Source organism: Parasteatoda tepidariorum, chromosome 1 (genome assembly GCF_982258835.1).
Source record: "Parasteatoda tepidariorum strain Cologne lab strain chromosome 1, Ptep-v5.0, whole genome shotgun sequence".
NCBI classification, from domain to species: domain Eukaryota; kingdom Metazoa; phylum Arthropoda; class Arachnida; order Araneae; family Theridiidae; genus Parasteatoda; species Parasteatoda tepidariorum.
Genome location: NC_141755.1, coordinates 80,867,550 through 81,071,534, shown reverse-complemented (window position 1 = coordinate 81,071,534; position 203,985 = coordinate 80,867,550). Strand labels below are relative to the sequence as shown.

At 28.7% G+C, this 203,985-nt stretch overlaps 6 protein-coding genes across 15 annotated transcripts; 2 read left to right on the top strand and 4 right to left on the bottom strand.

Annotated features, from left to right (window-relative positions):
* Positions 1 to 2,705: 2,705 nt before the first annotated feature.
* On the bottom strand, positions 2,706 to 43,240 carry LOC107442404 (acyl-coenzyme A diphosphatase NUDT19). Of its 7 annotated transcripts, none has more exons than XM_071179559.2 (5): positions 43,055 to 43,240; positions 17,460 to 17,649; positions 11,873 to 12,627; positions 9,709 to 9,916; positions 2,706 to 3,037 (listed from the first exon to the last, which is right to left on the bottom strand). In XM_071179559.2, the coding sequence occupies exons 3-5, from the start codon at positions 12,620 to 12,622 to the stop codon at positions 2,817 to 2,819; spliced, it is 1,179 nt and encodes a 392-aa protein (XP_071035660.1). In that variant the 5' UTR covers positions 12,623 to 12,627; positions 17,460 to 17,649; positions 43,055 to 43,240; the 3' UTR covers positions 2,706 to 2,816. The 7 variants fall into 7 exon arrangements, with proteins under 7 accessions (XP_071035660.1, XP_071035661.1, XP_087023649.1 ...); XM_071179560.2 differs by lacking the exon at positions 43,055 to 43,240 and adding an exon at positions 42,804 to 43,021; XM_087167523.1 differs by lacking the exon at positions 43,055 to 43,240 and adding an exon at positions 32,090 to 32,141.
* An 11,007-nt stretch (positions 43,241 to 54,247) lies between these two features.
* On the bottom strand, positions 54,248 to 68,015 carry LOC107448815 (cytochrome b5). 2 transcript variants are annotated; one of them, XM_087167598.1, is made up of 7 exons: positions 67,803 to 68,015; positions 67,131 to 67,259; positions 64,921 to 64,957; positions 63,075 to 63,166; positions 62,292 to 62,312; positions 60,851 to 60,870; positions 54,248 to 58,800 (listed from the first exon to the last, which is right to left on the bottom strand). In XM_087167598.1, the coding sequence occupies exons 2-7, from the start codon at positions 67,245 to 67,247 to the stop codon at positions 58,716 to 58,718; spliced, it is 372 nt and encodes a 123-aa protein (XP_087023724.1). In that variant the 5' UTR covers positions 67,248 to 67,259; positions 67,803 to 68,015; the 3' UTR covers positions 54,248 to 58,715. The 2 variants fall into 2 exon arrangements, with proteins under 2 accessions (XP_087023724.1, XP_087023732.1); XM_087167606.1 differs by having other exon boundaries at positions 54,248 to 58,844; positions 67,803 to 67,951.
* Positions 68,016 to 68,117: 102 nt separating this feature from the next.
* Positions 68,118 to 81,626, top strand: LOC107441204 (dynein axonemal assembly factor 4). Its single transcript, XM_087167571.1, has 10 exons — positions 68,118 to 68,319; positions 69,647 to 69,797; positions 71,036 to 71,169; positions 72,736 to 72,854; positions 77,845 to 77,971; positions 78,125 to 78,225; positions 80,440 to 80,520; positions 80,593 to 80,665; positions 80,939 to 81,044; positions 81,495 to 81,626. The coding sequence occupies exons 1-10, from the start codon at positions 68,191 to 68,193 to the stop codon at positions 81,590 to 81,592; spliced, it is 1,119 nt and encodes a 372-aa protein (XP_087023697.1). The 5' UTR covers positions 68,118 to 68,190; the 3' UTR covers positions 81,593 to 81,626.
* Positions 81,627 to 81,829: 203 nt separating this feature from the next.
* Positions 81,830 to 89,121, bottom strand: PCNA (Proliferating cell nuclear antigen). The gene is made up of 6 exons (XM_043051613.3): positions 88,623 to 89,121; positions 87,527 to 87,624; positions 86,352 to 86,419; positions 86,127 to 86,271; positions 83,583 to 83,756; positions 81,830 to 82,076 (listed from the first exon to the last, which is right to left on the bottom strand). The coding sequence occupies exons 1-6, from the start codon at positions 88,841 to 88,843 to the stop codon at positions 82,000 to 82,002; spliced, it is 783 nt and encodes a 260-aa protein (XP_042907547.1). The 5' UTR covers positions 88,844 to 89,121; the 3' UTR covers positions 81,830 to 81,999.
* A 170-nt stretch (positions 89,122 to 89,291) lies between these two features.
* On the top strand, positions 89,292 to 113,964 carry LOC107441221 (small COPII coat GTPase SAR1B). Of its 3 annotated transcripts, XM_087167588.1 has the most exons (8): positions 89,295 to 89,428; positions 90,005 to 90,055; positions 92,308 to 92,427; positions 93,798 to 93,917; positions 96,872 to 96,937; positions 98,917 to 99,020; positions 111,248 to 111,379; positions 112,505 to 113,964. In XM_087167588.1, the coding sequence occupies exons 2-8, from the start codon at positions 90,013 to 90,015 to the stop codon at positions 112,616 to 112,618; spliced, it is 699 nt and encodes a 232-aa protein (XP_087023714.1). In that variant the 5' UTR covers positions 89,295 to 89,428; positions 90,005 to 90,012; the 3' UTR covers positions 112,619 to 113,964. The 3 variants fall into 3 exon arrangements, with proteins under 3 accessions (XP_087023712.1, XP_087023714.1, XP_087023707.1); XM_087167586.1 differs by lacking the exon at positions 93,798 to 93,917 and having other exon boundaries at positions 89,292 to 89,428; XM_087167581.1 differs by lacking the exon at positions 92,308 to 92,427 and having other exon boundaries at positions 89,304 to 89,428.
* Positions 113,965 to 113,999: 35 nt separating this feature from the next.
* On the bottom strand, positions 114,000 to 192,093 carry LOC107441235 (tyrosine kinase receptor Cad96Ca). The gene is given in 14 exon segments (XM_087167563.1): positions 114,000 to 116,050; positions 116,141 to 116,252; positions 117,789 to 117,911; positions 117,999 to 118,180; positions 121,095 to 121,205; positions 123,919 to 124,075; positions 124,972 to 125,118; positions 128,535 to 128,695; positions 128,698 to 128,834; positions 128,836 to 128,960; positions 132,059 to 132,109; positions 138,350 to 138,501; positions 153,880 to 153,960; positions 191,774 to 192,093. Coding segments are annotated over 14 exon segments (1,875 nt in total). The 5' UTR covers positions 191,838 to 192,093; the 3' UTR covers positions 114,000 to 115,778.
* Between the last annotated feature and the right edge of the window lie 11,892 nt (positions 192,094 to 203,985).

The window sequence follows — 203,985 nt, the reverse complement described above, 5'->3', positions numbered from 1 at the left end:
ATACTAGTTTCCTCGGAAGTGCTTTTTTTTACTTATCATTTTTTCATATTTCCTGTCCGTACTAGAAGGCTTCGTCCATAGCTAATACTACTTGTTGGTTTCATGTAACTCTAATTATATGAAACTAATTTTCTCCAAAGACATAAAATATTTAAAAAATTAGATTTTAATTGCTTCACAGTCACAAATACTTATTTTGTATGGATTAATTTAATAGATGCGATACTTTTCAAATAAATGACTATGCCTTAGTCACTAAGACTTTTTTTAAAACTGCTCATGTATTATAGCTATATAACTCAGCCAAATTAAGGAAATAATTACCAAGTATTTGTACTGCACAGTTGTAAAACCTGCAAACCACTTTTTTTTAAACTAAAATATATCTTGCTTTGTTCACACTAAGTATTTAAATTGCACATTTAATTTTTTTGTTAGGCTTTCTATTAGAGAGCCGGCAAATAAAATCTTGACAAGATAAACACAGCTACAAGTTTAAAGACTTTTCATCGGCACTGTACTGACATGAACTAAATTAATATTTTTCAAAAAAAAAAAAAAAAAAGATGTGTAAATATTGCTTTTAAAGAAATTAAAAGCAATATTTACACATCTGAAAGCAATATTTACACAGCTGGACAAATTTAAGAAACAGTACACTTTAACACGTTAGCTTCTAATCTTGAGCTAATGTCGTATGCCATACTCGTGTTTATCACGTAAGGACACAAGATTCTACTAAAATTGTAATTTCGATAAAAGTTTTATGAATTTCATAACAACTAAACATGCTTATTCACCTGACCTCAATCTACGAAAATCGAAATACATTGATTTTGCCAAAGAGAATGTTAACACAAGAAAATGTTTACAAAACACACTACAAATTTCATGCTGAAAAGTTAATATATTGTAAGATATTATCATGACTTCTTAAAAATATTCATTTTGCTTAAACATATCCAATGAAATATGAGGCTTTTATTTTCTAAATAGGTAAACTTTGACAAATACAAAATAATCCTAAAATTATTCAATATGATCGGGAATAGTATTTTCACCCCTAAACTTTTGAGGAAAATATCTGAATAATCTGATCCTCCTTTCCCCCTGAAAGCAAATCCTGATTATGCCCCTGTTCGTATACAAAATACTTGAAAACAGATTATGCAATATTTGTGTCTGATATTTGGCTCTATCATCACAAAGACCATTCAACTTTGTACTGTTGCTGATGATATTGTCATTTTGAGTACAAATAGAACTGCTTAAAATTCCATTACTACCTATTTTAGAAACGCAACAAATAAAATAGATCTAGTAATTAATTACCAAAAATCTAACACTATTTCATTAGTGCTTGTGGTAAATAACTATAAGTTTGACAATTGATTATAGAGATAAAGCCTGTATCTCCCAATAAGGTTCCCCAGGTTCATATCCCAGTGGTGGATGGCTGATATGAGTTCTGCTGTCAGCTTGTATTGACCACAGTACTGACATATAATATCCTCAGAGGTAGACGGATCATGGGTTAGAATCCTCTTGCCATTGGGCTAACCATGGGAAGCTTTTCATAGAATTCCTCTCCATGCAATTAATATGTGGGTTAGTTCCATCAAAAACTCTTCAATGAGGGTTAGTTTGCTACAGAGTTGAACATTAATAGTCGTAAACTCAGAATTGGCTTGGCTGATTAACGTTGATTATAAAATAAAATGCTTGCAAAAGTTTCCAATTCCACCTACTTTGGTTCAATTATCGATGGTACTACAATATTCCAGAAGAATATAACTCCAAGATACAAAAAAGAAATAAATGTTTTTACTTTAAAAGTAAATAGATATTTGTTACCAATACTTATTCAAGAGCAAACTTCTTACGAAGGAAATCAAGTTGAAGATCTATAAAACAGTTATCAGACCCACAGTTACGTGTCACAGTGAAACTTTAAAAATAAAGACAAATCCAACTTACAAATCTTCAAAAGGAAAATTTTGAGATAAATTTTCAAACCAAAGAAAAAAATGTCAAAATTTATTATAAATTTAAAAAAAAGTTTCAAATTTGAATTTTGAAAAGGAAATTAAAAAAAAAGTCATTGAACATGTTAACTTTTCTGTGTAGAACAGTAAGCAAAGTCTTCACCTAATTGGTTAGTAATTGTTTTTTCAATAAATTGCCACATTAATAATCGCTTATAACATATAATGCATGCAGAGTTAAATCGATATTAATTTTTCAATACAAACAAAAATAAATGAATAAATAACAAATAATAATTTTTATGTGCACCCTATTGAAAATATTTTTTTCTGTAAGTTTTACGAATTTTCCAGAAAGCTTTAACACCTACGTTAGAATCCTTAGTTTTAAAGCAATTTCGCCATTTTTTCAGGGAAGAATTTCAGCCTAAAATGATTTATGGCACGTAAGAAATTCGATAAATTGACACAGCTTGCCTAAAACTACATAAAAAATATTAAGTAACAAAACCAAATAAAACAGTTAATTCATTTTAAAAGTTAATTAGTAAAAGATTATTTTTTTAAAATAAGCTGAACAACCAAATACAAATTTCCCTTAAATATTAATATCATTTAAACTAATAAAACTATAAAATAAACAGCCCTATAAGAAATTTACAGAATTAAAAGCAAATATACAAATAATTTTAGCTATTAACATATAAGAAACAATTGTCGTGCACTTACACTAATTTTTATTTACTTTTTATAAATAACATATACAAACATGAGTATAAAAAAAAGATATATTTATACAAAATATACATTTAACTGATAAAGTGGTTAATTTCACAAGAAAGATTGGACGATAGGCTGTGAAGATTTAAAGGTAAGGGGTTGCAAATGTCCACAAGAAGGGGTAACATTGCAATACATAGTGCATTGTGGACCACGAATTTCCATGCGGTGAAGATTTTTAGACTTTGCCCTCAAAGCTTCCAAACCATTTTCAAATTCAATTGGTTTTCTTATGCCTTCAAAATCTGGGTCAGTTGGATATAAATCATCTCCTAAAAAAATTTTGATACATTAAGTTGATGCTGAATTTTAAGAAAACAGACAATAACAATTGCAGTAAAAAAAGAAGAAAAAATACCATGGCGATACTGAAAATCACAAAAATGCTTAAGTAATGAAATAACATGAAAAAAATAAGTACAGTAGAGATTTGCATCATAATTAGGACCCTATAAATTGCGCAAAGATGTGCAAGATTCGGAAATGTATGCATATTCGCTGAATACGAGCAGATTTTCAATTTTTCAGCAAAATGTCTTCTTTTACTTAGCCTATTTGTGATAAAAGTTTAGTCAACCAGCATTAAACTTTATGAAAGCTGCTCAGGTTTATGATTCAGATGAAATAAACAAAAGTTATCTAAACCAATGAAATATTGCACTTTCTTTTAGAAATTACTTCTAAACAATCCACTTTTAAAGTGAGCACTGTTATTCGCTGCAAACTTAAACTAGACCAGATCTGTTCATTATACTTTCAGTTTGCTTTACAGACAGAGAAATGTCTGTTGTGGTGCTTTTGCACTCGATTATGCAATCGGATTTGGTATATTTATAAAGCTTAATATTGATGACAACTGTCTGTCTTTTCAAGAATATTCCAGGAATAAGTTATCGATCCATAAAACCTGAGTATACTTTGTAAAAAGAATTTGTGAAATAAAATTCTAATTTGAACTGAATACTGGAATTCAGACATAATATCAGAGAGATTTTCAGAACTTAACAAAAAAAATAAGGCAAGTGCTCTTTGCGCTGCATCATTAAGCGGGCGATACGAAAACACAGACAATTTTGATGGAATGTGAAGCTTCTAGACTAATTTCATTTCACTTTGGTAATCATTATGATGTTGAATATGGATATAAGGAAACTTAATTCAGGGTGCGTAGCCAGATTTTTCAACAAAAAATAAGCACCTTTTAAGCTCTCAAAAAATATTTTTAATTACTTTCCAAAAAAAAATTATAATTAGGATCTGTGCAGCAATAAAAAATAAAAAAATTTCTATCGTTAAGTTCTTAATTTTTTAAACATAAAATCAAGAAAATTCAAAAACATTTTCAAAAACTTTACATAATCATGATAAAATAACTAGTTTTTGATAAATATTGCAGTGAAAATTGTGAAAATCATGCATTTTTTGTAATTTAAAATGACAATCAACATGGCAAAGAAAAAGTCTCTTTTTAAATAAGCACTTTTTACAAACTCTGAATAAAAAAAGCACCTTTAAGGGCTTTTAAAAACGTAAATTAAAAATAAGCACTTTTTGTAAAGTGCTTATTTTTGTAACCTGTAATAAGCACCCTGTAATTAAAATCTTTCGTACAAACTGAAAAATTGTAGTTTAAACAAAGGAGAAAGTGAAAAGTTGATTTTTTTTTTGGGGGGGGGGATAGAACACCCTTTATTTTAACTTTCTAGTCAACTTGCTTGCACATTTTTAAAAAACTTTTCTGCGTAATAAATAAGTATAAAAATGGCAAGAGAGAGAATGTAAAAAAAAAAAAAAAAAAAAAAAAAAAAACGAAGAGTAGCATAAGAATAAGACATCTAAAACTAAATTATGAAATAATAGGAAAAAAAAAATTTTCCTTCCATTAAACTCTTTTTCCTACCTATTTTCAACTTCAAAATAGCAAGATGTTCATCAACAATCTGCAAAATTAGTGAGTATACTGAAAATGTTGGGTATTAAATCTAAAATATCAAGCTATCTTACATATATTGATACTGAAATCATAAAAATAAAAAAATTAAACTAATGGCAGTGTTTTAAAAAAATCAAAACTAAAGAGAGTGTTCTTTTGAATGGATGCTACCAAATCCAGATGCCATGGCTGAACTTTATACCTCCCTTTGCCACTAGAAATCACAGTACTCATGCAAAATACATATACTAGCAGAGAGAAATCATTCTACTGCCATTTGGGCTAACCATGAGAGACTTTAATGGTTTTCACTTTCCTTTTACTCTAACGCTAGCTAGTTTTACTTAAAACACTTTTCACAAACATGAATTTGTCCCCATTATATTTCATGACTTTGTTTCCTTTTCATTACTTATCAAACGCCAAAATTACTAAATTTGATTTGTCACTACTCTATTTCTATTGATTAAAGCCACAATTTTAAAAAATTAAGAAGTATTAAGTCACAAGTACTCAAATTCTAATATAATACAGAATGTTAAGAACAAGGAACATGGATGTAAGGGTTTTTCTAGAAAAAAATCATTTATAAAAAATGTAGCACAATTATGACTTTTCAGGTATTATATATTATATATAACTAAACAGTGAATATTTTGATTAAAACTGACAGTTTCTTGGTCAAACAGTTTAGCTCCAACAAGTCTTCGAATCTTATCTATCTGGTCTTACCTTGCTTCCCCTATAAGTTTGTTATAATTTTGATTATAGTTTTCATTGATTGAGATTCGTTTTCAGGGATTTTCCATGAAAAACTACATCACAATTTATCATGAAGATTGAAGATCTTAATTAAAACTTAGAGTTCAAAATGGTTTATTTTAACGATTTCAATAAACATATTTTTGAAGAAAATTGTCTCAAAATTAATAAATACATGCTTGAAAATGACTTTATTGATGCATTCCTTAATGCATAGACCAATATGAAGATACATTTTGTGATGTCTGTAATAAAATGTGAATTGGAAAAATTTTTTTCAAAACTAAAATTTGTCTAAAAAGATTTACAATCAAATATGTTAAAGGAGAGGCATTTTTATCTATAGAGCTAGGAGTAATAAAATCTACTTCTTTTGATGCTAATATTAAGGCACAATTTTTTTATGAATTACAAAATGATTACATTGCATTGTACTATTGCATTTATTTCAAACTTCAGCTCTATTCATTTAAAAAACTATTTTTATACTTATTTGCTTTATCTTTAGTGTGCACATATGAATAGTCTAGTCTTAAATTTATTTTATTAATAAAATATTGCCCAAATTAACTAATGTTTTGTTACTAGCTTAACATTAGTTATTTATTAACAATAATAACTAAATATTTCTTTGATTGTGAAAGGATATTAAATTTTTACAATAAATTGGGCTTCAATTTACCCATCAGCCCCAAGCCAGGTTACACCTTCAGGGGTGAATCCGAAAAATTTCTTGAGTAAAATCATTAAAGACGAATAATGTCTTTATAAATTTAAATCATTGATATTTTCAAAACATTGAATTCTAAATAAATTATATACAGCACAATTTAAATGAATAATTATGTATAAGTTTATTTTTATCTCTCATCACATTTATTATTCCACCAGAAAGAATATTTACAAATGAAAGATGCCAAGTATAAATTCTAGTTCCTCTTGGGCACTACAGCCTATGACAGGCCAAGGTCATCCCAATAAGTTTTTGCCATCTTGATCTATACTGTGCCATGGCCCAGTTCGAATATTTTTAAATAAAATATTCAAGAATTTTTATACATATGTGAGATCGATGATTTCTTAAAACTTCTGCACCTAAGATTTCCGGAAACTTCCGGAGCGCAGTTAGGGAAAAATCCGGATTTTTCAGGAGCACAATCACCTCTGCACCTTATACTAGCCGAGGGAAGACTAAAATATCATCTATGGAGATAAAACTCAGTCAACAGCAGTGATCTATCCCCTGACCATGCCTAGCCACAAACGCTATTATTGCAGCATTGCCTAGCATGTAAAGTAAAGGTTTGCGAGTATATGACAATGATATCAGAGCAGAGTTCTTAATGAGAAACAATAATAAAATGAGTCCCTTAAGGAAATTGATATGAGTAGTTATTATTTATGAGAACACCTCCCTTAAATTCTGGCATTGATATAAAATGCTTAAAAGCATAATTAACATTTTTATAATAAAACATAATTCACCTTTAACCAATTATAACAGATAGTTCTGAATAATTACTAAATAGGTTCTAACACTTTACAAGACAATGTTATAAAAAATTTAACTGAATTACAATTTTCACCAGAGATATAAAAAAAGCTAACTACTAAAAAATATGCATTTTAACATAAAAAATAGATTTCTGTGATTAAATTCTGATTTTTTAACTTTAAATTGAAAGTGTTTAATTTTTTTTATAACAAATAATTTTTGTTACAAAGCGTTTAAAATATTTAAAGTAAATGAAGCAAAGTGAACAATGGTTAATTTCACTAATAGTTAAAAGTGAAATAAAATTTTATCGAAATATTAATTTTGTTTTACTAGAATACAAAAGTTGTTCGGAACATAAACAAATAATGCATATTATGACAACTTTATTATTTTTCTTTTGGACTTTTTAAACAAAGATGAATACCTTTGTTTAAAAAGTCACCATTAAATTAACAACACTTGTAACTTAATAAATCTCAAATTAGACAATACTAATAATGAAAATCAAGAATTTGGCACTTTTTTTGTCTTCAAATTGTTTTTCCTCAGTCAATAAATGAACCAGTGGCAGTTTTTAAATTAAAGCCACTTTCATGAGATTCTAATGTTTAAGCCGATTGTTACACATTAATTTTTCTTTAATAGCTTTTGAATGGCTTCAGAGATTGATGTGACATTTTTATCTATAAATTGCTAAAATTGTTTGAGTATGACGGGATTTTGTGATAAATGATGTGATTGAGAAAAAACGTTTTACTAATTGTTGCAGAATACACTGTTATAAAAAAAAAGCATAGTTACAAAACGTTTACATTTCAATTTCAAACTATATAAAAGTCGGAAAAGACTGAAGCATAGGCTTAGAACTTACTAAATCAAATATATATTCACAAATATTACCTAAGAGAAAAGTTGAAATTGTAATTTTTTTTTTCAGTTTATTTTTTAGGTTTGCATAAACAGATCAAAATTCACTTTTAGAATATAGAGGTAAGAAATTCAAAGTAAATCTAAATTTATTTCCTTATTCCATGGTTTTGCGCAAGTTGATTTTAAAATAGACACTAATTTAATAAAAAATGCACTAAACATTCATGAATTACATCTTTTGTTTTTTACTGTACACACTATATTGGTTATCTCTGACCAGCTATTTCTCAATACTTAGACTTGACTTAGTTACTTTTGTCTTAACTTCAAAAATGTTTTTAAAAGTAGCAGGCAAGCATTAGTCCCAAATGACCAAATAAAAATTACAACTAAACATGTATGCTGAATTAAACTCTTTTAATGTTAATGCTAGTTTGTTTCAGTATCTTGTTCTATTATTCTACCAAAACAGAATTGACTTTGCAAATTTTTGTTCTGTCAAAACTTTATTACATTCTCTACAAGAAACTGAGATTTCAATTGCTTCTTTTTTTCAAGATGAAGTTGTAGATCATCTCTAAACTGGATGACACCATTTAGAAAATTTGTCTCATGTAGAAAATACTGACATTAAAGAAACTAAATAAATTTCGCACAGCAGATGTGAAACTTGTTTCTAAAGTGTCCTTTTTTATATTAAAATTCGGTCACATTTACCCTAATAATTGAGTTTTCAACAAATTTAAGAGGAATTTGCAACTCAACTTCTAAGTATATGACACCATTTTAAAAAATGAATGTAGTAGTAATAAAAAAAAACTTAAAAAATTTAATTTTGGGCATTGTTTTTAATTTTTATTTTATAACGCACAGCTTATATATTTATTTTATATTTTTATTTTATTAAAGAAACTAAATAAATTTCGCACAGCAGATGTGAAACTTGTTTCTAAAGTGTCCTTTTTTATATTAAAATTCGGTCACATTTACCCTAATAATTGAGTTTTCAACAAATTTAAGAGGAATTTGCAACTCAACTTCTAAGTATATGACACCTTTTAAAAAAATGAATGTAGTAGTAATAAAAAAAAACTTAAAAAATTTAATTTTGGGCATTGTTTTTAATTTTTATTTTATAACGCACAGCTTATATATTTATTTTATATTTTTATTTTATTAAAGAAACTAAATAAATTTCGCACAGCAGATGTGAAACTTGTTTCTAAAGTGTCCTTTTTTATATTAAAATTCGGTCACATTTACCCTAATAATTGAGTTTTCAACAAATTTAAGAGGAATTTGCAACTCAACTTCTAAGTATATGACACCATTTTAAAAAATGAATGTAGTAGTAATAAAAAAAAACTTAAAAAATTTAATTTTGGGCATTGTTTTTAATTTTTATTTTATAACCGTCATTGAACAGCCGACCCATTTCTGGGTTTACGAATACCAATGTTCAACTCCATATCCTTGTAATTTTGATACCAATCCAGAAGACAAGCGAGCTCCTGGATCAGTACTCCGGGAGGTATTGATTTGTTATAGGAATATGGAGGACTTTGTGACCAGACATATTTAACGTGCACCAGTCACCATTTACTGCATGGGGAGTCTCCAGCCGGCGGGGATAAGTGGGAAAATAACTTCTAAAGTGGAATTTGTAACAATAAAAATTATTCTTATCTTGACATAAATATAAGACTTTGATAGCCATTTTCAGACAAAATTATAACTAATCTTCAAATTGCATGGCGGCATTAACAAAAAATGACTCATTATAAGTATAATATTGATGCCCAAAATAATATTTTTGCAAATTATTGTTTTGGGGGCAAATGCGTAAAATGAATTCAAAACTTTGACGCAAATAATATTACCTGGCAAGAGTGATATAGCACCATCTTCAGCAGTGGTTATTATAGGCATCCATCTTTCACAGCCTTGAGTCTCTCTCTTTTTGGCAAACTGTTTTAAATCATGATATGACTGAAGGGGTAGGAGACGAGACAACTCGTATACTTGAGGAGGAGCAAGGAATACTGTGCCAGTTAAATTATCCTCCAACATCTCATCTGGAGTGGCCCACTACAAAAAAATAAATATATAAATAAATAAAACCATATTTATAAAGTCATTATCAACTCCGATACAATTGTTGCAGTTATGATTTAGATCAAGAAAATCTAAGTTTTTATTCAGAACAGTATAATTGTTTAATTAGACTTAATAACGAAACTGGTCCAGAATATCTACAAACAACTCTTAATTGGTAAATAAATAATTTCAAGAAACTGAAACGGAGTAAATATACTTGATTAAAAACATCATTGGCTACAAAAATATGAAGATAGTAATAAAACTGAGCCTGTTTTCAAGTGCTCAAAAACGAAATACTTGTTTAAAAATTTCATTGGTTACAAAAATATGAGGAGGGTAACAAATCTGGACATATTTCAAGTGCTAAAAAATAGGAGCCTTTTAAGATTTGCCAGATGTGCTTGCAGAAAACAAAGGGATTTGAAACATAAAAACGAAAAAAGGGATTTGCAAACAAAAAATTAAGAATAAAGGTGACAAATAAAGCTAGAAAAACCAAAGTAGCCAAGAGTGAAAAAGAAAATTGAATAAAGATGAAAAACCAAATATAGAAAAACTGCTGTGGCTGAGAGAGGCAAATTAGGGCAAAATGCATTTCCATGTGCTATGAAGAGGTAGTGAGGAACCAGTCATTAAAAAGGGAATTGGCATATTATTGACTCTCTTATTAAAAACACAAATTAATTGATTTTATTATTTTTTTAGCTATTTTATATTTCAAATTACTTTTTTCCCCTTTCCTTTCTGGCAAATTTTGATAATCGACACCTATTTTTCAGTGCTTGAAACATGCTGACTTTAATTATTAAATTCATATTTTTATAAGTCAGTGAAGTTTTTTTTTTAATCAAGGAATTCTCAAATATGATAAATATAATAGTTAGAGCCGATATGGCTCAGAGGATAGAGCTTTTGCCTTCCAATGCAGCGAACCGGGTTCGAATCCCACTCGATACGAATTCCGGATTCGGCTTTCAATGACCACAGTGCTGACGTGAAATATCCTCAGTGGTAGACAGGTCATGGGTTAGAGTCCCCTTGCCGTTAGGCTAACCGTGGGAGGCTCTCGTGGTCTTCCTCTCCATGTAATACAAATGTGGGTTATCTCCATCAAAAAATCCTCCACGAAGGCAAATTTCTCCCAACACTTGATCCAGGAGTTCCCTTGTTTCTGGATTGGGTTCAAAATGACAAGGTTGCGGAGTTGAACATAAGTAGTCATAAACTCATAAAATTGGGTCGGCTGTTCAACGATGGTTATATACAAATATATATAATAGTTATAAGACATGAAAAAGTAATTTTCAAAATAAACAAAACTTTAACATATTCCAGGGTTGGTTCATAGCCAAATAGAATATAGCCAAAATTAAAAAAAAAGTATCAAAAAATTACTAAAATAATAAGTTAGCAAATGCTTTTAACAGAAACGTAATTGAGAGAAGGTAAATTATTAGTCTTTTCAATCTCCAGCCATTTGTATAAAGAGCAACATTTAACAAGCTTTCATGAAGGAATCAAAGTTTTATAATTTTTCCTTTTATTTTCAACATTCGTTTGTAGTGAATCATCATTTATTCCTTTTGTTTAATAAATATTGTTCCATGTGTGATTTTAGCAACAAAAAAAAGGGATGTGTTGTTTTATTTAGCATTTTTTATGAGTCTTTTGAAAAAATACTACTGTAGCAGAAACCCCTAACATTATCTAAAAATATAAGGTTATTTCATTTCATTAATGTTCAGAAAATGCACGCTACCAGAAAGTGAATCTGATCATTAAATACACGGTTGTTCGAGATGTTTTCTTTATTTTTTTATTTGCTTATTGCAGATAAAACAATAAATCTTATTTAAAAGAAAATTATCATTAGGATCAGTTATAGAAAATTAATTGCATAAAACTTAATAAATAAAAAAATAATAATTAATTGTAGTAACATACTCTCATCACAGTAACTTCACCCTGATCAAGCAATACATCTGGTTGGCGAGGCAAACAACACAAATAAAACATAGTATCATAACGACGGTGACCTACAGAAGTAGGAGTCAGCCAATCAGACCATTCATACAATGACCAGATATCTGGACACATATGAGTTTCTAAACATAAATCTAAAAATGCATATGCATCATTGTGAACTCTTTCTTGCCATTCCCGGATGTCGATGTTCTTCGATAAGAGGGTGTGCGTTGTTGCTTCTTGGGAAGTTTCCAGGGATGGATTTGTTAACAGAACTATTCCAGATTCTTCAAATGTCTCTCTTAAAGCAGCAATTCGGAAGCCAATATCTGCCGGCAGGTAATCTTCATTTGGTTCAGCTTGTTTAGATTTCAAAGTTACTGGGTCTGTAACCATTGGTGGTCTTTGACTACCAAAATTTGAGCAAAATTTCATCAATTCGTTTCTACTAAAACCTAGTTTGTCGAACACAGACCACCATAAAGGTGAAAAGTCAGCTACTTCCACCAATCCGCCAGGAAAGACAAAAGCATTAGCCATGAATGAGCTTAAGCCACTTCTTTTCATCAGGAGTATTTTGTAATCAGGAGTGCTTTGCTTGTTGGTATAGTTCCATTTAGCTGAGCCCATGACTTCTGCAAGATTCTTCCCTTTAGCAACGACATCGTGGAGTGATAGACGAGATGCTATGATTAAGCTTGATGCTTCTCTCCATGGTTGACTTGCCATTATAGCTGCAAAACAAAAATTAAAAATAAAGAAAACTATTGAAAATAAATAATTTCACTACTCTAAAAACAATCAATAAGTCAAAATAAAAGTTAGTCACTGCAATAAAAAGTAAAATATTATAAATTATTATGTTTACACGTTAAATATTTTAAAAAATCCTATTATTAAATATTTTAAAACCGATTCCCTTTTATGGTGTTTTCTTTAGTTTCAAAAACAACGCCTAATTACCTTCGAAACATCAAAATATTAAAAATTGCATTGGTGTAAGGAATGGGTGATTTATGCAATAGTTTTTGTGATCCCTCTCCAAGTTTTATCAAAAATAAGCAATTGTTTTTGTCAGTTGACTTTTCAAATGATCCAGATCATAGTTTTCATATGACATTATTATTCTTTATTTAATAATAAATTCGCATCAATAATGTAAATGATTCTATCAGAAATACAAAACTATAATAAAATAATTTATAATTTTAGAGAATAATAAAATACAATTAAAAATTTTTAGAAAATTATAGAACATTCTTATAGTTTGATTGCTCTGCTTCAAATACACAAATCAGATTCTCAATTTCTAAGCATATATTTCAGACGAATATTTTATTTTAATGAAAAAAATACAAAAAATTATACAGTCAATGCAGCATTAGAAAATATTTTGCATAAAAAAGAATAAACATTTTTAATTCTGCACAAAATCTTTTGTTTGTAAGAAAAAGAGGTGGATGAAATATCTCAACTCTTTTTCTGACATTAAGACGAATTAAAAAATTTTTGTCTGTTTTCGAAGGGCAGTTTCAAAATTTCTTTGAGCTTGCTCCAAAAACTCTAAGTTAGGAAATTGACATAACAAAAATAGCTTAAATGTCTGTTAAAAGCCTTTTAAAAACTTACAATGTAGAGAAATCTGAATTATTTTGCCGCTGAGTGATTTAAATCATTTCAACCCTAATAAAAAGACAAAAAGAAATTTTTTCTAAGGTCTTGAAGCTAGGCAAAAGTTCTCGTTAATTTTTAAATAAAGTATAGACATATTTCAATATTTAAAAAAAATTGATTCAAATTAAAAATATTTGACTCAATAGTTAAGGCACTGAATTGTCATTGTGCAGAACTGGGGATCGATCCACAGTGGACACTTGAAGCTCACCCAGTTTCAGATCAATGGGTACTAGCTTCGCTGGGAAGTAAAAGCGGCCTGTGCACAATTGCAGACCACATCACTACAACCATGCCATTGGTCACAAAATTGTGGAGCCTTAAGCTCCATCACTCCCCTGGAATCCAGTTGGGGGAATGCTTTACTTTTTTTCTTAATTCAAAAAGAAAATCTCTAATATTCTACAAGACTAATGTTAAAATGAGAACACATTTTCCACAGAACAGTTACTCTTACGGTTAACGTTAATATTTCATAAAACAGCAAAATATGTTTATTGATGATCTTTTAATAATTTTTGAAACACATTAAAATCTTAAATTTTAGTGAGGTATTTTTCACAGCTATTTATCATTTTTAAACTTTTACCTCATCTTGTACATACCTTTATAAATAGCCAAGTGATATTGCCCGATTCTTGTACTTAACAATAATTTAAAAAAGATTCAGCGACTAACTAGCCCAGAATTGACTATGAGTTTTACCCGTCAAGTTTGAGCTTTAATCTCTTATGTTATTCTTAGTTCTTCACGGACTACTACTCGGTTGTCTCTAAGACTTTCCAATCACTTTGGGTGTCAACCGCTTCGTCCCACATCGTTACAGAAATTTTTCTATTTAGGGCATGGAGCAAAGAAATAATAAGCCACATTTCTAAGTTGTTATGGAAAACCTTTTTTATGCAAAATACCACAACTCCCATGTAGGCAATACGAAGTTTTTATGTATTGTTCTGTCCTCTAAGCAGTGTTTCCCAAACTTATGACTTTTGTGTACCCTTTCTAAATTTTACGTAACCCTGTGTACCACTAATACAAAAATGAATGTTTTTTTACTATAAAAATTGCACAAAAGTTAAAAATCACAACTGGCTATTGACGCCGCTAATTATTAACTGTTAACTCGGCAAAAAATAGGCCATAGAAAAATACGTAATCGTAAATTTTCATGGCTAGCTTTGTTTTTAAATAAAAATTTTTGTTTGTTGCAAGATATTTCGCATAAGAACGCGTCCCCCCACTAAACTGTTCCCGTATCCCTGGGGGTACGCGTACCACACTTTGGAAAACACTGCTCTAATGGAAAGTTTAGAAACTTATCAAATATTTATCAGAAAATCATATTAAACAGTAAAAAAGTCACTTTTGAAAAAAAAAATTTTTTGCTTATCACAATGGTAGGAAGTAGTGAGCTACAAGTATAAAAAAAAAACTAGAATCATTTCTTTTCTGTAATTTATAGTGCAGTGTGCTACTTTTTAAAAGAAGTAGTGAAGTCAGCAGTGATAAAAAAAAATAGCAGCTTATACTGATTTCTGGCAAATACTTTTAACGTCAGTTAAGTAAAAAAATTAGGTTCAAGAATTTTTATCAAATCTGAAAGAATTACAAAGCTGCGAGTTATTTCACTTAATATATCCTATATATATAATAACTATAATATTTAAACTAGCAATTACGAATAATATTTCATTTATTATTTTGGTCATACCTTGGAATGAACTCTGAAGAATACTTGATGCTTTTTCAAGGGAATCGAGCATATTTTCTCTGTAATTATTCGTGTACTTAATTGCTCAGAGAAAATAATAAAGTATAAACACTCGACAAAATTGCAAATATTTCATAGATCCTTAGCATTTCTTGAATTAATTTTTGAAGGCTAAGAGCACCAATTCATAAAAAAAAAGGTTTAGAATAACAAACTGACTCATATACACATGAATAAATATTTCTTAATAGTTTCTCATGTTTAACTAAGTCAAATTATTTTCAAAACCCTATTGAACATGGGTGTAAATCGAGATCCTTAACAATGTTTAAAAAAAAATAAAATACTGTAGTCTCTAGCGACTACATTTCAAAATAAGTGTAGCATCACCAGTAGCAGTAAACTACATTAGCAATAAAGTAGTAGTAGTAGCAGTCAACTACATCTGTAATAATGTAGTTGTAATTTCAGTTAACTACAAAAAAAAAAAATTTAAGCGAAAAATGCAGTATTCATAGATGTGATGGAAAAGCTGAATACAAATATTGATATACTAATTTATCAATATAACCTTAAGGCAAGAAAAATTTCGAAGAAAAAGGGTAGAAATAAAAATAGTGAAAATGATAAAATAAAGTTTCCTTTAAATTAATTAAGATTAATAAAAACTAGAGAATCAAAATTTTATTTAAAATAGCTAATCCATAATTAGCTATTTTAAATATAATTAACTCTAACTTATAGAGCTATATAAAGTAATTAACTATAAACTTGCAGACCTATATAAAAAGAAAATGGGTGTACTAACAGAGAATAAAAATAAATTATAAAATCATTAGACTATATTAATTCTTACTACAATATACTGGAATAAATATTTAGTACCATGATTACTAAACAGGAAAAATTTTTGTCATTTAACATTGTTAACTTTCAGTTTTATTTAATAGTTCAATAACTCTACACATATGACATATGTGCAAGATGGTACACTGATTTTAAAGGTCCTTTCTCTATCTTGTTAGTTATTCTAAAAGAGTTTAATTCTGCTGCAAATTATTTATTTATTAGTGTACATTATTTTGCATAAATAAAAGAATTCTCTGCAAATTTTTTTTGTAGGTAATTCTGCAATTTTTGGAATTTCTGCTATGATGCATACTGTTGCAATTATCACAGTCCTTCAACTTTAAAATATGCAGCTTTGCATATGTGTACAATTTAGCAATTTTACTTTTATAAAATATTTATTGATAACACAATTGTGTTATTTTTTTAAATTTTGTTTGGAGAAAAAAAAGATTTTTCATAACTCATTAAAATTAAATAAAATTTCCATCCTTTAATTGCAATATTTACTATAATGTAAAATGAATTAGGTAGTTAATGTTGTTTGTAACAACAGAAGAGACCATTAACACTTATCACTTTGAATAAAAATGCTTTAAAAGCAAAGCTGTAAATGACTTGATATTTCTTAAAAATTATAAGTTACATTTACAAAAAAAATTAACAATGCTAAAATAAATATTCTTTACTTCTTAATATATTTAATTATCTGAAATACAAATTTAAAGATAAACAAATATACCATGAGTTTTAAATTTCAACGATATAATATAATTCAATAATGATATAAATATGTTTTTATTCATAAAATTCATTTCATAATAGATAAGATTTGCATGAAGGATTAGTATCCACGAAATGTTATGAAATTTTATTAGGTATTTTTACTTTATCAACAAAAAAACTTAATATTATTTCTATGTCGTATCAATCTAATATTAAAAAAACTTTCCTTAACATTTACACTTACAATCTGTACTAAAACACTTAAATTGTCTAGTGTTTGCAACTGTAAGAATCAACGGAGTAACCTTAAAATCTTGTATGCAAAATTTACCAACATGACTTATAGATTTATATACATTTAAAACTTTAAAATTCTTCAACATGATTAGATTCCACTAAAATATAATCAAAGTAATTATATTGCACATAATGTAACCGACACTATTTACAACTACATCGCAAAATAACATACACAAAACATAATACACCTAAACATACGCAAAATAAACACATCATCACGTGTCAAACATAATCAACATCACGATATACTACTGCCATCTGTTGAGGAATAGAAGAACCAAGATGAAAGAATGCCAAGAATGTTACCTGTTTTTGAACGGAGATGCAGTGTTCCGCTCTTGAAGGAAGTTGGTTTGGAACTAAACAGAGAAAGGACTCAGGTGATGTGTATAAGCGGCTTTACCGCAAGGATGACGACGTTTTTTTGCTTTCACTTCGTCAAACTGAAGCGGACTTTTTGAAGGTGATCAAACATTAGTTTGGTCAAGGCCGATATCTGAAATAAAACGGCAGTGGGTCAATTTCATTGGTGTATTTAACCGAAGGGAAACTGGTTTTGTTTTTGGAAATATCAAAAGAAAATATTATTTTATTCCATAATAATTATTTAATAATTTGACTGAAAATAAAATAAAATAACACTTCTTGAAAACAGACTAATCGACACATCTCCTTTTTAGAGTCATTTTAATGATATACTTTAGTTTTCATTTATTTTTGGTTTAAATCCGGATCAGGGCAGTTCTATGCACGCTCAGAAATAAGTGTGAATAAATTGAAAAAATAAGCGTAATAAAATTAAAATAAAAGAAAGCATTTGCAGCAACACATTTTCCTCAAACAGAAATTTTTTAATACTTAAATTTGCATCTTATTTTGTGAAAATTGAACAGAGCATTGAAAATACACATTTTGTCGAATCGGAAAGTTTTCTAAACATTAAAAGAAATTTGTGAAGTTGCGAAGTTTTTGTCAGAACCTGCTTCTTGGAAGGACATATTTTAAGGTTTTAATAAACATTTATTATTAATTTTTTTACAGCAAAATATTCAGTTGGTTTATTAGATAATACGAATAAACATACACGTGTAAGACAATAAAACATAGTTTCAGTTGAATCATAAACTTTAAAAAAGGCGAATGTCTATTTTTTAAATTTTTCACTCACATAAAATTGTTTATATTGAATTAGAAAAAAAGAGATATTAATCTTTAATTTCGAGAAGCTTATTTTCCGGAAATTCTAGGTTTGTTCCATAAAAAATTTCAGTTTTACCGAAAAAAAGTTATGGTACATATTAAATCTTAATTTAGAAATCCTTAATTTCCAATGCACTTTTTCTGTAAATACTACTAAATTTATTCGATAAAAATTATTATAATAAAAAATATTATCGTAAATACTAATCCTTTCGTTTAGAGAAGTGCATTTTACGAGAATTATAGACATGTTCCATAAAATTTAAGTTAAGTTAAAATCTCTAATTTTTCAATGTCTTAATTTTCTTCATTATTCTACTCTACACCATAGGCATACGTGTACTTTATTTTTGAGTATTTAATGTTAAAATGCAACCGTCAAAAACCCCTCCTCTTTTCAAAATTGAAAACAATTTTCTAAACACAATTTAATTATTTTAAAGATGTTGTAATCTAATGTGTTCAGTATGGTAAAATTTTGCATTTATATATTTGAAGAGAGATACAGGATGATATATAATCCCCTCCCTTATTTGATATTTTTAGAATATTTGTTTAAAAAGTAAACAATTCAAAATACAATAGTTGCAAAGTGCTATTTAAACAAGAGAGAAACACTGGAGAGGAAGACAGGATGAAAAACAACACATTCTAATAATCGTCTTTCAATCTAACAGGTTTTAGTACCTTCAGTTCCGATTTCCTTAATTGTTGTTTCTAGTAACACTTGGACAAATCAAGCTAGTCAGCCATTAGCATGGCGAGTTCAGAGCAATATTTCATTATTTTCGTACAAAAAAAGCGCCGCTAAAGTGGAAGTTCAACTTTGCTCAGATAGATTGGAGCGCCTCTCATTTGTGAGGCTACTTCAATTTAGACTTAAGGCTTGGAGGGGAAGGAAATTTTATCCAGATCCCTTTATCCATGGAGCTGCTCAGCAACCGACCAGATGCCTTTTGATTCCACAGATTTTACGAGCACGTATACTACATGCACTGGGTAGGTCTTAGTTGCTTCGAACCCTAAGCTCTCCGGGCCAAAGTTCGATGCTCTAACCACTGGACTACCACTTTCCTTAGTAGTGATTCATTACATCTCGGTGGTATTTTTCTCCATGCTTAGATAATCATTTGCGTTCTCTTGTGTGAACATACCTCATCGTGTATATTGAGCGGTGTAAATACGGAATGATATGTAAATTAAAATTACCTGATAAATTTGGAACAGCTTACAGTTTATTGACGGAAAATAATTGGCAACTTAAAGAAGTGTCTTCACATGCCTTTTCTTTTTCATTAAAAAAAATACATATATATATATTTTTTTTAAGTGCGCAGGAAAAAAGCAGAATTGATTTAAAAAGAAGAAAGAAAAAAAACAATTCTATAATTGTTTTTTTTTTTTTTTTAACATTTTTATCTACATTTTGGATAATATCTTTTGGCAATATAAAACTTGAAAACTCATTTTAAGATATTTTAGAGAAACTACATTCTCAGAAATAAAACTCTCGTTTTTGATGATTCATCATTTTTGACGAAACGTAATCTTTAAAATGCTTCACGAAATTTTTACTCACTCGTGTGTCATCTCAATGCAAATCGGAAAATTAACCATCATTTCAAAAAAAAAAAAAAAAAGCATATGCTTTGTATTACTTGAGAGTACAAAGGTAAGAGCGCTCGTTCGTTCCTGGTCCAAGTCCTGTCCCAATAGCTGAAACTTCTTTATGTTGCATTTCTAAATCAATTTCTATTGTGTTAATATGCAGCATTAAACCTAATGGCGAGTTCATGAGTTGATGAAATTCATATCCTCACATAAGTAAAAATAATAATAAGTAGATTAAACGAAATGTTAGCTCGGAAAAATTCTTAGGAAACACTTTCGTCAAGAGCGAGAAATGTTTTATGCTTTATTTTTATCGTTATCAATAAATATCATAAATTTTTTTTTTGTCATGAAATATTAGGACAGAAGTTAAGATAGATTCAAAAATAAATCATTACAAACTATAGTAATATATGAAATCAATATTGCTCAAATCAATACAAATTCGATTGACTATTGTTCCACAAACTTTAAACGATGCAAAAATTACTGCTTTTTTTGTTTTTATAACCTTCAGTGAAATCTTATGGAATCTAATCTCTTGCATTAAATCTGAATTTATACCGATAATACACATTAAAAAAATTCGGTAAATCTTTTTTTTTTCTCTTTTAATTTTCTCACCAAAAATAATTATGTACGCATATCATTACTAATTTTGGTAAGAACTCTAGTTAAAATGACTGAAAAAAAGTATATTTCAAGGATTTTTGATCGTTTAAAAAAAGCAATATACACTAATAACTGTTTTTAAAGTACGTTAATTTGAGTATTTTGCAAGTTCTTACGTAATAACGAAAAATATTTCATTCGTGATCATTATTAAGATATATGAGCCGCTCAGAAGCCAATGCGGTTAAGTCCATTTTTTGATATTTTCTGATTTTTGGAAATTTTGATGAAATAAATAATAATCTTCTAAGTTATTAAAGGATTAACTCGTTGGTTACTTTTTTCTAGGTTAGACAGCCCTTTTTTTAATAGCTTCTGAATATATTGTACAATAATTTCAGAAGCCATTGTGAATAAGTCCACTTTTTATATGTATTTTTTTACATCAATTTCTTATCTTTTTCAGCTGCCAAAAGGTATAAGTCCTAAAATTTTCAAGATGCTGTCATTATTTCAATAAATACTTACGTTTTTATTTAGACATCCTGTACATATCTTGTTTTTTTGCAGAGTTTACACCTCGAAAAAAGACTTTATACACTTTTCTAATTAAATTATTAAACCAAGAATTTTAAAAACTAATGTATCAGAAAACATTAATTTTCTCAATTTCTGTGTTTTGGACTTAACCGCATTGGCTTCTGAGCGACTCATATAACGAAATAAGGAAATAAAAATCTCGTTTAAACGAGGTTTTTCACTCTATTAAAATTATTTTCGAGAAAAAAAATCTGGCTTTTATATGAAATTTTTAGAGATAGTTATTTTTAAAATTTTTATTTCTTCTGAACAGTAAGTAGTTCATTGAAAATATGAACCCTTCTCTGAAATACAGTCAAACCCCGCTATAGTGAACCTTCAAGGAACCGAAATATCAGTTCATTATAACCGGGAGTTCACTATATCCATACTGCAAACAATTTTAACTAATTTTTCTGAACTGCTCCCTTTTATTGCACATTGCTTAAATAAATGACCAATAAAAAGAAATACAAAAATGATTAAACAATATGTAGTAACAAAAAATGCGTTAATTTTTATTTTTTATTACTCTTCGTCTTGCGTACAAAAAATTTAGGGATGGCCTTTAATTAGGGAAATGGTTGGGAAACTAAGGTAGAAGAAGCAAACAAGAAAAAATGCTTATGGCTACATTCCGTTTAATAGATGGTTTTAAAAATTCGGTATATATATATTTTATTTCGGTATATCTTGTAGAAATTTCAAAATTACCAAAAAATGAAGAAGAAAAAAAATCAGTCGAAGACAGAAAAAAAAGTTCGTAATATCCAATTTCATCTGTTCTTTTGGTTCACTATATCCATAAAAATAATATTATACGTGTATAGCAAGGCACAGGAGTGAACATTTCGTTCACTATAACCGGGAGTTCACTATAAACCGTGTTCACTATAGCGGGGTTTGACTGCAGTAATTTATTTTTAACATCTCTTACCAGCGAGTAAAAAATTATGTTCAAAGCTATTCAATTTATGGCTCATTTCTTTTAATCACCAAACTTACAATTATGAAATGAACGATAGGGGAGAGTGGGGTCAATTGTAACAGGGTACGATTGTAACAGAGCAAAAATTTCGAGTGTCGGGTTCCAGATTTGGTTCCTAGGTGGCGCACAAGGTGTATTTAAATAATCTACATGTACATCCCTGCTGGCAACCATTTTTATGTACTTTTGAAAGAGTTACATCACAAAAGATATTTTCACGCTACGTAAGTACTTTTTTTGGTATTAGAATATTATATTATAACAAAGTAATTTTGTTTGAACAAATAAAAATTATTAACCGAATATGTAAGTGGACACCTTAATTAACATTTCAATTAAAAAAATTAGTTTTGTTAATTAATTAGCATTGTTTTTAACAAATGAAGCTGAAATGGCGTCTTGGGGACGATTGTAACAATAAGTAAAGGGACGATTGTAACAGCTGAAAATAAATAATCTTATGTTTACAAACCATTACTTAACTCTTTAAAAGTCACCAATAGTTTCCTATATCATTTATACTATGTTGCATGTGCATTATTTTATTTGTCACCTTTCACAGCATAAATTAAAATTTTTAACCCCTTAAAGTTAAGAGTTTAACCCTTTAGGTCTCTGCTCATTATTATTTTTACTCCTAAAATATCACTACTATTTTGATCAATAAAAAAATATATTACAACTACGATAATGTGTATAATTAACTATGTTTTAGTTGAATTTATGAACTGTTACAATTGACCCCGTAAGTGGGGACAATTGTAACAAGTGCACTACTGTCAAAAATTGTTAATAACTAATATAATAACATTTAAAATAAGGTATTTATATTTTTACTAGTAAAGGATAGTCTACTTTACTCGTCTATCAATTAATACTAATAATATATTGAATTTATTGTTAGTTAAAAATAGTTTAAGTAAAAAATGTTACCCTCAATTCATGATCCCTTTCTTGAACTCAACAAACTTACAATTTTTAACTGAATAACATTTTATTTTTCTGAAAAGACAGCAAAGTAGAAGAAAGGAAGGAAACAAACCTTAATTCATGATAGAAAACGTATCTGGAATGCTTGAATCCCCAAAACCTGATCTCAGATGTCAAAATTCCTGTGAAGGTTGATCAGGAAACCTGTCTGATCTTATCTGATATTCGGGGACGCTCTTCTGGGCCCCAATTTTAAGGGATTTTGAGAAGCATTCCGAGAATAAATTCATTTGACTGTTATGGTGAACGAAACGTTCGATATTTATTAACATTTTATAAGAATAAGTGACTTTATTTTCAATAATTATATAATTAACTGCATCCTATATATGTACAGTGTGCAAAAGAAAATACTATTTTTGAATAACTTTTGACTGAATGATTAGTAGGATTTGGATTTCTGACCCTCAAAATATAGGGCATAGCCGCACTCTGGGAAATATAGTCCCATTAGTTTGCCCAGGAGAGCGGTCCAAAGTTTAGACACCCTAATATAAATTTTCCTTTTGCGCATTTCGCCATATCTCGAGAATTATTTAAGCGAAACGAAAATTTTTCTCACGCAATTATAAAATTATCCAAAATTTCCAAAAATATATTGGATAATTAATTATACCCTAAGATATTTTGGAAAATATAGTCAATATTTATTATTTTCTAATATTTTATTTAATAATATTCGAAAAAATATTTTAATAGTAAGGAATGCAATTTTTAACATCATTTTAAAGAACGTAATTTTACATGGCAAAATACAGAATTTGATATAAACTGGTCGAATAGTTACTGAGAAATCGAATTTTTAAAAAGTTGCATTTTTTCTTTTCTTCCTTTTCTTTCGTAAATATAATATTATGCGAATTCATTAGATTTTAATAATAAAAGGAATGATTTATTGTAAAAATAAGTTATCCTATTTCTAATATTTATATAATTAAATGTATGGTGTATTAGCTTACATGGGCCCCTGATGGTAAAAGAACAAGAGGAAGATCCAGACTTACCATCCAGCGCATGTTTTTGGGCGAATTAAAAGAATGTAGAATATCTGGCTGGGAGGAAGCAAGATCTATTGCTAGAGACAGGAGGCGTTGGAGAGATATGCTAGAGGCCTTAAGTGCCCAAAGGCACGTAGAGGATAAGTAAGTAAGTAAGTAAATATTAGCTACGTAAATTTAGTATTGTAGGTGTTCTGAATTTTAAGTGATAAAGAAATGAAACTGCCATTGTACCAACATCAATATCATACTAATTTACCTATTTTCCCAAAAATGAATTTAAAATACAGTCAAAGGAAAAATAAAATAAGCATGAATAAAAGGTTCGCTGCACTCTGCTTAAGAAATTAAATAAGTTCTTTTAACCAAGTTTCAAAAATTTTTACAAACTTGGTCTACAAATAACGTTGCTTACTAAGAAGATTCTAAGAAAATGTTTTCAAAATACCATTTTTGCAGTTATTAGTCTAAAAGTCTAAATTAATAGATGCCCGAGAAATTATTTCTGTTAGAATGATCTGACATGCAACAGAAAACATTGCTTTAAAGTTTTTCCAATCAGCAGTGCCATCTGTTGTTCTTGGAAACTAATTTGGCGAAAAGAAAGTCTCTGGTTTCCTCAGCAGAATGCCTACACTTCGACCTCTTTTAATTTTTCTTAAATTGATTTTAAAAATCGCCAATTATTTTAGGTACACCCAGCAAGTTTGGAAAAATTCCCATACAATTTCTTTGTTAATGATAAATTTTCCAAACGAAATACTTCACCAAGTTTAAAATTAACCGTATTCAGAAATTTATTTAAATATGCTGGTTATTGTTCTCTATAATAATGCATGGCTATATTTTTAACTATTTATTATAAACAAATACTCAATGTAAAAAAAAGACTACAAATGCACTGCTAAGCAAAATTCTAATTTAATTTTAATTTTTCGTGCAACAATAGTTTTTATATCGAATTTCTAATGTTTATAATATTGTATATATTTTATGTGACCATATTTCATTGCGCCATAGAGGTCATAATTAACTTAATAGCTATGTTTCAAAATGTTAATGCCTATGAAAAATGTGATTGTTTTGCTCCAAAAATTTCCCTGCGCATTCGTAAATAACTCTTGTGTAAGTAATTTTATTAAAAAATAAAATCTTTGTTTTAAGGTAAAACAAAAACTTCAGAAATAACTTCAAATTAAGTTTACTAAATTTTAAGAGATAAAAAATAAATCTCAGCTGCTGCAACATTTCCATATAGCTGTAACCTTTATTTTCCAAATTTAGAGTAAAATGCGCAAAATAAAAAATGCACGTCCTTAATAATTGTGCAAAATAAAAATACAAATTGATAAATTCTATAAATTATACATATAACCCCAAAAATTCGTTTTTAATAAAATTTTCTGTAAAAAAATTATTATTTTTTGTATAAAAGGGGCAACAGCCTTCAATTAAAATGTTAAAAATACTATTATGCAGTGGTAAAAATATAAAATTGCATGCTTAGTTTAAACAAGCATTTTCCTCGATAAATCTAAAATTAGTGGGCTAATCCCACTAGTTTTATAATTGTACTCAAAGTTGTACTGTTTATTATAAGACTAATGAGCTAAGCTAGGTGATCTTATATGGTTTGTTTGCAAACCATGCTAGCTTTGCTTGCTACTAAGTTAAGCCTACTTGAAATGTGTTCTAAAGTAAAATCTTAAAAATTTAAATTCATCATTGAAATTTATAAAACTTCCTCTTTGAAAAATAAAAAATTATAGTCAATAATAAGTTACTGAAATAATAAGTTACTGTTGTAAATATTAGCAAAATAAAGGTGACAGCTATTTTAAATAGTATTTACTATGAACTTAGAAATAAAAAGGAAAAGAACGATTAGAAAAAATAATAAACTCAAAATATACAAGAAATAGAAGTTGCCAGATTACGAAAGTGTAACTCTACAAGATAAATAAATATAGCGTGAGGCTCGCTGATAGCATGCTCGATTTATAACAATAGTCAATAATAAGTTACTAAAATAAAATTTTTTAAACTGAAATAAGTGACATGCAATCGAAAATCTTGCAGAAATTGAACATTATTCATGCTTTTAAAAAACAAAACAGTGCGACTAATACTCATTTTCAATGAATAACAATAACGATGAGTAAATTTATTATTGAACCTGCAGCGGTATAATAAAAAAGCATAGCATAGAACTCTTTGTTTATTAATTTGAGCTATTCCCATTTAACTTTTCAATTCTTCCCAACTTATAGCTCAGTTTGTTTCAGCTTTTCATTGTTCACGAAAGAAACTTTTGATTTGGAGAAAAAAAAATTTAAAAAAAAAAAAAAAATTATATATATATATATATATATATTATATATATATATATATATATATATATATATATATATATATATATATATATATATATATATATATATATATATATATATATATATTATATATATATATATATATATATATATATATATATATATATATATATATATATATATATATATATATATATATATATATATATATATATATATGTATAGCACAATAAAAACAAAGAGAAAAACGAGGAAAATTAATAAGTTTTATTAACTGCGCATAAGCTGCAAGTATATAGAACTCATGAAATAAGCTAAAATATTGAGAAAATATGGAAAATAATAAAAAAATAATGACAAGAGAAGAAAATTATTAAAAATATTTTTCGAAAGTATTTAAAAAAATATAATTTTTGATATCTAAAAAAAAAACTTTAAAATCCGGAAAACAAAACAAAGAAAATATATAATCTCTTCATCAGCCCACACGATTATATCCGCAAAAAGGAGTGCTTGCTAATATTGTATTAATATAGCCATATCGCCAAAGCAAAATACATTAGGGTGAGGAGCACTTAAAAAAATTAAAACGAAATTAGAATACATAAAGTAAAAAAAAAATACATACGAAAAAACAAACTAATATATCAAGCAAAAAACAGAAAATAAAATGTAAAGAGATTAGAGAGCAGTACACGAAAGGAAATCTACATAGTGAGGAGCGAATTAAAATAAACTTACGCGTACCGGAATCTTTCAAGAATGATTTGAAATATTTTCGTAATAAGATTGCCAGATTACAAAATATGAAAACTGAATAAAGTGATATCTTATGGCATTCTTACTGCAATACTAAAGCGCGTCTAATTTGTTAGTTACCTTGGATGGGCCCGAAAATATAATCGTGTGGGCTGATGAAGAGATTATATCTTTTCTTTGTTTTGTTTTACGATTTTTTTTTTAAGATATCAAAAATTATATTTTTTTAAATACTTTTGAAAAAAATTTTAATAATTTTCTTCTCTTGTCATTATTTTTTATTATTTTCCATATTTTCTCAATATTTTAGCTTATTTTATGAGTTCTATATACTTGCAGCTTATGCGCAGTTAATAAAACTTATTAATTTTTTTCGTTTTTCTCTTTGTTTTTATTGTGCTATATATACATCGCACCCCGGCAAGAATAGTGTCTTAACTCTAAAATACTCTTAAAGGATACTAGTAACATTATTCAGAATTAGACACAAAACTGATGACACAACTGCCCCTCAATTGGATAAATTGCGAGTTAGAGATGCGATATTTTTTGAGCTTGATGGAGCACTTATGATACCAAGATACCAAAAAGTCACCCTTAAATTTTATCAAATAAATAAAGAAAAGGGTATCTTTTTAACATTAGGGAACAATATCCTTAAATTAAGGATTTTAAATACAATAGTAACAATTTAAAACCATATTTTGAGTTTGACCTTGTGAAAAACCATAAAATATTAATTAAAAGAAACGAAATATTCATCTTCATTGATCCGTAAGAAAAAGTATAAAGCGAGAGAAAAAAATATTATAATTAAACGACTATGTAAAAGAGGTTGGATGGAAGAGCGGCATAAAGACACGTGTGATGTATTTAGAGAAACACAATATAGAAAGTTCATATTCTACTTTTTTTTTTTTTTTTTTAAAGAAAAAATGTTGACCATGACTGATCTTAAAGAGGTCTGTAGGTCTGGGGCGCTCAAGTCACAACGCATCATGCCAAGAGTCAAGGTTCAGTCCGCTACAGACCTTGGTCCAGTGATCTAACACTTATGAAATATTTCGAAATAAATGTAATACTCTTATCTTGATTACTGTAATTTGATGGCATTTATCCTTTATTCACAAATACTGATGATTGTCGTTTTTTCTTCTTTCTTTTTTTTACTTTCCTTAAATAAATTAATTTGAAAGGGAAAGTACTGGATCAGTTAATTATTTATCAAGATTTATAGATGAAAAGTGTTTTAATGCTATTACTTTAAAAAAATAAACGTGTTATTTGGAATTAAATACATTAACATTTTCCTTTCTAGAGCTCATTAATCTCAACATATCAACTGTTTGTTTGTTTGTTTTTCTCCCGTTTTCTAAGAAATTTACAAAATAAACTTTTGCATGAATCAAACACTTTGTTTTATCAAAGTTACATAAATTTATATAAAAGTAATAAAAGTATTCTTTTATATAGTATATAAAAGAATTTTCTCACGATTTTCACTAATCAATATCGAGAGCCGTAATGGCTCAGGATATAGAGCGTTCGCCTTCCAATGTGGCTAACCGTGGGAGGTTCTCATGGTCTTGTAAGCAAATGTAAAGCAAATGCGGGTTAGCTCCATCAAAAAGTCCTCCACGAAGGCAAATTTCTTCCAGTACTCGGTCCGGGAGTTCGCTTGTCTTCTTGATTAGGTTCAAAATTACAAGGCTACGGAGTTGAACATTAGTCGTCGTAAACCCATAAAATTGGGTCGGCTGTTCAACGAAGGTTTTAAAATAAAATAAAATAAGACAGTTAAAATTTGTAAACAAAAACTATTGTTTTTCAAAGTTTATAATATATTAGTTTTATTAAATAACTTGCCGAATATTCAAACGTCAAGATGTTTAAAATAAAACAAATTGAATTCTTAGAAATTTTGTAATTTACTAGTTTACATATATGCTTTTTGTAAAAATTAAAGTTAAAAAATTAATTTTTAAAAATTTCATAACATTAAAGTCTTACTTTATACTTTCTCAAACGTGCAGGCATTAAAATGTGAAGAAAACATTCCCTAACTTAGTTAAAGTTAAAAAAAATCTTAACTTTAGTGAAATCAGCAATTGTTTAACATTATGTGAACATAAATCTCTGTTCTTCTCATGTTTGAAAAACATATTTCTTCCTATTCTACCCCTTTTCAAAATGATTGGACATAATTGTATAATTACAATAATTGCAAACGATAACAACTTTAAGATGAAATTTTAAATAGTTAAAAAGTAATCTAATCTAATTTAAAACCAGTTTTGTTTTATCTGTTTCTTGATAATGTTAATCTATCTCCGTCAGCCATATTTAAATAAAATATTAAGATAAAAGGCATATTTCACAGGGGAAAATTCTGTTCTATTAATGCATGATTACATTTCGTTTAACAAATGAGATATTTATTTTGCGCTTTTGTTTTGTTTCAAGGAACTTTATCAGTCTTTAAATACATTAAAATGTTTTTTTTTTTTTTTTTTTTTTAAAGTTAAGCCATTGTCTTGTGATCTTTTTTTCTAAGTCACATATATTCTTTTGACTTTTAAATTAGATTTTAGGATAAATCAAAATAGTATGCAATAAAAAAATTAAAAAAAATTAATTCAGAATGCTAATTTTTTTCTCGTGTTTAATGAGATGAGTAATGGCAACGATAATCGAGGTGATGATGATTATGTATGGCTGGTATGTCAAAATAGCGAGTCACCCTCTGCCTAAATCAATTGCGGACTACGAGAATCATTTCATGATATATTTTAATTATTATTTAAACGATGTTAAGAAATCATACATTATATAAAATTCAAAATGTTTATTTTTTATTTTATATACAGGGTGTTTATGAAGTCCCGGATCCATTTTGATGTTTAATAACTCATAAAATAATAAAGATAGATTAAAATTAATAACATAAAAGGTTAGATAGACTCAAAAAGTTTCATGACCCTTGTTAATGAACTTCCACGGTGCCCCCTTCGTCGCAAGGAGAATATCAAGTCGATAGTCAATTTCACGCCAGGTAGCAGCAAGCATGTCGGCATCCACAGAGGCTATTGAGGTTGTAATTCTGGCTTACAGGTAATCAATGTTCGACACGATCCTCCTGTAAACATTGTCCTTTATAAATCCCCAAAGAAAAAAGTCCAGCTGCGTTATATCAGGTGATCTGGGTGGCCAAGGAATTGGACCTCCTCGCCCAATCCATTCTCCTGAAAAATGGTCATTCAAAGAACTACGAACGATGATACCCCAATGAGGTGGTGCACCATCTTGTTGCAAAAAGACACGTGGCTGAAGCTCTTCTAGTTGTGGAAATACGAAGTTTTCCAACATGTCTAAGTATACGACTGATGAGACCGTCATTTCTGTAAACAAGAAAAGCCCAATGACTCGGTCGTGCATCAGTCCACACCACACATTGACATTTGGGGAATCCCTTTGTGTCTCACGGTATTCATGGGGGTTTTCAGATCCCCATATGCGCACATTATGGCGATTAACAATGCCAGAAACATGAAAGGATGCTTCGTTGGAGAACATTATGCGCTTCAGAAAATCAGCAGCATCTTCTATCATTCCTACCATATCTGTTGCAAACGCCATCCTCCTAGGCCTATCGTCCGGTTGCAAACCTTGAATAATTTGAACTTTGTATGCATGTAGTCTTAATTGTTTCTTAATAACCTTGCACACTGTCGAAATTGGCATATCCAATTCTCTTTCCGCTGATCTCACAGATCTTCTAGGATTGTCTAAAAGTGTCAGCCTGACACGCTCAACATCAAAATCACTTGTGCAGGGACGTCCGGACTGTCATTATTTTAGTAAAATTCTTTCATTATTACTGAAATCTGACTTGTGAAAAGAATCGCATACTGGAGGATGCATTTGTTAATTATATTGAGCAAAAAGTGTTTTATACTTAAGTTGATAATTTATTTTATAAAAAATAAATTCAATTTGTTTAAATTAATGCAGAAAAATCAAAGTGTTAATTTATTTAAAGCTAGACATGTGATTTAGACCACGATATTAATCATGATTTAAAACAAATAATGTACAGTTAAAAACAAAACCAAAAAAAGTAGACCGCTTTGAATAATTTTTGATCTAATGATCGGACGCTTTAAGAGTCAATTTTAATGATTCGAGGAAATGACACTAATTAGTGCAGACGATATTTTAACTTACCAAATCAGACACAAAAACGTACTTTCTCTGAATAAACAAATATTTTCTTTCGACGAATTCGGATTGCTGACTCCCAAAATATGGGGGGGGGGTTAACCACAATCCGGGAGGTACTGTCTAAATAGTTTGGTCAGGCGAGCAGTCCAAAGTTTAGACCCCTTAATGTTAATTTTTCGTTTTGCGTATTTCACCTTATCTGGAGTGCTTCTTGAGCAAATTGAAAAATTTTTGCACACAATTATGAAATTTGTTTATCCAAAGATAAATTCCATCCGTAAGAAATAACTTTAATAAAATATTTATTATTTTTTTTTAATGAAAAGGTTTTGAATTGCAAGGTATACAATTTTTACATCATGATTAAGAATATATATTTAGATGACAAAATACAAAATTTGATCAAAATCGGTCAAATAGTTCCTGAGAACTGGAATTTTAAAAATGAATTGGAAGAAATAAATTCACTGGACGAAGAACGTGCTTGCAAATATTAGAGAACTAATGCTATATTTTAAACTATATTTTTCACCAAGTAACTCAACTTGGCATTATTGTCAGACCTGATGAACACACCACTCAGCCATGCCCAAATGCAGCTATTAACAACAATTTTAAAAAAATTCTTGATGATTAATGACTTACTTTGATCAATATACATCTTGTTGAGTTCCTTCTTCAATTGTTTCAAGTACTTGTTCTGTTCCTTCAAGTTTTGCCCGAGTGATGATAAAATTGAGTTGATGAGTGCGAACATTAGGTAAATATTCAAGATTGTACCTTTATTTCATAACAAGTGATTAAAAATCAATTTAGGCAGAACTGTGTCCTTTCCTTCAGTTCATTTTTTCCATAATTTTTTTTCTGAAGAAATGAGTAATGGGATGTAAATGCATACTCATTTGGTTCGATATAGAACAAAATGTCAGTAAAATTCTATTCAATAAGAGATACAGTTTTTTAAAAAGTGTCATTTGTTAAATATAGTATCATTCATCCGAATCGTGACATGATGACACATTAATGACCATTATTAAAAAAAAAAAAAAAAAATTTTTTTTTCATCGTAAGCATATAAATTTAAAAGTAAAAAGAAACAAAATTTCCCTTCAGGTAATGAAAATTGTTTAAAATCAAATTAAAATCAAGCTTAAGTCAATGTGTAACGCAATTTAAAGCATTACATGGAGCGGTATGAACATGATTTTTTTATAACCGGCGTTGAGCAGCGGAACCAATTCTGAGTTTACGACTATCAAAGTTCAACTCTGGAGCCTTATAACTTTGAACCCTACCCAGAACACAAGGAAACTCCTGGAATAAGCATTGGAACAAATTATCCTTAGTGGAGAACTTTTGGATGGAACTAACACTCGTATTTGCGTTACATGTGGCGAGGAAAACCTCTATATTCTTTTATTCAAACCCATGGTCTGCCTACTACTGAGGATAGTTTACGTCAGCACTGTGGTCAGTATGAACCGGGAGCAGAATTCGTGTCTACCCGCCTCTGCTGGGATTCGAACACTTTATCCCCTGAACCACCGCGGCTTCTGGTATGGAGATAAGAATATTTATTTTTATTTATATTTCTTTTTTAAAGTATTTATTAGAATATTTAATTTTATTTACTTTTAAGAATATTACTTATTTTGTAAGAATATTATTAAATATAGAAGTTTATTGCCCCCATAAAATGGGTCAATATAAATTTCAATATAACTTATTGATCCGCTCATCAACATCGCATTGGCCTCGCTGGCATGGGGTACGGTAGATGTATGTCATTGCGTTTATGCCCCCTCCATCAGAAATCTCTAAAAGATATAACAGATTTAAGTTCACATATAAGTTCAAGACTAGTTTAGAAATAAAAACTAATATCTAATAGATAGAGGAAAAGCAATTTTCTTTTAAGTTTAATACCGGTGTTGAACAGCCGACCGAATTCTGAGTTTACGACTATCAAAGTTCAACTCCGTAACCTTGTAATTTTGAGCCTAATCCAGAAGACAATGGAACTCCTGGATAAAGCACTAGCACAAACTAGTCTTCGTGGGGGATTTTTCGATGGAACTAATCCGCATTTGCTTACACAGAACGTTAAACCACAACCACGAAAACCTCCCACTGTTAGCTCGATGGCAAGGAGATTCTAATCTATGATTCGTCAACCATTGAGGATGTTTTACGTCAGCACTATGGTTGGTGCGAGTCGGGAGCAGGAAGAAAACAATTTAATAATTTTTATGTGTGAAATATAGAGATCTTTACCGTGAGTTTCATTTTTAACCCCTTGTTGCGTCCGTGCTTCCCAATATTAGATCTATAGCTGGACGGCATAAAAAATGTGTATTTTTTCCGACCAATTCAAAAACACCACACAAAAAAAGCACTTCGAAAAAAATTTGGAGTTAAGACCTTTCAATTTATCAGAGCAGTTGTGCATATTTCCACGAGATAACTTAAGTACATTGGGGTCAATTGTCACATTATATTTTAACTTATTTTCATACTTATATGAAAATTTAACTAATTTAAAAAAATATTTAATAATTTTCCAGAAGAAGAATTTAGAATTCGCATCAATGGTTTTGTCTGGAATTGTGAGATTAACAAAAACGGTGTGAGCTTAATAATTTTGGGAGGGAGGAAAATTACTGATTTATCAAACAAAATTTCATTTTTTACCAAAACATATTTAATGTTTTTGCATGGAATAAGCACTTAACTGTATAGTTTTTCAACTCCCATAATTGATTGAATTACATTTTTCATAATGTTAAAATTTTTAAAAGTTTTATAGTCTGTGAAAAGGAGCCGTTTTTGTTAAATGACAGTTAATTTGTTAAAACCAATTCCTTTTTATTATATATAATGTTCTTGAAACTTTACTTAAATTGATGTCTTTTTTTACTTAAATTGATGTCAAAAAAAGATATCTTGCTCCCTCTGCAACAGTTCGTCTAAAATAGGCAATTTTCAAATTGTTAAATCTAATTATCAATTATGCAATGTTAATGCCAATTGCCTGAATTCATTGTTTTAACAATCCGTTAAAACAATGAATAAAACCGTTTCAACTAATCCTATATTGGAAATTTTAAAAAAATAAATAAGTTCGTATTTAGTTAAACTATGCAAGAACACCAATAGAGGATATATAAATTATGATAACCTTTTGACACAGGATTTTTTTAAACATATTTTTTATACTTTTTTCATTATTTTGTAATAATTTAGGTCAAAATGAGAAAAAAATACAAGGTTATTCATAAGTCCCTCCGCCTATAAACGTCATTTTTCTTTACTACAACTGGCTTCAGTGGTACATGTTACTGCCATCTACCGGCAACTGCTTAAATTAAAACTTGAATACTTTCGGAATAATTTCATATGTTCTTTTTTGCCATATTCGTGTTCGTTTTTTTTACTATAACGCTTCGAAACCCCGGAGGGAATTATGAATAACCCTGTATTACATGGTCAGAAAATACTACATGAATCACCGTTGTCATTTTCTACGTTAAAGGTAAAATCTTTCAAATACGGTTCAATTCCAAACTATAATTTTTGAAATTTGCACCTTTTTAAAGTTACTTAATTGTAAAAGAAACAATTGGGTACTTGCACTTCAAGAAGAACATCACAGATACCAGCACATGTGACCTATGACGTCAGCTTCAGCTGATTGTTTATAAGCAAAGTGGCGTGTTAAAGTTAAACTATATTTCTCCACATAAGTTAGAATATAAATTAACATGAAGTCAACTAAATACAGCGCCGTATCGCACATTGAATTTCTTGAAATATAATTCTTTTGTCGTCTACGTCTTTGACTTAACTTAGGTTTGTTATTTGTTTATGTATTTTATTGTAACCGTGATATATTTTTGTTTTGCATGCATGGCAACTTCGCTGGCCAATTAGTTTGTTTATGTTCTATATGGCTTCGAGTCTGTCTTTGTGTTAAGTAAGAAATATATAGTGAAAGAACTGAAATCTTTGGAGAAAAAAAATTATAGAAAGTGACACTTAAGAGAACTGATACTTGTGGAGCTCGGCTTACTCGAAATAGAATAGAAAGAACAGTTGCTAACGTAAACAGATGCCACGTTTCAACAGCCAATCAGGATCGAAATACCCTCATTACGTCACTTGCAGGTATCCCATTATTCATTAAAATTCATTTGTTTTCAAAATCAGCTATTGATAAATTTTTGAGCATTAATTTAAAGATTTTTTTTAATTAAAACTACTTTTTTTGCATTTAATATTTTGCTACAAATTCAGATAATCTAACAGACTTTTTAGCAACCATTAGACTGCTTTCATAACTAAAAAAAATATTATTTTTTAGCTGCTAAATATATTTATATACCAAAATATATTTTTGCTTGTAATTAGAGCTTCAGTAAAAAATATAGAAAAGGGACACCGGTGTCAGATCTGCATCAGAGGGATAAAAACCAGACCTATGCGGAAGTAAATCGAAGATATGGATGTAGGTTAAAGCATAATTAAGCCCCATTTCAAACATTTCGTAGTTTTCTACGCAATTTAAATCCCATCAATATCTAAGTAGTAATGCAAAATATTCAAATAGCTTTCTGCGAATCAGCAGAACTGAATTAATTAAACAAAATCCCAGCCTATTTAACCTTGTGTTACCAAATCACACTAAAATTTATTACATCACTATTCGCCCCGAGCAAAAGTTGATATATATAATTTTTCTTTAAAAAAAAAAAAGTATTACCACGTGCAAAAGTTTTGTCGACGATCCACCAAACATGAAGCTTTAATTGGAGAATAACTTTCATTGGCAGGAAAGTCAGTAACCTTAAACTGACCTAAATTAAAGATAGAGAGTCGACCCTGAACTTTTTATGAAAATGAATCTTTGATACATTTGCTAAGACGATGTAATGTAAACTGTTTATTCAGTTACATAAAACCAGGAGTCAAAATTTAGTTTTCAAAAATTAAATACATGCAGAAAAATTAATACATGCAGAAAAAATTAATACGTTAGCAGGTAGAGCTGCAGGGAACTGCTAGTTTATAATAATTCAGTCTCATATATCAAAAAATAATCCTAATAACTTAAATTTTAATAAAATGTTTACGTCATAGCTACTTTTATAAATTATGTAGATAGGTGTATGTCTTTATATAAGGTAGTATAATGTAAGTAAATAGGTACTATCAGTGTATGTTGATTATTCCATTCATGAAATGCCAAAATTAAAAGTCACGACCTGCTTATATGAGATTCACTATCATTGACCCCCATTTTTATTTCATGGATCCCCAATTTTTTTTCCGCTTGACATAGACTCCTTGCAGGTTGTTGTCGACCCCTGGGGGTCTATATAGACCACTTTGGGAATCACTGTTCTAGATGGTTAAAAAACTGCATAGTTTTACAGTTATCGTTTTATAACCACACTAATTTCAAACGGTTTCAAAATCACAAAGGTAAAATATGTTCCTTACCGTAAACTTTACAGTCAATTGGATAGACAGACCTCAGGTTATGAGTAATCCTATGTATCTCGAATTGAAATTCCCTGGGCTAGATCCTCCAAAATCGATCCCTAACTTATCTCTATTGACTACGTAAGCAAAACGATTCAAAAATGAAGTCGACAAACGATAAAGCATTCCCTTAAAGTTATTAATCGTATCATAATGTTCTTTAATTGGCAATTTCATCGTTTCACTCGAAAACGATCAAATGCAATAAATCACTTTGTTCGAAATTTAGTATTTAAACTTGTAAAATAATATTTTTATAAGAGTTTTTAGTTTAATATGTTATAAAATAAATCATTACTTAATTATACAGGGTGTCCCAAAACGACCGCATAAACTCTGCATAGCTAGATTCCTCGCCTTGAGTACATAAAAACTGCCCAAAGAAGCGTTCCTGTACGATCCATAGTTTAGGAGAAAAATACGAAAAACAAAGTATAACGTCAGTGCCGGTGCAAGAGAAAACGCTTTATTGATCATATCAACAGCAGTATACTATGCACCATTTAAAGCAGAATATACGCGGCGAACGTTTTAAACATTATCGTCTTGAAAGATATTCAAATACTGTTGTTGGTATGTCCAATAAAGAGTTTTTTTCTTGCACCGGCAGTGACGTCATACTTTGTTTTTCGTATTTTTCTCATAAACTATGGATCGTACAGGAACGCTTCTTTGGGCAGTTTTTATGTACTCCCAACGAGGAATCTAGCTGCGCAGAGTTTATGCGGTCGTTTTGGGACACCCTGTATATTGAATAACATCAACTGTTTCGGAATAAAGCGAAGCGTAGCTATACTTTTCGAATAATTTTAATTATTCGTTAGAACAAAATCACTAGTTATAATTTATAAGTTTGCGTAATGATTCACTAATATATTGACTTACTGTTTATTTGTCTTTTTTTTCTCTAAATTTTTACCCTTAATAATTTATGGAAGAAAATATTTCTGTACGAATTTCTGCTTTGAATATTTGCTCAAACGATTTCAAAATGTAAATGTCGGAAAACGATAAAACATTCTATCGAAGCTATTAACCGTATCATCGTGTTCTTTAATTAACAATTTCAACGTCTCGTGCGACAACGATCGAGTGCAAATCACAGCAGACATCTTATAAGATGGGAAAATCCTACTGCGAAAACTGCATCGTCGAAACCCGGACTTCTTGAGCCATTTTTGGAGGATGTGAAATGTTCTGACCGCATTTCTTAAGACAAATAAAAAACCCTTTCTCTTCATTTAATAAGAAACTATTACCTTCCCAATATGAAACGTGTCTGGTGTTTTCTTTCTTTCGTCATAGTTATGATATCATCACAGTTTAATAAAGGGAAAGTGTTTTTCTTGGAATGTATACTGTAGCTATATATAAAATGAATAAGCGGTTCTACAAGTCTACGAATTGCTTAATAGATTTAGTTTATAAGTAACAATTATTATGAATAAATTAAATCACTTTCTTTTGTTTATAAATGTATTAGCATGCAACACGTGATCAAAACTGCTCGAGACAAATATCTTAAATCTAAAATGATAATAATTAGATGTAAAAATTTTCGCCTGTAAAATATTTATACTGGAATATCACGCTAGAAATGGCCTTCTCCTGTATTTATTTTTATTTCTAAAATTTCAGTTTCATAAACTAGAAGTGATTTTTATACCTTTAGCTTGACGTAAGCCATTGAATTTCTATATATTTATTTTTATTTGTCGAATGGTACAAATTGTTAGATATGCTAGTTTGGCTGGAACTGATATTGTATATTGTGCAAAATTAAAAAAGATATCAGCCTAAACACTTTTTGTGGTCGGAAGTTTGAGTCCCTTAATTTCAATTTCTTTGTTTTTCGCAATATCTTGCGAATTTTCAATGCGAGAAATTTTTGCACACATATATAAATTTAACTTGTTTAACACTAGATTGCCTAAGGAAGTCATTTTGACTGCTTTTAATTTCAATTAGAAAAACAATGATGTATATAATGACTCAATTACTTAGAATTTTGTACAACATGTAATTTTTTTATTGTTAATATTTACTAATAACTTGTTATATAACTGTAAATAATATAAAAAATATTAAAAATCAATTTTAAACAAATTTCTTTACACATTATTTATTCTTTTACAATCCAGTCATTTTGACTGCTTTTGAGCAATATAGGTATATACTAAATTTCTGTTTTTCTAGTGTTAAAGATAATTTTATGAAAAAAATCATTTTAATAGTTTTTTATATTCAATTTAGTAAAGGTCGAAAAAATTTGAAGTGTGAGTTATGAAAATTTTTAAAGTATTTTAAAAAACGTAGTTTAAAATGGCGAAATACAAAGTGTGAACAAATTAAATCGAATAGTTCTCGAGAAATATATATATTTTAAATGTGGCTTTTTTTTATATTCAATTTGTAGCTCAGAGGCTATTCAATCGATTTCACTCAAAGTTTCGTTTTTCCAAACTTTCGACAGCTCTCCTGCCGAAATTAATGTTTTCTATATTGCGATTACCCTTCATATTTTGATGGTCAAAAATACAAATTTGTTGAAAAAAGAATATGTGTATTCAGATAAAGTACGTTTTTGTGTCTGTAACTTAATTATGAATCAGCACTAATTAATTATCATATTTGAGGTCACCTTTCTAAACCCTCAAGGTTGGTACTTAATGAAAATCCGATCATTAGAAAAGTTATTTAAGGTGATATCTTTTTTCTTTTGCGGAATATAAATGAAGGGAACGCTTGTGGAAGACAAGCTTTTAAAGTGTTAATTAATTTTTCAATTAACACTTTAAAGTTAATGCCAAATAACACTTTATTTTATTTAATTAACACTATAAATGCCAAAATTTATATAAAAATAAGTAAAAAAATTTATCCGTTATCAGAAAGCAACTCTAATAATATAATATTTTTTTAATTAATAAAATTAATGAAAAAACAAAATGCTCTCTTACACCATAGACCTCAGTCCGGTGACAATTTTCCAAGTTCGTTCTAATATTTCCTCATCAATCAATAGAGTATTACAATAATTTTTCAGATTCAAATTAATTTTAATAAAACAGATTCAATTAATGTGAATAAAACACTTCCACCATCTTTAAACTTTCCTCCCCTGTTCTACTTGTTGGATGGAATTGGATTGAAATAAATACGAAACTTGCCAAAAATACCTTGATAAAACTGTTATAGCATTTACTATTTTCTTTTTATCGAAACTAATGTAAATAATTATTTCTACAGCGCAACAATGCGAGCTAAAATTCAATTAAGCACCATCGCATTTTATTCCGGTTATTAATTAAAACTGAGTATTCCACTACTAAAGATAATCGGATAAACCTAAAAAGGATGAATGAATAATGCATCAAGACGAAGAAAGTGTTCTCAACAATTATAAACAAGCAACAATTATAAATAAATGTAAAATAACTTTCAAAAGTTTTTCCGGCTTAACAGTGTTTATAAATTGAACTCAAGCAGGGTATTAATATTTTTAGCTTCAATAAAAGAAATTTGTTAATCAGTTTCATGAATCACACAATAAGAGACAGATCTATTGGATGAAGTACTTGCTAATTGTTGTACTATTATTAGCGTTGAAGTGCTAACTTTTTACGGGAACACAAATCTAAAGATATCAAAGATAATTTTTGATGAACAATTATCATTGAAAGTTCGTTTTATTTATTTTCGCGTAGGCTTTAAAAAAAAAAGAAAAATAATAAACAAATAAATATTCTAAATATCATTTTAATTTGCATATTTATTTTCCCTTTTCTTCATAAAAACGAATTCATAATTTGCTTGCAAATTTTTGATTTATTTATTAATAAAACTAATATGCACTTTGAACTACCTAAAATATTTTTTAAAATTTCCAAACTGAGTTATGGTTTTTCTCTTTAACAACCAATGTTCTCAGAAACAGCTATAAGAAAATGAAATTTTCAAAAGCGCTATTAAAAAATTTAAATGTAGGATTCACAGAGGTCTAATTTCGCAATTGATTCATTGTTTTAATCTAACATATTAATTTTTTAATTTAGTACATTCGTAATGTTGCTTTTAGTTTGAAATATTACGAGCTGTTCATACAAAAAAAAAGTTACGATAATAAAGTTAAAATTAACAATAAAATCATTAAAGTTTTGAAACCATGTTCTGCCAAAACGTTATACTAACACGTTCCAAATTTTGATTTGATATGCTGACACTTTTGAAAATGTAATAAAATGTAATTTTTTGACAGACTTGAGACGAGATAAAATTTTTATTGTATTTTTTTTTTATATATAAAGTTTCAAAAAATTCCTTTAATACTTAAAATAATGATTTAACTTGTTCAAAAAAAAAAAAAAAAATAAGTGAAATTTTTTTACCCCTCAAAGTTATTTTGAAATGATAATCTAATTTTAATCAATAATGATGTATCATTAAATCATAAATACTCTTTAAGAAGTATGAGAAATTTATCAAAAAAGAGCTTGTATTTGGCACCAGTTTCATCTAAAAATATAGAATTTCAACAGCTTTTATAATAAAAAATAGATTTTTTTCAAACTTTAAAATACGAGTGCGGCATTTATAAACATAAAGAAGATATTGAATCATAATATAAATAATTGCACTTAATTGCTAATTCTGAAATATTCATTGTCGAAAAGTTTTTATAGATGCATTAATTAAACAAACTTGAGCAATAAAAAAGTCAAAGCTTAATTTAATACATTGACATCAAAGTTTCAAAAGCAAGAGGTTAAAGTTAGGATCATAACTGTTAGTTATACTAGGAAATGTAGAGTACATAATACGGCCGTGCAATTGAAAAACAACTAAGTGCTTCATGATAGATTTCGAGAAGAGTGGCTTCACAATTATTTACTTTTTATTTCTAATGTTAATATAATTTCAGAGAGTCACGATGGCTCAGGGGATAGAGCGTTCGCCTTCCAATGAGGTGAACCAGATTCGAATCCCAGCGATGGCTTGCACCGACCACAGTGTTGATGTAAAATATCCTCAGTGGTAGACGGAATATGGGTTTCACTCCCCTTGCGGTCAAGCTAACCGTGGGAGGTTTCTGTATTTTTCTCTCTCTATGTAGCGCAAATGCGGGTTAGTTCTATTAAAAAGTCCTCCACGAAGGCAAATACTACTTGATTCAGGAGTTTCCTTGTCTTCTGGATTGGGTTCAAAATTACAAGGATACAGAATTGAACGTTAATAATCATAAACCCAAAAAATTGGGTCGGCTGTTCAACGACGGTTATAAATTATAAATTCAGAAAACCGAAAGAACAAAATTTATATTTGAAAAACTTTTTTTTTGCAATATATGTATTTTTAGTTTGAAAGAGCTGGATAAACCCGACTTCAACGTTTACTAAGGAATCGGCTATAATCTGGAAAATACTGCATATTTTACAAACATTTTCTATTCCAACTTCGTAATTTAACCACGGCATGATATTTTATAAATATTTATTTCAGTTCTATGCCAGGAAATATTATAAATTTTGTTTATTTAAAAGTTTTTAGAGTAGGTAATGCGTAGAATGCGGCAAAAACAAACACGTTAATAAGGAAGCTCGGTAATTCTGAAATGCGAATTTTTAGGAGCATCTAATAATTTATGAACTAAAGTATAAAAGCGACCTTTTAAAAACAAAATTGTTGTTGTTGTTGTTTCTCTCATTTGTAAATCAAAAAGTAGATCAATATTCTTTTTCAGCAACAAAAAAAAATTATGAAATTAATAATAATAAAACACTTTTTAACGATTAAACAAACATGAAATAGGAACTGATACCTGCATGAATCATGAATCACCATTAAATGTAATGTGTATTGTATGAATCACTACACATCTTATGTTTCACAATACAATGAATTTCGATGAATGCTATTCATAAAATTAAACAAGCTTTTAGTGACATTTTACAAACTACTTTTTGCTTTCGGTAATCTTTGCACTAAGTTGCAAGAAACTAACTTCAAATCTTAGGTATAAAACCAAATTTTAATATCATTTAAAATCTTATCCAAATCTTAAATACTCACTTAGATAAAGAAAAATTACTAAAACAGAGACGTGATCGAAGATTAGTTTTTCTAATAAGACATTGCATCACTTTTAAATTAAATTTTGTTTCAAACTCTGCTTGAACTCGTACAGATGCATTCAGATATCAAGATCTAAGGACATAGATTAGCTGCATTCAAGTTAGTTTGAGTGCTTAAAAATGTGTGTAAACAATGATATTGCTAAAATAATAGGTTGGAACCTTGAAACGACAAAAATACATATACTTGAAGATTTTATTTAATACAGAAGAAGGCTGTCTGTTCGTAAGAGAATGAACGGAATCATGGTCCATTAGATTTTGCAGAACGATTTGTTTGTAAGTGCTGAAGGTCAGACGACACCATTTCAGAACTTACTAGAACAAAGCAAAGACATTGAGATACCACGCACATCAGGTGATTTCACGTTGACTGCGAAATAGGATGAAGAAAAAGTGACTTTACATTAATGAATGTTTGCTTAAATACAACTTAAATAGAAAGTGCAAATATTGATGGAAACATAAGTTCTCCCAAAACGAAATTCTAAGACATTTTTTTTTTGGCTAATAAAACTTTCAAAAGCAAATTTTTTTAAATTTACATATGCTAATAACAAGCAGAGTTTTCTTTAATATTTTTTTAATCATCATTACTGACAGCTAAACAGTGGAATGTGAAATTCGATTAAAATACAATCGGACTTCTATTTAACGAACTTCCATTTTGCGATTTTTTTCGAGGAACCAAGGACATTTTGAAAATTTCTTCGTATAATAACTTTCAAATAGCGAAGTCAATTTTCTGTTTAACGAACTTCTTTCTTTTTTTTAGATCCACTTCCTCCATTTCTTAAAATATTTCAGAACATAACGCATTTTATGAAATGACCCTAAATTGATTTTCAAAGCCACTTAATTTTTAGAGAAAGCAGTAAAATCCCTTTCCCTTTTCATTTCAAACGAAAAACTCAGACAAAATTAACGACTTTTATCGAAAGCAATTAAATATAAAAACGCATGACGTAATGTATGTTTAAAATTACTTTCATAAAAAATGCAGTTATAATTTTATACAAAAATTTAGCTTTTTTTTGTTGAAAATGTATGTAGCATGATAGTGTACCACTGGATAATGTTATGCTCTATTCTTGCTTTCCATGCAGATTTCTTTGATGGTAAAGATGTATAAAATAAATAGTTGATACTACTTTATAAGATAAAGGTGTATCAATTTCTATTTTAATTATGCCTCGTGTTTATGAATTTAAAACCTGTTTTGTGTTGTTTAAGTATTTCAAAAGGTGATTTTCTATTTAACGAATTTTCCATATAACGAACTTAATATCGGGATTCAGTGATTTCGTTAAATAGAGGTCCGACTGTATTAAAATTTACATCTCGTAACATCTTATCTCCCTCTTACTTCTTTATTATATTTATTTTTTTAAATTCAATTCCTACTAATTGCGCACCTTTAAATACTTAATTATTTTACATTCGCTGAGTCAGATAAATTCAATAAAGAACATTACGTGCTAGCACGTGTGGTCCACGGCAGTAAATTTATACTTTCAAAGTAGAGCCCCTGAATTATTTCATAGTATAGTTGTCTGATACCACGCTCCTTTTTTTTTTTTTTTAATTCCTCTACTATTAGTTCACAGTTTCCCTATATATATTTATATATCTTGTTCAAATTTTCAAACGTTACTAAAATACCTTTTATTCACCCACTCAAGTTCAAATACATTTTTTTTAAACTAGTAGTGGATGACACTTGATGTTAATACAGTTTTTTCGAATATTAATTCATTAGTTATATCGGAATGAGCAAAAACCGAAATGGAATTTTCTGATTAGTTAAGCGTAAGTCGTTTTAAATTTTACTATAAGCGATTCAGTTTTTCACATATTTTAAAGATAACGTCAGTGATAATTTCTAACTTATAGCTCTATTTGAATTTAAAAAATAGTTTATTGCGCACCTTTAAATACTTAATTATTTTACATTCGCTGAGTCAGATAAATTCAATAAAGAACATTACGTGCTAGCACGTGTGGTCCACGGCAGTAAATTTATACTTTCAAAGTAGAGCCCCTGAATTATTTCATAGTATAGTTGTCTGATACCACGCTCCTTTTTTTTTTTTTTTTAATTCCTCTACTATTAGTTCACAGTTTCCCTATATATATTTATATATCTTGTTCAAATTTTCAAACGTTACTAAAATACCTTTTATTCACCCACTCAAGTTCAAATACATTTTTTTTAAACTAGTAGTGGATGACACTTGATGTTAATACAGTTTTTTCGAATATTAATTCATTAGTTATATCGGAATGAGCAAAAACCGAAATGGAATTTTCTGATTAGTTAAGCGTAAGTCGTTTTAAATTTTACTATAAGCGATTCAGTTTTTCACATATTTTAAAGATAACGTCAGTGATAATTTCTAACTTATAGCTCTATTTGAATTTAAAAAATAGTTTATTGCGCACCTTTAAATACTTAATTATTTTACATTCGCTGAGTCAGATAAATTCAATAAAGAACATTACGTGCTAGCACGTGTGGTCCACGGCAGTAAATTTATACTTTCAAAGTAGAGCCCCTGAATTATTTCATAGTATAGTTGTCTGATACCACGCTCCTTTTTTTTTTTTTTAATTCCTCTACTATTAGTTCACAGTTTCCCTATATATATTTATATATCTTGTTCAAATTTTCAAACGTTACTAAAATACCTTTTATTCACCCACTCAAGTTCAAATACATTTTTTTTAAACTAGTAGTGGATGACACTTGATGTTAATACAGTTTTTTCGAATATTAATTCATTAGTTATATCGGAATGAGCAAAAACCGAAATGGAATTTTCTGATTAGTTAAGCGTAAGTCGTTTTAAATTTTACTATAAGCGATTCAGTTTTTCACATATTTTAAAGATAACGTCAGTGATAATTTCTAACTTATAGCTCTATTTGAATTTAAAAAATAGTTTATTGCGCACCTTTAAATACTTAATTATTTTACATTCGCTGAGTCAGATAAATTCAATAAAGAACATTACGTGCTAGCACGTGTGGTCCACGGCAGTAAATTTATACTTTCAAAGTAGAGCCCCTGAATTATTTCATAGTATAGTTGTCTGATACCACGCTCCTTTTTTTTTTTTTTTAATTCCTCTACTATTAGTTCACAGTTTCCCTATATATATTTATATATCTTGTTCAAATTTTCAAACGTTACTAAAATACCTTTTATTCACCCACTCAAGTTCAAATACATTTTTTTTAAACTAGTAGTGGATGACACTTGATGTTAATACAGTTTTTTCGAATATTAATTCATTAGTTATATCGGAATGAGCAAAAACCGAAATGGAATTTTCTGATTAGTTAAGCGTAAGTCGTTTTAAATTTTACTATAAGCGATTCAGTTTTTCACATATTTTAAAGATAACGTCAGTGATAATTTCTAACTTATAGCTCTATTTGAATTTAAAAAATAGTTTATTGCGCACCTTTAAATACTTAATTATTTTACATTCGCTGAGTCAGATAAATTCAATAAAGAACATTACGTGCTAGCACGTGTGGTCCACGGCAGTAAATTTATACTTTCAAAGTAGAGCCCCTGAATTATTTCATAGTATAGTTGTCTGATACCACGCTCCTTTTTTTTTTTTTTTAATTCCTCTACTATTAGTTCACAGTTTCCCTATATATATTTATATATCTTGTTCAAATTTTCAAACGTTACTAAAATACCTTTTATTCACCCACTCAAGTTCAAATACATTTTTTTTAAACTAGTAGTGGATGACACTTGATGTTAATACAGTTTTTTCGAATATTAATTCATTAGTTATATCGGAATGAGCAAAAACCGAAATGGAATTTTCTGATTAGTTAAGCGTAAGTCGTTTTAAATTTTACTATAAGCGATTCAGTTTTTCACATATTTTAAAGATAACGTCAGTGATAATTTCTAACTTATAGCTCTATTTGAATTTAAAAAATAGTTTATTGCGCACCTTTAAATACTTAATTATTTTACATTCGCTGAGTCAGATAAATTCAATAAAGAACATTACGTGCTAGCACGTGTGGTCCACGGCAGTAAATTTATACTTTCAAAGTAGAGCCCCTGAATTATTTCATAGTATAGTTGTCTGATACCACGCTCCTTTTTTTTTTTTTTTAATTCCTCTACTATTAGTTCACAGTTTCCCTATATATATTTATATATCTTGTTCAAATTTTCAAACGTTACTAAAATACCTTTTATTCACCCACTCAAGTTCAAATACATTTTTTTTAAACTAGTAGTGGATGACACTTGATGTTAATACAGTTTTTTCGAATATTAATTCATTAGTTATATCGGAATGAGCAAAAACCGAAATGGAATTTTCTGATTAGTTAAGCGTAAGTCGTTTTAAATTTTACTATAAGCGATTCAGTTTTTCACATATTTTAAAGATAACGTCAGTGATAATTTCTAACTTATAGCTCTATTTGAATTTAAAAAATAGTTTATTGCGCACCTTTAAATACTTAATTATTTTACATTCGCTGAGTCAGATAAATTCAATAAAGAACATTACGTGCTAGCACGTGTGGTCCACGGCAGTAAATTTATACTTTCAAAGTAGAGCCCCTGAATTATTTCATAGTATAGTTGTCTGATACCACGCTCCTTTTTTTTTTTTTCTACTATTAGTTCACAGTTTCCCTATATATATTTATATATCTTGTTCAAATTTTCAAACGTTACTAAAATACCTTTTATTCACCCACTCAAGTTCAAATACATTTTTTTTAAACTAGTAGTGGATGACACTTGATGTTAATACAGTTTTTTCGAATATTAATTCATTAGTTATATCGGAATGAGCAAAAACCGAAATGGAATTTTCTGATTAGTTAAGCGTAAGTCGTTTTAAATTTTACTATAAGCGATTCAGTTTTTCACATATTTTAAAGATAACGTCAGTGATAATTTCTAACTTATAGCTCTATTTGAATTTAAAAAATAGTTTATTGCGCACCTTTAAATACTTAATTATTTTACATTCGCTGAGTCAGATAAATTCAATAAAGAACATTACGTGCTAGCACGTGTGGTCCACGGCAGTAAATTTATACTTTCAAAGTAGAGCCCCTGAATTATTTCATAGTATAGTTGTCTGATACCACGCTCCTTTTTTTTTTTTTTAATTCCTCTACTATTAGTTCACAGTTTCCCTATATATATTTATATATCTTGTTCAAATTTTCAAACGTTACTAAAATACCTTTTATTCACCCACTCAAGTTCAAATACATTTTTTTTAAACTAGTAGTGGATGACACTTGATGTTAATACAGTTTTTTCGAATATTAATTCATTAGTTATATCGGAATGAGCAAAAACCGAAATGGAATTTTCTGATTAGTTAAGCGTAAGTCGTTTTAAATTTTACTATAAGCGATTCAGTTTTTCACATATTTTAAAGATAACGTCAGTGATAATTTCTAACTTATAGCTCTATTTGAATTTAAAAAATAGTTTATTGCGCACCTTTAAATACTTAATTATTTTACATTCGCTGAGTCAGATAAATTCAATAAAGAACATTACGTGCTAGCACGTGTGGTCCACGGCAGTAAATTTATACTTTCAAAGTAGAGCCCCTGAATTATTTCATAGTATAGTTGTCTGATACCACGCTCCTTTTTTTTTTTTTTTAATTCCTCTACTATTAGTTCACAGTTTCCCTATATATATTTATATATCTTGTTCAAATTTTCAAACGTTAATAAAATACCTTTTATTCACCCACTCAAGTTCAAATACATTTTTTTTAAACTAGTAGTGGATGACACTTGATGTTAATACGGTTTTTTTCAAATATTAATTCATTTACTAAATTTAATTAATTAATTTTAGTTTTATATGGGACAAAAAATTATAATTATTTAATCATTTTTTAAAGGGATTGACTTTAATTTTTTTTTTTTACTACTTGATTTGACATCAAGTCAAGCACGAACTTATCTATAAATGAAAATCGCCAGAGGAATAAACTTTTCTATAACAATGAATAAATAGCAAAAAATGAGGAAAAAAATTCGAAAAAGCACTTAATATTGCAATACTTTCGAACAAATTGAATTTTGAAAGAAAAAAACTCAAATTTCATAAATAAATATGGCCTTTCAACACGCAAAATTTCAATTCTCTGGTTCCATTCCTCTGGCATGTAGATCGACTCGCATGGTATTTTTTCCTACATCCTAAACAGAGGCATCCCTTTTGACTTTTAAAGATAAACTAGGGATATTTGTCTCGGATAGAAATGGTGCTCTTTCGCACCTATTAAAATAATCATACATTATATGAATTTATACTTATCAATATGGAGAAATATGTTGACTCTGTTTCCACATGGGGTGTCGTTCTACCCTATTGCTTCCATGACTGTGAATTAATTGGCATTTACATAATTAATTCCCTAGAATTATTTAAAGCATTTTTCATAATGTGGTTTGCAATAAGTGGAAATAAAATTTAGCATTTTAAGACATCCACAAAAAAAAATTTCCTATTTTAGCTCGACCTCATATGAGTCTTATTTTTTTTACAAAAATATTTTTGTCAATCAAAAAGGACACATTAAAACATAATTATGAAAAGATTTATGTAACTTTCTATTTAAGTTGTAGATTTAAAATTACGTTTTTCTATAATTTGTAAACATTTCGGTGGTTCGCAGCATCACTAAAAAAGCTTATAGCTTACATTTTATGTTTAATTATGTGTGCAATTTCGTTTAACTTATCTCAAAACACAAAATTCTGTGTTTTGAGAAGAGCAGCGATGGCTCAGGGGATAGAGCTTTCGCCTTCCAATGAGGTGAACCGGGTTCGAATTCCAGTCGATACGAATTCCGCACCCGGCTTGCACCGACCACAGTGCTGACGTGAAATATCCTCAGTGGTAGACGGATCATGGGTTAGAGTCCCCTTGCCGTCGTGCTAACCGTGGGAGGTTCTCGTGGTCTTCAAATGCGAGTTAGCTCCATCAAAAAGTCCTCCACGAAGGCAAATTTCTCCCACTACTTGATCCAGAAGTTCCCCTTGTCTTTTGGATTGGGTTCAAAATTACAAGGCCACGGAGTTGAACAATAGTAGTCGTAAACCCATAAAATTGGGTCGGCTGTTCAACGACGGTTATAAAAAAAAATAAAATCTGTCTTAAAGATATAATGTTCAAAGTTTAATTAACACCACAAATATCCAATTAGACACCAACAAGTAGAATTAAAAAAAATTACAACGAAACAGAGAAAGAAATCGGAAAAGTCAATACTATTAAGTATTATTTATAAGGAAAAAGGTATTTCAAACTATCAATAAACGCTTTTTTAGGCGAAAGAAAAAATACTTAATCTAAATTTATTTCGTATTGTATATCGAAATAACTATTTGTAAGCAATTGAATTGTTATCTACAAGTTGAACACCCTTATAAAAATGACAAACTCTATCAATAAAAAATATTAATAAATAAAAAATTGCTTTTTTATGTTATATTGTGTCTACAATAAGGCAAACACACAATAGTTTGTCCTTCAAAGATGACTAAACAAAATAAACAAATAAAATACTACTTTTCTTTCTAAAAGAATACATAGATTTCAGCAATTTTACCGAAATCAGGACCATTGTATATTTCGTCTACCATGAACATTATTAGAATGGGTGTTATGTTGATGCGTGGTTTAATCAACAATTTTTCCTTTTTGAATTTGATTCTAGTTTATTTGAAAGCGAAAAAATTAAGTTTTAAAAATATGATAAGTTTATAGTTTTTACACATATTAAAAAAAAAAAATCACTTAAAAAAAATAGCGTTAATTCACTACAGAAAAATTATGTTTCAGTCATTTTCTGTAAAGATATAGTCTTGTAAATCACGTTTAAAATCTAAATACCAGGTTAAATATGTAGCAATTTTTATTTTAAATTACTGAATACCTCCGGAAATAGAATGTAGTCCAGAAGAAAAATTTTTAAAGTTGAAAAGTGTATATTTTTTCGTACGTATAGACATAAATAAGAATTAGTAAATTTAGATAAACGTCTCGAACTGTTTTTTTGGATAAAAAAATGGTTGATGATTTGATAAATTAGAACGCATACTGAACTTTATTTGCAGTACTCTAATGTTCAAGAATTAATAAAATAAAACGATGTTTAAAAGCATAAAGATGATTACTGCTATATATATAACAGGTATGGATAGCTAAATAACTATAGTTATTTAGCTATCCATACCCTAGCCGTCAGGAAAGATATTTTCAATATACAGAAAATATCCAACAATAAATAAATAAATAAAAGTAATAAATCTTGATGATTATCAGATTACTTAACTTCAAGGTTGCTAGGTTATTTTGCAATTTTTCACAAGTTGAACTATAATTGAACTCTTACAAACCTAAAACGAAAAAGCTTAAAAAAAAGTACTCCTTCAAAACCCCTGAAGAGCTAAGAAAGTTAATATTTATTCGTGGGCACAAATTGTAAATGTTCAAAAATCTGTTTTTGAAAGGATAAAAAAAAGGAAAGATAAGGCGATCCTGAGAACAGAAGAATGTTTCTGCACAAAGACACTAAAAAACTTAAATTACGATATGCAGTTGTCAATTTCTAAATATGATAAAAAGAAACCCAAAACAAAATGACACAGTGAAGCACGACATAGAATTTAACCAGTACAAATTTAGTGGTACAATACATTTTAAAATAAAATCAGAAAAAAATTATCATCAAAAGCAAGCGTTATCCACGCTTATTTTAAAAATAGCGCAAACGTCAATATGGACAAAAGTCACAGTTATGTAGAAATGAAGTGCTTGTGGTCTAATTTTTTAATCTTTAATAACTTACTACAATGCTGCATCACTTAAATTATAGTGATGCAGCATTGTTAGTTACTCATAAAAATTTGCAGACTGAGAATACGGCAGTTATTTTGATAATTATCATATAGGTGGGAAAATGTCACCAAATTGGCGATTTTAAAATATTTAAGTCATTTGTCCGTTCTAAAGCCCAGATAATTCTTCACAGCAAGATAAAATATATAGTTTAAAATCATCGCATTGTTTCAAATGTAAGACACTTAAACTATGGCTTTTTTATTTTCTTTGGCGACAGAGCTTCAAAAAACAGTGTTAAGTCATATAATCATTATAAATTTTGAAAGCTGATGATATAGGAAAGCTTACTTGTGAAAAAAATTCGATAGATTCTACGCAGTTTTTGGTTAGTGCCCTTTTAAAATTTAGAAAATTAAAAGCAGCATTTCCGACATTTTTTACAATCGAAAATGTAAAAATGTTGTTCAAGCTAGAAAGGAAAAAAAAATTATCCGATGTGTATGGAGATGCACGCCAGTGTCAAAACTGTTTTACGAGATTTCGTTCACCCAAAATTTCGATTAAGTTGCACTAAGTTAGTTTATCCTGATGAAGACATAATAAAGGCTAGCTGGCGAATAATAAACTCGTGAGATCATTTAGGGAAAAAATTAGTCGAATTCAACTGTTCATGATCATTTGAAAAGCCTAAGTTTATTCTCAAAGATAAACATGCGGGTTCCTCGTGTTCTTGCAGTAAAGAAATTTTCGCCGTCACGTTAGACGTATGTGATTCGCTTCCCAAACGTCCAAAAAATGTTTCACTTTTAAAGGGCATCATTTCCGAAGACGAGAAATGTGTTATTTAACAAAATTGTTCGAGTCTCTACAAAAATTTTAGAATGTAATAGCTTTACTTCAAAAAAAGTCAAAAATCCCCTAAATCAGTTTTGCCAGTAAGGAACAAAAAATTTATAAGTTAGAAATCATGCTACAGCCAGAAAGATGGCAAAAGGTACTGTACTAGAATATACAATTCAATAAAATGTTTCTTCACTATAAGAAAACCGTCCTTCGTTTTCATATAGAAAAAACGAAATTATTTTCTAAAAAAACCAACAGATTAAAAACTTATACACATTTACATTTGACTGCTATTTTAGTAGCTAACCGCTTTAAAATTTTATATTAATTTAGATAAATTTTTAACACTATTTTCCACACTCCAGAATAGACTTCCGTAGGAAGTTAATCACAAATGGGATTGGTTCGGACACATATTTTCAAAATTTTGGCAATTTCACTGCTTAGTTGAAAAATACTAAAATTCTGGATACAGCAACTCAAACTGTATTAGTTTATTTAGTTCATTTCAAATTAGTTACAGCTTTCTCGGAAAATTCAGGTTACTTTGAAAGTTTTATACTAATTGATTGAAGGATTACCACACAACTATGTTAAGCCACCTTACTAGTTAATTTAACTTCATACTTAAAATGGCCCCACAAAACGACAAATCAGTTAAGAATCATTGAATGCGTCTTTTAAAAATATTTCATTCGGGAATTTTTTAAAATTTGATTTGATTAGCATTTTTTGAGGTATGTAGTACTGAATTAAACACAAGTACCTTTTAGTACAGAATTAAATCTTCTAATATAATCATATTAAATATTTTTGAACTCCGATGGTTTAATCTTAGCATTCTTCAAATTAGAATTTTTTGAAAACAATAAAGCAAATAAGAAAACAATTGAAAGCTCTGGCTGTAAAGAATAAAATTTTTATAATAAAAGTCAATATATGTAACAGCATTTCCAGAAGAGGTAATTGTATTTAAAAAAAATAGATGTGTAAAAGGTAAAACTGCTGAATAGACAAGATCTCAGTTTTGCATTACATTAAAAATAAATATGCAGAATTAAGATTCAGATATTTCTAGTGGAATTCAGAGACCTAAGAAGCTCACAAGTGTGCTTTTCCCAGTCACTACTGCTAAATTTTCTGCTTTGAGCATTTATATTTCTGCCCTGCTTTCAATTTCTTTTTTGAAATTTTTTTTTACAAATAATAGTAATTCAAGGTGCCAAATTGCCTCTCCCCTTTTATTAAAAAAGTATTTTTAAAATATGTGGTTATGTTAAGTTAGGACAAAATGTTCATTAAAAAGAAAAAAAAGGAAAAAAAAAAACGTGCTTGTAGACTGACATTCTCCAAATCAGGGATTTTATGTACTGTATGAAACCAAAAGATTTAAAAATGAAGTAATAATGTTAATTGGCATAATATTTTTATTAAATTTCACAAAATACAGCTGCAAAGACTGTTAAAATGTTTTTGATTTATTAAAAATTTATCACAGAGATTACATTAGCTGTATAATTAAACACAATGTTGGGGGAAAAAAATAAAAACATGAAATAAAAGAATTTTATTTTTGAAAATATTAAGGTATAAACTTTCTATCATTAGTTAAAACATTCTATACATAAACATAAATTCTGATCCTTTAAGCTAGTAAACATAATTGCTTACCATTTACCAGAAAAAGTTTTTTTTTAAATTATTTCATCAAGAATTTTTTAAAAAGAAATATCAACAGCAAAAAATAGGAATCAACAATGTATCAAACCATTTAGAACTAACTTAAATGGTAAGACAGTTTTAAAATAATAATGTTTTAATATCCATTTACTTTTGCTACTGAAACACAAAACATAAAAAATATCAACTATGAAATTTAATTCTGTGGTTAAAAACATAAAAAATAACTTTTTGCTGTCTTTTTTTTTTGCGTTATAAGACAAAAAATGGAGCAAGTAAAAGAAACATTAACCCATATTTCTAATTTTTCATAAAATTTTTTTTTCCTGCTGATGAAAAATTACAGATATGGGTTAATGTCAGATAGGAAAAGTACATAGAAAAGAAACTTCCCTTCAAATTAGTACATTTTCCAAATTGAAACCACTAGAGGAATGAAATGATTTTCTGAAAACAAATATATGAAGCACGTACATTTAGAAGTCATATGATAAATTAAATGTATCACATTTTTACATTGCAAATCTATAGACTTGATCAAAACATTTCCATTGGAGGATGGCTGTAGAAATTTGCAAATGAATGCATATATAACAAACAGCATCTACACATGAATTAGGGTTTAATTTGTTTGTTTTGGAAACGTGTGTGTGTGTGTGAAAAATGCTGAAATATTAACAGCAGCAATTGAGAGTAAATGCGTCCAAACAGGACCAAAAGACTGTTATACATTCTTCGGAGCACTCCAACACTTGTCTTACACTCCTATTTTCCTCTCCTGCAATTATTCAATTTTTTTGCACACCAAAAGTCCTTAAGAGTTCGATTAACGTAGATATTCATCATGCAATTTTGGACTTCATTAAGGCAGTTGGGAAAAAAAAAAGTGTTTTACCAAACAAGTATTAGGGGTACAAGTACATTACTTTTTGGTCCCCCTAAAATATTTAAAGCAGTGGAATGATTACTTAAATGTTCACGATAATTCTGCATGACTGCTGCACCGAATCTGGAATGTACAGCCCTCAAAAGGGAAACTTTTTTATCACAACATGCATAATCAAATATCTGTTTCTACCTAAGAATAAATCCTTGTAAAAATTAGTGGTAGTAATCTTATCATTAAAATATACAAAATAATTATTAATATTTATTTTTCAGCTTCTTCAAACAAAAAAAAAACTACAAGAAACAACTAATCTATTGAAAATATAACAATATACATAGATCAGGAATGTTTTAGCATACCATTATTTTTGGAAGTTTGATTTTAAGCTCATGAAAATAATTGTAATAGTAATATTGCAGTAGTTCTATGTACTAATGCTAAAAATATCACATAAATATAGCAGGAAAAATGGTAGACAGTATTGCTTAAGTTTTAATATCTATAGAAAAAATTTCCTGGTTAATTTTCTACTTTTAAGATAAATATTTTCAAACTATTAACAAAAATCTTTATACTCAAACTTAAAGGCATCATTCTCTATTTATCTATCGAATGTTTTAAAGCAAAAATGCTTGAATCAAAGCTGTACGTTTAGACTGTGCCATCTTTTTTAATCTGTTAAATTTTTTCAAAAGTAATACTAAATATAATGCTATTTATGTTTATATTTTATGTTAATACATGAGTTTACCATCAATCGTTTCAAATTGCATATTTTTAACATGGTGTGAAGTTTTGCAACTGTAATAAAAAGTAGAAAGTGATTGTATTTGTATTGCAATAGGAATTAACACACAAAGATCTTTGGATTGCAAAAATCAAGAATTCTTGTAAATTATTTTTTATATAATTTTTTAAATCTAAAAAATATTATCATTTAAGAAAATTAATTTTTAAAAATTTAAAAAAACAATAGATTGTTTTTAGATTGAACTGATACAAAAGAAAATGTGTAAATTACATTGAGTTAATAATGTAATATATATTAAAATTCAAGAAGGATTTCTAAAATAATTTTATACAGATGCAGAATAGTTTCATTAATCTAAAATAACAGCATGGAAACAGTGATTTTAAAGTCATTTATCAACTACAATAATTTAATCACCTTGAAAACTTTTTATAACATGTCTGCTTACAATATCAAATTTACATTTAAAAAATTTATTTTTAAATCATTCATAAACTTTTTTTCAAAAAAAAAAAAAAAAAAAAAAATTAAATGTGCTCCAAGTTTATCAAGTTGCAGATTATAGCTTATTATTACTTAAAGTTTTTCTCAAACAAAAACTAAGTAATTAGTCATAATAGAATACAGTGATACCTCGAGATACGAGTTTAATTCGCTCCGTAACCTTGCTCGTATGTCAATTTGCTCGTATCTCAAAGCAATTTTCCCCATTGAAATTAATTGAAATGCCATTAATCCGTTCCAGCCCCAAAAATGCTACCCCCAATTGTTTTTGTTACGTGTTTTTGAATAAGAAAAATGTATTTATAAATGACAAATATTGTATAAAAACATAATAAAAGAAAATGTAAAGCAAAAAAAAAAAAAAACTGGTTTTATAAAGTGTGCATACATATTTGTATTTTGATCACTTAAATGCAAGTTTCACACATCTTAAATGCTACTGTATGCTTAATTTTAGTCACTGCTTTTCTCTTCACCGGTCTTTGCTTTTTTAGCTGGATTAAAAAAAAATTTTCCAAGGAGGTTTGTTTCTTCCTCCTTCTCAGAATGCTGCAGAAATGAGTTAGGCGAGTGTCATGAAATAGTTCCGATGCACGACCAGATGCAACTTTTTCGGGATGTTTCCTTGCACGAACTGTGAAATTCTTGCCCACATTCCCAAGAACACTTTTATCTCACTTGTAGAGATAACCTCCTCCACCTCTGGCTCTTCCTCGAAACCAATTTCTTGCAGAACCCCCGAATGCTGCTGCGACGGTAACTCTTGTAATTCCTCTGTCGTCAGTTCCTAAGAGTACTCCTCGATGAGCTCGTTCACGTCTCTCTCACCCATCACCAGGTCCATGGATTTTCCCAGAGACCCAATATCCTCCTCCACTGGCACTTTGGGTTCGAATCCTTCGAAGCTATAGACTCAGGTCACAGCACAATTTTCGGCTACAGACTCACTCTGGCCACAGCTTCTTCCATGCAGAGGTCAAGGTCCTCGTTGCAACGCTCAGCCAGGCCTGATCAATAATTCTGAGGCATATCACGATGTTAAAGTTGTCCTCCCAGTACTCTCAAAGGGTGAGGTTTCTGTTTTCTGTCACCTCAAAGCAGCGCCGGAACAGGTGCTTAGTGTACAGCTTTTTAAAATTAGAAATCACCTGCTGATCCATGGGCTGCAGGATAGGAGTGGTGGTAGATAGAGAACCTTTATAAACTTGAACTCTTCGAGGATGTCATGTTCGAGGTTCGGTGGGTGAGCAGGAGCATTGTCGAGGATGAGAAGGACTTGCCTGGCCGTTCCTCGTATCTCAAATGTCACTCGTATCTCAAAACAAAACTTCGCTCGCTCGACAGCTCGTATCTCAAATAACTCGTATGTTAGGGCACTCGTATCTCGAGGTACCACTGTACTGAATTTTTTTTCAAAAGCCTATTACTATAGTTTCTTTATATACATAACAAAAATGAAACTAAACAAAGTAGAATTTGGCAACATGAATAATATGAAAACTTGATAAATTTAAGTCAAATCTTTCCTTTTTTTTTTTACATCTATTTGCAATTTATTTTTTGTGATGCATAGATATAATAAATAACAGATAACATTTGTTGTTAGAAAAACTCTTTCAAATTTACGCCTAACAATAATACATTTCAATAATTATTTTTTTTTACAAAATTTTTATAAATTTACAAAAGAATTACGATTTTAAAAAGAGAAAACTCAATGCACTTTCCAATAATAAAAAAAATCTGAAAAAAAAGCCAAAAAACTTAAACATACATACATACTAACATATTTTAACATGATATACTACAGTTAGAATACTTTTATTCTTAAAATGAAATAGCTGCAAAATATCTCAATCAAAGTTAAATTACATACAAAAATATAAATAATTATAATTACTAATACAAAATCATAAACATAAAAAAATTACCGGAATTACATGGCAGTGTCATCATATTTATTAGCTGATAAGTAAACATTCATAAATTACAATACATGCCATTAAACATGATCAGAACATTGAATGGTTAAGTGCTCCAGTGAGGAAGAAATTGAATTATTTGTTGAGGCGCTTGTACATGCCATACACCAGAAATGCCATCACAGCAACACCCACGGGAAGAAAATAGCGCATCCGAAAGCTGAAGAAGGGAGGGCCATCATCAATAATTACAGAAGAACACACCTGATAATATGAATAATTCTCAAAAGAACGATTAAGACTAAATATGTATAGTTGTTATAAATAATGTAATACAAATTAATTTCCTATGTTTTTATTACTATTGACCAGAGTAAATTGGATATTATATATATTTAATGTTTTGTTAAAGGGTTGATAGATAATTGAAAAGGGAAACAAAATTTACTTAATTCTTAAAGGCTATAGTATCTTATGTGACATAATTAAAGGTTTAGCCATAAAATAAAATTTGTTTGCATAAAAATATTTCAGACATCTAAGTAACTGCAAATCAAACTTTGTATGTTCCTCATACAAATCTACTATTCAAACCAATTTGGACCAAAATTGGTGCACATAGACCTGAAAATTTAAATTTTTCAGGAAGTGGCTCGTGACTGGTAACTCTAATAATTTAGTAACCACTTTTTCTTCAAACATAATAAATTGGTGACAAAAAACTATAAGTCCTTTTTGATTTAAAAGCTTTTTTTTTCTCAATTTTTTTCACTTTAAACTACTTCAAAAAAAAATTTCAAATTAGAAGTAATATTTGGTAATAAAAACTTAATTCAACAATAAAAATAATATAATAAATAATAATATAATTAAAGTATTTAGAATTGCAAAATACATTTGATGTATATATTGCTATAACTTTGAAATAGTATATGAATTGTTAAAAAAAAACTCTCGCTCCACATGAATCTTTCCTCCACTAATTAATGGATTCTGAAGGATCAAAACTTTAATTGGAGACATTGGATATTTTAATGAAAATTCGGTTTTTGAGAGTCGCTTTCTATTGTGATAAACTTTTATCATTAAAATATTTTCTAAAAAAAGAAGAAAGAAAGAACACCAATGGGAAAAAATGACCGCCTGTTTACTTAATTTAAGTCACGACTATTTTTTAGTAACACAGCTGTTCTCATTGCCTGCTTTGAAGCCTCATTTTTTATAGTATAGATATGAAGGCCATTATATAAATTAAAATGCAAAATTTTTGTTTTCAGATGTTTAAAAATGGTTTACATCAGGATTAACACTTGATTTTTGCTACCTTACAACTCTAATCAAACTAAGAAATTACTTAGAGAGTTAATAGCATGCTCTTCAATCACTTTTTGTTTACTTTAATTGCTTTAATTTACTTTATTTAGCTGCTTCAAAAAATACCAGTAATACAAAAATTTTCTTTACAAAGTCTAGTTTTTACACTATTTGAATGATTCTTTTTCTTATTGTTTTCTGCATAAAAAAACTTATAGCAAAAACATGTATTAGTTTATTTTAATATTTAAAGTTTAAGTATATTTTAAAAACAGTAAAACAGTAGGACCAATGAAATACAGTAATGATATTGTTTAAAAATATGTATAACAATTTAACAAAATTGTACAATATTGCGCAATGTAATATATATAATTTTGTATTTTATACATTTCAAAATAAATTTACGTTTATGAATGAATAAAATTTTTTTCAATTCCTCTGAACACAAATATGAAAAATTTTGTTCAATAAAAAAGGGAGACAATTAAAGCATTAATATTCTTACTCTTAAAATTAAGCATGATCACAACATTTACAGACACATTGTCACGATATTAATGTCATAAGGATAATGATGAATTTTCTAACCCTAATATTTGTGAGTGAAATGCAAATGTTTAGCCCATATATTTTAAAATGATCTTTTTGTAAAGGTTTTAATATTTCTATGGCATTTATTTATTTAATAAAGTTTAGTAAATTGTGTAATGTGTGGTTTAATTATTTTCATAGAATTATCTTTAACGAGCTTTAAAATTCTAGTTAATAAGCATACAAATTGCATTTGTAAAATGTAAAGAGTGTAATGAGTTCAGGTTCAAACTCTAAGTTTATTGAGGCTACAAATATATACATTATTTAAACAATAAATAATAAGACATCACAAAAATTACATAAACAATAAATAATAAGACAAAAAAAGGAACAATTAAAAAGTAATTTGCGAGACTTACCAGCTACTTGTGCCAGGAGCCTGAAAAATAATTTAAAATAAGACTTAAATAGTATTTTAATTTATAATAAAATTTAATATGTAAAGTGCACAAAATAATAAATACCCTAAATAATACTTGATCTAAAGATTAGATTCTCATGCACTAGGTGCCTAAATTTAAATATGCTACTTATTTAGTGCAGTTGATATTTTAAATTACAAAATCGAACACAAAAATATACTTTCTCTGGATAAACATAACTTTTTTTTCAGCAGGTTTGGATTCTTGAGCCTCAAAATATGGAGACTGAAAAATATGGTTCCCTGGAAAATGTGGCAAAAGCTAAGACCTCGTAATTTAATTTCCAGTTTTACATATTTTGCCCCAACTCTGAACTAATGATTTGAGTTTAAAAAAACTTCGCAAACAATCGTAAAATTTGTTAATCTAAAGATAATTGCTTTTAAAAACTTACTTTTTATAATCACTTATTAGTTAAGAAAGAATGGAACAAACTTTGAATTGTATATCTATTTTTACCTCAATTTAATGTACAAAAGTTTAAATGACAAAATCCAAAATTTTAAAGAAATTGATTTTTAATAGCTTTTGGGAAATCAAAATGTAAAAACATTACTTTTTTAATGTGGTGAAGTAAAGAAGTATGCAAAAAAGGAAATTAACGTTTTAAGACTCTAACATTCAACCTCTTTTCAGCCTAAATACAACCATTATCAAATTTTCCAGATTATCGCTGCCCACATGTTGAGAGTTAAGAAAAATTGGTTGAAAAAACATATGTTAATTCAAGGAAAGTGTGTTTTTTGTGCCTGATTTTATAACTTAAAATATCTTTTATACAAGTTAATTAGCATAAAGGTTAGGTTTTTTAACTATTGAGTCCATATACATGAAAATCTGACATTTAGATTAAAAGTTGTTCAGGATGTTTTTGTATACTGAACAAATAACAGGCCAAATAACAAAATAAAACTATATTGTCAACTTTGTTAATGTAAACTCAAAGTGGACACAAATTTTTTTATTATCAGTTCAGAAATTTCATAACAAAAATGTAAAATATGTAGATATTTTTCATTAACTGTACACTATACATAACACACATATTCTATACATAAACTACTATTGTTAATAAATAAAGAACAAATTTTATGTTATGTCTATGAAAGTGCTTTCATTTCTCGTCTAATATATTATTTATAAATTTCTAAAATTTCAGATAAATACAAGTAATTAATTAAGAAGTTAATTAACTTTATATGGATGAAGCCAAATCGAAACAACAAATAATAATAAGAAGAAGAAACTACCTAATAGATATCAGAGTCTAAACATTAAAAATAATAACTAGTAAATGATTTAAATTTCCAATTTTTTACTCCTCATACTGACCAAATATGACTATATTAAGTAAAGGTTTCAAATATAGATTACTTACCTTTTTTGCTTTTCTATCTGCCTGAAAGAAAAAGAAAATTATTTTAACAATTTTTTTCCAATTCAACAGAAATTTAATTGAATTTTTACCTTATTATAGGAATAGAAAAACACTAAATATGCATATAAAAACGATGAAAAAAAATCAGCTGAGGCAATAAGTTTATTAATAACTCAAGCCAATGAATGCAATTAAAAAATTAATCTCACTTCTTACCTGTTATCCTGGTGTTTTTCTTATTTTAAATTTATGTTTATTCACTATAATAATAAAGAAAATATAGTTCGATATTCAGAAAACTGAAAGATCTCATGGCAATAAAGCATGTAAAATATAATAATTTGAAAATGAAAAACTATAATAAGCAACTAATGTTTGTATCATTATATATTTATTAATCCAAGAATTTCAATGACTTAAGGAGATATTTTTTAAAATATAATTTAACAAATATAGAAATAACCCTTACATGCTTAACAAGAAAAAAGCAAATTTCTATTACCAGCTTTTATTTAACAAGTATGTAGTGCGCAGATGATAGAAATAGAAAATTGATTAATTAAATAAGAACAGAAAAATTAACATAAAACTTTGATTTCAAATTCTCTAAATTAATGTATGTAAGAGTAGAAAATCTTAGATCTGTAAAAAAATATTAAACTGATTCATAACAAACAGTCTATTCTTATTATTAATTAAAATAGTTCATAAATAACACGAAGTCTATAAATATGAAAATTAACAATGTTAAAACAAACAAATATAAGTTTAAAATTCTATTACTTCACATAATTCTCCTATTTTATATTGTTTCAATTGACTTTTTGCATCTGAAGAATGTCCAACATCTTCAAAAGCTTCTGTAGCTTCCTTGCCTTTAAAATAATTTTATCAATAAAAGAGCAATATTAATAACTTGATATAATTAAGATATTTCATGGATAATAACCAGCTATAAACAAATCATAAAGAACATTTAAATTTTTCAAGTGCTAAAATGTCACTCACATGTTTAAAACATAAAATAAAAAGTAAATAGAGTTGGGTAAGTGACTTTGTTCTCAGTTTGGACCATGGTCAGGGGCACCACTTTTAAATAATCGCAGGACCGAAATTTATCTGTACATTTTTGACAGTGTTCTGTAATGCGATCAAACGTCACTCTTAAACATTATAATAAGTATGTAAATTATAATACTTCTTGCATCAATATTTTTAAAAAAGTACATCAATTGACTTTCCAGAATAGTTTTAAAATAGTAAGTTAAATATGATTTTAAGAATTTTTATTAAATAGTCTTAATTCCCCTAACATTAAACAATTCTTATTAACTAGGAATACTATAGATTTGTTAATAAAAACAAAGCACCCTAAATAATAGAAATTCACAATTATTATATTAATAATACACTGCAAAAAATTAGTAAAAATTTTTTTTGTGAAATTTTTTTATTAGTATAATATTTCTTAAAATTTATTTCTTGGATTTTGATATTTTAAACAAAACGGAATTCTGTTCTCAGCATGAAAGAGTGGCATCCCTGCATGGTTCAGGTTTTTGGCATGTCAAAAACCTACATGATCGCGAAAATTTTAAATAGTCAATTTTCAAATCATAAACATTATCGACATCTTTAAATTACACAGCTAGCAATATTTTTTGGTAAATAAATATATATCAAACCCTACTATTACTTATTAGACACCAAGGAATTAAAATAATACACCAATTTTTTTTTTATTTTAATGTATAATATTCTTTACATTAGAAAAGTTATGCAACAATCTTTTACAAAATAATATCCTACCGAGATAGCATAAACAATTGGAATGATTGCATGCATTTACAGGGTGCGTAGCGTTTTTAAAAAGCACTTATTTTTGATTTTCCTTTTTTAAAAGCCCTTAAAGGTGCTTTTTTCATTGGGTGTTTTTAAAAAGGGCTTAATTTCCCCTTTTTCAAAATGAGATTTTTCCTTTACTATGTTGACTTTCGCTTCGAATTATGCAAAAAGACACAATTCACATCGTTCTATTCAACGTTTTCACAATTAATTCAATCCCAATCTATTTCAGCGTATTGTCAGTCCGTAGCGAAAGAAAACGCCAATCGTTTTACGTGATTCAAAATTTCATGATTTTTAACTATTGTCAAAAACAATGCCAAAAGGTTTCTTTGACATGATGGTTAAAACAAAATAAAACATTAATTGTCAAAAACTTTCCAACCCTACCTAATTATGATATTTTTTTAAAGTGCTTAAAAATATTTTTGAGTGCTTGAAAAGTGCTTATTTTTTGCTGAATAATTTGACCAGGCATCCTGATTTATATAAATAAATATATGTATTTTTCATGCTTATAATCAATTAGCCAAAAAAAAAAAAAAAAAAAAACATTAGAGCAATTGCTTAGTAAAAATTCCTTTTTAAGCAGCCACTCCAGTGTTTAGAATGTGTAACTATTAAAAAAATTAGATTCTTATTTAATTTTAGTCAGATATTGTGAATATAATAAATTGTTTTACATTTTAAAAGATTAATACAAACAATAAATGCATTCTAGCATACTAAAACAACAAAATCCTTTTTGTAACTACTACAAGATTAAGAGTAAAATTGAGTTTACCTCCCCAATCTTGCAAAACTTCTGGACCTCCAGGATGCTAAAAAAAACATTACAACCATGTGTAAGATTAATTTGTCACTTTTGTTTTTTCTACTTAGTAAAAACAATTAAAATAAATATCTTAATTGGTTTGCATAGTGCTACTATATAGAGGTCAACTTCTGCCAAGTTTCACTGTACAGCATTAAGATTAGCTTGCACATCTTGAACTTGATTTTTTCATTACTTGGGTTAACTTTAAAACCTGAATGAATCATTGCTCTTAACAATGAATATTTTCCCAATTACTTCAAAGTTTAAAAAGTCATTGTTTTGTTTTAATTTTCATCTCTTAAACATCTGACCTTATAAATATGATTAATTTTAAAAAGCGTAATCTTTGACAAATTGCTTTATCTTTCCTTTTCTTAAAAGAAAGATAAATTATACAATATTTTTAGGAATCATTTAAGAAAACAGCTTTTTGAAGTAAATAAGACTGAAATTTTATTGAAAGTTTCCTTGAAAAAATATAAATATTTTAATAACAAAGAAAAGATATGTTTTCTCAGAAATGCATATCATAAGAACATAAATTATATGATTTTTAAATAATGAGCGATAGTACACAAGTGGCAGAAAGATGTGAAATTAAATAGAAAATTACATTAAAAAACACTAAAAATTGAAATATTACTAAAAAAACATTAAAAATAGAAATATTACAAATTTTATTTACTTTTTATATCAGCCCAATAACCAAATAAATGCTTACAGTATTAAAGTGCTCATATTATAAAAAATCTAATTTGAATTTAAAATTCAAATAATTCAAAGGTATTTCACGAAGCTCTATGGTGTCAAACGGAACAGCATCACTTTTCATGTACAGTAGAACCACGATTAACCGAGTTTTCTGTTAACCGAGGCAATAACAAAGTCTACATTTTTTTTTTCCTCCTCCCCAAAATGAGCTTGGAAGAAATTATACACATACTAGTTCGTTCACAGGCACTTGTTTCCCACAAAAGCACTCAACTTCCATGAAATATTACACCCTGAGAAGACAACACCCATGAATGCTTTGTTAAAAGTGGTCATGTGACTTGCAAGTTTAATCATGTAAATTTTAAAAATACAATATTTTCTGGAGATTTGTGTTATTTTTGAAAATGCGTCTTTCGATATTTAACTAAGTATAATAAAAAAAAATTCCATTTCACTTTTTAAAATTTACTACTAGAGTTGATTTCCTTTATAAATCTTTTTAGCTGTGAAACATAAGTTCATATAAGTTTATTTTTATCATTTAAAAAATTTACTATTGTGTTTTACTTTAAAAGTAGTTAAATTCGCAAGCACGGAGGGTTTTTATACATGGTTTCTATTAACCGAGATTTCCGATATCCGAGGTACTAGCGGTCCCAATTAGCTCGGATAATCGAGGTCTTACTGTATGTATAAAAATACAATAGCATGTATACAAAATTAACATGCATGGAAAACCTTACATCTGTTAAAAATGAGGAATGTATCGGTTAATTAATTTTCTTATTCCCAAAAAATTTTTAACAATAAAATTCAATTCTACTCAAAGTTACAATTAATAAACCATTAGTACTAATTAACCTAAAAACTTATCACAATATTTTAATTAGCATTCTTGGTACAAAGGGAATATTTCCATATTGACATCTATGCTAAAATAATCACAAATCCCAACCCATTTTGTTTTTAATCTTTGCAAGTTAAAACACTTTGGCGAGGGTAGTAGAAGAAAAAAATACAGACATGGAAATACCCCTGGCACTAGTACCTATCAAATCCCAATAATATCAAAAGCACCCATTATCACACCACAATTAATTAAACATCATTGATATTAATAAAAGTTTGAATTTTTTATTATGCCCCATGCAACAGAATAGTATCTAACAATTTGGGAAGATTTCCGTATCAGTATGTATGCCAAAGCTATTAACAAGTTTTGGCAACTTACAGGCAGTAGCCTGCAAAAAACTAAAAAAAGAACATCAGAGAAGGAGGCGAACTAGTAGGATATGACTTATAGCTAATTGCAAGAAAACCAAAAAATGTTCTTTTTTTTTTTTAAATATAAATATAAAATTTTTTAAGCGCTCTGGCGATTTCAGTAGACTTGAACAGATACCGATAAGGAAATATCCCCAACTTATTATTAGGAAGAAAAAAATTTATTTAATTAAAGTTACTTCATCCTTAAACTGTGTAACATCATAAACGCCATTGTCTATAAGTAACCACAAAGAATCTTCAGTTGAATGAGCTGCTATCTCCTCTAGAGAATACGTTTTAATTTCTTCAGGCATTTTACAAGAAATCTAAAAAGTAAGCAAAATTATACTTAAATATATATTTACTTTCTTTCTACATTAATGAATAAAGTTTTAAAACATTAGAACTGATTTTGAATTGTACTGGTTGTCTATAACATTATAACAATAAATTCAAAGAATTAAAACTTTACATACAATCACTTTGCTTGAATGTAAAGTTTGAATAATAGTGCAAGCAGAAATAGACTTTAATCTATAAAAACGACATAGAATAGAGAAAGAAAGAAAAAAATTTTGTACCGGTAGGTACAAATACTAGTATATTCTCCTATCCTTAGCTATTATTATTTAATACAATTAAAAGCATGCTCTAAATTAATTGTTATTCTGATCAAGGTAAAATTTAGAAAGTTAAAGATTTTATCTAAAATAATTTTTAAAGTGCAAACTGTAAATGAATAGCAATTTTTATAGCTAATTAAAATAAAATAAATGATTAGAGATACAGCATATATTTGCAATCAGAACAATGTCATATAAAAAAAACTCTTAATGAATAAATCTTTTTTCAAAGGAAGAATAATTTACCTCGAATTATATCTAAAACATAAAAAACTTCTTTGAAGACGGTTTACGAAATAAGTAAACAAAACCAAATCTGCATGCAATTTCGTGAACTTTGATTTGAACTTGAAGTTGAGTTGCATTCTCCTTTTAATAGCGTAATATTGTTCCATAATAATGCATATTACTTCAAATCTTTGGAAAAAAAATTTATCGATGAGTACAAAGAAATAATCTACAATATATAAATTTTATTATGATCATTAATGTTATCACACTATCGCAAAACCACTTCCTTTCAATTTCACTGTAACTTTAAGCTTTGTCTTATTACCATGACAACCTAATAAACTTTTTGCTACTTTCGCTTCTTTAAATAGTATTGTTGATTTGGTTTTAATGTTCTTCAAAAATGCCTATTATAATTCAGCAAAAGTACATAAAATGGCATGAAAATGAACATAAAATCAGTATAACTGTTCCAGTACAATCTCGCATCGATATAAGTCCTGCTGTTTTTATATCGAGTAGATATTTAAAAGTAAGAAATAATCACTAAATCCTATTGCAGTTATCTACTTTAACTTTTCTTTAAAGTTCTTAACTTATCAAAACTAAAAAAAAGTTTACAGTAACTAATTGTTAAAACACTATAATTGAAGGAATAATTATTGTTGGTTTAAATAATATTAGTCTATGTTTGAATATAACTTAATATAACTTAAGTTATATAACTTATGCGTGCGGTATTTGACTTTTAACAGCGAGCGTGCGAATATAAAAAGTGCCAATTTTTATAATTATTAGGTAGCTATGAATAGCATAACTAATAATCCCCTTCACATCTCCCCTTCCAAGGAAGTTAAATTTAGTTTTCTATGGTTTGCATTAACCACCAGAATTGAAATATGTTAGCTAACTAATGAGAAACGTCGAAAACTGTTAATAAATAATTTTTAAGAAAATATTGTGAAAACTTTTTACGGTCATTGGCAGAGTAATAATTTATAAAATAATATTTATAATTGTTGGGAGTTAAAATTTTTATTTAAAATTTGTAGATTCATTTTAGTACTTAGCGTATAGAAAAAGTTACGGGAAATCGTTACTCATTTGATTTTGCCAGCAGTGTTCTGTAAAAATAAATAAATAAATACAATAAAAAAATTTAACGTTGGCTGACTGATAGTTTGTAAAATAATACTTATAATAAAAAAAAAATAAAGAAGATATTTTAAATTTATTTAAAATTTATTTTTATGCATTTTAGTTTGTAACATAAATTACAAAGATTATTATTCAAGTTTAAATGTTCATGCTATGTATTCAAAAAGAAAAGGCAAAACTTTTTAAGAATGCTCTCTTTTTATGTCGTATTGCTTTTTAGTTTCCGTCACATTAGGAAAATGATTTTACTATATTTTAAAAAACGAAAAGGTAAAATTCTTTCTTTATGAGCAATTCATTTGAAAGCAAACATTTTAAATCTCTCGAAGAAAGACATCACTTTATATTCATCGTTATAAAAGTAATCAATGCAACTGTCATATTTATTTTCAGCAAACCACTCAATCTAATCGCTTTGAAACAATATCAGATTATCATTATCAATTTGAATTATAAGATTATCATTTGATTACATGTAATGATTAAAATTTTGGAACTTTAATTCTTTTTAACAAAATCAATAATCTTATTAACTTAAATAGTTTTTTTCTTTTTTATTTAAGCTGGCAGTTTAGTTATAACGAATTCTAAATAAAATTGCTTTTGTACGGTGAATCAACGGTGACCTGTTTTTAAAATTAAATAAATACTATAAGACATTTTGATATACATATACAGAATGATGGGATTTTATTCCTCAGATAAGCTCGCCACCATACCTGTGGGAATGTTTCTTAGCTTCTTTCATAGACACAGAAGATAGCTTTGCCCGGATAATGAATGAAACAATATCATTTGAACTGAAAAAGAAATTTTCAGGATTGTGGATGAAACTGATAGATGATGAAGCCGGTATGAGGACTCTTTGCATTTCTTCACTACAAACTTGCTTAAGAAATTATTCTATCGGCGAAATTATGGTATTTATAAAAAAAATCAGCGTGGATGATTCTTTGGAAAAATTAAAACTTAAGATTCTTATATATATATATATATATATATATATATATATATATATATATATATATATATATATATATATATATATATATATATATATATTATCACATGGCAATATCTAAGGCTTCAACGGAACTTTATTACATGCAGTATTTTTAAAGGGGGGTTCGGGATAGATACAGTTTTTTACATTTTCCATTCTAGAACAAAAAGACCTATACTGCGACACTTATATGCATCATCCACAATACTTATATACCTATTCCCAATGGGGATAACTTATTGTTGTCGCTTTTTTCACTGCAACAGAGAGAAAAGTGTTTCTTATGTCAACTAAACAAGGTGTATTTAAATAAATTAATTTTACTTTAGTTCTTTTTAATCTTTACCAGCTTTTTATGCTGACAACATTTATAGTTAAGAGTATTCCCTCCTACCTGAATGGCTCAATAGACCAGGGTGAGCCTTGGCCTTCTTCCAGATAGTATTTTCCAGTTCATGATCTCTAAAGACCGAAAGGTTTTTTTCAAAGCCGTCAATTCATCTTAGATTTGGTCTGCCTTTTCTCGGTGTGCCAACTTGTCGGGCAGTGAAGGCTTTTTTTGTGGAGCGGTCTTCGTCTATTCTACCAACGTGATCTGTCCATTTTATTCATTGTCATTTGATGAGATTAACGAAGTCAGATTCAATGTATGAGTGATAGATATCCAAATTTAATCTTCTTAGTCACGTGAAAAAAAATTTTTAATGTGACAAAAAAATAGCTCTTAAAATCTTTCTTTCGAAGATGCCAATCATATTCCCCCTAGATTGAGACATGGAGCAAGTTTTTACGGGCATAAATTAAAATAGATCTAATTTAGAGTATTCATCTTTTATTTTTTTATTTTTTATCTTCTTAAAAATTGAATCAATAGAAAGAAAGTGTTTCTGAACGACTACAATTTCAAAATGACTGAAAATGATCTGAAATGGTGATTTCTCCTTTGACTGAATGCGAATCTGATAATTTCACCGAAAAGTATTATTTTCCTTTTGTTTTAATATACTATATTGTTTTCTATTTGTTTTACAAATCATAAAGATGATTTTTTTAACATTTTGATAAAAAAATTTTAAAAAAATTTCAGGAAATGAAGAATATCGAAAATTAAAAAGAGACGAAGCTTTTCAAGAGCACCAAAAATACTTAGAAATTGCTTCCGAGACCAAATGTAAAAAGCAACAAAAACTTCAAAGTGAAAGCATCCGAAAACAGATGTTGGTAAGAACCAGAACATCTAAAAAAAATCATATTGAGCGAATATTACTAATTTATTCCATAATATGACATTCTCATAAATCGAATACAAACTTTTAAAGTTGCTATGCAAGTTAAATTGAAATAAACACCAACCCTTTCCCTGCGTAGTAAATGGTGACTGATGCACGTTAAATCTGTCGAGTCTCAAAGTCCTCCATGTTCCCACAACAAATCAATACCTCTGGGGGTACTGATCCAGGAGTTTCCTTGTCTTCTGGATTGGTTCAAAATTACAAGGCTACGGAGTTGAACGTAAGTAGTCGTAAACCCATGAAATTGGGTCGGCTGTTCAACGACGGTCATAAAATAAAAATAAAAAACACCAACGCTTGACTTATCAAGTTATTCTGTTCACACGAATAGTGAAGTGGGAACCATAATAGTTTTTATTTTTATTAAAATATTCCATACATTGATTATTTTTTTTAACTATATGATGATTAAAATTGCTGAAATAAATTAATACTTGATCCAAAACAAATTAATTGAGACATAATTCAATTAAAGTAAAAATAAATTTATATTATCGATATTATGTGAACAGATACGAAATTATCCTTCGTAAAGTTAAGTAGAGTTAAACCTTAATGTTAAATGTTTGTATGGTAGTATCAGTATTTTTTTATTATTCGGGAAAATATTATTACGTACAGTAACTAATAAAGTTGAATAGAAAGATTAAAAAATAAAAACTCATGAGCCTCCCCTCCCCCCCTAATTTTTTTTTCCAAATTTTGAAATATTTTTTGGGTTGTAATCATACGCCTACTAACTCATAATAGGAAAAAATACTTTGCCGATAAAGGGGTAAAAAAGAACGAAGCAAGAGATTTCTACTTCATAGCCTTCATGATATGCATGTGACTTATTGAATAATATTCCTATCAATTGAGTATTATCATTACAGCGATGAAAAAGTGAATGCATAACATCAGTGTTTTTTTCTTTTTGTTTGAAACCAATATTGTTATTTACGTTACGCATGTAATCTTATGCGAGAAGACACATATTTATGAACTGAAAACTAATTTTTTTTAAGGTATTTCCAAGTTAAAATATATTCGATGCTTAAATCTTTTAGATTATAAATTTTAAAATATATCCTTTTAAACAATCGATGCACGCATATAACTAAACGAAATCATTGGAAGTCTAGTTTCTAGAGAGAGGAATTCCTGTGACAACAAGACAAACCACATGAGAAATTAGTTAGGGAATGACTATGATCACGAATTTCTCATCACAAAATTAAAATTACTTACAATTAAAAAAAAATTAAATTAATGACTCACAAATTTAACTCCGACTGTTCAAATAATTTGAATGCTTGACTATAATTCGAATGTTTAACAGTTGAGAAATTTTAACGCAGATACTGTCTGAATTCAATCACTTTTATACAACTTCAAATTTAAAACTGACGTTATGCTTTTAATTGAAAACAAAAATAATTTCCTTTTATTAATTATTATGTATTATTTTATATTGTAAGTACCGATGCATCTTTTTTCCCGCCAAATCTATCAGATAGAAGATAACGAACGCAAAAGAATTGATCAGATGAAAAAAGAAGAAAAGGAAAAATATTTTGCGGCCTTGAAACTAAAAGAAGAGCAATCAAAAGCGAACAAAATAGCTGAAAAAAGGTATTGTCATTTATTATAACGATAATGATTTATTTTCAATCTTATCATTTCTGCTACAAAATAAAAAATTAATACTTTGTTTTAAAGGAGATTAAAATAGAGAGAAAAAAAAAGACTTACAAAATATTATTTTTGTCGAGAAATAAAAGCGATTTCCTTTTTTTTGAAAACAAAGAGCTGCAGAGGCGAACATTTTTGATAACTGCTTAAAATTTACTTTATTGTTTTATTATAAATACTAGCCCGCATTTATGTAATTTATAATTTTGTGCTGAATGTAGTTCCTATTTTGACCGAATCATAATTAGCGCCTACAATTATTCTTATATATAATAATAAAGGAACATCAAAAGCGATTCTAAAAAAATTTCTTGGTTTATTAAGCTATTAGTTATAAATATAAATGCCAACTTTTCCTATTTTCTCCGGAAGATTTTATTTTTATATTTTAAGCGTTGGCAAAATTTTTTATTTGATATTTTATTCAGGGTTTGATAAATTTGATTGATAAATTAGATTTCCTACTCAATATTATACCTAAACAATTTAACCTTATTTATAAACTATCTGAATAATCAATGATGTGGTGCTAAAGAAATTTATAATGGCAGTTTAGAAATTAAGTATGATTGGTGTAGTATAATATAACAAATGAATTTTGAAAGTATATTTAAGTATAATGTATAGTATATGTAAGTTTAATCTAGGGGTCTTAAACCTTTTGCAATCGCGGGGGCCACGCATATATTAGATTAAGATCAAGAAATTCAATAGCAAGAGAATAGCAGTTCATCTTAATACAATAAGGTATTGAATATTTTCTGTTTTGGAATTTTGCTCTCAGATCGAATTAAGCTAACAACTAACAACTGCATATTCATAACATGTCGACAGTTTCAAAAGTACTCTGTTCGCGAATTTCCTTGATGGATGATACAAAAGTCTATTATTATAAGCTAATTTGTATCGCTAGATAATTTGTATTCTGGACGAAACTGGATTGAATGTATTAGGAAATAACAGCACTTAAGACGAGTGATTGACAATGGCAATGAAAGGATTAGATTTTTTCATAGCTATTTAAAAAAAAGTCAAATAAACGTGTAATAATTTCATTCGTGTTCCTAAAAAAAAAATTGAAAATATGAAATTTTGTCAGTATATATATAGTATTAGTATTTGCAGAATAGAGAAAATCTCTGGGAGGTTGCTGATATACAGTGCGCTAAATATAATAAATTAAGCGGACCACTCAGAATAACTTTTGATCTAATGATCGGATCTTCGCGTTGTAGAACTAAATCTTAATGGTTTGAGGGAATCGAAATTTCGAATCAGAAATGAGAAATCGAAATTTAAAACAGCCGTATTTTTAAAATTCGATTCCTCGGGAATTATTGATCCAATTTTGCGTTTTACAGTGTAAAACTACATAAATTCAAAAATGTAAAATATTAAAACAGTAAAATATTAAAATTCAAAAATTGTTTAACTATTATTGAATAAATAATAAAAAAACAATAAATATTTATAAAAACGTCTTTTTTCTCATGAAATTATCTTCGGATTAACAAATTTTATAATTGTGTTAAAAATTTTTAAATTTACCAAAAAAATTCTCTGGATATGGCGGAATGCGCAAAAAGTAAAATTAACATTAAGGGGTTCAAACTTTGGACCGCTCTCCTGATCAAACTATGTGGGCGATATTTCTCAGATTGCGGCAACTCTTTATGTTTCGGGGATGCAAATCCATCTGAAAGAAGGAATGTTTACTCAGAGAAAGTGAGTTTTTGTGCATGATTTCATAACTTAAAATATCGTCTGCACTTATCAATTAATCTATTTGAGGTCACCCCCTCAAACCATTAAGATTGAGTCCTAGAACATTAAGATCATTAGTCCTAGAACATTAGATCAAAAGTTATTCAGGATGGTCTGCTTCACCCCCCCCCCCGCATTAGTACGTATACTAATGATGATAAAAGTAAAGCATATTTATACAGAAATCTATCGTTGTCTATTCGTAAATTATTTCTTAATACTAAGCTCATATTCCGTATTTATTAGTTTAACGCAATCCTCGTTAAATTTTTATTAAAAATTTTAAAAAAAATTAAAATAAAAACTCTTTTATTAATTTTTTTCATAGTGGTGACCTCTCATGTTACAGCCCATAAAGTATATTTATATTCGACATAGATATTTAGATTTTAATTTTTTTAATATATTCAATTGTCCGTTTTTAATATATTTAATTATAAGATGAAAAATAAGTTTACAAAAATCAAACCCTGGGTCATTAAAAAAGCCTTTGTGAGTCAGTGTCTGACCCGCGGGTCATAGGTTAGCTACTACTGAATGGGATGGAATATACAGAATTTTGAAACCGGAAGAAAAAGAAAAAAACTTTATTTATCCATATTTGAAATTTTTTAAAGGGAATGAGATGAAAAGAAAAAACTTATAGGACAATACACAAAGTGTTACTTGTATATCAAGCTAAAATTCTTTTATCTTTGTTTTCTTCTTTTTTAGTAAGGAATTAATATTAAACGTAAAATGGCTCTTTCAGCACAGCGAATTTCAACTCTGTTGTTTCATTCCTGTAGGTTTTTTCGTATGTAATAATTGACGTATGTAGTATTAATTAATAATTCTGGAACTAATAATCAAATGTTAAGTTCTTTATTTATTATTCCATCGCACTCCCTGAACAATTTTCTACAAATCTTCGTAATTTCAAGCTTCTAAGTCTTATGAACAGCAAAACAAAATATAACGTAAAGTTTAACACTCAAAACAGCGGTGGAGATTTTCTAACATTAAGAGGAAAAAAAGTAATAATTATTGACTGATCCGTTACCCAAAGAGCGTCATCAACGAAGAGATAAATTTTTCTCGCCAACAGAATATCGCTGCAAAAATAAATTGTCATGTTAAACCACTAAGTCATAGTTTGAGTCATGGAATTATGCAAATGAGGAACTAACATTTATGACAATTTCAGAGCGTATTAAACAAATACACCTGGTTCGGTTCTGTTATTTATGTCTGATATTTTATGGAACATGAACAACTCAATACATAAATTAGTGCAAAGAATAGTATGAATTCATTAAGCATTTAATTGTTCAGCTTCTTCTTTCAACTAAGCTTCTTTTTACCATTGGATAGAACAATGATGGATGTTATTAAAATGTACAAAACATTACTACACATTTATTATTAAAATACATAATATATATATATATATATATATATATATATATATATATATATATATATATATATATATATATATATATATATATATATATATATATATATATATATATGTATGTATGTATGTATGTATATTCTGTTATATAACTATATAATAGATCTGGTAGAAACTAATTATTTGGAAAAAAAATTAAGAAGATGCCTTCAGAATTAAATTTTCTACAGAAGTTTATATAACATGATGACTTTTATTTATTTTTATTTTTCTGTATACTTAAAACTGGAATATTTTTCCAATCACTTTTTCAATTCTAGTTATTTCACGAAAAGCAAAAATGAGCAGCTCAGAAGCCAATGCGGTTAAGTCCATTTTTTGATATTTTCTGATTTTTGGAAATTTTGATGAAATAAATAATAATCTTCTTAGTTATTAAAGGATTTACTCGTTGGTTACTTTTTTCTATGTTAGACAGCAATTTTTTTAATAGCTTCTGAATATATTATATAATAATTTCAGAAGCCATTGTGAATAAGTCCACCTTTTATCAATATTTTTTTACATAATTTTTGAAATAAAAATTAAATTATTCTTCTTCTTTCGATATTTGTTGGTAACACTGAAAAACAAGAAATTCATAGTAGCCAGGGTTGCCAGACGTAGTATTTTTAATACTACGGTAGTATTTTTTCACCAAAAAAAAGGGGTATGGTATTTTTAGTAGTATTTTTGTAAAATATGGTTTTTTTTTTTTTTTTCAATTTTTTTTTGATTTCCTAAAACAAAGAAAAGTGCCACTTTAGTTTTGAAGTAAAAAACAATTTTTGAAATAATCCAACAGTTTATTTTCTATTAGTCACTGTATCTAGTGATGATTGAGAAAAATCGAAGTTCGTTTATGCTAGAAGACATAAATTTCTTATCTTTTTCAGCTGCCAAAAGGTATAAGTCCTAAAATTTTTGTGATGCTATCATTATTTCAATAAATACTTACGTTTTTATTTACACATCCTATACATATCTTGTTTTTTTGCACTTCGAAAAAAGAGTTTATACACTTTTCTAATTAAATTAATAAACCAGGAATTTTAAAAACTAATGTATCAAAAAACATTAATTTTCTCAATTGTTGTGTTTTGGACTTAACCGCATTGACTTCTGAGCGACTCAAATATGTGGCTTATCACATTTTCTAAATAAAATTACCTACCTTGTATTTAGTTTCAAAAAAGATTTTAACAAAATGTGTTATTTCCATTTCAAATGACTAGATTTATATATATATATATATATATATATATATATATATATATATATATATATATATATATATATATATATATATATATATATATATATATATATATATATATTATATATATATATATATATATATATATATTATATATATATATATATATATATATATATATAATATATATATATATATATATATATATATATATATATATATATATATATATATATATATATATATATATATATATATATATATATATATATATATATATATATATATATATATATATATATATATATATATATATATATATATATATATATATATATATATATATATATATATATATATATATATATATATATATATATATATATATATATATATATATATATATATATATATATATATATATATATATATATATATATATATATATATATATATATATATATATATATATATATATATATATATATATATATATATATTAATTTAAATGTTAGGAAACAGATTCTTGAAAATTCGAAGAAAATTCCAGAAACCAGAAAAAATGGTTGCATTAAGATAACTTTCACTCCGAGAGCATTTCCAACCGCTGCCAGAGAATCGCAAGAAGCTGAAGAAAAAGAGGTATTTTTTCCTCTTAATTAAATAAATTCATAAATATAGACTGAATTTCTGTTGAATTATGCTTCGAAGATGGACACAAAATATAATATTGATTAATATTTAATGATACTATGATAAAATAAATAAAAATACATAATTATTAATCTATTTTAGTGGCTCGATAAACAATTAGCAGCTAAAACAAGTTTAAAATTGGATTTGAAAGATCTTTCCCTGGAAGAAAGGAATCCTGATTGGTTGAAATCTAAAGCTGAGTTAGTAATGAAAAATATCTCGTTTATTTCTTTCTTTATAGTACATAGATATGAAATATGCAACTTCAAACTTAGGAAATAGAGTGACTTGAACATTTTTTTAAAAATTCTTTATTTTTTATGACATTTCGTTATGGAATGAAATAAAATATTATTGATGTTTGCTTTCTTAGGTGTTAAAGCAGGATGGATTAAATTTACCCTGAAATTTAATTTTTTTAAAATAGAATTTTTTTTATCATTGTTATTCGCTTATTGCCTTAAATTTTCGGGAGGAAAAACTTGAAAATTTAGCTATTTATTTATCACAAATAATTTTATTTTATAGTAGTAAACAAGGTTTCCTTATCGAAACGCTAATCTTTATCACGCATATTATTTTGTTGGGTATTGGACATATTAGGTAAACATGTAGCATTATTTCAATTTTTTTTAAAAATTTAATTTCTTCTCCCCGGGACCAGGTGAAATATTGAGCATTTTTGGGCATACATTGCTGTTTGCTAGAAATATTGTTATAGGTAATTCTTTTAATTTCTATACTGACAAAGATTCTCTATCTTATTTATCATTACCCTTGAAAAAGTTATGAGAAATTCAGGAATCAACACTAGGAACACCATTCTGCAAAGATCTATACAATTTTATTGGCTTATACCGATGACATTGATATATTTGGCCATGGCCGAACGAAACGGGATGTTGTAGAGACGTTTGAGGATGCTGCCGAAGTTCTGGGCTTAATAATAAGGGAAGAGAAAACTAAATTTAAGGTGGCTAGTTCCAGAGTACAAGATTGGAAATCATATCTTTAGTGGAGTCACCCAGTTTAAGTACCCGGGCACACTTACTACCAATAAAAATGAGTAGAAATTGGAAACCGATTTTTGATGGCTAATAGATGTTACTTTGGACTGAAGAACCAATTAAAATCGAAATTCATCTCCATGAGTACTAAAGTAAGTTTATATAAAACACTTATTAGGCCAACTATTTTGTATGGCAGCGAGACTTGGGCACTTAATAAAGCAGAAGAAAATAGATTACTCGCTTTTGAAAGAAAAATCTTTCGGAGTAGTGAAAGAAAATAATACTCGGAGAAGTTCATATAATCATGAAGTGTAGTGTATAATAAATATAGACAACCAATATTTTGAAAGTTAATAAGTCATACAAGATCAGATGGCTGGGATATGTTTGTCGTTGTGAAGATTCTGATCCAGCTAAAAAACTAACATTTTCAATGATTGAGGGTACAAGAAAGAGACGGAGACCGGCAACAAGGTGGTTGGACTGTGTGGAGAAGAATCTAAACTGGCCTTGCAGTAGAAAGGTTCTGGGATCGAATCCTGGACAAGGCCGGGATGTTCTTTCATTCCTGTATTTGTCTTTACCATGGGAGCAATGTTGGCCTACCTAATATGGTGCCCCTGAAAGAGTGGCCAACAATTCTATATGCCCTAATACACCTAAATTGACAAAATTTCAACCCAGATTGGCATTGGAAAAAAGTCCTACTAAAATTAAATTGGGAGCTATGCTCTCTTCTCATTAACCACCGAACGGTAAAGATTTCAATTGAAAAATAATTCTTAGCAAATCATTCAACTAAGTGTCGCGCCACAGGCTTTATGCCCAACTTAGAAAAGCCAACCTATCCATGAATCAAACAAGTTAAATGACAAACGACTTTTAGAGTGAACCTTTTTTCCTTCCTGTAATTAAAAATGGGAGAAACCAACAGCAATTAGGCTCAAACTCGGATAATGCTGACCATAGAAAGTTTCCCTGCCTACACTTTAAATATTCTTTTTATAGTCATTTTGAAAAGACTAGCTGGAAATTACAATAAATTTAAATAAACTAATATCAAATACTTAAATAAGACATTTTCGTTTATAAATGATATTACAATAACGGATCTCCTCTTTTCAATTTAAGCCAAGCACATTTGCAGCAATTATATTTATGAAATAGTTACTAAGTTCATTTTTTCAGTCTAAAACTAATTTATATGTAATTAGGTATTAATTAATACTTCATTCATCTTGTTCAGTTGAAATAAATTCAAACTCGATTAGAATTAAAATGAGACTAAGTAACATCTCAACATTTTTTTATATCTTTGTAAATCAAAATATTTAAATCATGTTACATGCTTTATAAGGATCCAATATCAACGTTTCTATTCAAATTTGTAATTATGAATTTTAGATACATGATGAGAAACGAAGATTTCAAATCTGCAGTGAACGCATTTAGTCTCGCTATTCGAATGTGTCCGAATCTGTACAGGTGAGTCTTCTCATTTTAAATTATTTTAAGATTCCATTTTAAATAATTAATTTCCATTTTCATACATTTTAGTTTGTATTCTGGAAGGGCAGCTTGTCATTTACAGTTGCATAATTTACATAAAGCCATTGAAGATTCTACAAAGGTATAGCATTATTTAAAAAAGGAAATCAAGTTTTCTCCTGTTTCTCATAATTGTTTCTATTTTGTGCTCCTGTAATAGATTCCTATGCTAATGAAAAGCGAGCCCTATAAGAAAGTTATCCACTACTCAATTTCTTTGATAAAAATATTAGTATATGTTTAATTAAAAACAAATTATTAACCTTTTCTTTTTATTGAGTAAAAAAAATAAAATTATAGTTAAAATAGCCTACTTAGCACAAATTTTCAATTCATTAATGTATTCTTTTCCTAGGCTATAGAGCTGCTGCAACCTCTCACAAAATCCAATGCTGATGCTCGAGCTGAAGTCCACAAAATACGAGGAAATGCATTTCAAATGCTAGAACTACCCGTGGAAGGTAACTGTCAAGACTTACTAAACTTGCTCTCACCCTTATATGTGTGAGAGGAACAAATCTTAGGTTTGACCGCTGCAAAAATATTCTATCACCAAAAAATGTGCCCTCTTTCTGACACAAATAGGCACATAACTGAGTAACGAAAATAAAATATAGCACACCTAGTTATGAAATGCCACTTGATTCGCAAGTTTCATGTAGTAATTTAAATACATTTTATTCAAATACACCAAAATTATTATTTCTTGTCTTCTTTATTATTATTATCTAGCATTAAAATATAATAATAACTGTCATTTGTTCATAAAGACTTTGCTAAACTAGTATTTTCTCCCCCTATTAGAATAAGACAGAAAAAAAAAACCCATACAAATTTGCATGGTATAGTAAGCTGAAGTATTCTGAACAGAGGTTAAATAAAATTACTATATTAATATCTTTTCTTCACAGGATTGATAGAACTAACTGCAGCTCTGAAAATAAAACCAAATGATGAAGATTTAATAAGAAAATGTAAGATGCTTCAGGATTACATTGGCACTCAATGAATTAAAATATACCCCAATAAGTAACTTTTACCACCATCTTCATGAAGGAAAATAAACTGTTGCTAAGAAAATATAAGATCAGCATGTTACCAGCACATCTTTTTTCTCATAGTTATAATATATCATTCTCTATGTATATAAGATTATTCATCCAATAAATGTATTGACTAATATCTTTCTTCAGCTTACATTATTAAGACTTAGTGAAATTTGGGTCAAAATGAACAATAACTACAATAAACAAAATTGAAATATTTATTTATTTAAAAAAAAAAAAAACATTTAAAACAGCTATTAATACATGCCAATAAAATTCGTAACTTTGTTCTTAAAATATACACAATGGCATTCTAGATGTGGTGGAAAAGAATGGAATATGAACAAGCAATTGCTTTAAAAGCTTATATTTAATCATCTGCATCTTCAATTTTTGGGGCCAGGTAGTACCTTATGTATCCAAAATCTTCTATCTTATATTCCACAACTAAAAATAAAAAAGTAACAGTCAATTTATAGTAATCATTTTAAAGGAATACATCAACTAACCCGCTTTCCTGTTTTTACAAAATTTATTACTTAAGTAAATATATTTATTTAACTGACTGCTTAATTGTAAAGTGATAACTTATAAGTACAGTAGAACTCCAACTATCCGAATCGCTTTCAGAATTCCTATGGAAATATGAAAATATAGTAAAAAGATAAGTTTTTCTTTTTTTTCCCTTTTTTTATATGAATAAAATAAAATTTTAGTAAAGCCAAGGAAAGATTTATGCAGAGAAAGTTTACAGGATAGGACAAAGATTTGTGGAAAAGCTAAGATCTTTGCTGAAAAGCTGGGTTATTTATCTTTCAAAGCAGGCAACGGCTGGCTAAGGAATTTTAAGTCTAGGCACGGTATTTGTGAACTAGATTTCAGTGGTGAAAAGTTATCTGCAGACTGCAAAGCTTCTGACGAGTTTATTGAAAAATTTAAAGTTATAGCAGCCTCTTACGATTCCGACTTCTTATACAACGCCGATGAGACTGGTCTAATATGGAAAGCTTTACCCAAAACCACTTTAGCCTCTAAAAGAGAGTGCAGTGCCAAAGCCTCCTAGTGCTCCAGGGCATAAAGCTAGTAAAGACCGTGTTACAGTGCTTAACTGACCGAACTCAACTGGGAGCCATAAAATACCCCTTCTGTTAATAGGGAAGTCAAAACGCCCAAGAGCATTTAAAAATGTCAAAAAACTTCCTCTATTTTATAAAAACCAATACAAAGCTTGGATGACTGCAGCACTGTTTACAGAGTAGTACGATGAAATTTTCATTCCTGAAGTGAAAAAACGCCAAAAATCTGTTGGAAGTGCTGTGCTTTTGATTGTTGATAATGCACCAACTCATCCCACAGAAGAATTGTTGAAATCCTTAAGAATTGCTGAAATCCTTAAAAAAATTTTTTCCCCTCATTTCCACTATACATACAGTAATTATTTAAAATAAGCATTTTTTTAAAAAAAAAAAATCCAATTATCCGAATTTTTGATTATCCGAATGGGGTCCGGTCCCAATTGATTCGGATAATTGGAGTTTTACTGTAATCATAAAAATCTTGCATAAAGCAATATCATGTTAATATTTTATAATATAATAAAGGAACTTTAGTTTTAAGCTGTTACTTTTATAATGATAATCAAAATAATCTAGAATATAAAGGATTGATCTATAACAGTAAGATAATTATCTTTTTATCAAAGGATATAGCTAATTGAAGTACATCTTTAAGGTAAATCGCATAAATTAGATACGCACATATCGACATATATACCAGAATACATTTTCAAATTCTTTGAAATGGCAACAGTCATTACAAGTTTTAAGTACAATTAAGTATTATATTGCTGAACTAAGTAAAATACAAATTCTAAGTATAATTGAGCAACAAAATTAATACATGATACATTTAAACAAAATAAAAATTCATTGTTTAGCAGGAGATAAGATTTACCTAATGGAACATCAGGTGAAAGTGAGAGCTGTACTTGGGCAGACAGAGGAGTGGCTTTGGTGAATGAATTTAAATAACGCAGAGCAAAGTTTAGAGAAACAGCTTCCTGCATATCAATAATTACAGCCTCTTCTTCTTTATCAATGTTGGCCGTTTGAGATAACTTGACATTACCTAAAAAATATTTTCAATAAATTATATCAAATGAAAGCTTAAAGGTAAGGCTTAAATCACCTTAAGACAGTACTACTACAGACTAATAACCATTGACAGTGATTCCGCTAGACTTTGGAGTTAAATAGTGATTTTGCATCACTAATCGAAATTTTATTATTTTTATATTCAGGCATTTACGACCCATAGCTTGGGATTTAGCAATAATTCAACAAAGAATTAAAATCAAAATTTTTACATAAACCGCCCTTTAAAATTAAGTAACCTTTATGAAAAAACAATAAGAAACACTTTTGGAAAATGCACTAATTCGAAAATAATTAGCATGTTTAAAATATTTTGCTAATGATAGGATAAAACAAGTATCACAGAAAACTGAAAAAAAAAATTATTAAATTCTTTTGGATTGTAATTAAAAATTTTTGAGGAGGGGGGATGTAACATAAAAAACTTCAATTAATCCTTTTATGTTATTTCTTTTCTGTAAATCCTTTTCTTTTATTATTCTAATCGAAATGTTGTCTCACATTTTTAAATCCACATCCTGTCCTTCAATCTATTTTTGGCTCAAGTAAGGATCAATTACAAGCAAGACATTTTCCCCTTTGCTCTTTATGGGAATTTCGTGACCTATTTAATAAACCAATTACAATTACTAAGATTTCCCTCTTTCCTTAAAGCAAAGCATTTTACGGATTTACTTTGCAAGATTTTCCCTAACTTATATCTGGGAGCACAAATTTTCGTGACCACTCTTATAGCTGTTCTCTGTCTAATAATTAATAAATTTTGTACCCTCCTTGCTGCCTAAGACCCGTTTTCATCCTTCCACTCGGCAATGACGTTATATGTATTACTCTATATATGCAACAAAAAAAAAAAAAAAAAGCAAGAAATATTATGGCAGTTTCACATTAACAAATATGAAATGAATGTACACCTCAAAATAAATATAATCAAATATTAGATTTATATTTTTAATAAGTTTTAGTTACCAATAATTTTAATTATTTCTAATGGAAAAACAATACTAAATAGTTAGCTGCAGCAGATTTGAAACTATTTCATTTGTTAAACTCTGAGAGAACTTATGTAAAATCAATGAAAGGAAAAATAAGATTTGTCTTCCTTTCTTTGTCGGTGCAGCGCCTCACATGTTCACCGATTTTGAGCCGCAGACTATGAGCCGAAGAGGAAAATTGCATAGTTGAAATTGAATTTATTACTACTTACACGCCTCTTTAAATCTCGTAATTTTGCTAAGAGATGGCGCAACTAGTCCAGCTTTCTTCACAATATTTGTAGAGATTTCACACCTTCAATTAAAATTATTTTGTCTTTTCTATAATTTTGCCTACATTAGTGTTACTGCTGTAAGTCCAAGGACAGTGATCGTAAAGCCGCTTCAAAGGTAAAGTTGGAAAATTTCTTTAAGAAATATTTAACTTAAACACCTTAAAGCAATAGAGTTAATAAATTTATCACAGAAAACTATCGCAAAGAACTTCCAGACGAGAAAAATATTTAGCATTTTCGAATTCAGGATAGGACATACATAATAAAAAAAAAAAAGTGGACACACACACATAAATATAAAATGCTTTTTTTTTTTTTTATTTTGGTTGGAAATTTGAAGGGAAAAAAATACACCAGAGAAGGGGTATTCAATGTTTCATGAACATTTTTTTAGCAGCAGAAACAGCTGTTCATCTGCAATACTATAGATAAAAAAGACAATTCTAAAAACTAATTAAAAGTAAAGTACAGAAAAGCAATTCAGTCAGTAATTACCAAAAACAATTATGAATGAAACAGCTCTTTCTGGTAGAAAAAAAGAAATAAAAATGAACCTTAACTCCTTTTAGATTCTTAAAATAAATAAACAGTAAAGAATTTAGAGTTAAATTTGAATAATCAAGGCTTCGATTTAGTACTGATTAAAGGTTACTTGCATTAAGGAAAATAAGCCATACAATCTGAAACTCAGGATTAATTTCCTTCTTCTATTAATACAGGAGAAAAATTGTTCTGTTCACAATGCATGTAAAACCGATATAACTGGAGTTTAGTTTTGAAAATATTTGTTTTAAATGACATACTCAACTTAATTTGAATAATCACAGAATCAAGCGGAATAACACAAGAAACAAGTGAATTTAGGAAAAATCAGTTTTGGAAAGTAGGACACCAGGAAAGTTATTTCAGATAGGTGAAATTTATAGCTAACTGACAGGTGAAATTTATATTAACTTTCTCTTTTTCAGGTTTTCAAGACATCTAAATATTTTAATGTACAAATTATTTTAAATCAAGTTAACGGAAGTACTTCTATTTATACTGCTCAGTCTATTAAAAGTAATTTAATCTTACCAGTTCCAAGATCACCACTAGTTGAAAAGCGCACACCATCCTTTGTGCATACTATTGAAATAGAATCACCAATTTGGCTTAGATCTCTACAAATTCTTTGAAATTCTGTGGATGGCATTTTAATGATTACACTGTAATCTGTTTCCTAAAACACAAACTTAATATTAAATAAATGAAAAAATATATAACAGAGGAATACAAGGTATATATATAAAAAAAACTTACTGGAATACCCAAATGCTCAGTATCTAAATTCATCAATTTCATTTCATAATCTGACACTTTTTCCTGATCTGCAAAGAAAAGAAATCTTACTGTTGTACTTTTTTTTGTTGTTGATTAATAAATATTCAAACAGTATTTGAGCCCAATACACTTAAAATCAAATTTCTTCTTCATTAACATTTTAACTGTCAAGTTATGTTGATGATTCGAGTACATAAATTGTTAATCTTTTTAATGGCAAAAATCAAATGCTTTGTACAGAATAAAATATACTTAGTTAAAATTAATATTTTGAATTACATCCATAGTAGAAATGTTAAAGTTTTTTAGCCACTGCATATTTGCTTCAGACAGCTGCCACTCTAAAAATTCACAATTGTTTTTTTTTTTTTTTTTAATTCAACCTTATCAAAAAAAAAATAAATCCTCTACATGACATTACAAAGAATTGGACACCATTTTGCAACAAAAAAATTCCGCACACATAGAACATAAACATCTATCCTTTTAAACCTTCAGTAAAATGCTGCCACCTATTGCTGTAAATTGCATCGAAATTAACCCTTCCAGAGATAGATTCAGGTCTGACGAAGAGATGAAGTCAATATAAACTTTTCCCGATAATTATTCGGGTCTAACAATACGATGCACTAAAATAAAATTGCCCAGTCAGGCGAGACAGTTTGGAACACCAGCGCTGTACCCCAGATTATTTTGAACATGACAGTTAAAAGGATGCATAAATTGCTATATAGAATAATCTAAATAAAATTTTAAACTTCATTAGCACCAATAGTATTCTGTGTAATTTTCTGTTTAGGATGCATATGATGACTACCATACTAGATTTAATGTTTCATTATTTAAAAATAATCACTCAGTACTGCACTTTTTCTTTAAAATATTTCATAATAAAATGTTTTTCTTTCTTTATAATACTATGTATAAGTCCTAAAAATTCTGAAATAACAAATTGGTTCAGATAAGATACACAGATCACTTTTGCAAAATCTGTGGATGGTTCCCTAGTTTAACATCTCAATCTATTGCACTATTACAATTGTTATGTCTTTTGATGGAAACTAGAAGAGAAGATTCCACTTACTCACAGAGCAAAAGCACATCTGAAATATTAACAAATTTTATAAAAATATTTTAGGTAATAAAATACTTACTGGGAGCCTCAAACACAAAAGTAACAGTATCAGCATCATCTTGAGCTTTGATGGTAATTACATCATCATTTGCTGCACATCTCAAAATCTTTCCCATACTAAAAAACAACATAAAATAATCAAAACGAAGTCCCATATGATTGCTGGTTAATTGAAATTTCTAAGAGTATACTTTTATTAACATATTAAGTTCAAATTTCAATATTCAAACCGTAACACTTAAATGCTCAAGCATTTTTTTATATTAAGCTTCTGGAAGTCTAGAAAATTTATTAAAATAAATTAGTATATTTCAAAATGCTAACAGATTTAGTATGAAGACTTTCTATGAGGACCATTAAGGAAGGTAGACATTTAAAAATCATAACATATTTAAATAGTAAGAGTAGAGTTGCTTTATGACTAATATTTTCAGAAGTAATGAAAAAGGGTAAATGGAAGAATAACATCACTGCTTGATTTTAAGGCATTTCAACGTTTCTCTTCATTTAGGCACAATAATATAAGCATGCATTTTATTTAATTTAAAAAGTAACATTAAAAAATTTTGGCTTAGTTGTTTTTTTTTTTTTTTAACAGCTTGTCCAGGAAGGGTAGCCAAATTATTTAACAAAAAATAAGCACCTTTTAAGCACTCAAAAAATATTTTTAAGCACTTGTGGCGAATACAAAGAGATCGAGTTTAGCTTTTGTGTTCTACTCGAGATAACGTCAGAGATCTTTGTCTATAGTTGTGTTCCAATATTTTCACGAATGTTATTTACTTGTTAAAATGTTATATTAAAGTTGTAAAGTTTTTACTGTTCGTATTTCATTTACTTAAAGCATTAGTTTTAATTACATAGACTTATATATCTGCTAAACACTTTATACAAACGCTACACACCTGCTATACTATAACAAACTACAATTTGGAAGATGAAATTAGCATTTAAGATAGTAAATAGTTTTTTATCTGAATGAGTTTTAAAAAATTTAATTTTTAGAGGGAAAGGAAAGAAGAAAAAATATGTTTCAGAAATGGTCATGAAGTTACATAAAATTGAAGCAAATATTAAAGGCGAAAGTGAATATGAATCTAAATACATTTACAAACCTTCCAAGATTCATGCCCATGGAGAGATTTCTGTCACATCGGAATTTATCAAATCCATCACTTCTCAGAATCAAAGACACTAAACTTACATGAGAATTGTCCATAGCCTGCAAGCTAATACCCGTAGCTGAGCAATCCCATGTTGCTTCGTTAATCAAATCTTTAATAGCTTCTAACACCTTTTTTAACAAAGCTCCTTGGACTAATCTTGCTTCAAACATTTTTAATGAGAAATAAATTGAATCAATTAATTAAAAAGATAAATTAATATTAAATTAAACCTCTGACACTTCACGTCTAATTTCAATCTAGCACTACGAAAACCGCGGTGGAAAGTAAATAGTTTCCCGCCAGTCAGCTTTTCCAGTTACAGCTAAGTTTCTCAATTACTACTTAAATTTGAGCTGCTTTAATTTAGCTTGATTTATGAATTATAAAAGCTTTATTAACTTCCTAGCTCATCAGAAAAAGTTTTTTTCACCCTCAACATATTATTTTGCTCATGAAATTTGATATATTTGTTGACTTATGTATATTCATATTAATTAACCTAATTAAACAAACTAAAAAAAATACTTTTATGTCTAAACCTTTATTAGGCAAGAATCAATTAAAAAGCTGGAGATAAAAGTTTTAAAATTATTATTTTTTTTTTTAAATTAAAAAGAATTGGCGCTGCAGTCGAATATATTTGCACATCTGGTTTTATTCTGCTGCGATCGTTTTGTTAATTTTTTAAACTTTCTTTTTCATAGTATCATTGCATCAAATAGTAGTGTATTACTTGTACTGAACGCCTTCAAAAGGTAATGTCCTACTTTCTTAATTATAATTCATTTTTAGGAAATATTGTATTTTTCAACAATTAAAGGTTCTTCTCTGTTTGTATAAAAATTCTCTTGTCATCATAAAGCCGGAAACTTTTTGCGTTATCCATGTTATGTTTGTTTACTACAAGGACAGGTGATACGTTGATTCGATGCGTACACACAAATTTTCCTAAATTAAGTTGTCTCTTATTAAAAGCTGATTTCATAAAAGGTTTAATTCAATAAACTGTGCATGCATATTATTTTTTCCCTTTAATTTCTCAAAGCTATTCAATGAACTCTTACTTTGTTATCTGTCAAACTGCGTATACATAAAGTTGTTTAGTCTTGTACTCATAATATTTATGTAATTTTTTCAAATGTTTTATAAATAGTTCTTGATATTTGTTTTTTTGTTCTGTTACGTTAACTTCGTTTCAAAATTGCTTTAAGTTTGTGATTTAGCTTAAGTTTGAATTTATTTCGCGATTTTAATTTTATAGGACTTGATTTTTCAGTTTGTTTCTTGCCTATCTTTAAAAATGAATTAATACCTAGTATTTTTTTCTTTAGATTTCACTATGTTCCTCTTTGACTGGTTTGCTGGCGTTTTAAGTTTCCTTGGTAAGTTCTGTGAATAATTATCTTGATTGAAACATAATTATGTTTAAATAAAAGAATTGTATTTTATTCATATATTGTAAGATTATATCAAAGAAAATGTCTTAACTTTTTTTGGTTGAAAGTTAAGATTAAAAAAAAAATCTGGAAGACTGCAACAAACACAGTTTTAATGACAATATACAAAATTGTTCTTTAAACTGTGTTGCAATTTTATCTATCTTGAAATAAATATGTCTAATTAAAAATAAGATACAATTTTGCGCATCTTTAGTAATAGAATTATAGTAAATTTCTAACTTTTCCTTTTGTTAAAATAATAGTATTTTTTCTATATCCTTCATCTACAAATGTTTTTGACATGCTTTTTTTCAACAAAAAAAAAAATCTTAGGAATTATTTTAAAAGCCAAAAGACTTTTATATCTAAACTAATACTATCTAGATACCTTTTAATAATTTTAATAAACCATTTTTTGACATTTTTTAAAAAAATATTTAAGTTATTGTTAGTTAAGAGCAATTACAAATTCATTTGCTGCAAGTTAGGTAGTTTTTTTTTTTCCATTATATCTTTGGATCAAAGATGGGGTCTGAGATTTAAGAATTTTAGGCATGCTGGATACGCACCTTTATAATAACACATTGAGAGTCCTTTTTTCCCCCAAAATACAAAATGTTCATCTGCTGAATTATTAAGTAAATAACTATTTGTTTTTCTTAAATACATTATTTGTCTCTTTTACACATTGTGTTTTACTCTATTTAAATGGCAATGTTATAATACAAAAAAATATTTTGGTCAAATTATAAATATTGTTTTTCTATATTTTTATATTTCACCTCTTACATTTATATGAAACTTAGGTGATATTTGAAAGATTATTAAATACCTGTTTTGTTATACAAAATCACTTTTCAAAAATTTTAAATTATTTATCAGATATTTAAAGTTGTTTTTGATTCTATTGCAGTATAGTATGTTTATTCAGATATTAGGGTTCAGACTCTTAACTGTTTTTAAAATTAATAATTCTTTTTAAAAAGATTATTCTTTGTATTTATAGTCTCTATAAGCTAATTTTTAAGTATTTTATAAAGATAACTGCTTTTGTGTGAACCTGAGAGCGGAATTTACTGCATAGCTCACAAGTCCTTTTTGTGATCTCAATGTGTAGCTACTTTTTGTTTTACATTTTCCTTTGCTCGACTGGGTTCATTACATCAGTTGTCAGCTATTTGCATCCTATATAAAGTCAGTTTGCATTATCTTTAGTTTTTGTTAATTAGTTTTATTTTATTATTTTAAAAACTATTTGCTACTAATGTATTTTCATGCAAGATCCATTTCAATTATGCTAAATTTAATCATTCTTGTTAAAATAACTTAATAAATTTTCTATCTGAATTAATTAATAACTTGTTCTTTTTACTAAGTTTTCCTGCTTCTGATATTTATATAATGTTTCGCTGTCTTTAATAATAGCTTTTTGTCTTTAATAATAGCTTTATAAATAGCTTTTTGAGATTAAAAGAAACTAAGTTGATTTTTTTTATTTGAAATTTTCTGAAACGAGTGTTTGTTATGTAAGTTGTCAGTCGTGATTTAAGAATAATCTTTTGTTTTGAAATTGATTTGTGCATATGTTAAATAAACACTATGAAATACAGTACAGAACCATTTATCCGGTATCCAGATAACCGGGAAAAATTTTGCTCGGTTTTCCCACTATTTTAAACTAGAACAATTATGAAAAAAAGCGGAAATTGGACTCATCCTTGAAGTTGAGTGGAGGAAAATGTGAGGAAGGGGAGAATCCCCCCCATTTATCCAAAGAAACTTCATTTCTTCCGTGACCTTGAAGATCTTTAGATCCAGAGGAGGAGAGGATTTTCTCCTTTAGACCGTCAATCAAACTCAAAGGAGTGGCGAGCTTATTTTGTTTTCTCTTTGATTTACGAGGGATGGGGAAAATGCTTTAAAATTCTTTTTAAATTTAGGAGTGCTTTTCTTTTTTCTTTTACTTTAACATGTGTTACACTTTTCCCTTGTAATTCGGATTCAATAAAACATCAATTAACGACACTTTTTGGTCGATCCAGAAAACTGTGAAATTCAGACATCCGGGAGAGCCATGGTCCCAAGCATCCCGGATAATTGGTTCTCTGCTGTAGTATACTTTAGTGCTCAGTTGCTTATAATGATGTCAATCTTTACTATGAGGGGAAAAACTATTAATTCATTTTACCTTTCAGGTTTGTATAAGAAAAGTGCTAAATTAATATTTTTAGGATTAGATAATGCTGGTAAAACCACTTTATTAGGTATGCTAAAGGATGATCGTATGACGCAACCTATTCCAACCCTTCATCCTAGTAAGTTACGGATAGCGGTGTGCATTTTATAGTTTGAAGCACAACAAAGTAGCATGACAATTAAGAGTGCAATCTTCAACTGCATTGTACTAACAATCACTAACATGACTCCATTATATTTTTATTCCTGTACAAAAAACACAAGGATGTTTGGATCCTTCTTAAGAGCCAACTCTCAAAACTGTTTGGATCAGTTATTATTGATTGCTTAATTTTGCTTGTATCAAGTCTCTTTTGGTTTGTCCATTTTGCCCCCCAACTTTTAACAATCTGAACTTGAATGAATAAACAAAAATAAGAAAAATAAAATTATTAAGAAAAATAAAATTATTAAGAAAAATAAAATTATTAAGAAATGAAAAGTAAAGTATAAAAGGGGTGCACAATCTGTGGCATGCGGTCCACATATGACCTGTCACCTGTTGATATGCAGCCCGCAGGAGCTTCTAGACGTGATTTTTTTTGTGAAAAATAAACAAAAATGTCAAATTTTGAATCATATTTAAGTCATTACTTTTAGATGCATTCAACTTGCGCAGATTCTATTGTAATTTGTTTCTCTTATTTTTCAATGATTATTGCTAGAAAATTCTGCATGGTTTTAAAAACCCATTATTTTAATACCATATTACGAAGCGTGAATTTAGAGTTTGAGTAATCACTTTTCGACTTGAATTGGAAATCAGAGTGATGCTTTGATAAATTTTTTTGGGGGTGGGGAGCTTTTATAACTAACAATGTCTATGTGGATTTTAAAATCCGATACGCTTCCTGTACTTTAAATGCACGGTTTATACACCATGTGAGTTTCTGTTCATCATTTAAATAAGGACTTTTTGATACTATTTGTGCATATGCATATTTCGTCATTAATATAAGTTATTTTCTATAGTTTTTTTTTGGAAATTAGCACCTTGCATTTGTATGTGGTTTTTAGAATAATGATACAACGTTACTGCAACATAAAAAATTTGAAATTTGGAGGAAAAAGTGAACTTTTAAACTGCTCACTGTTTGTAATTAATTTTGTTTAGAATTGTTTGTAGCTTAAGAGATTTTTTTCAGGAAAAAACAAAAGTTTGCATTATGTAGTCTGTATATAAAAAGTGTGTATGGTCTGTAAATATGTGTATGGTCTTTCATTAGTTTGCTGTGCAAGTGACTCTACACTCAAAAAGATTGTGCACCCCTAGATAAATAATTGGAAATTTAATGAATTCTCTGTTCCATGAAGAAATTCTCCAATAAGTATAAAATAATTGAAAAAATATTGTTCTGTTTTGTTTGTGATTTTACTTCAGCATGTTTCTATGAATTGATTAAATAAATTCAGTTCATTGCATGAGTTTCTTATTGCATGTTTTATACAGGATTGTGGAAAAAGAGTGGGAAACTTTTGTTTTTGGGATTGGATAATGCTGGTAAAACTACTTTATTGCATATGCTTAAAGATGACAGAATGGCTCAGCATGTACCTACTTTGCATCCTAGTGAGTATTACACAAGCTACTTACTAATTCTAATGCCTAACTTTCACTGGATAGAATTTTTTATATTTTACAGGATATAACCTTGATAATAGTTATTGAATTTTCTTTTTCAGTGATGTATATTCACTTAATTTACACCAATGTTCAAATGAGTTTTGAATAAAAAGATGGCTAAGATAAATATGAGGAGTTATTAAGAAATGTTAATTCATGAGATAGTTTATTATTTATGAATTTGTTCTTTTAACCTTTAAACTCTATGCTTTTCTGGACAGTGAATATTAAATTATTAGAAAATTATCATATAAATGTGATTTAATTATTAATGTTTTTATATATCTTCCAAGAAATAAAGTATGGAGAAAAATAAAAAAAATGGACCACCCTGCATAACTTTTGATCTAGTGATCGGATCTTCACGTTCAAGGATTCAATGGTTCAAGCAGGTGACTTCAAATATGCCAACTAAATAATGCAAATTGTATTTTAAGTCACGAAATCAGTCGTAAAAACGTACTTTATATCCTGAAAAATCAAATTTTAAAATAGTCAGGTATTTAAAATTCAGTTTCTCAGGAACACTTCAATCGATTTTGCTCAAATTTTGAATTTTGCCATGTAAAATTATACCCTTGTGCAAATTAATTGAAACAAACTCAATAAATTCAGAAACTAAGAGAAAATGCTATTTTATTTAAATTTATACAAACTCAAAAATTTTTAGTACATAATATGATCTCCACGACACTTTATTAACATTTGGACACGATCCGGAATGGATTCCACTAATATTTTACAGTCATTTATAATATTTATGTCCTTGTACCACACATGAATTAACGCCGTGATTAGCTTCTCCATAGTTGTACAGTCCATACTTAACAGGCAATTCTTGCATATGGCTCAGAGATTCTCAATTGGGTTGATATCCGGAGAGTTCCCTGGCCATTCCAATGTCTCAATTTGATTCTCAGACATGAATTTCTTGACAATTTTGGACGTATGGCAAGGAGCTAAATCCTGTTGAAAAATCCCTGTTCCATCAGGGTATCGTTTCTTCAACTCTGGAACAACTTATTTACCTAGAATAGTAATGTACTGCTCAGAACGCATCATACCGTCAATAGGCTGCCAAGGTCCAAACCCATTGCAACCGAAACAACCCCAAAACATCTTCTTTTGCGGGTGTAAAAAACACGAAAAAAAAAGTTTGTTTCAATTAATTTGCACAAGGGTGTACATTCTTCATAATGATGAAATGAAAAATTGTATACTAATCGCAAAGACACTGTTTCAAGTAGAACGTCGAACTCTAGTCACTGGCTGTGGTCAAGTAAGCGGGTGGGTGACCACTTTCATCATCTTGACTGAGCGTGTGCAATATCGGTCCTAGTTATACTGTTTTACCGTGAAGTGCTAGACTTTGCAGATAGGTCATCGGCCTACCAAAGCAGAATCCCCTCTGCAGAGGATCAAAATTGCGATGGAAGGTCTGTGGATCATCCTCAGGGATGTTTCCTAGACTGTCACCAATACCACACTGTGCAGCTCTAGTGTGATGCAAATAAAGTACCGACCTATTTAAATTTCGATGGATTTTTTTTACACTTTTCATCATTTTGCTGCATCATCAAGTTTGAAATCAGCTCTTTGCTCCAATATAAAAATTAATTCAACAAACATTTAAAAAAAAAAAAAATTCTATTATATTTTATCTTGTTTTAGATTGAGAAACCTTTTTCATTTACAGCTGTTAAATGAAACATTAAAATTGCTTTTGACGAGTTTGGTGATCAGGAATTGATGGTCAAGCAGAGAAAAAAAAATTCCTTTAGTTCTGGGGATGTGTCACATGTTTTTTGCTACATTTTTATTAGAAACACATGAAATGGGAAAGCACATACTAGTTTTTTAGGAGTATTTTTTATTTTCAATGCATGATATACAGTTTTAGAGAAATTACATATCTTTAGCTAAGCCCTTCCTTCTCGCTCTCATGAAAATGATGGGGTGCGGTTTCGCCAGTACCGTCTTTACTCATGGGCACACCCGGGCAGTGCCAAAGGGTCCCAGGCACTCAGGGGGCCCTTGAGGATCTTACTTTTTATAAATTGTATTTAAAAATACTAAGAATAAACAAAATGTATAAAGTATGCATTTTGTTTTCCTTTCTGCAAATAGTGATTGATAATCATGCAAACAGCAATAATTTTAATAGTTTATCACCAGGGAAACTTTGTCAACCGAAATCTATTTTTCTACTTTCTAATGAAGTTTTCATGTAAATTCAGTTTTTTGGGGTAATCAAAATGTATTTAAATTTGGTAAAATTATTGCATATGCTAAAAATGCTTTATTTTATGTATGTGAAGTTTTTTATTTCGATTTTAAGCAGTATGACCTGCTATAAGGGCCCAAAACATTTGTTTGCCCGGGGGCCCTGCATGCTATTAAGACGGCTCTGGGTTTCGCTCTATATTTCTCGCTCCCGTGATATTGACGGGCTGGAGTGTTCAGTAGTAACGCGCCAATAAGAATAAAACTAATTCATTTCTTTTGTCCGGAAGACATTTCATTTCTCATTTTACACACCAGATGGCAGTACCAGGATATTTTTAAGGTAATTGTAGATAGTTTATTTTAAACTAGATGTCAGCACTAATCAAATATGTAATATAAATACAAAAGCCAAAAAAATAGGCACTTTTATGACCGTTTTCTTGAAAATTAACGGATCATTAAGGGGTTAACATAGTATATAATATAAGCGTGATAAATATATGTTTTTATTGTTATTAAAATATATTGTTCTAGTTTATTTTGAAGCTGAGACAAGTTTCTCATGTATATATTATTGCTGAAAATAATTTGCATGCCATTCTAACTAATAGCAACTATTTTCAACTGCATATATTTCTCATTAAATTTTTGTTTTTTTTATTTATCATATTTAGCTTCAGAAGAATTAGCTATAGGAAATATGAGATTTACCACATTTGATCTTGGAGGCCATCATCAAGGTAACTTATTTTAACTTTTTTAGTTGATTAAAAACTAAGATGATTTTTAGTCAAAATTAAATTTCAGAAGTTTCTTGACAGGTTTCCTGATTTATAAGTTTATGAATAATTTAAATCATTTTTTTAAATAAAGTCTAGTGTATAAAAAAATTAGCAGTCAATTCTAATTTCTTTTTAATTTGGTTTTCTATTTTTATTAGTCTTCTGCTTGGCAATTACTATTTTTGACAAGGAAGTTTAATTTTTAACAGGTATTGTTTATATTTGAGAATGAAATATTAATGATTGTAAATATATAAATTTAACTGAAAACTCATTCATTAGTGGTTTTGTTCTAATATTTATTTGACCTCAAATTTTTCTTTTTTTATTATAATAGTTTTAGAAGGAAATCTATTTTAAATATATTAATTTGCTTTGCTTTAAAAATTTTTCTTCTGTGTCTTCATTTTAAAACATGAGGGATAAAACTGTTCATTTAATAAAGTATTTAGTTTCCTATGTATTGCAACTTTGTTTATATTTTAAACACTTGAATGTTTCAATTTATAATTTTACTTTTGCTTTGGCTCACATTCAATTTAATGGAATTGATGTTTCACACTTCTTTTTTATTCTTAGTATCTTACAAAATTTTTTTCATAAGTTAATACAATATGGTTCTGATAAAGTAAAGTTATGATTTTCTTGAAGAAAAACTTCGGTTTTGTATGGAATTAGATACGAAATAAACTGAAATTTTTTTTCCAAGTATGTTGTGTTGTAGTATTATTATGCATGGGAAGCTTGTGCAATTCAAAAAGATAACCTCAATTTTTTTTAAGAAATAAATTAATTAGTTAAGTTAATTTTATAAGTTTTTAAAATCTATATTGTGTTATTACGTATATTTATTATTCTTTATACATCAATGATAGAATTAAATTCTAATATACTACCAAAATGAACTTAAAATACTAATTTTTTTTAACAAAATTATTCAAGACACTTGTAATTGGTTATATATTTATACTATTTTATACTGCATGGAAACCTGTTCAATGTAGCTGTACACTCTTCTAACTTTTTTATGTATTTGTTCTCTATTTTAAGATATTTTAAATTCCTGCATAAAATTAATGTTCAATGAATGTAATAGTTTTCAATTTTTCGTGACATAATTGTAAATTGGACACTTTGAATGTTTATAAAAAATTCTTGATTCTTTTTATGTTTCATGTGTCAAGAATAAAGATTTGTACTAATAGTTTATTTAAAGCTTTGGTTTAATTTTGATTTACTCATTTATTTATTGTATGATAAGCTAATGAAAATTAAGATTTTGTATGCACATAAGTTTAGATTTTCCACCTATTCATAATGAAAAATTTTGATTTATTTCCTTTGGGTACATATAAGTTCTAAGATTCTAAATTTTGCTAATCTTATTTGGTTTGTTTTTTCCTGTTGTGAGTCTTATAAAAGAGTACAGTTTTCAAAGAAAATATTTTAATTGTAAGACCAAAATACATAAATAAAATCAACAATAAATGTGCTGTTACATTAAAGATACAAAAATTATCTTATGATTTATAAGAAGTTAAAAATATCCTATTATGTGAAATTTGTTAATGAAAACTTAATACAAAGTTCATTTTTTTAAAATTATTTCTCAATTCAGCAGTTTTACAAAACAAAAGTATTTTAAGAGGAAATGAAAGCGTTATTTTTGTGTAGCAAATTTAGTACAGAAGTAACAAAAATATTTTATAATAATTTCAATGACTAAGTATCCATTTTTGTATAATACATATACCTAAATTGTTTTTAGAATAGAGCATTTTTTTCATATGTTTTTCATATGTAATGTTTGCTTTTGAGGTGCATTTGAGCAAGTGATGCCTATTTACTATTTATTTTATTACAATATGAGATTTTCAAAAAGGTATGCAAACAAATTTAATAAGGTTTTTAATTATTTCTTTATGTTCTGCTTTCAGCGAGGAGAGTATGGAAAGATTATTTTCCTGCTGTGGATGCAATTGTTTTCTTAATTGATGCATTTGATCGTGAGAGATTTCCTGAAGCAAAAGTAGAACTAGATGTAAGTTTGTAGAATCTCAATTATTTTCAGTTTCATGCATTATGAACTAAGTTAAATTGGCTAAATAATGTGTTGTATATGTATATATTTACATTGTGCATAGCATTTTTAAAAAATGCTTAAAGGTGCTTAATTTCGATTTTTATTTTTTAAAAGCCCTTGAAGGTGCACTTTTCATTAGGTGTTTTTAAAAAGTGCTTAATTTTTCCTTTTCAAAAATGTGATTTCTTTTCTTTTTTTTCTTTTTCTTGACCGCGTCCATTTTCGCCATGTATTATGCAAAATCCTGCTTTTCACATTGTTCTATTCAACGTTTTCACAATTCATTCAACCACAATCTATTTGTTAGTCCATAGCGTATGAAGGCGCAAATCATTCTGCTTTCTACATGTTTGATGAAAACTTGTGAGTCCGCATGGGCATCTTCTGAGCTGGGATTGCACTCTCATGTGCAACTCTGTTGCATTTTGCAAGATATTGTCAATTTCAGGCTTCATTTTCCACCCTCTAATATCGAACCGAAAATTCTCTTGATCATTTTATAATGGCTAATATAATGAAGAAAAGAGTTCTTTGTCAGAAACTAGTTATTTTATCATGATCGAGTAAAGACTTTGAAAATTATTTTGCTTTTTTGTTAAAGTATATAGTGCTTAAAAATATATTTTCAGTGCTTACAAAGTTCTTAAAAGGTGCTTATTTTTTGTTAAAAGATTTGGCTACGCATCCTGATTTAGTACTTCTTAAAACACGCTAAACACATTTCCTAATGGCTAAGGGGAGAAGTATTGTAAGCAAAATAAAAAGCTTGTCATACTTGTGACGGTACACATTTATCAATATTATGGGGGAAAAAACTTCATCAAAGGTTTGAGACAAGAAGGGTCAATTTGAAAGGTCATTTTGAGAGGCAAGAAGGGATGAGTGAATAGGGCAATAGATAAGGAAAGGGCATGCACTTGGCTCTAGTCCCCTCATTAATATTTTCTTCCTAATGACCTCGAATGATGACCCAATGAATGTGGGGGAGGGATGAGCAGGATATTGCACCTGCCTTTTGGACAGTTCTAAGGTACTTAAGTTTGAGATCCGCATTGACCTTTGAAATCAACAGAGTTAAAGAAATTAAGTTCTACTGGTAGCACTATTGCTTATAGAAAAGAAGGAAAGCCATAAAAAAAATTTGTAACAGCAAAAAATTTTTGAACTGGAGTTCATAATTGAAACCATTTCTAAAAAACACAAAGAATTAAATGTGCATATTTCAATGTGTAATAAGTAACAGTAAGTTTTAAAGCAGCAACATTTTTGTTGAAATTCCCAACTGTTCTTTAAAGTAAACAGTTCAGTAATTAATTGTCACTGTGAGTTTATTTTTACAAAAGTTTACATTTTGCTTTGATAAAAGAGTGGAACCCTGTCATAATTACAATCTAGTTTAGTAATATTAATTTCTAGGCTATTTGATATATAATCTTGAGATCAGTAAAGACTAGAAGGAAAAGTCAATTAATGGAATTCATAAAATTTAAATAATTGAAATTCTTCAATATTTTAGGTAGATGAGTGTAGTTTAACCTAATTTTATACTTATATAACAAACTGTTAAAATGTCATAATCAAGTTTTATTAATACTGTTAAATTGAATCACATACTAAACATATGTAATACGACAAACGGCTTACTAATTTGTATAATCAAAGGCTGTTAAATATGAATATTTTAACTGGGTCTTAAATAATATATAGTTTTAGGTATAGTTTAGGTTTATGGATTTTAATATCCTGTATGAAACTAAAATATGAAAATTTTTTAAAAATAGTTGTAAACTTACCGATACTATATTAATGAATTTTTTAAAAAAAAATTTAAGTATTGTATGTATATATATATATATATATATATATATATATATATATATATATATATATATATATATATATATATATATATATATATATAAGAGTATTAACTATTGTATTAGTCATTTTTAGCTTCTTTTATTTCGGCCAGTTTTCTCAGTCTCTCCCCCACATGGGTGCAAGTCTTCCGTCCCCAGGACGGATTTCCGTCCTTCGAAAATGTCCGCTACGGAAGTAAGACGGAAACAAGACTGATTCGAAGACGGAAATCGGAATTTTTTCTTTCTGTCCTTAAATATATTTTTTAGGTCTACGTTATTGGTCTACTTTCTTATGTCCTGTTGTTATTTTATCAAAAGACAGATGAATAAATATTTTTTGTACAGTACTTAAGCTTGATGTATTATGATAAAGCTTTCTTAGATAGTTTGCATATGTCGAGGGGGTATTGTGTATGTTAGGTATTTCAGTCAAAAAATTTTCAGTCTTGGCCTTTTTTCCAACTTGCACCCATGCTCCCCCATTTCTGCCAGCGTCCTGGAATGTTGAAAATTCAGTAAAATTTTATCTATCTTATTTTACAATTAATATGGGCTTAATATGTATGTATGTTTCAGTATTTATTAAATAAGTATATCAGCAGTAAGAGAAAACAAACATTTAATGTAATTTCCAGATTTTTATTATAACAAATTTTCAATGTGTTGAGAAATGGATTGTGGAATTGATGCAAGTAATATTTGAGTAAAATTCTTAGCTTAGTTTCTTTCTGTTTTAAAAAATATCTATGTGTATATATATATTATATTATATTATATTATATTATATTATATTATATTATATTATATTATATTATATTATATTATATATATTATATATATATATATATATATATTATATATATTATATATATATATTATATATATATATATTTATATATATATATATATACAGTACACTCTCGATTATCCGTGCGCGGATTATCCGGTTTGAGGATTATCCGTGCTCATTCCGGAGTCACACAAAAAATATAAAGAGAAACATTTTCAAGATTAAAAATATTTGATTCATGAAGTTAAACAACACCAAATTTTTGGAAGCAATATTCGTTATTGGATTGCAGTATATGGAAAATCAGCAGCATGGTCAAAGGTAAAATCGTCTACTTTATCACGATCTTGGAGAAAGATCATACCGCTTGATGAACAGATGTTCAAGATAATATGATAACAGTATGTTCTCTTCAGATGTTCAAGAAAAATATGATAACAGTATTCTCGAACAAACAAAAGAAATCGAAGGTTTCGAAATTCTTGATGAAGAAAATTTAGAAGATTGGTTTCAAAGTGATGCACGTGAGCCTGGCTTCCAGTATTTGACTGATGAAGACATCGTTATGTTGTTGAATAAATAGTGATGATAGTAACTGATGCAGAAGATGTAGTAAATGAGGGAAATACAATTTCTCATTCTGCTGCTCTGTGGAAACTTTATTAGATTGTATGGGAGGATTTGATTACAGTGACATTACTGCTGTTCGTAAAATATGTGTATCGATACATGGCGAAGACGCATTACACATTTTTTAATAAGAAAAATTTCTAGTTTGATGTTATGCATGCAAATGTCATTAATTTTTTGTGCTGATATTGAATTTTTCTTTAATAAAAGAAGTTTTCGGATTATCCGTGTTTTTCGATTGTCCGTGCGACCTGTCCCGGTGATTAACCCGGATAATCGGGAGTGCACTGTATATATGTCAGTGGAACCCGCTTAAAAAGTTCCCTTTTAAGAAGTTTTCCCGCGTAAGAAGTTATTTTTTAAAAAAACCAATTACCATAATGTTAAATTTACTTTTATAAGAAGTTTTTTTCCCGTTTAAGAAGTTTCCACTCCTAATTTCAATTTTTTAAAATTTTATTTAAAATGTCTTATTTAGTTTTAACTTGCCCTTACAAACACATGTATGGGTACTGACCACTGACCTTCATCACTCCTTTGTTACAAAGAAAGGTGACTTATCAGGAACAGGTGTGAGCAAAGGAATGTGAACCTTTAGATGAACTATGAAACTGATAAGAATGTAGGGAATAGCTTTGTCATTGTGTCCACCTTAAATGAATAGCCTGGTGACTCACGAACTTCACTGCTGTCCACACCCATTCAATAACTGAAGAGAAAGATACATCTAAACATTTAGCAGCATTTCGTTGAAAATTTTCTTAGTATAGGCGCTTATGTTATCTTAAAAATCATCGTAAAAAGTTTGATTTTTGTGGAAAATGTCCTGTAAAGGCATTAAGCGTAAAGCTCTATCTATTGATGACAAAGTAAAAATTTTAAAAGCTGTTGACAGCTATCCTCAATTAACACGAGTTCAAATAGCAAAAAATTTAGATCTTCCTGTTACTACGTTAAATGGCATTATTGCTAAGAAAGACATCTTAAACTCTTCTTGTTCCGGTGCATCCCAGAAAGTGAAGAAAGGAAAATACGAAAATATTGAAGAGAAACTGATGATATGGTTTAAACAAGCAAGATCCGCCAACATACCTGTCAACGGAACTCTTCTTAGAGGAAAAGCATTAGAGATTGCGGAGAAATTGAATGTTGATTTTACGCCTTCCAATGGATGGATTGATCGGATGAAAAAAAGAGCTGGTCTAGTTTATAAAACAATTAAAGGAGATTGTAACAGCGTTGATTTACCAGAAGCTGAAGAATGGAAAGCTAAATTACCTGAAATTATTTCAGGGTATCAACCAAAGAACATTTTTAACATGGATGAATGTGGACGAAACATCATAATCTTCGTCAGTCAATCAGAAAAACGAAACATCATAATCTTCGTAGACAACTGCGCTGCTCATTCCAAGGAGAATAAGTACACTAACATCAAGTTGCAGTTCTTACCACCAAATTCTACTTCTGTTCTACACCCAATGGATCAGGGAGTTATTAAGGTATTTAAGCAGCATTATAAAATGCGACTTGTGAAACGGATGCTGGAAGGACTTGAAAATACTGGAGAGCTAAAAAAAGTCAATATGTTAGAAGTGATTGAGTTAATTGTATCAGCATGGGAATTAATAATACCATCTGCCATTGCTAACTGTTTTCGGAAAGCTGGATTCTCTGACGGAGATACAACTGAAGAATATCTCTTAGAAGCTGAATATGAAATATCAGATGAAGACGAAGAAACAAACTTAAATTTTGTTAATGATTGGAAGTCATTCAAAAATAAACTTAATTTCACAGCATCGTTTGAAGAATATGTATCCGTTGACGACGAAATTTTACCTTGTGATATGCTGACATTAGAGGATATTTGTGATGTTACAAATGATACAGAAGAATTCAGTGAAACTGAAGAAGATATTGCTAAACCACCTAGCTTTTCTGATGCCAGGAAAGGGCTGGATACTTTTAGGAAATTTATTTACACTGTTGAAAATGTACCCCCGGAAATGTTTACATTTTTACAGCAGTTGGACAATTTTCACTTAAAGGTAGGTGAGAAAAGACAAAAACAAACCACTTTACACGATTTTTTCTCACAGAAATTTAGTCAATTATTGTAACAACGTATATTACATTGTATGAAACAAAAAATAAAGTAGGTTACTTTGTTTTTATTTATTAGCAATTTTTTTTCTAAATGAATATTAAAATTCAATATTTATTTCATTAGGCTGAGAATTTAATATAATTTACACAATTTCAAATTTTTTAGTTTTTTATTAATGTGTTTTTAAGTTTCACCGTTTAATAAGTTTTCCCGTTTAATAAGTCGTTTATTTCCACTCCCTTGAAAAACTTCTTAAACGGGTTCTACTGTATATATATATATATATATATATATATATATATGTAAAATGATGCAGTCGGACCGAGCAGGAAAACAGACACAGGATTTAAATTAAATCAGAGAAACTTTTATTTGATCATTCTTAGTTGAGTGGGAGCGAAAAAGTGATGTTTACTCCATCAGCAAACAGTCTTTCTGGTAGGGAAAATCTTGCAAAAAATCCTAAAATGTCTCTATTTAGGGAAAAGAGGGAAAACTCAGAAATTACTATTGGTTAATTAAATATATCACGCGATTCTCACAAGGCTTAAAAGGAAAAGTATCTTTATTTAAATTTATGTATAGTTGGCTAAAAATAGATTTAGAAACAGGATGTGGTTTCTTAAAAGTATCATAAAGTGCTTCGATTTGAAGAATTAAGTAGTAATAAATTAGGAGTTGTTTTATAACGAAGAAACTAACATAAAAAGATTAATTGAAGCTTTTTATGTTACATCCCCCCTCGCCGAAAAATTTTTAACTATTATCAAAAATTTTAAAATTTATCTTTTTGCAAAACTTTCCCTATGATGACACAATAAAAAAAAAATCAAATTGTACTTTTAACAAGATTTCAAAGTAATATGAATTATAAAAAATACATATAAGTACACAATATAAAAAAATTTCATGAAAGTCTCGAGAAAAAAAAATTGAAGTAGCGCTACCATCAAAATGAAGTGTTAGATCTTCATTTTCAATACTTTTTGTGATTTAAGTTTTTTCAGTCCTTTTTGAAAATCACTGTAAATAAAGTTATTACTCATGCTAACACAATTAAAATAAACTTTTCACTATAAGAAAATTTTTTAAAAATTTTCTAAAAATGCAAATATTAAAAACATGAAAATACAAGTGATATGAGATATACAAATACAAATTGACACTTTTTCCAAAAAAAAATTTTTCTTCAGAATTTGTACATCTTGAAAATAAAATATATAAAAAATTTGACACAATGGTCCTTAATCTGAAATTTAGGATTTCAGTGTTGTTAGGGGAAAATTTTTGCTGGATTAGGGGCTGTATTCCCCAAAAGGAGGAAAACAGTCCCTAGTCTCAACAATGATGTGCTGGAAGATCCTAGTTTCAAAAGATGCTTAAGTTTAAATTTTTTTGGTTTTCACCACAGAGAGAAACTACTATCGCCCCATATCCTTTTAGATTGGGTATTGAACTTGAAGAAGATTAAATCAAATTACTAAATCGGATGCAGAACCATTACCTCTTATAGAAACTCTTATAGATAAATTAGGGAACAGTGTTTATTTTAGTAGGCTAGATATGGTAAGTGGTTATTGGCAAATTCCAATCAACCCTGAGGACACTGAAAAACTTGTTTTTGTCACCAATAGTGGGTTATACGAATGGTTAAGATTGCCATTTGGGTGGAAGAACGCCCCTAGTATTTTTCAAAGAACAATACGTAGAATACTCACTAAACATAAAGTTTCATTTGCAGCTAATTATTTTGATGATATCATAATTTATTCTAATAATTTTGAAGAACATTTAAATCATCTAAAGGAAATTTTTGAAATGTGTAGATTTGAAAACTTAAAATTAAAAGCTTCTAAATGTTCTTTTTTGCAAACTAAAATTCAATTTTTAGGTTATGAAATATCTAATGGTGTAGTAACTCCTGATAACAACAACATTGAAGCAATTAAAAACTTGAAACCTCCAACTAATGTTAAATCTCTTCAACGATTTTTAGGTTCAATAAATGTGTATAATAAATTTATAAATAATTATGCTAAACTTAGAGCACCTTTAAATAATCTCTTAAAGAAAAATACAATATGGTGTTGGACTCCCAAATGTCAAGAAGCATTCGAATTTTTAAAAAATGCTTTAGTTTGTAAACCAATTTTGAAAATATTTAACCCTAAGTTACCATGTCATATTTTTGTTGATGCAAGTCAAAGTGGTGTTGGAGCAATTTTGAAACAGCCAGATGTTTCAGGTGTCTTACATCCAATAGCATTCCATTCTCGTTCTCTTAGAGACTATGAGAAAAATTATGCTATCAGAACTGGAATGTCTTGCTATTGTTGATGCATTAAACAAATTTTATCACTATTTATTTGGAAATAAATTTACCATACATACAGATCATGCGGCCTTAGTTTGGTTAAAAAATGTTAAAAATCTAAAAGGTAGATTGTTCCGATGGTCTTTACTATTAAGTATGTATGATTATGATATAAAATACACAAAAGGCACCTTAAACTTTGAAGCTGACATGTTATCCCGTGATATTCCTGACAATATTGAACACAATAGTAATGTTGATTTAAATAATGTAAGCCATTTTTCACATCTTTTGCAATTAGATGAAATTCGCGAAGCCCAACAAAATGATAATTTAACTGGAAATTTTATTAAAATAGATAATGTTTTGTGTATACGTAAAAAGGGTTTTACCAAAATTGTTGTTCCATTTTCTTTAAGGCATAAATTACTTGAAATTACTCATAAAAAATTTGGCCATCCGGGAATTCAAAAGACTATTAATTTACTTACTCCTGTTTACTATTGGGAAAATATTACTTTGGACATTACAAATTTTAACAAACATTGTCATACTTGTCAAATTAATAAAAAACCTAGACAGAAAAGATTTGGGTTACTTCAGGAAATGCCCCCAGTTGACAAACCTTTTGAAATAATTGCAATCGATAGTGTAGGTGGTTTTAATTATTACAATTCTACCAAAAAGTATTTAACTTTAGTAATTGATCATCACACTCGATATATGTGGTCTTTTGCATCTAAATCAATAACTACGGAAACTTATGTAAATTTTTTGCACCAAATTTTTCAAATTCAAACCCCTAAAAGTATTTTGATAATCAAAAAATATTTGTAAATTTTTATCAAAACAAAAGCACGGATCGAAGTAAATTTTCATTATATGAATACCATTGAAGAATTTTCCATCGAGGATTATCACTAAACACTGGGAATCACTGCGCGAATCACTGTATTATCACTAAACTGCACACGCGAACAGAATCGTAGCCATTAAGATGAACTTCTGGAAATGTAGAATCGCTGTCACTTTGAAATAAGCAGGAACTCACAAATATGGAACAGATGGTCTTTAGAGGCATGGAATTCTCGAAAAGGGTAAACGAAACATTTTTTTTTTTTTCTTAATGTTTTCTCCATAGTCGCACCATTCCAAGAGTAAACACGAGAAGAGTTAGTAGAAAAGGGGAATAAACCATCTTCTTCGTTAAGATGAGTCACTGACTAACGCCGAAATTGATAAATTTGCAGACTATGCTTTCAAGGTTCATCCAAATCCAATTAATTTCGCAGCATTGGCAATGAACTGCTAAGCATTCTCTGTGAAGTCTTCGATCCGTTCGTTAAAAGGCTCAAATCTTCCATCATAGTAGAAGTGTGTTCTTTTAGTTAATTTTTTATTTTTATGTTTTGAAGAAGCATTTAATATTATCCTGCGCCCGTTTCATCAGTTCTTAAAATCCTGCTCGGCTTGTAAAATGATGCAGTCGGACCGAGCAGGAAAACAGACACAGGATTTAAATTAAATCAGAGAAACTTTTATTTGATCATTCTTAGTTGAGTGGGAGCGAAAAAGTGATGTTTACTCCATCAGCAAACAGTCTTTCTGGTAGGGAAAATCTTGCAAAAAATCCTAAAATGTCTCTATTTAGGGAAAAGAGGGAAAACTCAGAAATTACTATTGGTTAATTAAATATATCACGCGATTCTCACAAGGCTTAAAAGGAAAAGTATCTTTATTTAAATTTATGTATAGTTGGCTAAAAATAGATTTAGAAACAGGATGTGGTTTCTTAAAAGTATCATAAAGTGCTTCGATTTGAAGAATTAAGTAGTAATAAATTAGGAGTTGTTTTATAACGAAGAAACTAACATAAAAAGATTAATTGAAGCTTTTTATGTTACATATATATATATATATATATATATATATATATATATATATATATATATATATATATATATTGTTAAACCGAAACACCTTGTGAAATATGGAAACAATATTATCAGAATTGAGAGACAGATTACAATCCTGAAGTACCTATTTTTAATTTCAACTAAGCAAATTGAAATATTTTGTTAAATTAAGGGACATTGGATCATCAAAATAACAGAAATCCTTTCCAATCTCGATTTTTTATTTTTCATATAGTAGAAATTTTTCCATTTCTGCATCATATGCATATTATGCATTCAAAAATTTTGATTTGATTATAATATTACTCCCAGTCATCACTTTTGAGGCCTAATTTATATCTATAAATATCCATTTTTCAACCTTAGTTTCCATGCTTAATTTTCTTAAACATTTTTGTTTCACAATCCTGATTTGGCATCTAGATTATTTTTTACAGAAACAATCTTCCCTTTCCCTTAAACTTGCTCATGGATTAACAACCACTAAGCCATCAAATTAAATTTATATCAGACTTAGGACCCTTTTCCAACACTTTCCCTTCTCTCCACCCAATGTTTTATTCAACAAATTCCAGGTTAATGAGCAATAATTACTATAAATTTTGATTATTTAAGAAGCTCCCTGTAAGAGGTCTGGCATAATTTAGCAGATCTATCAATATACCTAAAGAAGTCCCTAATATAATACGGGGACAAGAAAAGTAGTGTGTCTTTTCCTGTTACAGTTTGGAAAATATTTGAAACTGCGTCTGTTCTCTGAACCCCACTTCAGAGCCAATCTCAATTGTCTTTATTGTATAGAATTGTAGTTAAAAAGATTGTATTGAATTCTTTTTTTATAATTTGACTGCTTTTAACCAAAGATCATGTGATCTTATAATTCCACTCTTTTTATAGCTCCAATCATTGATGTGAGAGAATGTTCCTCTTTGCTTTTCTCTTTCTAGAAATACAGTCTGATTTTCATTTCTATTTTTAGCTCAGTCTCCTACTTTTTGATACTCAAAATTCTAGCTTATTATATCATAAGATCTGGTGTTAAAAGCAGTCAAATTTGAGTAAGAGGATACAGTACAATATTGTAATCTACAATTTATTGTAAACATCGGATTTGTCCCAAAGCAAGAGACTGGGTGAAGCTTCAAGTATTTATTTTACTAACAGTATCAGGAAAATATGCGCAATTTTTCTTATCTCATAATTTTATATTAGGGACTTCTGTAGGGTATTGGTTGCAAATATCTTTACTTACATAACAGTGCATGATAAAAAAGAAAAATTTAACTTTCTTGGTTGGTTTGCTAAGTGGCACCAGATTTCTTTTACGGACCTTCTTAAAGGATTAATAATGCTAAGAATTGTTTCCCATTAAATCTAAAAATTATCTTTCATCAAGAAGTAAGTTTTTTCAAAATTAAATGTATGCAAGCATTCTGCCTTCTTAAAAAAAAATATCTTTTTATATAGGCTAATAGTAAAGAGATTATTAAAATTCTTCCTTGCTTTCTTCTATTTAGGTGTATCTTTAACTTTTTCTTTTCGTCAAAGTGGCGCTTGTGTGATGCAAAATTTCTCTGTTCTATTGTATCATTCAGTTTTGTTAAAGTTCTTATTCATTTACAAGAAATAATTTATAATTCAAATCTTTAAACACACATATGTTGTTTTAATTTTGCTTTCTTTCAGGTTGAATTTGATAATTTAAACTTATTTATCGCTGTGTAAGAAATAGGAGTAAATTGATCTTATAAAATTTTATGGTTTGAATGTCTATTTTACTACATTTAATAATTTAAACAGTTTGAATGTTCTCGAAAAATTAAAAATTATTAAAAAAGAGATCACAATCTTTTTCGATTAGAATTTTCATTTTCAATGTTTAAATATGTGTAGTTCTAATTTTATTTTGCGTTTTTATGCATACCTATGTCATTTTAAAATTAGGAAAGGTAGAATAAGCAAGGGAAGTGAAAATTGTGCAATTAATACTCAGAGTTAGCAAGTAATAGCGAGGAATATGCATAGCTTCTATTTTAATTTAAATAAGAGAACATTAGTTTTTAGTTATTTTGTATCAAAGTTGAAAGTTTTTTTAAAAGAAAAAATCCACTTGAATTAAATTATTTGCGGAATTATAAAACTTTTTCTGCCATATTTTCTGATGTGTGAAGATGAACATTGCGTTTGAATGCTTAAATGTATGTTAGTTGTGGAGTAATTGAATTGTAAAGTTGCATTTTTTAAAAATTTTTTACAAAAGGATATGTTTTGGAAAATCTTTATTTTGTGGGGAAAATATTATTACGTAGTTATTTTTTGTTATATGGTTTATTAAAGTAAAAATCTTGCTATTTTTATGTTTTAAAATGATGGCAGCTATGCATTACTTAAATCTAAAATGAAAGGATTATTTTTAGCAGTTTTTTTTTTATAATCTGGCCTCTTTTTTTTTTAAATTTTTGTTGTGGTGGAGAATTGAAAGTTACCAAAGTTATAATCAAAAAGCGTTAAACAAAACATAAAAGTTGTAATTAAAATACCTAAATATTTTTTTATCTTGCAGAGTCTTGTATCTGATGAGCAGCTATCAAGTTGCCCTGTTTTAATTTTGGGTAATAAAATTGATAGAGCAGGGGCTGCCAGTGAAGATGAAATTCGAGCCTACTTTTGTTTACATGGACAGACAACTGGAAAGGTATGAGCAATTCTTTTTTACTTTGAATGAATAGCTTTATAAAAAGTAATGCCCTTCCTTAGTTATTTGTTTACTGTATTTTTTAAATTAGATTTTTTTTATAGAGAAACCTAATCTAAAGCTTTTATGTCTACAGCTTTCGTTAGATTTTAATAGTATATTTAATATTTTTTTTCTTTAATTGAAATTCTTCATAAAATAAAAAAAGAAGCACTTGTAGATTTTATTCAGCTAAAAGTTGATATCTTTAGTATACATAAAAAAAAAAAAGAATTTAATTATTGAAAAATATAAACATGTGTACTTCAAATTCCTAATAAGTTCATCCACAATCCATGAATATATAACATTGCATAGCTTCTTAAAATTTCTTTCATTAATTTTAAACCCAGTGTATGTGTGTATTTATAATTTAAAACTATCTGCTTAATATATTATACTAAATATTTAATCAAATCAGTTCTGTGATTTCATTATTAAACATTTTCGAGGTGGTGCATTGTTCCCAATACCATAGGTTTTGCTCTCTTCTTATAGTGTATTAAAAAGAATGTCAATTTGCCTTAAAAGAAAAAGTGTACAGCAAATTATATTTGCAAAGCTTATGTTTAATTTCAGATTAAACATTTTACGTCAATGATTATTTTAGGAGAATTCAGGTCCCTTAACAGACCTTCTTAAGGTTAAGACTTCAAAGAATACAAATCTTTTGTCCCGTTAAATATACATTTTTATATTTTAATTTTAATGTTTTCTAAAAATTATTGAGATTAGCTTTAAAAATGGTTATGATTTTTTAAAATTCTAATTGTGCAGTTTTTCATTAATTTCCGGAATGAAAACAGGGAGCTACACGTTGAATATTCAAGGGCAGCTAGCTGAGCACATCTAATTTAAAATTTTTTTTTAGATTTATGAATACGGAAGTTCGAAATTAAATTTTTCACATTATTTTAGGGAATTGATAGCAAGATCAGGAATTCTTATATGGTCCATTAAACGTTATATGTTTTTATTCATTTTGTTGTAGAACTTATTAAGAAGAATCTTAGAAATCTTTATCTTAGAAGTAGTAAATTATCAAAGTTTTCACATAAAAATTAACTTAATCTTTGTTTATTTTAGGGAAAAATAGCTAGATCAGAAATTCCTGGAAGGCCTATAGAACTTTTTATGTGCAGTGTTCTAAAAAGACAAGGTTATGGTGAAGGATTTCGTTGGCTGGCTCAATATATATAGCTCAATAAATTAATTTTGTTTTATTTAGAGACTCTTATTGAATCACCAAATAATGAGACTTAAAATAGAAAAGTTTTGAACATTATAAAGCTTGTTGACAATTCTTAAAAACTTTGAGAATTTTTCTCTTCGAATATATATATTAAAAAAACTTTTACCTTATTTCAGTTTTAACTGTTTTCAATTTGTTAAAACTAACAAAACTGCTTTTCTGTTAAGATTTCTGGACTACTGAAAAAAACAATCCTGTTAATTACCACGATAAAAATGTTTCTTTGAAAATTTTTATTTATCATATAGAGTGTTATATTTGGAAAGTTACATTAGCTTTGGTGCATCTCTTTAAATGAGTAGCTTTATTTTGATATCTTGTTTGATTTTATCTTATATGTATATTCTAAGTATTAATATTTATTATTTTAGTATGTTAAATATTTAATTTATAAATTATAGAAGTTTAAAAATTTTATTCATCTGTAGGATTTATCCATGTTTAAATTGAGTCCTTTATAATCAATCAGCACAGTAACGGTCAAATTGCTTAAATTACTTAAAACATATGGCTTTTAGCATTGTTAATGTGTATCTTTTACTGTGAATCTATTGTTTACTAAGCCTCCTGCAAAATGCCTTATTTTTTTTTTTTACATTAAAGTTAAAAATTATTATCTAATGCATGTAATTGTTCTGTAAAATGTAGGAAAGAAATATCGCTAAAATATTACTTTAAATTTTATAATGTTTAAATAATGAAATAACATTGCAATATGAAATGAATTTGTTAATTGATAATTTTTTTTCCTTTTATTTTGCACTTTTTTTTTGAATGAATTTATTGTGATTTAGAATATCCAAAGGATTGAATCTGCTAGACTTGCTTTTACTAAGAGTATCCCCTTGTTGATATTAATCTGAGAGACTTGTTGCACATTTTTGTTATCTGTGCATGATAATCATATTTAAATGCATAACAATTTTTTGAAGTGCAATCCATTGTTTGCGCACATTATAGCAGAAACTTTGCTGTAAAATTATTTTGCTTAATAGTGCTTTTTCATAAATGTAAATAACTCAAATACAGTGCCAATAAGATAATTGATTTGTGATAGTCCTGACTTTTGCATTGGCTAATTTCTACTTTAAAGTGAATAAAGGTTGTCTAATTAAACTTTCATTACAATATGTCATGCAACGATAACATCAGCAATTTCATCGATCTGTTGAAAATATGTTCTTATAATTGATTACAAATCTTTTGTGACTCACAGTTTTTTCATATTTCTATAAAAATATAAAATCGTATTGCAGTGCAGTACATGCAATAAAATTATTTGTATAAAATAGAACTTGTTTGTTTTTTAATCACAGAAATACACTCTGCTATGTTTAAGAATTTTATTTACAGAGAATATTTTTCAACATATATGAATTAACAATGTTTTGAGAAAATTTTGCAGGAAAAAATTGCAATGCACTACTTTTAAATTGAAACTGATTTTTTTTTAACTATATTGTCTGATTATTAAAAGTTCAAACTCAAATTAATATTTTAGCCTGGCAATGATGAGTCTGAACATGTATTTTTAAAAAATGTAGAATATATGTACCCATAAAGATGTACAATAAGTTTTTTTTTAAAAACTGATTAACATTTTCCAAAAAAGCAGATGAAATATTTATGCAATTCAGATAAACACAATTAAATTAGACTGTTTCTTAAAATACAGTTTTATCATTTTAAATACAATCCAAATGATGTAAGTTTTAAAGTGATTGAAATAAAGAATAATAGTAAGTTTTTTTATTATAGATAAATGCAGATATTTAAAATTTTTATTGTTATTACGAACTTTGATTTTTTATCAGTTTCTATTGTAAATAACTTATTTATCAATTAATAAAGTTTGAAAAAAACTTTATCTCTTGACAGTTAAAAAAAAAAAAAAAACACAAACACAATTTCAAATACACACATATTGACAGAGATGCCAACTTGCTCCGGAAAGCAAATATATATTTTTTAAACTGGTAGTTTATCAATAGTGATTAAATTCAATTTAGTACATTTTTACCCACCACTATTTCTAAATAATTCGTAGGCTTATATAATTCACCACTTTATAGTATTTATGTAATGCTATACCTTTTAAAGAGCAAGCAAAAATAGTCAAATTGCAAAATTTACTTCATAGTTATTTACCGTTCAGGGTTGGGTTTTTGCCGTCAAAAACTGGTTTTTGACATGACAGTGGTAAGAACAGTGTTTTTACCGGTAAAAACCGTCAAAAACCTACTGTTTAATTTATGGCATGTAGCGGACAATATTTATATTATTTTCACATAATTGCCTTTATAAATGAATGTTGTAAATGATTGCTATTGATTTTGCAACTATATACATGTATTCTTATAGAACATTCATATAGTTCCGCATTCATATATAGTTAAGAAATACATACATTCATATACTTTTATCATTCATATACTTTTATCATTATAGCTTGATTTGCAACGGATTCAAAATTTTGCACTTCTTAATTGTTAGAAATAAACGAACAAACAAAAAAGCTTGGAACTATTAATAAATTCAGGAACTAAAAAAATGAATTTGGCATTTCTTAAATGTTAGAAATAAGCTAAACAAAATTTGCAACTACTAACAAACTCTAAGTCAAGAATGACTTGACATTCTTCAGTAATGTAATATGCCAAACAAAATGATGCTTGGAAATGTTGAAACTTTTGTTTAGTATCATAATATTTTACTTCAAATGTTCTATTTAGTATGTTTTATTTAGTATGTTTCTATTTAGTATGTTTTGATATAATCATGTTGGGAAAATGCAAGAATCTGTTCTTAAATATCTTTTAACAACTTTTTTTCTAATTTTATTGCCCAAAAATGAAACTCAATTAAAAATACAGTTTTACCAAAACTATGGGTTTTTGACAGAGGTTTTTTTGATATGACGGTAAAAACCGTCATGTGTCAAAAACTTGCCAACCCTGTTACCGTTATTTTAATTATTTTGGCGTGTCTGGAGCGGTTGGCATCTCTGTATTGAGTATCTCAACTACAATGAAGTTACATGAAACTAATGGAATAAAATGCAGTATGATACAGAAATGAAAAAAAATTATCAAGTCCAGCTGTTGTATATCACAATTTTTCACCCGAAAGGTCTGTGATGTTGTAGTAGGAGTGATCTGGAAATCTCTCCAGTTCAATGTAAACATGTTCACTAACTAGAAGTCTGTCTAGCAAAGAGACGAGCTCTCCGAATGTGGGTCTCTGCTTTGGATCTTTATCCCAACAGTAAAACATGATGTTGTACATTTCTCGTCTGCAGTGCTCCGGCTTTTCTAGCCTGTAACCATCTCTAATTCGACGGATCACTTCGTTTGCACTTAATCCTGGGTATGGTGTTGAGCCTAGAATTAAAGTTTTGAAAAAGGTTTTATATTTGAGTATTTTAATGCAGGAAGTTGGATAATGGTATTATAATAGAAATTAAAATTTACCTAAGGTGACAATTTCCCAGAGTAGGACACCAAAGGACCAAACATCTGTCTTAGTTGTATAGATATTGTCAAAAAGTGATTCTGGTGCCATCCATCGAATTGGTAATCGTCCCTAAAAATGCATTCATTAATAAAAATTTATTCATAAATCAATAAACTTGATCCATTGACTGTTATGAGCACATGCCAGTGTTCTGCGAAAACCATTGGTATGCCAATCTGTTGTAGACCAGCATTTTTCCCAATGTTAGCATTTTTTCCCGACTGTGGAACCATAAATAGCAAACCTATTTTGGCGGAACCCCATCTCTCATTGGATAAATTTCGTTAGCAATTATGAACATATTAATGAAATACTATTAATTATTTTAAAAATATGTAAAATTCAAAATTTTATTAATTTGAAAATATTTAGTGAATGAATGAAGAAGGAAGTTACCAATTTTATGCTTAAAATTGGGTTTTACTTGTAACAGTTAAGTTCATACGTCAAGACCTAGTTCTTAATTTGATTTTAGTTCATGCATTAACTGAAAAAGAATGAGATGAAATATGGTTTCCATTATAATAAAAGCTATAAAGGGAGAAAAAAAAAACTTTGAAAATGGTTATCAGAGAAACATACTTCTTCACTGTTGAATTTGGTTATTTTTATTTAATGCGATATAATTCTAAAATTTTTCATAATTCATATATTTATTGTTATTAGAAAAAACATTGTTTTGAAATATCTTCTTTCAAGCATTTCAATTAAATAATTTCATAAAAATAATGGAAATAATAAATAAAACATGTATTATTAATTAAATGCAAATTTAAAAAATCAGAACAAGTTAAAAAAATTTCTTAACTCTCGGAGTCTCTGTAATTCTTAAACGGAATGGAACACCATTTAGGTAAGTGCTGGTGTAATTTTTTAAATATCAAAAATAGTTAACCTAGAGTTCTGGCAAAATATGTGCTATAGTTTTTGATTAGTCGTGATTGAAATTTTACGTAGGATTCTGCTGGCACTTTTTTTTGTGAAAATTCTTTTTTAAATTTTCTTTCAATATGTTAAAAGTAGATTATTAGTACAGCTATGGCTAATGTTATTTTGAAAGCATCATTCATTAATCACAAAGAAACTTAAGGATCAAATCTTAAAAATTAAACATTATCCTATACAATACACCCACAAATTTAGATAATTGAAGACCTTTAAGGATAAAAAGCGAAAATACACATTTGATAAATTTTTTTTTTGTTCTTTATGTAATTATATCCAACAAAGGCTTCTATATTCTTCAAGTATTACGAGTTCTTTGTTGAGAAATGGTAACACGTGCAACATTGGTCAACTTTCATAAGCAACTCTATAGTAGCAAAATGAGTACATACAAAAATATCTGTGATTGCAAAATGAGAACATACAAAAATGTGTATTTTCACTTTTTATCACCAAGGTCTTCAATTGTTTTTCATAAGCTTCTTTTCCTTAAAATTACAGGTTCAGTGCGATTTATAAGTGCCAGTTTATTATGCACTGTTTAAATGTATGTCAGATAGAAACATTGTTAGAATACAATGCTTCCTTGTGTTAAAATTTCATTTTTAAATTTAAAAAAAAAAAGAATTTACATTTATTCGATCAACAAGTGTAACTTACTTCTGATTTTCTTTCATATACATGACTTGCGATTATGTCCCTAGCAAATCCAAAATCAGCTACTTTGCACACCTTATTTTCATCAACCAAAATATTTCTCGCAGCTAAATCTCTGTGAATTATCTGAAAGATGCATTTTGAAGTTTATATTTTGTTAATCAATAGACAAATATATTTTAGAAGTAAACCGTAGTTGTTATGGCAACTTACTCCTTTGTTAGCCAGATAGTCCATTCCTTTGGCAACTTGGTAAGAAAAAGTTGTCAGGTCTCTGGAGGACAAGTTTTTACTGCTACCATGTAAGTTGCCGTAAAGTCTTTCTGCTCTGCTTTCTCTTAAATATGTCTGCAACTTGCCCCGACTTACAAACTCCATTATCACAAGGATGGGATCTGTAATGATTCAGATTTTTAGTATTAATTGCAAACAGTATTAATTAAAACAAACAGACAAAATTTTTTTGTATTGTTTACATGGGTGCCACTCTTAAGTCCCAAGGACTGAAATCAGTCTTGAGAAAAATCAATAGACTAATAAATTCTATCAATTAAAAAAAATTTTCTTTTTTTTTTCATTAGAAATTTTGTAATTTTTTTTTTGTCGAAATAAAAAAATATTGTATCTTAATGAAAACATATGATATGGTATTGATGTCGGGACTTTAATTTATCTTCTTTTTGTCAGCTTCACTAAATCTCATTCTTTAAAGTCTTGACAAAAGGGATTGTCTGAACTTTATCTACTTGTATAATTAAATTTTGTACTATTAATGAATCTAAGTCTGCTCTAGTTTGCTTCCTCCACCATAACCTATCGTCATGCTGGTCAAAGTTAAATCAAGATTATTTTTTTTAAAGAAGAAAGAAATTATAGTGCTAGAGCGAAAAATAAGTAATGGTGAAGTGAAAAACAGGGATACGAATGGTTTCAGGTTGTTCAGTAATAGTTGTTAAAAAATATACAAGGTTGGCTGTTATTTTCGTTTTGTTTGTTAAAAAAACATAAAATAAAAAATTAGGAAAAATAATCAAATGATTAATTTAATATGTAGGCTAATATCAAGGAAAGGAAAATTTTGGTGTCAGTGTGCTATAAATTTCTAAAAGTTTCGTGAACAACGCTAGACAGTATTATTTGGTCAAAAAATGAGTTCAGTCTTGAAATTTTTTTAAAGTGGCACCCCTGATAGTTTAACGGTTACACCTTTTCAGAGGAGAATTTTTGAAGGTGGAACTACATTGAGATTTTAAAACAATTGGTAATAAATTACTTGATTATTTTTCTGTGCAAAAAGAACATTGTCGATTTGTTTTAAAAAATAAAAGACTAAGTACAGCAAATAATTAATAGTATTTACAAGGAATATACATAATATTTTTGAATTTAAAAAAAAATTTAAGTTTTGCACAATTGGTTTTTAAGAAAAGAAGCTTCGGTATATTTAAATAAAAATAACTCTTTTTTTTCCCTTTTTTATTTACAACTGTCAATCGTTCATGTATAAATGTTTAATTTATGAAATACCAAAGCAAAATGGTTTTTCTCTTTATCCTTGCATAATCTGAGGCAGGGCTTACTATGAGGGCTCAGTTCCTGTATTTTTTTTCTTCATTTAGTAATTGTATATTGGTCGAAAAGCAGTGAAGCTATGTTATTATCATTATATATTGTTTAATTAATGTCTTTAGAGCATTACTTAGTACGTATATTGTATGTTGAGAAAGCACTTTTTAAAGTGTTGATTATGCTTTATTTATTTAAAAATGTTTACACATTTGTTTACTCTTTACCATTATACAAAGTGGGTGGGTATGTATAAGATCTCCTGAACTTTTTTTTCCTTTAAAAAGTAAAATCTAATATAAAAAGATAATATGAACAGAAGTGGAAAATTTGAATTTTATGGAAATATATATATATTTGTTTATAAAAAGAAAACCTGATCAGTTTATTTTCTATTATACAATCATTATGTTATGTAACATATATAGTTTATGTTTATTTATTTTTATTCTGCTCCTACATTCTAATTTAATATTTCAAAATTGGTATGAAGAGTTCTTTTAAACAGAAGAGAGGAAGAAAAAAAAAAAAACAACCTTTTACAGTGCGTGTAACGAAGAAGACATTCAGCTACCATAAGCACCAGCCATTATAAAGTATTGGGAACAGTTGAAAAATTTCATTTATTTATTGTTAAAATAAAAACTAATTATTTTTCGCTGTTGTTGATTGTGTTTTTATCTCCATCCGATATTCTTTAATTAATTTTTTAAATTGTCATTAAAAAAATCAATGATTGATTTTTTTTAATTAAAAATCATTTTTTGACTTTCTATAATTTATTATTTATGGTATTTTATTGAGATGTTATCCCTTTCATTTTTATACGAGTCCCATGATCCCAATGCACTCAAGCGATCTTTTCTCTTCTTATATATGCACCAATGGATTTATTTATATTGACTATGTCCTAACGTATTTGGCGCAGAGCAGCCGCTTCTGGCTTTGTGCCTTTTAACTCTTTATTCAACCCGATACGAGATATTGGCAAAAGAAATCTCGACTCGGGTTCATTTTGAAGAAAACTTATTTTTAAGAAGCATAAAAAGAGAATTGTATGTTTCAACTACCGATTCTATAAACCCTTTACTAAGGCAGGGACAGGACTATAATCTGAGTTGTGCAAATGTTCTATCTAAGCTTCTTCATCGTTATTGAAATGATCAAAGGTGATTGTGAGCCCAACTCAAAAATCCTGAAAATTTCTCCAATAAAATCAATTACGTATTTCAAAAACTTAACGTCTTAATAAATTTAAATCATTGATATTTTCAAAACATGAAATTCTAAATAAATTATATACAGCATAATTTAAATGAATAATTATGCATAATTTTACTTTTATCTCTAATCACATTTATTATTCTACCAAAAAAAAGTATTTACAAATGAATGAGTTGCCAAGTATAAATCATTGATATTTTCAAAACATGAAATTCGGTTTCTAATATTTCTAAATAAAACAAAAATTTTTTTTAATACATAAATGTGATCAATAATTTTCTGAAACTTTTAGACCTTGGATTTCCGGATCGCGTTTACTGAAAAATCTGAAAATTCGGATTTTTTCCGCAGCACAATAATCTCTGAATGATGTTTTCATATTTCCTATGATAAGTGATCTTTTTAATTATTATGTTATAAGTCTTAAATGACTTCTTATTAATATTATTTGTCTTTTATGATGAATTTTAATTTTTCTTCTTCTCAGAAATGAACTTTGAATTAATAAAAAATTATTACCTTTATCCGAACAGCAGCCCAAAAGTGTAACAACATTTGGATGTGGTTCAAGGAGTTTCATCACTTCTAGCTCGGAAAGTAAATCCTTCTTTTCTTTCTCAGTTGCATTTTCTAAATATTAGAATAAACAATACGGTAAGAAATAATTTTTTTGTTTTGTTTTGAGTAATTTTTAAGCATTTAAATATGCGTTTTCTGAAATATAGACAGGTTAAATTTGCAAGTTACGTAAGATGAGAAATAAATTTTATCAGCAATAATCAAAATAATTCTATGCCTACTTTATAAGCCTTTTATTACAATTGACCTTTTGTAGTTTTGAGTATTTTAAAAGGTTATTTAAATTAATGTAAGCACTATTTTATTAAAAAAGAAATGATGCAATAATATTGTATAACGGTTAATAATCATAGAATAATGTGGTAATAAAATACAAAGGCACAAAAGTTTCAAATTTAAAAATGATGACTTTTGACGTCATCTCCAAGGGGACAACCAAGGTTGTAAATTTTAAACAATTGTTTGAAAGCAAATTTTAAAACGAATCTAATATATATAATTCTCTTACGTGGCTCCCAAATTTTGGCTGTATTTCTTTTCCGCCGGTGACAACGTTTGCTTTGTTCTGTTTATGTTACTATTTCTCTTACACGGCGAATCGACCAATGATTGCAGCTAAAAATGTCGCATGCCAAATCTAGCTGAGGTGGCTCAACATATAGCGCTTTTGAAAACGGAAACTGAAATAACCAGAGAGCATCAGCTACGGCAATCTCATACTATTAAGCTAGGCGGAAGTGAGTAGTCTTTGTCGATAGATCTCTATTTTAGTATTTTGTCAAAAGCGCTTTTTTTCACGAATTTATATATTACGAATTTATTTGACGATTTTTGATTTAGATCACGAATTATAGTATAGCACATTTCTAATAGGTTTAACGAATTACATGTCATTTATTTGAATTCAAATTTATCTTAACGACTTAGTATTTACTAAAATGATGTAATTTTTTTTAAAAAAAAAGTTTTTGTATGGATTTGAATGATTGTTTTGAATTCTAGAATTTTGTGCATTTGCAGTGTACCTAAGTTAGTAGCGAGCGAAGCGAGCTTGGTTTGCGAAGCAAACCATATAAGAATGCGTAGCAATTTTCGGGGGTTGGCGAGCGTTTGTGAGCAGGGGGCGCAGCCCACTAGTTTAAAGAATTGTTTGAGTAGCAAAACTATTTAACTTCTTATATTGCTACAACTTTAAGCTAAGAAAATATTTAAGATTAACTGACTAGATTAGATTATGCAAAATACACAGAGGTATATAATAAAAAAAGTTTGTTAATGTATTCTATAATCGTCTGTTATTTGTAGCTATCAACTTTTTTTTAACATGAACAAAAACATTCCCAAAAATTGTTTTACTCTGTAAGTAATTTTAACAATAAAACTATCTGAGCAAAACAACTTATTTATCTCAAGTAGAGTTTTTTTAAATTTTTTTTTTATCATCAGTTGAGTAATCAAACCATTTGAAATCACGTATTGAAACCTTAAAGTGGTTTTCAATAGACTAATAATATAATAAAATGTTCTAATAGAGAAGGTACCTGAGGTAACATTCGCAAATTAAGCGAAATTTTTTCTTTACAATAAGCTTTTTTTTTGTAATTAAGTAATGTATTACTTCTTAACCGAAACTTATTTTATATTTTATTTTATAACCGGCTTTAAACAGTCGTCTCAATTCTGAGTTTACGAATATCAGTGCTTCAATTCCGTAGCCTCTTAATTTTAGACCTAACCCATAAGACAAGGAAACTTCTAAGTCAAGCATTGGGACAAACTAATCATCGTAGAAGACTTTTTGATGGAACTAACCGTATTTGCTCCACATGAAGAGGAAAATCACGAAAACCTACCACAGTTAACTCGATAGCAAATTAGAAAGAAAATTAGAAAATCAAAGAAATAATCGTTGCCTAAAAAATTCATACTAATAAATGGAATCTTTGATATTTATAATTAAAAAAAAATTTAATTTCGTTCTAGTTTTTTAAATTAATGTTTTTAATTTTGAACTGTTAAAACGCAGAAATCAAAATTTCTGAAAAGAAAAAATGTCTTGAATTAACTGATTACAACCAATATGGCTCTCCGCCGGCGGAACGAATGGAACTTGACAATTTATTCGTTGCAAAAAATATAGTTTTTTTATAATTTATAACTTAAAAATTATTTCGAATAAAAAAAATCTGTAAAATAATGGCCGTGTTGGCTCGGGGGGTAGAGCGCTCGCCTTCCAATAAGGTGAACCGGGTTCAAATCCCAGCAATGGCTGGTTGATATGAATTCCGCACTGACCACAGTGCCGACGTAAAAATATACTCAGAGGTAGACGAGTCATGGGTTAGAGTCCCCTTGCCATCAAGCTAATCTTGGGAGGTTTTCGTGGTTTTCCTTTTCGTGTAACGCGTATGTGGGTTAGTTCTATCAAAAAGTCCTCCACGAAAGGTAAATTTCTCCCTGATCCAGGAGTTCCCTTGTCTTCTGGATCGGGTTCAAAATTACAAGGCTACAGAGTTGAACGTTAGTAGTCGTAAATTCAAAATTGGGTTCGCTGTTTAAGGATGGTTATAAAAGAAAAGAAAATCTGTAAAGTAAAAATCATCACGATTGCTGAGTGACAATTCGGGTACCGTTGCAAGATTAACACAGAAACGATTAGGTTATATATTTAGAAAACATTTCGATAGTTTAATCAAACTCTTTATACATTCTGAATAATAGGTAAAAAATAAATTCCCAATGAAAAACTTTAACTAATTTAGACCTTTGAGTGTTTTTACGGCCACTGTTGCTGTTTCTTGACGTGGACCAATGTCCTGGGCAAGACATTTCCAAACTTGGCCGAAACAACCTTCTCCGAGGATTCCTATAAACTGCAAACGGTGCCTCTGAAATTCCCATTTGTCTAAATCACTTCCCACCTAAACAAATAAAAATACACAGTTAAAAGAAGTCAACATTTATTTACGGAAATTTAAGGGCGCATTTTATTTTTTTAAATTTTTAATTCATTAAAAATTTGAACATGCAATCAATATTTTCTGTACAAATAAAAAATTTCATTTCACTAAATTTTAAATAAGAAAATAAATTATGGGAATTCCAAAAATTGACCGATGATTTAAAAAATCTATTTAAAAAGAAGAAGAAAGAACGCATGGAGATAACATGTTTGTGGCGTTCTGTTTAATAGACTGGATTATTTATTCTCACTAGGTTTTAAAATTAATTATAAATTTCGCTAAAAGATGGCGTTGCTGGCAGGAAAAACTACAAAAGAATGTATTTTGCTGCATTCCACTCGTGATATTAGTTAATTTTTTTTACAGACTCAGAGTTCGATTTATCATAAGACTTGAGAGACCTGGGCCTGGATCCCTGTACGCCTGGGGGCCTCCTTAATTGTCACAAATTTTTTTTTCTTCTGTTTTTCCTTAAGAATTATCTGTTAGAATAACGAACAAACAAAAATTGAAAAAAATGTAAACACAACTTTACAATAATATAATAATTTATGTTATAAAAAGTTCAAAAGCATTTTGCAAATGAACAATATGTAAACTTGTGGACCAATGGAACCCCAATCAGTTTTGTTCCTAGGGCACCCTGATTTTTAAATCAGGCGCTCTGCATAGACAGCACCAAATGGTGGTTACTTTGAAAAGATTAACCGACGATTCAATCCATGAATTTGTGATGGAATTATTCTCGATGGGTAATATTGATTGCTTGATTAATATTGAAGATTAAACGTGAATCGAAACGGTTCGATAAAAGTAGAATAATATTATTAGATATTGTTTCAATGTATGCTTACTCTGTGCAAGACGTTTCCTGTTGAGTTCGATGATCCGATGAAAGGTGGCGTAGCAGGTCGCAGGAGTGCAGCAGGAGAGTAACTGAATGCGACCGTTTCAGAGAGACTCCCTTCTCTGCGTGCTACACCCGATGAGGCTTTCTTTAACTGAAAAATAAGGAGAAAAATAATATTAAAAAGTAGTTACAGAATTTCAAGGAAGAACATGTTTAAACAGTACCTTAACAATCATAATAAATAATATTAGTCTGAGAAACACTAGAAAAAAGTCAGTAATTTTAAAATTTTTTTACGCAAATATCACTTTTCATCAGTCAAACCCCGCTATAGTGAACCTTCAAGGCACCGAAATTTCGGTTCACTATAACCGGGAGTTCACTATATCAGTTACGCAGGCAATTTCACAAATGGTTCCCAAACTCCTCCCTTCTATTACATTATATTCATATAAATGACGGAAAAATATTCAATAGCAAAAAATGTGTCATTTTTCATTACTCTTTGTCTTGCCTACAAATAAAAAATAGTAATCTTTAGCTGATGAGCAATCCTTAACATCAGATATGGAAACACTTCCCGACTCTCAGATAATTTTTCCTGATTTTCTGTTATTCCGCTTTTTAAACCTGTCTAACCTGCCATTCGAGCACATAAAAGTAGTTTCTATAGATGGTTTTAAAAATCGGTATATGTATTTATTTTGAAGAAGAAATTTCAAAATTATTACCAAGAAAATGGGGAGGAAATCAGTCGAAGACAGAAAAAAGTTTATTATATCCAACTTAATCACTTTTTTGGTTCACTATATCCACTGAAAACAACATTATACGTGTATAGCAAGGCACGGGACAGAGCATTTCGTTCACTATATCCAGGAGTTCACTATAAGCCGTGTTCACTATAGCGGGGTTTCACTGTATACATTTTCAGTGACAGATTTAAATAATCGACAGTGAAGTAAAAAAAAAAACAATGCATTTTAGGGATTACGAATTAGTATTTAAGTGAAAAAGAACAAAGCTACTTTTTAAACTATGACCAATTTCCTTTGAGGTGAAGGACGAACAAATGAGGGATTGAAATAATCTTAAAAATTTTTTTTTTGAGGGTGAAGTTCAAAGGCTACTGTTTGACCATAACGTGAAACGCTAACTTTTATTCTGACTCCTCTAAAAAGCAGGAAATAATCAAAAAAGGTTTCGAATTTTTTATTAAAAAAAAAAAAAAGACCTGTAATCCTACATGGAAAATAACCAATCTTGGAATTGTCAGCAACAGGTATGAGTTATTGTTTTAACTAATTTAAACATTTATTACAATTATTTATTGTAAAAATTCCACTTTTTAGAGAAACATTTCTAAGCTTCCATCCTTATTCAAAGATATTTCTTTGCTCTCAGAATCTAATATTTGATATTTCAAAAAAAAAAAAAAAAAAAAAAAAATTGCACTTTCCGATAAAAAATTCCATGGTGTAGATAAAATATACTCTGGATTTTACATGGAAATTTATCTGAAATACCTGGAAAAGTCAGCGAATTTTTTTCCCCCTTCTGATATTAAGTGGGAACCATGTAAATATCTCTCGTCCGTTCGCTAGATATATCCTATTATCATTAGAGATCACTGAATAAGCGTAATAAAAGGTAATAAATAATCGTAATAAATTCAGCCTAATAAATACATATGCGTGAGTGATGCAATCGTCTGTAATTTTAAGTTAACGCTTTAAAACTAATTAGTGAGTCATCGCATACGAAAAGATTAACCGCATTCTCTCGACTTCCGAAGAAGAAGAAACAAAAAAATGAATATTTACGTCGAATAGAGTTCACTGATCCGAAAATAAATTCGTTGAACGCGAAACAATTTTAGATCATATCGATTCGTTAAAAAAATAACTAAAAAAAAAAGTTTTGGTATTATAACCATATCTTAAAATAAATATTATTTTTATTTCTTTTAAATTTTGATTATTTACCTTTAGTATTTCAAATAAAGGAAATTAATTTGATAGTCAATGTCCCCCTCGCCTTCTCAAACTTTTCTTACGCAAAACAAATTTGCATTTATGTGTTTGCTTCCAATTAGTTCGATTTAAAGAGTTCCGCCAAATAGATGGTTTTAATGTTTATCTTACATTTCTTATGTTTATATTTTTGTAAGTTTATCGCAGGTTATAAATTTAAATAGTTGCCGTGAATAATTAAAATTTGTATCTATTACTTGCCAAGCATATGCAAAACGAAAAATTTGTTCGAAAGATTTAAATATTTTAAAATGGCATTTAAATATCTTTGATGAAACTTAGTGATGTTTTTATAACAATCTTTCAACTTCGTTGTTTCCTTTGGCAATAAACAAGTTTTGAAATTATGAGTCCTGTCTTCTGAAGTTGTGATTCGTTTATTTGTTGTTTCAGATAGATTTTATTTTTACTTGCTTAAGATGTTTCATAGGTAACTTTCCATTTTTGACAATTTTTAATAGTTTACTGACAGTTTTAGCAAGGAGTGCGAAAATAAGTACTTTTGCCACTTCCTACTTTATTTTCTTATAAAGGCAAAAAAGCAGCTGAGGCCTACACAAAGATATGCGAAGTTACTGGTGTTGTGTGTTTAACAGAATGCACGGGTCAGAATTAAACCCACCATAATCTGTTTGATCATTACAGAGAACTGAGACGAGGGGAAAAGCGGTTATTCAAAACATCTTAAGTTTCCTTCGGCAATTAAACTGGTTTAGATAAAAAAACTTTATCGCTTCGCTTTGCTTCAGAATCGGGTTTTGCTTATATTCAAGCAAAAAAGAGGCTTTTATGAGGAAAATATTTACGTTTTGACTTTAAGCTCGGTTAAAAGTTAATAACGCCACAAAAATGAAAATTTGACTAGTTGACCATTGCTACTAAAGTTTATGGTTAACAACGTTACAAAAATGAAAATTTGACTAGTTGTCCATTGCTAAAGTTTATGGTTAACTACGCCCCAAAAATAAAAATTTGACTAGTTGTCCATTGCTACTAAAGTTTATGGTTAACAACGCTACAAAAATGAAAATTTGACTAGCTGTCCATTTCTACTAAAGTTTATGGTTAACAACGTCACAAAAATGAAAATTTGACTAGTTATCCATTGCTAAAGTTTATGGTTAACAACGCCACAAAAATGAAAATTTGACTAGTTGTCCATTGCTACTAAAGTTTATGGTTAACAACGCCACAAAAATAAAAATTTGACTAGTTGTCTATTGCTACTAAAGTTTATGGTTAACAACGCCACAAAAATTAAAATTTGACTTGTTGTCCATTGCTAAAGTTTATGGTTAACAACGCCACAAAAATTAAAATTTGACTAGTTGTCCATTGCTACTAGAGTTTATGGTTAACAACGCCACAAAAATGCAAATTTGTCTAGTTGTCCATTGCTACTAAAGTTTATGGTTAACAACGCCACAAAAATTAAAATTTGACTAGTTGTCCATTGCTACTGAAGATTATGGTTGGCGCAATAAATGAAGGTAAAACATTTATTCTAATAAATTTTTAAAACTGTGATACTTACCGCGACTAGTTTTTCGTTTCTATTGCAGTGTCTCCACAAGAGGTACATGCTGAGCAAGACCAGCGGCCCAATTAATGTTACGGCCACGATGGGCAGCACGGTGGTTGCGATGAAGGCCCCCTGGCTGCCCTGCGCCTGTTCGCTGCCCTCTCCCGGAGGAACATCGCGAACTGGGGGCTGATCTCCAAGGGAGGGGATGAAGGAGGGGGAAGAGGAGGTGGTGGCTGAGGTGTTCCCTTCTTTCGCAGGGGGGTGGCGAAAAGGTCTGGAAGCTGAGGAGGAGGGGTGGGCGGGGTGAGGGGCGCTGGGTACAAAGGGAGGAAAGGGCCGTAAACGTGGGCGCGTTGTGCTGAAGGGCAGTTTCAGAGGTAGGTCAGAAGTGGCTCCGTGGGCTTCAAGCACTCGGATGTATACCTCAATTTTGGCCTGAAAAAGATATTTGAAAATATTTGTGAATAATAAAATATCGAAAATACATTTGAATAGGTATTAAAACTTAATATAGCATATAAGGAAGAATGAAACTATGCGTTTTGGAAAAACGAGCTTACCTTCATCAGGTAGCTATTGACTGAAAAAGGAAAGCTCGTTCTTTTTGAAAAGCATATTGTATTATTCTGTATATAATGTTGAGTAAACGTATAGGATCACATTGTGTACCCCCTAATAAGCGTATAATTACTTCCTCTGGTGGGGTACACAAGTACCCGGTAATATAATACGAGGTCCAATTTGAATATTATGGGTCAATACTAAATGAAGATATATGCCCATGTTGTAATACCTAATATTGTCTGCGAATTTTCTCAATTTCAGAATGCATTATTTAAAAATACTTAGTTAACTTTTTTTCTGTAAGAAAATGGACATTTTCTAACTTATTTAAAAAATAAAAAGTGTTTGCAATTGAACTGCAATTTTTTCTGCTCTCAAAAACATTTAAATTTTTTTCTTCTTAGTGTCAAAAACGAGACAAATTCTGTATTCACACTTCTCTATAAAACATAAATGAAAAAATTACATTTTAATTTTTATGCAATTTGCAAACTATTAGTATAAAGCATTTTATACCAAATGATAATAAATACCGAATGATGGTAAATAATAAATAAAATAGTTATTTCATAATAATGACATATTTTGATCTACATAAATGTAGGTTAACTTACTAAAAAAAAAAAAAAAATAGAGTCTGATAAATTTCTCACACGGAATTATGTTATCATTAAATTCAATATAGCACTAGCAGTCATGCAACACAAAAAGAAAAAAAAAACCCCGAATATAATTATGATGTCTGATTGATTACTTAAAATCAAAGTTTGTGATTTTACACATAAATGTAGATCAATGGGAGGATCATCATTATTTTTAATGATTTAAAAAATTTCTATTTTCTTTTCATCAGCGAATGTTTTAGAAGAATTCATGTTTTTTTTATTTATCTATAATTCATATGGAATAGATCAAGAATCTGTAATTCATATCTTTTATTTATCTAGAACAGTGGTTCCCAAATGGTGTTCCACAAAACTTTAGGGTTTCCTGGAAGATTCAAAGGGTTTCCGCAAGTCAGTACTTTTTATAACCAGTGCTGAGTTTTGAAACCTCTGATTATATTTATATCCAACCTATAATTCATTATTTATTTAATCTTACTGTAGACTTTATAAAATTATTTCAAGTAAAATATCAATGGGATTAAAATGGCATTTTTTAAAAGAGAATATGATGCCTCTAATAACAATGCATTGAAAAAATTATGAAAAAAAAAAGTATTTATTAAAATATTCCATTAGTATCTCCTATCGCACTTTTCAAATCAAAATAACTAAACTGTTTAATAAAAAAAAATATATTTCCGTAATAATTTTTTTTATCAGGTATTTATTTTAAGTTTTCATTTCGAAATAAACCATAATTTTGCTTATTTTAATCATTTTCAGCGGGTGTATATACACCAAAAACAAATTCATTACTAGACTAAATATAGCACATAAAACGTAATTTAAGATTATTGATGATAAAACGACGAAATATCTTCATTCTTCTGCTTAAATATTTTAAATATAGTCTTTTGAAGGTTATAACGTTCGCAATTGCCTTAAATTTTATTTATAAAGTTGGGGTTCCACCGAAAGAAGGCTGATTTTTCAGGGTTCCGTAGCTGGAAAAAAAAATGGGAACCGCTGATCTAGACCTAGAATTTATATTGAAAAGATCTAGAATCTAGCATTCATATCTTTTATTTACCTAAGTGTATGTAATTCTTCAGATATTCATGCTGTTTTAAAAGGGTTTGGAAAATATAATTCATAACCAAATATTTATCAAGTATCTTCACTTTTTCAACAGTTAGTTTGGTTTGGTGGGATTTCCGACAAGAATAGACTTATTAGTGTCACATCAAACCCTGGGATTCTTCCAACTTTTCGCGAATAAAAACACAAGTTTTTGTATCTAACGCATTCTTATGAGAACTAATTATTTTAACTCCAGAAATCTGAAATAGAGTTCCGTAAGCATTGAAATCATTAATCATCCACCAAAATAGGTGAACTTAAGAACTTTTACTCAAATTATTCTTAAAAGAAAAATAGCACGAAATGCTGAGAAATATTGCCGCCAAAATCAGCATGCAGTGAATCACTCTGAGTGAATATTCTTTAAAAATTTGTTTAGGATAATTAAAGAAAATTACCAAAAATTATAAAACGCAGTTCTTAGAATAATTCTTAGAATCTAAGAATCTTCTTAGAATCTAAGAATCTTCTTAGAATAATTCTTAGAATCTAAGAATCTTCTTAGAATAATTCTTAGAATCTAAGAATCTTCTTAGAATAATTGAAAATCTTAGAATCTTCATAGAATAATTAAATCTTCTTCTTCTAAGAATCTTCTTAGAATAATTGAAAAATACTAGTATTGCTGGATAACGTGTTGAAGTGTCTTTTGTCCCGATTTGCCTCTCTTGGTTACTGCGGTTTTTCTAGTTTTGTTTCTTCACCCTCATTTATTTTTATTTTTTTTGTAGGCAACCTTACGTCTTTTGTTTCAAACCTTTGTTTTGTTCCTTCACATTTAGCAAGCTTTGAGAATGTGCGCCTATTATTTTTGGGCGTTCGAAACATGTCGACCTTTGCAACCTTCATAAGTTTTTGAACCAAATGAAGTTTTAATAATATCAAGTATATCTTTTCGCTCCAGTTTCTTGGGATTATTCATTTAACAGCTATTACTAGTTTTATGTTTATGATATAACTTTAGACCAATGAAGACGATTTTCTATCAGTGAAGTTTTACTTTTATCACAGTACCTGAAAAAAAATTAGGTCTTTTCTTTTCTGTTTTGCTTATAATGTCCCTTTTTTATTGAATGTTCTTTTTGGTTGTTATTAAATTAAGCCACAGATTTATTGGGTCAAAAATTCTATATTTCACGAGAATAAGCTTTTTAAATGATTATCATCGCCATTTTTAAATATATACAGTTACATATAAATAAATAATTAAGAATATCTTACCATTTGATGCCCATCATTTGCAGTTACGTATAAATAAAAATCATTTCCGCCCTAGAAAAAAAAATATCGAGATGTTACTTTATGATTGTTATTTAGTACAGAATATTTTATGGAAGACATGGTAATAAAACAGCAATTATTAAATAAATCATCAAAATTGCAAAAAATATGTGAATTTTAGCCAAATTAAGTAGCAATCTGAAGAACACATTTGATAATAATTATTAAATATCATTAATAAATTCTTGGCGTCAATTTTGGTACTTTATTATTATTATTTTAAATATCTTAGAAATACAATTACAGATATAAAGAAATTTTTATATTGATGCCAACCTACGGTGAGGATTACAGTTTGAAATTACACAACAGTGTAAAAAATTCCGGATTTTATTACGGTAAAAAGTACCGGTACCCAGTGTGCCGGTAATTTTTACCGTGATATCCTTTTTTACCGGAACATGTTACGAAACAAAAAATTTGATATATCGTAGTTTTTACAATAATAATTACCGTAAAAACACTCTAATTAAATAAATATTACTGTAAAAATTACTGATTTTACTGTAAAATGATCTTCCGGATGATGCACCTGAAGTGCCCGTACTTCATACCATAATTAGACTCGTACTTTCGTAAAGTGTAGTTTTCAAAAGTTGAGCATAATTCGTAGAAGTATTAAATTATGCTCAACTTTTGAACACTAGTATATAACATTGCATTTGAGGTAATTAATTACGATTGCGTTACTGCACTAGACCTGTAAGTTATTGAGCAATTATTTACAGGTATTAAGATATTATTAGTAAATTATTAATAAATTATAATTAATAAAATAATTAATTAATAAATTATAATTAATGAAATAATTAATTAATGAATTGTAATTAATATAATTAATAAAAAATATATTAATAATTATTAATTAATAAAACCGAAAAACATATTTGATTTGATTTAAATAGCCAAATGGGCATTTTATTGGGTAAAAATCTGGAACAGAATAAAATTACGAAATAAATTGTACTTCCATTAGATGAATAAATGCCATTAGATGAATAAATTGCAAATAAATTGTAATTGTAAAAATAAATTTTTATTCAAATATTTTTTTTTAAACTTCTAATGTTTATAATTTATTTTTGAAAACGTTTATATACTGTGAACTTATTTCAAGTAAAGTTTTTATTCCGTTTTGTTTAAAAAGTTTTCATTTTAAATTCTAGTGAGTTGCATCATATCGGATGTTATTAATAACTCAGTCTAATTTTCTGAGTAAACTATTACTATGCTATCACTATTGCGTAACTATTGAAAATTACATAATAAAAATATTACTACTATTGTGTAACTTTTAAATACTAATTTTTTTATTGGATGAAAACTTTTTTTTGGATGATTACACTGATTTAAGTTCCAAAACATTTCCTCGAAGAAGGCAATAGCTAATGATTTGAATGACCAACAGAAAAATTGTTCTCCAATGATTGTCAGTTTAGAACAATAATTTAGATTATGCAAAGCATTTTGAAACACTTAAAAGATGAAAGGGACAAAAACTCATGCAAAACCCAGCAATATTTACAGATCTTTATATTTGTTTGCATTATTGTTAAATAAGGGAAAGTAAGTAATAAAAAGTCATAAAAATCTATCCAAACTCTGCTGAAGACAGTTTGGAATTTTAAAAGTCGTATTATTTATTGTCAGATCAAGTTAGATAACATTAGTAAAACCAGAACAGAACACAACCGTATGAATAAAAATAATAAAAGCTGATAAAATAATCCAGTTGATATAATGAACCTTTGATTTATAGTGGACACTCAATTGTAGTAAATTTTTCCTGTGGTCTCTTCTGAACTCCCATTTAACTAACGTTATTTTATATGTGTATAGTGAACGGCTGAAGAATTGGTAGTTCATTTATAATGGGCATTATTTCTTCAGTTTTTTTTATTTCTTTAACTTTAAGTTTGCAGGAATTAAAATTGCAAATGGCGGCACTTCTTTACATAATGTCAATTCTTACTCTTGCATACCCTGAGAAATCAGTATTAAAGGATTTTTTTTTTCTACATAGAAAATGTGGACAAGAATGCACTGGATTAATTTAATAATTGTTGATTAAAAAATTGGTAAACTCCACTTAATATCGAATTGTAGTTCTTTGAAAAGTACTAATTCTTCCATAGAATGTAAAAATTAATGAATTACTTTTTCTTTTTAATATTTGATTTATTATATATTTAATCATTGAATAATTTATAAGCAAATTATTTAACAGCAATGCTATTGCCATACGCTAAAAGGTAAATTTTCAAAAAAATTAAGTATACTACTGTTTATAGTGGACTTAATATTAGATCCGCAGACTGTTGACTGTACTAATGAGATACGAAAAATTACAAAAATATTTTATTTAAAACTGTGGGCAGCGAAACATATATATAATGATTAATGGCTTGGCCGACGACTCCCCGTGTTGTAAATGGTGACTGATGCACGTTAAAACTGTCGAGTCGCAAAGTCCTCCATGTTACCATAACAAATCAATACCGCTGGGGGTACTTAATTGGAGATCGATCGTTCTCAGATCCAGGTCAAAAATTACGATCTGTGGATGAATGACTGGATGTATGAATGGGTCCGCTCTCTAAACGGGTGTGACGTATGTGTGGCTGAAGACGAACTCTCGGCCATAGATGGCGCCTCTGAAAATCAAGAAACTTTGCCTTAAATTTACTCGGTTTCACCAAGCAGGCTTGCTAGTGTGGCAAGTGGCATTAGAAACAACAATAACAAATAAAATAAAAATTTGAAGATTAAATTTATATCTCCGGAAATGTTTTGGCAACCCATTTTAGAGATTCTATGATCCAAATTTGAATGTTGAACCATATGCCCGTTTTAGACTATGTGATGTTAGAGGTTTGCTTAAAAATAGTTTTAAAATTTCATTTATACCTAAAATATCACTTATTTCACTTTAGAAAAAAAAATCTAAATACTTTGAACAAACATATCTTTGTTTTAAAGCAATTAAAAAAAATTTCTAAATAGGTCTAAATTGAGACATGCTATATAGAAAATATCAGGTAGATAAGAATCTCTCCCTGTTTCTTTTTAGAGAAATTTGAATGAAGTTTATCGCGTTAACATCAGAAACTATGATGAGAGTCGATAGATTTCTTCTAATGATAAGTATATTCAAATTCTTTTTTAGAGATTATATTACTATACAACGGCTGGCAATGAATTTAAAACAAAAAAAAAGTAAAGATTCGGGAATATTTTACTGATTTACATACACAAAAGGTAGAGAAAGAAAGAAAAAAAACTGTCTTGGAATATACATTTCAAAGAAAGAGCAATAATTTCGGTTTTTTAGCGTCCTTGAAACAGAAGCTACCAATTTTTCACAGTAGCGCGAATCCCTCAATGGATGAGACATTGCATTAACGGAACAAAATTAATCACTTGTCAGGCGTCTTTTTTAAGACAAATAAAAAGATACAAATTGATGCGACGCTTCTCTGGAGGCAATAATCGAAGTCTGACCTTCACCGGCCATCATGAATCAAGGACAGTCAGCTTCGTTGTCCTGTTTCATACTCTCAAATCTTTCTTTTCGCAGGACTGATAAAAACGATCCGCTCGATGAATTTTATTTTTTTATTTATTTTTATTTTCGGAAGGGGGGGGGGTAATTACACCAACATAAGAAGAATACGCATTTCGGGTTTTTTGGTCAGGAGCGAGTGGACAGGGCTTTCTTTCCTATAAAAAATAGTGATAATCAAATCATAGCAAATTCAAACGTTACGTCCGAACGGAGAAGAAGAATGAGGAAACAATATAACAATCCCCACAGCCACAAATATCCCCCCCCCCAGAACAACTTTGAGATATCTCACATACAAAAAAACTGGATATTTTCAAATCCAACAGCTGGCGTAGTTTTGGGAAACAAAGACAAAACCCCCTCCGAAATTGTACATTAGGGGAGAGTGGGGTCAATTGTAACAGGGTACGATTGTAACAGAGCAAAAATTTCGAGTGTCGGGTTCTAGATTTGGTTCCTAGGTGGCGCACAAGGTGTATTTAATAAATCTGCATGTACACCCCTGCTGGCAACCATTTTTATGTACTTTTGAAAGAGTTACATCACAAAAGATATTTTCACGCTACGTAAGTACTTTTTTGGGTATTAGAATATTATATTGTAACAAAGTAATTTTGTTAAAACAAATAAAAATTATTAACCGAATATGTAAGGGTACCATAATTAACATTTCAAAAAAAAATTAGTTTTGTTAATTAACTAGCATTGTTTTTAACAAATGAAGCTGAAATGTCGTCTTGGGGACGATTGTAACAATAAGTAAAGGGACGATTGTAACAGCTGAAAATAAATAATCTTATGTTTACAAACCATTACTTAACTCTGTAAGAACCACCAATAGTTTCCTATATCATTTATATTATGTTGCATGTGCATTATTTTATTTGTCACCTTTCACAGCATAAATAAAAAATTTTAACCCCATAAAGTTAAAAGTTTAACCCTTTAGGTCTCTGCTCATTATTATTTTTACTCCTAAAATATCACTACTATTTTGATCAATAAAAAAATATATCACAACTATGATAATATGTATAATTAACTATGTTTTAGTTGAATTTATGAATTGTTACAATTGGTAAGTGGGGACAATTGTAACAGGTGCACGACTGTCAAAAATAGTTAATAACTAATATAATAACATTTAAAATAAGGTTTTTTTTTTTCTAGTAGAGGATAGTCTACTTTACTCGTCTGTCAATTAATACTAATAATATATTGGATTTTTTGTTAGTTAAAAATAATTAAGTAAAAAATGTTACAATTGACTCCACTCTCCCCTACTTCAGTAATGAGCTATTGTACGGTAGGTAGGATGTAGGTATAAAAAAAGTTTTCAATATTCATTTTTTGTAATTTAGACATTTGGAATATATACACCGAATATATACACATTATGACCACCCTCCATCTATAACAATGGGCGGGGGCTCGCTCAGGTTTTCATGGTTTCTCGCCCAGGATGTTGAGCAATGTTTTAATGGGGCACATTAGGACCCATTCCTCATAGAACAATCCCTGACGTCTGTAAGCTACTTGAACATAGTTGCAGACCAGGTTCACCCATTCATGGCTACAGTTTTTCCAGCGGGGAATGGTGTTTACCAACAGGATAATGCACCATGTCATAAGGGTCGAATCGTCGAGGAACATTCCAGTGACTTTTAAGTCATGTCTCGGCCTCCAAATTCACCTGACCTTAATCAAATAGAGCATTTGTGGTCCTACTTGGAAAATCCAATTCGTGCAGCCACGCTACCTCCTCGCAATGTGAGGGAATTGCCGGACCAGTTGGTGAGCGCTTGGTACCAGATACCACAGACTACCTATCACCACCTAGTGGAATCAATGCCACTATGCGGGTGTTAGCAGTTTTGAGGGCTAAAGGTGGCCCTACATGTTATTAGCAGGGTGGTCATAATGTAATGGCTCTTCGGTGTATATATATATAAAATAACTTTTTTGCATTTTTTACTTACGTGCGATAGTAAGAACTATGGTTTTGAAAACTAGAATTTCCGTAAAACCATTACTGACTGAGAAATTAGGAAATGAACGGTTTAAATACGGTATATTTTGGTTTTGTTACCAAAGGTGTTTTGATTTTTATTATCAGAAATATTATTACCACACAGTACGGTAATCGTATAAGAAATTTTTTTTTCTTCATGCACAACTTATAAGGACATAGCACAACTTATAAGGACATAGCACAACTTATAAGGACATAGCACAACTTATAAGGACATAGCACAACTTATAAGGACATATTCAGTGACGTAGCGTCTGAAAAAGCAAACGTTATTTTATGATGATCCTCATGTTGAGCGATAAAGTGTGATGTTATTGTTCTGGAAAATGTTACGAACGTTTCTTTGCTATTTTATAATACCTTTTGTCTTGAAAGATATAATGTGATACTATTTTTCTTTACAATAATAGCTTAATTATTATACCTCTATTTTGCTTTTCATACATGAAGAAAATGTAACTAATAAACTATTCACAATTCTCCAGTGAATGTTGGCGGACAATTAAAAATTGCGAAAGAAATGAAAATATCAGAACAGTTCTTAACTGCAATTATAAACTAGAAAAGTTCAAGAAACCACTTTGTCATAAATTGTAAACAGATTATCGAAGCTACAATATAAAAAAATGCTTACCAGGCCTGTGAAGGACTTTTTGAGGTAAACCTCACCAGTATCCTTGTTGATTTGGAAATAATCCGATCCATCAACATACTTTGCGGGTTCGATACCATATTCGATTGGATCGTTATCTTCATCACGAGTTCTTACGGTGGTGATTCGAGTACCTGTAAGAGTTAAAGCACATTTGTTTGAATATAAAAGTTGAGAATTCTGTGTTAGAGTGAAATATTTTGTAATAAATAAATTACAATAAATAGATTATTTGGAATCAAGTTTTTATGGAAGTTGTTGTAAAAGTTTATAAGTGTAAAATATTTATTTTCGATTTAGAACAAAAAAAAAGCAACAATTTTTCTTTGAAAATTGTTCTCATACAATACACTGTTAGAATTTTCATTCTAAAACTACGGTAAAATAACCGGCAGTAGTATGTTCGTCCAATTAACCGTAAAATTTGCGGCAAAGAACATTATTTACCTTTACGGTTTTGGAACCATTTACAACTAGTATAATTAAAAGCCATGAATACAAAATTTCACGGTTTTTAACTGTTTGCAACTAGTATGGTTTCAAAACCGTAAAAAAGCTATTTGGCTAGACCCAGTGCTGCCATTTATGCGTAAAAACAATTTATCATTTTCTAATAGTCCAGGGTTACAAATTGGGGAATGCAACAGACTAGAAACTACTTATGTGTTGAAGAAAATGGCGGAAATAGTGTGGTGTCAACACTGGGAATCGAATCCCCGTTTTGTCGGTTATGAGATTGATATATTAGCCTTCTCGGCTATTCTCTATGGCAGCTATAAGGAGCTAAGTGGCTTTATTAGGTGAGCCAAGTTGGCGCAATAAAATTCTGGTTTTTTAACCGTACTAGATGGAAGCAGTCAATAAACGGTTTTTCTCAAAGTTAACAGTTTGAATACCGTCTTATTTATGATTATTTGACTGCTTTGTTTGAATACGGTAAAATAAAAATTAAATAAATTGTTATTTAATCATTTCTTCAGAGAAATTTCTAACAGTGTAATATAAGTAAAGAAAAGGTGGCATAAAACCAAATTATTTATATAACTAGTTTGGTGGAAATCAAACTGGTTATTTTTTTTTGGTAAAATCATCACAATGAAATCGAGCACTATAACTATATTTATTTTATTTCACATTATTGCACATTATATATTACACATTATTATTAAGGCTACATGGGAAGTATATTTGTTTAGAATATGTAAACATAAAAGAGATAATGGTAACAGATAAGAATTTTCATCGTATCAGCCCTAGAAAGTTTCAACCAATAAAATAAAAAACTATTTGAAAAATATTTATATTTATCGAAGAATTTTAACAAATAATTAATTATTCACTTCACAGTATTCCTTAGCATATACTTTATTATCGCATTTCATACTAAAATTCATCAAAACGCACTTAATGAGAGTTTTTGCCAATTAGAAAGAAAAAAATTTATAACAAAAAGTTTTTTATAATTGTTTACGCGATTGCCTTTCCCAGTTGTCGCCAACACGAACTTAAGTAAATTATAAACATAAACTTTACGATCGGCACACTACTTTAAGAATAAATAATTTTTAATACTTTCTAAGTACTTTACACGAAAAATAGAAAAAAATATTAACTGTTCAGTGTTGATTTTAATACTGTAATTTATTTGTTGCAAAAAATCGGAATTTTTTTTTTAACTGCTGTATTTCGATTTCATTTTTCGAGATAACTTTATATACCCGTGACAAAAAAAGCTTTACTTTTGAACAATGGAAATCAACAAAACAACAAAGAACAAAATGTTTTTTTCTTTCTTTCCTTTAAGAAAAAGAATGCCTGATTAAATGAATAATTCCGCGTTTAAATGAACATCAGTCTTAAAATTCCTTTGTTTGTTCTTTGACTTAAAGCTTTTGGCACTAAGTCTATAATTTGTGTATATTTTTAGCATCATATTATCCCCCAGAATGATGATATGTTGTAGAATAATGCTGATTCTGAGGAGTTATTATTATTTTTAGGCATGCACTTATGTGTTATCTTGAAAGAAAAATAAGCCAAGCCTACACCTGGCATCATAATAGAAATCCGGAGACATTTTAATCGGATCTTTTTTTCTTCTTTTTTTTTTAGAAATTTTGAAAATTTTTGCCCCTTTCTTTTTAACAAATTTGCTCGACCGAATTTTATTTAGTTTGAATAGATTTTTTAAGAATTTAGTAAAAAGAAAGAATCCGATCAATTGATGGAAAAGTAATTGATGCTAAAAATTAACATGTTCTTGGGTAATTTCTAATAATTTTTTTTTAAAAAAAGCTTGCACTACTATTTCCAATTAAAAAATATTATATCAAATAAAAAAAATAATGATAATTTTTTGAGCGAACGATTCTATACAATGCAAATTTTTGTAATCGTTTTCCAGCAAATTTTTGTAATCGTTTTAATATTAAATCTTCGTTTTAGAATAAAATTAGAGGCATTAAAAATAAATTTAAAGTAGTCATTCATAATGTATTAATTTATTTTTAATTTACATCAAATCTGGAGGTAAAGATTAAGGCAAATTTCGCCTATACTTTAACATTAGAGGACAAAACCCTTGAGAAGCTTAAACGTTAACCAAACTATAATATACTTCGGTAAAAATATTTACTTCCAAAAAGTTACTTATTTCATTAAAAAATATAAATTCAAATTAGAATATATAAATAAATAAATTCTGTAAATAATAAAAGTAATTTTTTGAGAAAACAATTCTATACAAAACTAAATTTAATAATCGTTTTCTATTCGACAATATTAAACCTTTCTTATGAATAAAATATGCGTATAACATTAGAGGACAAAACCCTTGAATAGCTTAAACGTTAACCCAACTATAACATACTTCTGTTAAAATATTTACTTCCAAAAAGTTACTTATTTCATTCAAAAATATTAATTCAAATTAGAAAATATAAATAAGTAAATTGGGTATAATATGAAAAAAACACAACTACTTCCACTTCGAAAATTTTACTAGGAATAACATTTACCATTTAGTTTAATTAATAAGCTGAGTTTTAAATATGTTTACTAAATTCATAAACTTAGATAAAACAACAAAATAAATTATTTCAAAAGGAACTAGACTAATACAATTCCAACCTGCCGAGTAGCAACTTATAACAACACACTTCGTTTAATGTTTACTTGTTGCTATAAATCAGGTTCGCAGAAAATGCTGTTTCCTAGTTAAATTTAGTAGGAATAACACGACCTGTGACTTAGGCTATAGTATTCCCAATTCTGTAAATAATAAGAGTAATTTTTTGAGCAAACAATTCTATGCAAAACTAAATTTAGTAATCGTTTTCTATTCGACAATATAATACCTTTCTTATGAATAAAATAAGCGCAAACGCGTGGGGAAAAAAGGTAACGATTCATTTTACATTATTTCATAAAAAAATTTAACCTAATTTGGAAGCGTATTTTAAACTGTAAAAAAACTTCGAATTCAGATTTTTCTATACATCATCGTTATATATGCATTAATTGAAAACTCGATACTTTTTTTAAAAAATATTATCTTGAAAAAGTACCAAAATATTGTTCCAAACCTCTTAAGCAAAAGTTTAAATTGAATCTATGGGTTTGATTACGCACTGGTTGTAAAAATCATAGAGTTTTAAATTTAAATGATTTCAGAAATTACTCATTATTCGTTATTCACGTTTCAGAAGACGATAATTAGAAGGGAATATATTCGGCAATCTAAGAGTAGTAATTCGAAAAGATCTATGCACTAAAAACTAAATAATGGAACAAGAATGTGAAATACAGTCTGCAGGTCAGTCACAGTAACTACAATAGATTTTCTGTTCTGTGGATTTCAGAAGGAAACTGCAATTTGTTGTTTGATACTCTGGGAAATTTAACGATTAAATCATATCACGTACCATGTTGTGACTTTGTCGTTTGGAACCTTTTGATTTGTGAGTTAAGACTTTTTTTTTCTTTAAAGTTTAGGCAGTTTCTAACTGTGACCCTTTCAACTCAAAAGATTCTCTATAAAACGAGATTTTGCACTCACAGCTGGCAAAAAATTTGGAAAAAAAGGAAGAAAAAAGAAAATTTATCTTCAATTTCAAAAATTGATAAGAATTATTGATTTTTTTAAAAAGAAAATCCTTATGTTCCTATATTTTATCTTACTCCTTTGTACACGTATTTCGCAATAAAACCGATTTACAACGGCCTATGCCAGAAATCGGCAGTAAATATTCTGAAGAAATTCAGTTGAGGGAAAAAGGCCTTAATTAAATGCTTACAAGAAAGTTACAAAGTTTAAGAACAAGCGTAATTATGTCTATAAATCAAAGGAATAAAATTGATTTAGTATCGCTTCCAGGTATATTCTATTGCTTTTTAAACAGCCATCAGAGACTATCAAAATCTCAAGAGCTTCATGAATTGTGAATCTTTTAGCTATTAGCCATCCTACTTTTCGAAGGGCATAAGAATAAAATTGCATAAATAATAAAAAGAAGGGTCTACAGATAATAAAGAGAAAGAAGAAGAAAACTATTTTCTATCTTTGATTCGCCTCAGAACCTATAATACCAAGCTTTGGGAAGTCTATTTGGAATCTTTTCCATGGTGCAGCAAGCTCGACTGATTTTGCATAACCTGTTTCTGGGTTCTTTCTGGATATTCTCATCCGCTTTAACGATGGAAAAACCTGAGATTTTAAGCGGAACGCAATTTTCATGACCTCGATTGTCTAATTGATCTCCTCAGGAGTATTAGTGAGAAAAGTTATTATAGGATGATATAGTTAAAACAGAATTATGCAATTTGTTTATGACACAGATAAAGAGTATAATTAGATTGATTCATAGAATGTTAGTATGGACAAACCCATACTAATATTCCATAAATCTATCACATTGATTTAAAGTTCTGATAGTTAACATATATATTTTGATAGTTAGCCGAATTCGATTTTTATTGTTACTAGAATAAAAGAAAACATAAAAAATTAAAAAACAAAAATACAGAAGGGGAAATAGGTTTATAAAAATGCGAATTATCAACATATGAAACAGTTAAACATATCAGCAGCTAAAAACAAATAATATAAAATTTGAAGTCAATTACTATTTAGGTCAACAATGAAATTTTTTATTTTAGTTACTTTTTATTAAATAATTACAATTAATATAAATATGTACATATATATGACGGAATCACAATACTAAGTGGCAAAATATAAGAGAAATTTTTATTTTAAATTAATTAATTAATTTAAAAATTAATTAATTTAAATTAATGAATGAATTAATAATTGAAAAACTGCATTAACATCAAGTGTCATCTACTGCAATTAAAAAAAATGTATTTGCAATTGAGTGGACCAATAAAAAGTATTTTATTGACGATTGAACATATGAACAAGATATATAAATATATATAGGAAGAATGTGAACTAATAGTAAGAATTAAATAAGAAGAAGAATATAGAAAAGTTTCGCGATACAATAGAATGGTTTCATAAAAAATAGTTCGATTGCATTTTATTGCTCAAAAAATACCTCATAAATATTACTCAGAATTATGTTTTGTTTTTCTTGCAACACTTGAAAAATTTCTCTTTCATTTAATGTTTTTTAGTACTAAATTTAATTCGGCGATTTATCTGCTAAATAATTTTGTTTATTATATGCATGTTTGAAATATATATGAAAAATGTTTTTTTTTAATTAAAGAAAAGTTAGCTATTAATGAAAAGCTATCAGTCAGGTAAAGAAATTAATTAAACACAATATATTAGATAAGTTTAATGACGTATGAGCAAAACATGGCAAGCAATATTACCATCACTATCTATTTTGTAAGTTAAAATTAGTTCATAATTGCTAACAACTAGATAATATAAAACTGACATCAATTCCAGCTATAGTTGCAAACGTATACCTTTTAATTTGGCTTTAGGTCATTTCTAACTTAACGAGTAGGCAACTACTTAGCTAGCTTTTTTTTTCATTACAAAATCGACTATATTTAAATGTGTTATCGTATGAGAATGGTTTGCCAAGAATAACGCGAGTTAATTGCCACGAGGCAAAAATATTTTAAAATTAGTATTGGATTGTTGGATAGTGTGCCTAGCAGTATTAAGAAATATTTAATTTTCAAATTTATTTTCTTTTTATAAATTGCTTTTTCAAGGCAGTGGAAAGTTAAAGGATTTTCAAACGCTATGTATCTAAATTTTTAATAAAAATATTTCGTGCGACATATGAATATGTAAATTTCCAAAAATTACAAAGCAAAATTAAAAGACAAAAATATACTAAAGTTCATAATTTGTGTTTTAAATTTGGAAACATATATTAGAAATATTATAAAATCGAAAATTTAATTAAGACAGTAGGCATTATAGTAATTAGGTGAGTTGTACTAAATTTATCCAACATTATATACTCTAATTACAAAGTAAGAGTTTAAACTAATAATTTTATATCGGAAATCCACGCATTAGCATTAATAATTAAGAATTTAATTTTTTTATTGTATTTTTCTCGATACAATAGCTTTTAAAATTCGACCTGAATTACAGTGTTCGAATTGTCCTCATGTTCGCTGTTGTTGCAAAAAAAGGTGACTTAGTCCTTGAGTTCGCTGAGGAAAAAGCCTTTCTAATGCTAACAACAAAGAAGAATACGATTGGGTCCACTGATAAACAATAGCTAAGAATATTCGAAAGCGCACGAACACCCTTGCATAAAAGCAACAAAGGCCGTATCAAAACTCGAGTCCAGAAATGTCTTAGAGCGACATCCTGACAGGATGTTTAACTTCAAGGATATTTTGAATTAGAAGTTTCATTCGATCACCTGAAAGTTTGCTAGTTTCTGCATTTAAACCCTTTAACCCCTTAACGATAGGTTAATTTTCAAGAAAACGGTCATATTTTTCTTTATCCCTGAAAATTATATAAAAATATGTGTATGAACAATATATATATTCATTTTTAATTTGTTTTTAGCTTGAAATTTAAAAAAAAAAAAAAAAAAAAAAAAAAATCGGACATTTAGGTTTACTATGACTTAATGTTTGTTTTCCAGCAGGCAAGGAAAATTTAAATTTTTTTTTTTTAAACAAGAAGAATTTGATTAAACTTACGTATAATATAAATAAAGATTATTAATTTTTTCTTGTGTGATAAATTTCAAAGCATGAGATACAGAAGCCAACGTCACAATCTGGACAGTAGTACTGAGTTTCCTTCCTACATCTCTTATTGTTTTCATCTCTTCTAATAAAATAAACTATCTACAAGTACCTTAAAAATATCCTGGTACTGCCATCTGGTGTGTAAAAGGAAAAATAAAATGTTTTCCAGGCAAAAGAAATGAATTAGTTTTATTCTTATTGGCGCGTTACAACTGAACACTCCAGTCCGGAAATATCACGGGAGTGAGAAATAGAGAGCGAAACCTCACTTTCACGGGAATGACAAGGAAGGGGTTAAGAGTTCAATGTTAGTTTAGAGGCCTTTGCAAGAACTTTTTTATTCTATTACTTCTGTTTTGCTAATTTATAATAAGTAATTGATAAGTTACTAAAAACTAATGTAGGACAGATGAGACTAACAAGGTAACAAGTAAGACTAACGAGGTAAAACTAATGTCCTTATGAGTTTTTATGCATGAGATTTTTACCATATTAAATTTGAATCTTTGAATAACTATTTTTAACCCTAAATTGCTACACATTTCGACTTTTACCAGTTTTGCGAAGTCGAGATGGTGCGTAGCGTTTTTAAAAAGTGCTTAAAGGTGCTTCTTTTCGATTTTCGTTTTTTAAACGCCTTTAAAGGTGCTTTTTATATGGGGTGTTTTTAAGAAGTGCTTAATTTTTTTCTTTTCGAAAACAAGATTGCTTTCTTTACTTTGTCGATTTTCGGCACGTAACATGGAAAGGCTTGCTTTTCACATTGTTCTGTTCAACATTTTCACGATTCATTCAACCACAATCCATTCCGGCCTTCCGTCGGTCCATAGCGTATGAAAGCGGCAATCATTTTACAGGTTTGATGAAATACTTGCGAGTCCGCATGTGCGTCTACTGAGCTGAAGTTCGGAAAGATTCTAGCACTCTCATGCATAACTCTGCTGCATTTTGCTAGATACGCTCAATTACTTCATTTCCACGCTCATTTTTCGAACCGAAAATTCTCTCGATCCTTTTAGGGTGGCTAATATAATCACGAAAAGAGTTCTTTGTCAGAAACTAGTTATTTTATCGTGATCATGTAAAGTCTTTGAAAATTATTTCGCATTTTCTTAATAGTGCTTAAATATATTTTTTCAGTGCTTAAAAAGTACTTAAAAGGTGCTTATTTTTTGTTGAAAGATTTGACTACGCACCCTGTAAAAGATTGCAAACGTTAAACTTTATTACTTATCTGGCTTTTTAATAATAATTTAAGAATATTTTCATTAGGCAATGCTATTTTTTGGCACTAATAAAAGAAATATAAAAGTAAAGTGTTTTTATTTGTTGTCTATGAGTCAAATAATCAGCCACAGAATCGCACTAATTTGAGTTAGGGTTTACATTGCTGGAAAAGAGTAAAAAGCCACTGAAGAAAGTTATAACTCTTAGGAAAAAAGGGACATATAGTTTTATTTTATATATAGCCATAGATAATGACGTAATAAAATCTGAAGAAAAATGAAATAGAAAAATACATTGCACATTGCTTTATGTGTCATAATAAGATTTCAACGTTTGGCGAATAGCATTAAGCCAGTGCAATTACCTTCCTATTTTTCTTACAATTTGAGAACTACTCAAGCCTATTTCTTTAAAAGCTAAAATTCCACCTCGTTCGCCTTCTGTTAGATGAGTTCCCCTCGGCATTGTATTGCATGTGCAAACTCTGCCAAAATCTGATTTTATCCAACTCGGATTTGCTTTTTGTAATGGAGCAAACCGCTTTCTCGCATGTTTTATGTCTGAAAATGACGTAATAAGTATCGACTTCATACTTTTACATCAAATTTGCCATGATTTAAATAATGTGCGATATAAAATTAAAATTTTCATGCAAAAGCAATTAGGTTCTACCTTTGCAAGTAGAAAATAAATTTGTATATTCATCCATAACAGTGGTGTTTCATATACACCGAAGAGCCATTACATTATGACCACCCTCCATCTATAACAATGGGCTCGCCCAGGTTTTCATGGCTTCTCGCCCAGGAACAATGTTTTCATGGGGCACATTAGGACCCATAATCCTCATAGAACAATCCCTGACGTCTGTAAGCTACTTGAACGTAGCCCATTCATGGCAACAGTTTTTCCTGCGGGGGATGGTGTTTACCAACAGGATAATGTACCATGTCATAAGGGTCGAATCATCATGGATTGGTTCGAGGAACATTCCAGTGACTTTCAAGTCATGTCTTGGCCCCCAAATTCACCCGACCTTAATCCAATAGAGCATTTGTGGTCCTACTTGGAAAACCAAATTCGTGCTGCCACGCTACACCCTCGCAATGTGAGGGAATTGCAGGACCAGTTGGTGAGCGCTTGGTACCAGATACCTCAGACTACCTATCAGCACCTTGTGGAATCAATGCCACGGCGGGTGCTAACAGTTTTAAGGGTTAAAGGTGGTCCTACATGTTATTAGCAGGGTGGTCATAATGTAATGGCTCTTCGGTGTATTAGGCGACTCTTTCCCTGTCTCTATACTTCTTTCCAGCACTGTATATTGTATCAACGTCAACGACCAACCTATCCAAGAAATTGATTTAATGTAATAAATAGCCATTAGCAGGAGAAAAGTCAAATTGTAATTTTGAATAAATTTTATTTAAAATTTATTCCTATGAATTCATTTATTTAAAAAAAATAACTCAAAAGTCAAAATTGGCGCCGATTACTGGTTAGAACCATATTAATATAGAAGTGAAGTAATATGAATATAGTTAATATGTGATGTTATAATAAAGGGGAAATGTTTACCACAGCTTTTAACTTCCGACATAGCTTAACGCTAAGCCATAATCAAGGATATTCAAGTCAGCATTGCGGTCAGGAAAATGAATGCAACAGCCTTAATATCAATTTAGATGATATACAAGATCATGAAGGCTAATTCATTCTCGCATTCCTTTTTCTGAATCAAAAATTAAAAAGCCCTAGATGAACTGTTACTCGTTGGTAATAAATTAAAGAAATAGCTTGGTGTAATGGTTGTGTAAAATGCAACACTAATTTTGGATTAATATATTGAGTAATGCATTGTATGAAACAAATATATTGACTTGAAATTTATGTATCAGGTAAAAAAATACAAAAATATAAGGTCAGATAAGGTAAATTCTCTTTTAAAACTGCTTTTTTTTTATTGCTTGTAACGATAGAAAATTATTGAAAATTGGAATTTTTAAGTTAATGTCTTCCATTACATTATTTTAAAACATACACTACTTAAGTATTTTAAGGTAAAGTAAAATGGAGATTGGTCTTTTTCGATTAATATAATATGAAATATAATGTAATGTCTAAAACAAGTTAGTCAAAAAAATTTCTTAGCACATTCTTGTTCTGCAATCCAAATCGCTTATGGTTTTTTTTTAAAAAAAAAAAAGTAAAATGAAAGAGGATTGGTTGAAAGAATCGGCTTATTATTATTATTGACATGACTCAAGCTCGAATACCGGAGATGCTTCATTGACTTGTTTGCTACCATGCATTAGAAAAAGCGACGTATAAAAGAAAGAAGTTGTCATTATTGTATTATAATCTACATATTTGATTTTTTTTTAAAATATAAAATCTACTCTTTTTATTAGTTTTCAAAAATTCTATTTTAGCGATAGTATAGGCAAGGGAAGGAAATTAAGAAAATGGTTCTCAAACCGTTTTCTTCACTATACCACTCAAATCCGATCACAGTGTTGATACGCAGACCTGGACTAGGGGTCGGTTAAAATAGCCTACTGACAGAAAAAACCCAGGAAACCAAGGGACAGTTGAGTGGTTTTCATCTATATATAATACAGGAGAAGCGGTTGTTCGCTTTCCAATGAACCAGGTTCAAGTCCCAGCTGTGGCTTATAGTACGAATTCTGTTCCCGGCTTGCATCGACCGCAGTGCTGACGTAAAATATCCTCAGAGGTAGACGGCTCATGAGCAAGACACCCTTTACCGCCGGGCTAAACCATTGGATGTTTTCGAGGTTTTCCTCTCCATGCAACCCAAATGTGAGTAAGTTCCATGAAAAAGTGTTCCACGAAAGCTAGTTTGTCCTAATGCTTAATCCATTAAATCCCTTGTCTTCTGGGTTTGGTTCCAAATTACAAGTCTACTGTATTGAACATTGATGGTCGTAAACTTAGAATCGGGTCTGCTGCTCAACGCCAGTTATAAAATATGAAATACGTGTAACACAAATGCTAATTATTTTCATTAAAAGAGATGATTCAGTTTTTTCTTTTTCTCTTCTGGTTTAGGTTCAAAATTACGAGGCTGCGACGTCGAACATTAAGATCCTAACATCTGATCGGCATTTTAAATTATTATCTTTATCGACTTTTCCTTCCAGAAATGTAAACAATCATGAATGCTGAATTTGAATTCCTCAAAGTAAGAATTATTGCCTAAGGAATAAATCATACAAATGTATGCAAAAGAATATTACGAACCGCTTTGAAATTGACCGACCGGCTTAATATTCTTCCTTATATCGAAAACGAGTGAGAAAAAAAAAGTGTGGGTGAGAGTAAACTGTAAGCCCACTCGGTCACTAAATGGGTTACTTCCTCGTGAAGACTGTTTTTCCTTGTCTGTTTCTTCTTGTGTGCTTTACACTCTATTGTTTAACAATTTCAAAAATTTCTCATAGGCACCATTTTACAGTTTTTACTATTTCGAAAATGCCGCTTAGCAAATCTGAGAAAGGGATGGTCAAATGTTCCTTTTTAAATTCCATTTATGTTATTTTACTCCATTAAATAATTTTAACGTATTTAAAACGAATGTATATTTTTGATGAACTCATAGTTATTTATCTTTTTACTTATTTTAGTTTGGACATATTTTAATTTACAACCTTATTTGGCACTATTTTATTGGAACTATTAAATACTAAAAAGACGGATGGGGTCTCTCGTTTTTATATTTTTTATTTCTCAGTAATTCTAAAAACAACTTACTGGAAGTATTGAGTATTCCTAACTTATCATAATTTGATTCAATTTAGGTGCCTAAATTATTCATGCGTTAAGCCTTATAGGAACGTATAATGCATAGGACCTTAAATCTAGATGACGGAAGGGTGGTGCTTTAGGGTATTTTAGTAGGTACCCCATAATCCCAGGTAGGTTTGAATATGAAGTACTCTTTGGTAGATATAAACTACCCTAGCTTCATTAAAACAACAAGGATATTTCAATGAATCTATAATTATTATTTATTTAGAAAAAGAAACTCAATTATCCAAGAAACTGTTGTATAAGTATAATTGAAAAGTCAGTATTCCGTTCAATCAAATGTTTCCGTTAATTAAATCGAAAAAAATACCATAGAATTTCGATGATCGGGTCTCTAATATATTTTTATTAAATTAATTATGATTCTGAATTATTATGGCCACTTCAGACTTCCTAGGTGTGCAGTAATGTTCAGTCTTTCTAGTGTTAAAACACATAAAGCTGTGAAATAACACAAAATAATAAATTTTAAATAAATAAAATGAAAGTATTCAATACTTTTCGAAACATTATGCTGTAAATAACTCACTTATCTGCAACGGGAGGGGGAATGAAAATTTAGAATTCTTTGAAAAGTTTCATAACTTGTTGAGCATTGCAACCAAGGAAAGCTCTAAAATAAACGTTTAATAAAGCAAAGTTGTGATGACTTATAAAAAATAATAACTAATTAAAGAATTAATTCCTTGCGGAGTTCTTATTTTACAATGAAACCACTTATATTTGGGAATAATATGAAACACTGAAAATGTAATAGTCTAAAAAAAATTTAATTATCTCTTAAACTACATTTTTTTTAACCACTTTAAGTTTTGAAAATAAGATCTCCTCAATTAAGACGTGCATGCCATAACAAAAAATTTTCTAGTTCTTCTTTTTCAAAATTTTAATCCAAATTTTTCCGCCCCATAAAGAGTTAAGTTTAAATTCTCCAGACATGTCTTGTTGTAACTGGATGTATGCAAAATTAGCTTAATATGTTAAATTGATACAAATTTTTGTAAAATATCTATTTTTAATTAAATTAATCATAGTTAAACTGAATGGATCATAATTAAATTAATTAAAATAAATAATTATTAGAATTATGCAGATTATACATTTCTTTGTCTGCTTATTTTATCGTTTTTGCTAATTAATTTCCAAAGTTAATTTGTCCCTTGCTAACCATTAAACTTATTAAATGCGAATCTGATGATTAGATTAAGGCACAGTGGTTTCCAGGCATCCAAGGTTTCGTGGCCAAAATTTGGGGTCTTTTATTTAGGAGTTTTTATGTATTGAATTGATAGTTAAAATTTTGAAATACACTTGAAATACCCCAAAAAAAAAAAAAAATGGCGACAGAAATATGGCGAGCAAAAATAAAAAAAATAATATGGTACGTTTAAATAATTAAATATGTATAGCAATGAAAATGTAATAATTTTTGTAATTTTATAATAAAAATGAAAAGCAAATTATATTTCCGAAGTAATATTACAAAATAACTCGAATTAATTACAAAATAACGCAAAAACATGAAAAAAAACATAATTTTTGTTTTTCGGTATATTTTGTCCACCTTTGCAATACGTGTAAAATGGGGCAGGTTTTTTTGAAAGAAGAAACATCAAAGAAGACAACAGAAAAAAGTTAAGCTAATTACCTCGTAGAACTTTTTGGAACTAAGTTTCGAAAGTCATTCAAACATTGTAAAATGTCCAATAATAAGATATAAATTATAAGTTTGTCAAGAGTATTAACTAATCCAACAAATTGAAAAATTGTACTATAATTTCAGACTAATTACTCTGATAAAAATGTAACAGTAAGGTGAAATTCCTATATATATTTCTAAAACAAAAATTTAAAAAATACATTTAAAAAAAAATTTTGTAACATATTTTTCATTACATTGTACTCTCGTCTGTCCAAAAAGTAAATTATAATGTTTGGAATGATTATGAATACTTAATTTGGGCAACATTAAAACTGCCTACACATATTTTAGTTGAAAATTTAATTTTTTATTTTTGGCCGAAGATCATGGTCTTCTGGCCCACAGTGCAAGGTATCAAAAGTGATTCATTTTTAATTTTTTCGACTGTGCATTGATATTAAGGAACATTAGTTTTTCCGCACCGTTTTGAAATTAAATATTAATTTCAAAAATATATAAGGCCTTAAATAGTTTTCAGACCGTAATATTTAAGCTTCTATGTTATGTTTTATGTAGATAAGGTTTTCGTTAACGTTATCTATTCTTAGTGGTTTATTTTAAACACGCAAACCTAGTTTTAAAAGCATCGATAGCTCTAAAATTAATTTTTGAGGAAACTGGAACATATTTTTAGTATAGATTAGTTCCGCCTAACTGCATTTCAGAATTTGCAAGTATTTACTGCTCATCCTGTAAGTAATTAACCACGAAACATTCAAATCTTTGTTAAAAAAGGGATTAGAGAACTCTGTTATTTTTTTTTAAACGGACAATTCGTATTATTTTTACACTATATCAAGAAAGTATTTAAAAATAATATTTCGAAGTAGAAACAGAAAAACATATCTTTTTTATGTTACAACAAACGTTGTACCGCTGGTTATTTTTCAGAATTTGCACGTATTAACTGCTCATCCTGTAAGTAATTAACCACGAAACAAACTGATTTCAAATCTTTGTTAAAAAAGGGATTAGAGAACTGTGTTATTTTTTTTAAAATGGATACTAATGTATTCGAATTATTTTTACACTACATCAAGAAAGTATTTAAAATAATATTTTGAAGTAGAAACAGAAAAACATATCTTTTTTATGTTACAACAAAACGTTGTACCGCTGGTTATTTTGCTCGTTTATCAGTGCTGAAACAACTAATTCAAACCAAAAAAATATAAAGATAATTTAAAAGTGTACCGATGGTCCAACTTTTTTTCATTTCAGAATAGGGCCATTTTTTTTTCTAAACTGGCATTAATATATTCAAAATGTTTACATTATATCGAGAAAAATTTTAAAAATAAGTCTAAAATGTTAAATACAAATCAAGTTTTTTTTAAAAAAATAATAAATATTTTGCTTTTAATAATGATGCAAAAAGAGAAAAAAAAATCTATGAAAAATGTAATTTCAACGTTGAATTTTTCTTTTCTGTGTAATTAACTTCGTATTAAAAAACAGTGATTTTTTTTTTACTAGTGTTGAAATAATTAAAATAACGAACTCAATATGAAAAATAAGGAAATTTAAAAATATATGCATTAAAACTTACCTATGTCCCAGTCTTCTTTAATCTCCCACTCTCTTTTGAAATCAAATACTGGAGGCGTGTTGTGGCCAGTGAATGCAGTTGCTACAAAATAAATAGGTGAATATTAAATAAAATTAGGTAACTGTGTAATATAAATATTTACAACAATATTATTACGTTAAATTATACGTTAAACAGCCGCGGGCAATTCTGAGTTTATGTCTATAACTTCACCTTCGTAGCAGCCTTGTAATTTTAAACCCAACTCATAAGACGAGAACTCCTGAATCAAACACTGGGGCAAACTAGCCTTCGCGGAAGACTTTTCGATGAAAATAACCAGCATTTGGGTTATATTGCGTTAAATCACGAAAAACCCTCACGGTTAATCCGACGACAAGGGATTCTAACTTACGATACGTCTTCCACGGAGGATAGTTTACGTCAGCACTGTGGTCAGTGCGAGCAGGGAGCAGAATTCATATCAACCAGCATCCGTTGGGATTCGAACCTAGGTCACTTCATTGGGAGGCGCACATTCTATCCCCTTTCAACCACGGCTTAAACTTTTGAACATTTGAACAATAAGCTGAATATACATAATAATAGCAAAATTAAAGAGCACGAGTAAAACGTTCCCCCAACAGCGATATTGTGGGCCAGGGGGTCATGAAGGTTAAGGTTCGACAATTTCATGACCAATGGTATGATTGTGGAAATGTGGTCAGTATGATGCGCAAGCCGCCTTTACTTTTTAGAGAAATGGTACTCATCGTTCTGAAACTGGATGGGCTACAAGCCGTCACTGGAGATCTAATTTTGATCCTGCAGAATGATAGCTCAGTGCCTTATCCAAAGGATCATCGAGGGAATAACAAAATTACATAATAATTATTACATATTAAATATTAACATTAAAAAAAAATCTGGAAAAATTATCGTACTGTACGATAATGACATTTCTGATAAAAATTTCTGGTAATAAAATCAAAACATACTGCATTTAAACCATTCATTTAGTAATGTTTCCGTTCATATGAGATAACGGTTTATCGGAAATTCTATTTTTCAAAATTATAGTCCTTGTTACTACACAATTAGCAAAAATACGAAACTGAAAAGTAAATTTAAACGAATAAATGGTCTTTATGCAATGCTCATCCTGATAAAATGACCAAATTTTACCACATTTACAACATTTTAACACAAATTTAAAAACGATATTTTACTGTCAGTTTTACCAAAATCGTCGATTACCCAAGCGCTTCGATAAAAATTAACGAGCTTTTTGGTGTTCCTATAGAGCAAGAAGCACGGTAAATTTTTCCATTTGCTAATAGTTTTGACCATACTTTTTTTTCTCCGTGTAGTTAATTATTATAAATATTTACTACATAAACAAAATTACATAATAAACATAATCATTAAAATTACATAATAATACAAAGTTTATACATTTTGACAAGATAAAAATGCTTATCAGTTAAAAGAGTTATTTATAGTTTATTGCCGTTTTATCCATTATTATGAATTTAAAAGAAGTTTTTTTTCCCGTTCCAACGAAATACATTTTCTTACTTTACAAAACACAAAACTATAGGGTTTCATAGAATACTTGTAATATTTCGAAAATCAGTATTTCCCATATATGTATAATCAGTATTATCAGTGTATGTATTATCAGTATCTCCCATGCAAAATTGTCTACCCCTTAGATTGGGCAATGTACTTAGATTTTACTATTTATAAAATCTTCATTTTTTTAAAAAAATTATTTACACATTTCTACTTTTTATTTTTAGAAAACCACACTTTTAAGTCATTTCCCTGTTTAGGGACAAATAAGGGGCAAGTAGTTGTAAATTTGTAACCTATTTTAGATTTAATTTTTTAGGCCTTGAATGTTTCCCACTTTTATTTTCGTATCATTATCTATATCAATGGTTTCCAACTGGCGGCCCGGGGGTCGTATACGGCCCGCGAAGACTTTTTTTGTGGCCCGCGAACTAAAATATATTAGTTGTCATTTTTTTTAGGACAATTTTCGTAAAAAATTTATATGGGTTTAAAATACTTTTCTCGTTAATAAAAACCTAATTTCTCCGTTTCTATGAAATTTATCATACCAACGGTGCAAAAAAAAATATTTATTTAAATACAAAAATAATCGTGTTTGTTGCTCTTTTTTATTTCATTTTTTTTTTTTGTATTTCGTGAATATAATTCTCCGATTTAACTTTTTGAAACCACTCATTTTGGACGAAAATATTTACACTCACGCATTTGTAAATTTTAAATTTAAAATGTAAATATCTATTCTCTGGTGGTTGCAGCAGACAAACCTCAATTTTGTCATTGAACATTTTGTGTGCTAATATGTAAGTTTTAATACCAACCTTTTCAAAGTTTTACATTTTAACAATTAGATATCTGCTGCTCATTAATTGTTTAATACATGGGTGCACATTAAAGTTATTGTAGCCCAAATTTTTTAATATGCAATTAAATATTTTTAAAAATCTACTTCTTATTTTAATTTGTAATTCAATACTTTTGTTTTGTACTACTTGGTAAAAATCTGACAGTAATATTTAATGCTCCTTCAAACATAAAAGAGCCCTACATAAAATTTTGCTAAAGTTGCGGCCCGCCGTTTGACTGCTGTTTTTAATTGCGGCCCCCGGCCTCATGTAAGCTGGAAACCCCTGATCTATATCATTTCGTATAAAATCATGTAAAATGAAGTTGTATTAAATGAAATAAGTTTGAGTAAAGGTAAAAGGTTGGGTAGCTATATTTTTTATTAATTTATGATAGCATAGAATATAATTAAACTAAAACGAGTAACATCACATTTATAGTAATGATTTTTTCAAGTCAGATATACGATTTTAAACCTTAAGTAATTTTTACACATCTTCTTATACAAAATACTTCAGGATAAACGCTAAAGAATAAAATTTTTTTTTAAAATTTCAGCTATGGGATTTCATAAATTTAATGACTTGCATATTAATTAACTTAAATAATATGTTACCTTTTTACACGCTAGTCAAATCATGATTTCAAAAACTACAACTAAATTGTTAAACTTCGCTTTTAATAGTGATTTACAATATTAAACATTTTAATTTAGTAAGTTTTTAGTAATTTATATATAATGTTTTCGTATTTTTTTGTAACTGATTCTTATGTTGTTGTAATTGTATCAGATAAAAATCGCTATAGATAATTGGGTTGTTTAGAATACAAAATTGCATTTAAGTATGTATTTTTCTATTTTATTTTTTTTAAATTTCAGATGAGCAATTTTAAATTTCTATATTTCTATATTTGCACATTTATTGCTTCATAAATATTATGTGAGGTCATTATAAATTCAAGTATTTGTCAGTTAGTTGTTTTGGTAATAAATTATGTCTAAATCAATCGTATAGTATGGTATATATATATATCATTAACAAATTTATTTTTCTCTCTCCTTAATAAGAGTAATTTAAAGTACTCGCTTGGATTAATTATTTATTGTTACAAGTGCATAATTTTATTATATTGTTAATTTTAAAAAAGCTACTAACCATTGACATTAAATGCATTAAATACTACAATTACTACGAAACTTACGAATTTGAAAAGTAAAGGAATACGCATTTGAAAAGTAAATAGTTAACTTGAGTTTAGTATTTACTATACGAATTAAACTTTAAAGAGATAGCTTGTTCTCCAATGATGTCTAAAAAGTTTTATTTTATAAATTAAGCATAAAAATTAATTAAAGAAGAAAATTATATTAAAATAAATAGTATATCACTGTATGGACTTTCAAATCGGAGATTCTGTCCAAACGTTATCAGATATAAATATTCATTTTAGAGTTTCCGAACGTCATTTCGAAAAGATTGATATTTGAGTTTATTTATTTGATTATATCGCATTCATTTCTCTCTAAACCGGCTTTAACGAACGCAACATTGGATGATAACAGAAAATAAATGGTATTCCCATAACTTTACTCTTCGGAATCATGACACCCGGTTTTTTAAAATGCGCTTGAGGATTATGGCTGCTTGTAAAGCTGGTTGTTTATTATGTGAACGTGATTTCTCGAATTGAGAGCAGTAACTGGAGCGTATTCGATGGGATAGTCGGGACATCGAATTGTTTCTCGAACTGGATATTAAAGGAAAAAATCGGAAATGGGGTCACGTCTACAACCATATGGATATCGTATAAAAAGCACGCAGTAATCTGATCGTTGATTAATTCACGTTTCCTTTAAAGTTTCTCATGAGTTTCGCTTTTTTATCTGATTCCAAATTTTCAACCATATTAATTATGTAGAGTACGCAAAAGATAAATGGACTACGATGAGTAGCTTTTGATCTAATGATCGGATCTTCATGTTCTTAAATTCAGTCTTAGTGGTTCGTGGGGGTAACTTCAAATATGCTAACTAATTAGTGCAAACTATATTTTTAGTTACGGATTCTCACACAAAAACGTACTCTGAATAAACATAAGTTTTTTTTATGATGAATTCGGATTTTTGAACGCCAAAATATAGGGGGTAGCTGAAATCTGGAAAATATGTTCCAAATAGTTCGGCCAGGAAAGTGATTCGAAATATGGACTCCTTAATGCCAATTTTACTTCATGCGTATTTCGTATTTTCTTGCGTATTTTATCCAAAGATAATTCCATGCAAAAAATAACTTCTAGTAAATATTTTTTTTAAAAATTATTTTATTTAGTAGTAGTCGAAAAGTTTTTAATTATAGGGTATACAATTTCTTACATCATTTTAAAGAATGTGATTTTACTTGAAAAATTACAAATTTTGGACGAAATCGGTCAAATAGTTCCTGAGAAATAGAACTTTAAATATGCGAATTAATTATCTTTGGATGAAGGAATTCTATAATTGTGTGCAAACATTTTCCATTTGCTTAAAAAATAAATACGCCAAAAGTAAAATCAACATTAAGGGGCTTCACAACATTAAGGGGTCTGGTTCATTTCCCAAATTGCGATTACCTCACTATATTTCAAGTGTCATGAATCAGAATCCATCATATAAAAGGCATGTTTATGCAGAGAAATTCCGTTTTTGTGTCTGATTTTGTAACTTAAAATATCGTTTGCACTAATTAATTAGCATATTTGAGGTCACTCGCTTAAAACAATAAGGTTGAGTCCTAGAACGCGAAGATCCGCTCGTCAGATCAAAAATTATTCAGGCTAGTCCGTTTATTTTTTTTGAGCACTGTGCATTTAGTCTCTAAACTGGATTTAGCTCCGCAAAAATGCTGTAAAGAAGCATGTTTTAACTGATTTTTTAAAATTATAAAAACGTTTACCAGTTATTATCTTATGTTATTCATTAAGGGATATATATATATATATATATATATATATATATATATATATATATATATATATATATATATATATATATATATATATATATATATATATATATATATATATATATATATATATATATATATATATATATATATATATATATATATTATTATTATTATTATTATTTACATATTATTATTATTATGTTTCGCTTTGCTTGCAGTTAACTTAAAATGAACAACAAGAAAAAATATTTATTTCAAATCAGAGCATAAGAAATTAAAATTTTGAAAAAAACCAGATACCCATTTCGGTACTATATTGTTCGATGTATCCCTGCTGAGACTCAAGAGGGAAAGAAGTACATACATACTCTAGTATTGAGTACCCTAGTACTTAATATTGATTTATGTATTTCTCTTTGGTTCGTGTTCGGCAGTATGGAATTTATTGCATCGATTATTTATTATTATTATTATTATTTGTGTGTGTTTCATCCGTTGTTAATACACTAGTACCAGCAATTCTTTAATGATGCCAAAATAACCTTATTTCGCCTGTATTTCATCTTTAACTAAAAATGTTAAGAGATTTAGTTTTTTAAAACGGTATTGAATAATTTTTTTTAATATAAATACCAATTTCAAATACTTTTTCCACATAAAAATAGTTTCAAAAAATTGATCTGAAGAAAAAAACTTGCGTTATACATTACAACACGCATTCTAAGAACAGTTTATATATATAAAAAAAAAATTAGAGAATAACAAAAAATTGAAAGAACTGAAAATACACAACAAAAAACCGGCTTTGATTCCATAAAGAAATAAATACAAGCAAACCTACTATTCAAAGCTGCCTCTTTAACAGAAGCCGAAGACCTGTTTATTCTGAGTTATTATTTTGACTGTAGAGAGAGGGAAAAAAAAACAACATCTGAAGTCGAGAAAGAAGGTTATTATGATAACACACGCCATTTTGCAGAAACCGGCTAGGATGCCTATCACGCTTGCGGTGGTTCTAATTTGGAGAACAAAAATTTCAGTTAGTGTTCCTTCATTGTAAAAGTATTATTTTGAGAACTTCAGGGGAAACATTATTTAAAAAAGAATTATAATTTTTTAAAAAAAATATCGCATTGTTCTCACAATGATTTTAAAATTTTTTAAAGTGATACAGCATAAATTAAAGTGAGAAATAAGTACATTAATCAATTTATTTAAATTGATTTGCTTGCTTAAACTAATTATTGCCGAATCAAAACCATCTGTATTAGTAATTAATTTCTTTTTCCTAAACTATATATACACCGAAGAGCCATTACATTATGACCACCCTCCATCTATAACAATGGGCTCCCCCAGGTTTTCATGGTTTCTCCCCCAGGAACAATGTTTTCATGGGGCACATTAGAACCCATAATCCTCATATAACAATCCCTGACGTCTGTAAGCTACTTGAACATATAGACCAGGTTCACTCATTCATGACAACAGTTTTTCCTGCGGGGGATGGTGCTTACCAACAGGATAATGCACCATGTCATAAGGGTCGAATCGTCGAGGAACATTCCAGTGACTTTCAAGTCATGTCTTGGCCCCCAAATTCACCTGACCTTAATCCAATCGAGCATTTGTGGTCCTACTTGGAAAACCAAATTTGTGCTGCCACACTACCCCCTCGCAATGTGAGGGAATTGCAAGACCAGTTGGTGAGCGCTTGGTACCAGATACCTCAGACTACCTATCAGCACCTTGTGGAATCAATGCCACGGCGGGTGCTAGCAGTTTTGAGGGCTAAAGGTGGTCCTACATGTTATTAGCAGGGCGGTCATAATGTTATGTCTCTTCGGTGTATACATATTTCTTTAAATAAATAACTACATTGTTTTGATAAAAATGTTGAAATTTTTATTTAGGTTGCAACGCATACTTTTTTAAAATATTTTATTATTTATTTTTGAGATGAAACAGGTTATCGCATTGTTTTCACGATGATTTCAAAGATTTTAATGTGATATAACATAAATTAAAGTATGTATGCTGCTTGACAAATTAGCACCATTAGTCAATTAAATTAAATTCATTAGTTTATTTAAACTAGTTATTGTCAAATCAAGTCCATCTGTATCCAAATCAAACTCATCTGTACCCATCTCTAACATTTTTTCTGTTTTAAGCTAATTTTATATATGAAGGTAAAATCCATATTTTTTAGACGCTTTGTTTGCTGTATTACTTTTACTTCTCAGTTACTTTTATAAATATCAAATCTAACGCTGTGTATCATTCTTTTTGCAAAAAATCGTTGTATACTCGCTGCAAAATACGATTATCTCAGAATAATGTCATTCGTTTCTTACGTAAATACTTATTCCTTAAATCCATATATATATGAGAGAATATTCGTCTGAGTGAGTAGCATAAGATATTACAAACACGCTCTATGACATTAAATATATTTAATAACAATAAACTGATGTTTACATTGGCTGAATCGAATCTGAAAGAAGGAAAGCTAGGGAGAAATCGTAACTCCGTCTCTGGGATGTCGAGCATTGCTAGGAAAGCAGCAACATCCCACACAAAATTGCGCATGCTCAGTTTGAGAATTCACTCACTCACCCACTCACCTTCCCAACACGAATTTCAAACGCTTCTATTTTCCTCGTGTTTTGTAGAGCGTTATTTGGTGTATTTAATTTTTTTTTTAGTAATTGAGCATTGTAGAAGATGGATGACATCGAAGGGAAATTGAGTTCTAAGTAAGTAATACTTTTATAATACTTTTTTTATAAACACATTCTACCATGGAATTAGAATTAGCAAGCACAGAATGTTTAATATTCTAAGCCTAAACAAAGATCTTTACTAATCCCTATCTTAGTGTAAATGTGATGTAAACAAACTGATGCTTTTGTTCGTTTACTTGCAGATTTAGAAATTTTTCTATCATATAAGAAAGTAACATTCAGTATAAGTAATGTATTGATTATTTGGTTGAAAGTATCTGCCCATTTAAATGGAATAATATGATTATAAGCACATGTAAACAAACAGTTGTACTTGCTGATTTCTAATTTTAATGATAATTTTTTAAGTTAATTTTATTTTATATTTTTTAAACTGATGAGAAATTTTATGGACTATATTATGCAAAGAGATATATATATAATAAGATGTAAGCTAACTCATATCTTAGAAAGATATGAGTTTTAACTATTTTTGGAATTAAATGGAATGTTTGCATAATTAAATGGAATGTAAAGTAATCTTATCATAATCATGTAAACAAACAGTTGTACTTGCTGATTTCCATTATTAATTATTAAAGTTACTTTAATTTTATATTTTTTTATACTTATGAGATAATTTAATAAACTATTTTATGCATAGTGATATAAATATAATAAGATGTAAACTAGCAAATGTTTTTGAAAATTATCCATTGCTGAGTTCTAATTTTTGTGAATATTATATAATAACATTAATTTTTACTTAATATGTTTAATACTTGCTAAGCAATTTATAAACAATTTTGTTATGTCAAGTAAATGTTTATAATCGGATATAAATAAACGCATAGGTATCTTAGATTCTTTACTAGCTGAGTTCTAATTTTAATGATTTTTCAAAAAAAATTTAATTTTTCCGTAATGTGTTTAATACTTCAATAAATTTTATAAAAGTTATTTGAATATAATCAGATGTAAATAAATATGCAGGTTTCTTGATCCTGCACTTGCTGATTTTTAATTTTAAGGGATTACTTTCAAGGGTTATCGTATAGATCCGAAATTCTGTACTTACTATAATGTTTTTTATCATTTATTCAATGTTTATTCTAAAGTTTTATTGATTATTGTTCAAAATTTGTAAGGAAGTAATACTATTTTATAAAAGGACAACACTTCATCTTTGTTTATAAGGCTTTATTTAATAGTATTTTTTTAACAGTCATGTAGTTTTAAAAATCTTTTGTGTTGTCGTGCCTTTGCTTTTTAAAAGCAAATTATTGGTGACTTAACTATAAGACATTTCAATACGTTGTATGATAATATATTATAACTCTTTTCTTTGTCATGATTTATAGAGGAGTTTCGAAGCGGAAGGTGTGGCATAAGTGTTGTGTATGCCGAGCCACAACACTCACTCATCCAGACAGGAGATACTTCAGATTTCCAAGGGATCCTGTGCGGTAAGATAGCAGTTTGTTTATACTCGTTTGCAATGTAATTGTGTTTTTCAGCTTAAAAATTTTTTAGCCTTAGTCTTATATATTTTTTTTTTATTTAATGTTTGAAGAAAACTGCTCAGAAATTTTTTTTTTCATATTTCTCTAATTTTTATTACAAAAATTTTATAAATTTCAATCTAAATATCAAAGTACTAATTCATATTTTTATAAGTTTATTTGTTCATGTTGTTAAATTGTAAATAACATAATTAATAATAAATGTTGTTAAATTATTAAAAAACAACACTGTGATACAAAGGGTCAATTTAAATATTTTTGAGAAAAAAAAAGTTTATCCTATATTTGAAATATTTTCTGACAATCAAAAGTATCTATATGAATGTTCTTCATACTTGAATTTGTACAATGGTCAATGGTTTAAAACTGATCTATATTATTTTTCTGAAGCTATTCTAAATGTAATTTTAGTTTGTTACTAGTAACCACAAACTTTTTTGTTCATTAAATTATTTTGTCACTTGACTTTAAAGTGTATATTAATATTACTAAATCATGAATCATTTCTGAATTTAATGTGAAATTTTTTTTACTACATTTTAGTGTTAGAATCAGAGATTTTAGCTAATACATGTGTTTATTTAAAAAATACATATAAATTAAGAATCAGTTTTCATTGAACAGTTTTTAAAAAAAATTATGATATTTTCCTTCAGCTTTGTAAATCTGTTAACAAAATCCCCCAAATGTACCATCTTTTGCAATAGAATAAACATTATTGACCTATTGGTTGCAAGTTGGGCACTTATTTATATGTGCCATTTGGTTGACATACAATTAGTTTGAGAAGGCTAAAAAATAGTTTGCTTTCCCCTATTTTTGATCAATTGTGCTTTTTGTTATAAATGTTTGGTACATATTTATTGTACTTGTGTACACATAAATAATTTAAACTGTTTTAAGTATTCCTTTTTTCTTTGTTTTCAATAGTTGTAGAGAGTGGACAAGCATACTAAGAAAGGTGGACCTGGCATCACATTCGCCGAATGCCCTCTATGCCAGGTTCCGAGTTTGCTCCAGCCACTTTGGAGCAAAGGCTTACGCCACCTCCCGGCGAATCCATTTGGCTAAAAATGCGGTGCCTGATCAGCCTCCAGTTTCCCCGCAGATTTCTGCAATGGCTTCGTCACTGAAGGGGAAATTGGATTCGACTCAGGATGATAGCAATGTAACTCCATTAGCTGATAGCAATGTATTAGCTGATAGCAATGTAACTCCTAGAAGAGGACTGCAGAGACTTAGGCTACTGACGCCTAAGTCTAAGAAAATTAAGTCCTTAGCCACAAAACTTTATTTCCTTAAAAGGAAATATGCTCAGACAAAAGTTGAGCGGGTAAAAAACTTAAAACAAGTCATAAGTTCGATTGAACCTCTGGTGAGTCCAGTTATTTTTAGTTTTATTAGATCTCAATTAATTTCAAGTTCAGTATCTAAGTATGGACATAGGTGGTCTGTAAGCGATAAAAATCTCTGCTTACAGTTATACCTATCTAGTCCTAAAGCATATAACACCCTGAAACGATTTTTGAATTTGCCTAGTAAACCTACTCTTTTAAAAATTGTTTCTGGCATAAAAATGGAACCAGGTTTTTCAACTGCTGTGCTCAATTCAATTAAACTTATAGCCAGTAAGTTAAAGCCACATGACAAGTATTGTATTATATCTTTTGATGAAATGTCATTAAAATGTGGCTTGGTTTACAATAAAAAGAAAGATAAAATTGTGGGATTTGAAGATTACGGATCCCAAATTCAATCTTCCTCCTCCAAGCTTGCAACACACGCTCTATCTTTTATGGTGCGTGGGCTTTGCAAAAAATGGAAACAGATTGTTGGTTTCTTTTTCTCATCACAAACAGCCCCGGCTGCCACACTGAAGATTTTACTGACTAATCTGTTACGTGAACTCATTCAGTGTGGCATGACCCCAATTGCTGTTGTATGTGACCAGGGAGCCAACAATCTTAAACTTTATGCCAAAGAATGGGGTGTGACAGTTGACTGTCCTTATTTCACTGTCGATAATGTTAATGTATATACTTTTTTTGATGTGCCTCACTTGTTGAAAAGTTTACGGAACAACTTTAAAAAGTATCCTGTTCATTTTAATGGTTTCAAATCAGCAGTTTGGTCTCATGTGGCCTCTCTGTATGAATTTGATTCCAAACAGGATCATAGGAGTGTTCCCAAATTGACGCAAAAGCACATTGAGGTTGATGGACTTAGTGCTATGAATGTGAAGCTCGCTGCACAGGTTTTAAGTCAATCTGTTGCAGCGGGTATTTGCACTCTTAGTACTTTTGGCTATCTACCTCCTAGTGCTAAGCATACAGCTGACTTCTGTTCAACTGTCAATAAATTATTTGACAGCTTAAACAGTCGCACGTTGATTGATAAAACTAATAGTCTGAAATCAGCTGTTACAAAAACTTCATCCCATATAAATAGATGGGCTGAATTCTTTGACTTCATTAAGTCAATTGAATTTCAGACCAAGGGGAAAAAAATTAATTTTCCTTGTTTATGGGGATGGCAAATCACTTTATCTGCTGCTATGAAACTGGTTCCTCGTTTACTTGATGAGGTTCCATTCATACTAATGTGCAGATTCCATCAGGATGCAATTGAGAACTTTTTTTCTGTTGTCAGACGCAGAGGAGGTAACAATGACCATCCTACTGCATGTGACTTTCAACAGAGGGCTCGAATGTTAATTGCACAAAATATCTTTAGCAGTTGTGGAATGACGAATTGTGAACCTGATCATGACACAGTTCTTATTCCTACACAGCTGCTTACAGAGATCGATGATGGTGTTTCAGAGGTAGCTGGTAACTCTGAAATTGCAGAGTTCACTTACTGTGAAGGGGAATCGGGTGATATTCCCTGTTTCCCTTTTGATGGTAAGTCGCTCTCTGCTAATGGAGCAGCATATTTTGCTGGCTTTGTTGCCAAAAAAACATGTAAGAAGTTTGAGTGTGAAACCTGTCACCAGCTGTTAATGACAGACAAAAATTTGGCTGAAAGCTCTTTATTGTTATACTTAAAAGAGTTTGATGATGTTAAATATGGATTAACATATCCTACTCAAAACTTAGTCATGACTTTTTGTGAACTGGGTCAGAAATTTACAGCTCTATTTTCTGAAATTTCCCATGAACAAAATGTCAAAAAGAAAATTGTTTCTAGTCTCAGAAATGTAAATCATGAATGGCTATCATGTGCTACTCATGCTTCTGATGTCTGGAACTACATTGTGAATTATTACTCTTTAGTTATGATTTACTATAAAGTTAAGGCACTATCAAAAGATATTCCAAACAGGAAAAAATCACTTAAAAAGATTGCTAAGTTGACCTGATTTTCTGGATCAGGTCAACTTCGCAATCACTAATCAAATAGTAAATTAAATTCCTCCTATATTTGACTTTTTAAATTATAAACAAAGAAATAGATTTCATAAACATTAAAATTATTTTTTTTTATCTCCCTAAATCTTTTGATGGTGCCTTAACATACAAAAAATTTAAAATGTATTGTATTGTATTATAAATTTATTGAATATAGTAATTATAAAATTTTGACAAGTGAGGAAATGTTTACTATTACCCATGTACTTATATTCAGGGGTCTGTCTAGGTTTTTCTGAGAACCTAACTATTTTGAAAAATTTAAACATAATTTGTGATAATTAAAAATTATATTAAAAAATAAATAGAAAAATGTTAAAAATATGGATTTATCGTTTCTTAAGAGATACAAAGATAAAATTTTAAGAAAAAGTATGTTGTGAAACTACCATTTTTCCTAAAGTTGAATTTGTGAAGGTACCGATAAACGGTAGTAAATTTGGCCTGGACAGATCCCTGATATTAAAATTAGTTTCTTGCTGGTTCACTTTAAGTTTTTTTTTTTTTTTAGTATTTAAATAAATATTCAAAATTATAGTAAATTATATTCTAAAAATTTTTTTAATTAATGATTAAGTGATTATATTTAAAACTAATATTTAATATTCTGTAGAATTTTATTTTTTCATGATCTTTATTTTATATCACTTATTTTAAATCAGCAATAAATTAATTTCATTTTATATGTATATATTGATTTTATTATTTTTTTTCTTGGTCTACTTAGTACTGAACTTGCTGTGTATTAACATAAAGTTTAATCCAACAATAAATTGACTGACTACAGGGTATCTGCGTACTTGGAAAGCCATGAGAAATCATGGAAGATCATGAATTTCAGCCGCCGAAATATCTAATTTTTAAAATGAAATTAACCCCATGGTGTTTCGAATATCTGAATCTTTAACAAAATACCACTCACAGTCATATTTTATTAAAACAAGAAAGCTTAATTGCTTAAGGTGCTTATTTTTAATTTTCGTTCTTTAAAAGCCCTTAAAGGTGCTTTTTTCCATGGATGTTTTTAAAAAGATCTTAATTTTTCTTTTTCCGAAATGTTATATTTTTCTATACGATGTTGATTTTCGCCACAAATTATGCAAAAAGACATTGTCCTATTCAACGTTTTCCCAGTTAATTCAACCGTAATCTATTTCGGTGTACCACCGATCTATAGTGTATGAAAGCACCATTTGTTTTATATGTTTGATGAAATACTTGTGGGTCCGCAGTTATGTATACTGAGCTGGATTCAGTGGTAAGGATTTTTAACTCTCATGTGTAACCCTGCTGCATTTTGCAAGAAATTCTCAATTTCAGAATTCATTTCCGCCCTCTGTAATAGAATCGAAAAAAACTAATTTTCTGCCTCCTGTAATAGAATTGAAAAATCTCTCGAATTTTTCCTGATTACGGAGACCAACTAAACATTGTGAATTTTTTTTCTCTATTAGTGATAGAAAATTTCATTTCTCTTGATAATTTCATCGTTTGTCACCTTGCTATCGTCTTCGGCACTGTAAATAAAACCGGATAAAACCAACTGTCAAAAGCTTGCCAACCCTGTCTAATTATGATATCTGTCAAGGTGCTAAAAATATTTTTGTGTGCTTGAAAATTGCTTAAAAGGTGATTTTTTTTTTTTTTTTTTGAAAAATTTGGCTATGCACCCTGTTTTTTCAATTTCAAAATCCAGCATTGCAAGCTTGTCATTGGTGATTTATTTTTAAAAATTCCGAAATGAGAGCTGAAAAATTATGAGTATTTCTTTCCTTTCCGATGAAAAGAGTATATAGTCCTGAAGAAAAATTTTTTTTTGCTGTTGTATTTTTTTCTGCTATTTTATTGCTTCAACTCTTTTTTTTACTGTTTTTTAAATTTAAAATCTATAAATATGAAGATGTATAACAGTTTTGGTTATACCAATCATGACAATGTTATTATAAGGCTTTTTTAAATTTATTGTTGTGTTTTTTGTCAAAGAAAATAGTAACTTCATTAAGTCGTGAAAAATTCTTGGAATTAGTCATGGGAAATCATGAGTCATGAATTTGACAATCTAAAACGTAGCAGATACCCTGTCTTAATAAGATAAAAAATTAACTGCATTTTTTGTGCCTAGATCAATAGATTTTATTTGGTATGCTCAAGCATAATATAGTGATGCATTTTTATCTATAGATTGCAAAACCATTGTGTTTATTATTTATAAAGTTATAGAAGTTTAAAATTTCTGAGTACGATAATAATAATTTATGACAATAAAAAATTTTCCTGTACTTATGTTTAATGTATTTATTATGCAATCTATTTTATTTATTGATTTAAGAAATAATTTTTTTTTTCATTTATATATTAAAATTTTTAACTGGTTCACTAAGAGGTTCTTTCTTTACTATTTCATTTAACATATGTACTTAATTTCCATTGTATATACAATACTGATCAAAAGTTCAGACTCACTCTTGAATTTTTAAAGAATAACAAGTTTTTTTATGTGAAAAACTGCAAATTAACTATATTTTGACAAATATCAATAAACCTCTCTATTCTTCTCCAACTTTGTCAGTGACAAAACAGTTGGTAGTAAACATTGATTCATCGCCGTGTACCGCCTTTTAGCATTCAATTCCTTACGGATTCCTGGTGCTGTTTAAATCCTTTGCTGCTTATTTTGTAGGCAGATAAACTAATTCTCACCTTTTAACATTATTATACAAGTGAGTCTAAACTTTTGACTGTCACTGTAAGTAAATGTAATTGTAAATATATTACATAGCTACCAACTCCACTGGATTTTGCCAGTTTCTCCTGGTCTACAGGTTTAGTAAACTGATTGAATTTTTTAAAAATCCCTATTGAAATAGAATGTTTACACAATTTAATGCTTGCTTAAATGTTTGAATAAATATTACTAATACACAATGAAGAAAGCCTCGTTTATAATAATCAGTTTAAAAACTTTTTTTTTGTTCCAAGATTTTTTTTTACGGGATACTCTTTTTATACTAGTTAAAAAAAATTCAACTTTATTATTAATAATTAAAAAATTTCAACTATTAATAATAAATTACTTGTTTATTAATATTCAAAATTATGAGATAACATTTAAAATTTAAGTTGTAATGTTAAACATAAATGTGAAATATTGCAGACCATTAATAGCGTTTACTGTAATAAAATGTTTGTATTTTGATAACAATAAAAATGCTTCCATGTAAAGTATTTAGTATTTTATGCAACAGTTATTAATTTATATTTTGTAAAATCTACTGGATTTTTTCCTATTCATGTTGGCAGCTATGTATATATAATTATAAATAAATAAAGGATGAACCGAGTATTTTTTAAGTGTTTTGACCATTTTTTTCAAAGCTTCATCATTGTGTGATACTAGTTTTTTGTATCTAAAATTATGAATATTGATAAACTGAAAATATTGCAGACCATTCATAGTGTTTACTGTAATAAAGTTTTTGTATTTTGATTTAAATAAAAATCCTTATATGTTATAAATTTAGTATATTATGCAATTGTTATCAGGAAATGTATATGTTGTAAAGTCTATTGGATTTTTCCTAACCATGTTGACAGCTATGTATCGGAATTGAGTAAAAAGTTTTCTGCAAGAGGAGATACCTTCGCGTCAACAGCAGCCATTCCTTTGGTGGTTAAACCGGTTTTCGCATTTTAAAGCTGAAAGATTGAACCGTACAACTGTGTAATATGTTTGTCAAAACTTTTATCTTGTGCACCAAAACAGTGTTTAAAATGCAGCTATCACGTCAACTGATCAGAACGATTATGTACTATGCCAAAATAAACTCAGTGCAACTGAATGCCACAAAAAAGGGGGAAAGTTTAGGTTTTAATACTGTTTCTTGGGATACAACAGTAAAAAAATAAAAGTTTGGTTTCAAAAGTTTAATGCTGGGAATTTCAACATTGAAGACTAAGCATGTTCTTCTGGCCGCCCTATTGAGGTTGATTGTGACCAGTCAAAGCAAATCATTGATCAAGACAGAAATGTTTCAACACGAACTATTGCCTCGAAGCTTGATATTTGCCAAAAAGATAGTGCCTCATGAAATACTGCTGAAGACAGTAGCAAGAGAAAAGCAGCCTGTTTGGCTCTACTCAGAGATCAAAGAAAAGAGAACATTCTGTACCAAATTGTGACCTGTGACAAAAATTGTGATTTGTGACAAAAATCAGCAGGTTCGGTTGCAAGACAAATGCTAACTAACAAAAAGGTGCTTATTTGTATCTGGTGGGATTGCCATGGAATTATCTATAAAGCCTGAAAAGCAGACAGGCTATCAAAAGTACAATATGCTAATCAAAGTTAATGCTGCCATTCGCGAAAGATGAAAAAACAAGTTCAGAAGAAAGGTGGTTCTCATTTATTTAGGTAATGCTCGACTGGCTGGACGCTCTATGTACTGAAGTGGGATTTGATGCAACATTCACCATACACACAAGATATGACGCCTTCGGATTTCTATCTGTTTTTTCATCTGCAGCTGCATCTTGGTGACACAATCTTACTTTCAAATACGGAGATCATTAATGATTACGCTTGCTCTCTGAACTTGCGCACATTACAGGATTGAAAAGTTGCCTAAATGTTGGAAGACCATTGTCGATTTGAATTAAGATTACAATCCTCATTTGCTGATGATTGTATGGATGTTTTGCTGATGATTGATTGTATGGATTTATCACTTTACAAGATTTTTTTTTCGGCAACAGACAACTTTTTACTCAACCCGTTATACATAATTGTAAATAAATAAAGGATGACCCGAATGCTTTTTTTAGTGTTTCAAAAAGTTCATAGGTGTGATAACAGTTTTTTGTATCGAAATTTATGAATATTTCATTTTATCTTTATGTGATAGTAATTTTAAATTTCACTATATTAGTGATTTATTAAAATGTATTTTTGTAATTATATTTTTTTCCCTTTTACTTAAATTGTCTATCCTAATCATTATTATAATTTTTTACAATTTAATTTAAGGATTTTTTCTGCAGTATCTGATTAGCTAATTGACACTGTTTATAGTTTAATTAATTTAAATTTACATGCTTTACTAAAATTTGATTTGATGCATTTTTACAAAGTAATATTTGTATTTATAATTGATAAAATATTTATTTTCATCCTTATCTATTTTTTATTCAGAATTCTCTTTTTAAACCAATATATTTAAAAAATATTTCAATTATCATTAAAAAAAATTTTGTTTAGCATTCAAAATTAAGAGTTAAGATAATAACAAAACATTTAAGATTTAAGTGCATTAAATGTCACTCATAAATAGAAAATATTGTAGACCACTTATAATGTTTACAGCAATAAAAGTTTTATATGTTGATTAAAATAAAAATCTTTATATGTAGAATATTTAGTGTATTATGGTTTAGTTATCAGTAAATTTAAATTCTGTAAAACATACTGGATTTTCTCCTACCCATGTTGGCAACTATGTATAGATAATTGTAAATAAATAAAGGATGAACTAATTATATATATTTTTTCTTTTAATTAAATTATTTCTTATTATGAAATGATAAGATATTTATTTTTGTTATGTATCCTAATCATTATTATAGTTTTTTTTTCAGTTTAATTTAATGATTTTTTCAGTAGTATTTAATTTGCTAATTAACATTGTTTAAAGTTATATGATTAAAATTAACATGCATTTCTAAAATTTGGTTTGATGCATTTTTACCTAGTAATATTTGTATTTATAATTTATGAAATTTTCATTTTCATTTACATCAATTTCCTTAAAAATTTAACTTTCTTGTTTAATTTTAGTGGGTGAGTAACTTTTGTTTAATTTAGATCAATTAAAATTTTTATTTATAAAAACAATTGTCATAAATTTCTGATCCTGAATGTTTTTCTATATATATTTTATTAATATTCAGTTTTCCATTGCTATCACAGTTTCATGCAAAAATATTCTTTTTAAAATAGTAATTTACCATATATATTATATGAAATCTATTAAATGTTATTGATTGTTCATGAGAAATTTTTAATCTAAAAAAGAAAATTTGTAATAGTCTTTTTATTAACTATGTATTTATGTTTGTTGTATATATATTGTGTATGTAATTAAACTTGTAAATAAACTTCTTGTGCTATAAAATTTGTTTTCATTGCAATGCTTCAACATAATTCATATTAACTACCATTCTAAATTCTTGATAAAAATAAATCTTAAAACAAAAAACAAAAAATTTTGATTCAATAATAACTTATGATATATGTTATTTCCTACATGTATTTATAATATAATGTAAAATGTAGAAGCTACATAAGAAAGACATTTAAAAACAAAATAATTAGTAACATTTGTAGTATTGCCCATATTAAAAACTCATAATGCTGAGGATTTAAAACAAAAAGTAAAAGAAATTTTTTTTAGAAAGAAGCTTAAACAAATATAAACATTCTCTAGCAGCAGATTGTCCTACTCCCCTCAAAACAAGTTCTTATCACCCCGGAACAAGTTCTGTTCCCTTACGGTTGCTTTTCCTGCAGTGCTCGAACATCCCACAGCAGAGGGAACTGGTTTAACATTAGGTCTATGAGAGCTTTCCTTCTATATATAGCACTATGCAGAGCGCCATCTAGGAGAAACATAATTCACACACGCCAATTAGGGTCAAACACAGCTACATGAAGAAAATATTCCATTTTTGGTTTGCTTGTGTAAATATAGTTGCTAGATAGAATATCGTTGCTATTACATGTTTCTAATATTGCCCACATTATCCTAACCTTTAACTTCGGAAATTATTTTAATTTCGAAATGTGTGGAACATGAGGAGTCATTAAAAGAAAACATAGGGAGGTTAACCTCGGTGACTTTCAAATTACTAAAACTGGCACTCTACATCATTCTTTTTCCAAAAAACTGTTGAGCAATCATCATTTAGAATCAAACACCACCACGTGTACAAGTTATTCTATTTTAACTTTTCTAAATAAAAAAATAAAAATCTTCGTAAGTGAAGGTTTTTAACATTACCCAAATTATTACTAATTTCGGAAATAATTTTAATTTCGAAATGTATGGTGATTTGAAGAATACGTGAGAGACCTATAAGTGAAGGGGAGTATCATGCTAACCTCTGCTATTTCTTAAATTAATTAAACTGTCCCTCTATATAATTCTTATTCCAAAAATTGATGTACAAAAATTGTTTAAAACAAACACCTCCACATGCTTAAATTATTCTATTTTAACCATGCTAAGGTTAGTGAACAAAAAGAAAAAAATCTTCATAATTGAATGAATTTGCTTCATCCCTTAATTTTAAAAAACCAATTCGAATTGATCCTCAATTTAATTTTGAAATGTGGGTTCATAAGAAAAACACAGGGGAAAAGACATACAAATAGGGGATTATAATCAAAATAAAAAATAAAATTAAGACTAAAATGGAAAGGAATATCAGAAAAATAAAATAAAAGAAAAAAGTTTTACTTTAAATTTTTTATTCTTTTAATGAATAATTGTGATATATATTATTGTTTTTAATGCAATAAAACGACTTTTTTTAATAAATAGTTCACTTAGAATAAAAATATGCTCGAAATTACCAGAATATGGTAAACTTTACCGTATTTATGGCTCAATGCCAAAAGCACCGTAACGCTATGTAATTTTTTGCCTAAGCGCTTTAGTAATAATTTTGGTAAAATCAACAATAAAATGTGTTTTTATAATATGTGATAAAAGTTATTTGGTAAATGTAGGGAAATTTAGTAATTTTTTCATGACTTAGAGCATGGCGTAAAAACCATTTATACGGTTAAATTTTGTATTTTTTTTTTATTAAATATGTGGTAATAGGAACTATAATTTTGAAAATCAGAATTTCCGGTGAACAGTTACCATATGAATAGAAAAATTGCCAAATGAATTGCTTAAATACCTTATAATTTGGTTTTTATTACCAGAATTATGGGTTTTTTTTCTTTTTGTAATCAGAAAAGTCAGTACTATGTAGTGCGGTAATATTACCAGAATTTTGATCTCCTAGTTAGCATTTTATTTTATTTTATAACCGTCGGTGAACAGCCGACCCAATTTTATGGGCTTTCGACTGCTAATGTTCAACTCCGTAGCCTTGTAATCTTGAGCCTAATCCAAAAGACAAGGGAATTCCGGGATCGAGTATGGGGAGAAATTTACCTTCGTGGAGGACTTTTCGATGGAGCTAACCCGCATTTGCGTTACATGGAGAGGAAGACCGCGAGAACGCCCCACTTTAAGCCTGACGGCAAAGGGACTCTGACCCGGCAATGATCCGTCTACCACTGAGGATCTTTCACGTCAGCACTGTGGTCGGTGCAAGCCGGATGCGGAATTCGTATCGACTGAGATTCGAACTCGGCTCGCCGCATTGGAAGGCGAACGCTCTATTCCTTGAGCCATTTTGCATTTGAGAAAAACATTTACACTTAAATTTTTACATTAAGAAAGGAAAAAAAAAGTCGTTGTGAATGGGTAGATGAAGTTATGGCAAGAAATATCTCTAAATAGTGTAGAATGGTCCGAGAGATGTGGTATTTCAAAATTATTTCAGATGCTCTTAAGAGGTCGGAAAAGAGTGATAATAGCTTTGAAGTTGAACTCACGTTCCGCTTCAATGATGTTAAACGTAGAAAGAAAAAACTTTTAATGGGTGTAGAATGGCAACGAAAGAATGTCTTGTCACGGAGTTATGCTTTGCTACTCCCAGAATCCTCATGAAGATAATGAAACAAAAACTCTTATTACTTCTTCACACTCAGGTGACTTGCTTCAGGAAACGATTTAACTGGAAATGTAGAACCGTAAAAGGATTCTTTTTTGATGGTTAAAAAATATAAAATAAGTGAAATAACAGTATAGTGGAGAGTGAACTAGAACATGTACCTTTTGTTGACAATGAATGTCTCATAAAACCGAATCCGAATATTATTATCCTTGGAATTTCTATATGGTATAATTTGTAATTAGAATATCTGGGTGATATCGGAATTTTATGACCGAAACAATATCGATATTTTATAGAACAGTGGTTTCCAACTTACATAAGGCTGGGAGCCGCAATTAAGAACAACAGTCAAATGGCGAGCCGCAACTTTATCAAAATTTTATATAGGACTCTTTTACGTTTCAAGGAACAATAAATATTACTGTCAGTTTTTTATCAAGTTGTACAAAAAAAAAGTTCTGAATAACTAGTTAAAATAATAAGTAGATTTTTAAAAATATTTAATCGCATATTAAAAAAATCTGGCTACAATAACTTTAATCTGCATCTATGTATTAAACAATTAATGTGAAATTGTCAGGATATAAAACTTAAAAGTATTTAAAACCCATATAGATTTTTTACGAAAATTGTCCACAAAAAATGACAACTAATATATTTTAGTTCGCTGACCACAAAAAAAAAAGCTTCGCGGCCGGATGCGTCCCGCAGGCCGCCAGTTGGTAACCACTGTTATAGAAGATCATGATTTTTTTTCCAATTTAGCTTACATCATTTTTTACATTATTTTTATATAATTTTTTTTATTTTTGTTTTACTTTGGATAATAATTTCGTTCACTAATTGAAGAAAAATGTGAAATTTTCTTAGGCATTGTAATATAAATTTAAAAAATAAAAATGTAAAATATAACGATAGATTCAAAGAAACTCGATAAATATTATAGTAACGTTGTAAATTCGATTATTATCGCTGACAATAGTCAAATAACTATTTTACAAAAGAGCTTATACGAATATAATAAACAGTATGGTAAAAGTTGTAAGTTAAAGATATTCAGTAATTTCAATGGCACTTTACTAAGATTTTTAAATAAAATAAAGAGATGGAATAAAAAAGAAGCATATGCAATTTAATTTAAAAGATATTTTTAATATTATAGACTATTTTTGTTAAACTAAAAATTACCAATAAAATAAATTCTTGATTAGAAAGTTTCCATAAATCAAAAGACTTATTCATTTATTATTCCATACACATTTTACTCATGAACAAATTTTAGACTCCTTGATAATAACAATAATATTCTATTTTAAAGCACAACTTAATAATAAGTTTGCTTGCCGGATTTAACAAGTCTGCCGTGAACAAAACAATATAATATGGCTACGAAAATTAAAAGTCTGGCAGCGAAATAAATAAGTACTACTTAAAAGATGGCATGTGTGCCACATGTGGCACAAAGAGGATCGCACAGCGGCGCGCGAACTTATTTACAAATTACAAAGATTGAAAAAAATAATAATTTCTCTTTCAAAAACTTTATAAAAACAATTAATCAAATCTTCCAAGTCCCGCTTAAATTATAGGAAACTTTAGAAATTTGTAATAACAAGCATACAAGTTTACTTAGCTGTCAGCTATCGATGTAGGTTTGCTTCAATATATAGCTTTGAACAAATGTTTTCTACACTGAAAAAATTTGAAACTGTAAAATACAGTAAAAAGTACCGGCACTCAGGGTGTCGTTATTTTTAGCGTACACAGATTACCATTACAGAGGGTGTCGGTACTTTTTACCGTTAAATACATATTTATCGTAAAATGTTACGGAATAAAAATTTCTGATACACCGTAATTTTTACAGTAATAATTACCATAAAGTCCCTGACGTACTCTAATTAAATATTACTGAATGGATTTCATGGATGATGCACCCAAAATGCCAGTGTTTTGTACTTTAATTTGATCTGGAGATTTTTACAGTGTATCATTAGCTTAATAAAATCAAAAATGTCTAGCAAAATTTACTGCAACTAAAACATCTAATTTTGTTACGAACTTAAAAAAAAAAATTTATATATATTATTTTATTCAAAAGTCACGTTAATTAAAAACTTCCTGTGTAATTATTATATCTTAAAAATTAAATTTTCCAAGGTTTTTATTTTTGATTTATGAAAAACCTAATTGACTGAACCTTTTAATATTTTTATCCAAAATAAAACCTTTTATTTTATTTATTACATTTCGAATCATAATCTATTCAGCGAAATGTATATAATGATCGTCTAACGGTAGATCAATTGCAATTTCGATTAAAAATTCTCTAAAAAATTTTATTTTTTGAAGTATTACTTTTAAGTGAAGATATATGCATATTAAAATGAAGACGTCGCGATTTGTCTATTTTTTGGCACCAGTTAAATCCAATTATTATAGTTGTAATCCTTAAGATCTAAGCCATGTTCCTAGTTGCTTTCATGATTTAAGATAATTATCCAAGGTCGCGGTCAGCAAATCTGACATACCCTCATACAAAACATATAAATCTCTTTAATTCATTCTTAAACTAATTACAACTACTCAGACTTATATAAAAAGTGTCTAGCTTATCTAAGACGATGATCTAAAAAGACGGTGATCTAGTATCTCAGACTAATATAAAAGTAAGTAAAAATCTCATCATCAACTTAGAAATAATATTTTTAGTATGTGCAAAAAATTGGAAGTGGCAGGAATAATTATTCTTTTTCTAAAATGGTACTTTCCCCCCCAAAAGTTGGCCAGCACTGATTTAAAACAACGGAAATAGAAAAATTTCTTTGAATTGTCGAATCACATAAACCAGCATTGCAAGATGATGATCTAATCAGCGAAAAGTCTATCATGATCGTCTAACGGTAGATCAAATGTGATTTCTAATGAAAATTCTCTCAAATATTTTATCTTTTAAAATATAACATTTAAGTGAAGATATATACATATTAAAATAAAAATCACCAGCTAAATTCACTTACTAATATTTGTAATCCTTAAGATTTAAGCCATGATCGGGCTCTTAGTTTAGACCTGCATTATTTATAAGATCGAAGGTCAAGATCAGCAAATCTGAGACACACTCGTACAAAACAAATAAATCCCTTTAATTCATTCTTAAACATTCAATCCTGAAATATATGGAAGTTCTTTAAGTAAATCCTCTCTCAATGTCAATTGCACACAAATCTTCAGTTGGATTTATGGATTTTTTTTATCAAACAAATCTTAATTAAAAAAAAAAGGTTTGTGATTTTTTCATTCAAACTCAATCCAGTTGTTAGTGTTTTGATGAACTATCATGTTAAAGATCCTGTTCCGTGTTGTTTTTAGCATGAGTCTGCCCTAATTTGAATCTATTAATAGAGTTATTATTATTATTATTATTTTGCAATAACACTCTAATCTAATTGATAACTAATAAGTATTGGTCACGAGGTATGTAAGGTAATGATGGCATAATAATATGCTTATTCCCTTATTGGTGGCTCTTCGAGACAAGATTCAGTTGCTCTAAATTCATAACCCGTTGTATTCATTTTCTTTCTGTTTATTTAATTTCCGTCTGGCAAGAGCTATGACTGGTAATTCTTTTTTTGCTAAGGATTTTATATTCATAACACAGAATGGAAACTTTATTAATGACTTTTCTTCCAGCAACTTTTTTTCCCTACTCTATTTGAACTTGATAATGAATGCCATTACACGATGTTTCTTAAATCTTCTTCCAACATTTAGTTCTTTTATTTATTTTGGCTGGTTATACAAGTTTGCTGATAAACCTAAAAAATTTTATTATTTATTTTGTTTTTTAATGTATTGTTACTTCTCATAGTGTGCAAATGTATGTATTTTATGACTCTTTCATACATTTTTATATTTTTTTATATAAAATTTGTAAGCTAAAATATAATTTTAAATTTCATTTATTTATTTTGCTTAACTAAAAGACCATTGGGATATTGGATTAAATTTTTGATCCACTATTTGTAAAATATCTCTAAAGAAACATTTTTTTTTCCTTATATGTTTTCAAATAGTCTGGACATATTTTAAATTTTATTTTATACCCGGCATATTTTTGAATCCAACCTAGGAATCAAGGTTTAAGACAAACTAGCCATTGAGGTGGAATTTTGAATGAATTAACCCACATTTGCGCTACATAGTGAGGAAAACCACGAAAACCTCCAACGGTTTACCCTACGACAAGGAAAATCTAATCCATGATCCGTCTACCACTGAGGATATTTTACGTCCGGACTGCGGTTAGTGTGAGCCGGGAGCAGAATTCGTATCAACTAGCTACCACTGGGATTCGAACCGGGGCCATCTCATGGGGAGGCGAACGCTGTATTCCCTGAGAGAATCAGTCTGGACAAATCGAGGGAATCTATTTAAATTATACATGGATTAGTATTTATAAAAAAAACCGTCTTTAGTTTATGGAAAACGCCAAACATTCATATCCAGCAAACTTCTGTTCAAGTTCTTACTATTGATATTTTCTTTTACGTTTCAACAAATTTTTAGTATGTTTCTTTCTTTTCCTTATTTAGAAACTTTATAGGGACTGGTGTTCGATCCTCAGGGGTTACTTGAAGCCCTCCCAGCTTTAAATCGATGGGTTCACAGCTTGTCCAGGAAGTAAAGGTGGCTTGTGCGGAATACTGGCCACATTACCACAATCATGCCGTTGGTCACGAAATCACAGAATCTTAACCTCTTGGAACCCTCTGACCTACAACTGGTTGTTGCGGGAATGCTTTGAATATTAAAAACTTCATAGATTAAGTCATGCTTATTACCTTCTGAAATATACTGTTTAAGTCCAATGTCATACATTAAGAATGTAATTAAAATCAACATTGCATTCGATAGTACTGTATTTTTCGCAATTATAGAACTAAACGAGAATGAAAACATAAAAATATGAACAGATTTTATATTTTTCTAAACTAAGCCTTTTGGTATGTTTTATAAAATAACACTCATGGTTGCGAAAGATGAAATAATATGGTATTTTTGAGAAATTTTTGCAATTAAGCAGAGATAGTACCTGGATAATCTGATTTTTTTTCTTCTTCGAAGAATACGTATATAATAAGCGGATTGTAACAGTAAAAAAACAGTAGCTGTAAAAAAAAATAATGCTACCGATATTACTTTATTTATTACCCTATTTAAATTAAATTTCTCAAAAAATGCAAAAAATTATGATAAGGAAACCAATGTAAACATTAATAGAAATGGACAATGGATAATAAGAATCAAGACAAAAAATAAAATCTTTGGAAATTATTTATAAATTCTCTTTAGAGTTATATTGCTAATTCGTGCGAAATGTATTTTTTTATTGATTGAAAATTATAAATCATTATATGGATTATATTTTACTGTATGGATTATATTTTTTTTATGGATATATTCTTTGGATTATATTATATTAATCATTATATGGATTATATTATAAAGAGGAAGAATTTATTTATATTTGCTCAGAAATATTTTTGATAGCACGGAAAAAAGGAAAAAGATTGTTAAAAAAATAACTGACGTTATAATGATATATTTATTTATTTCTACACTCAAGAATCTGTACTAACCAACCATTGTTAGGTAAAAAAATACCAATTAAGTTAGCTAATGCAGACATGTACTTATTTTTAATAAAAGATTTTGTTTCAAAATTTGAAATAAAGAAAGAATAAATATAACGACAAAAAAAAAAAGGTTTTATTTAAACAAAATTTGAAATAAAGAAAGAATATACATAATGACAAAAAAAAAAGGTTTTATTTCTACAAAATTGAAAATAAAGAAAATATATATAATGACAAAAAAAAAGGTTTTATATTAACAAAATTTGAAATAAAGAAAGAATATATATAATGAAAAAAAAAGGTTTTATTTAAGCAAAATTTGAAATAAAGAAAGAATATATATAATGACAAAAAAAAGGTTTTATATCAACAAAATTTGAAATAAAGAATGTCTATAATGACAAAAAAAAAAGGTTTGATTTCAACAAAATTTGAATAAAAGGAAGAATATATATCATGACAAAAAAAAAGGTTTTATATTAACAAAATTTGAAATAAAAAAGAATATATATAATGAAAAAAAAAAGGTTTTATTTAAGCAAAATTTGAAATAAAGAAAGAATATATAAAATGACAAAAAAAAAAAATTGTTTTCCTAATCATATGCAGTGAACGAACTTTGAAGTTACTGGAAATGATTGCAAATATTAGTTTAAAAAAAAATAAAAAAAAACTTATGTCTGGATTTGTTTACTTACAATAAAAATTACTAATGTGTTTACTTACAATGAAAATTACTAATGTGTTTACTTACAATTAAAATTACTAATGTGTTTACTTACAATTAAAATTACTTAGAACGTAAAATTACTTTTGCATTTTAAGTTAATAATGTTTAGTTTTCGCTTTAACGAAGCGTAAAATTAGTTTTTTTATACTATAATTTTGAATGAAAAGAAAATAGGAAGAAGTTTATAAATTGTTATGTTTTCAGAAATATCCGAAAAGAAAGTATTATGATGATGTTCTTCTCTACGTAAAATACAAGTTTTCTCATAGGACAAAAAAAATGACAAACATTAACATAACCAAATTTATTGCTATAAAATCTGCTATTTAATAATTTTCTGTTTGTAATAATTAAGAAATATTTATTGTAGATACCTTCTATCTGAAATAAAACTGTGCATAGACATTTATCACAGATATTATTGATACATAGATCTAAAAATATTCAGTGCAAATATCTTTTTTTTTAAAAATATAAATAGCTATCATAGAAATAACTTGTTTAAAATAGAAATATTCAATAGAGATTTGTCATTCTATGGTTGAGTTACTGCAAAATATCAAATAGCTTTTAAATTAATATGTGTGATACTCAAAATAATGCAAATTGCTTGATAATATAAATTGTCAAACAAATAATAGTTAATTGACTGGAAATAATTAAAACTAAGCGAAGAGTTTTAAAAGAATAATATTTTGAAGGCAATAATAGGGAAGGACAAAACTAATTACAGAATATTTATTAATTTTAATTCGATTTTTATGCTCTGTTTCAAATTGATAGAAGTTTCGAGTGGTCTTTTAGAAGTTCTCTTATTTGTCACTACTTATAAAATTGAACTTCAATAGAAAAGTTATTTATTATTTTGCTCAAAATTTAATATCTTTGGAGAATTTTTTTTAAAAATCTCTGTATGAAAAGTTAGTAAGATCATTTTCATTTACTTTTTAAGGGGAATTTGGCAAAAGAATTCCATGAGTAAAATATAATCACAATAATGTTTTTATTTTACGTTACATCACATAAGTAAGTACGGAAAAATTATAAAAAATATTGTTCAAAATTTTTTAAAAGAATATTATTTGAACTTGTACTTGTCACTACATATAAAATTAAACTTCATCAGGAAAGTTATTTATCATTTTGTTCATAAGTTAATATCTTTGCAGAATTTTTTTTTAAATCTCTGTATGAAAAGTTAGTAAGATCATTTTCATTTGCTTTTTATTATATTATGAATTATATTTGGCAAAGAATTCCACGAATAAAATAGAATCACAATAATGTTTTTATTATAAGTTACATCACATAAATAAGTACGGATAAATTATAAAAAATACTGTCCAAATAATTTTTTCAAAAATATACTCCTAATTTTATGTGAAAATATGTCATTATTTACAGTGTAATTTATTTAAATTTTTTCAAGAGAGAAAGCAATAAATCGACTATTTTAAATTCGGACGGATGACTTATGATGAATTCTACAATTTATTTTTCATTCTTGAGTTTTAAATTTGTTTTAAGATCAGATCTTCTAAGACACCGGCAACCATAATATTTTCAAGATATTCATTGAGAAATATTATTAATGATTGAAATCTATTGTAAGAAGTTGCTCCGATGGTGTCATTCAAAACTGAAACTAATTTGTCATGTCTAATTGTAATCTTGCAGCTATTTATTTCCTGAAATTGTTATAATAAAAGTTTAAATCTTTGAAACGGTTTGCTGATCAATCGTAAAAATCGTTTCAAGGTTCACATATTAAAATATATGTTAAAAGATTTATTAATAATTACTCTCATTAAAATAACAGTTCATATTTTTGGACAATATTACGTATCTTCTGTATTCTGCCCTTGTTCCTTTAAATATGCTGTAATTTGAATTCATTATTTTTTTTTTTTTCAAATATTAGCTTAACATGTTAGAATCAGTTTTAAAGCTTTGAATTTTTGACTAATATTTTTAAAAAAAATTGCATTTTTAAACTTTTCAGTGGTGATGCGTAGTGAGAGTCGCGCCCTAAAAATGCAATGCCTAGATCCTCCTCTAACTAATTCCTCTATACTCAGATGGAAATTTTGGAGTGTGTGAAATCATAAAAAGCGTTCAAATTTGTTAAGTAATATGGTGATATTTTGCCTATAAAGACCCTGCCTCAGATCCGACTCCGCGATGGCTCAGGGAACAGAGCGCTCGCCTTCCAATGAGACGAACCGGGTTCGAATCCCAGTCGATACGAATTCCGCATCTGGCTTGCACCGACCACAGTGCTGACATGAAATATCCTCAGTGGTAGACGGATCATGGGTTAGAGTCCCCTTGCCGTCAGGCTAACTGTGGGAGGTTCTCGTGGTCTTCCTCACCATGTAACGCAAATGCAGGTTAGCTCCATCAAAAAGTCCTCCACGAAGGTCAATTTCTCCCAATACTTGATCCAGGAGTTCCCTTGTCTTCTGGATTGGGTTCGAAATTACAAGGCTACGGAGTTGAACATAAGTAGTCGTAAACCCATAAAATTGGGTCGGCTGTTCAACGACGGTTTTAAAATAAAATAAAATTGACTACTTTATAATTTTAATGCAAAAATGTATAATGCATCGTGGCGAAACATAATACACGAAATGAAATGAACTCTGCTTAAAATATAATTTACCAAATAAATCTATGCTAATACATCACCCAATATCGTAAGCAGCAAGTGAAAATTCCTTTTCTTCTAATTTTAGCGAGTTATGCAGCTTGGTCTTAATTTATACAGTGTTTGTATGGAGGGGGGTCGTTTAATATTACAGTCTTTTTTGTAAACAGCTGCAATAATTGGCATTTATTCTTGGCGCTTCATGTCAAGAACAAGTTCATTTCCTATCATTCCTGACGAGCGATATTTCTCAACTTTGTTTTAATTTCAGCACATGAATGTGACGTCACATACAGGTTTTAAGAATTTTCTTGCGGTCGTAGATCTGTTCCTTTTATTCCGCGATCTGCCCGCATTACAACAACGATTGGCAAAAGCAGCGATAATAATTTCCCAGATTATTTTTTTATTAGAATAATAATTTTTATACATAAACATCAATCAATCAAACCAGACCTAGTTTATATCGCATAAGTATTTATTAAAGTAATTTGGAATTCAATAACATTCTATAAGATACTTAATTGGCCATAACTTTGTATCGGTTAAATCTAAAATAATTGGACGTCGATGGCAATGAAGTCTAAAAGGTGTTATAAAAATAACTCCTTCTTACTAAATGACTGGAAGTCAATTATTGTATCCTTTTCAACTTAACTGTTGTAGTTGAGGATGAATTACAATTTCAACAGCACTTTCTTAAATTTAATGCGATATAGAATCATATTATTTACATTTTCATTAACATGCTTTCTTGTATGTGAGGCTAGAATCTTGCAATCAAAATCTTAATCACTTTCCGACTAGATAGAGCACTCACACCTCTATAGACGCTCCATACCTCATTACAAGACAAATTTCAATAGTTTTCTGCCCATACCAATAGGATTTATTCCCATTTTTATCACTAATATAATTCATACACAGTTAAAATTTTAACAGTTAAGAATTTAAAGTTCAATTTCTTAAGCGTATCTAAGTTTAAAAAAAGGAAAATAATAGGAATGAACCAGAAGCTTTATGTTTCAGTTTGAAACCGTAAGAAAGTTTTTTGTGAGGGAATTATAGATACGATGAAAATTTAATTAATCATATTTGTCTTTCGTTTTGATCTCTCAATCTCTCATATTTCTTAGTACTAAGGTACGATTTTTTGGAAAAAAAAATAGTAAGGGAATTTTTTTTTCTACATTGAACACAATTACATACACACATGTTTGTTAAAAATATCATTTTTTTTAAACTAAGAATTTTTGTTTTAAATCATTACAATATATTTTATTGTGCTAATAAATTATAATGTAGATTTTCTTATACAATTGTCTTATACTAAAACTCGAAGAAACACATATTTATTAATATAACATTTAAGTTACGAATTAAAAATAGCACCGCATGAGAGTATATTACAATGATTAATTAATATAAATATTTTTAAAACTATCATGGTTATTACATTTTTATTGAAATTTTAACTACTTATTTTAAATAATCATTGAACTTGTTTTAAATAAGATCCTTTAATCTATGATATCCGTATGTTTTAATTCTGGTACCGTTCAAGCAAGAGTATTATTACTTAAGCAACAAAATAAGTTCCAAGTTCCTTATAAGATAAATGTTTTGAGCTGCAAAATAATACGATCTCTTTTTTTATTATTTATCCATATTATAATAAGACTTTTTTTCTTTAAATATTCATATTATTTAATGCTTTTGGTTCTTTTGAAATTATATGAATCGAAAATAGCATATATTACCCTATATTTTTACCATAAGGTAATAAAAACATAGTTTTAATTTTTGAAGTGAGGTTCATAAAGTAAGAAAATCGGTTTTATTTCATAAAGTGAGGTACTTTAAAGATGTTTAAACTCATAAGGTGAGGTTCATAAAGTAGTAAAAGCACAGTTTTAATTCATAGGTTCATAAAATAGTGAAAGCGTAGTTTTAATTCATAAGGTGAGGTTCATAATGTAAGGATAGTCTTAAGTCATGAGGTGAGGTTCATAAAGTAGTAAAAGTACAATTTCAATTCATAAAATAGTCAAAGAACAATTTTAATTCATAAAGTGTGGTTCGTAAAGTAATAAAAGCAATTTTAATTCATGAGGAGAGATGTGCAAAGTAGTAAAAGTGACTTATGTTACCATGCCCAATATCGCAATATAATTTTCATGTCATAATTTTCACCATTATGTCATTATAAATTTTTATAGAATTTTCCGTAATGATCGCCCATAATCTGAATTTTTAGAATCCTTATGAAAAATAAATGATAATATGTTCTTACTTAAGGGGTTGTACATTATTATTTAAGTTAGGAAAAAAATGCTAATAAAATTTTAAAAAAGTATAAGATTGTAATTTTACATGGCAAAAGAAGAAGAAAGATTGAGTGAAATCGGTGAAATAGTTCCTGAGAAGCCAAATTTTAAAAATACGACTTTTTAAAATTTGATTTCTTAAGAACTATTTTACCGATTTCACTCAAATTTTGCATTTTGCCATGAAAAATTATATTCTTTAACACTGTAAAAAAATTGTATACCATTACAATTCAAAATTTTTTCACCTAGTATTAAAGAAAATAATGAAAATAATAAATATACACTAAAAGTTATTTTTTGCATGGCGTTATTTTTGCATGGTGTTATTTTTGGATAATTATTAACAAAAATTTTTCAATCCCCTTTAAAAGTTTTGAACAATAATAATGTTGATGAATATCAACATTATATTGTTCACAATATTAAAATAGTGAACTAAGCTAATGGAAAATTTAAAGAAATCTTGTAGAGTTGAAGATGATTCTTATCATGCTGGCATATAGAACAATGGAAACAATGGTTTATTCTATATTCCAAGAGTTAAAAACTCTGCTAAGGTTTAAAACTATTTTTCAATTCAGTCATCTGCATCTATTAAATAATAAATGTTGCCAAAGATTGAAGTAATTGTGTGGGATGCACGTGACCTTCATTGTTTGTTGGCGAGTTTTAAAACTAATAGCTTTGAGAAGTGTGAATGATAAATAATGCAATTTTCGCGTCTATCCTCTTATCCTTTAAAATGATTTTTTTTAAGAACGGAACTGCGATTTGAGATATATTAAATGTCTTACTGTTTCAAATTGAATTTGAAATTTTGTTTAAGCATTTTTAATTTTTTTCTTTGACGCAACAGACAATAAGTGAATAGGGATCAGAATCAAGTAATATGGAGAGAAAAAATATTTATCTGTTTCATGTTTTAATTTGTTTAAAAACAATTCGTTCCATTTTAGGAGCGTATTTTGTGTTTGAAAAGTTCTTAAAGGATATTTTATCTAATAAAGGTACAGAAAAGCCTCTCACAATCAGCCTTCATGTTTTCTGTTGCAAGATTTTTTTAATTTTTTTAAAGCGCTATAAATTATTGTTGAAGAATAAAATGTAATTCATAAAGCACGTAGATAAATTTTATGTCAATTAAACAATAAACAGGCACACATCTGCTTTTGTACTTATTCGAAAACAAAATGAAAAAGAAGAAAAAAAAATATTTTTTAAAATATTTAATTTAAAGAATCGTTTGCTTTCTTCCTCATTTTAAAATATTATATTTTTAGTAAGTTTAGGCATAAAACAAAACAAAAATAAAGCTGTTTATTGTTGATCTGGAACAATTTCTAAGTTGTTTAGAATTTTGAATTTAATTTTAACGTATCTTTTTCTTTAAGTACGAAGACAAAGTTTTCTTATACTTAAAATTAAAAGATAACAACCTCAGGAAAATCGAATGATTTATTCCACTTTCCCGAAGCATGAAATCAACAAACGACAATAAAACAAAATTTGAATGAAATACGACAATAAAACAAAATTTGAGAACAGATGAATATTTTTTATGCCTCATTTATTAAATTTAATTAAAAATTATTCTCCTGGGTTTCTATTATCCGCAAGTTCCGCGAAGAGATCGTAAAATATATAGCCCGTGATCGATCATTGATTTTATTTTTTTTTAAATTAAGAAGTATAACTGAGCACTTTAATGAAATAAATAAAAATACATATAATCACCTTGTTGTTTCAGTATTTTAGGCGTAGAACAAAGATTTGTGTTGTTCGTTTAAAATATATATGCATGATGTATGAATACATTCTTAAATTATATTCCGTATTTTCATCTTACTTTTTTTTATTTGTTTATTTATTTTTTCTAGCATTATCCTAGCATTCTAGCATTAATCTACTTGAATTAACAAGAATTTCAGGTTAAATTTTTCCTTTTTTTCTCTGATATCATATTTTCGAAGTTTCTAAAAACGTATTTAAGGCTTTGTATAACTTTTTAGTCAAAGTTTATGAATCAGTGAACTCCTGAATATAAGTTGAAAATAGAATAGGATTAAAATAGTGTTCCAGAAATTTTTTTTTAACAAAATTACTTAAACTCTGCAGCAACAAAAATTTCTATTGATTTATAAGCCCGTAGAAAATCATAAAACTACCTATAGAAATATATACCTGCCATCTTTAATATATTTTTGTAAACGCAATTGTCGATTGCTATCATTATTAGAATAATTTTTATTCCATTCCATGTAATGAATGCAGATTATTTGTAAATAAACTAGTTCCAAAACGCTTCTTAAATTTTTTGTTGTTACTTTAAAGATTTAAGAAAAAAGCTTTTAAATTTAAATTAACGCAGATGATCATTTAAACTAAGTTAATTCTAAAGAGAATTTTTTTTTCTCGAAATTCCTATTTGTTCGAAAGTTATTTGAAATTTAAGTGCTTCTTTGAATTCTTTTCAGCTTTTTTGCTTTAAATATTGACGATTTATCCATTGTTGTAGAAAATTTATTTTTCCCATGCCAGATCTTTATTTTATAAGATCGCGTTCGCATTAATCTTAAGTAACAGAAGAAAAAGAGATCACATGTTGCAAGATATAAATCTTAAAATTCTTAGCGAAATAGTAAAATTAAAAAAAAAGAAAAAAAAACTGAATAAAAAGCATTAAAAATTGCTCCTTAGTTGAATTATTCTAAGTCTCTTCAATGGGTAAAATTACTACGCACTCATTTCATCTTATGTAGTACAACCTGCATTCTTAAGGCAAATTTTTTTTCTTAAGTGCAAATGATTATTTTTCAAAACTCGGTAATCGTCTATATTGTTACGATTAACACTTTAACAAAATGTTCAGTGTTCTTACGAGAAATATTTACTTTAAGAAAAAATAAACAAAGATGATTGAGAAGCAATAACTGGGGTTGGCGAGTAGGGGACAAAGTATTCTAGTTTATAAAAAAAATTCTAACTCTATTAAAATTTTTTGAGAAAAATGTGGAGCTTTTTAAAAACAAAATAACGAAGAATGTAAAAAGAATAAAAAAGTACGTGTATGCAATATGCGAGTACTATTCTGAGTTCTAATAATATTTTGAATTCTGAATATATATTACGAATATTCTGAATATTCTAAGCAAATTATTTCATAACGGTAAAAATTCAACTTACCGGAAAATTTTTCTACCTTTTCAGATGAAAATCATTCATAAAAGAAAAAAAAATCCCTCGCGTGAGTGTATGAAATTTGTGAAAAAAAGAATAGAGAATAAAAACAAAACAAGAAGCTAACCTATTTAGGTTAAAAGCTCAAGCAATCGAATTAGATCATAAATGTTTAGTTTGGGAATATAAATTACAGCAATGCTTTTTTTAAAAAAAAAAAAAAAAATTAGATGTTTATTTATTAAGTATAGCATGACTAATTTCGAAATCTGACCATACGTATAAAAAATTTCCTATCCGCGTTTATCACTTTTTGTAACTATTTCTCGGAATTTCGTCTAATAATGCCTTTTATGTTCAGTAATAAAAAATATCCTGTCCATATGTCTGTAAAAAAGATAAATATTTGGAACTTTATTTGCAAACACTTTTTTATTTATTTTTAGAATAAGAACTTCTTCTTTCTTTTAATTTCATGTCATTAATAATAACTTCGATTCCTTCTTAATTTTATACAAAAATTCATTTTAATGTTATTATTCTCCACATTATTTTGTCTTTTAGATATGAAATACGTAACGTTTCTAAAGTGTCATTTTCCGTTTCAATTTCTTTAATCTCATATTAAAATTCATCTTACTTAGTATTATTTTGTTTTCAGAAATCAAGCAAATCTGTAACGCTACCTAAATGTAATTTCCCTCTAGCATTAAATTTAAAAAAAATATGTCTTTTAATCTCATAAGAATATAAAGGTTATTCGTCATATATATTCTACAAACTCGAATGCATTACTTTTAATTTTTTCTCTTTAATTTCGTATGTTTATGTATAATTTTATTTAAAACGTGTCGTTTGAGTTCAAATATACTTAAAACATTCGTCAATCTCACCAACATACATTGAAAAGCATTTTTTTCTTTTTAACCTCATACGAAAATTACGTTGAATATTTATCAAAACTTTATAAACTTTGTTGTTATAGTTTTCAATACCTTCCAAATGAAAAGATTAATTAAATAAAAAAAATCATTCTCAGCAATAATTAAATTCAAATTTAAAAAACAAACTTTATTTTTAACCTCACATGAAAATTATACTGATTATTCATCAAAATATTTCCTCGTTCAAGCACTACCAAAATATCAACGGTTTCTAATAACAATCTAAATAGAAAAAAAATTAATATAACATAGGCAATGTTATTTTCACCAAAGCATAAGCTTACATATTTTGGCACGATGTAAATTCCACAACTAGAAATATCTTTTAAAATCAATTACATATGAAAAAAAAAACAAATGGGAAATTCCTCAAGAAGGGATTCAGAATGATTAAAAAAAAAGACAATGTAATGGTTTCTAATGACAATCTAATTAAAAAATAAATAAAACATAAGCAATGTTATTTTCATCAAAGCCTAAGCTTACATATTTTGGCCCGATGTAAATACCACAACTAGAAATATCTTTTAAAATCAATTGCACATGAAAAAAACAAATGGGAAATTCTTCGAGAAGGGATTCAAAATGATTAAAAAAAAAAAAAAAGAAAAAGAAAGAAAAACCTACCTTGCAAGATGCAATGGTAAACAAAGATGAGTAGATGAAGATGTCTGCATATTTTTGAGCTCATAATTCCACACTTATGATAATACGTATCAATTTCAGGTCAAAAAGACCCCCGATGAGATTAAAAACACATATCACATATTATTCCCGATGATATTTAAACAAGAACATCGAATTATTGTTCAGGTCATGTTGACTGGTGTTCTAGCGTTCATAGAAAGTTAATGATCTGGCAGATTGTGCGGGCATCATTTGTTGGAGCGGTCCTACGGGCACGGACCGTATCGAAGATCCAACAGGTATTTGAGGTGGATGTTTATCCTAAGTTTTTGCCCAGGTGCAGGGTTGCTACATTTCAAACGGTCAGAAGTTCTAAATGCGCCACTCAAAGTTATTTGGCGCACTAATTTGTATTTTGTAACCAGTTAAGTTGGTGTATTTTGCTACAAAAGTAGGAAGGATTGTACTTTTTAAAGTTCGTCTTTTGTTGACCTAAAAGTAAGAGAAAAAAAGTATGTAATTTAAAAGAAGAATTAAAGTGATGACCTTAAAACTTAACAGGTGGTCTATTGAACTGAAAACTGACCTTAAACTTCTCGTTATGTAAAACCATTTTTTTCAAACATAACTGTTTTTTTATTTTATTATTTTTTTTATGTAACTTAAAATACTTTATTAATTTTATGAAATATAAGCTGAAAGTTTCGTTACATGGGATGGCAAATTTATTAATTCATTTATTTTTATCAATTAGTTTATTTTATTGTAGTGAGTTCAGTGATTTTTCTAAGGAAAGAAACTAAATTACGACATAAATTCTGATTTTACTTTCTCGCCGAGCTCATTTGAATCATTTGAACATAAATTTTTCTTTCACCATTTGAGACAAAATTAAAAGTTACTGACCTTTCATTAAGCATCCACTAGAATTAAATTCTAATTAATGACTAGGTTGAAACGGAAAATTCTAGCGTTTTATTATAATTTCTGTTACTTCTAATGTAACTAATTATTTTACATAATTTTAAAACTATTAAAACATTGTTTTGTAATAATTAATATTAAAACTCTTTCACATTATTTGTATCTATCAAATAATCTTCTTTGATATTGAAGCTGAAAACAAAGGTTTCTTAAATTTGTGACTGTTATAGCCCCCGGGTAAAATTCAGTACAAATTTTTTCTATCTAACATTCTAAATTTGATGAAAGCAATGTGTGACAAGAAAATGTGCCTATCGAAGAAAGTAAATTAATGGAAAATCGAAGACAAAAATAAATACTTTCAATGTTAAAACACAGTTTCATTGTTTAAAATTGCTATTGTCAGAATCATAACTGAAATGCACAGAAATCTTAACTTAAGAAGAGGACGATACACTGCAGGAGACTCTTTCCATGGCAAATTTTGTTTCGCCTTCATTGGTATTTTAAAATTTAAGTTTAGAAAAAATTTAGTTCAGAAAAACCGTGAGCATACAATGAACGTTTCAAACGTTGGAAAAATGTTTCTAAAATATAGTATTTGAAACTTTATAGTTTATTCTAGATTTACCTAAACTCTTTTTTTTTTTTTTTTTGTATACTTTAAAATCTGATTACTTGTAAATTTATCCGAAATTTAAACGACCTAGATAGTCGGAAAGTGGACGAAATTTCGATTCGCGATAAATGGTACGTATTCTGAGGTAAAATGGCGATGCAGTATGTCGCAAAAATATAAATTTTTATAGAACTAACCAGCGTTTGCGTTACATGGAGAGGTAAAACACGGGAACTTTCCACGGTTAACCCGATGGCGTGGGGATTCTAACGCATTATCCGAGTTACTATTACCACATGATACTATAAACATGATAACTATAACCACTGAGGATATTTTTCCTTCACTGCTGTCGGTGCGACTCAGGAGCAGAATTCGTATCAACTAGCCGCAACTGGAATTCGAACCTAGTTCACCTCATTGGGAGGAGAAAGCTATATCCCCTGAACCACCATGGCTCAATTCAGATTTTTATCAAATTTCGCCAGATTAGAAAGTTGTAACATTTTCAGCTGTCATTACGAATCCTTTTCGTTTCTTTTGAATTTTACTCAAATCGCCAAGGTCAAATTAATTTACGCATTAAGAAGTTTTGAAAATTTGGAGGTTAAAAATTTAAAAATAAATCTATATCAGAAATCTTAGTTAAAAAAAATTGCTTAATGCGAGATATATGCACAGTTTTTGTCGGTGGCGAGAATTGCAAACCACAATTACGATGTGAAAAACCACAATATCAATGTTTTCCACCGATGAAATTATTCAGAGCTATTACGAAAAATTAATCCTTAATAATATTTTACAATTTTGTATTAATTATTTTATAATTTTGCATTAATTATTTTAATTTCATATGTTGACTGAAAACAATTTTATTTAAAGCTTATTTCTTAAAATTTGATTTATCTTATTAAAGATAAATGAATTTTATAATTGATAATACATTATTTAATAAATGTAACTTTTTAAAGCTAAATAGCTACTTAAAAATAGCACGAATTTTTTTGCTTCTAATAATCAAAAAACAGTTGCAAGCCGTTGTAAGTAGGTCCAAACTGTTTTAAATAGGATAATTATAAAATGTTGCATAATGAGGTAATATCACTGAATTCCTTTATAATAAAAGTACATGGCCGTTAGTTTCAGCATTGTAATTTGGAATAGGAAAAAGTAAAAACGTATTAATTTACAAATAATAATAGAGAAAGATTATAAATAAGCATTGGATGCAAATAACGTAAAATAAAGAAAGATTTTACAGTTACAAATTATTATATAATATTAACAGTTATATAATATTAACAGTTATATAATATTAACAGTTATATAATATTAACAATATTATTGTGTTTATTCACAGTTATAAAGTATCTTTATAATCTTTACCTATTTTGTGCAGATGACAACTGAAGGAATCGGAATCTTCCTTAATTAAAGAAACGAACATATATGGTTTTAATGGTCTTAAGGAATGCGGCACCAACAACCAGAAACAGTTTTTGACCATTATATTTTTATGTTATAAAATGATTTTCAAAATTAAAATTTTCAAATAAACCTCATGCCTGCTACCAAGTTTGTCATGTCTGAGACATGATCAATTACATGCATCAGACATATGGCATTTAAAAAAAAAAAATTAAAATGTACCATCGATTTTTTAAACAAATATTATGATTGAAACTAAAAATCTACTAAGCTGCATTATTCGATTTAATAAATATACAAATATTTTTTAAATAAGTACTTATGGTAACAGACATAGTAAACAAGTACTCAAAAAAATTCTCCGCAGCTGTACATAAAATGTAGGACTAACGTTCATGTTAAAATTCATGTAAAATTTCTAACGCCTTTGAGAAACGATATTTTTCAGACAAACAACTAATGGCTCCGAATCTAAAGATAAACCTAATGATAATAATAAAATTGCTACATGTATAATAAATATTGATTTGTAATAAAATTAGATTCTCATGTAATAAAAATAATTTATATAGCAAAGAGTGTAAATTAATATTGACTAAACCATCAGTGAGCATGAATGAGTTCATAAAAAACTCATGCTTTTAAATTAAATTTCCAACAAAAGGAATTCGAATATTTTTATTGTCAAAATTGATAATTTTTTATGCATTTTATATTCAATCCAATATTTTTTTCTTTTATCAGAACCCTAACTTCCATTAAATAAATTATCAAAAAAATCTTACTCAGATTTCATTCTTGAAATATTTTTAATCTTAACTTCTTGCTTAGGAAAACTCTATGACTCTGATTCAAAATATTAGAACATTCATTTTTCACACCCAATGAAAATACATAAAACATTTTTTTTAAGTATTCTTTAATGCAAATATGCAAACGATATTTTTGTATCCAATCTATGTTTAATTAAACTTCTATACTAGCTAAAAGCTTGCTCATTTTTTTAAAAAAATATCATAATTTAAAATATTAGAATGCTTATTTTTATTGGTCCAAATTATAAGAATATGTTAAGATAAAATTTGTTTTTAAAAATTAGCAAGTTGCTTATAAAAATTTTCTTTTTCTCGCAGACGATTATTTTAAAACGATTTATTTTCCGTGTTTTACGCTTTGTATTTGTTTTAAAAGGGGACGCTTGCGTGATATTCTGTAAGCAGTAAAACTATGAATTACTGACTGATATTGGCAGGTTAAAATGAACAACGTATAGCCAGCTAAGCCAATTATTTGAATTGTTCTCAATCTAGCGTTTGCAACAGTATCAGAAGAATGGAAATTTTAAAAATAATCGTTGCAATGGTAGCTGAAAGCTTCGACCTGAGACGACAAAAAACTGAAGTCTGTAGTTAAAAAAAAAAAAGATTTAAGATTTAGGATTGCACGATATTTGAATAGGAAATGAGAAGAAGAAAGAATTAATGTTTTTAAATCACCAATATCTAAATCAACTTCATAAATTTAAGTTTTAATCTCGTGAACCAAAAACAATACCACTTGTGACTGTAAAACAAAACCTTGTAAGAATGAGACAGTGATTAAGATTGTTATGTAGCTTGGAGGATTGTAAAAAGATATTGACGAAAGTATGTTCAGCGCATTTGAGAGAAATCAAGGCGTTCGTGTTAGGAGAATGAAACAAGAAGCATTAAATTATGAAAGACTAAAACATTATGAAAAATTAGCAGCTAGTGTGATAATATGGAGTTGCGTGAACGAAACTGTAAGTGGAAAGGTATGCATCCTCAAAGAAAATGTTGATTTTCAGAAATATATCAAGACATTCTCGAACATTTCATGATTCCATTGTCAGAAGATATTTTTGAGGATGATTTTATTTTCCGGCAAAATTTAGCTTCCCTCCATGTATCGAAATCAACTACGATTTAGTTGGTACAACGCAAAATTACAGAGTCACCGTTGCCAGCTAATTTACTGGATCTTAATCCAATTAAAAATTAATGGTGGATGGTAAAAAAAGAAAGAAAAAAGAACTGCAAGAAGGTGATCTTACAAGAAAAACTTACTTAGTGAAATATATTTAAGTCTACTTTTGCTAATGGGGACAAAAAAAAAAAAAAAAAACTTGAAAATTCTATGCAAGATAGTTTATAAGAACTAAAACTAAAGGCGATGCTAAAGAAATATTAAGTATTTTTTTCTCCATTTATAAGTGAATTTTAGAGTTTATAATTAAATATTCTAATATTTTGAATCACGCCAAATTGTATTCTAACATTTGGATTTATTTTCATGAATAAATTTTGTAGTTAATTATGCTTTACTTTTATTTTTTTAATGCTGAAAAATACTGCGAAATACGTAGAGTTGGCTCGCTAAATTTTCAATTCGATTTAAGTAAGTGAAAAACAAATGAATTAAGTAATAGAATTTTTTACGTCGAATTTTTCAATTATTTTTTTAAGATTTTAGATCAAAGCTGCATTAAGGGAACTTATGCTGATGAATCGTACTAATTTTGATTGCTGTTTAATCAAATTGATGCTTCGATAATCCTTTCTGCATTTGAAATCTTCCATTTGAATCGTTTGCTACGTGAAAAATTATTATTGTTATTTTTTAAATTCTAATTGCAAGAAACAATCACTCGCCAGGTAGATGCAACAATTAGAGGAATCTGGTAAACCCGATTTCGCGGGTGAATTCGGGAGGATCGTCTTTAAGTGACGTCACATACTGGTTGTAACGAATAAAAAAAAGAAACAAATAAAGAAAGAAACAATAATATAAAAAGAAAAAATCGGTCATGCCTTGAAGACGGTCAACCGCCTCGGGCCACTGGCATAAGCTCAAACAACTTATATATATAAAAAACTAGGTGGAGTTTCTTTTCTCTTCTTTACAAGAGGCACTTGGGAAGCTCGAATCACAGGATGATGAGGGCCTTATATGAGCAATGTAGTTATTGTGTTTTATTTTTTTATGTGATTCTTTGCATCGTGATATGATAATATTTTATGCACGTGATAAAGATTGGATTAAATTTGGGCACGAGAAAAAAAGTGTAAGACGTATTAATTTGACTAGGTATTAATCTTAATAACATTGCTTACATGCTTCGCTGATATTTCTGTCATTTTTTTTTCTTCATAATTTTCTTTAATATTGAGTTGTTCCATGCAAAAGGAATTTCTACTTACTTATTAATTTATCGTCTATGAATAAGTAAAATGATTAAATATCGTAGTTAACACATTGGAATTATGCAACTGAAACCTTTATCTAACACTAAGGAATCGTCTATGGCAACGAATAATGTCATTTTTCAAAATTCACTCTAAAATTTGATGGAGTTAAATTTGAGGTTCAGTTTCCTCCCCCACATTCCCCCTAAAACAGTAGTTCCTAAGTGATGTTCCGTGGAACCCTAGGGTTCCGCGGAAGGATCACGGGGGTTCCGAGATTTAGGACTTTATTTTTTTTAACCCAGTAGTCATTTTTTAAACCTGTAATTACATTTATATCCAATAATTATGGATTTAAAATTTCGCTTATTTTTATAACATGGTTTAAGCAAACTGTATTATCAATAGTAAAAAGAACAAAAATGCACGTGTTTATCAAACTTTGCAACTCAAAGAAAATAACTAATTTAAAAAAGAAATGCATTTCTCTGACAGGCATTCTTTTTCGTATTCATTTCAACGAAAACCATAAGTCATCTTCTTCATTTTCAGTTTAAGCATTACATCAAAAGTAAATTTGAAACTTGACTAGATGTCGTTCTAGACCAGCGACCTAGCCTTAAGACTGGTGAAACGTTAGAAACATTTATTTAATTTCTCACGTTAAATATTTTTAAAATGATTTACAGTGATGATTGTTTCTTTAAATAATATGTTTGCAATAGCTAATGAACTTTGTTTATTAAATTGGGATTCCGCCAAAAGAAGGTCTGCCATTTAGGGTTCCACAGCAGGAAAAAATTGGTAACTACTATCCCACAGTCTGCAACCGATTCTGAGACGCGATAGTAGAGTAGTACTTATATATCGTTGTGAAGGATTCGAATTTTATTATGTTTTATACCATATTAGTGTTGCAGAATCAGCATCGTGTTTGTATAACTCTGACAATAGTCAATGACATCAGACCAACTGGACGAGTATCAAACACTATCTATTTAGTCAGGACCTCAGTCAAAAATGTGGATGATGTAGGAACAGAACTGTTGGGCCCCCCCCCCACTGACGTTTATTGCCATTTCCAGAACTAGACTAACTGGGTACAGGCTAAACTTGACCTAATAGTCATAAATAACTATTGCAAAATAACAGCAGTTAGGAAAATGGCAGATTATTAACAAAACAAGTGTTATTTCATGGGCCAACATAGCGTTCGAAACAGCCTTAACGCAATCAGCTAGGCATGGAAAGAGACAATTTTGAGGGAAGAGTATTATGTATGAATGTACAAAAGATTTATCCCATGCATTACACGGATAAGATTTTTCAGTAATAGGAAGAAAAGAGTGATCATTAATCATTTTAATCAGATTTCCATAAAAAAAAATATTATTGCACACATTACACGAATAAGGTAGTTTTGCTAAATGAAAAAGATATATTTTCTAACACGAACTGCCCAATTTAGGTTTTTCCCCAGAATGTTCAAGATAGATTAGAATTTAGCAAATCTTCAGTGAGAAGGTGTTATCACACACTGCATAAATAAGTTTATTAACCAGTATGAACAAGATAGTATTTTTAAAACAGATTTTTGAGCAAAAGATTTATCACTTACACTACATAAAAAATATTTCACTATGCATACGATAATGTCTAGTTAAATTTGTTTTCTGTGTGAATGTTTTTTTTTATACCAAACTGCATGAATGAAGATTTTCTCTAATATGAACATATATATATATATATACTAGGAGGCTCCGCCCCCTGCTCGCTAACGCTCGCCAACCCCCGAGAATTGCTTCGCAATCCTATGTGGTTCACGCCGTGAACCATGGCTCGCTGCGCTCGCTCGCCAATGAACACAATGTTCTAGCACAAAGACATAGTATATTATCATCAAAGACATAGTATTTTATCATCAAAGACATAGTATTGTACTTATGTAGAAGAATTCTATCAATGTTCCTATTGGCTTTTAAAAAAGTATATTAGCTTTTAAAAAAATATATTATCTAGATTGTACATGGTGAAAAAATCAAAACGTTGGCTAAATGAGAAACATATTAGCAAAATAAATTATCAAATATTGCAGTTACTCGCCTAAATTCAACTAAATGTTTATAATGAATTAGTTAATGCTAGAAATTCTGAAAGTTTTAGAAAAAAATTTTATTATTTAAAAATATAAACTTTACCCTAACTTTTCCTTGTGAGATAATAACCCTCAAAAAGTCTTTCATTTTCAAGAACACAAAAATTTGTTTTATCGCCAAATGAAATATTTTTTGGTGATCAGCATTATTGATTTGCCAGAAGAATTTCTTTCTTTGGCCCAGAAGTAAGCATTACAATAACTACATTGTTTTGTCATTGAGCCAATATTATACTCTTCGACATCTACTGTTACATCTTGAACACTTATTATTGCACTTGATCTCTGCAATCTACGTCTTTCATAACATTCCTCAACACTTTCTTGGGCTCTTCGAACACGTTCTCTTTCTTTACGTTTAAAAGCCCTAGCAGCTTCACTAATATTCTGCATTTTAAAGCGTGAAAATTCAATGCATAAATAAACGCAAAATATAAAAAAATTCAACGCATTCAATACAAACACTTAGACGTTTTTTAGACGTTTAGGTAGCTCCCAGTAGAAAAATATCAATTCAACAGCGGCCTTTTAAAGCATTCTCACTTTAATTAATTAATTAATTCCTAATTGAGTTTAAATTAAATATTATCATGTTTTAAGGCCATGAATCTGAATTGAACAACCTGATAATGCTCACTCTGGTTATTGTTTCCGTTTTTAAAAGCGCTATATGTTGAGCCACCTCTTCCAGATTTGCCATGTGACATTTTTAGCAGCAATCATTGGTTGATTTTCTAACGTTGCCATTCGGGGAGTTGTAATGAAGCTTTTTTTTGGTGCCGTGTAAGAGAAATATATATATATAGATATGAGAGTGTTGATTTAAATCATATTTCCTTGTTAAAGATTCGTCATACAAACTACATGAAAATAGTTCCTTTTCAGAATGCTGAAGAAAATGTGAATTTAGGCGAGCTCTCTGTTTTAATGTTTTACCATACACATTACATCAATAAGATTTCTCCCCCTTGCGTTGTGTGCAAGACAATGTTGATAAAGCCAGTTTTATTTCAAACGTTTTATTACACACGCTGCAAATATAAGGTTTCTCCCCAGTATGTACACTAGAGTGTTTATTTAAAGCAGATTTCTCAAGATTTATCACACATTCCACACGGACAAAGTTTCTCTCCTGAATAAAGAAGATAATGTGTGTTTAGATGAACTTTTTGAACCAGAGTGTCTATTTAAATGAGTTTTTCGTGCGAATGCTTTGTCACACACACCACACATGTAACGTTCTTCCTCCTAGTATGAATAATAAAATGTCTATTCAAACTTACACACTACTGCATGAACGAGGCTTTTCTCCAGTATGAACACGAGAGTGCTTACATGTGCCGACAAACAATTTACCACATATACCCCATGAAGGAAATTTCTTTCCGGTATGAACAAGAAGGTTTCCATTTAAATAAGCTTTCAAGAGGAATTTTTCATGGCTTTCATTAACTAAATAAGGATTCTCTTCAGTTTGGACACCTAACTGTCTTGCCTGCTAAACATTATCATTCCACAGTTTCTTATTTTTGGTTTCGACTTCCAATTTTGAACCTTCAAGAAAGTTAAATATATTTGGTGGTATCGTCCAACCATCTCTTTTCCGGTCTTCCTCTTAGTCTGGAGTTAAAAGCTTTCCAATTCAAAAGTTTTCTTGGATTTCTATTGTTATTTAATCTTTCAATGTGCCACTACCATGACTTTTCACTGTTATAATTTTTTTTCTTCTGATGCTTAGCTAAAGGAAAGTTTTTGGGGCTAATGATTTCTTTTAATAAGCTTAGATAAGCACGGTAAAGGGGCGATCAAGCAATGGGAAAAGCTTTAAATTTTAGAAGCATTAACACCCTATTTTAGCCCACCAAAAAATTTCACAAGCTGTTTCAATGTGAAATTTTTGGGAGGGCTAAAGTGGGGAGGCAAAATTTCTACATTTCGAGGAAAAATTCAACATTGTGGTTCCTTAAATTCCAAGTTAAAAATAAGTTAAGACTTGTTTAAGCCATTTTTAACGGTAGGCTTATAGATCAGAGAATATGTAAAACCAATTTTGGCTATAACTACATTACAGCAAGTGAGCTAAAAAAAAAACCGGAGTTGACAGATTTAAGCAGTTTTTTTCTTCCTTTCGGTTAAAAAAAAAAGAAAAAAAAAGCTGGCTTTTATTAAAAAAAAAAAAAAAAAAAGAAAAGAAAAAATGTGCCACAGGGTATGGGTTCGATCCTCTGACCGGGCAAGGTTGACTCAGTCTTTCATCCCTTCAGTGGGTCGATAAATGAGTACCAAGCATGCTTGGGAACTAAACAATGGGGGTTTCACGTTCGGCTGACCACCTAACCGGAACATCTGCTCCTGCACCCCAGAGAACAAGGTCAAGAAAACTGAGATGGGTACAGTTGGCCTTGGCCCTCTGTGGGCTGTCGTGCCACTGAGTTTAGTTATAGATAATGTAAAAGAACCTTGATAGCATTAATTACTACATGGTATGATTTGATGTTCAATTTTGCACTTTCAAAATTAATAGATTATGGAAAAAACAGCTTTGCATTTTAGAAGCATTAAAAACAATAATTTCAAACAACTAGAAATTACAATAATCAATTTACCAATTTTACAACCAAGTATATTTTTATTATTATTTTTAGAAAAAAAAAAATCTTTCAGTAATAGAAAATTCCTGATAAAAAGATTAAGCACAGTTCTTGAAAAATGTTTTGGTTGCAGCAATGTAAAACACAACTATAGAATGAAATGGAACGTGACTGCAATGTTTTAAAATGATTTTAGGCTGATGTTAAAGTAAATAGGGTGAATTGGAGCATCAAATGCATCACTATATATTAACATTTTAACTATTTGTTAATAAATACCTTAAAGAAATTGGACAAAATAGCGGAAACACTTCTATACTAACACATTTTTTTCATATTTCTCAAAGAATACTAAGAAAATTTTAAAAGTGACAAACTTTGTAAGTTTTTAAGTTATAAAAAAATAACATATTTTGAAATTGTTAACTTTTTAAAAAATATTCAGAATAAAAAATTATACAATTACTTTTAATAACTAACCACTGAATAATTAAAAAAATACATATACAGTTTTAAAGAAATTTTAAATTTAAATATTCTTAAAAAAAGAAAAAAAAAAATTGACATTTTATTTTATAAAAATTGAAAAGTAGAAAGAAAACAGTTAGCTCATAATATTAGTAGGTTAAATTAAAATTAAAAAGAAAATTTTTTAAATTTGCTAATAACATAAAATATTCAATGTGTGAAACTAAGAGCATTTCTCAATTCTTTAATAAAAAAAAGCTAGGGAAAAAAATTCTTTTTAACTGTAAATAAATTTTAAAATCATACGAATCATGATTGAATGCAAGATTAAAAAATTTGCGTGTATTTTTAATATAATATTGTTATAAAAATCTATTTAGCATAATCAAAATCCTAAAAATGACAGCACGACACTAGTTTTTAATGATATCTAAGAAACGTAGGAACTTATTGGGACCGCCTTGGCCTGTCTTAGGCTGTAGTGCCTAAGAAGAAGAAGAAACGTAGGGATGGGCATGTCGGGTACACAGCTTGATCTAATTGCTTGAGTAGTGCTTTAATCACGATTGTAGTAAAGTAATAGTAGTAGTAGTAGAAGTTCATTTGCGTCGCACTAGAGCTGCACAATGGGCTATTTGCGACGGTCTGAGAAACATCCTTGAGGATGATCCGAAGACACACCATCACAATTTTGATCCTCTGCGGAGGAGATGGCACCTCCGCTTCGGTAGCCCGACGACCTGCACACGAAGTCGAGCACTTTTACGCTAGAACAGTTTGACGAGGACCAATGCCGCACACCCTCGATCCCTACGCAGACT

What these genes read in the sequence shown, in the direction of transcription:
- PCNA (XM_043051613.3), bottom strand. Translation starts at nt 88,843, where the DNA reads ATGTTTGAAGCAAGATTAGTCCAAGGAGCTTTGTTAAAAAAGGTGTTA. An exon ending in TAGTGGTGATCTTGGAACTG is followed by an intron (nt 83,757 to 86,126) that starts GTAAGATTAAAT and finishes AATATTTTTTAG; the next exon opens with GTAATGTCAAGTTATCTCAA. An exon ending in TTCACCTGATGTTCCATTAG is followed by an intron (nt 82,077 to 83,582) that starts GTAAATCTTATC and finishes TTTTATTTTTAG; the next exon opens with TTGTGGAATATAAGATAGAA.
- LOC107448815 (XM_087167598.1), bottom strand. Translation starts at nt 67,247, where the DNA reads ATGCCTGAAGAAATTAAAACGTATTCTCTAGAGGAGATAGCAGCTCAT. An exon ending in AAATAGGAGAATTATGTGAA is followed by an intron (nt 62,313 to 63,074) that starts GTAATAGAATTT and finishes TTTTTCTTTCAG; the next exon opens with GCAGATAGAAAAGCAAAAAA. An exon ending in CAGATAGAAAAGCAAAAAAG is followed by an intron (nt 60,871 to 62,291) that starts GTAAGTAATCTA and finishes ATTATTTTTCAG; the next exon opens with GCTCCTGGCACAAGTAGCTG.
- LOC107441204 (XM_087167571.1), top strand. Translation starts at nt 68,191, where the DNA reads ATGCCTATTATAATTCAGCAAAAGTACATAAAATGGCATGAAAATGAA. An exon ending in CCATTGAAGATTCTACAAAG is followed by an intron (nt 80,666 to 80,938) that starts GTATAGCATTAT and finishes TTCTTTTCCTAG; the next exon opens with GCTATAGAGCTGCTGCAACC. An exon ending in GCTAGAACTACCCGTGGAAG is followed by an intron (nt 81,045 to 81,494) that starts GTAACTGTCAAG and finishes TTTTCTTCACAG; the next exon opens with GATTGATAGAACTAACTGCA.
- LOC107442404 (XM_043050572.3), bottom strand. Translation starts at nt 17,236, where the DNA reads ATGTTGAAGAATTTTAAAGTTTTAAATGTATATAAATCTATAAGTCAT. An exon ending in GTGAAGTTACTGTGATGAGA is followed by an intron (nt 9,917 to 11,872) that starts GTATGTTACTAC and finishes ATTTTTTTGTAG; the next exon opens with TGGGCCACTCCAGATGAGAT. An exon ending in TGCTATATCACTCTTGCCAG is followed by an intron (nt 3,038 to 9,708) that starts GTAATATTATTT and finishes AAATTTTTTTAG; the next exon opens with GAGATGATTTATATCCAACT.
- LOC107441221 (XM_087167588.1), top strand. Translation starts at nt 90,013, where the DNA reads ATGTTCCTCTTTGACTGGTTTGCTGGCGTTTTAAGTTTCCTTG. An exon ending in TGTACCTACTTTGCATCCTA is followed by an intron (nt 93,918 to 96,871) that starts GTGAGTATTACA and finishes TATCATATTTAG; the next exon opens with CTTCAGAAGAATTAGCTATA. An exon ending in ATGGACAGACAACTGGAAAG is followed by an intron (nt 111,380 to 112,504) that starts GTATGAGCAATT and finishes TGTTTATTTTAG; the next exon opens with GGAAAAATAGCTAGATCAGA.